The sequence below is a fragment of the Saccostrea cucullata genome, unplaced genomic scaffold (genome assembly GCF_032062105.1).
Source record: "Saccostrea cucullata isolate Sc308-1 unplaced genomic scaffold, CSIRO_AGI_Scuc_v1 ctg272, whole genome shotgun sequence".
Taxonomy (NCBI): domain Eukaryota; kingdom Metazoa; phylum Mollusca; class Bivalvia; order Ostreida; family Ostreidae; genus Saccostrea; species Saccostrea cuccullata.
In genome coordinates, this window is record NW_026938795.1 from 600,176 (window position 1) to 876,145 (window position 275,970).

At 34.0% G+C, this 275,970-nt stretch overlaps 12 protein-coding genes and 2 long non-coding RNA genes across 22 annotated transcripts in view; 10 read left to right on the forward strand and 4 right to left on the reverse strand.

The window, feature by feature from the left end:
• The window catches only part of LOC134251262 (tyrosine-protein kinase SRK2-like), a 16,923-nt gene extending 10,243 nt beyond the window's left edge, over window positions 1-6,680 (forward strand). Inside the window, exons 4-11 of one of the 2 annotated variants that reach the window (XM_062733643.1) lie at window positions 685-798; window positions 1,206-1,309; window positions 1,651-1,803; window positions 2,019-2,171; window positions 2,504-2,763; window positions 3,062-3,215; window positions 3,447-3,578; window positions 5,916-6,680. In XM_062733643.1, coding sequence (XP_062589627.1) covers window positions 685-798; window positions 1,206-1,309; window positions 1,651-1,803; window positions 2,019-2,171; window positions 2,504-2,763; window positions 3,062-3,215; window positions 3,447-3,578; window positions 5,916-6,121 — 1,276 coding nt within the window. In that variant the 3' untranslated portion in view covers window positions 6,122-6,680. Of the gene's footprint in view, window positions 1-684; window positions 799-1,205; window positions 1,310-1,650; window positions 1,804-2,018; window positions 2,172-2,503; window positions 2,764-3,061; window positions 3,216-3,446; window positions 3,579-5,566 lie in introns of both variants that reach the window. The other variant, XM_062733645.1, reaches the window with a different exon arrangement.
• A 699-nt stretch (window positions 6,681-7,379) lies between these two features.
• Window positions 7,380-9,048, forward strand: LOC134251263 (uncharacterized). 2 transcript variants are annotated; one of them, XR_009988704.1, is made up of 2 exons: window positions 7,380-8,203; window positions 8,344-9,048. It is a non-coding gene; the product is annotated as an uncharacterized LOC134251263 (long non-coding RNA). The 2 variants fall into 2 exon arrangements; XR_009988703.1 differs by lacking the exon at window positions 7,380-8,203 and adding an exon at window positions 8,299-8,313.
• Window positions 9,049-10,928: 1,880 nt separating this feature from the next.
• On the reverse strand, window positions 10,929-32,564 carry LOC134251296 (syntenin-1-like). Of its 2 annotated transcripts, XM_062733692.1 has the most exons (9): window positions 32,546-32,564; window positions 16,098-16,152; window positions 15,840-15,904; window positions 15,275-15,454; window positions 13,639-13,809; window positions 13,191-13,366; window positions 12,837-13,008; window positions 12,332-12,423; window positions 10,929-12,039 (listed from the first exon to the last, which is right to left on the reverse strand). In XM_062733692.1, exons 3-9 carry the CDS (start codon window positions 15,891-15,893, stop codon window positions 11,985-11,987), a joined length of 900 nt encoding a protein of 299 aa, XP_062589676.1. In that variant the 5' UTR covers window positions 15,894-15,904; window positions 16,098-16,152; window positions 32,546-32,564; the 3' UTR covers window positions 10,929-11,984. The 2 variants fall into 2 exon arrangements, with proteins under 2 accessions (XP_062589676.1, XP_062589677.1); XM_062733693.1 differs by lacking the exon at window positions 32,546-32,564 and having other exon boundaries at window positions 15,840-15,907; window positions 16,101-16,242.
• On the forward strand, window positions 16,399-46,225 carry LOC134251295 (phosphatase and actin regulator 4-like). Of its 4 annotated transcripts, none has more exons than XM_062733691.1 (13): window positions 16,399-16,546; window positions 29,157-29,321; window positions 29,900-30,079; window positions 35,741-35,887; window positions 36,553-36,705; window positions 37,053-37,347; window positions 38,534-38,709; window positions 40,120-40,276; window positions 41,082-41,137; window positions 41,357-41,418; window positions 43,013-43,150; window positions 43,555-43,631; window positions 43,815-46,225. In XM_062733691.1, exons 1-13 carry the CDS (start codon window positions 16,438-16,440, stop codon window positions 43,828-43,830), a joined length of 1,731 nt encoding a protein of 576 aa, XP_062589675.1. In that variant the 5' UTR covers window positions 16,399-16,437; the 3' UTR covers window positions 43,831-46,225. The 4 variants fall into 4 exon arrangements, with proteins under 4 accessions (XP_062589675.1, XP_062589672.1, XP_062589674.1 ...); XM_062733688.1 differs by lacking the exon at window positions 16,399-16,546 and adding an exon at window positions 23,276-23,460; XM_062733690.1 differs by lacking the exon at window positions 16,399-16,546 and adding an exon at window positions 24,350-24,371.
• A 2,088-nt stretch (window positions 46,226-48,313) lies between these two features.
• Window positions 48,314-72,900, reverse strand: LOC134251266 (lysine-specific demethylase 4C-like). The gene is made up of 18 exons (XM_062733648.1): window positions 72,815-72,900; window positions 58,492-58,638; window positions 58,156-58,331; window positions 57,701-58,059; window positions 57,420-57,523; window positions 57,118-57,255; window positions 56,826-56,968; window positions 53,573-56,658; window positions 53,172-53,396; window positions 52,905-53,080; window positions 52,128-52,341; window positions 51,963-52,042; window positions 51,663-51,827; window positions 50,906-51,097; window positions 50,270-50,446; window positions 49,501-49,614; window positions 49,242-49,334; window positions 48,314-49,073 (listed from the first exon to the last, which is right to left on the reverse strand). The coding sequence occupies exons 2-18, from the start codon at window positions 58,624-58,626 to the stop codon at window positions 48,957-48,959; spliced, it is 5,694 nt and encodes a 1,897-aa protein (XP_062589632.1). The 5' UTR covers window positions 58,627-58,638; window positions 72,815-72,900; the 3' UTR covers window positions 48,314-48,956.
• A 22,464-nt stretch (window positions 72,901-95,364) lies between these two features.
• LOC134251307 (uncharacterized) lies at window positions 95,365-106,882 on the forward strand. The gene is made up of 3 exons (XR_009988708.1): window positions 95,365-95,451; window positions 95,642-95,737; window positions 106,784-106,882. It is a non-coding gene; the product is annotated as an uncharacterized LOC134251307 (long non-coding RNA).
• A 54-nt stretch (window positions 106,883-106,936) lies between these two features.
• LOC134251279 (uncharacterized) lies at window positions 106,937-118,582 on the forward strand. Its single transcript, XM_062733663.1, has 17 exons — window positions 106,937-106,949; window positions 107,029-107,301; window positions 108,319-108,454; window positions 108,604-108,814; window positions 109,095-110,164; window positions 110,262-110,382; window positions 111,137-111,205; window positions 111,437-111,473; window positions 113,007-113,324; window positions 113,450-113,583; window positions 113,929-114,124; window positions 114,330-114,444; window positions 114,665-114,824; window positions 114,965-115,087; window positions 116,917-117,031; window positions 117,459-117,552; window positions 117,655-118,582. The coding sequence occupies exons 1-17, from the start codon at window positions 106,937-106,939 to the stop codon at window positions 117,788-117,790; spliced, it is 3,321 nt and encodes a 1,106-aa protein (XP_062589647.1). The 3' UTR covers window positions 117,791-118,582.
• Window positions 118,583-125,858: 7,276 nt separating this feature from the next.
• LOC134251302 (uncharacterized) lies at window positions 125,859-159,168 on the forward strand. Of its 2 annotated transcripts, none has more exons than XM_062733702.1 (21): window positions 125,859-125,908; window positions 127,428-127,499; window positions 145,730-145,815; window positions 145,902-145,997; window positions 147,549-147,647; window positions 147,739-148,017; window positions 148,258-148,393; window positions 148,482-148,692; window positions 148,962-150,019; window positions 150,124-150,244; window positions 150,358-150,549; window positions 150,678-150,714; window positions 151,462-151,779; window positions 151,885-152,018; window positions 153,877-154,072; window positions 154,376-154,495; window positions 156,429-156,583; window positions 156,783-156,905; window positions 157,157-157,271; window positions 157,365-157,458; window positions 157,568-159,168. In XM_062733702.1, exons 2-21 carry the CDS (start codon window positions 127,489-127,491, stop codon window positions 157,701-157,703), a joined length of 3,717 nt encoding a protein of 1,238 aa, XP_062589686.1. In that variant the 5' UTR covers window positions 125,859-125,908; window positions 127,428-127,488; the 3' UTR covers window positions 157,704-159,168. The 2 variants fall into 2 exon arrangements, with proteins under 2 accessions (XP_062589686.1, XP_062589685.1); XM_062733701.1 differs by lacking the exons at window positions 125,859-125,908; window positions 127,428-127,499 and adding exons at window positions 139,797-140,181; window positions 144,779-144,850.
• Window positions 131,515-135,877, forward strand: LOC134251304 (uncharacterized). The gene is made up of 6 exons (XM_062733705.1): window positions 131,515-131,788; window positions 132,016-133,091; window positions 134,623-134,743; window positions 134,920-135,111; window positions 135,226-135,262; window positions 135,517-135,877. The coding sequence occupies exons 1-6, from the start codon at window positions 131,594-131,596 to the stop codon at window positions 135,708-135,710; spliced, it is 1,815 nt and encodes a 604-aa protein (XP_062589689.1). The 5' UTR covers window positions 131,515-131,593; the 3' UTR covers window positions 135,711-135,877.
• A 13,388-nt stretch (window positions 159,169-172,556) lies between the features above and the next one.
• On the forward strand, window positions 172,557-180,270 carry LOC134251305 (uncharacterized). The gene is made up of 12 exons (XM_062733706.1): window positions 172,557-172,680; window positions 173,303-173,333; window positions 173,439-173,546; window positions 175,258-175,314; window positions 175,534-175,732; window positions 175,829-176,097; window positions 177,558-177,703; window positions 177,841-177,919; window positions 178,046-178,150; window positions 178,629-178,788; window positions 179,073-179,197; window positions 179,675-180,270. The coding sequence occupies exons 2-12, from the start codon at window positions 173,315-173,317 to the stop codon at window positions 179,731-179,733; spliced, it is 1,326 nt and encodes a 441-aa protein (XP_062589690.1). The 5' UTR covers window positions 172,557-172,680; window positions 173,303-173,314; the 3' UTR covers window positions 179,734-180,270.
• A 1,265-nt stretch (window positions 180,271-181,535) lies between these two features.
• LOC134251303 (leucine-rich repeat-containing protein 40-like) lies at window positions 181,536-196,642 on the reverse strand. Of its 2 annotated transcripts, XM_062733704.1 has the most exons (15): window positions 196,456-196,642; window positions 195,536-195,717; window positions 194,674-194,747; window positions 192,104-192,233; window positions 191,352-191,475; window positions 190,957-191,047; window positions 190,499-190,550; window positions 189,138-189,310; window positions 188,688-188,778; window positions 188,199-188,368; window positions 186,102-186,209; window positions 183,308-183,418; window positions 183,143-183,220; window positions 182,627-182,812; window positions 181,536-181,891 (listed from the first exon to the last, which is right to left on the reverse strand). In XM_062733704.1, exons 1-15 carry the CDS (start codon window positions 196,595-196,597, stop codon window positions 181,786-181,788), a joined length of 1,818 nt encoding a protein of 605 aa, XP_062589688.1. In that variant the 5' UTR covers window positions 196,598-196,642; the 3' UTR covers window positions 181,536-181,785. The 2 variants fall into 2 exon arrangements, with proteins under 2 accessions (XP_062589688.1, XP_062589687.1); XM_062733703.1 differs by lacking the exon at window positions 190,499-190,550 and having other exon boundaries at window positions 190,905-191,047; window positions 196,456-196,640.
• A 4,714-nt stretch (window positions 196,643-201,356) lies between these two features.
• LOC134251280 (histone H1-delta-like) lies at window positions 201,357-201,996 on the forward strand. Its single transcript, XM_062733664.1, has one exon. The coding sequence runs from the start codon at window positions 201,403-201,405 to the stop codon at window positions 201,994-201,996; it is 594 nt and encodes a 197-aa protein (XP_062589648.1). The 5' UTR covers window positions 201,357-201,402.
• A 6,847-nt stretch (window positions 201,997-208,843) lies between these two features.
• Window positions 208,844-239,311, forward strand: LOC134251290 (Ig-like and fibronectin type-III domain-containing protein 2). The gene is made up of 38 exons (XM_062733680.1): window positions 208,844-208,931; window positions 209,198-209,301; window positions 212,010-212,106; window positions 212,616-212,738; window positions 213,155-213,208; window positions 213,442-213,570; window positions 215,240-215,395; window positions 215,910-216,070; window positions 216,594-216,735; window positions 217,502-217,537; window positions 217,980-218,114; window positions 218,201-218,353; window positions 218,707-218,852; window positions 219,702-219,831; window positions 220,055-220,111; window positions 222,509-222,646; window positions 222,999-223,154; window positions 223,332-223,489; window positions 223,706-223,841; window positions 225,120-225,368; window positions 226,107-226,160; window positions 226,625-226,741; window positions 227,010-227,162; window positions 227,266-227,420; window positions 227,712-227,847; window positions 227,998-228,258; window positions 229,312-229,611; window positions 229,769-229,831; window positions 230,048-230,188; window positions 231,064-231,222; window positions 231,648-231,805; window positions 233,255-233,381; window positions 234,029-234,180; window positions 234,560-234,695; window positions 234,791-234,820; window positions 235,086-235,179; window positions 237,503-237,572; window positions 237,916-239,311. Exons 1-38 carry the CDS (start codon window positions 208,868-208,870, stop codon window positions 238,063-238,065), a joined length of 4,980 nt encoding a protein of 1,659 aa, XP_062589664.1. The 5' UTR covers window positions 208,844-208,867; the 3' UTR covers window positions 238,066-239,311.
• Window positions 239,312-246,145: 6,834 nt separating this feature from the next.
• LOC134251267 (protocadherin Fat 3-like) lies at window positions 246,146-267,629 on the reverse strand. Its single transcript, XM_062733649.1, has 19 exons — window positions 267,503-267,629; window positions 259,423-259,734; window positions 258,968-259,219; window positions 258,447-258,518; window positions 258,159-258,326; window positions 257,848-257,929; window positions 257,589-257,746; window positions 255,053-255,220; window positions 249,900-250,024; window positions 249,503-249,683; window positions 249,247-249,408; window positions 249,001-249,150; window positions 248,708-248,830; window positions 248,395-248,577; window positions 247,981-248,168; window positions 247,062-247,652; window positions 246,824-246,972; window positions 246,619-246,737; window positions 246,146-246,501 (listed from the first exon to the last, which is right to left on the reverse strand). Exons 1-19 carry the CDS (start codon window positions 267,561-267,563, stop codon window positions 246,458-246,460), a joined length of 3,288 nt encoding a protein of 1,095 aa, XP_062589633.1. The 5' UTR covers window positions 267,564-267,629; the 3' UTR covers window positions 246,146-246,457.
• Between the last annotated feature and the right edge of the window lie 8,341 nt (window positions 267,630-275,970).

Below are 275,970 nucleotides of genomic sequence, written 5' to 3' on the forward strand. Positions count from 1 at the left end.
CCTCCCGCTGACCTTGCCGGTGCTCTACCACGAGTTACCAGGCTGACGTATACAATGCCCGTTACATATGTTTCCTTGAAAACTTCATTATTTTTAATGGTACTCACAAAATCCTATTTTGGGGGGTAAGAGCCCAGTCTTAAGGGTTTACACACATGGACCTGGATTGTATCTGTCCTGTCTTATTGGTCTTGTTTGCAAGTGTATAAAGTAAAACGGTACACAGAGCATGCTGGTAGAGATTTTATTGTTATACTGCAATCAGATATGGATTTATGTGTATTCTGAAGAGATTGTTGTATAGACATCAATTTAATTGTCAACACTGGTTTAATTATGTTTAAGAATTACCTGGTAGTATAAGTTTCTGTCACCACTGCAAATCCTAAATCTCCAAAACAGTATTTTCTCATATTTATTATGCAGCATTTATTTGTAAAGTGTAGCCAATAGAACTGTCTATTGTTTGTCTAAACTATGTCTAAACTAATATTTATACGTGTACTAGTCATTTATGTACCCAATGTAAGGTGTTTTATATTAGATTGAAATGTCTTTTATGAAATTGAACAAAATATTCAGGATGTAATTGATTATTTTTTGGCAGTATCTTTGAAATTTCTAAATTAATAAATGATCATTAATTTCATAGGTCTGATGTATGGATTATTTTGTTTATTTCAGTGACTCTGATTGGTGGTTTGCCAAACATGCTAACCCTAACTACAGCAACACAAAGGCGGAGGGATATGTCCCAAGGAACTACGTGGCCAAAGAGGACTCACTCGAGTCTTATGAGTAAGCTGGTTTAAGTTTCAAAGTCTGTCTTAATTTATATTCCAAAGAAACTGTCTTTCCCTGATGACTACTTCAGTTTTCTCCCAAATGGATTATGTTCCACTGAAGTCTTTAGTTTAGATTTTCCACTAAGAATCATTCTTCTTCTTCTTAAGACCCCAAAGTCTTCTTTTTTACGAGATGGTGTTTCTTCTTTTTCTTCCTCAAACATTCCAACATCTTTTCCCTCATGTTATCTATGACTGTTTAAATTTTTGAATTAAGATTTTGGAAATTATCTTCACTGCCAATTGTCCCATTGGTAAGTAGAGGAAGGGATAAGACACTTTAGTAGCTAAGACGTCAAATGAAATAAAGCCATTTTTTAAATGATTTATTGACACAAACCAAATCTGTGTTCTTTCCAGTTGGTTTATGGGCGCTTTATCCAGAAAAGAGTCCGAGAGACTTCTGTTGACCCCTGGAAATGAGGTCGGATGCTTCCTGATCAGAGAGAGTGAAACCAGCCCAGGTTTGAATTTAATCAACAAGCTTCAAATATTACCTCTACAATTGTGAAGTTGAATGTTGGTACATGTATCTAGAACACCATTAACTCAAAAGCCATGGATATGTTAGATTATGTGTCCATCATCCTAACCACATTTTCGTTATGTATTTTAACTTCAATCTCTCAAATCAACGGTCATCTCGATGTTTTCTCAGCCCCACCAAGTTTGAGATATAACTAGCTTTATGTGATTTTACCAAGATACCAACTGTATCATTTTGTTAAAAAAAGAGAAATACTGAATTACTATTTTAACTACAAAACTGCAACATATTTTTACAGGACAATTTTTTTTTCTTCAGGAAACTATGTGCTGTCAGTGAGGGACTATGAAGAAGCCAAAGGTGACACGGTCAAACATTATAAAATACGCAACATGGACAATAATCGTGGTTACTACATCGCAGCAAGGAGGGTCATGACCTCCCTCCCAGAACTCATCAATCACTACTCAGGTAATTAAATCACTACTCAGGTAATTCATCAACTTATTGAATAGTACCTTTTAACATCAACTTTCATTCTAGAGAAATTTGTTTATTCTTCATCAATTTTGTAAATTTTACAGGGTCATTGTTTAGTTTGTTACTTTGACACATTTACTGCAAGATAATAGTAAATATTTTTAGCCTCTTTGTGTATAATTGACGAGGTGTTTTTTTTTCTCCAGGTCAGTCTGACGGGTTGTGCCGGCAGTTAACAAAACCTTGTCCTAAATCCAAACCCGTCATCAGTCTGAACAAAGACGCCTGGGAAATCCCAAGAGAGTCGCTAGAATTCGCCAAAAAGCTGGGGGCGGGACAGTTTGGAGAAGTGTGGCGAGGTACTGGAGATTCTGATATTAGATTTTCATTCCATAATTCATAATTATTTGTATTTCGAGATATACCTTTCTTAAAAAACTGTGTAGCCATTCTGTGTAAAGGTTACAGAAACAAGATCACAATTCCCCATTTGTTTATAAGCAGGCCACATACTTCTGTATTATAAACTTAATACTGAAATACTAGCAAATTTTTGCCAGGGAACATTTGATTTGATAACCGTAAGGTCAACAGGAGATGACTTTTAATGGTGTTTCTTCAGATCCTTTTGTAGTGAACTATATTGTTAAAGGCTTGATTGTACTCACTTATAATTATGTTTCGATCTTAGGCAAATGGAACAAAACAACAGATGTTGCTATCAAGACTCTAAAGCCAGGGACGATGTCGAAGGATGCGTTTTTGGAGGAGGCTAACATTATGAAGCAGTGTAAGCACGATAAGCTGGTGCGACTGTACGCTGTGTGTACGGACCAAGAGCCTATCTACATTGTCACAGAACTGATGTCCAAAGGGAGCTTACTGGACTATCTCCGTGACGACGACGGACAGAACCTCAAGTTTCCACAGCTGGTGGATATTGCTGCTCAGGTAAGTGTGGCTGTAGACAAGCCCGGTTACAATAGACTGAGTTAAACAGACCCCTCTGAATTAAATATTAACTAAAGTCAGTTTCAAACCGTAGAGCATAATTAAGCTCTAGTGTTCATTCCTGAAGTCAAGTGTCTGATGGGCCACATTAAAGAGACATCAATGAGTCAAACTACATCTAGCAAATGGATGAAACATGCTATACCTGAATGGGAGGAAGGGGTAGATTTATATCACACCCATCTTTCATTTCTTTCTAACCATCAGTTAGCTTTGTTAAATATAAGTTTCTGTACAGATTGCAAGTGGTATGGCATTTTTGGAGGAGAAAAAACTGATCCACCGAGATTTAGCTGCTAGGAACGTTTTAGTGGGGGACAACAACATTGCAAAGGTAGCAGATTTTGGCCTGGCTCGAGTTATAGAGGACGATGAATACAACCCTAAACACGGTAAAAATAATAAACCACTACACAAAGATTGGGAAAATTCAGTGTATATCAGTTATGTTCTAAAATTTCTGAAAATGTTTCCATTTGTATTTCATTAATTGAAATTGCATTGCTTAAGATTCAAATGAGTTAATGATTGATTAATGCTATAGATTTGTAATGTCTGGATACTAAATCCCCTTAGTTTAATTGGTATATATAAATGATATATATTGTAATACATGTATACAGGTACCAAGTTCCCCATTAAGTGGACGGCCCCAGAGGCAGCTTTGTATGGGAGATTCACCATTAAATCTGACGTCTGGTCATACGGAATTCTTCTGGTAGAAATCGTCACACACGGCCAAGTTCCATATCCAGGTATGTACAGGGTTTGAATCTTATCAGGTTCTACAGGGTCAGTGTTTGTTTTGTGATAATAGATAACTGAATTGTCCTGCATTGCCATTGGTCGCTATAATCCGCTATTAACTTCCTTCAGAGCTGCATTTTTTTTTACTGATATTGTGAAGGATAATATTGATATGTACTCATAATTTATAATGTTTGTTTAGTGATAACAGTATGTAACCAGAATTAAAATTGTCTGCTCTCTCAAAATGTATGTCCAATATATACATTTCTATCCGTGCTTATGTGTATGCATGTGTTTAATTAACCTGCATGAACAGACTTCTACTACAATTGTAGTTTAAAAGCATTGGCTGACTTAGATCAGATATTTATGTCATAGGATCAGAACACCATAAGATAATCTTAATTATTAAAAATCCATCAGAAAATCATCGTCGCAAACCACGGCCTAAATGTACAATCCTCTCCCATTCTAGCCGTGGTTGCATGAGAAGAGAATATTTCGTAGCTCATTAAAATATTGACCAATGCAAGGAAAGCATAGTCTGATAATGAACTTTGAGCGACTTTTCAATACCCAATCAAGTGTACGGAATACTGCTGATGTAAATTGTTGATTTCCATTGCGATGGATACAAAACTTGTCATTGAATGAATATGACATCATAATAGAGAGGCGTAAATATTCAAGATTATGACACTTTTATGATCAAGCAGCCACAAGTAGGAGAGAGCTATATGCACACTCCGAACCGTGGCTTGAGACTATGTCAGAAAGTGGGCATCATTGAACAAGTTGAAACCATGGAAGTGGGACCAACATGTGTACTTTCTCATTTAGATTCATGAATGTTTCAATGTCTTGACTTTTAATCAGTAAAAGTGGACCTTTTTTCTTTGTTAATTTAGATACAACAGCTTTCTTTCATTTCCATTTTCAAACTAAAGTGTGCATCCCTTTTTCAGAGTTAAATAATCTATGATATGTTTTTAATGCCTGATTGTTTCATGAAAGAACTGAAGAATTAAGAAAACTACTAATAACATGCAATGAAAAATTACTAATTAATCATGTTAATGTTGAAAAATGTATAAAAATAAAAAAAAAATTACATTTATCTTTGTATGAAATTTTAGAATCTACTAAAAATAGCAAATACTAATGGCATTAAGTTTGGACTAAAACAGAAATAAAACCTGTAAAGAAAGACAATTAAAGAAATATATAAATAAATAAATAACTTTAAAATAAAGAAAATGCTTTTTAGCTCACCTGAGCTGAAAGCTCAAATGAGCTTTTCTGATCACCCTTTGTCCGTTGTCTGTCCGTCCGTCCATCTGTAAACTTTCACATTTTCAACTTCTTCTCAGGAAACACTGGGCCAATTTTGACCAAACTTGGTACAAAGCATCATTGGGTGAAGGGGAGTTTAAATTGTTTAAATAAAGGGCCTAGTCCCCTTCCAAGGGGAGATAATCAAGAAAATACAAAAATAGGGCGGAGTCATTAAAAAATCTCAAGAACCACTGGGCTAAAAAAGCTGAAACTTATGTGGAAGTCTGGAAGCATCCTTGGGTAATGTAGATTTTAAATTGTTCAAATCATGACCCCTGGGGGTAGGGCAGGACCACAATAGGGAATCCAAGTTTTACATTGAAGAATATAGGAAAAAAATAAAAATCTTCTTCTTAAGAACCACTGCGCCAGAAAAGCTGAAACTTATGTGGAAGCATCTTGGGGTAGTATAGATTCTAAATTGCTCAAATCATGACCCCTGGGGATTGGGCAAGGTCAAGATAGGTATTACAAGGGGGGAAAATCTGTAAAATAATAAAATGGCCAAAGCTACTTAGGTGAGTGATGTGGCCTATGGACCTCTTGTTATCTATATTTCGGTATATTATATGTACATGTATGTTTATTGCTAATATATATTTGTATATGAATGTGCATGATATATATAGCATGACGTGCATATGCTATACTTTGTCAGGTATGCAGAATCGTGAGGTTCTAGAACAAGTGGAGAGAGGGTATCGCCAGCCCAAACCTGTCAGGTGCCCCGATTCCATGTACGAAATGATGATCAAATGCTGGGACAAAAAAGCAGCCAACAGACCCACCTTTGAATACCTATTCAACTTCTTTGATGACTACTTCATATCGACCGAACCAAACTATAAAGACCCAGACGACTAGCTCTGGCTCTAGCACTGGCGCCTGCTCTTTAACTGACTGCTTTAATGTTAATCACACTCTGTAAAATGTAAAGGATATATGTATACTTGGGGAACTACTTTCATTAAAATCTGATGTTGTGTACGTCTGCTCCCTATTACTAGGTATGGCCAACCGTGAAGTGCTGGAACAAGTGGAGCGAGGATACAGGCAGGCCAAACCCCCCAACTGTCCCGACTCTATGTACGACATCATGAAGAAATGCTGGGACAAGAAACCAGCCAACAGACCCACATTTGAATACCTGGCTAGTTTCTTTGATGATTACTTTGTTTCTACAGAACCAAACTATCGGGAAGCTGATGAATAACATAAAAATTTTCTGTTTTTAAAATTTTATTTAGTTGTCAATGATGAAATATAAGAGATGGTAAGAAAGAATACTATTAGTTTCAATTACATTTTATTTATCTAATATCGACAATTTGAAGCAAATACTTTGTGGATGTGATGATTTTGAAGGTCACATTTATTTTTCCATCATACACCCCACTGTATTTTCTCTATTTATCATATGATAAGCAGATCAGATTAATATTTTTTGACTTGAGCTGTTTACAAGGCTAGCCCTCCATCATTTACAGCATAATTTGATATCTGTGATTTTTACATGAAAACAACGAGCTTCCAACATGCCACATACTTTCTGTACCAGTCGTACGTCATCACAGTACGTAGTACTAAGTGTCCATATGTGGTGACTTGTAAAGATGTTCTGTACTTTTATACAACAGTGTATTAAAATGTGCCTTTGTATTATGATCACCGCAAACTGTTAGTTTAGAACACTGTTTACATTCCGAGAAATTATCGTATGTGCCTTTACTTCATAATAATAGCAACTAAGTACTAAGTAGCTGCCCCTAAAATGATTAGATCTAACCAAAGATAAATTGACTGTGTTGTAAGTCAGCTCAGGGGGGGATTTTCATGTACAGATTGTAGATGCTATAAAACAGTGTAGCGGCCCATGTAGAATTTTGTAACTATATATACTGTTATATTGTTGTTGTTTTTTGTACACAGCTTTATCATGTTTTGTACACCATCAGCATTCTAAGAACTTTAACTATTCCTTATCCAATCCAGACACAATTAACTTTGTTATTTTTATTATACCTATGTTATCATTGTTTTATTGTTAGTAATACCTTTACTTTAATGCATGGAGTGTGAGAGAGAGAAAGAATGCATAGCTGAGTGTATTTCATTATACATGTATATCTAATATGATTTTGATGACTTTAATATACATTTTTCATTCCATTGTTTAATATGAGATTTTCAATATTGTACCACACATTTCTTGTAGCACATTATTGTTATTTAAACTGTGTATTTAGAGACAGTACTTCATATGCAGGCGAATTTGCATTCCTATTGACATCAGAAATATATTGGTGCAAGTCTGTTAATTCCTGTGAAATTCATCATTGTATCAATTTTTCTAACGACCAATTACAATCTTGTTATGTATCCTGAAATATGTATATAATAAGGAACAAATCACTTACTGGTACACCACCCCCCTGTTTTATGAAGTACATTCCATGTATTGATGCTAGTTCCAAAAGAAACAATGAACAAAAACATTCTTACATTCCATATTGTATCAAAATATTTAGATATTTGTTACCAAATCACAATTTGACTTATGTATAGCTGTTGAGTGTCACCAAACCATAATTCTACTTTTACTTGGCTATAGTGCTTGCCAATCTCTGAAAGAGAATTTAGGTCCAAACTTTGTTTTGGGAGTAAACATAAAATTGACTGAAATATACCATAATTACTTGTCTGTCAATCTATTTTTGCATCATATTTTGTCTAGAAATTGTGTCTAGAACTTTTCTATATATTTTTTTTCAAACTTGGTAGGAATATTTATCAATTAAATGTGTGCCTTTATGAGTGTATTGATTTATCAGATTTTTTAAAAAGTCTTTTCACTTTGTCAGCTTTTATTAATGTATAATTTTTGTCCAAGCATTGACTTTTTTTTATATTAATCAATTATTACTCTCATTTGGACTGTGTCAGGCTTAAGGTCACAAGATTTAGAAATTTAATTTCTTCTAGTACATGTATCTTTATTTTTATAATGGAATAACAATGCAAAACTTTACCTATAGCTCAAAGCTTTATTCAGACTTAAGCACATGTCATAACACTGACCCAAGGTCAATTTGACAAGGACAAGGTCACAGAATGAAATGTAGAACACAGTATAATGAACAATACAGTCTGTAGACTCTGTTATAATGAACACCAGGGGGATTGTCCCTGACCAGTGTATAGATGTCAAGGTCACTTGGACAAGGACAAGGTCACAAGACTGTAGAATCTGTATTTAACAAACACCAAGGAGGTTGTCCCTGACCAGTATATAGCTGTCAATGTCAATTGGAAAGGGTCACAAGACTGAGATGTACAGTATATAGAATCTGTTACAGCTTGTATAACAAGCACAAGGGGGATTGTCTAGAACACCAACATATAGCTGTCAATCAGTATGCCCTTTGTTGAGTTGAGGTCAGGGTCATACAGTGGTCCCATTAGGACAGCTCTAGTTTGTCTTGAAGTCATTTTACATGTCTTTTGTCCATTTTTTTCTTTCTGTTAGTGCTGAGATGCTTCAGTCCCATTGTGTAATAAAAATTACAAGGACTACTCATTGATCATAAAATTTGCTCTGTTTTCCTATTTCCCCTTTTTGTTTTGGTATATATTAGATGAATTTTTATGGATGTATCCATTTTTTGGACAGGAATGTGTATGATTTATCAACTGAAAAGCAAGCAGCAATTTCAGTAATTCATGTATACAGAGAAATTTTTTCCCCCATTTAATTTTTGCCCCTTTCATTCCACTCACAGGTAAGCAAATTCAAATGGGACAAAATCAAAAGCAGACTGTAATTTCACAAACAGAATTGTGACTGGGGCAATTTAAAATGGGGGCAAATTTGTTTGCATGTGTGAAAGGGCAAATTAACACTGGCCGCAAAAAAAATGTATACAGTATAAGGTCAATTCTGTGTTGTTTTAAAATCAAAAGTGGATCAGTGTTTCTTGCAGTTAGGAAAGCTTTAAAAGACCACTCTTGAGAGATATTTATTGAAGACATTTTTACTGGTTTTGTATATATATAAATATATATGTATATTTTTTTAATCAATGAAATAAAATACATGTATTGTATAGTCTCATTTTTATGATATAAATATGACATTTCATTTACATATTCGCGTTTGTGTGTGTTTTTCTTTTTTGTTGTTGAAATACTATCTTATGGCTTATGCACACATTATATGTACATGCTGATTGAACAATCTTCAACAAACAAAAACCCTGTCAGAGAACATATCATTGGAATATATGGTGTACACAGTGTACTTATATGAAAATACAAGTACAAAATTGTGGCACATACAACAGCACTGTAGCCCACCTACATGTACTGAAGAAGTACTTTTTTCCGTGTGGTATTAATTTACGCTATGTATGAGGTCACTTTTCAGCAGAAATTTGTCCCATCGAACTTAATGCAAATATAAAGATATCCATGTAGATTCCGCGGAATTATGACCTCTCAGAAAAAAGTATGTCTACAGTATTTGTATACAATAGCTTTAATTAATCTTAATGTCTAGCTGAAAGGTCATTTTAGTTGTATTGATATGGAAGTATGTTTACAAAGATATTGAAGCATCCCCATAGTATGTGTATTAAGAGACCACTAAGAGTGGTTGTCCAAAATTTTGAAGGGAATATATATAATCTTTTTAAATCTTCTTAAGAACAACTGTGCTGAAGTAACCAAGCTTAAGGTAAGCATGGTGGTCCATATGCCTCTTGTTGGTACAGTGTATAGTTGTGGACTTGAGCTCACACACTAATGCATGAAATAACTACATAGCTGTGGCTGACTTATTCATACATACAAGAGCATTGATTTATAGCTGACATGAAACTGTGAGCTATGGTACACACATTGACTGAGACTACGTCGCCCGTCTCGGTAGTTGTAGAACCCATCTTACAAGTCATCCAAGACTGCTGAACTACTGGTTGTTTCTTTGTTAGGCCCCAAATCTTATGTGTACAAAAGCACACAGGAGCAAAGAATAAGAAATACCTTCCACTTCAGCTGATATGCAAAGCCAATGGGAAATAAGTGTAAAATAACAAAAAAGATGTGTGTAACAGGAGAAGCGAAAAATGCAGCGGACCAGACTGGGATTGGTGTCTTCAGGGGGCCAAAGTCCTTTAAGGAGGGAGGAATGTGGGGGTCAGACAGGTTTGATCATTGGTTGCCAGATAGCTCAGTTGGTAGAGCACCTGACTGGAGATTCAGAGGGCTGGGGTTGGAATCCTCGTCTGGTTTGCTGCATTTTCCTCCTCTCCCGTTATATTTGGTGCCATGACCAGGGTATGGCAGGTCTCACCTGCCAGGGGAGAGCCTGGGTTGGGGTTTTTGGGGTCAGAAGACTTCTGAAGAGGAAGTAAGGTGGCAGTCAGACGGGTTCGATTGCCAATGGCCAGATAGCTCAGTTGGTAGAGCACCTGACTGGAGATTCAGAAGGCTGGGGTTTGAATCCCAATCTGGACAGCTGCATTATTCTCCTCTCACACGACAATTTTATTTCAAGTGATAGGAATTGGAAATTAGGGTCAATCATATTTTATTTAATTTCTTTCATCAAGTTCAAGTCTTTTAAATAGAATTCCTTTCATAGTTGTTGAGCAATAGCATCTCATATCATTTAGTGAGCTTGTTGCTCACAGTTACTGTACCTTTAGTTTTCCTTAACCTGGAGCTATGAATTTCACAATTTTGGTAGAGGGCTCAATGCTTGCAAGAATCATAAAGTATGAATTCCAAATGTCCAGGAGTAAAGAAGATATTTAAGATACTAATTTTGTTGGGTTTTTTTCTACCCCGCTATTTATAGATGCTATTTTCCAAAATAAGTTGAAATTTGTTCAAGATAATAAGCTGAAATTGTTCAATTTTATACAAATGACGACGGACAAAAACAGATAGCAATAGGTGACCTAAAAAATGTGATTCCTTAATTACACCTTTAATAAAGAAAATACACAAAAAATGATATCATCAATACTTCAACAACTTTTAATGATCAATAAATTTAAAATAAAAAAAGACACAAGTAATAATCAGCTCGCAGTTCTACCACAGAAAAGACATCTTGCATTGATAAATTCCGCTACATGATCATTTGTAAATAAAATTTGCTTTCTACATGAAACGTGCACAACTGCAATTCACACTCTAAAAACATTTTATGCCACTGACATGGTTAAATTCATGGCTTACAATAGATTTAAAACAAGCATAATGTTATTTATAAATAAGGAATGTTTTGTCATTTTCTCTAGTTTAATTTTTTAAGAGAAATGAAAATTAAATGTTAAAAAATTAATTAAATTGCATTAATAAATCCAATATTTACCAAACAAGTCCTGTTTCTTTTAAAGATGGACTTATTGTTTCTTTCACTGTTACAAATTTGCAGGAAAAAAAAGGGATTTCGCAAATAACATAAATAGACAAACCAAGGGTGATAAATGTCGCATAAAATCTGAACATTTGAAAAATCAATGAATATTGTGAAATTTAGGAATCTGAAAAAATCTGATCTCACAGAAAAAAAGACAAATTCAGGCATTATGAAGAAGACCTTGGTCAGTTTAGGCATGGTGGTTACAATAAAAATTTTCACATGATTCAGCATATGAAAATAACACAAATGAAGATGATGAACAGTTGATATTTTTCACAGCTTTAACTTCAATATAACATTGAACACGGACAATACATAAAGATTTGTAAAACAACACTGATTTTATCTGTAACAACAATTGAAAATTGAACATGCAAACATAGGTTTTTTTTCCCCTTAATATTGGATCATGGAATTTCAACAGATCTAAGCAAAGGTACCTATTAGATGGGTATATATAAATATTTTATGTTACAAAACCCCATATGCCCCCATTGACATTTCACTTGTGAAGGATTATACAGTGCACATATAAATTGTATCTGTAATGTCCTACAATATGAAGATTTGGCGCATGATTTCTGGGTCACTAGATACCAGCTCCCCCTAATGTTGTACTGTAATGTCATTTTATCACATCTGTCAGTTACACATCAGGGACAGAGTGGTCCATGAGCTTCTTGATGAGACTGTTACCCATACTGAAAAAAAAATATCAAAATAATCAGATTATAATTGTCAACCTTATCCCAAAGAGTCAAGAGAAAAAAATAACACAACTTTAATATGGAATCAAAGCAGAGAGTAGGATAACAGAGAGGTGACTGTCTGATATTTTCTTCCCAATTTAATAATATAGATTCTTCTGAATAGTAAAATTATTGCAAACTGTTTAGAACGGAGAAGTCACAAATGATCAGGTCTGAGTTGGGTTGTCACCCTCTGTGATAGTCTATTATTGGTAGCAGATAGTAAGAAGAAGGTTGTTCTCACCATTTACAGATATGGTCGTACAGGAAGCTGGGCATTATCGTGACTGTGATGGTTCTGCCTCCAGCATCAATGATGTCACCAATTTTGTCATCCTGTAAAAAAATATTAGAATGAAGATTTAGATTAGAACTTGAGAGTTTCTTTACGGTCATAGTAACTACACTAATTACAGTTAATATTCAAGCCTTTAGTAATAGAGCAGCGTATATGAGGTAACACTTTAGAAACCATTATTTAAAAAAAAATTCCAGTTTAAATTTGTTATTATTAGTAACTACTTTAATTCACAATTCATCCTTGTAAAATTAATCAACTACAATTTATTTTCATGACCAAAGAAATATTCACATAAATTCATAATTAAGAAATTGGTCCATGGTGAGATATATTTGTGAGTAAAAGAAAGACATGAATGTCAAGGAAATTTCTTGCACATGAATTAAACTTTGAGAACCGTACTCTTGATAAATTTAAATGTGAAATGTAAGAAACACTTGGCATTCACCTTCAATCCCACCACATTCTGACCGTTGACCTCAATCAGCTGGTGGTCTGTCAGGACGCCGTTCCTAGCGGCGGAGGAATCCTTCACAATAGACTTAATTTTACCGTCCTTGAACACAAAACCAATAAATCCCTGACTGTCCTTCTGCATGGTGATAGTTCTCTCAAATGGTCTGTTTCAATATAGAAAGGCATGTTATTTAAAAGGCTCTAATCTAAAATAATTACTTTCAAGAAACATATTGTGTATTTTTTTGCTCTACAAATAGGTCAAAGGTAACAATACAATTACATGTTCATTATATAGAACTCCAGTCTTTCCATATTTAGGGAGGACTAACAGTGTTTAGCTCACCTGTCTCTGACAGCGAACACTATCCTCTGTGGGGGAGCATCCTTAAGGAACTTGTGAGCTTTATCTGTATCCCAGCCAGCTACGTCTTTACCATTGATCTGTAAAATCTGGTCCCCAAACCTCAGCCCTGCCAGAGCTGCGGGGAAGTTATTCTGTACTAATGCCACAAATAGACCCTGAAAGAAAAACACTCATTCTATTCAAAAGCAATTAAAACTAATTTGAGGTTTAACTTCTCAGATTGTAAAATTCAAATTCTTTCAATTTATAAAAAGAGAACATGTGTCAATATTTAAAATATTCCAAAACAATTCCATAGATTTGAAGATTTACAAATAAAATATGCAGTAAGTAGAATTACCGATGGTACTTAATTAAATTAAATAAAGTAATCAGACCAATACCATAAACCCTCTAAGAGAAATAGACATTTTAATATATTTCTTACATTGTTGACGTGCCGTACTCTAAGCCCAATCCTTCCATCTGCGTCTTTACACGTGACGACCTCTCGGACTCCCTGTTTGATCTCAGCTCTCTGTAGTCCTTTGTTGGCTCCTGTGATTGGAGCTACTTGCATCTGTCCAGATGAGTTCGTGCGAACTCCAACCTGCATGTTCTGAAGCAAGGAAAATTAGAATAATTTTGGATGTTTGAAATCATTGTTTTTTGTTCTATTCTAACACAAGTACACATAAATATTTTTAAATCAACAACATTAATATTTATATTATATTTATTATTAAGAGATGACTTTTGTTTGTAAGTAAGTAAATAGACAAATAATCAGCAAATAATTGTTCTATTATATAAGACTTTTGAATACATATATATACCCTAATCATTAGACTCATTGAATACTTTAATGGTGATATTCTTCTATATCTCACAAAAAATATTTTTTTTGTCTCTTTACTCCCGGGTTCAATATATCGCGGTATCAAAATATTATGCTACACCGGTATTATTTATAGGATTGAATTCAAAATAAAATTTTCTTATTAAAATCATTGTCACTCAATTTATCAAAATTCACATTATTTGTAATTAATATGAAATGAAATAAAAATTCTAAGATTTTAAATCATACTTATACATGAAAGTTATTAGGGATGTGCGATTTTATCGGTATACCGGTATATATTTATAGGACTACCGGTCTTTAGGTACATATTATAAAGTCCAGAAATTATTCATTTATTTGTTGATTCTTTCAAATTACAGAAAGTATAAAAAAATTACAAAAAAATTTAAAAAAATTACAAAAAGTTGTAACAAGTGAAAAGAGCGGCATCTTACCGTCCAAACCTAATTGTCACTCAATTTATCAAAATTCACATTATTTTTTTGTAATTAATATGAAATGAAATAAAAATTCTGTGCAGAAAACATGGCTGTTTCAATGTTTAAGATTTTAAATCATACTTATACATGAAAGTTATTAGGGATGTGCGATTTACAGCAAATCGGTATACCGTTTATATAAGGTGTATATCATCTCATTAAATTTTTTTGTTGCGTGATAAAAACCATTCTGCCCAGAGTGGAGAGAAAGGAAAAGATACCGGTCTTTAAAAAGTTACATATTATAAAAAAATAATTTAACAATATTTTGTATAACAGTAATCTTATAAAATTTATTTTCATTTATTTGTTGAATCTTTCAAATTACAGAAAGTATAAAAAAAATTACAAAAAAATAAAAAAAAAATTACAAAAAGTTGTAACAAGTGAAAAGAGTGGCATCTTACCGTCCAAACCTAATTGATTTTATTTAAATAAAAATTTCAAGAAAGTAAAATTTTGTTTTTCTAGCATATTTTTTACAAAAATAATGACTTTTCATATAAAATCATTGTAAAAACTGCTTTTAAAAATATCATGATATTATCATGATATTGTGGGGAAAAATTGTGATATATCGCAATACGAAATTTTTGGCGATACCCATCCCAAAAGTTATTCTATGTTATTTTGAAAAGGACACAAATGTAATTTTTTCTTAAGTTTACAGTTGGTTATTTTCTCCTTTTTCCATAAATCATTATGAATTCTTCATGAGATCTTTGGTAGTGAGTATTTACCTGAGCTACTACTGGCATGTTTTGTTCTACAAAAGCTGGGGTAAGTTCCAGACCCATGTAGCTCCCCAGTGAGGGGTAGAGGGAGGCCCCCTGCTGTGTGGGGTAGGGCTGGGACTCTGACCCCTGTTGTTGTGGGTAGGTAATCTGACCGGCGGCCGCAGACTCATACTGGTGCTGAGCCTGAAACATGTACAGTGGATTAATCAATGGAATGTCATTGTCTCCAATTGTATTTAAAAAAACATTTTGTTTACAACATATCATTATCATTTATCTATAAGTGCAACATATGCATTAAAGATAGTTAACTAAATTTTAGCAGATAATTCATAATTGATTAATTGATGTGAAACTACACAGATTTTAGTATAAAATAATTATCTCAGGATTATTTCAATCTACACTATATATTTTTTTCTGCCTTATGAGTATAACTGTTTATATATATACCAAAATACTTGTCAAAGTAAAGTTTTAAACATTAAAAAAACACAGCATTATAATATTTGTTTCCTTCATCTTTAAATTTCAGAAATCTATAAAAATCACAATATTATCTCTTTACCTGTGCCATTTGGTCAACTTTCATGTCTTCTAGAGTAGGATATAATCCCGACATCTTGTTTTATTCTAATTAAAAACACAGAGTATATCAAATTTAAAACATAGAATGATTCATTTTTCCGAGTAAGGTACATGCTGATACCCATGATAAAGGAAGTTAATTTATTGTAGGCCTAGATCTAAATAATGACAGCCATTTTCCATTGTACAATTTAGAATTATTATTTCTATTCACTACAATAAGGTAAAACTTACTTACCGGTATGTAAATGATTTTCTATACTGTTAAAACTTGCTGTCTTGTCTTCTTTTGACTGAAAAAGTCAGATGATACTGAGTTATTTAGCAATTTGTTTATTCACTTCTCCTGAACGTGACGTCAAATGTCACGAGCCATTGACATCACGTTTAAATCTAATTTTAGAACAAAAATACGGAACTATAATATGAAATTATATAAAAGATAAATAATTGTGCAATGAAAGGGGTATATCTAATATTTAAATATATATTTTTCAATTAAAACTCAAAAGAGAAAATAGAAGTTCCTGACCCCCAAAAACACCGGAAGTTCGCCCAAAAATGGGTATTGTGCGATCATGGCCACCGACTCTGCAAATGTAACAGGTCACAAATACACACGACAAAGAAGTAACAGTGATCCACAGGCCAGTGTGGATCCTCTAAGCACCGAAAGTGGCGAAAAGGGTAAATCTCATCTTATTCATAAGTAAATATTGATCTTCGTTGACCTGAAAACGATAAAACTCCCCGCCCAAACAACAGACAATATACACATTCCATATTTTGTTTGTTTTGGTTTTAAAGTTTCGAAAGAGTGTCATATAATATTTAATGACAAGTGATAACTAGAGTACAATCGCACAATGAGCAAAAACTTTCCTTCTCTATTTTTTGTCGTAATGTTTCAATGAATATTTCTTTTGTCATTTCCTGGTTATCATTTGTGAGATCAGCTGAGTCGGTGTTTCAGTGAGTAGCATAGGGTCATTGTGTACATTAAAGTATTGTCTCTAACATGTAGAAAGGAAACCTTCTTATAGTTATTTCTATCAAGGGTTTAGAAAAATTGATATACTAAAGTTTATCCATTTTCTCTTTTACTTGCATTGGAGGTTATCAAGTGCAAAAATGTATGCAAACCAGTTATGCTGGTATGTCAGGTTATATTCCCAATTTAGTTCATTATTAGAACTAGTAACCACTGAGCTATTCAGGTCAGTATCCAGGTTTACATAGCCCAAAACCTCTATATTCCATCCTCTGTAGTTTGTCCTTACTTTTAAAACACAGAACCCATTGGCAAGTTCTTTTAACCCCTGGTAAGACTTTCACCTACAAGTCTGAGGTGTTCAGTGGCACCAAATAAAGTTACAGGAAAGGAGAAAATGTACAACTGGACCAGGAATAACCCGAGACTCCTGCATAAGGCCATATACTATTTTCTGACTTTTTGTTAAGGATCTCCCAATCAGACAATAGCCTAGTTTAATCTTATGCTAATGAATTGTTTAGATGGTGCATGTGATAACCAGCCAAGAATTAATAAATCTTATATTTTGTTTAGTGAAATTATCCAAGAGGGGATCATTTCAATGAGGGGGGAGGGAATTCCTAACAAACAGTAATTTTATTTTGGCCTAACCACTAGTCTTGTTGAACATGTTGAAGTAGGTTTAACTTTAAGATTACAGATTTACTTTAAGTAGATGCAGTTTGAAAAAAAAAATTGTTGGGTTTTATTTTTGGTATATAAACAGTTGAATGGATTATAAGATATCAGTACTGGTTTAATATCGGTGAGGCTAGTATCAGGGTAGTATCAGAAATTGTCTTCCACACAGTGTGTTTAACTGTTTATTCATTTCATTATAATGAACTCAAGTATTTTGTTTATAGTCTTCTAAACAATTAATGTTAAAATTGTATGTATACACATTTTAGTGTATTGCATGTTTTGAGTTTTATTTTATGTGAGGAAACTAACATCTGACTCTTGCAATACCTTGAAATATGAAACTGCAGGCAAACTTTGGCTAAAATAAATAGTTAATAAACTGTTGGTAGTCTATGAATGACAATTGTTCTTCAGTATCTTGAACATTAGTATCTGAAATATGGAGTGATTTGGAAATCCAAACCACTGAAGCATTTCTGGTCAAAATTTGCACGGTGTCTTCCGTTGACCGTTGTTGTCATCTTTGTCATTGTTGTAAACTTTTTTACAATTTCATCTTCTCAAGAACCACTTGGGCAGATCAATCAAACTTGGCAAAGAGAAGCCTTGGGTAAAGAGGATTCAAAGAACTTTATTCAGTAATAACCAATATTTGCCCCCCAAATCAAACTTTGACAGAGAAATATTTAATTTTGTTCTTAAACAGGTGGATATATGCTGACTTCAAAGCACTGAATATTTTCATAAGCAATTACGTCATATTTTTGAAATGACGTAAATTTAAAATTTCCATGATTTCTACAGCAAAATGTATATATTACGTCGATATTTTGAGTAAATATCATCGAGCGCAGGTCTGATCAGGCTCAATATTTTGATATAATTTGTAGAATGATAAAATCAATGAAATATGTAAATATTGTTCCTGAGCAAATTTGCGCTCTATAAGTTTTAAAGCCAAAATTGTTGAAATTTTGTCCATTTTGTCCTCTTTCTAAAAAATGATATAAAATCAGACTAGTTTGTGACGTCATAAAAACGAAAATTGTCAATAAACTACTTTGAACTATGATATGTTCTGTTAATTTATATTTCTAATACAATTTATAGAATTTAGCATATTTCAAGAATTTTTCAAAATTTGACTTTTGTGGGGGCAAAGATATGCAGTATACCACATATAGTTCTTTGTTCAAATGATGATACCACAACCTCTTTCAAGGGGAAATAATTAAGAAAAGTTAAAAAATTGGTGAGATCATTAAAAAATCTTCTTCTTGAGAACCATTTGGTTGGAAATGATGAAAATTATGTGAAAACATTCTGACAATTAAGATTCAATTTCAAATCATGACCCCCCAGGAATAGGGTATGGGCGATCAAAGTTTTACTTGGGTTTAAATAGAAAAAATGTTTAAAACTTTTCTTATTATGTACAGCAAAGCCATGATCACTCATGTCTATCTGGAAACATCCATAGATTGCAGATTCAAAAGGGGAGGAGGGGGGAGGTTAGGATGGGGTCACAACTGGTGATCAAATTTTGCATGGGAATTTTTTATAATAAGAAAATGAATCTGCTGATGAAGCACAAAATGGCCATATAAACTCAGGTGAGCATCATGGCCCATGGGCCTCTTGTAAATTACTCTTCATATGGTGATATCCCAAATCATTTGATATCTGGAAGTTTTTTTTTTAATCTCATTTACGGGTACTTCAAAATAATGAGGTTAGACTGTTTACCCTGTTTATTAACTTTCATACTGAGAACACAGAACATTGAAAATGGCAATGGAATCAAATTTATCATACCTTGAAAACACCTAGAGGCTAGATGACATCTTTAGTATATTATATTTTATAATCCTTTTATATTGACTAGCTTGATGTATGTTATAATTTGATAAGTGTTATTGTAGCATTGATTATTTCACATCATTCATCATTCTACACACTTTGTGTTTTTTTTGATTTTCTATATCACCATGGTAAATAATATGTCATCTATCTTACGGTCTTTCTATAATCTATTTGTCATCAATTTGAGTAGCACCACTAGACTTACTTTAAGTTAGAATAGTAATTTTACTGTGTAGAACAACACAGTGGTTATAATTCAAATCAGATCTTGTTAATGTATTCTAAGACCAGATCCTGCATTAATTACCTATTCTGTTTTTACCACTTAATGAATAATATGCATTTTGGATTAGTTATTATGTACATTGTGACCTTTGATGAATTGCTAATTTTAGATGATTTCATTTTAATCAAATTTGGAGAGAAAGGATTACATTTAAATAATTTTTTAAGCATAAGGAATCAAAGTTGATGTATCAAACACAAGTATTATAACTACATTACATGTTCATACAATGGAGGCATTTAAAATAGAACTTAAGGCATGACTCAGAGGAAAGTGAATCTTGGGTTTGCCATAAGAGGTCAAATGTCAACATGTAAGTGTCAGATTGTATCAGGTTGTAGGGACACAAAAAATAATTGATACTTCCAGAGAAAATGATCATGAAAGTTTTTAACATCTTAAAGACAAACTCATCATATAGTTGCCATTGATGTAACCAAAGCATAAAAAAATCCCATTGCCAGGTTATCTTTTCCTTTCAAACATCATTTTTAGATATGTGTTTTATTGTTTTTTGTTTTTTTTTTGCTATATTTAATGTCACATTAAATTTTGTAAAATGATTGTAAAAATAAAGATAAATTCAGAATAGGAAGGGAGGGACTGCAAGGGACAAGAGAAGGATTTGAGTTCAGTCCCCTGAAGTGAAGTACTCTTCCAACTGTAGTGAGTTAATGAATCTTCTTCCTGACTGCCATATTACTCCATCTTTTGATAAAATCCAGATTCTTTTGAGCCTGGCAGGACTTATACTTGCAAATCTAGGAATGGCCAAGAGAACAAATCTAACAGGGAGGGAGAAAATACAGCATACCAAACAAGGATTTGAACCAGGGTCCCTTAAACTCTTATGAATTGCTTAACTGGTCACCTGCCTGACAGCTACATAAATGATGCCCCCCCCCCAAATCTTTTGCTGAAAAAAAAAATTGAAGATGTGCATGCATGTAAGCCTAGAATCTATCTTTATTCTACAGTAAAGCATGATGAAACAGCATTATATCACTAAATTTTCAAAAAAGAAAACCGTTTAATTCATTTTAATGAAATAAAAAAATAAAATTTAAAATGTTTTCTATAAAATGAGAGATGCCATCACTAAATTCCAGGTTTACTCTTGAAAGTATTGTCAACAAAATTTCACTAATTCTAAAATCATTTATTTATTTATTTATAAAAATTGAAAGCAGTGGACATTTATTTTGTGTTCAAAGTTAATGAATATGAGAAATAATGGAGGCTTAAATAGTAATTCAGAGTTATCTCTCTTTTTAAGCATTTTCACAAACTGTCAGTGTCACAGAATCTATTCAGCTTGTTATTCTTTCTTCGTGTATTTATGACCAGTTTATTGTCAGCTGTGGGGATTAACCTAATTCTAAGATGACTGATTTAGGAGATAAAGATTTTATGTTGGAGAATTAATCTTTCCAGATTAATTAGCCACAGATACTATAACTCTTACATGTACTAGTCAACTTGATTTTATAATTGAAAATCCTCAGAAGAAAAGTGTTTTAATTCATCAATAAATAAATGAAATATTATAGCAATAATTAACATTCAAATTTTGATCATGTTTTTGAGAGTACATACTTGGTATAGCCAATGCATGATTTTTTTTCCTTGACGGATAAGTACAGTAATGTATATAGTGTATGAGTACATGTATATGTTATTTTTTGTAATTAGTTTGAAACATTTCCTGTAATTTGAAATTTAGAAAGTACCTACCTCAGACCATGATTTGTCAACTTTCCATATATAGTTATCCTGATATATATAGCTAAAAAACTAAAAGATTGCAATGAATTATGATTTATGATAAGTCACATTTGTTTTATGAAGATATTACTTCATAAATAAATTCTTCCTGAATTAATTCTTTCCTCATTTTTATTGAAAATGGACTCCATTACTGACTAAAATACCCCTAATGGGAAGTTTGGAAATTTACTTTTAATCAATGTTCTTTTAGTCTTTTAGCTCACCGGAGCTAAAGCATGAGCTCTTCTGAATGGATCGAATGATAATTTGGACATTAATTTATTGAATCTTCTACAGAACCATTGCACCTATTGCAACAAACTTGTTACTGAAAATCCTTGGTGAAGGAAATTCAAGTTTTTACAAATGAAGATCTCAATAATTAGGAGATAATAAAATGTGGAGACAATCCGAGGCATTCTACAAATTCTAAGAACCACTAATACTGGGCCAAAAGACATGTAGTTTAATATAATTGTGAATATAGTGTTGACTCAAGTTTATTGAATATGATATGGCCTCTGGGGCTAGGTTGAGGTGGAATAAGGGCTATATAAGTTAAGAATGTTTAGGAAATTACTATTAAAAATATTTTTTCAAGTTCAGCAGTGGTTCAGTCACATTGATATACACTCATCTTCAAGTAGTGTACATTCATGTTTATTAAAAAAAAACATAGAACTTGTATGGGGCTCAAATATGTTATTGAGTATATATTAGTAAATAAATCTTCCTAAAGCAGAGCCACAATGTAGTAGCATTTTCTTGTTGTGAGAACGTTGACCATCCATGGATGCAGATCCATCGCCAGGGTTCTGGGAATCTGGGGAGGCATTGATGGGACTTTCAGGGGTCACCTCTTCAGAATGTTTGTATTCATTAAAAGGGTGGGACCACAACAAATTAACACAGGAATAATGGTATTGATGAAAAACCTAATGCAGAACAGCAGGGGCAAATTGACCCGGGTGAGCATTGTGGTCTACAGGCCTTTTAGATTTATCAGAATTTATTTGGGTTGGTTGATATTTCATCTTAGCTTTTTATTGGTACAGTAATATTAAATGAAATATGAATATAGCAGATAGTAATCAAGCCCAGTGTCCATTAGAACAATACAGACTGGGAGTGTTAGTGTATTAACTAAGCTGTTAACACAGGCAAGTGTTGTAGCCCCCGGTTGTGACTTCCTCATTTTAGACTACCCTGTAATATGTATTTGTACTATCTTCCTTCTTTTTAACTTCCTGTTCTTTGTTTTGGTCTAAGCATAAGTAAAATCTTGGTCTCATAATACTCATTAAGTATTGCCACACCCTGTATACACATAAGAGTTTGATCTTGGATGTATATCTTTAATCAATTTAATGTATGAACTGCACACCCCGGAAATGAAAACTAGATATATAATTTTTTTTTACACATGTGTATAGAAAATTATGATAATTTTTTAAAGTTAAATTTGATTCACTATTTTGTTTGACAAGGTTAAAAAAATACTTAAACCACTTACCAGCAGTTTGTAATTAAGAATTGCAGGTAGTTATTAATGTCCGTACTATTTCATTACAGGGACTAGATAATAAGGTGTCCATTTCAAAGTGTGCAGTGTTTTCAGGTATTATACATACTTGTCTGATCCCCCATTAACCATCTCTGTGACCTAGATACATGACAGGTATTAGCCTGAGATAAACAAGGGGGCTGTAAAGAGAGTTGAAATAATAATATGTATCTTACATATTTAAAGTTTTGGTGTCACATGGCCGAGTGACTGCCTGAGGTATCAGCTTTCTATCTGGCTGTGGTATTTGTGCCTAACTCACTGGGCTGTGAAACGTATGACAAGAATATAGTTATAACAGATTCCTCTTGGATTTCCCCGCTCTCACTCACCTGGAACATTTGTCTTTCTGAACCTCCGAACATCTGAATTTTCTACCGGGATTTTACATTGTTTCTGGAGTTAACTTTTGTAAATGATGAGGCTACGACGAAAGAAGAAAGGTAAATTCTTCTCTATTTTTTTTCCTGGGAGAAAAAAAAAAGAAATCTGTATTGGTTGACCTTAATTTATGGTTGATTGTGGCTTTTATTCTAATGAATTCAACCAGGTACAGTTTTTAAGGTGAATTTTAAGTATGATTTTTTCACTATGGCAGGGCTGCAGTACATTCATGAATGTTTGTGTTTTAAACTGACAAGTTGTAGGCAATTTGTCATGTTGTCTTCAGCATGTATCTACCACAATGTTTTAGACCTGCAGGCCATAACTTAACATGCTTTTCTAAATGTGTTAAGTTTTCTTTAAATTTTAGGAAGTTCTTAGAATTTTAGACATGCATATTTTCTGTGAAAAGTAATGTATTTTTTATTTCACAAGGGCTAACATTTGAGATAATTATTTTTAAGAAAACAATGCTGAAATTCATATTCCAATTTTTTATTAACCCAATATTTTAGGAAATATTTCATTTTTTTTGGATTGCAGTATAGTTTGGTAAACAAGTTTTATTGTATATATAAGTTAATAAAAGGTATAAACAGTCTTTACTTAAAAAATTATTTTCTAAAAAAGTTCTGTATGAAATGTTTGATGAGTATTTGACAACAAGAATTTGAAATATTGTGAAGTATTACTCTATTAATTGTCACTTACTAGCATTCAGATCAGTTATTTCATCTAATGGTAAACCCCCTTTCTTGTTTTTATGTGTGTATATTTTGAATATCAATTACTTAAAAAAACGATCAAAAGACATTTAAATCAGCAATTTGTTTTATTTCCTGTTAGTCTAGAGTATTTTGTAATTCTAGAATTAATTCTGAAAGCTACTGTTGTCTTCTAACCACAGTGAAGTGCTGGTTGAACTGTGTACAAGTGTTCTCACTCTCAGGTCTTAATTCATTTCTGTAATGTAAGTATTACTTAAAATGAGTTGGTGATAAAAACTGGGATTCCCTTTGTTTGCTGACTCCTTTGGTTCTCTCTGTACTGGTTCCCCTATTTCCCTATTTTGAATATGATGAGTACTTACAAAGTCCCAAGAAGTCATTCTATCTTTGGTTATAGTTATTTTTGGGGTGTAATGATCTTTCAGCTAGAGTTTTTATCTGTTTAGACCACTAGTTTCTCTCTATAGATTAGGATGGGATTCTTTGACCATGCTATGTATAAGACATACTGGACAATCCCATGTCAGGCTGTTAATTAAATACATGTATATGTAAGCGAGATGGTAGCTTAGAATATAAAGAATGAAGTCAGACCAAGACCTGAAGACCTAGCTATAACTATGATTACAGGCAGATGCTTTAGTTCATTAATTACACAATGTAAACAGTGACCCGTTAAATTAGATTTCTGGAGTGAATAAATTAAGATTTCCTATGAACAAGTAAGATTCTGAATCCTTTAGGTGTTTCAGCTGGACAGTCATTGTGTATACTCGGAATTACAAATGGTAGACCGAACAAAAATGTCCACCAGTCTCTCAGTGAACGTTGTGTTGAGATTCAACAAATGTTTTTATAACTTCTTATGATTTGAACTCTATTGACTGATATGTCGAACCCAATCTGAAATTTTAGTGGACAGTATGTGGAATGTATATATTAAATGGTAGAGAAAAAATTGTAAGAATTACTAGTTGGAAAGGACACAGTCTTTATGCCTTTGGTCAACAAAGAGTATTTATTTGAAGGCCACACAAATATTTATGTACAGTAAGATTAGAGGGGTGAGATAAAGCTGGGCCTATACCCAGCGTGTGTCAATGACAGAGTGTGGAGAGAGATGACACCTCGGCCATGTCTGGGTAGTTAATTTGGGATAGATATCATGTCAAACGACGATCTTAAAGGTGAAACAGGTAACTTTATATCACAGGAAAGATAGTAAACTAAAATCACAGGTACATAAATCTCAGATAGCATACTAAAACACAGGTACACAAATCTCAGAATGCTAAAACACAGGTACACAAATCTCAGGTAAGGTGGAAAAGGATTCTTCCTGGGAGTGGATTCATTGTGCTGGATGAGGCTTATACACAGTCACATCAGTGAATAATTTACAGTGGTGAATGTATTACCTACCCCTTAGGTCCATTTCTTCAAAGTTTTCCAATACAGGAATAGTAATCTAACGACCTTAACATGACCTTCAACAATTTCTATCTTCATATAGACCTTTTGATACAATTGATGGCATCACATGTAGTTGGATAGGTATTTACACACTTAATTGTCTACAAATCTTTAAAAAAAAATTTGGATCAAGACAAAGAGCACACAGATGTGACCAGTTAGCAAAGGGATGCTCACTCCATCATGGCACCTGATCCCAGCTGTAATGTTTTAGAGGTCTATGCTTGCTCTGCTCCTGATCTGTATTGTTTGAATGGAGCTTGAATATTGTTTTTTATCTCTATATTTTATTCATGTGTCTCATAAATGTATGCCAAAACCACATTATTCACATATTTTGCATGGGTACTAGCTTGATAATGCATGAGTGATTGGGCGTTTCTGTATTATAATTGCTCATTTTGGACAACAAATGAAGCAGTTAAAACTATTTAATCTCTCCCCCATCACCTTTCTAGATAAGTTGTATAAATGTAATAAAAAATGGTGACTTTCAGCCTTCCAGCTATAATTAAACTGACAATGAATTACCAGTTCCATGGTATTAACTTTCAAACATGGCTTAATTTCCTTATAAGGAAAGGATGTAGTTACCATGTCTTTGTGTGCATTCATTCATTAGTGCAGCACTAATTAGATAGACAGGTGAATGACCTCGTTATTGGATATGCACACTCATAAAGCATAATCAGGTCATATTAATCACTACTGTATGCTAACTATGGGTTTTTAAGACACTTAAAATACATGTTCTCTGAGAACCTAGGTACAAGATCTTCAAATTTAATTGCCTGAGAGTCAAGTGGATTGAGTTTAAGTGTGATTTAATTTCCTTATAAAAATTGCATGTCTGTAAATGTACTAGCTATATAGAAGTGTGGTAAAGTGACACAAATTAGAAAGGAAGTACGTTTTTATTGGAGTTCAGGAATCACTTAGAAATATCAAAAAAGTAAAGGACCCTGATCTGTGGGTAGTTTCTGGTAATGATGATGGATTCTGTCATTCTGTAGGGAGATAGTGTGGGGAAGATAACACCTGATGTTTAACACACATGTTTTGCAAGGTAGTTGACACCTGTTTTATATAGGTCATTAAGGACCTAGAGTCCACCTGTAACTCTGGAACCTAGTCATGTACCATACTTTATAATCTCTGTGATCTTTGTGCCTATGGCTCATGTATAAAACATGCTATGTAAAATTTCAGTTTGTGAGCATTGCTGTCAGCTAAACATTAAACATAAAATCATCCAATACATGTATATAAAAGTCATGGTAAATTGTACATAACTCTTTTTATATTACTATGATATTACTGTATAGATTGCAATGAAGAGAGAATTAGACTAAAAAAAGGAAATGCCTCATGGTTTGACACTAACATTTCAAGGCTTAAGTCCTGTAGGACTGGTGCATATTCACTGGTCTTACTAGTTTTGTTAGTCCATTCTAAAACTAGAAATCAATTTACATGTTCTCCTTTGCTGTTACATGATTTGGTGCCCTTGACCACCCACTGGACTTGCATATGCAGCCCCCCCCCCCCCCCCCCCAGTGCAAAAAAGACATGGGTTGTAAAAGATCTTCAAGGGCAAAGACAATTTAAGGAGGGAGGAATGAGCAAGTTTGGGCCGTGGGTATTGGCCTGGGTAACTGTTGGTAGATCAGTAGAGCACCTGACTAGTATGCAGGGGTCCTGGGTTCAATTCCAGGTCTAGTCACACAGTTTCACAGTTTTAATGCATACATATATGAGGCAGTAAGAAATGGAATTTGTTTTAAAGCTTTTTGTTTTAGCCAACTAGGGTTAATATGTAAACCTGTCAGAAAGTCAGTAAATATGTCTGTATTCATCAGGTAAACTAGTGAACATTTAACATTGATTACATAACAAATATGCATACAAATACAATACTCCTCATAAAGACTGTACCAACAATGATGACAGAACTTGTGTCGGAGGTTAAACTTGAGTCAGAGTTTCCAGTAGATGTATCATCTCGCTAAATCAATAGATAGGACAGACTTTACCTGTGCCTAAGCCTTCTAATCAGGCAGACAAATATTGGAAAAAATAATAGGAAAACAATGTCATATTGATCTGCCCCTCTGTCTGAAAGGAGAGTTCCACAGAAAAGGAAAAAGTCACAGACAAGGAAGAAGGGGGAGGCTAATGATTATAAGGAAAAACCCAAACCACCTGTTAGGTCTTCTACAACGAACAATTAGAGAAATTAATTTAAAATTAAAATTTTAAAAATTTCATTTGGTTGAAAAGCATGACTAAGACTAATAGACTTTTGTACTACGGGTAACAGGTTTAGTACATATATATCATATTCAGCAATGGGGATAAGGGGTACAAACAGATCACTCCATAAAGTCCTGTTTGGTATAGCATAATGTGTCATTGATGGACAACAAAGTTAAAGTTAAAAGAAAGTGCTAGTAAATTAATTTAAGTTTGGTACAATTCATTGGTGGATTTAGAGCCCCCCCCTCCCTTTTGTGTCAAAAAAATACACAAGATTTTATAAATCAATGTTTGTTTTTTTTGGTGTGTCTGTGGACCTCTACCTGGACCCCAAACTGCCCCCCCCCCCCCCTTTTCAAGATTTCTGGATCTGCCACTGCAATAAGTAGTTCATACTTAACATAAAGTATCCCTCAAATCAGCACTTTGTTTTTGAAGATTGTTCCAAGGTACCTTTTATAATATATATGTATCTGTGCATGTGTGAGTTTAGGAATGTAAGTGTATGTAAAAGTTCGAGATACATTGAACATTCAGAATTGAGTTGTCTCAGTATCTACAAACTTTAGCTAGAGTCTGTTTAGAAGAATCAGGTATTATAACTGAATCAGGATTAGCAGTTTCTTCAAGGACAAATGAAATATTGATATTTATATGGAGTCTTCATTTAGTTTTTCTTCTTTTCACAACATATTGTGATCCATTAGTAATGAAGGAAATTGGATGCTTGTAATTAAACCAGTGTGGTACTTCTCAGTGTTGATTTTAATTGCTGTTAGTCAGGATTGATCAAGAGCAATAAAGTCTTAAATTGTTTCCCATTGAAGTAGTCAGTGATTTCCAGGTTTATGTATTGATGCTTTCTCTTGTTTACAATGGGATTTATTAAATGGTGGAATGTGTTTCCGCTGTTTTGATGTTCTGAGAATCCAATGGCGATGTGACTCAGATTATTGTGGTTGAAGACTGCCCACGACCCAAATATTTGTCCAGTTGTTCCCACCATTCATTGTAAAAAAAAAAGTAGTTACTGACGTTGCCTGTGATTTTGTGAATGACAACTGGTAGATGTGATGTACCAGTGAAAGGGACCATTGTGTTTATAGTGATACATTAACACTCTGTCAATTAGTGACTGACTTCATGTTCTGATTTTCCTGGTACCTATTATTTACATTTGCTGGTCATTTCCCCATGTGCGGTATTGATTTTCAATTACAATCTGGGACAATACAAGTATTACTTTAGCAGGGAAGTTATGACAAACTCGTATTGATTTGTGTTTGATTTTTTCACAGACAAGAAAAAGAATGGCGAAATGAAATCAGCCACACTGAGTGCTACAACGCAACACACGCCTCCTCCCGAGAGGAAAAGCAAGTTCTCCTCCATAGGGAAAATATTCAAACCCTGGAAATGGAAACGGAAGAAAAAGAGCGAAAAGATAGAGAGAACAGCAAAAGGTAAGATGTTATTGAACCCTGGCAAGCATTGCCCGAGGCTGATTTAGAAACCAGAATCCAAATCAATCTATTGTTTATTGGTTGATTGAAAAGTTTCACAAACCATTAGTTGATTTATTTCATTTTATTATGTTTTCCTTGTGTGTGAATATTAGAACAAGAGTTTGTATTTACAATGTATTTGTTATGATATTTTGGGTAACATAGTTGGCTGAACAAATGTTAAGATTTGTCAAGCAGTTGTCACATATGTGCTGTGTTCAGTATATATATATTTGTTCGTCAACAAATGATACTTAAAATCAATTGTGATTCATGCGAGTGTCGTGCAAACTGTAGATATAAATTTATGTATTCCCAGTACAATAATCCATTAGCTTTCCTTCCTGTTAGTAAACTTTCCTTCTGTGGCAGAACAGTATTAAGTACACATAATTATAATTTAACCAAGTTCTCATGCATATGATTTATGGTCTACGTTTAAATGTATGAAGGAAGAAATTTCTGTAAAACACAAAACTTTCTATAATGGAGTGTATATTATAATGTCATTGTAACTTAATTTGCTCTTTTTGTAGAAATAGAAAGAAAAATTTCAATTAGGTCAACACGAGAAGAATTAATACGCAAAGGTGTGTTAAAAGATGTTGATGCAGTTTCAACATCAAAGCCGACGTCAGGCGAATCTAAGTCTGCTGATAATGCCCAGAGTCTACAAGTGGAGGTCACACCTGAATCTAACCACGTCAATGCAGAGGGTAGGTACCATCTAAATCTAACTATATCACAACACAGACCAGAAAACATCCAAATCCTACCATATCATGACACCGACAGATACCATCCAAATCTAACTATATCATGACACCAACCAGGTACCATCCAAATCTAACTTTATCATGACACAGACCAGATTCCATTAAAATCTATATCATGACACAGACCAGATACCATCCGAATCTAACTACATGAATATCACGACACAGACCAGATACCATCCAAATCGAACTTTATCACAACACAACCCATATACCATCCAAATCTAACTATATCACAACACAGATCAGATACCATCCAAATCTAACTATATCATGACACAACCCAGATACCATCTAAATCTTACTTTATAACGACACAGACCAGATACCATCCAAATCTAACTATATCACGACACAGACCAGATACCATCCAAATCTAACTTTATAACGACACAGACCAGATACCATCCAAATCTAACTATATCACGACACAGACCAGATACCATCTAAATCTTACTTTATCACAATACATACCAGATACCATCCAAATCTAACTATATATATCATGACACAGACCATATACCAACCAAATCTAACTATAACACGACACAGACCAGGCACCATCCAAATCTAACTGTATCACGACACGGACCAGGTACCATCCAAATCGAATTTTATCACGACACAACCCAGATACCATCCAAATCTAACTATCCAAATCTAACTATATCACGACACAGACCAGATACCATCCAAATCTAACTATATCACGACACAGATCAGATACCATTCAAATTTAACTAATTCAAGGCAGAAAGTAGAAACCCATTTAATGTAAATGCATGAAAGTACATATAGAGGGTAGAAACATCAAACACACATAAATATCAACACACAGAAACAGCTGAGGGTTGGCCCCATTTTAATGGTTGTCTTTTTAACAGTTGTGAAGTCACAGTTAATTCTATCTACTATTAGAAAAAATAAAATTAGATTTAATACATATAAAGAATATTTTTTTTATACTGTGATTTTTCATATAACTTAACCTTTAAAAAATGTGATAAAAATGTGAAGGATTTTGTAATTGAAGGAGATACTTGACTATGACTGCTATAAATGTATAGTACCTTATGTTGTTAGTAGTTGTATACTGATACTTAGTACATGTATTGTAGACATCCTCATAGTATACATTTTTTAGATCCGGATAACCTGTTATGATAGTGGAAACATCCTGTTGTCTTAAGTTTTATTTGATCCTTTTTAAGTTTAAAATATATATGTCTTGTTGGATGTACTAAGTCTAAAACAAATCAAAGCAGGATTTGTATAGTTATGTAAGTTTGTTCTGTATATTTGTTGATACTGGGAACATAAATCAATTTTGAGAACATCAAAACCATGACTGTTATTTGTCCTTCATTAATTTCTTGATAAGTTAATTAACTTCTTTATAGAGTTCATTATAACTGGGTTTTACTGTAATCATTTACATCTGCATCTGGTGTATGTAGCTGAGATTTGGAAGGTTTTGGGGGTGTATGTTCTCTGCAACCCCTCAATGTGTCCCTGATTTTGATTGTAGGGTTTTGTCTGTCAGACACTGTCCAGTAGAAGAAGTGATATATATTTTGTGTTCTGACAGATGCGTTTGTGTAGAGATTCGAAGAAATAAAATTGTTATCACATTAAATATGACCTCATATTGGTATTGACCAATAGTATTTCACATGAGTTACAGAAAAAAGACCTAGATTTGGGAAATCTTACCAAGTTCTTACTTCACCATTCAGACTAAATTCTGTTTGGCTGGAAGCAATTCTGTCAGACATTGTTATAAAAATATAACATTCAATATGGTATGTATTCCTTAATTAGGATGACTACAGTGGTATGAAAGAATCAGATATTTTCCTAGGTCAATATGAGATTTTGTAGGGTAAAAATGAGGTCTACCGAGTATACATATTAACATTTTAGACGAAACTGTGATTTACGTTAACTTTGACAAGTCCGCCAGAGATATGAATATTGATTGACCTTGGAAATTTTGATTGAAGTGGAGATTTCTATATTTGTTTTTTTGTTCCCATTACAATTTCAAAACATGAGGTTTATTGCCCCCCCCCCCCTGCCCCTCCCAGTTGCTATTTACTTATTAATCTGTGATTTATCTCAGGTCAAGAATTCTGATCAATATATATATAACAATTCTATACATGTTTATCTTCTTTTTTTTTCTTTAGCTTTAGTCTATTTTTAGAATTTTTACGTTTTTAGACATAGATTATTTTTAAAATAAGAACTTGAAGCATAATTCCTACACATTTTGATATGATTGTATAGATAATTATATTTACATTTGACTTATGGTCTTTTCATGTAATTATAAGTTATAACATGCATATCTGACAAAATGGAACAGCACTAAATTCATAAGTTGCTTATAGATATGTCAAATACCTTAGGGTTGCTAATTTTCTGTTTCCTTGAGGTGGTTAAATTTCTGTATTCTTGGTCCACCTTTGCTCCTCCCAATCTTCAGTTTCTGTTTCTATTGTCTCTCCCCTCGACATATTATGTACTGACTTAGGAGGTGTGAATAAACTGCTGCAATGTGTGTACCTAGACAATGTTATGACTGTAATGCTGCATCACTAGGAGTAATTTATCTGCAGATGTATTGGAATCTGCAGAGTAATAATGTGTCATAAAGAATCCCTGCTAGAACTGAATTAGGCTGCTGTGTATAGTAGTCATGTGACGTAAGGACAGAATACCTGGTGTCAGCGACAGCCCCACAACTAGGTGTGTTCTGTCTCTTTGCCATCTCTCTCCCAGGGCATCAGGAACCCTAAGTTAATTCTCTATTTGATGTGGATTATGTTTATATTTGTGAGTTACGTTCATCATCTATAGAATCCCTGGGTGATCAGGGTGTGAGATCATTATAAGGGAGTGGGACTGGCTGTACAGTCTGTGAGAGGCTGTACAGATCAATAGAGCCAGGAACAGAAGTGTGATTCTAATGATAGTCTCCACAATCCTTCAGCCCTCGTAAGTCTCCTAATCTCCTCTCTAAGGCAGCAATGGAGGAAACGTTTCTGTAGATTGAAGTGTTGTGTCTGGATAAAGGTGCAGGTTTATAAATGCAGATGGAATTTATCCTAGCTGATGTGATTCCTGCATTATTATGGAGATAGGATCTGTGGTGTAAATGTGTACAAGTGTTGTTGCATGGAAACTGCTCTCTGTGATTTAACCTCTGTTAATCAAGCATTTGTTATACTGATGGTACATATTATGTGGGAATATTGAAAATTTATCCTGCTTTACAGATTGATAAAGAATACTTAACTGTGGGCAATGCTCAGTTATGATAGAAAGTGCAGGGTAAATTGATATATGATTCGTGTACTTCTGTCAATCATCCAATACATGTACCTTGTCACACTGTCATTCTCTTTCCTAGATATATTTTCTGAGGTTTAAATAGTATATACTCATTTTAGAATTATTTTTTAATTTCATGATTTAAGTAAGAATAATTTCTGCCTGATATGTGATTTTCATATAATTACCAGTTAAACATCACAAATTTAACTGCAAAAAATTCCGTTCCCATGAAAAGTCGTCCGGATTAGCTCAAGGTGATTAAAAAGGTTTATATAGAAGAAGTCCACTGGACTGCTAAACCACTTCAACATAGCCCTGTTGTTCAAGATATCAGTGTTCAAAATGTTGTAGTTTGATCAACTTAAAAAAATTAATTTAACATCATTTACCTGTATTTACATTTCTAATGGTTGATTATATCATATATATTGAAATTCAATTTTCTATGACATGCAGTTGGTCACATGATCCAGTTTTCTTGCATATGGAAAGCAAACTGCACGAACCCTTTGGACAGTTCAGATTGTGACATCACATGATGTCATAGATACGTTATGTTGCATTTCCATAACAAAGTCTAAATAGTGCCTATTTTTCCTTGTCACAGGAATAAAAAATGAAAATATAAATATAGAAATAAAATATCATTTTGCCACACCTCTTCAACATATCACTGTTTTCAAGATATCAGTGTTCAAGATAATGTAGTTCAAATTCAGAAAAATTAGTTAAATCATATCATTTACTTTTGGCTATTTTCTTTTTTAATAGCAAAAACATTATATTGAATAGTCCCACCAAAAATAACCTTTAAATCATTCATTATTTCATCTTCAGGTATATGAAGTGTTTGAAAAGTAATATGTTATTTGTTATTGGTAAATTTTAAAGAGTGTTGAAGAGTGTTAAAGTTAATAACCAAAAGATCTGTGTTTTATGAGGACAGATAACAGGGCTCTGAACTCCTGTAATATTGGGAACATTGTCCCTAACTCAAAGCATGTATATATATCTATAGGTAAATACATGTACATGTACTAGTAGGCCACTATGAGCTTGTTGGTTTGGAATACTAATAATGTACTCCTCTTTATAACGTCAGGGCTATAACAGCTTCAAGAAAAAACCAACCAACTCCTTTACATCTCTCATAAGGAGCTCTCATGAGTTACTGTGATATCATTAAAAATCATTGTGGCCAATTTTCATGGGAACGCCAAAATTTTACAGGTTCAAGGGGGCATAGTTTGGAGCATTCGCCTAGTATATACAAGGGAAAAAAGTACACTTAAAACCCCAGTTGATACTTTGTTAAAGATGTAAAATTGTGGATGCAAGGTACCCTCATATTCTATAAATATTGAGCCACCATTAAATCCAATGACTCCTCAATACCAGCTGATAAACAAAGCAGACTGCTCTAACATAGAGGGGCTGTCTGGAAAAAACTCAGAGTACATTTTATTAGTACCATTTGCAAATAAATCTGTGATAAATTCAATTTCTTCTTGAGTAAATCAGCACATCATAAGCAGTAGGTTTAAGAATTAACAAGACATAAGTATAAAATCATACTATACTAAGCATGCGGTAAATAGATGAGAACTTTAACACTAGCAATATGGGAGGTAAAAGTTCAATTTATTTAGCAGGAAATTCATATTCAAGTATATGCTTAAAGACTTGTGAATTTTCATGCATAGGAATTCATATTTGTTTGCTAAAAAACATTCAAGATTACTATTAATATGTACTATTAAAATTATAGGCTCATCATTTACAGTTGACATTAATCATAATCTGTATCATTGCATAAAAAAGTGAGTTAATTAAAATAAAAAGTAATGTTGTCAGGATGATCAATCATATTATGAGATGCAACTAAATAATTAAATAAAACCTCAGCATGTGATTGTTATTGCTTCATCAAAGTAAAAATGTTGTACTCTGTCTTGTCATCTCAAACTAAATTATTCTCAAAACAAGGTACTTTTTGATGGTGAAGATTATTTATGAACAGGTGAATATACATAGGGGATTTGTAACATAACAGTCCAGTAAGTGTGAAGATCTGAAACTTAGCCTCCCTAATGTCGCTTATATTTATATCAATCCTCCATTATCATAGGCAATATAGGTATAACCACCAGTTTGCACAAAAGATACAGATGAGTTAAGTTTATGCTGTCTAGAATATGTCATAAATGCATTATTCATGTACATGCTTGGCTTTTGACTGAAGATAACCCTTTATCTTTTCAGCTGTGACAGAAGTTACTTCCTCAGATGTGTCAACTTCCGAGTGTAATGGCACTGCCACTGTAGACAGTGTATCCGTGGAAACAACACCTGTTACCATAACAACCCAAGCAGAGATTACTTCCTGTTCAGCAAACACTACTGCACCAGGTATCAAATACACAGTAACATATATTATAGAGTACTGCATAGAGCTCAACTGCTACATTCCAATGGGTGTTAAGTGTGATCTTTATGTTTAAAGATTTGACATTCTCTGAATAAAAACAACCCACTGTCTACATGGTTTAATTATAAAACAAGGAGGTATTGTTATGGCTACCTAATATTCCAATATTACAAGAATCTAGAAGGTTAGATTACTTGTGGGAGTGTGAACCTGAACCCAAACTCTATCAGGTAAAAAAAAAAGCCTGTTTAAATAAAAATATAGTTCTGCTAAATGGGAGTAAGGATTTAATCATATACATCAAAAACCTGTCTCAAATCTGAGAATATACTAAGAGTTCTGCTAAATGGGTGATGTGACTACACCAAGATTCTGTTCTGTAATGTCACACAAGCTGAACTATCAAAACTAAGAATATAGTTTTTTTAAAGGGGGCATGAAAACCTACACCCAAACTCTGTCACATCATAAGAACCTCTAAGACCTAAGGATATAGTCTAGGTGTAGAAGGAATGTAAAGGATGAATATATCATCCTTTTTTTAAAAAACTGCACAAACTTCATATGTGTGTGATTGTGATCATAGTGGTACCAAAGATTTTCTCCATTTTGGTGCTGTATTATATGTTGTACCTTTTGTTCACAGTGTTGACCACAGCTCAGGTTAGACCTATGGTATTCCCACACCTACAGGGCACCACCACCCCTGATTCTGGTGTGTCCAGCACAGAGTCACTGCCACCCACACAGGAAGAGAAATCTATGGATCCACCTCCCCATCCTGCTCCAGAGCAGAAAGGTAATCACTAGCTGTGAAGCAGATATGGTAATCTGTGAAATCAATAGCTTAAAAGTTTTGTTTCCTTGTTACAAAAAGACCCACAAATTGTAATCAAGTGCTACATTTCTTCTACTGTGGTTTCAAATCCACATACACTAATTGTCACCCTCAAACCATGAAATTTTTTCCCCACAAAAGTGAGTGATTTCACAGTTGTGCAATTTTTAGCAAATGCTGTCCTTAAAAATATGTTTTGAGTCATTTATAGAAATCATGCATCTACATTTAGTGAAAAAATAAGGTTTTGAATAATGGTAATATATAATGATATATTGATGTAACATTGTTATCCTGTATAATTACAGAGAAGTCCGAGGAGAAGGGTGAAGAAGCAGTGGAATTCAGTGATCCAACTGGAACATTCCAGATAGCTCCGGCATCTGACTGGGACAATTCTAAACTTCCTAAAAAGAGTGCATTAAAGGGGGCAGGACAGGCAGAGTCCCCCCCTGTCACTGATTCCTCGTCCGTTCATTTCTCACATGTAGATATCATAGAATCCCCAGCCCCTGTAGAGGTAGTGCCCATCACGGAACCAAAGTCCTCACCCAAAGCCACCCCTGTAGCAGCACCCCGGCCAAAACTCCGCGGAGGACTCTCGTAAGTTACAGCGACAGAGCTCTCCACACACACATCTAAGGGTTAGAAATAGGGCTATCTGTTACAGCAATAGATCACCACACACACACATCTAGTAGATCCTGTTAGGAAGTCTGTCGTGTTATACCTTTATGTTTGCTGCAAAGCAGAGGGGGTCTTGTCAAACTGAGCACAGAAGTAGAGTATTGTGCATATATGTTCAAAATGCAAAATTAATGTCCATTCCCTTGATACTGAGTTTTACACACAAAATCCTTTGATTTATTGTGAATATTACAAAGTTCTCCATAACATTAGAAAGTAACTTTTCATAACTAAAAGAGAAATGTACAGCATTCTAGGTATCAAATTCCTGCTTAATTCTCAGTATATGAATTAGTGACCTTTGAATGACTTTGTCAAAGAATTCAATACCCTTTAGTACATGTACTTGGTAAGGAAATGAATGGCCAAGTAGCATCACGAAAACAAACTGATCTCAAATGACATTTATAAAATAGGACAAGAAGTAATGCCTGTCTCTTGATGTTTCATTTAGATTTGTTATGTAAAGTACAGGTCATGTGATTTGTTATGAAAAGTACAGGTCATGTGATTTGTTATGAAAAGTACAGGTCATGTGATTTGTTATGTAAAGTACAAGTCATGTTATTGACATTTAAGTTTCCAGGAAAATAACTAGAATCAGGTACCGGTATATTCAGCAACATCAGGGGAAAAAAAGATTCAAAACAGCAACCTTTTGTTAGTGTATTATATTTGTAGGTCTTAAAATACAAAATCAACTTAGAAAATATTCAGGCAGTTGCACAGTTCTTATGTTTAGGTAAATGTTGAATTAATTTCTCTTTAATGCAAGCCTGGATACTAATCGCATTGATCACTTTTAATGATCAGTAAACCATTTTCTCAATGTGTAACTCAGATGAGCTAAAACTTTAAGGTGGTATACATCAATTTATCCAATGATTTAAATTAAGTGCGAATGTACTAAGTTGGTGTCGAAGTCATCTGACACCTTGTCAGTACAAATACAAATCTTATGCATTATCACAAAGTTTCAGGGTATTCCTATTTATTATTTGAAGAAGCACTTCAATTCTTCCAATCAGTTATGGAAGTAAAGTTTTGTTTTGCAACAAAACTAATTTTTTATACAGAATCTAACTTGTTATTTTTGTTGTAGAAAATTCACGGCCAGTGAAAACAAAGAAAACCAATCAGACCCAGCCGTGGCCAAACCGTCTTTCACAAACAGTCAAACGGACAAGTCCGACTATAATCCTGCGGACGATTCTTCTTCTGATGACGAGGAGATCCGTTACCGTGACGACGAGGATGAAGAGGAGGATGAACCCGTCTGTAAGTCCACACAACAGGATTTTGATGTTTTTTCCTCTTATTTAGCAAGAAGCATTTCTTGTAGCAACTCTTCTTGCCCAAGCTGTACCTTAAAGATTCATTCTAATGCCCTGTTCACACGGAGAGTTTAATTCGCAGTAAAATAATGCGAAGTAAACTAATGCGAATCAAACTAATGCAAAGTAAATTGCGTTCACATGACAGCTAATGCGAAGTAAACTAATGTGATTTAAAATTATACTTCTGCAGCCCGGCTATTATGACGTCATTTGCAAATCACGTCACCTTATGCAGAAGCAGATCCATTTGACGTAATGGCAAAGTGTCTGCATACACAAATTTCCTTAGTTTTTCACGCAAAAATAGCACAAGTACCTAAAGCTGACCACCGACAAGTGGTATTTGACTGAATTTTGCCATTACCCATGGGTCAGAATTTAATTCGTATTACCTTCGCTTAGCATTCACACGCAGCTAATGTGAAGTAATTTAATGCGCAGTAAACTAATTCGCATTAATTTGTCCATGTGAATGCTAAGCGAAGCTTATTCGCAGTAAATTTACGTTTAGTTCGAATTAAACTCTCTGAATGAACAGGGCATAACATAAGTCTTACAATTAACTTCATCAGTTTGATTACAGTGAAGTTAAATATGCATCATAAACAATGTATTTTACTGTAAGTTTAAAAGTCACACAAGGAAAGCTAGGAGAAAGAAATAATATATATACATGTATATATGTCATTGTTGAGAAAGATTAACTTTTGGACATTGAATTCTTACTTAAAAAATCCAATTTTGATCAGAGTAGATTAACCTAAACTACTGAAATGATTTGTTTCAGTTCTCTTTAAGGTAGGATTGACTTGTAACAAGTGGTTTTGTACATCATTGTGATAACTGTGAAGTTAGAGGCAGTCTATTTCTTTTTATTTGTCTGATTTTTCTTCGTTCTTGGTACCCTATATATATTCTTATTTTTAATATGTCATGATCCTTGAATAGCAACATTTTCTCTTTACCATAAATAGACTTGAATCTCTCTCTGTATCTTATTGGTTGGCTGGTACAAAATAAAGATTAGCTCTCTCTGTATGTTGATTGGTTAGCTGATACAGAATAAAGATCCATTCTCGTCTGTTTCATGCCACTATTAATCAATGTACCAACGTTTAACAAAGAAATGGTTCTTCTTGAGATTTATTTCGTGACGCGGTCTTCAGACAAAGGGATTACTATGAGACTGATAGGTATCATAGTCAGGTCGAGTTCACTCAAGTTTGGTGAACATGTATGGGTCTCTCAAATGAAAGTCATGTTAACTTGGAGAATTTTAAACTGGATATAAGATTTCTTTGTTGCACATGAATTAAATTTATGAAATTTGCTTTATTCTTTTTATTTTTAGCGGCACTGGCAGCCAAGGTGGCACGGCAGGATAGCTTGGCGCGGTTCCTCAGCAACAGACCAACAAGAACGGAACTGGTGGAAAAAAATATCATTCAGGAAAAATCAATATTACAGAAAACTGAGGACAGGAATGCCATCGGCAGTAAGCTAATCAGGTGGGTACTGATTGTCACCTGTTGATGGCGATGTATATGGTTTATACTGTACAGAACATTAACCTCCAGTTACTCATACTCATGTGGGTGTGCTGGAAAACAAGCAAACACACGTTTTCTTCATCGAAATTTTAAAAAGGAAATATGACTTTGAGAAAAAAAGGAATGTGTTACAAGATGTATTGCTGGCTAATATACGAGACCACGTTTTAAGCTACAGAGATTGGGCCTTGGTTCTCATGACTGGAATATTTCACAGTAGACTAGTCCATTTACAGTCATTAGATTGTAGATATCTACATTTTGTGAACATTTTCTTGAGATATTTATTTAGTATTCATATTCAAAACAAAAATTCGCAAATTCTGATTATTCTTTTGTACACTGTTAACAACTTTTTATTCGTGGGAACCTTATTTTTGCATAATTACGTGAGTGACTGTCATGAAAATGTTAATCTTGAGTACATATATATTATAACGGATTATATAAACAGAAACCACAGCTTGCAAACAATTTGTCTCACTAATAAATCCCAAATAGTTACATGTATCTCGTGTAAATAAGGTGTTGCGAAAATACAGTGATCTACAGTAATCTTTAAACTAAAACCACAATTTTTTTGAGCGGACATAATTCTCAGATGATAAAGGTCTCACAAATAAAATGTGATTTACAGGAATTATCAAAGTGTTTAGTCCTCTGTCAAAGATTTTTTTTTCTTGATTAGACATTTAACCAGTGTACTATTTTAACTTCTTATTTATGTATTGTTATAAATTTTTGTTTTTTTTTAATTTTTCAGACGATTGAGTTTAAGGCCCACTCAGGAGGAACTAGAACAAAGGAATATTCTACACAGTAAGCTTCCCTAAATTACCATAACGGCTCTGTCTCTCTAAGTAGTTCATATTACACATTTAATCTGGCATTTTGTTTCCATATTAATAGGCCTAAATGGTTAATTTTTAGTAAATTTATAGTAAATACAATGTAGGAAATGTATAGTAAGTGGTCAATGTATAGTATATGGTTATTGTATAGTAAATGGTTGATGTAAATGGTATTTTTGAATTTCAGCCCAAAGTATTGACCAAGCTGAAAAAGATAAAGAAGAGAAGAAAAGATACCTCATACGAAAGGTTGGTAGCATTAAGTCTGACAGAGAAAAAATATTTCATATATTAAGTTGTTAATATTGATGTGGAAGGAAATAAAACTCATTTGAAATGTTGGTGATATTGGACGAGAGGGGCCTCAGTAGAGGAAGGCTTAGATTTAGTTGTCAATCTGACATGATACTCTTCCTACTGCAGTAAAACTTGGTTATAACAAAGTCATGGGGACTATGAAATTACTTCACTATATCCATAATTTGTTATTTCTGTATAGTGAATTTGTTAAATTTATATAGCTGGGGATCCAAGATAACTGCTATATCCGTGACTTTGCAATATCCGTGTTTATACTAAATGAGTTTTACTGTAATAAGTAGGATGGTACACTATGAGTGTGAAGAACTGCAGGTGTTTGTGTTTCTATTTTGTTTATACTCTCCTGTAATTGTTTGTTGCATATTGTTTGTCACATATTGTTTGTCACAGTGTTAATGAATTGTTTCCCTCTCTGGGAGATCTAGCTATTTATGGAGATTGGTTAATTAATTAAATCACCTTGTTTGTTTATTCAAAAAACATGTTGATTATTTTTGTACTCTGTATGAAGAATGAATGGAGAAAAATGCTTTAATATCTGGAAGATGTGACTTTATTTCATGCAGTTTAGTATAGGAGACCTTTAATGAATTCAATCTATCTTAAGTTTATTTGGGTGGAGGATTCTAGCTTTAATATAAACTGATGATATTAATACATGCTTATTATACATAACATAGACAATGGGCAAAATTTTCATTGAATAAGAATCAAAAAAAGTTTGTTGCCTGACAAACATTTTTCCTAAAACATGTTCTTAAATGTATGAAAATTTTATGATTAAAGTCTTGTTCACAATTGACTGGATGTTATGTAATTGCAGTGTTTGATTATTGCATGTACATTTTGTACCAAGAATCATTAATATAAAAAATCGGAAATGTTAGAATACACCAATGATTAATACTCCTGTTGACAGAACTGTTGTATATCATATTTTTATTACATTAATGTGAATAACTCTCTGATGAATGCATCATATTTCTACAATAGTAATTCATGATGATGAATCAATGAACAGTTTATATGCCAATCCTACACATTATATAACAATAGATAGGTAAGGTGTTAATTATATAATTAACATGTTGATAGTACTAAAGCAGTCATGTCTGTACATGCAACTTTAATTAAACTTGTTTGTTAGGGAGGGTAATTAAAGGTTATTGAGAACATACACACCCTATGATTAGCAAGGAATGATAAAAGTGAGAGGTCTTTAGTAGGGACAGTATTTATATACCCTGGTATATACAAAGATCTATAACATTTAAAACATTTCTCTCATCATGTTGGTGTTTAATTCTTCATTATTTCAACTCTATTTTCTTGTGATTGTGGTGTGGAATAGTAAATTAAAAAATTGGAACAAACAATTGAGGAAATTCAGAAGACTGGTGAAGGTAAACTATTGTTCTAGCAGGGATGAATTAATCTTAAAAAATAAGTCTGTATATTTGTATTCCTTCCCTTTATAAGGATATCTTGTAATAAATTAAATGCATGTTTTTCTTTCTTATAGCTAAGCTTTAGACCCAGTATAGAAGAACTAAAGGAAAGAAAGATCATCAAATTCAATGATTACGTAGAATGGACAGATGCCCATGAGTATGACAGACGGGCAGACAAACCATGGACCAGACTGACACCAAAAGATAAGGTCAGTATAGTTACAGCTTACAGTTAAGGGGGAGGGGGGACTCGGACACCAAAAGATAAGGTCAGTGTAGTTACAACTTGAAAGATATTGATTTTTCTGATGCATGACACCAAAAGATATAGGTCAGTGTAGTTACAGCTTACAGTTATGCTTTGGAGGGGGACTTGGACACCAAAAGATAAGGTCAGTGTAGTTACAGCTTACAATTACAGGGGAGGGGGGGGGGGGACTCAGACACCAAAAGATAAGGTCAGTGTAGTTACAGCTTACAAACAACAGATAAAGTTGCAGGGAAGAGAGGGGGGCTACTGCTAAAAGATGGTTGGATTTAAAAATATAGTATTTAATACAATGTTTTGACTTCTGTGTATATCTCTTGTAAAAGAGTTTTCTTTGCTTTGCAGGCTGCTATTAGGAAAGAATTAAATGAATTTAAGAGTAAAGAAATGGATGTACATGAAGAGAGCAAGCACCTCACAAGGTACTGATTATATTACAGTAAAAGGAATTATATTTATATTAAAGAGTTCTTTATGATTAACAATGTCATACGGCTCTGAATAAATAAAAATGACACAATGTTCTGGTGATCCACAATACACCTGTATATATTGCCTTTCTCACACGACAGAACACAAATGCTGATATTTTGTTTGGGTTGTAGATTCCATCGACCTTGACATTGACTGAGCTGTCCGTTCCTGGTGACCAGGAAGGAGTATAACACACAGACTTTGAGCAGCTGGTCCTGTGTAATCGTTTGCTCACTGCACAACCTGATCAGGGAGTCCATTAGCAGCTTCTGTTTCTTCTGATTCCTCTGTGATCAATCGTCTTTCACTGCTTCCCCTACTTACTGTTAAGTGTCCCAAGATGACAAGATTTCATTCTCTGTTTAAGCTTTATTTTTTATTTATATATAAATTGTTATATTTAGGGGGGGGGAAGGGAGAGAGTCACTGCATATAATAATGAAAATTTATTGTTCTACTTACTATGGATTATCTGTTTAATGAGGAATTTGGGTAAAATTTTCTAAAATCACAGAGACTCCCAAGGAAAAAGACTTATTTTTGTGTGCAATATGAAGGTATGCCATAAATGTTGTGACTGAATAGAGAGCATGCTTGTCTGTAAAAAGAAAAAAAAGATCATATTAATGGTCTTCATCATAAGAATCATCCATATGCTGTTACTGTTACTTAACAAATTATTCCTACACTTCTATGTGTTCTGAGCATATTGAACAAGATTGTGAAGATGGATTCATCAGTTTTCTTGGTTTCAGTGTCATACAATTTGGAACAAAAATGCACCAACATTCTTTTTTTCAAGTATTTTGTGTAGTCTTGTTACAGAAAAATATATTATTGTACCTGTAAATCCCAGTGCATGTATTGTAAATCTACCGTATAAGTAGAATTTTTAGTGAGAGGCATATTTCGCTATTGTTCTTAAAAATCGGTATTAAATTTAGTGAGAAATAATTTTTACATGTAATAGTGATTTTGTGATGTCTTGAATAATAACAGTAAACTCAAATGTAGGAATGAATTGTTAGCGATATTTAATTTGAGTGATCTCAACACCATTGCTAAAATTGCCAAAATCAAATCCTTGTTAAAATTTCTGCTTTATATGGTATGAGAATGATGAGTGCCCATGCTTTTTAGGTACATTTAACCTGAAGTGCTCATAACAATGATTCAAATCTATTTCTCTCAGCTTCTGTATATTTCAGCAGCTGTGTCTTTTACATGTTTCTGATGCAAACCATTTTCCAATGTATATATTTTGAATTATCTGAATGTGAAGCAATCTGATTTATTCAAGGTCTAGAACCAAGGATTTCTGAATTTTTTACTAAGTAACCTGTGTACTTCTTGCGGCAATATGCTTATGTTCGTAGAACAGACTAATTTTATTTATCCATAGAAATAATTTACAAAATTTCATGTAATTTTTTCCAAAGTTGACTTTTGTTAGATTTTCTTCAAATGGTGCACATTTTAGATGTAAAACTAGAAGACATTTGTTTTATCTTTCACCCAGTGTGTGTGTTTGTGGTCAGTTTTGTCATGAAGACTTTAGTCAAGATCTGTAACATATAGGTATTTGCTATGTAGAAGCAACAGTGATAATTCACAGCTTTTCATTAGTGATTTTTATTTTGCTTTATGATTCACACAGCATTGTATGTTCAACTCTACATGTAAAGCCAAAAGAAACTGTTAATAATCTCTAGGTTTAATAATGGGGTGTTGAAGGTTAATAACTGAATAATTAATAACCATTTTAATGCCAGATTTTTGTAGTTGTCTGCCAGTTTGGTTGGATCTGTTTCAATACTTTTTTTTTATATAATTGAATGTTGTTTTGCAAAATGAGATGCATTTATGATCCTAATTTTTCACCAGTGATGTAATGCCTCTGCTGTTGTACATATGTGTGCTTATGATCATTAATTTATGAACAGTGATAGTGCTATGCTTTCCCTGAACAGCCCCGACTTTAATGTCCAAGCCCAAGCTTTCTTGTTTACACAGATAATCTAAATGGTCCAGCATGTAAATATTCTGGTAAATGGGGGGTTACACTAATACCCAAAGGGGAGATCATCTTTACATTTTTTTTTCAAAAAGGGGAGATCACCCTGATATTTTGGTAAACAGGGGATATCACCTCGATACCCAACAGGGGAGGTCATCCTGATACCAGGGTGCATCATATCAGCAAACCTGGCATCAGTTCATATTCATTCCATCATTACATTTTGTCCGAAGGAATAATGAATTCACTTCAGAACATTTCTGTGATATGTAAATCATTTGCTGTCATCGTTTAGAAACAATGGTGTACTAAAAGGTCATTTTTAATTATTGATTGTCATTATATGTACATGTATAAGAGATAAGAATACAAAGTTCTGTATATCTACATGTACAGCCTTAATTTGTGTATACTTTGTACTACTGTCACATCCTGTCAATTGGCTATAGATGTAACAGTACATAGGGTTTATAATTGTACCCAGCATTTTATACTGTCAATACAGTAAACTATAAAAAAAAATGATCTGTTGTTTGTGTTTTATCATTAAATGTGAGAAAAAAGCATTGGATAAATTTGATGTAGATACCAAGTACAATGTAATGAGAACTAGAGATAACATTTTTTGGTCACCTCTTTCTCAAAGAAGCTCAATTTACAATTGACAAAGTTTGATAATACCCAGGCAAAAAATGGATTCGTAAACATGAAGCAGACAGAATTTTAGTGTGCAATCATGGAATTACATTTTTGCGTCATTGTTTACGAGCTGCAGTGCAAGACATAGCAAAATATTTACATTTGCTGATGTCTTTCCTTATATAACAATGCTAATAAAATTGAAATTCAATTTCCAATGACATGCAGTTGGTCACATGATCAGACTTTCTTGAGTATGAAAAGGCAAAAGCAAACTGCACGACCCATTTACAAAGTTCCAATTGTGACATCACATTACGTCGTCGATACGTTATGTTGCATTTCCAAAGAGAGTCTAAATAATGCCTATATTTCTTTCTAACAAGACTAAAAATGTCAAATATAAATATAAGAAATAAACGATCATTTTTAGAGTTTCACTGGGTATGACATGAAGTCGGTCACGTGATCAAATTCTATAACACCCTTATGTGATCAAACCTACTATAGCACCCACAGGGCGTTATAGAATATGATCGCGTGACTGACTTCATGTCATACCTCAGTGAAACTCTAAAAATGATACTTTATTTCGTAATTAACAAAGTGTGATAAAACTAGTCCCGATAGGTTGCAAGATAAGGCAAACAGAAATTTCTTTACATCTATCAGCACTAACAAGGCCCTTTAGCTCAGTAGATAGACTGTGAGTGTTGTTTTATACAACCTCATGTAAGACATTTCATAAAGGTAGGAAATCTCAAGATAGAGAATGTTATTTTCACCCCATTCGCCCTTTGGGCGAATTTTAAACAGGGCAAAATCGAAGAACACTGTATAATTTCTTAAACTGAACTGTGAATGGGCAGATTTAAAACTGAGCAAAATTGTCAGCAAGTGTTTAAGGGCAAAAATAACCCTGCATACAGTATGTAGTGAGGACATGCTCAAACTGTCACGAGATGTGGTTCATCAATAGCTCAGTCTAACTTCGTAGAGTCGATTTAAACAGGGCAAAATCAAAGAACACTGTATAATTTCTTGAACTGAACTGTGAATGGGCAGATTTAAAACTGAGCAAAATTGTCAGCAAGTGTTTAAGGGCAAAAATAACCCTGCATACAGTATGTAGTGAGGACATGCTCAAACTGTCACGAGATGTGGTTCATCAATAGCTCAGTCTAACTCCGTAGAGTCGATTTACATGGTAAATCTTGGGGTTGTAGGTTTGGGTCACTTTCAATATTTAACTTTGTTTCCCTATTGTAAAACCAACTCTACTCATCAGGGGACATGATTTGAACTATTTAAATTCTTCACTACCCTAGGAAGATACCACTTTTCTTGTCCAGTAGTTCTTGAATTTTTTTTCTATTACCACTTTACTTGAATTTTTGCCTTTTCTTAATCATCTCCCCTTGGAAGTTCAGCTGTTTTGATGCATTACCTCTTGTGAACATCTTATGCCCAGAAAAAAATTGGGAAAATCAGTATGTACACATAGTTTATGTGAAAAATTGTGTCTTCAATGGCACACGTATTTTGTCACAGGCTAAGAATCAAGAAAGTTTAGAAGCATCATGGGCACATTTATTAAATATGAACAAAGCCATTAAATGATCCTAGTCATGAAGTGCAAGAGGTAATAGGAAAAGATTATCCACATATTGTGTAGATTCAAGTGTTCACAGCAACACAAGGCTCAGTTTGGGTCACTGACTCCAAGTCCAGTAGGGGATCCAAGTTTTGTACAGTCCAATACACATGAATTTTATCCTTTTCTTTTCAAGAATTAAACCAGTGTATTCTCTTTTAGTCCAGGGTGGCAAAGACTGAGAGATCAAAGTTTTACACACAAGTTTTTCACTTCAACCAGTACAAAATAAAATGGAAATCTTGATGAAACATAAATATTCAAGGCAGCTACATTTTACAATTACTAAGAAAAAAGATAAAATCCAGAAACTTTCCTCAATCAATAATGCAGATTTATTCAGTAAAAATTACAGCGCATAATTTTGCATGTAAAATCCTGTGAGTGTACAATTTTCTTCTATAAGTCTGATTCCATACAACTCACGTGAAGAATATACACAAAAATCATTAAAGAAGAGTGCATGATAAAGGATACACTACACAAGTAAAAGTCAAAACAACATATAAAAGTACAATAAATACCTTATTTAACATTAATAAATAAATGCTGCCTACTTTTTCTCTTTTATTATGTACAGCATATAGAGATCACTGTCAGGGCCACACTTTTATTTTCAGTGAACATTTCAAGTTTTAAGTATTTTGTTGGGTTCCAAAAATCAGGATTTATAGTCTTAAAGTGGAAAGAGGTTACACAAAACAGAAAAAAATGCACAATGCATTCAAATATCATATCAACCCCAAAAATACATGTATCCTTCTCAATTTCATTAATAATACTTATCTAAAAGCAATTTATGAAACTGATTTTATAAATCAGTAATTTTTTAACAATATGCAGGAGATTGACACTGAAGTAAAATTCATTGTCTCTGACGCTCTGTAAGTGCCCTATACAATACATAAAGAGTTCAACGTCCTATACACAAAATCACAGATATGCCAGCAGCCCTTGGTTGCTTTAGCCATTGAGTTTGGAGTATGAGACTTTGGGTTTATTCCTTGTGTGGTGATCACCAACTTCTGCTTTGATTTCATCATCGTAAAGCAGATTGTATTTCCTTTCTGTGGCTTCGGACTATAGATAAAAGGTAAAAAAGTAAAATAAAATAATATGCAGTACACATTCTGAAACTAGAACATCAGAAGAATTTAATGCTTACTGAATGGCAGTGGTAACAATATTTATTTAGAGCCTAAAATATTCCTCCAATCCTGCGATAATTTTCCTATCTTTTCTACTTACCAGTCGGGATCTGACATGTTTTGGGAGCTCTTCGTCTAACGTCCAAAGCTCATGCCTTTTGAAGTCCCTTTCCACTCCATCTTCAAACTGTATCTGTATTATCAATGTTAGGAATCAATGACCTTTTCTTTCATAATTAAGTACAGGTAAATATTGATTCAGCAAGGCAATGCATGCCGAGTTATACATTGTTTACTTAAATTGATATTTCCAAGATATATGCACATAATGGAATTATTTCCCTGATGCTCAGACTTACATAATACATGACCACGACGTTGGTGCCTTTGTAAGTGGCTCCGTATAGTTCCCCATCAGTCCATTTGACTTGGACAGGAGCTCCCACTACTGGAAGGTGAGATGGAGAGTATCCCTACAAATCAAACAATCCACTAACGTCAAATGCATTATTTTTACACTTCTTACTGTATATACGTATAAAATAATTTTGTTTTTTCTTCTCACACAGTTACTGGAAGCATTTACATGCACCTGTATCTAAAATTACGTAGTAATTAATATACATATTGATACTAGTCTATAATATTTCGTACATTAGTTTATCATGAAATATTTACATTTGCAAATGTTTTCCTTTATATAACACTACTGAAAGGAATGCGTATCTATAACTGTATAAATACAGGTATGGGGTCAAGAGGTCATAGATGTGCGTTTGGATAATCGTTTGACGTAATTTCTCAGTGACGTCATAAAGGGTCGACACGCGTTCATTGAATTACATACATGCCGTTGGGTTTGAAAAATAATGCATTTCACACGTTAAAAGTCACAATTATGCAAATATAAAGTATGAATTAGTCACAAATGTAAATATAAGTAATAAGGTATCATTTTAAAACATCTATCGGGCTATAAATACGGGTCACTTTAAAGTACGAGATTAAATTCATAATAAAGCCCTTCGGGCTTTATGGAATTTAATCTCGTGACCGACCCGTATTTATATCCCGATAGATGTTTAAAAATGATACCTTATTTCTTAATAAAATTCTATGCATACTTACTACAATATCCTCAGGAAAAGTGTCGTCACTGAAGGAGCCATCATCAAAATCCAGACAACAGAATGTCTGTTTCTTAATTTTCACAACACTGGCTTTATAATATCGAGTGTTTCTATGTCTGGCATACACTTTATCACCCACTTTTAGATTAGTCGTCTCTCTCTCCTTAGCAAAGGCCTGAAATGTGAAAAGGTAACTATTAATACACTTCATCCTGATGTCCAAAGTCAAAATATGACCCTAAAGCATGTTCACTGTTCTGCATACTTAATTCTATCATTGATCACTTCCATTACTTGTACATATCCTTTATAGGTGTGTATATAATACTGGTTCAACATACTTATATACCTGCTGATAATCAACATATATTTCAAAGAATGAATCTACGAACAATGATACAGGAAAAATTCGGTATCTTGAAATTGGCAGGACTCCGAAAACATCAAGATATCGAGGTGTAAAGATATCAGAATTGACATTTGCTATTAATGATTACATGACATGGCCAATGTCCATGTGCATCCCAATCTTTATCACATATCTGATGCTGAGTCACTTTAAAGTCACATACAGTTAATTAAAGTCAACCTCCCTTTCTAGCATCATAAATAATATAAATATAAAGGGTATTACCTTTTCCCTGTGGGCTCCATGTTTGTTACAGGTTGTGTACACAGGGAACGGCCAATCACTGGTCTCGAACAGGACGCCAGCAGCGTAGGCACAGGTCACGTGGAAGGAGGAGGAACATTTCCCCACGGAACAGAGGACACTGACTCCCACAGTCTTATCACTGTTGTGTAGGGGGTGACAGTAATAACATTTCTGTAAACAGACAATCCCAGAATTAGCTCGCTGTAATCAATAAACTTATCTATTCAATCTGTAATGATAATAAACAAGTCAATGCACATGTATCAAATTAATAAATATGTAAACAGAAAGTCATGAAAATCATCAGAATAGGTGTTAAAAATGATTAAAAAGAAAGTTAAATTGATGGTGATGGAAAGTTTGTTCTGCTGAATAAAAGAAATTAATGAAAAAAAAATTCAAATATAATAGAAAATTATTAAAATGATATTGTTTTTTTAAAGTGTAATTCATTGAATAACTATTACAAGTAATTCAAAAAACGGTCAATTTCAAATTACTTTTGAAAAATTTCATTTTCATACAAGAATTTTATAAGCAGAATTTTTGAGGGTTTTAAATTTGGCATTATTAGCGAGTGATGAAATAGACAGAATTGAATACTGCTAAGCAATAATTGCTTTTAATAAGTAAGTTTCTAAATTCAACATTTCATGATTGCTAAAATTTCCACTTATACAGTACTTTTTTTCAAAACTCATTTGACAAATATATTACGTTATCTTTTCACACATACTAATCGAACTCTGTTGGTGAGAATTCCATCGATGTTGATTGGTTCCCGTTTGAGGATGTTGTCAAACTTGACCTCTGTGATAGTCAGAGCACACACAATGTGGGCCCACTTCCCGTTACTGGTGGGCTTCAGGGCCCCGCCCCTCATACAACACAGGCAACACTCCTGTAAAATCAAAATTATCAATTCTGTTGTAATCTATACTGGCAAACACTTCTGATAACATGTAAATCGAAGACATGAGTAGACTTTTTTTTTTTACAAGATAAGAAGTAAATAATATGGTGGCTTCAAACTTACAGCTGCTATCTGCTGACGGACACATCGAGTGCACCTCCACAGCTTCTTGTTTTGAGGTAGATCCAGCACACCATAACAACCTATACACAATACAGAAGGTGTCACATCAACAATGAAAACTTAATATGAACAAACTTCATCCTGACTTTTCTTAGCTGTACTTACTAGCATGGACACAGACTTTACAGTCCTGACACACCAGCAGCTGACTTAGCCCGTCCTTGTCCAGGTGTGCCTGAATTCTAGCTGGAGTGGGGTTATCTTCACTACAGGCAAAACAGGTCTCCGGTATCATAGGCAGCGTTTTCTCTGGTATGGATTTCTTTCCCTTTTTAGCCTTTGTAGGGCTGTGGCTGTCTTCTTGCTTGTCCAGTAACATCTGGAAAAAGTCAATCATTCATTATAATTCTCTCAAAAAGGTTCCTTTATGTTTTGTGGAATGCATTGTAATGAAATTGGGAAAATATTTCCCAAGTATATACAGTGTATATATCTTATTACATATTGGTTATTTACATAATACTTTCAAATATACTTTAATATAAAATGGCAACTTCTTGGAAAACAAAATAGTAGTATACTAACAATTAGAAATCACCAATTATTACAAAAATGTAAAAATTATTTTCAATTTATATTTTTTCCTTTCATTCAAATTGGAAATATTTCAACTGTAATGAGGAAGATACTTTTTATTTACGAAAGTACTGATATATACTGTAGATCACTTAATTTTTGCGAGACAGTCATTTACTCTTTTTTAGCGACACCAAATTTTCAAGAATTATGGATATTAATCTGTATAGCATAAAGGAATACTTATATATGTGAGAATGAAATTTTTGCGAGCACACTGCCTTGCGTAATACCACAAAAATAAAGCTCATCTGAATAAAACATGATTTACAGTATAATGAAGATAAAGGGACATTGCCTACTTACATGTAATGGCTTAAATAATGCACAAATGGAACAATGTGGCAATTTCTGGCTAAGTTTTACATTAAAGTCTTGTTCTGCATTAAAATCCAGCAACAAATGTTGCCATAAGTTTCTCACAGGCTTAGTCCATTCATCTGTCATAATTCTCTCAGGAAAAGCTGAAATTTCATAGTTGTCTGAAATTTACAAAAGGAAAAATATTACTCCAACTAAATGACCCAAATCAGCAGCTTGTCATTTGGGATCATTCAATGTTAAGGTTTGAACCTTTTTTGATATCTTGTCCACTACTGTTCCGTTTCTTTTTGCGCCCACTCTGGTCTTTAGAACCGTCTTTGACACCACTGCTATTCCTTGACCTATTCTTCTCTGAATCTTTAGCATCACCTTTGGATTTCGGAATTTTATTTTCATCCTGATGCTTTTTTTTCCCCCCTTTCCCATCCACACTGTGAGATCGTGGGGATGTTGCTGCATTGGATTTCTTTTTAGCTGCCTGCATGACAGAAATGTAAAATATCAATACATACAACTTAAGCAATATGACATTTATTAATGCATTATCAGCATAACCAGAAATGTAAAATATTGATACAATAAATAAACTCCCTATCTTGCAGAATCAGAATGAGTAAAAACATGATCAATTTCACATGCACCCCCAAAACTTGCCTTAGTGGGTGACAGTTGGCCACTGCCCCCAGAAACGTCCGAGATGTCTGGTGACCGTTTACTGGTAGGACTCCCTGAGAAAGCACTGTAGCTGGACACCTGAACTAACGTTTTGTCATCCGACCCTGGGCTGGACATTCGGTAAAGTGACTGGTTAGAACTCGGGGACAAAAGTCCAGCTTTGACTTTGTGCTCCAGGCTAGTGTCATTCATAATACTATCACTCTCCTTCTTTGGTACCTTTGTGGGGACCTCCTCCTGCCCACTGTCAGCCGCCACTTTGTGTTTCGCCGTGGTGGACGTGGTGGTAGTCATTGCAGTCACTCCTGATACCTGGGATATTGGCACTATTGGTTGGGGAACTAACTGAAGTACTTTGTTTGGACTCACAATGGCACCATAAGTCTGATCCACATCACTGTTTAACCCACCATTAGCAGGTGCCCCATTGAATTTGGTTGTTGTTCCAGGATTGAGTGCATCCGAGGCCTGAGCAGGCTTAAGTGCCACACTGGTGACAGGCTGTGTTTGTACTGATGCCACCACTGTAGACTGGGGAACTGACACCTGACTGGAGGTCACAACAGCCTGGAAATGTGGAGTCTTAGGATCCACCTGGAAGGCGGTGGGGGTGGGGTGAATCTGTGTGACACCTTGTAACAGGAACTGAGTGGTGCCTGAAAACTGTGGTCTTCCACCAAACTGAGGGACAGTGGCTGTTTTCTGTCCTAGCACTGGAGTGGATGCCACCAGTGTTGCTTGAGGTTTTCCAGCCATGGCTAATATGTTTTGTTGACCCCCCACATTAAGTGATTTGGATTGAGGAACAATACATAATGTAGAGTTTGGTACAACTTGTGGTGATACTGCTATCCTTAATGGAGTTGTCACAGTCTGTTGTACAAGTGGGTTTCCAATTTTCTGCACAGAAGGCTGCACAATAATGTTTCCTGTCACTGAATTTGCAATAGATGAGGATGATATTTGTAAAATGTTTGTGGCAGCTTGATTCTGTAGCAAGATTGTATTTCCTCCCGATTGGGAAACCACTGGAACTAAACTTATAGTTCCTGAAGGAGATTTCATCTGAACATATTTCATAGTGCTGTTGACATTAACAGTTTTTGAAGTTTGTGATTTTGATTCTGAGTATGTTATTCCTCTGGTTGCCTTCAGTAATTGGCTGACAGTGGGTGGTGCCGTAACAACTGTGCCAGATCCTGAAGTTTTCTCATTATTTTGAAGAACCCCATTTGAGAGAAGAATTTTTTGTTTCACCTGTGATGCATTAGTAACGGCGGAAGTAGGGGTTGCGGAGGTACTGCTGCCAGTAGTAGTAGTACCAGAATGCATCACAGGTATATTCACTAAAAAAGTCTGCTGTTGTTGTGAGGGTAGATTGGGTTGACCACTCAGGGCCTGTAGAAGAAGATTTGATTGGGCTGTCGGCGGCACAGCTGGATTTAATGGTTGTAGCCTAGGATTGGGATTAGAAGGTCTATTCATATGAGCCTGGGGCGGTCTTTGATTGGAATGTGAAGGTAGAGAAGACGAATGAGAAAGAAGGGATGATGGTGTTCCTATGCAGGTAGTTGAACCACAAGCATTGCTTGGTAACGGTGGAGAACCCAGACCACCATGGTCATGTGACACTGCCTCTGCCAATCCCATGGTTCCCCCAACTCTCTGTCTCCCTGGACTAAGTAGAGAGCGGGGAGACTTTGATCCTGACGAAGAAGAAGTGGATTCCGGTATTTGTGTTAGCATGCTGTTGGCTAATTTAAATGCTTCAGACATGTTGGAAAACAAACTCTGCTGTGATCCTGTGAGTTTCATAGGTGGTGCATTCATAATATCAGGTGGTTTTGGTTCCAAATTCTTTAAGTCACTTGTCCCTGAGGCACCAGAATTTTCTCCATGTCCAGTCTTGTTATCACTGTTTGATCCCCCCATCTTGTTATCATTGTTTGACATCTCAGAGCTTGCTGTTGAGGAAAATGAAAGATCTAGAGCCTGCGATCCTTCCTGTTTTGGTTCACTTGTTATGGTCGCTGAAGCAGTGGATTTCATTCTCACAGTTTTGACGTATTCAGCTGTTCCATGCAAAGATGTTGGGGAAGCTACTGACAAAGTCTTAGGCACTTGCATATCACCAAATAAACTAGAGGACACTCTGTGCTCTTGTTTAACATTATTGCTGCCATTACTAGGTTGTTTAGCTGTTGAGCTCAATAAATCTCCAAATGAAACACCAGAACTTTGATTAAATGGAGACTCTGCATAAGGTTTGCCCTTAGTATTACTTTGCAGCATTTGTTGTTGTTCGATCCACCTAATTGTTGGCATGAGGAAGTTGATGCGATTGAAGTCCGACTGACTCTGTTGTTGGGCTGTCATATTTGTCTGTGTGAGGGGCAGGAAAGAATAGGAATGGTGACCAGGGTTTTCTTTCCTGGATCTCTTTTTGGGTATCACTTGTTTTACGCCATCATCTGCTTTTGGTAATCCTTTTTCACTCTTCACTGGCACTGAAGAGATACTGTCCATGCTAGCATCACGGGATGGGTCACTCATGCTCTCTGAAGCATCTTGTTTGATTTGACCTTTTTCTAGTTTGACTTCTGCTTTCCTTTTCTTAGGTTTGTATTTTTTAGGTGGCATTTCTTCCACTACACTTCCTGGACGCAATGCTAATGCCGATGAACGGGCCGCCACTAACGATTCAAACGCAGCTTGAAAAGATGACGGTCCATTCTTTTTTGGGGTTTCCTTTTTCTTGGACACGTCCTTTAGGTACATGTTGATTTTCTGCTTGCTGTCAGCGTCGGTCGACTTCTTGTCCTCGGTGTCCTCTGAACACTCCTCCTCTGTCGATCCTCCATACTTGTCCTCATCACACGACTCCTCTGCTGACTCCTCAGAACCCGAGTTTCCTTCCTTCTCTGTACTCTTTTTGGGTGTTTTGCTCGACTTTCCTTTACTTTTCCTGGGTGATTGCTCAGCCTTTCTTGATATGGGATGCCTTTTTGTCTGTATGGTTCCAGAGTTATTTGCTTCAATGGCCTTTTCACCACCAGAGTCCCTAATATAAAAGGTAAATGAATGGGTGATTAGGGTTGTATCACATCTTACTTAAAAAATTTAAGGACCTTTTATTTCTAACGACTTCACAGAAAAGAAGGAACTGACTTTATCAGATAATTGTCATTTTCCCATATGTTCATTGAAACTTTTGAGTGAGAAGCTTACTTGTGTTTATAAAGTTTAGACTGGTCATCCTCCGGATGAGGGGCTACATCTTTACCAAGCTTCCAAAGATCATATCTGTCAGGCTGAAACCTCTTCACAAAGCAATCCATGCTGATCTTAACACCATCTTTACGGCAAGTACACTATACAAAGAGGCATACATTAAAATATACCTTTCACCTGTAATGCTATGGTTTAATAAGGAAAATATCAAGTCTTGACTTACAGAACTATTTTTCTATAGTACTTTAAACAGTATCATCATGCTCATTTGAATTCAATTAAAAATTACTTGTAAGCATCTCTTTCCATATTCAATCCACCTCCTTGTAGCAAAATTGGTGGATTCGGCGCAGTTAAACCCATGATTGTAGCCTGCATGGTAGCCGTAGGGGAAGGTGATCATAAACTCCCCAGCCTCCTGTGTAATCTGCAGAAAAATTAACAGATCCAAAGCTTTAGTCACTCATCCACAAACTTTATTGTATAACTAAATCTGAAACTTTAACCATTTTCAAACAAAATCCTGTTCTATGATATGTCCTTTTAAGACTTCAATGCATATTCCATGATTATCATTAATTATTAAAATACCTTGTTAAAGGGAATAGAGTACTGTTTTAAAATTGCTGGTGAGATCAGTGTCATTTTGTGCCTCAAAAAAGCAGGACATGACTGAAAACTGCTTGGAAAGAATCCTAAAAAATAAAGACAAAGAAAATTTCACATAAGGATTGTTTTCATTTTGAATATAAACAGAAGAGCAAAGGAATAAATTGTTAAAAATCAAAATAATGAAAAATTAAAAGATACACTTAATTTATATAATAGTACTGCAGTGAATTGCTTTTATTACAGTAACAGTCCATTTCTACCTTGAGCTAGTCTTTCCAATCTTCTCCCATGTTCTGGGGGGATGGCATACCAGGATTTGGGTGCTCCAAAGTGAACATAGTTAATACTGTACAGGTCCATATCCTCTGTATGCCAGGGAAAAGTCGTCTTCCACATCCCAAAATAGAGATAGGCAGTGTTGACACCCTCAATCTTAATTCCATAATCACCGTTCACATAATCAAGTATTGTACCCAGTTTGTTGATATTCCAATAGTCCTGATCTGTGTCATATAAAGAACCAGAAATGTCTGCTCCATAGATAGGATTCACAAAGGTGATATTCTTCCAGTATTTCCTTTCTAGTTCTTCATAATCAAAATGTCTTGGTGTTCGATATCTACAACAACACAAAAATAAAAATATAAATATAATCGTTTACTATTGATAAACCTACAAACACTTGTGAATTATCCAGCTGGATTTCACAACACACCTGTCACTATTCGCCAACTTTTCAAAATCTTTGCAATGGATGGCCTTCTTTTGTACGTTGAACTGTTGGTAGAGACCTTGACAACCAGTAACAACCTGATTTATGGGAGCTGGTATGGTGATGTCAATGTCATCATACCCATTTCTCCTCGGTGACCATTCAGGAGGAGGGATGACCTTAATATCAAAAAATATATATAAATCTACGACCAAAGTTTGCTATATAAATGTACAAATGCAATAGAGTATAATGAATAATCTAGTCATTTTTTTTAAAAGTGGAGACTTCTATTATACTTTTTAAATTTTAAAAATCCATGTTAGTTAATAAACAAACCTTTGCGACCCCGGCTTTATGAGCCCCACACGATTCCATGTACTCTACGTACTTGGTGAAGTCTTTAAATTCCTCCATTGTGGGCCGAAACACCATGATTTTAGGTATGCTATTACCTCCACTCGAAGACTCCATTTTCTCATTTACCTGAAATAAGACATACATTACTTATCTGAATAATTATTCACAAGACATATACCGATATTCATACATAACAAAGAATATGAAGCATTTAGTTACAAGTGACCATTAACTTTGTGCCATTCCAATACATGCACACTTGGCAAACACATTTTTTTACTCTTTGCCATTCCGAGAATTGTACTATTTAAGGACAGACGATACGTTCCTAAATAATGTATAATTTTTATCCAAAGTAAAGCTTTTTTTACAAGTTAGCTCACAAAAATTGAGGTACCTTACCAGGCAGTTGTGCAAGATACCAGAGGGTAGTGTTGCCTATATTAATCCATTTGGAAAGAAACTTAAATTGCCAAAATCAAAAATTTTACTGTTGTAATTGTTAAAAGACAATTAGAAACCAATTTAGAAATCAGAAGGTAATTATAATTTTAAATATTTTTCATATATTATGAACATAAACAGAACAGATTTCTGGGGAACGAACTGTCTGGCCTTAGAAGGTATTAACATCTAATGAGGAAAAATATAATGCCTTGCTATGGACAGAACACTCTATGCAGAAAAATGTTTAACTTATCAATAAATGCATATGAGTTGCGTCAAGCGAAAAGGGACCTTCGTGACATAAACGTAATTACGTCACAATAGCGCTTCAAAGACGTGACGTCTCGCCAGTGCGTTTGCCGATAAAAGAAATCATACGATTAAGCAAAACAAAAATATGGTTGCGTAATACATATTTTTAAAAAAAAATATACACGCCTAAAACTGTTTTTAAAAAAATGAACAATGTCGTCAATTTATAGATTTACTGGTAATTTTTCCAAAATAATCTATAAACAAATTTAATTTTTGATTGTTTATGAATGGTTTTATTCGTGAGCTGTCAAAAATTTTCATCAACAAATCAATGTACGTGTCTGCCTTAAGCCCTGAAAACAATCGCTTCTTTGGCTTTTCCGGCTGAGCTTCAGACTCTACAGATAAGCAAGTGGTCCCTGCATTTATTTCTTTTTTTTTTCTTGTTTTTTTCTTTTTTTTTTTTTTTGGGGGGGGGGCATGTCACATTCCAGATTGTTTCTCAGTTTAAGGCGTTAGACAGAGAGGCCCGAGAATTGGCGACACAGTGTCCAAAATTTGTCATCAGATATTAAATATTAGAATCAAGTCCACTGATTCTAGCTTAGTTTCAATAGCATTTATTTCAATGCATATGATATAATAAATATGAACGCAGCAGCTAGGAACCTTTGTCTGTAGCCATGTCATAAAGGATGAAGGGGCGAAAGCCATACGGTCTTCCGTATTTGCTCCTTAACACGTCACCTTTGGTCAACACTCTGAGGTTTTAAAACTGCATGACGCAATAAAATGTAAAGATAATACACAGTGGTCATTTTCAAAATTAATTTGTGGTCTTGTTTTCATTGCCTAAATTAATTGCAATAACTTAAAACTAAACACGGTAACTTTAGGTATTTTAAAGCTGATGTTGTCAAAGTCGAAAATTATAATCGAAATACTTCACGTGTAAAATCAGACGCATGTAGGTCGATAGTTTTACTTTCGGATGACTAATTTTATTTCAGGCAAAAAGAGTACTTCCGGACTAAAAATATAAGCACATCTTGAGTTTATAATCTTACACAATATTGTAATTAAATGGTTTGATACCCCCTCCTTATTATGTTCCCCAAACGGAGTTTGGGAACATATTGTTTTTACTCGGTTTCTTATTAGGGTCTTCCGTCTCCAACGGAAGACCCTTCTATTATTCTATTGTTTCTTTTTCACTTTTATTATTATTATTATTATTCTTTTTCTTCTTACAATTTTTGTGCAGAAGATTTCTCGGAGATGGCTCGATCAATCAACTTGAAATTTTCAGGAAAGGTGTGTCGTCAACTAAACCTGATCCGTTTTTCTCATTTTTTCGAAAATCACTTCCGGTCGGAAGTTATTGCCCTTTAATCGAAATTTAGAGGACCTCCTTGTCATCACCAGAACTCAAGAACGGCTTACGCTAGAACACTGAAATTTTTACCAAAGATAAAGGACATGTTGCCAATATGCACAATGGTTCTCAAATTTTCCGGAAATGCCTAGTATGGAAGCTCGGTAGGGGTCAAAATTTAGGACACGAATCATGACTGAATTTTTGAGACATTTTGCATCATATCTTTTATAATATAATTATTTTGTTAAAACATATTGAGCAATATTTGCGCAAAATGACAAGATCTTTAATATGATATCAAGAAAAAAGTGCTGACTCATCACATTAGGGGCCGAGAGGGGCCAAAAGTTTATTTTCGATAACTCTTTAACATTCAACATTTTGTTATACATTACTGAAGCAAAAATGTTTATCTCAACATTTTACAACTATATATTATGATTTTAATGTCGTATAATACATGATTAGGGGCCAAAAGGGGCCAGAATGCTAAATCTTTGACGCTTTATATCTCGAAAGTGAGAAATATTTTGACAAGTAATATTGAACAAAAGATGTTCAAAATCATGTTCTAAACAATATGTAACCTTTCATTTTTTGCTAAAAGTCCCCATTAGGGAGCTGAAGGGTTGGCCCCTAAATATTTCTTTTGCGAATAACTCGAAAACGAAAAAGAATCTCTTAATAGTTATTGAACAAAAAGTCTTCAAAATCCTAAGAGCTTTAAGATGAAATCAAGAAAAAGGGGCTGGGCACTCAAATTAGGGGCCAAAAGGGGCTTAAAGTCTTTTTTCGATAACTCTTTAACAGTCAATATTTTGTTATACATTACTGAAGCAAAAATGTTTATCTCAACATTTTACAACTTTATATTATGATTTTAATGTCGTATAATACATGATTAGGGGCCAAAAGGGGCCAGAATGCTAAATCTTTGACGCTTTATATCTCGAAAGTGAGAAATATTTTGACAAGTAATATTGAACAAAAGATGTTCAAAATCATGTTCTAAACAATATGTAACCTTTTATTTTTTGCTAAAAGTCCCCATTAGGGAGCTGAAGGGTTGGCCCCTAAATATTTCTTTTGCGAATAACTCGAAAACGAAAAAGAATCTCTGAATAGTTATTGAACAAAAAGTCTTCAAAATCCTAAGAGCTTCAAGATGAAATCAAAAAAAAGGGGCTGGGCACTCAAATTAGGGGCCAAAAGGGGCTTAAAGTCTTTTTTCGATAACTCTTTAACAGTCAATATTTTGTTATACATTACTGAAGCAAAAATGTTTATCTCAACATTTTACAACTATATATTATGATTTTAATGTCGTATAATACATGATTAGGGGCCAAAAGGGGCCAGAATGCTAAATCTTTGACGCTTTATATCTCAAAAGTGAGAAATATTTTGACAAGTAATATTGAAAAAAAGATGTTCAAAATCATGTTCTAAACAATATGTAACCTTTTATTTTTTGCTAAAAGTCCCCATTAGGGAGCTGAAGGGTTGGCCCCTAAATATTTCTTTTGCGAATAACTCGAAAACGAAAAAGAATCTCTGAATAGTTATTGAACAAAAAGTCTTCAAAATCCTAAGAGCTTCAAGATGAAATCAAAAAAAAGGGGCTGGGCACTCAAATTAGGGGCCAAAAGGGGCTTAAAGTCTTTTTTCGATAACTCTTTAACAGTCAATATTTTGTTATACATTACTGAAGCAAAAATGTTTATCTCAACATTTTACAACTATATATTATGATTTTAATGTCGTATAATACATGATTAGGGGCCAAAAGGGGCCAGAATGCTAAATCTTTGACGCTTTATATCTCAAAAGTGAGAAATATTTTGACAAGTAATATTGAACAAAAGATGTTCAAAATCATGTTCTAAACAATATGTAACCTTTCATTTTTTTTCTAAAAGTCCCCATTAGGGAGATGAAGGGTTGGCCCCTAAATATTTCTTTTGCGAATAACTCGAAAACGAAAAAGAATCTCTGAATATTTATTGAACAAAAAGTCTTCAAAAACCTAAGAGCTTCAAGATGAAATCAAGAAAAAGGGGCTGGGCACTCAAATTAGGGGCCAAAAGGGGCTTAAAGTCTTTTTTCGATAACTCTTAACAGTCAACATTTTGTTATACATTACTGAAGCAAAAATGTTTATCTCAACATTTTACAACTATGTATTATGATTTTAATGTCGTATAATACACGATTAGGAGCCAAAAGGGACCAGAATGCTAAATATTTGACGCTTTATATCTCGAAAATGAGAAATATATTGATAAGTAATATTGAACAAAAGATGTTCAAAATCATGTTCTGAACAATATGCAACCTTTTATTTTTCGCTAAACGTCCCAATTAAGGAGTTGAAGGGCTGGACCCTAAATATTTCTTATGTGAATAACTCAAAAACGAAAAAAAATCTCTGAATAGTTGTTTAACAAAAAGTCATCAAAATCCTGAGAGCTTTCAGATGATATGAAGAAAAAAGGACTGATCCCTAATCTTTGGGGGCGTGAAGGGCCAAGAGTTGATTTTTTAAAAGTCTTTAATGTTCAATGTCTTTTTACAGATTATGGAAAATCATTATTTTAGAATGAAAATCTCAATCAAAATCTTATCTCATCTTATCAAGAATTGGACGGAAGACCCACTCGTTGCTCGCAACGAGATCGTATCTAGTTATTATCATTATTTTTTTCTTACCGATTTTGTGCACGCGATTTCTCGGAAACGGCTGGACCGATTTTCACTAAACTTTCAGATCTGATAGATATTTATCTGAACCTTGTCGGAAATTTTTTATAAGTACGTCGTCACTTCCGGTCGTGATATATGGACGATTTTCTGATTTTTAGAGGGTCGGCTTGTCCTGAGATCTCCTCCTAAACGACTTAAGATATCGACTTGAGATTTTCAGTGAAGGTAGAGGAAGGATAGTAGATGTGACATTTTGCATAAAGAGCTTTCCAGGTAAAAAGGCATCGACGCTCGCCTGGGCTCGAAAAATAAGCTCATACGCATCTCACAAAAATTGATACGTTTTCTTTTATATCTTTTTACCTGTTAATATTTTGTTAAGACATATATAATAAAAAATGTGCAGTATAGTACAACCTTTCATTTGGTATCAAGTAAATGGGGTTAGCCCTTCAAAATAGGGGCAAAGAGGGGCCAAAAGTCTCTCGTCTTTAACTTTTTTGTTTTTCAATATTTTAAAATTATATGAGTATAGTTGATAGAAACATTTCTTATTAGGCTGAATATATGATTCGTTTGTAAATTTATAAATTCAAACTCGAGATATTAACATTCAAAAATCTGAAGCGGGACCAAAATGGCGGCGGTCTCTGTCAATGCCGACATTTCGCAATAGCGGTTAACAGAGGCAACCGAGCGTTTGCTTGAACGAAAGTAACATAAAGAGCAATGAAATGTGTACGGATAATTGGATTGTCACGTCGTAGGTTCGTTGCTATTCTGTGTCAAACTACATTTATAATCCAAGGTCTCCTTACAAGTCTTCTTTAATTGGTTTTGGTTGTTTCTCAAAGTAGAAAAAGAAAAGAATTAATGTGCAAATTAAGTACTCATTGATGATATTATCTAAATCAAAAGAATTTAATCAAAAGAGAAAAGGCATGATTCCATGATGTTTTATCAAAGATCATAGTCAAAATCATATCTCATCTTATCGAAAATTCGGACGGAAGACCTACTCGTTGCTCGCAACGAGATCGCATCTAGTTATTAGGGTCTTCCGTCTTCAGCGGAAGACCCTTCTATTATTCTTCGGTTTCTTTTTCACTTTTATTATTATTATTATTATTCTTTTTTCTCCTTACCGATTTTGTGCAGAAGATTTCTCGGAGATGGCTCAATCGATTTGGTTCAAATTTTCGGTGTTGATGTGCTTCTATCTGAAGTTTGTACCGGCGCTTCGATTTTGAAAAAATCACTTCCGGTCGGGAGTTATCGCCCTTTGATCAAAATTTAGATGACCTCCATGTCTGTGATGGAACTCAAAAACGGCTCAAGCTAGAAAGCTGAAATTTTCAGGGATGGTAGAGGACATGTTGCCATATTGCACCTGGGTCAGGATATTTTCCGGAAGTGCCTAGTATGGGAGCTCGGTAGGGGTCAAAATTTAGGACACGAATAATGACCGATTTTGTGAGACATTTTGCATCATATCTTTTGAAGTTTAAATATTTTGTTAAAACATACTGAACATCATTTGTGCAGAACATCAAGATCTTTCATATTATACCAAGAAAAAAGTGCTGACTCATCACATTAAGGGCAAAAAGGGGACAGAAGTCTTTAATCGATAAATCTTTAACAATCAATATTTTGGTATATATTACTGAACAAAAAATGTTAAGCTGAACAATCTACAACTATATATTATGATTTTCATGTCGTATGGTATATAATTAGGGGCCACAAGGGGCCAGAATGCTAAATCTTTGATGCTTTATATCTCGAAAGGGAGAAATATTTTGATAAGCAATATTGAACAGAAGATGTTCAAAATAATGTTCTAAACAATATGCAACCTTCCATTTTTTGCTAAACGTCCCCATTAAGGAGTTGAAGGGTTGGCCCCTAAATATTTCTTTTGCTAATAACTCAAAAACAAAAAAGAATTTCTGAACAGTTGATGAACACAAAATGTTCAAAATCTTAAGATCTTTAAGATGAGATCCCAAAAAAGGGGCTGGGCACTCGAATTAGGGGCCAAGAGGGGCCAAAAGTCTTCAATCGATAACTCTTTATCAGTCAATATTTTGTAATATATTACTGAAGCAAAGATGTTTATCTCAACCATCTACAACTATATATTATAATTTTTATGTCGTATGTTACATATTTAGGGGCAACAAGGGGCCAGAATGCAAAATCTTTGACGCTTTATATCTCGAGAGGGAGAAATATTTTGATAAGCAATATTGAACAGAAGATGTTCAAAATAATGTTCTGAACAATATGCAATCTTTCATTTTTTGCTAAACGTCCCCATTAAGGAGTTGAAGGGTTGGCCCCTAAATATTTCTTTTGCTAATAGCTCAAAAACGAAAAAGAATTTCTGAACAGTTGATGAACACAAAATGTTCAAAATCTTAAGATCTTTTGGATGAGATCCCGAAAAAGGGGCTGGGCACTCGAATTAGGGGCCAAGAGGGGCCAAAAGTCTTCAATCAATAACTTTTTATCAGTTAATATTTTGTAATACATTACTGAAGCAAAGATATTTATCTCAACCATCTTCAACTATATATTATGGTTTTTATGTCGTATGGTACATAATTAGGGGCCACAAGGGGCCAGAATGCTAAATCTTTGATGCTTTATATCTCGAAAGGGAGAAATATTTTGATAAACAATATTAAACAAAAGATGTTCAAAATAATGTTCTGAACAATATGCAACCTTTCATTTTTTGCTTAACGTCCCCATTAAGGAGTTGAAGGGTTGGCCCCTAAATATTTCTTTTGCTAATAGCTCAAAAACGAAAAAGAATTTCTGAACAGTTGTTGAACACAAAGTGTTCAAAATCTTAAGATCTTTAAGAAGAGATCCCGAAAAAGGGGCTGGGCACTCGAATAAGGGGCCAAGAGGGGCCAAAAGTCTTCAATCGATTACTCTTTATCAGTTAATATTTTGTATTACATTACTGAAGCAAAGATGTTTATCTTAACAATCTACAACTATATATTATGGTTTTTATGTCGTATGGTACATAATTAGGGGCCACAAGGGGCCAGAATGCAAAATCTTTGATGCTTTATATCTCGAAAGGGAGAAATATTTTGATAAGCAATATTGAACAAAAGTTGTTCAAAATAATGTTTTGAACAATATGCAACCTTTCATTTTTTGCTTAACGTCCCCATTAAGGAGTTTAAGGGTTGGCCCCTAAATATTTCTTTTGCTAATACATGTAGCTCAAAACGAAAAAGAATTTCTGAACAGTTGATGAACACAAAATGTTCAAAATCTTAAGATCTTTAGGATGAGATCCCGAAAAAGGGGCTGGGCACTCGAAGGGGCCAAGAGGGGCCAAAAGTCTTCAATCAATAACTCTTTATCAGTTAATATTTTGTAATACATTACTGAAGCAAAGATGTTTATCTCAACCATCTTCAACTATATATTATGGTTTTTATGTCGTATGGTACATAATTAGGGGCCACAAGGGGCCACAAGGGGCCAGAATGCTAAATCTTTGATGCTTTATATCTCGAAAGGGAGAAATATTTAGATAAGCAATACTGAACAAAAGATGTTCAAAATAATGTTCTGAACAATATGCAACCTTTCATTTTTTGCTTAACGTCCCCATTAAGGGGTTGAAGGGTTAGACCCTAAATATTTCTTTTGCTAATAGCTCAAAAACGAAAAAGAATTTCTGAACAGTTGTTGAACACAAAATGTTCAAAATCGTAAGATCTTTAAGATGATATGAATAAAAAGGACCGATTCCTAAAATTAGGGGCCATTAGGGGCAAAAGGCCGATTTTTTTAAGTATTTAATGTTCAATGTCTTTTTACAGATTGTGGTAAATCATTATTTTAGAATGAAAATCGCAATCAAAATCTTATCTCATCTCATCAAGAATTGGACGGAAGACCCACTCGTTGCTCGCAACGAGATCGTATCTAGTTATTATTATTTTTTTTCTTATTTGTTCTCCGGTACTTTTTTGTCCGCGAGTGTTCTCAGAAACTGTTCACCCAACTGACCTAAAACCTTTTTAGGGTTAATAGGTGTGTAGTGTAGGTGTGCGGATCGAAGGTCATTTTGCGCGCATACGCCTGCACGTGCGTGCGCGTGAAATGAGTGAATTGACTGATATACTTAATATAGCTATAACTTTTACATTTTTTGATGAAATGCTTTGAAACTCATTACATAAGGATACATTAATAATGGTAATAGTATGACACTGTCAAATTAGCACGAACTCACGCGCATGCACGTGCGCCTTGCTCTGATTGGCTGAAACAAAAATCTCAATATATCTTTTGTTTTCCGACGAAATGCTTTGAAATTTTTAACATTGTCATGAATTAGGATATCCTACAACATGATATGGAAAAAATTTCATGAAATAACGCGCATGCACGTGTGCTGCAATCTGACTGGCTGAATGTTTAAATGGCTATATCTCCTTTGTTTTTTGACGAAATGCTTTGAAATTTAAAACATAGTCATGCATCAAGACATCCTGCAATATGATATATAAAAAAATTCAAGAAATCACGCGCATGCACGTGTGCTGCAATCTGATTGGCTGAAACTTTAAATGGCTATATCTCCTTTGATTTTTGATGAAATGCTTTGAAATTTAAAACATAGTCATGCATCAAGACATCCTGCAATATGATATATAAAAAAATTCAAGAAATCACGCGCATGCACGTGTGCTGCAATCTGATTGGCTGAAACTTTAAATGGCTATATCTCCTTTGATTTTTGATGAAATGCTTTGAAATTTAAAACATAGTCATGCATTAGGATATTCTACAATATGATTTAGAAAAAAATTCTTGAAATCACGTGGATGCACGTGTGCTGCAATCTGATTGGCTGAAACTTGAAATGGCTATAATTCCCTTGGTTTTCAACCAAACAGGATGGGATTTAGAACATGAATATATATAAGGGCCTCTAACAAGAAGGTATGGTCATCATGCACGTGCACGCACGTGCGTGCATTTGGAATGAGTGAAATTAAAAATACACTTGAATGAGTGATTTTTTAATACTTTTGGACTAAATGCTTTAATATTAAGTATATTCAAATATATAGAAAGTGTAGACAAGATTATATGATCATTATGCACTGCATTCACATGCATGGGCACGCATGCAATGTTAAAATTTGAATATAATTGGTATCCTTTTGGTAAAACGTTGTTAAAGTAAAAAATGCACAGATGTTGTCTTATTTAATTAGGCTTACAGGGAATATGGCACCAAAAGGGAGTTGGGGAGCGTTTGGGGAACATCTGTAACGGTTCCCGTTACAATTAGCACTAGTTTTGTATGTGCTAATATTCGTTTTATTACTACGGAAAGGGAAGCCTTTCAAGGATGAATTCCGATTTTTTATTTCTTTATTCTCTTTTGATTTTTAAAATTATTTTATTTTTCGTTTCGATTTTGCTTGTTCATTTTCTTTTTTACGTATTTATTTTACTATTAATTTCTTTCTTAGTTCGACCATAACCAATTTGAACATACACCATATCCCCACCCCCACCCCCTCCTTATAAAAAAAATCGCTCGTATATTTGATCAATGAATGTAGTACCGGATTATTGTCTTGAAATTCACATAATCAGACTGAGTAAAGTTTGTAGATTTTTTTTCAAACCTCGATAGTTCCGTATTCTTTCTGAACTATAGATGATAATTTCATATTTGGGAAACTGTTCACCCCTTTGTTAGTGTTGCCGAAGAACTATCTCAATTTACATTGCGATTGTAAAATCAATTCTTTTATTCACAAACTCTTATTTTTATGAACTCTTAATAATAGTGTCTGATCACCCCCCCCCCCTTTTGTTTATCTCTGTATAATTACCTTTTATACAGCCCTTTCCCATAAATAAAGTTGCTTTCTATACCTGTCTGTTTACTGCATATGATTTAATTTTTTTTTTGTTTTTTTTTTTTGAATCAGGAATGAAAGAAATTTTGACATTTTCATTTTAAGAATTACCCACCCTATAAGAACGAAAAGTTAGGTTTTTAAAAAGTTTTTTTGAATAATATCCTTCAATCAGCATTAATTTGTGACCTCATTTGTTTTATTATTATTATTTTTTTTTGGGGGGGGGGGGGTGTTTATGGCTTACACATATCACTCGGTGCTCCTCGGATGTCTTGTATACCTGTTTAAATGGAGTGTAGCGGAGCAAGACGAGGATTACCGACTACATGCACATCATCCATAATGAGATCTATCTATCAAAAAGTACAAAAAGCAAATTATTGAAACTTTTGCTTACAATCACATGCGGAGAATAAATTGAAGGAAATTTGTACCAATGACAGCGTATTTATTGTTTGGATTTTCGGCGAGTCAGGCTCATTTCACACCATCTAAAAGTATATATGAACGTGATTTTAACTGATTATTTTATTTACATGTATGTAAATGTGTATGTAAATCTGGGACCCTTGACTTGGTCAATAAAATATTCAGGCACGTAGCAACCGAGGGGGGGGGGCAGGGCCCCCCCCCCCCCACTTTTTTCCAGAACATTACCTTAACTATAGGAAATGTCCATTGAAAAGATGGTTGCCCCCCCCCCCCCCCACTTTTTACTACAGTATATACAATGTATTATGCAATGTTAAACAAAGAAACAAATAAATACAAAAGAGTAATATATAGAAATACTTTAAACAAACTTTTATTTACAGTATATTGATTATGTATGTTGTAATCCCCAACTGCTGTAACATCATTTATCTTTAGTTAGTTACTGCTATCAATTTTGAATTTCTGCTTGTATGTTTTTTTTTTTTTTCCTTATTACTTGTATGCCCTGATGGGCCCCAAATTGGTATTAATAAATCTTATCTTATCTTATCTTATCTTATACATGTATATAGCAAGGAAATATGGGAAGATATAGGAAGTGAAAGGAATTTGGTCTTGAAAATAGTTGACTACTACCTCCCCCCCACGAAATAGGATTTTCGAGTTTGGGCAATTTAAAATTGTGGTTTAGAGAATAGGTGGCACATAAGAAAAGCTTAAACATGTCAATTAAAAGTTAACCATTTTATAATGCTCTGAAAATCGAATTTAACGTCTGACTTTGAATTAATTGTGTTGCATCAAACCTAGATAATTATATAGTATACGTAACCTAGGTATTTTTTATCGGTATATTTTAGTGCAGAACAAATTAAACCCCTTAATATTTTTAGCACGTGAATAAACAAAAAACGTTTTTCTTTTAACATTGTACAACACATACATGTAATATTTTATCTTTATCAAATTGTACAACTGTAAGCACCGAAGTATTGTGCCTCAGTTCCAAAGCACAACGTGCCGGACTCTTTTCAAAGAAGACCTCCCTTTCCTCTGCCAATGTACGAAATCTTTTATTTCTTTCACTGATATACATGTATAGTTAAGTAAAAAAAATGATACAGTGTGTGAACCGGTTTATTTAATTTAGTTTTACAGCATATTAAATCATTGTCATACAGGCAAGTACCATCTTGAAGGGGGGGGGGGGGTAAAACACGTTTACTAGTATTCTATTTTGAATTGGGAGATTTTCCGAATTTCAATATAATTTTCAAAATAAAAAAGATTGGAATCCTTTTTGGAAGAAGTGTGAAATAATTAAAAGGCAAATAATTACAATGCCTGAAAGTTACATCCAAACCATCCCCTAAATTTAGTTCATAAAAAAATACATGTGGGCACTGCCTAAGGGTAAGTTATTGTGGAGGTGGGTTTGCGAATACCTAAAGGGAAATAAGATTCACTTTGACAGGGATCAATCCTTAAGACCTTACTACATAAACAGTGATGTCAGATACTCTTTTACACTCCTTTGCCATGCTTTGCGGGCAATCGTAATTACTCGGTCAATCCCGTGAACAATAAATAATTTCTCTTGGAAAATGGCCGTGCTTTTACGAATGCCTTGCGAGATGATTTCAAAGTAGGAACTTTTTCGTTTTTTATGGTCAGCAGTATGTCCCTTGTCAAGGATCCATTCAAATGCGAATTTCCAGTGATGAAAGCATGGTTATGTTGATGATGTAGAAAAAAAGTTGAGATGATGTCGTTGAATATACAATCATTTGGCCAGTTCCGAATTTTGTATTCCTTTAGAATTTACACCTTACTTTATTATTTCAATATACATGTACATTTAGATGATTTTTTATTTCAATAACCTTTAAATTATCAGAATTTTTTTACAAAGTACATGTATACGACCATATAAATGCTAAAATCTGGAAAAATAGATATTGAAGAAACTTTAAAATATATCTAGAAAAAATTATTTCTATATAACTAATACAAAAGGGTGATAAGTAATGACGTTTCAATTATCAATGACGTTGTGTGACGTTACGAAACGTTTTATAGCGTTATCTTGATAGCATTACATTGATTTTATATTGAGTTTTAATTAGAATTCAAAGGGTAAATAATTAAAAATTTGGTATCAAAATATTCAGTAAAACTAGCTCTTTCAGAATCTGTAAAAAACCGATTTTCGAAAATTTTGTCACGAAGGTCCCTTTTCGCTTGACGCAACTCATATACTTAACTTAGTGTAATTATTTTTATTTTAATTTTAATAAAGTGATGTAGCTGATGTATTCCAAAGAAAATTGCTTCCTTCATGTACAAAAACCGTTTGCCTGAACAGGGTTTTGAGAATGTGTGAAAATAATTTTCATGCGACAGACAAACACAAAAATTCTACAGCATTGTTTGTCAATGCTTACAATCTGACAATGTCAATTGTATCGTGTGTTTGTCTAGGCCCTATGAGTTATTTCTAAGGCTAAATATTCTAAGAATGTTCACTTTAATAATATGCTCCTGTAATGCTCAATATCTCAATGTAAAAGTTAACATATACTTTCTTGGAAAAGTCTCTTTTTTTTCTAAAGCCTAACTAGGGCTAGCTTCTAAAACAGGAAAAAAGTAGTTCCGTCAGTGTCAAGGACATTGTCCTGACAGTGGCTTCTAGTGAGAAAACAATCTAATGCACGCTGTCACACCTCATGTCACACCAATGTATTTCTAAGCAAGAGTATGACAGCGATTTAAGACCACTGCACCGCTTATTTTGGTGTAAATGCATTCCTCTAGTCAACAGGAAGTCTGGATTCTGTGTATTTACAACATGGCGGAAACAAACCAACTTAGTCCCAGACGATACATCAACTAACGATGTACGTTGGAACAGACCGAAGAAATTGACAATTCGATACTGCATCAACTGACAATGAAGCATTTCGGCAAATACCTCAACAAAAATAAAATGTATTTTCCGTAATTTGTCATTTTTCGGCACCAACTAGGCTCATTTGTCTGACGACACACTTTCAAACACAGGGTTCGTATTCTTTTCATAAGAATGACAGATCAATTGCTCATAAGAAAAGTAATTATTTTACAATTCAATGATATATATGAAAGCGTGAATATACATTACCGATAAACACGATGCTAGATATAATTGTTTAAGTATTTCCCAGCGTCAACGCAAGTACGTGCCATCTGAACCATTTTATGACCAAATAACATTTAGATTAATTTACAACACATCCGCCCTAAAGTAATCCGTTTTAGTAAACGACTCTTTTTCGATATTCAATCAAAGATTTACAAAAAGATATACTTTTGTTCAATATAACGTCAAAATATAAAATATATAATTATTATTTTTTTCATTTAAACATTAGCAGCACAAAAAAATCCGCGGATTGATTTAACAATTCTGCATAATAAAAATAAAACAGAGGAAGTACATAAAAATCAAAGTACTAAAAATCATCACACTAGGCCCATGTTCAGGGTCGGTAGTAGGGGGAGGGATTTCCCTTTTGGATAAATGTCAAATAATTATATGCCATAGGCATCAGAACCGGCTGGGCAATTTTTTGTTGTTGCAAATATAAACATCATATAGGCATTGAACATTGGGGCGTAGGTTTAGCCCCCCCTCCCCCAACACACACTTTCAAAAGGCACGTTGCAGTTTAGGTCCAAAAAGGGTAAGTGCATGGTCGTGTTTGTAAAGAACAAAATTGGTACCGAAAGAAGTGATCCCCCCCCCATGAAATAGTACTTTCCAGTGGCGTAGCATCGTTTTTGAAAGTGGGGGGGCCAGGCAGAGAAAATTTTTTTTTACTTACCTGAAAAAATTGACAAGCAAAAAAAAAAAAAAAAAAAGTAAAAGTTGCCCGAAGTCGAAAATCCTATTTCGGGGGAGGGGGGGGGGGGGGTACGTAAACTTTTTTTCAGTGTCAACTACTTTTAGTACACCAACTCTTATACTACATTTTCGGTACATTTCTAAAACTGGGGGGGGGGGGGGGGCAAACAGGCTTTGAATTAACATTTCCTATAGTGTAAGTAAGGTTGGGTGAGGGGGCCAGGCCCCCCCTGGCCCCCCCGGATACTACGCCCCTGCTTTCGTGTTTGGGCGATGGTCACATTTTTCTCTCTCTCTTGTTTTGGTTTGAATTTTTTTCATTTTCACTTACCCCCTCCCCCCCCCCTCCATTCCATTTGATTTCGAAGCCAATGTAATACTAAGTACTATCAGTATGTTTTAAGGTTACAACAGAGCATTTCACCGCAAGGCCGAACTCAATTTTTGGTTTAAGTATGATCAAACAATTTTTTTTACTATTAAAGATGAACTGAAATTTCATTTTGGACAGATCGTTTTTCATTTCCCTTTTTTGCTTGTCAGTTTTTCAGCATTCAAGCATTTTACATCAATTTTTCTGCACTCCCTCGCCTCTTTTATAAAAAAGAAAGCTAACTATAGTACTACTCATAATATGTTGACGGTGCAACCGTTAGAGCGAGCGCAAACTATTCTTTTGTTTTAATTTAGATCGGGCTCGTCAAACCGCACGTGACATTTGGTGCGTCTAGACTCTGACGTCACATGACGTCGTATGTAAGTTACAAATACCAAGAAAAAACTGAACAGTGCTGAAAGTTGATGAAAAAAGTTACGTTTACAATTTATCTTCAATATGTATCCATTTAATCAAGGCGAGTAAACTTTTGTTGAACACTTGCCGTCATTCTCGCGAGAACGCAACTTTGCTAAGTGATGCATTGTGGGTCAAAATTACTGCAGCAAAAAATTCTAAAGAATGAATGTGCAGTAGTCCGAATTTTCTCTTCGCCCAGGCGTTGTCGTTAGAGCTCGCAGTTACGAGCGGCGCTTCGCGACGCTCGCTAATATGTTGACGGTGCGACCGTTAGAGCGAGCGCAAACACTTCTGTTGTTTTTATTTAGATCGGGCTCGTCAAATCGCACGTGACATTTGGTGCGTCTAGACTCTGACGTCACATGACGTCGTATGTAAGTTGCAATACCAAGAAAAAGCCTGAACAGTGCTGAAAGTTAATGAAGAACGTTTCGTTTTCTATTTATCTTAAATATATATCCATTAAATAAAGGCGAGTATTTTTTGTTGAACATTTGCCCTAATTCTCGCGAGAACGTAGCTAAAACAAGTGATGCATTGTGGGTCGAAATTACGGCATCAAAAAAATTTATCGCATGAATGTGAAGAAGTCCGAATTTTCTCTTCGCACAGGCGTTGCTTTAAGAGCTCGCAGTGACGAGCGTCGCTTCGCGACGCTCGCTGCGCTCGCTATTAGTCATTATACTCATTTTAAGAATGAAAATCAGTTGCGTATATTCCATATAGGCTTAAAGTAGGTCTATACTCGCACTACGTCATTACGAATAGTAAAACCGGAACCGCGCTTCCTTTTTCCGAGATGAGATTTTTTAACTATATTGGTCTGACTTTTATTTAGCGTTTTAAATATCCGGTAACGATTTTGCTCGAAGTCGGTGGCGTCAACAAACACATATTCTACAGTCTAAGGATAAATTAATTAAAAAGAGGAGGCTGGGAACAACTTTCGGTTGACAGAAATAGTTAGGTAATAAAACGATATTTCTGTGATTGATGCATGTTTTATATGCCGCGCCGAAAACACGGACCATATTCATGCTACATCAGAACATGTATCAAACTATCGAGGCGACTATTGTCGGCGGCGAAGTTGAAGCTAATAGTGATAATTCGGAAGAAAAGTAATGACTACGATTTGACTTTGACAATTTATGGATTTTACTAATCAATCATTACAAAATTTACTTTGAATAATAATTATTGCATAAAACGCATACCCCCCTCCCCCAACCTGCTTACCCACGAATCCCAATGCAAAATTATCTTTTGAATAAGTAATTACTTTCATTTTCATCGTCTCCAATTTAAAGACAAGTGTGTTTTATTTTTTTTTTTTTTTTTTTTTTTAGTAAAATAAGATAAATTTTAGGGACAATAGGTTTTGGGTTTGTAGAATTATTGTTTTAAATCATGTATAACTTTGTTAATACAATTATACACTCAAACATTAACAGTATTACAGAAATATGTGGCAATATATTACTTCTGGAAGAAAGAAAATAGGGGGGTCCCTTTAGTGTAGAGCTCATACCACGAAAAGTAATGCGTCAACATATAATTTTTTTAAGCTTATTATTTTTCTTAAATATAATTTAGTAAATATAATGCAAATTTACGAAGTTTGAGTCCATAATTTTTTTTAAATGACCGAGATTGTCCTATGAAGCATATTTTCTCACATTAAATTTTGATACAATAGCCTAACAAAGTGCATCTACATGTATTTATAATAATCCATGCAAAACAATGATTATATATTGTTTACTAACATGTTTCTACTCTATTTTGGGTATTAAAGTTGAATATTTAGACTTAAATTAATTTATATACAACAAAATCTAGGATAGGTAAAATTTCAGTATTTTACATTTCGGGGTATATACTCCGATAGGCTATAGCGGAAAAGTGAACATGTTGACATATAATTTTTCTTGTGTCTATCCATTGCTGGGATGCATGTCTATCTTATAAAAGCAGATTTTTAAAGATTGAGCCCATTTAGTGCCGAGTATAGAACTACCTTAAGGCTGCAGCCCACACATCATTTTCTCAAGGTGTACATAAAATGTATGCATATATAACTCTGAGAGTAATATAAAATGACAGGATTTACAATTAAGTTACTTTAAGAATAGGTCTTGCCTTTTTAATTTTATTTCATTTGACGTCGAATGCCAAAAAGGTATTATTTCTTAGCCAACTGCATTTCACTTACTGTAATCCGATCGTTTGATTCCGAAAGCGGCAGGGTATTTATATAGTAATCGGTATGTCCGTCCGTCTATCTTTCATACTTTGGGATACCCATCTCTTATCTGCAACTCCTCTTATACCACTGAGTGAAATTTAATGAAACTTGAAATTACAGAATCTTCCTTACATACTGCCATTGTGATCTCCTATTTTACTTTTTGATCCGACACATATTTTGAATTTCCCACAGCAAAACAATGACACTGTCATTATATTCAAATTGGAGGCGGGGGTAGCATGTAGTGAGCTCATTGACCACAATACCTCTAGTTTTTTTTTAAACAATCAGTTACATTTACTTATGAACAGGATAACAAACAACAGAATGAAAGCAAAGGTGATTATGTCACCAATAATGTAAAGTGTTTTACAAAAGTCGAACTTCGATAAGTATTGTATCTAGGACTGGGCAATAATATCGATATTTCAATGTATTGCAATACAATGACAAAAAATATCGTATCTCAATACGATTTTGTAATATCGATATATTTGCAATATGCTTAGATTAAGGAATTTTGTCATTAGATATAAAAATGGACTTATGAAAGTTTGTTATTAAGCCATACAGTACGACAGAAGTTGTTTTGTGGGATTACTTCAGTGCTTTACTTTAATGAAATCAACAATTTTTTTTGTCAGTGTTGGTTACTTATCATAGTTATGTACAATCTGCAAGTAAATTAAAGTAAATATAGTAGGAAAATGCCATTTAAATTACATTGAAAATGTTGCAATACATATCGCAATACAGTTAAAATATCGCAATATATCGCAATACGAAATCTCAAGCCAATACCCAGCCCTAATTGTATCATCTTTCGTGTACAAACTTAATCTGAACTTCTTTCCATATAATTTGCTACTTTAGGTACTTCTTATAACCTCAAGTATGTTAAGATTAAATATATCATAGTCACTGTTTGGTCAAATAACAATTTGGTTGTCTTCAACTTGACAAATTACCGGTAAAAAGAAATACAAATTCATTTCCCTACAGCACAATATTATTTTTTTCTGTGGAACTACGAAAGAATTTATATACATATATAATTATACCCCCGCTTGAAAAGCGGGAGGGGGGTATATAGTAACCGGGATATCCGTCCGTCTGTCTAGCTGTTAGGCTTTGGGGTACCTATCTCTTATCCGCATCTCCTCTTATACACTGAATGAAATTTAATGAAACTTTCACACTCAGATTCTTTATTACATAATATCTTTGTGACCTCCTATTTTATTTTTTAACCTAACACTTATTTCGGGCCTCCAAGAGCAAAACAATGACTTTGTAATTATATTTATATGGGAGGCAGGGGGTATCATTTACGTGAGCTCGTTGCTCACAGTACCCCTAGTAATCATATGGGAAGCAGGGTTCGACACTCGTCAAAATTTGGTCTCGCCATTCGGGCAACCTTGGTATGATCACGGGTTGCCCAAATGAATTTTAGGTCGTCCAAATAAAATTAATTGAAACAAAACTTAATGTGCAATTGTTTACAATTTCTTAAGATAATTAACAGAAGTTGTGTTTTTCACTTTTGTATTAAAAAATGTAAACCAGACATTCTTGGATTTTAAAGATGCCTTCTAGTATTTTATCAAACAAGAATATAAGCAGAATCAGACATGCAGAATGCTAAAGTTTGTAGCTTAAAACATTCATTTTCACTTGCCATGAAGGCCTATATATACAGAGTCAAATAACCCTGGACTGAATTAATCAGGTGTTACATTACAGTGGACACCCAAAATGGCTGTCTAGCAGCAGAAAACGATCATTATAATCAGAAAGTTGTGGGGGAAATGCAAGATGTTACAATGTTGATTATTACTATTTATATTTAAGGTGATTGTTGACTAAGTTGGCATTTTTTATATCTCAAATAATACTTTATTAAAGACTTTAAGTAAAAATTGCATCAGCTGATTGATAGAACGCAGATTTGGCAGGAAGAAAAATCTACACTGCTGCAATTTGAACAAGTCGAATAGGTTGGTTTTGTTACAGGAAAATATGTTTCCAAGGCCTTATAAAAATTATTTTAAAATATTAAACATCATTATTAAATATTCCCAACTTGTCCCAGGTCGTCATTTGGGCGAGCCAGACTGAAAATCAGGTTGTCCGAAATCATTTTAGGGTGGAAATGGCGAGGTGACGAGCGCGAATGTCGAACCCTGGGGAAGCGGGGGTATCATTTAGTGAGCTAATTGATCACAGTATCTCTAGTTCATGACTAAAAATGTTGGATGAATTAAAAAAATTGTCGATTTAAGACAATAGAATAGCTCCTGTTCGCTTGTAGTATATTCTATAAGACCAGGAACTAATGGTTCAGATTTCCATGTCGTGTCCTCTTGTCATTATGTGATATGTCATGAGATTCTGTTGTGGTTTTATGAAATTTGTGTATGACACCCTTGACCAGATGACTGTTAGTTTATATCCCCCGCTTGAAAGCGGAAGGGTATATAGTAATTGGGATGTCCGCCCGTCCTTCTGTCTGTCCGTCTGTTACGCTTTTAGGCACCCATCTCTTATCCGCAACTCCTCTTATACCACTGAATGAAATTTGACGAGACGTTCAGAAAATCTTTATTATATCCCCCGCTTTGAAAGTAATATCCCTAATTTTCGTTGGGGTTAATTTTCGTTCTTTTCAAGGTATGAGGAGACCCACGAATTTATGTCAACCACGAAATGCATGCGATTTTTCACATATATTACTACTGAAAAATTCTTCAACCACGAACTCAAATCCCCATGAACCAATATATTTTCCCCAGACCAAAAAAAATTGACCCCTCGAAAATATGTAATTTTACAGTGTATAGTAATTGGGATGTTCGTCTTTCCGTCCGTTTGTCCGTACGTCCGTCCGCCTGTTACGCTTTGGGGTACCCATCTCTTATCCGCAACTCCTCTTATACCACTGAAAGAAATTTGATGAGACTTTCAGAGCATCTTTATTACATAATGCCATTGTGACCTCTTATTTTATATTTTTGATCCGACACGTATCTGGGGTTTCCAATAGCAAAACATGACTCTGCCATTGTATTTTACTTAAGACGTGAGGTGTGGCGGCAGAGGTTCCGGGAAGTTCTCTTTTCTTTGTAAGGGATGGACTCCCTGGAATCGGCTTGTCCGGAGATAGGGACCCCTGTTCCCGTAAGGGACCGTGTCATATCAATAAGGTACTTATGTTCATAAGAAATATTTTGGGTATTCCCCTACTTTTATGTCTTTTCTATCAATCAAGCAACCCTTTCCCTCTTTTGTATATGTATATTGTATTTCATGCGTATGATCATAACCATTATATACATTTTAACAATTGTACTTTCTTTTTGTCCCATGCGAGCCCTTAATTGGTCAATAAACGAATTCAATTGAATTGAATATAGGCATTGACAATTGGAATTTACCTTTTTTTGTCGGTTTGTCTTTCAATTATCCCCCCTTTCAATTTGCTTCCGACGCCTATGTTTCTGCCTATCCTTTCTAAATAAAATTAAAATCCTCGAAATTAAATTTCAAGGACTTTACTTTTGCTTTGTCATAAAAATCCCCGAAAATTTCAAAGACTTACTTCAAGGTTCTTTGATCCACCTATAAGAGAGACAACTCTCATTACTGATCTTTTGAAGGAATTCCCGGACTCCACATTGGGGATTTGTAGCTTTTAATTTGTAGTGAAGGGACCCATAGCTGACCGGTGCTCTGAGGAAACAAAGTAACATACCGGTATTCCTTAATTTTTATATATAGGGTGTTTATTCTTCCCGGGGAAATTCTTCGATCCGCACATTCATGTTCTCCATCTATCTATCTATCTATCTATCTATCTATCTATCTATCTATCTATCTATCTATCTATCTATATATATATATATATATATATATATATATATATATATATATATATATATATATATATATATATATATATATAGATGAAACATATGGACATAACGAATAGTATTCAAGATCAAAAATCCATAAAACAATACAAAATAGGAGCAGAGCAAACACGGACCTATAAAAAAACATCAGAGGTAGGATCAGGTGCCATGGAGGAATGAGCGTGTGTTATTGCTTTGCAAGAAATACATGTATTAAATTGTGCACCTAATTTTTCCCATTTAAATTGTTGCTTAGACATAGAACTTAGAACGTATGCGTCTATGCTTTAATGGTACTGAAAATTCAATTTACGTTATATTAATGTTGAATGTACGTATATTGCTCTATAGAGCACATATAAGACCGCGGAACATTTACTGGCAAAATTGGAAATATACAGCTTACGTCATTTCTATCTGTTACAATAAAAACATTCAGTGATAGACAACGAAATATGCGGGTACAATTCGACGCGGACGTTTGGAAAACATCGGATTGAAATTGCAGATGGAAATTCATTTTCAATCCACCTGAGCTGTTTTCAAAGCAAAGAGTGAATGTATGATCCAAAATCAACTATATTTCAATTAAATACATATTGTTTGAAGTTCACATTAATATGAGTTTATTTTTATAATTTTAAGAACGCGAAAGGTCATACAAGACAAAGATTATTTTTCAGGAGATATTTGATTCTAGAAGGGCGCATGTGAGTTAAGGCTACATATGGAAATTTCTATACAAAATATCTAATTAAATTCCATAATTGCTCTACCTACCGCACAGAAAATGCTAAGACTTGTTTTCTAATACATTCTTGGTACCCACGACTTGCAATAGCAAGTACACATTATGACGTCATATTATGACGTCAGACCTGTACTACACAAGTTTATAAGAAACATCAACAAAATTAATTCATTTAAAGGGCATGCCTTACTTTGTTTTACAGAAACAAGGTATCAAAAGACGCAGGATATTCCAAGGATTTAAGATATTGCTGCACAAATGCCGGCAGTGCAATTGGTTACTTACTATTCGTGCAGTTTTAAGTTTTAACAGGGTAAAAATTCACTGTCCAGGGTAAGTTTCCTAAATTGTTTATCAATTGAGAGAGTGCATAGGATTTGTGCAGCAATTTTATTAATTTTAAGAATATTCTCCGTAATATCATACATTGTTTATTTTGAATTAGATAGGATAGGCCCTTGCGCCGACGTGATTTTATTTATTACCGTCTTCCTTGGAAGACGGTATTGTATAGTTGAAGTTTTTTACAGTCTCCGGACTATGCACTTCCTCTCTTTTGTGATTGGTAGAAAATGCATGATGAGAAAATTTTCAATTATTTCATTGGTTGAAATGCTGTTCAAGGCAAGGGAGATAACTTTCTGATGATCTAATTTTCGTACGACTTAACAATTTTGCAAGATTTTCAATCTTTAAAAAAAATGACAAAACGAACAACAAAATCAGCAGTAATTAATTCATAATAACATGATTTTCTGTATAGCAATAAAGAAAAAGATCTCTTTAATTTCATTATAAATAAAATTTGATTTTAATTGTTTGCAGGCTTTACAATTTGTTATTTTTCTTTTCCCCTTTCTTGTTTGAAGAAGGGAATGGAATCAGCCGAGTTTTGCCGAAAGCTCTCGGCCAGTTTACGGAGATGACCGAGCGACAACCGTAGTAGGGCTAATGCCAGTAAAAAGCTAATGTAGAAATACAAAATCAAGAAATTCAAAAGAATTATACGGCCTGATAGGTGTAGATCAGTTTACTGTTTGAGATTGTTGCTAAAGACGGTAAGCTTTTTTAAAAAGCTCTACTTGTATGATTTGATACCTTGAATGGGAGAGAACAATGACGTCATAATATGACGTCATAATGTGCACTTGCATTAATAAACTGTGGGTACTGATAATGTATCAGAAAATCAATTTCAACCTTCTCTGTACATAAAATTTTCAAATTATGAATTTCCATTAGCTTATTTGCATAAAAATATCCATATTTAGCCTTAACTCACTTGCGGGGGGGGGGGATTGTCGAGTCATGTCATGGCTTAATATGACAATATATTTTATTTCTAGGATTATAAGAGTGCATGAGTTTTATACTTATTTTCACTGAAAACTGTTGGACAACTTTATTTAAAAATCGTTCACCCCCCCCCCCCCCCCCCCACCACCAACACTAAGATATACATGTATTTACCGAACAGAAATGAAATATTTGTCCCTTAAATATTTATTCATTTAAAACACTAGACAAAAAAATTCAAACTGTACCAAAATTGAAATTATTTGTCTTCTGGGTTAGTCAGTAATAATGTGCCTTCTAGCGTAGCTGAGGTGGATTGAAAATGAATTTCAATCTGCAATTTCAATCCAATGTTTTCCAAACGTCTGCGTCGAGTTGTACCCGCCCATTACATTGTCTATCACTGAATGTTTTGATTGTAACAGATAGAAATGACGTAAGCTGTATATTTCCAATTTTGCCAGTAAATGTTCCGCGGTCTTAATATGCAAGTGTAATTATTAACAAACCTTTTTAAGGGTGGTGGGGGTAACTTTGTTTTGTTTTTGAGATTTGATGATAAAGTTTTCACAAACAATTAAGCATTTGAATTCATCAACAGATTAAATGGTGGAAGGGGGGGGGGGTTGTCATAAATTAAATGATTCCTCTATAGATAAGTCATAACTTGAATTTTCAATGCAACCCTTTGTCAAGAACACAGATAAGAAAATTCATAAAATTCAATAATTTGAATTAAAATATTCATTTTTCCCCGAATATACTTTTATTTTTGTATGATATCTATGTGCGATATTTACGTGATATTTAACAAACACTTCGTAATCAGGTACTGGCGAAATATTTTACCTTCTGATATTTTAAATAATGTGCGTTTCTCTGAACAGATTAACAAAGAATTAAATAATGAAGCATTTTAGGGAATATTGTCATTATTTAGCTTATCGTCAGATTTGATAAAAACTTTTTAAAATAAAAAGAAAATAATATCATTTAAATGAAAATTATGCCTGTTTTGTTTTTACTAATAATTGAATCACAGATTTCACACCCTTTTACAAATGTGCTTAAATGGTTTCATAAATGTTGATAGTTAACAAAATTTGATGTGTATTATCTTAATTTTGTATTTAAAAAAAGTCTTTCATTTCCAAATATGGCATTTCAACAACACGAAAATATCTTGGTGTAAAATTAGCCTCCGACCGCATTCATTTCGAAGGAGGTCAACAAAACACAGCATGAAGTATGTAAATCAAATTGTGATTTTTAATAACTATACACTTTCATGTTTCAAATGACAAATTTTTTTGACTTTTCCCAAAGTCGATTTGGCTTATAAAAGTGTTAGTTTCTGTTCACAAATTTTTTTGACTTTTTCCAAAGTCGATTTGGCGCTATAAATTGAGAATACGTGTTTAACGCCAAAAGGGCGTAATAACGCGAAAAAGGCGTTAATACGCTTTTCCAAATTGAGCCCTCCCCTCCTTTTTTAAAAGCACGGACCTGTCAAAGGCAATATTATGGTTATTCAAAAGGCATAATAACGCCTTTTCAAATGGCGTAACAACGTCTTTTGAAAAGTTGTGATAAAACGTTTTGGAAAGGCATAGCAACGTCTTTTGGGAAGGCACAATAACGCCTTTTGGAAAGAGAGAGGCGTAATAACTTCTTTTGATAAGGCCTCATAACGCCATGTGAAAAGGCGTAATATATGCCTTTTTTCGCATTATTACGCCTTTTCAAAAGACGTTTTAACGCCTTATACGAGGGGTGTTAGAAAAGTTCGCGGACACATTGAATTACAGAAAATCTATTGTGTACTGTGAAGTATGATCTATGTCTGAGTGAATTCCTACATTTTGTTTATTTGTATGTAAAAAATCAGGTCCATATAATAAAATCTTAAAATTTTACAACTATTTTTACTATGGGGTTATGGGATTCACGGAGCAATCACTTGACGTAAGTGACGTAACAACCAGATTTCAACCCTTTAAACTTTGTCGCAGTTCTATAAATCTTTCATTTCTTCAGATTTTTCTTATCTTTTTTCTATTTTAAATTGAATATCTATATCAAGACATATTACTTTTCTACTATAATGTCTTTTGTACTGTTTTGGATATTATTGAGATCTTGAAAAATAAAAAAAAGTCTATGCAGTCAATCGATCAGGTATGGAAACTATGCAAAACCATAGGCGCAATGCAACGTCCATGCGATAGAGGGGTATTGAAATATCGATGGAGTTAATCATTCAAAATGTTACTCTTTCCATTCTTATGAAGCTACAACCATTTGAAAACTTGTTCTTTGTATGTGTAGTATATTACCGGCAGCATCTTGAATATTTTAATCTCTTTTTAGACATTTTCCTGTCTGTACACATAATTTTTAAGTAGTGCAGTGCTCCATTACGCTCAATGACGTTCCGATTTTTGGCTGTGTTTTACGCGTTGATCATTTATAAACGGCTATAAAACAGTCATATACCATCCAATTTTATTCAAAATTTCTCCTGGTGACGTTTCCTGCATACTTTAGCGGCAGGTAAAATATCACAACTCTCTTGGCACCACAATTGTGCAATTTTTAATTTTAATAAAGAGTCTTTGTGATGTAAACGTGCCAAAATGTAGCATGCTCCGTGAAGCAAGATTTATCAAAATAAAAATGCCGTATATTTTTCAATAAATACCGGAAAGCACCAAATTCTCGTATATTTATTGGAAGAAAGCTCAAGATTATATCTGGAAAGTTTGACCAGTTTCGTTGAAATAGTGCACTCACAATAGAACTTGTCCGCGAACTTTTCTAACACCCCTCGTACTAGTATTTATATTCAGTGTAATTTTTTTTTCTTCATGAATTCCATTTGAAATCCACGACGTTCTAATCTCTCTCACATACGCTAATCCTTAAATTGTCACCGCGCGGTAGAATACACAGTAAGAACTATATACATTTTCAATACTATAGGAATACCAAAATGTATATTGTTTTGACCTGATTGAATAATAAAAAAATACAACTACCCTGTGAAATTAACGTAAAACAACAACTGTGCGTTTAAAATTTGTCTTCCTTCTCCTCGCACAACGTTATGCTCTACGTACGAACATTTTCTAAAGCGAGGTGGGTATTGAAAAACAAGTTGATGAATCAAACATATCAGCAGTCTCGTTTAAAATCGTCATTTCGTAAGTTCTATGGTCGATACAATAACCTTGTCAGCAAATACAATTTATCAATGAGTCAAATGCTGACTGACATTTTTCAAACTTTATGTTCGCATTATTGAAATTTATGCAATTATAAGCAACAAAACTTTTCTGAGAAAAAAAAAATCTCGGAAAAAATTATTCTTTTATCAAAATATAAGATTTGATTAAATGGACTTGAAGTATTTCGCGGAAAGATGCAAATGTTTCATTGTTAAGTGTACATGTACTTGTTAAGTAAAGTCGGTCCTTGCTCCATATTTTTGTAAAATAAAATATGTATATTTTATTGCAAACTTTTAGGATTATCTTTCGAAAAAAAATGGAGAGAGGCCCACTAATATTAAAAAAAAATTGTTAAATGATAAGAAAATGATCTCTTTTGTTCTTTATATCGTGTGTTTGTTTTTTAGTAGGCAAATCATTTCAGTCTTTTTAAGATTGTTGTAAATTGTAGAGATTTTAAATAAAGTATATTTTCATGTTATATGAAATATTAAAAATAAAATTTGGATATAATTGAGATTTATTAATTTTTCACTTCATGTCTGTCGTACTATAGGCACTTCGTCCGCATTATCCCCCCATCTTCTTTCTAAATTTCAAAAACTAATTTCGTATATTAAAATTAAAATCTAAATTTTCAAATTTTTAAACAAGATTTGAAATGCTATTTTTTTCCTTACATTTTATCATAAATATTCCAAATTCAAATTTCTAAAAAAAAAAAAAACGATTTTTGGGATTTTAAACTTATGGGTTTTTAAACGATCGTTTGTTAAAAACAATTTTACTTCTTTTGCCATTTTAAGATTAACTTCAAACTTCTACATTTCACTTCTACATTTCAGCCCCGTGGGAATCGGGGTTAGAATAGGTCCTCAGTACCCCCTTGCTTGTCGTAAAAGGCGACTAAATGGGGCGGTCCTACGGATGAGACCGTATAAACTGAGGCCCCGTGTCACAGCAGGTGTGGCACGATAAAGATCCCTCCCTGCTCAAAGGCCGTAAGTGCCGAACATAGGCCTAAATTTGCAGCCCTTCACCAGCAATGGTGACGTCTCCATATCAGTGAAATATTCTGGAGAGGGACGTTAAACAGTATACAATCAATCAATCAAACAATCTACATTTCATATTTCAAAACGTTTTAGATATTTGGAATTTTGATTCAAACATTCAAATTTCAAAAACCAAAACACTTCGATTTTTATAATTTTACATCAATCATCCAATACATCAAATTCCCAACCCGGTTTGAACTTTGAAACTATGTCAAAAACGCTTTTTGGACAAGTAAAAGAGCTTACACATGTTAAGAATATTGAATTTATACAGGCATAGTTTAAAATTCAAATAGGGATTTTTTAAAAATATTTTTATAATTTTGATATTTGAAGAAACATTCTTAAAACTCAAAGTTTTGGTTATTTGGAAATTGAATCTTTGAATCGAATTTCTAAAATTTCAATAAATCTTAAAACTGTAGAAAGTTGAAATTTAGAAGCTTGAAGTAAATATTAGAATATCAAACGACGTACAATGGTACTGAACCTTAGATTTTTAAGTGTATACTTTCTGGAAAAAACCCGATAGATTAAAAATGAAAACGTTTTAAATACTAAAATCTTTCTGGAAATTTGATTTTTGAATACTAAGTATTTAAGGTAAAATCTAAAAAAAAAAAAAATAAAATAAAATGTTAAAACCTGCTTGAAAATTTGAAAATTTAGATTTTTTAATAAAATATTAAATTTCAATATACTAAATCTGCTTGAGTTTTTGATTGATTGATTGTATACTGTTTAACGTCCCTCTCCAGAATATTTCACTGATATGGAGATGTTACCATTGCCGGTGAAGGGCTGCAATTTTAAGCCTATGATCGGCACTGACGGCCTTTGAGAAGGGAGGGATCTTTATCGTGCCACACCTGCTGTGACACGGGGCCTCGGTTTATCCGGTCTCATCCGAAGGACCGCCCCATTTAGTCGCCTTTTACGACAAGCAAGGGGGTACTGAGGACCTATTCTAACCCGGATCCCCACGGGGCCTTGAGTTTTTGAAATTTAGAAATTTAGACATTTGAACTAATAAATAAACATTTAGAAATTCGAATTGTAAAGTATTACACGGACCGTTATCTCCATATATTTCATTTAACATTTTTTTTTATTCGGTAAAGTCTTTACTATTATAATTTATGCTAAATTGGCGCATAATTGCATTCTTAATCAAGATTTATACAAACTAAATATCATTACAAATCCTTATATTACAGTATACAAGAAGATGCCAATTTCTTTTATAATTTTAGAAAAAAATATCTTGTATTTGGCCTGAAGAAGGATATGGAAATAACGAACAGTATTCAATCTCAAAGTCTATAAAACAAAACAAAATACGATCAGAGCAAACACGGACGACCGAAACATCAGAGGTGGGATCAGGTGCCATGGAGAAGTGAGCATTCCCTGCCGACCGGTCACACCCGCCGTGTGCTCCTTGTCATGATCAGGAAATAAAGGAAAAAATCCATAGTGAATTCAGTGTATAAATAATGGACTAACAATTGGTATGAAAAACGGCAGTCAGCATTTGACTCAATGATAAATTGTATTTGCTGACAAGGTCATTGTATCGACCATAGAACTTACGAAATGATGACTTTAAACGAGACTGCTGATATTCTTGTTTCGTCAACTTGCTTGCCAATAATTCACAAAAATTAATTTACAATAATTTAAAATTGTTCATACGTAGAGCATGCTCTTGCGTATCGAAACAGCTGAGATACTTAAACTCCGTAGGCAGGTGATGAAGGCATATTGCTGCAGAAGTAAGGAAAGTTGATGATAGAAAAGTTAAAGTCATCACGTTTATCATATAGCTTGGTTGTTAGATTACCATTAGTGTCTTTTTCAAGTAAAATATCCAAGTATGAAACAGAAGTGTCGGACTCTGTGGTATCTTTTATCTCAAGCTCACCAGGATATATCGCATCGACGTAGGAATAGAAATTACCATTATTAATTGACAATACGTCTTATATAATATATCTAAATGTCGAGTTAAAGGCCACAGCAAGTGTTTTCTCTTAATCACGCATAAGATTTTGCATAAATTCTGCTTCATATGAATATAAAAATAAGTCTGCTAATAACGGAGCGCAATTTGTAGCCATGGGAATTCCAATAGATTGTTGGAATACCTGGTCTCCCAAAACCACATAGATATTGTCAATCAGAGCATCTTCTTGATGTCAACTTCAGAGTACTTATGTGTGCAATCAGAATCTGTTTTAACAAAATAATTTTGCAAATGACCAATGACAAAGTAAATTTACGAGTTCCATTTTTATTGAAAAAGCAGCTGTCAATGATATCAAAAAGCCTGGATTTTAATTTGTCGTGGGAATTGTTGTGTATAAAGTTGAAAAGTTTTTAAGCTGTTGTTTTTTGTAAAGTCTTGTGATTTCAAAATGTCCAAAAGTTTTTTAGAATTTTTTAGTATCCACATCTGATTCACACCACTTCTTGAATATATAGTTGCACAGTACTCTTGAAGTTCTTCCTTCACTACTGTCAATATCTTAGTGAGGAGTAACGAAAGATCTATTCAAATCTGATTTAGATATCATACTACTATCCTACTACCCTGGTTCCCCGAAAACAGATCACTTAAACTGTTGTTGCTGCTGTTCCCAGATTTATTATATAATATATGATTTTTAATTTGAATGTTTTTTTAATACAGATGTAAATATAAACAATAAAATGTCTTTATTTGGTTGTTAGTAAGGGAATATCACAGCTATTGCAGAATTTTCTTATTACCTTCTTAAGCGTTTTACTATGTATTACTATGTAATAGCGGTATGTATTTTTTCTAAAAGCTTTTTATCATTTAATTGTAGGTTTAAACAGTTTTCTAATAAACGTTAGTTTATTTGTCTTTGTGTTTGTATAATCATGTATGGCAACTATGAATTATAAACGTATATAAAAAGAAGAAACCGTGAGTTATCAGTCATCAGGACTTGTTTCCTATCCGTTTGATTTTGCCAGTAAAATATGTTCAAAACAATCATACAGAAATATCATTTATTTTTAATATCCATAAGAGAAATGAGGAATTTTGATTGGCTGTACAAAATATTTTTTTGTAACAAAGCTTCTTCCTTTTTCCAGTTCATGGGATGTTTTGGTAAACAAGAAATGATTTATTATCTTTCCCTTACAGAGGGAAGATATAGACAAAAGTAATATAACCCGGGAAATGTTTGTTTATTTAAATTACTTATAATTGAAATGTTCAATACTTGTATTTCACTTTGGCAGCAATATATATAGAGTCAGATTCAGGTTCGAGTAACAATGCAGCATAAGTTTCACTTAACATTAGAATTATTCTAATATAACTTAAATAGCAGAAAATAGAATGTTAAATTAGGTTTTTTCCCTCTTTTATTCTTTCTGACGAAAAAGTATGCCAACAAATTTACATTCAATTATGCATCAGCATTGTGATAATACATCTAACATGTCAAGGGATAATATCAGTATGTACAACAATGGGTTTTGGTTGAGTTCTCTAGGAAGAAAAAATACTTAATTAACGAGGTTCGGTTCACTCCTCAGCTTTCCAGCAAATTTTTGTCTTGACCTCTATTTTAAAAATTTTACAAAACTTTTTAGTTCTAACAATAATTTGGATTCTATAATGCTAATTTAACGATACTCAATTAAAACTCAATGATCGAATTCCATACTCAAAACATTGTGAGGAACTATATTTTGTGGCGGAAGGGTTTTTTTTAAGAAGAAAAAGATCAATTTTCCCCTTTCGAAGTATTCAGTATTGTTAAGTTGGATTCCAAAATTTTTCATGCAGCCTGCAAAAGAATAATTTTGTGCAGTGAAATGTTCAATGCTGGTCCTAAATTATATATTAAATTAACTTTCATGAATTCTATCATCATTATGAAAGTCCATAAAACAATACAAAATTAGATCAGAGCAAACACGGACCTCCGAAACATCAGAGGTGGGATCAGGTGCCATGGAGGAGTGAGCATCCCCTGTTGACCGGTCACACCTACATGTGCTCCTTGTCATGATCGGAAGTAATGGAAAAATCCGTCGTCAATTCAGTGTATAAATAATGGACTAACAATAAGTTTGAAAAACGTCAGTCAGCATTTGTCTAAATGATATAAATTGTATTTGCTGACAAGGTCATTGTATCGACCATAGAATTTACGAAATGATGATTTTAAACTAGACTGTTGATATTCTTGTTTCATCAACTTGCTTGTTAATAATTTACCTCGTTTTAGAAATTGTTCATACGTAGAGCATGCTCTTGCGTATCGAATCAACTGAGATATATAGGCTCCGTATACAGGTGATGAAGGTATATTGTTGCATAAATAAGGGAAGTTGACGATAGAAAAGTTAAAATCATCACGTTTATCATATAGCTTGGTTGTTAGATTACCATTAACGTCTTTTTTAAGTAATATAAACTGCCAAATTTAAGCTTTAAATTAACATTGTTTTACTAATATTTAAAAATTAACATCACAGACCCCCCTTTTTATTTCATTTTCTAAAAATATAAGATTAGTTTACACCACTCTGCCTAAATTCAGAAAAATGTTATTACTTAAGTGATTTTATTGCTTTTTAATTTTTTTCGAAAAATACTTTTTTGAGTGCAAAAAGGTCAAATAATTGACTATCCAAAGTAATTTACAACTATTTTTGTTGACACAAATTTTAATGTGACTATTCAAGATGAAAAAAGACTGTGTTTGTTCCAATAATTTTTTGGATAAAAGTGTTAAAGGTAAAACTGAGAAATAATTTATAAGTTAGACTTAATTACAGTACAAAAAGGTCATATTAATGGCTCCGTAGTGCTAAAAGAAGCGCACTGACGCCATTATTTTCTTACGATTTTTATTAAGCTATGTATGTAGATTCTAAAAATATACTTGACAAAACATTCTCAATACTTTTGATGACAGGAGCCTGCCTCCATCAGAAAAGATAAAATTATCATGTACTGACACAGAAAGTTTTGCTCACAATTTGCGATTTCTTAAATTATGTCATCTACAAAAGGTTGTCAGTGGCCCCATACATTTAAAATGAAGTTTTTCTTTATACTTTAACACACAGATACCATTTTGATAAACTGAACATAAGAAATATCTAATTCTCAGCTCACGACAATGGCTTCACACATGGTCATGTGATCACCAACCAAATATTCTCAAAATGTATTGATGATATCAAAGGCATTAATAAATCATGTTAATCTTTGTATGAAATAATGCATGCTGCCTTTGTTTTCCAAAATTCTTCTTGGAATTAATCATAAATAAAATCTTAAACATTTTATAATTCTCCTATGTTTGAATGTCACCTGTGGAAATTTTCATAACCTTTGACCTGCAGATAACGAACCAGTTTCTGTGCTTAACTTTGAGGATTTCTGACAACGGTATTGTATTGGAACTTAACGTGTTCCTGACCGTGTAAACGAGGTCTGTTGATAACCTTGTTTCATCAACATGTTTGTTAATAGCTTGACTCGTTTTAGATATTTTTTCATACTAAGCATGCTCTTGCGCAACAACATGGAGACATAAACTACTTTTGCAGGTGATAACAGCGTAAATGCTACTGAAATAAAGTAAAAGAGAAGTTGAAGTCATCTTGTTTATCCAAAAATTCTATTTCCAGTAAAATATCTAAATATGAAAGAGATGTGTCAAACATTGTGGCATATTTTATTTCCACACTTCAGAAAACAATAAAACAATTGATGACTAATTTATGAGAGCTTTTATTCTCACCGGGCCTTAGCTGTGGACTCGGAATAGACCCATTGTCCGAGTCTTCACCTCACTATATGTCTTTTACTTTGCTTAATAATCCTTTTTATAATCATATATAAAAACAAATGGGAATTTATGTATTTTTCACTTTGAAAAGTATTTCATGAATATTTTCGTTTCCCGATTTTTAACATATAATGGTGAATCGATAGGAACATCGGACATTTTTGTAATATCATCTAGAATTGTCAGAACACCTTGTCTATCATAATTTCATTTTTTATGTTGAGGATTTTTTATCACAGAAAAAATGGCATGTGTTAGTTTGTCTCAAATTATCACAAATTAATAATACTAACATACTACAGTTGTAGTATATCAAATTATGAAATTGCATGTTTACTGATGTGCAGTTTAAATTCAGAAAACATGTACAAGGTGTTAAAAGTTTTTGCAAAACTTCTAGTATTTTTATACAGTGTAAAATGCTTTCTTTTCTTTCGATTTTTCATTCTTATGATTGTATTACAAAAATATGTAACCCAGTACATGTGATAAAAATTATTATTACCGGTATTCATATGTTTTAACAAAATGAAAAAAAATGTAAGGTCATCAACAGGATTTCTCCACAGAACCAATCAGATTTCAGAGGAGATACAAATTTGCTGGGTATGTACATTAATATAAAATTTTCCGTATTCAGTCCTATATAAGTCCAAATTCTTTGCCCCTTTGGCATAATTTACTGAGATGCCGAGGTTATCCATTTCAGCTTACTTGGTTGCCTTCTTGACAGTTCTTCTTGAAACGGAAGTCAGAGCGTAAGTTGTTTTTGTTTAGTTTCATAATAATATACTTTAAAAGCCATATGAAAGTTTGCCAAAGAATGGAGGCATACAAGGCTCGGAAATTCCACCGATCTGAGACAAGATAATTCTTTATTTTAAAAGTTATAATTTAAAAAAAAATGAGTTGACAGGAACACCATTTATGAATTTGATTACTTTTGAAAAAGGAACAAGATGTGTTTGTGAAACACTATGCACCCGGCGGCAACAAAGTTAAAAAACATTTTTTAGCATATAGGTCACATTCAAGGTTACAAGGTCATTGGTCATTGTCAAAGAACTTGATAAGTGAAGTATGCATACCAAATATGAAGTCTCTATCTTTCATGGCGTATATTGTTTTTGTCCTGTCTGTCTGTTTATCTGTTTGTCTGCAAATTTTAACCTTCGTCATAACTTTTGAATCATGAATGAAAGAGACTTCATATTTGGTATGCATACTCTACTAATTAAACTCTTTCAAATGACCCCAAGGTCAATGACCTTGTGACCTTGACTGTGACCTACATGCTACAAAAAGTTTTTTCTGCAAACTTTAACCTTTGCCATAACTTTTGAACCATAAAAGATAGAGACTTCATATTGGTATGCATACACCATTGATAAAGTTCTTTTAAATGACAACATGGTCAATGACCTTGACTGTGACCTATACGTTAAATATAGCTTTTTTGTCGGCAAACTTTAACCTTCGCCATAACTTTTGAACGAAGAAAGATAGAGACTTAATATTTGGCATGCATACTCCACTAATTAAGCCCTTTCACATGATACCAAGGTCAATGGCCTTGTGACCTTGACTGTGTCCTATATGCTAAAAATAGCTTTTTAGAACCTTCACCATAACTTTTGAACCATGGGAGATAGAGACTTCATATTTGGTATGCATACTTCACTTATAAAGTTCTTTCAAATCACCATGGCCAATGATCTTGTGTTCTTGACTGTGACCTATATGCTAAAAATATGCTTTTTAACTTTATTGCAGCCGGGCGCATAGTGTTTCACAAACACATCTTGTTTAATCTATAATGTGCTTAAAGTGCCCATAAAGAACTGAATTTGCAGTTTTCATCTTCTGAACGTCAGGTAAATGCTTAAGCTAGACCCAGCATGACTTAATAGTGTATCTAAAGATGAATGATGCTGCATTCTTGTTTTTGAGGAAACTTGAGGCCTTAACTGTTTTCTAAATGGGTCACTAAAAAATGATGATAAAAATTTTTATTGCATATTCTTGAACATTTATTTGATATGAAACTTATAAAAGAGTCACAAAAATATAATTTGTGCTTTATAACTTATAATATTTTTATCAAGAGGTATTTTTTTCGTGAAGAGAAGGACACTCGAGAGTTTTGCAGCACTTTTGATATTTTTTAAATCGAAAAAATAACACGTTTATTCAATCAATAAATTCCATTCTTTCAATGTTGAAAATGTAAAAATATCACACCTTCTAAAGTGTGATGTAAAGATTTAACTTGTTGAATTTAGCTTGTATCTTTATAGGAAAACATGTACAAAGACATCAGTGTACTATTCCACATATAGTTATTGTCAAACGTATGTTTGGGTCTGGTAAGTAACGAAAATAAGATCTCATCTCCTCTCAAAACTTTGCATAAAGCAATATTTAATGTCATAATTGATATTATGTAAAGTTACGATATTACAAATATATAATGTTGAACAGGAATCATTGTCACCTGCAACGCAATATAATAGAAATTATGCGAGAAAATTTCCTTTCTTACAGAATTGCTTCAGTATATACTATCAGTCAATATCAGATAAGGGTATATTGGGAAATTTTTCAATTGTCTCTCAATATTTATCTATGAATTTTCATTTCAATGTTTAGATCAATCATTTATGCATTTTGATATTTTGATTAGTGTTTCGTGGGGATATAGAAGACACATTAACTACTATACACAACATGTCTGCTGCCAGGGCTACACGGGGACTAACTGTGAGACGCGTAAGAATATTATAAATATAATATTAAGAATTTTATTCTTAAAAATTGAATACTTATTTGAAATAGTATGGAATAAAAATTGTAACGACGTTTTTTTTTTTGGCGTAAAGTTTTATATTTTCTAGAGTGCAATATTTTTAAGCTATAAGAGTGCAATATTTTTAAGCTATAAGAGTGCAATATTTTTAAGCGATATGCGACCCGCCTTGCAAGAACGGTGGAACATGTGTAGCACCCAACAAGTGCCAGTGTCATGATATAGTGGGTGGAGCCTCTTGTGAAAAGGGTATTTATTTTTATCAATTTTGTCAAGAAAATCATAACTGGTTCACTGTAAATAAAGTGTATAATATTTACATAGCATAACAAAGTTGCTGAAAATGAACTCACTGTCGGGTATCCGCGCCGGTTGTGACATGTTTGGATGCAGTGAAAATGGCGGAGTCAATCAACCGCTTCGATTCATCGAAAGGTTTTAGTCTTATTAAATGGAATCTGTAGTGTGTAATTTTACAACTAAGAGACAGCCTGTGTTTAAAAGCAATTATTTATCCTGTAGTTCTGCCATAAATCCACGAATTTAATGCAAAGAAACTGTTCCGATTGTGACATGATATAGAACAACGTAACATGTTTGGATGACAGAGTTTACAAAACTGTGTACGGTTTGGATGAAGTTGTGATACGGTTTGGATGAGATTCGTTGATATAAAATTATACTTAATATTGTGGTATAATATGTCAATTTAACACTTTTAAAGGAAGGGGCGGGGTTTCCAGGTAAACTGTTTGAAAACTTACCTGGAAACATCTTTAACGAACAAATAAATGGTAACATATCAAAACTTAATAAATCATATTTCGTAAAAAAAAAGGGGGGGGGGTCACAAACAAATACTACGAAAGGATGGCTTGACTGTACTGCAACCGCAAAAAAGAGAGTAGGGTTACAGGCCTTTCAATGAAAAAGTTCCACAGTCCACAGTAAGAGGATAATAATGATTTAAATTGGGGGGGAAATGGTGTAAGAAGCCGACCCCCCTTTATTTTTTAGCCCTTAGTCAATATACTGTTTCCTGTTTCTTTTTCATTTCATTCTTTTATTACGTAATCAGACACGTTCGGTTTATACGTACAACGAATATATACTATTCTCTGAATATATTGATTCATGAAATAATTCGAACCTGAAAAAAATGACACTCAAAAAAGAAGAAGGTCGAATTGAAATTTTCCAAACCCGAAAATCCTATTTCGTATGTGTGTGTGTGTGGGGGGGGGAGGGTGTATAATGATTGAATTTCTTTCTCTATCATTTTTTTCAAACGCTATATACTGCTTACCCTTCTTTGGTTATTTGGCTGTTGAAAGTGGGTGGGGAGGGATGTAAACAACGCCCAAATGTTCAATGCATGCCTATTTAATGATAGCAACACCCCCCTCCCCCTCGGGTTCAATGCCTATGTTATATAGAGTTCTTTTCTTATTATTCTCATACTTAGAATATAATTATTTTATATTCGAATGAACATAGTGAGGGAGAATATAACATAGGCAGTCAATGTGGCAAGCTTATTACAAAATTAAAATCACTACAAATTGGGGTCCGGCATTACACGATCAGTCGCTCAATACAGCTGTGAACACCATCTATGTCCTATACTCAGCATTCAGGGTCATTGAGCAGTGAGGGATCTTTTTCGTGCCAGCACCTACTGCGACACGGGAACTCGGTTTATACGGTCTCATCCGAAGGACCGTTCTCTCCCACAGTTGGATTCGAACCCGCGACGTAAGGATCGACTCCTTCCTTCCTGACTCTAGAGCATTCGCTCTAACCAGTGCGCCTTGCGTTCGATGCAAGAGCACCAACGAATGTTGGAAACGTGGGATAATCTGCATAACGGGCAATTTGTATAGTAGAGAATACGTATGCAGTTTATTGCACAAAAACTAAGGAATTCGTACACGTAGTACTGGAGAATTTTTTTTTCTTTTTGGACAGCAAGACAAGAATGACAAGGTTCATCCAGTTTTAGCTGCAGATAACATTATGGTTTCATATTTTAGTGTCAAACACTAAAATGTATAGAATCATGACGCTGCAGTTTCTAATCCAATTTAAGACAGTCGAGACTACATTGAATCTGTATACAGTGTATATTATGTCGTTTTGAGAAGGAAAGGAGGGGGGGGGAGAATTTAGAGTAACTCTTTGGTAACTCACTGTTGACGGGATATACTTAACATATCTTACATTTATTTTATGCTATCAGGCACGTAGTATCATTTTTAAAGAAGAAAGGGGATGTGATCGAAAACTTTCCTTTAAATCATGCGGCGGAAAAGGGATTCAAGATTTTTATATGAAATCAAGACAACTGTTACAGTAAAAACAATGTTTGAAAAAGGGAAAGGTGGCTCTTTTCAACTTTCATCTATGTGCCTATGAAAAAGTTATATGAATTGATACTAATATATATGTTATCATAAACGCCATTTCCTCCATGTAAGGGCGTATTAAACATGCAAACTGGTTCGCATAGCTCTACAGGATTCAGAAATTTGAAACTATAGACTGTCCAAACCGTAACATATAGATGTTGAATTTGCATCCAAACTAGAACACTCCCATAATCCAAACCGTACTATATTTGTTACGGGTACATAAAATAAAACGTTTTTTAAATACATTTCTTGAATGGGACACAAATTACACTTTCAATATCTTATTCACTCTAAAAAAAGTTTTACTTGTTGTTTTTAAAATAAGATATTAGATTAAGAAAAACTAGTAATTATTAGTAATCCATTTAGTCAGAATAGCAAGTAAATGACTATCATAGTTAGTAATTGTAAACATGATTAGTAATAAGGATGAATTCATTTACTTATAAAATGATTTACTAAGTATCAATAGAATTACTTAAATTATAGGAATTGTATTACTTTAAGTTAGTAATGAACTACTCATTTTTGTTAAATTATTATTACTTAATTTAGAGATAATATGCTTTCTATTTACTAAATTTTATGAATTATTACTAAGTAAATGTAATTCTGAAATTAATCAAAATCTAGAATATTATTACTCAAAAGAATACTAAGTAAATGAAATACTTATCATATTTACTAAAATCGACATTATTTACTAGAAACACTGCAAGGTACCGACCCTCTGACATGTGAGTACTACTCACAGATTTCTTTATTTGAGTTCCCTAATTGGGCCCTCTGAATAGTTTAGTAGAAGAAATCTACTTATGATGGAAACAATTATATTTTCTATTTCTTTTGCCAATTTCTTTGTAATTATTTTATTATATATAACAATAAAACATTTGATTCCAAATTCGAAAGCCTTATAAATTGAATAAGTTGTATATTTTTAAGGACCATTTTAAAAATGGTTAAACATTTCAAGTACTTAATTTCGCATTTTTATTAGTGTGACTTTTTTTTCACATGAAGGTATATTTAGAAGAAAGATAACTCCTCCTCACAGACAATTAATGATTAGACTACCATATTTAAGTAAATACTGATCTGAATTCTCCTTGATTTAGTAAATAAATGTTTGTTTTAAGTAAATTAATTAATACAATTCAAACAAGATGTGTTTGTGAAACACCTATGCCCCTGTATGGCAACATAGCAAAGGTTAAACTTTTCTTATATGCAAATTTAAATTATTGGGATTTCTTGATATTTCCAAGGTCAAAAGGTCAAGGTTATTGGTATCTAATGAAAGGTCTTGCCACAAAAAATACATTTGTGAAATGTGGAAACACTTGCCTCAACCCTTCAGAAGTTATGGTCAAGGTTACCAATTTTGAAATGTAGGTCAAACTCCAAGGTCAAGGACAAAGGGACAGATTTGGTGGTACCCTAAGAAAGGTCTTGTCACAAGGATGAACTATGTAAAGTATGAATGCACTAACCCTAATCCTTTTAAAGATACAGTCAAGGTTTGCTTTTTAAAAGTGGGTCAAACTCCAAGGTCAAGGTCAAAGGGTCAAAGTTCTTGATATCCTATGAATGGTCTTCTCAAAATGATTACATATATATAAGTATGAAAACACTATTCCTTACCGTTCAAAAGTTATGGCCAAGGTTAAAGTTTTTTTTCACAAGGATGGAAATCTCCAGGGTCATGGTCAAAATTTCATAGTTGTTGGTATTCAATGAATGTTCTTAGCTTTCAACAAAAAATATATATGTGAAGTATAAATGTCCTGGTATTTACTGTTCAAAAGATTTGGATAAAGAATAAGTTTGGATTTTTTGTGTATAAGTGAGTCAAACTTTAAGGTCAAGGTAAAATTTGGTGATACTCAGAGAAAGGTCTTGTTACAAGGAATACACGTGTGAAATATGAAAGTCATAGCTCCACTAAATCAAAAGTTATGGGCAAGGTTAAAGTTTCTGCAGATAAACAGACAAACATAGGGACAGCTAGACAGACAGACGGACACGACAAAAATTATATACCCCCGAAACTTCGTTTACGGGGGCATTAAATTATGAATTATATAGTAAATAGTGGTAAAATGTAAGTAAAGACCAAGTAATGTTATTACTTATATACGCAAATTTAAGTAAATATAAATTACTAAGTAAAACTTTTTAGTGTGTAAGTAAAACAATTCTTTAAAATACAAAAATCAAGTAAAACATTTGAATCTAGTAATTGACATATATTTCAGTAATTGATTTTAAATTTTAAGTAAATGCTTAGTAATTATCTATTACTTATCTTTGTTATTTCAAGTAAAAAATGACTACTAAGTAAAACTTTTTTAAGAGTGTTTGTAAAATGATTTTTCTTTCTTTTGGCTGCTTCAGATTTTAAAAATATTTGATATTATTTTAACAATCACGAATTAAAACTTGCTAAAGGGGTAAGAATGTCATGTGCATCGATAAAAAAATGCATCGACGAGTTATTTAAATGAACTTTATAAACAGAATAGAAACACATCATTTTGATTAACCAAATACCTATAAAATTTCAATAAAAACTTGAGAAAAAAATTAATATTTACCAAAATATAGACCTGGAAAAGGAACACAGTATTCACTGTTTGTACATTTTACGCCATTTTCACCGCATCCAAACATGTCACAACCGGCGCGGATACCCGACAGTGGAACTGTTTATCATCCTATTTTGAACTCATATTGGTGAATATTGACACAGAGTTTGAAGCTGAAGTTCTCTAGACTTACAGTAGTTTTTTTAGTATTACTCTTTATTGGCTATATATAAAAACACTTTATTCTATGGCCACTATAATAATTTTAATCTACATGTATATGTGTCCCAGTGTTACGTAGAATTTAAATCCAGATTAAATTTTGTCCGGGTGGTCATTTTTCAACGTTGAATATTGAGACAAAAGGTGTTGAATCTAGACCCTAGTCCGCTGAAAATTGAGTCGGTTCGTGGAATTTTGACCATGAAATTAGTTCTAAATTCAACAACATAAAATATTACACAATTATTGCTGTTTTCGAGGTCAATACAATGATTTAGCCATCTGATGAGAACAATATTCACCGAGCCCGAAAAGCGAGTTGAATATTGTATTTCACTTTTTCTGGCCCAGTGGTTCTTGAGAAGAAGATTTTCAAAGATTTTTCCTATATATTTCTATATTAAACTTTGATTCCCCATTGTGGCCCCGCCCTTACCCCTGGGGTCATGATTTGAACAATTTAGAATCTACATTATACCAGGATGCCTCCACATAAGTTTCAGCTTTTCTGGCCCAGTGGTTCTTGAGAAGAAGATTTTCAAAGATTTTTCCTATATATTTCTTTGTAAAACTTTGATGCCCTATTGTGGCCCCGCCCTTCCCCCGGGGGTCATGATTTGAACAATTTAGAATCTACACTATACCAGGATGCTTCCACATAAGTTTCAGCTTTTCTGGCCCATTGGTTCTTGAGAAGAAGATTTTCAAAGATTTTTCCTATGTATTTCTATATAAAACTTTGGTTCCCCATTGTGGCCCCGCCCTTCCCCCGGGGGTCATGATTTGAACAATTTAGAATCTACATTATACCAGGATGCCTCCACATAAGTTTCAGCTTTTCTGGCCCAGTGGTTCTTGAGAAGAAGATTTTCAAAGATTTTTCCTATATATTTCTATGTAAAACTTTGATTCCCTATAATGGCCCTGCCCTTCCCCCAGGGGTCATGATTCCTACAATTTAGAATTGATACTACCCCAGGATGCTTCCACATAAGCTTCACTTTTTCTGGCCCAGTGGTTCTTGAGAAGAAGATTTTCAAAGATTTTTCCTATATATTTCTATATTAAACTTTGATTCCCCATTGTGGCCCCGCCCTTACCCCTGGGGTCATGATTTGAACAATTTAGAATCTACATTATACCAGGATGCCTCCACATAAGTTTCAGCTTTTCTGGCCCAGTGGTTCTTGAGAAGAAGATTTTCAAAGATTTTTCCTATATATTTCTTTGTAAAACTTTGATGCCCTATTGTGGCCCCGCCCTTCCACCGGGGGTCATGATTTGAACAATTTAGAATCTACACTACCCCAGGATGCTTCCACATAAGTTTCAGCTTTTCTGGCCCATTGGTTCTTGAGAAGAAGATTTTCAAAGATTTTTCCTATATATTTCTATATAAAACTTTGGTTCCCCATTGTGGCCCCGCCCTTCCCCCGGGGGTCATGATTTGAACAATTTAGAATCTACATTATACCAGGATGCCTCCACATAAGTTTCAGCTTTTCTGGCCCAGTGGTTCTTGAGAAGAAGATTTTCAAAGATTTTTCCTATATATTTCTATGTAAAACTTTGATTCCCTATAATGGCCCTGCCCTTCCCCCAGGGGTCATGATTCCTACAATTTAGAATTGACACTACCCCAGGATGCTTCCACATAAGCTTCACTTTTTCTGGCCCAGTGGTTCTTGAGAAGAAGATTTTCAAAGATTTTTCCTATATATTTCTATATTAAACTTTGATTCCCCATTGTGGCCCCGCCCTTACCCCTGGGGTCATGATTTGAACAATTTAGAATCTACATTATACCAGGATGCCTCCACATAAGTTTCAGCTTTTCTGGCCCAGTGGTTCTTGAGAAGAAGATTTTCAAAGATTTTTCCTATATATTTCTTTGTAAAACTTTGATGCCCTATTGTGGCCCCGCCCTTCCACCGGGGGTCATGATTTGAACAATTTAGAATCTACACTATACCAGGATGCTTCCACATAAGTTTCAGCTTTTCTGGCCCATTGGTTCTTGAGAAGAAGATTTTCAAAGATTTTTCCTATATATTTCTATATAAAACTTTGGTTCCCCATTGTGGCCCCGCCCTTCCCCCGGGGGTCATGATTTGAACAATTTAGAATCTACATTATACCAGGATGCCTCCACATAAGTTTCAGCTTTTCTGGCCCAGTGGTTCTTGAGAAGAAGATTTTCAAAGATTTTTCCTATATATTTCTATGTAAAACTTTGATGCCCTATTGTGGCCCCGCCCTTCCCCCGGGGGTCATGATGTGAACAATTTAGAATCTACACTATACCAGGATGCTTCCACATAAGTTTCAGCTTTTCTGGCCCAGTGGTTCTTGAGAAGATTTTCAAAGATTTTTCCTATATATTTCTATATAAAACTTTGATTCCCCATTGTGGCCCCGCCCTTCCCCCGGGGGTCATGATTTGAACAATTTAGAATCTACACTACCACAGGATGCTTCCACATACGTTTCAGCTTTACTGGCCCAGTAGTTCTTGAGAAGAAGATTTTTTAATGACCCAACCCTATTTTTGTCTTTTCTTGATTATCTCCCCTTGCGAGGGGATATGTCCCTTCATTTTAACAATTTAAATTCCCCTTCACCTAAGGATGCTTTGTACCAAGTTTGGTTAAAATTGGCCCAGTGGTTCTTGAGAAGAAGTCGAAAATGTGAAAAGTTTACAGACGGACGGACGACGGGCAAAATGTGATCAGAAAAGCTCACTTGAGCCTTCGGCTCAGGTGAGCTAAAAATGTTCGGTAAAAATGTTAGAGGGGGCCCCTGCATCCCCTCCTACCACCCTCACCCTAAAATATATATTCACTTATGTTCTGTTCACATGAGAAAAAAAATCATAGTCATTTAAATAGCTTTCCAAAACAATTTGTATCAATTTGGAATTTCCCAATCTATTTTTAGATCAATGTAGAGGGAATAAATCCTTGTATTGACCTGGAACATCACGTGCAGGTCAATACAACGTAATATTTTTCTCACATAGTTCAGCCAATCAGAGAGATGGAAATTATTCAATCATATAATAAACATATTTATGAATTGATATTAACAACTATCATTAAATATAACACTTAATTCAATTTTTATTTTTTAGAATACCATGTTTATTTACAGTAACTTTGTTAAAGAACACTTTACAGTATGCTTATGAACACTTTACAAGTATACTGAACAAGTATTCCGAAGTCGACATCAAAAGATGCTGGAATTCCCCATTGATAACATTTACAGTCTTCCGAGAAGTTTTTTGATAAACTGTTGGAATACGTCGGGCACAAATTGTGCTCCTTTATAAACTGACCTGTTTATATATTCCTGAGAAACAGAATTAATTCAACTTTCAATGATTTATTAAAAATTAGAAAAAAAAATACCAAGCTGTTGAAAAAGGACCCCAAGTATAAATTCCACGACGTTTGGTTTCCATTTTCAGAGTTATGTCCAAGACACGATGTAGTTACGATATCGAGACATTACTTTTTTATAGTTTCTATAATATTTCTCTATTCTCGTGCGTTTATTACATGACTTCCTGTTTTAAGACTATTTCCTTACTGTCAATATCCTCGATATTGCCGATATCAAATCATGATTGTTCCAAGAATTGTGGTTTCCATCCTTATAATATTGTGTGTTTTACAACTTTTACTTAAACTTTTTTTAATAAATCTTTCCCTGAAGTGTCGATATCGTCGATATCGACGATATCGTTTCGATATCGAATCATTTTTGTAAAGCCCTTGGTAAATACCTTCCCTGTTACTTTGAATGTGTTTATGTTTATTTACTTTACTTTTACGGAGATTTTACCTGCCGTCGATATCGACGATATCGTATCGATATCGAATCATGATTGTTAAAAGCATATTACTTTACCAACCTTCACCATAATACAAAAACTTTATTTTTACATCACTTCTGTGTTTAATAAGTTTACCTTACTGTCGATATCGACGATATCGTATCGATATCGAATCCTGATTGTTGAAATATTTTCAAGATTTGTCACCCTATCCAAAAACCTTACTCTAAATCTAATCTAAAACAATAACAACCCTAATGCTGTCTTAATCATAATTTATTTTCATATTCATGCCAATTATGAATCAATTTTGATTCACTTGTGACTTTGAAAAATTATGTTATACCTCATTATGAAAATAAATTGTGCAAATAGGATCGATATCTACGATATCGTCATGATATTGTTGATATATATAATATAAAGTCTCAAATATGGCCAAGATATTTCCAATTAATAGTGCTCATGACGATCGATATCGATACGATATCGACATAATATTGTCGATATCGTCGATATCGACATCGAATTTGTTCTTGGACATGTATGCATTTTCAACAGTAAAAAAGTACCCCGGTACAATATTCAACTTTGAAAATAAACCCCGGGAAAATTTTCAACCCGGTCAATATTCAACGTTACACCAGCGATCCTGCCTTTCCGCGATTTTATATTCGCCACCTGTGTGCTTTTCTGCGACCTCATACTGCTTTTCCGCGACTGGTTTTTAGCTCTACTGGTCAGAGACCAGAAGAGCTTATGCGAAAATCTGTCTGTCTGTAAACAATTTTTCAAAATGCTACTCCTCCTACAGTTTTGATCCAATTTCAATATAACTTGGCACACAAGTACAACATAAGATATACATCGGTTTTTGATTTTGAAACGGTGTTGCCACTAAAAATAGAAATTTTTGAAATTTTTTAAAATACCACAGTTTTATCCAATTTCAATATAACTTGGCACACAAAGAACACTAAGATACATAATTCTGTGCATCGGTTTTTGATTTCAGTGAACGGTGTTGCCGTGGTTACTCAAAATAGAAATTTCTGTAAAATTCTTTCAAAATGCTACTCTTCCTACAGTTTTGGTCCAATTTCAATATATCTTGGCACACAAGTAGACTACACTAAGATTCATAATTCTGTGCATCGGTTTTTGATTTCGAGAAGTTTTTTGATAAAAATAGAAATTTCTGTGAAATGCTTTCAAAATGCTAATTCTCCTACAGTTTTGATCCAATTTCAATATAACTTGGCACACAAGTAGACTACACTAAGATACATATATTCGGTTTGATTTCGATGAACGGTGTTGCCATGGTTACTAAAAATAGAAATTTCTGAGAAATTCTTTCAATGATTTATTTCAAATAACTTGGCACAAGTAAAAAAAAATACATAATTCTGTGCATTTGTTTTTGATTTCGATGAACAGTGTTGCCGTGGTTACTAAAAATAGAAATTTCTGTAAAATTTTTCAAAATGCTACTCCTCCTACAGTTTTGGTCCAATTTCAATATAACTTAGCTGACAAGTAGACTACACTAAGATACATAATTCTGTGCATCTGGTTTTCTTTTGATTAGCGGCAAGGATCATTTTTTTTTATATTGCTGTTTTAAAGTCCACCTGTCCCAACTGCTACTTTTCTCTTCCTTTGTTTTAAGTATAAACCAGTAGAGCTATAGTCTCTAATTTTTACTATGCGTTATTAGTTATTTCCTATTTTTTGAAACCTCCTTTCCGCGATTTTTAATTCAATGGTCATGGTGAGCGCTTAGCATCAAACAGTTACCGATATTTACCTTATTTTCCCTAAAGAAGTTATACTCTGTAGTGATGTAGAGTGTGATAGAAATTATAAACCAGTACAGAAACAATTGTGGTAACAAATGTATTATATCCAATGGAAAAGAGAGTTCAATGTAGGAATGGCGATAATCGCGGAGATGCAGGATTTGGATTTTTCCGCAGAAAAGCTGTGTCAAATTGTGGGAAAATGACACCCCCACCCCCACCCCACCCCACCCCCCCCCCGAAAAAAAGAAAAGCGAAGTACAAAAAATCCATATGACGTAAGAATTATTTACAGCCAGACAACTTGTTTATTTTTCAAATATTTCTTTTTAAATTGCACTTTCGATAATTTCCATCTTACCAGTCTACATTCGAAAAATAAGTAACGAAGTAATACTAATGCCTACATACAGATGAGGATATTTTTATTTTAGCTGTGACATGTTCGCATCTAAGACCTTGTTATCCGGGTTCCTGCCTCAATGACACCTGCTCCTGTGACCAAGGCTTCAGCGGATCATCATGTCTTCAAAGTGAAGAACAGCTTTTTCTTTGATTGTTATTTAAACAAAGAATATTTTTTGCACATGTTTAATGTTGGCATTTCCTTTCAAGCAGTACTTTTACTGCTATATTTTTTTAAATATAATTACTTAAAATGATATTTTTCCTTTTTCAGTCGATCCTCCTGGTGCAAAATTTACAACTCTGAATACAAAGTTACTGCATGTTAGGAGAGCTGACAACCGTCTATTATACGAGTACAACGCAGATGCCTTCTCCTCTCTCCAATCGCTATGGGTGAACAGGAAGGACTATAACTATTTCTTGATTCACTTCGAGGCTATTTTCAACCCTGATCTGTCCTTTCCAGCGTTCTACATCCAAAATTTTAGCATTGGGATTGTTTCTGCCTATGCAAGGGTTGTTCTCGCCAAAATAGGCCGAACTGGTATTATGATAATTAATAATACTTATTACCTACATCGTCTCAGACCATGGTCCGGAGTCCGCATTTAGCTCTCTACAGAATGGTAAAGGATCGGGTATTTTGGCCGTGGTTTGCGACGAATCATAAACACAAAAATTATTTGTATTCTGATAGATTATTGTACATATTCTTCCTCCGTCAGTCATCATTTCCTGTTGTTATTTTTCTCTTACATGTATAATTTAAGAAATGGAAGAAATGAAATGTATGGAGATAACGAACAATATTCAACTTGAAAGTAAATATAAACAATAAAAATCATAAGTAAAGCAAACACAGGCCTCTAAAAACAACAGAGAGAGAACTAGGTGTCATGAAGACTTAAGCGTCCTTGATAAAAATGTCCATATTTGCATTACGAATTAAGGCTCTAATCAATTGGAGAAACTTTGAAACAACAATCTTGTGTTAGATTTCTCCGATCAAGAAAAGGAACTAACGGCATGTGTGACCGATCGACAGGGGTTGTTTACTCCTCCTTGACACCTGATCCCACATCTTATGTTTTTAGAGATACATTTTAGCTCTGCTACTCTGCTCTACTTGTATTATCTCGATGGATTTTTGAGCTTGATTACTGTTCGTGTTTTTAATATTTCATGCTGCTGCACGTGAAACCCTTACTCTGAAGAAGAAAGAGTTAAACTTTTTGGAGTAAAAAAAGAGTTATTCTGAAAATAAACCATAGGATTATAAAAAGGAATGAAGAATTTGTATAATTCACTAAAAAATACTGAAATATTAGTGCTGTTCTAATGCCAGTATAATGATTTAGATAGTCTAGGATAAAAAAAGCAATATATGTATAAAATAACGTTCATTTGAAAATATGAATCCGACCCTTATTTCGCAATCGTGACAAGGAGAAAACGGCGGACATGACCGGTTGGAGATGTTTACTCCTAAAGGTTCATATATATATATATATATATTATATACGTACGATTTCACATATAACGCTTGATCATTTTTGTTTAGGTGGAACGACTGATGTTAGTTTAAATACAACACTCTCATGCCCAGGTACCTTTAGCAGGGCAATGCCATACAACGGACAACTGATTTGTAAAATTTCATATGATCAATTCAACAGGGTGATTGAAGATGGCGACAAGTGAGTTAAATTTAAAAACACATTCTTGATACATCTTGTATGCTCTCTGTTTGTCAACTTTTGTGATACTTCTTGTATACTATTTGTAATGTCAATAAACTTTCTTGATACATCTTGCAATCTATCTAAATTCAATATTTTTTTTTCAGTTTAACTATACTTGCAGTAACAGAAACAAGCGGATTTAGAAATCTTAGGAACATGGATAATTTTTTCAGGAAAGATAATTATACCTCAGCAATATCTCACAGATCCCTTAACTTCATTTTCGACTTTACGAAACCTAAACATTGTTCTGATTCAAACAATTGTGCGTTGTATGAATTGTTACCACTGAAACTATCAAATGATGCAAGTAAGGTAATTGTCTCATTTTATTTTCTTTTAGTGTCCATACATCCATGATACATACATACCTAAAATGTACATATTTTAGTATGTAAATATTGTATTGCCTTTTAATGGGAAAAAGATTTTATCGTATGTGTTTGTTGTTATTCCAATTTTATTCCATAAACGATACTAACAGTTTAAGTGTGTATGATTGTTTTCTATTCTAGTTCAAATGTTTAAAAAGAAATTATAATCATCAATTCAAAACACAATCTGAAGATGTTTTATTTATATTTTTTTTGGTAAGGACCCATTTACGTTCGAAATAAATGGATGGAATGATATTCCCTCAGGAATCAAAACCTACTTTCTAGAGGTGCATAACCTGAAAAAGAAAACCGATTCTGATGCACTGACGGAGGAAGCACCAATGCATCCACTCAGTCGTAAGGAAGGACATATACCAGAAAAACCCTTTGAAGAATTTACACCACCCGATCCAGGAGTTTATTCATTCATTTTGCAAGTAACAGATAAAGCTAACAACTCGGAGTTTGCAAGACAGATTGCTATATATGACCCAAATTCTACAATCACAACAACTGAAGAATCTAACTTGTACGTGTCCAGTGCAGAGAAACTCAGTAATTACAGCTGGCAATCAAGGTGTTCCACAGTGGAAATCACGTGGAGAGACTACTTCAGAAACTCATACCAGGTGGAAAACCACTTCTTTTTGCCAGTCGAGAATTTTCCTATTCAAGTAGAAGGCGGTGAATTAAAGGAGCTGAAGAATGAAGTTGTGAAATATGTGAAAGAAGTTTACGATGACCATGACGGAAAAAGAACCGTCTCGGCTGTGAAACACGTGAATGGAATAACTGAATTTGAAGTATACTACACGTTTATTTCATATAGAAATACACCAACAACTGCAAGTAACAACTTCGACAATATCACAGAAACAATGACAACTGCTAATACAACTGAATCTGGTAACTTTACATTCACGTCAGGAAATTTTGAAAATACTATAACGTCAGAAATAAAATCAACAAAGAATAAATACACAATCCCTTCTTCAACTATGTCAACGGTAACCGTTATGACAAGTGGATCACCATGTATATATACAATGAACGGGAAGGAAATGGAAAACCAGTGGAATAAGATACATGATATCACAAACAGTACATTTGTTCTTAAATACGAATGGAAAGACGGTGACAGTATAAATATCTCTGTCAGAGCTCGCGATATAGTAAACAATAGAAAGACCAATTCCAGACTAGTAAATTTTGACGGCTCGCCACCATCTGCAAGTGATGCTTTGTTTACAAAAAATGTTGGCAACAAAACATATGATTACTCAAGCAGGTAAAACGTGATATAAGTATATTTTATCACTTTTCCCGGTTTGTTCTATAAATATTTCAGACAGATGTTTACATGGGTCTGTACTTTTATTTTCTAGCGTTCGTATAAGTGCTTCGGATAAACACAGCGGTGTTCGACAGGTCAGATGGCGAATAAGGTACAGAAACAAGCAAAACAACATACATAAAGAAGGATTTTTCTTGAACAACCCGGTTCAGGTTTGAAATTTTCTACTTAATTAAAGGACATTCTAAAAAATGCAATTTAAATTGTCGTTTCGTTTGTAATGAGAGTTAGGATATGAATTTGTTTTTAAAGATTCCTATGAGGAAAACATAGGACTTAATGAACATTTAAAAAGTGCGTGTTTTAGATATATGAATTGCATCCTTTTTATCATATCTAATATGTTTAAAATCGAAAGTAAACTACATCTGTATTTAATACTTATATCATTGTTCAAATATTCTATTTTTCAAAGTGCTAATTGGAGGTCTTTGATAGCAAATTGCTTAATTAAAAATACAAAAGAACTTGCTTTCACTGGAGTTCAACCATCAGCCTTCCTTCACTAAAACGATTAATCCAACTAATTGAATTTATAGGAACCATTGACAATAAACTGTGTAAAAATTATTATATGATACTGTAGAGGGATTTCTAAGATATACAATATATTGTACAGTCGTTTGTTAAACGAGTTCGACTGAGACAGCCATTTTTTCACAAGTGACCAGGACGTCATTTTCACATTGTGACGTCCCAAAGAAAACCCAGGATATGCTATTTAAAGAACTTGTGTATGGCTATGTGTGTAGTGATCAAAATGGTTTTGGATATGACCTTTTTGATACTCGTAATTAATAAAAAAAGCAATTTAAAATTCGGGTGTTATTAATATGAATTTGTTTTTAAAGATTCCTATGAGGAAAAACATAGGACTAATTGAACATTTAAAAAGTTTTGTTTTAGATATATGATTGCTCCACGTCTGATGACTGTTACTGTATTCCTATGGGAGAATGCTACAAAAAGGACACAGCCTGACAACTATTTTACTGTGGAATTAGGCATTCAACAGTTTATCATCCAAAGTTACCCTTTAATGGTATAGTGATCAAAATGGTGGTATGACCTTATGATACTCATTAATACGAACAGCAATTAATTCGAGTGTTATTGATCGTGAAACCAAATTTAAATGTTTCTTTAATCCATGATATTTATCAGTGGCAAAAATATTAATCTCACAACCTATACTTTACTGTTTAGCTCAACAGTTTAACGTCCTTTAATGGAATTGAAGCTGGTGAGTAGCATTCTTGGATTTCTGGTGAAATCTCTTCTACAAAAACTATCAAAAGCACACTACAGGCTATAACCCAATTTCTACAAAAGGGTCAGTGTGTGATTTAAAATAACTTTTTGGAAAGAATTTTCGAAAATAAAATGACGAAGATTTTTAAAAGATAAAATACTGGAGATGGGATCATCAGAAGTTTATTTAGCATGAAACACATGGAGATAACGAATGGTATTCAAGACAAAAAGTCCTTTCAACAATATAAAAAAGAAGCAGAGCGAATACGGACCTCCAAAACATCAGAGGTGGGATCAGGTGCCATGGAGGAGTGAGCATCCCCTGCCGACTGTTCACACCCGCCGTGTGCTCCTTGTCATGATCAGGATATAACGGAAAAATCCATCGTCAATATTCAGTGTATAAATAATTGACTTACCATTAGTATGCAATTAGTCAGAATTTGACTCAATGATAAATTGTATTTGCTGACAAGGTTTTTGTTGATATTCTCATTTCATCAACTTGTTTGCCAATAATTTACCTTTTTTATAGAAATTTTTCATACGACGGTTATGTAGAGCATGCTCTTGCATATTGAATCAATTGAGATACACAAACTCCGTATGCAGGTGATGAAGGTATATCATTGCTGATTAAGTAAGGGAAGTTGACGATAGAAAAGTTAAAGGCATCACATTTATCATAAAACTTGGATGTTATATTACCATTAACGTCTTTTCAAGTAATATATTCAACCCCTGGTCGTATCCAAATATGAAACATGTGTAAGAGCTTGTGGTATCTTTTATTTTAAGCTCACCAGGACATATCATTTCGACATAAGAATGGGAATTACAATTGTTAATTGACAATACGTCGTCGATATATCTAAATGTCGAGTTGAAGGCCACAGCAAGTTTTTTCTTCTTTTCACGCATAAGATTTTGCACAGAGTCTGCTTCATATGAATATAAAAATAGGTCAGCTAGTAACAGGGCGCAATTGGTACCAATGGGTATTCCAATAGATTGTTGGAAGATCTGGTTTCCAAAAAACAGCATAGATATTGTCAATCATGTAATGCCGACATGTCACATCTGCTATGTAATGTGTGTATTGTTCAGATAAACGGAGAAATCGTTTTAAATCTGGTATTAAAAGAATGGAAAACATTTAGGCAAAACACTTCCGAATTACAACCCATTAATAGATTGCATTTGCAAAAAAAACAAAAACAAAAACAAAAACAAACAAACAAACAAAAAAACAAACAAACAAACAAACAAACATCGTTGTGATGATTGTGAATTTTCAGATTATTACTTTAAACTTATTTTTATAATAAATACCTACTTTTAACTTTTTTTCTTTGCTTTTAATAAACAAGATGCTTTTATTTCATTGACATTTCCAAAAAAGTCACAAGATAGGTTTTTTTTATGCTGTGATATGGATTTTCAAAAACATTTCTCTTCAGGAACATGATAGGTTTTTTTTGTCTCTGTTGTGGTACATGTAATTAATTTTTTTCTATTAAAGGTGTTGGGATTAAAAATCTTCAAAAAGAGTCGATTGGGAACGAAGTTAAGTTTACCTGGGATAATATACCTTCCTGCTATAAAGTTGCAGACATCACCATCTTCGTTTATATCGACTGCGATAAATCCAAACCTCCTCGAGAGATAGCCCTACCCACAGATAAAACAGAATATACCCTGAGCAGTCTGGAGTCAGGGAAAGAGTACTGTGTTGAGGTGATATCAAACAATACAGGGAAAACAGCAGCGTTGATGAATTCGTGGAGTATAGAGACACCGCCAGCCATACCCATATCTCTGATTGCAGGTGTCAGCGCAGGTAAACTCTTTAAGAATGACACCATTTTCTTGGTGCTAAATATTCTATTTGTTGAATTCTAATAGAATGTAGAATTTAGTAATTAGTTTTGATACTTTACACATCAAACAATTTGTTATTTGTAGTCCTGGCCATCTTGCTGGGAATTATTTTGGCGTTTGTCGTTTTATGGAGGACTGGGCGCCTGAATACAGAAACAAAACGTAGATTGACCATGTACCTAAAGAGACCGGTTACCATGATGATGGGAAAACGAAAGGTATCTAACAAACCATTCTCTTCCAAATGAATAATTTTCCGGTGAAAGTATTTGTTAAAAATCTAATTTACCAAACAAATGCAATATCACCACAAATTCATCCAACGATTTAAACCAAAAAGACTATTTTCTAGACAAACAAGATACTACCTTTGGGGTTTCGGGGAACTTTTTTATGTCCTGTGCCTAGTGTTTGAAGATTCCTTTTAGATCAATCACTTAATATTATCTTCACATTTTTTTCATCACAGTAACCTGCTTTTTGAAATGATGTTTTTCAAAATCTATTGCCATTAGTCTATTAAAATTGACTCTACAAAGAGCTTCCTAAATGGTCTCTTGCAGACGGGGTTCTACAATGGACATTTTCAAGATGAGGAAATTTACGACTTTGGCAGAATGGTTTTTTCTGACAACGAGGGCTGGTTATATACTTTTGATGATATAACACTGAAGGGAAAAATTAAATCTGGAGACTTCGCTGATATCTATTTAGCAGAACTCTGCAAGAAAGATGTTATTGTGGCTAAAATTTTAAAAGGTTTTAAAATTATGTTTAAAAAATATATTTTAAAGATAGACAATATCAAATTCTGCTTCATTTTAATACACAAATAGGTCTGCTTATAACAGAGCTCAATTGGTACCCATGGGAAATCCAATTAATCATTGGAAGACCTGATGTCTAGAAACCAGATGGCAATCAGAAACTCAATTAAATCTTTATATTTGTTTTTACATTGCAGAGGATTACAATGAAGAAGACCGCCTCGTTTTACAGGCCAAGATCAGCTTCTTTGCCACCGAGGTTCCACCTCACGAAAATATCATACAATTTTTAGGATCGGTCCTGAATCATCCCTCTCTGTATGTTGTTTATCAATGATATATTGACCAGCATAAAATTATCATAATTTTTTTTCTTTAACACAAAATTTAGTTTTCAGAAAATAGCACTGTTTTTCTATGGTATACACATCGTTAAATACAGAGTTTTTTAACGCATTCTTCTTAAAAAATCATAAATTTTTTGAATACCATAAACGCCACCTCCTGAAATTAATAAATAAACCTTAACCTTTCTAGTTGGACCATATATGCTTCTGGAATATTGTGAGCTTGGGCAATTAAAAGAATGGCTGATTGGACAAAAAGATAAAATAAATGATGACATGATAACATCTCTCTGTAAAATAGTCCACGGTATAGCCAAAGGCATGGAGGCCCTGGCAATCAAAGGAGTGGGTATAAAATGAGAATACTTAAATACACCTAACGTGAAATATCTGCATAAAATTAAATTAATTTTGTTATGTTTGAAAAGAAGTTTGAAATATAGTTTATCTATCATAGCTTAGTTAAATATTTATTTTTAATCTAGATTGTACACAAAAGGTTGACGGCCAGAAATATTCTACTGACCTCAAACCTTGTTCCCAAAGTAGCAGGCTTTGGTCCCACACCCGAGGAGGGAGAGAACGAATTAAATAAAAAGGAAGCCATGGTATACTTATTAATAAATTGTTATAAATTTTTCTTTATTAGCGACGTATTGATAGATTTTAAAGATTAGAGTGTTTCCTTAGTAGCAATGTATTTATGGATTTTAAAGAGTAGAAAGGTTTATGCACTAGGAAAGTGTGCAATGTTTTTGGATGAATTTCGGGGGGACTTTTTTTTAAACTGCTATCCTCCATTTTCTTCTCACGACAGAAACTTGGTATGTATGTAAAGTTCACCAAGATATGTTATTGAGTCAAGTGCTGGCTGACGTTTTTCATATCAATTGTTAGTCCATTATTTATGCACTGACGTTTTTTTTTATATTTCCCGGTCGTGACAAGGAACACACGGACGGTGTGACTAGTCGGCAGAGGATGCTCACTCCTCCATGGCACCTAATCCCACCTTTTGTTTTGGATGTCCGTGTTTACTCCTATGTTGTATTGTTTAATGGACTTTTGAGCTAGAGTACTGTTCTTTATCTCCCTATATTTCATAATTCATAATTTCTTTGAATTTCTTTTGAAACACTAGTTTTTTTCAATAATGTTTGTCCGCTTTTTATAAAACGTGACACAACAAAAGACAAGAAAACATTGATGTAACCATCAATTGTCGCCCGGGAAGTATATAAAGTAAACAATGAAATTGAGTCTTGATCATCAAACCGCTTCGATATGTATGAAAAGGCATGTAATTGATGGAGGATAGCTGCGAATATTTTGAAAACTTCTAGTCGGATAAAAATCAAACCAAAACGATATCATTTTAAATTGTTTTATAAATGTTGACTGCATAAATATAAATTGAAGTTAGACACTGCATCACCTATAATCAAAAATATATTTCAATTTTAAAATATTTGACGTTTTTATGCGAGAAGTAAAATTCATTAAAAAAAGGGAGCCCGTTTTTTATAGTAAATGATAAACAACTTTATATATTAAATATGAAAACATATATATATTTTGAATTTCATTTTTGAAAATATATTTTTTCGTAATTTATATGATTAACAATCTTTTCAATATTTAGAAAACCTTTAATTCTTAATAACTACTCCCACCCCAATCCCCATGCACAAACAATCAAACTTATATGAAGAGCATCCTCCGGGTACACAAAGAATTGTTATTGTGTATATCCTTTTTAAATATTAATGAAAGATATTGTCACCAGAATTTTTTTTATTTTTCAAATATTTTTCAAAATAAGTTATTTTTTATTATAAACAGACATTTTTTAAAAAAAATCATATAAAGGCAAAATATAATAATAACACGGTTCCGATAAATGACAGAATTTTTGTTACCGTTGTCTTCTACGATAATTTATCTATAGAACCATAAATGACATTTTTGTCTTTAATTTCATTGATCTCCGTAAACAGCGTCAACAATTCGTTTTGTAAGATGAGTTTTACCGGCAGCAAGAAGAGTTTTGATGCTGTTTAATAGTTTTTATGGAGATATAAGAAAAATCAAAAACAAACATTTTACATATACTGAGTATTTTTTAGATAAAAATTTAACACAAATATAAAAAGTTTGCAAGTGCCTTTCCTCTCAAAGTGTAAATGGCTACGATTGTGGAGAATGGTGGTACTCCGAAATTACATGTTATTTTTATGCTTTGAGTTAAAACATATAACAGAAACAAACGCATGCGGGGAAACTTCTCAACTTTTTATAGTTAAACAGCACCATAGAATAAAAAAACAATTTCATGCAGAGTGATAACAAATTATTGATAGTTTGCAAAGAATAAATGAAAAGTTGCTCCAAACAAAGATTACCTAACAGCAATGATTGTGAAACTGTTTTGTTTAAGGAAAGAAAACCAATTAAGTGGCTTGCCCCAGAGTGTTATGGTTCAATGAAGACTTGTACTTCAATCAGTGATGTATGGGCTTTTGGGGTTGTCATCTGGGAAACATTCAGTACTGGTGAGCAAACATTTTAATTGAAATATACTTTTTCGTCAATTGATTTACAATCGTCATTGCAAAATTCTCAATGTGGGCCTGACTGGTCGATAGGGAATTTTGACTTTCCATGGCACCTGATCCCGTATCAGATATTTCAAGCATCCGTACTTGCTCTGCTCTCAATAGTTATAATTACCGGTAATTAAGGTCAGACGACACGTTTCTCAAAAATATATAATCTTTTCCAAGAATTTCACAATTTTTGGTGAACATATACTAGTATTTAAAAACATTTTGAAAACAATTAAGAAATCACAAGAGAATTACAATTATGCCAATTTTTTTTTTTATAAAGTACCAAGTAAAACAAAACATATATTTGAGAAAGGTGTCCTCCGACCTGAAGCTATTATATAACTAACGGTTTCTACACATTTCATTACAGGACAGAATCCTTACCCTGGAATTGATTGGAAAGTTCTCACAATGAAAGTAAAGAATGGCTACAGAATGAGCGCCCCAGAATTTTGTCCCGAAACGTAAGTACATAGAACAATCATCTGCAAAATGATAATTGATTTCGAAATCATTATCAGAACAATCTGTTAATACGAGATGTTAATATCTGTTTTAATAATTAGCCACGCGGTGTTAATGAGAAATTGCTGGGAGACCAAACCCGAGGATAGAGCGACTTTCACCAATATCGTGACGACGCTTGACAGGTACTATGACGCACGATTCCCGGACTCAGTGTATGCTACAGACGCAGTTTAGGCTTGCAGAAATAATCACTTAGTTATAAATCCAAATTTAACGATACGCATCCTTCATTTTTGATATTTTAATGACAATCCAACAATATTTTTCCTTTTTTGCATCTATTGTCTTAAACTGTTAGAAAAGTGATGGAATATGAACTTAAATATGTTGAGAGAGCAACAACTACTGATTAACTTGCCACGGCTAAGTTTTATTTAAAATTTTGATACATTTGTGCGCACATGATGCAATTTTCTTTAACCAAGTTTGAGTCTAATCCTCATAATCAACGTTTTGACGTCTATATTTATAAGTCTATAAGTCTTTTAATAAGAAGATTTTACAACCTATTCAAATCAAAATGTGCAGAAAGAATGTTTGAGGATGGTATTTCGGATCATTTAACATGCCATTATCTAAATTATTTCATTTAAACGGCGATTTGTTTTTAAAATCAGATTTGTAATTAAAAAAAAGTGCTTCTTATGGTCGGTGGGGGCATCATGGTCTCACGGTAAGAGTCGTCAGTAAGTGAACACGTTTGTATGCCCTTTATTCTCTCAGTATCCTTACGCAGTATAAATAGCTTATTTAATTAAATATACTCAGTTTTAATTGTTACTGGAAATGATTTACCTTGCTGACACTGTACTGCTCGTCGTTGAACAAGGCATATTTAATCATAAAGTCCATCTGTACAGAAATAAGAAATGACGGTGGATATAGGTGAAGTACTCGTAAAGTAGATCCATGTCCTCTTTTGAATCATAATCAGACTATAATATAAATTTAAATTCAAAGGTATAGAAAATTAAATTTAAATTTAGCAAAACAAACAAACAAAGGATTGCTGCACTGTTTTGAGCTCTTCCTATATCTTTCTAACTCTAACCCTGGTTCATCATGCTACAGAATTTGCATCTATATTTGTTGGATTAACAGAAATTCACAAAAGAATGCAGAATGTTCTGGAGAATCATAAAAAACCCAAACTATACATTTAGGTATTTATTTCAACTTATCAGAGTTGAAAAGGAAAACTGGTGATTGCTGTGTACAATATTTTGTTTTGTGAATCTATTCAATTAGATAACAGTCTTCTGTTTTTCGTCTACATTACTATTTAAGCTAAGATTAAATCACCATGACAACAACGATGTTACTTTATTACATTTGATGTATGACAGGGTTTTTTTTTTATCAAGAAGTAAAATAATGTATGTTCATGAAACTGATACAGTAGATTATACTTTTCTAAAAAATCATGAAAATAACAATTTAAGTCATGTTTATATGCTTGAAATAAATGACATAATTGCAGAGATTTTTCAGTCTTCTTCAAGTTCAGTTTCACAAAATAAAATGATTAAAATAGTTGTATAGAATTCTAAAAATCATTGCACAAGGTTTACATTTTTTTAGCATTATAGAAATTTGATATTTACATCAGTTACAATCAGAATACATGGTATATCAATCCAAACAGCCAGCAATATTTAAGGTCTTTCGTCTTCACGGAAGACCTTATAGTGATTCTACTGTTTCTTCTTCTTATTATTTTTCCGTACATCTAATTTTGTGCACGCGATTTCTCAAAGACTACTGGAGGGATTTTCATGAAATTTGCAGAAATAATGTGTTATTATCTAAAGTTATTTTATCCGAGAGATTTTTTGAAAATTCTTATCTAGTGCCAAGTTACTGACACTTTTCTGATTTTAAAATGATATTTTGTCCAGGGTTAATCTCAAGAACGGCAAAAGATACCACTGTGAAACTTTCAGGGATTATAGATCGTGATAAGTACTATCCAGGACGCGATCTTTTGTTCGTCGTCTCTACTTCCGGTCGTTACCAGATGCGAATTTAAAAAGTCAAATTTTCTAGCTTTTTTGTTTTTCAATATTTTTGAATTATTTTAGGAAAGTTAATAGACATCATTTTAATTAGGCTAAATATATAATTTGTTTGTAAATTGATAAATCCAAACTCGTGATATTAACATTTGAAAATCTGAAGCGGGTCCAAAATGGCGGATGTCTCCGTAGACTCCACCATTTAGCGAATAGGGGTTTACGGAGGCAGCCAAGCGTTTTGTTGAACGAAAGTGACATAAGGATCAATGAAATGTGAAGGAGTACTTGGATTGTCACGTCGTAGTTACGTTGCAATTCTTGTAAAACTAAGGTTTTAATCCATGGTCTTCTTAAACGCCTTCTTTAATTGGTTTTGGCTGGTTCTCAAAGTAGAAAATAAACAAAACTACATGTACACATGAAATACGATTTCGACAACCTTTTGTTTTACACCAAGGAAAAACAGATCTTAAATCATGGTTATAAGCAATGTTTTTTCAAGAAACAATATATATAGTAAGTATAAAATGTGACCACTGTTTTCCCGTGCACACTTGTGTCTAATTAAACTAAAGAAAAGACAACAATAAGAATCTTCTTTTTTTTTAAAGATAACTATTTTTGAAAGATCGTTTAATTGACTTTATATAAACATTTTTTTTCTCAGTCCAAGTTATTGAGCATAAATGGTATCTTGTTCCTTGACCGTCGTAGGGCGAGGCATTTCAACATTTTCATGAATAGTCCACTTTCGTGATAAACAGGAAATTTTAAAAAAGTGAACCTTTCATAGCCGTTTCACTGCTTTAGTGTCACTTGCCTATATGCGATATGTGATGTGTTAAATATACTTTCTACACCTCGAAATTTAAGTGATAAGAACGCTCTTTTGTCATTTCATTGAAGCTATTACACCTATTTAATAAGACATTTCAAAGGCAAGGCGCAAAAATTTACTCGTGGCGTTTGGCGCAAAATTATGAATTGTGGCCTGCCTTTCATAATTTTAAGACATTGTCTGTATATACACAATTGCATTTAGAGGAGTGGCCTCGATAACATAGTGGATAGCGCGCTCGGAATAACGAAAAGCGCTTTGGATTTTCACGCGAGCGACCCGGGTTCGATCCCCCGTGTGTCCGTAATTTTAATCACTTTTTTGGGTGGATTTTTTCGTTTTTTATTTCAGAATCGGACGGAAGACCTCTCGTTGCTCGCAACGAGATCGTTTCTAGTTTGTTCCTATTATCGTCCCTAAATTGAAGACACCATGCTTATTTATTGTCGGGACGTTGTATCAAATGTTATTCTATAAGTTTATAGTTTCCTTATATTTTAGAAATTTGATATTTGCATCAACTAGAATAAAATTATTTGGTTAATTACAAAGGTTTTGTATGTGTTTTGTGTTTGGATACAATAACTCTAACAATTTTTTTTCTCGTTTCTTTGTACGTTGACTTTATTATAAAAAGAGTGTTACTCTTGATTTCAGCACAGCTTCTCAAACAAAATATTACTATAGTTAATAATATAATATTAATAACAGCTTAAATGAACTATTTAACTATAGTTAACAACAATAAAAACTTTAAATATTTTGATTCATTATGAAACTAAATTTTTGAACTTTTTATGATAGTTCAGACTTAAGTTCTCTAATATTCATGCAAATGAATAATGTTTATAATTAACATATAAACAAGCAAGTAATATTTCTTCTTTCACATAAGGAATATATACAAAAAATAGAGAGGATAAAGTTTACAATTTCAAATTCATTTAAAGGTGTTTTGATTTACTATAGCACAAAAATCATACAATATTACACTTTATTTAAATATACTCAACCTTAGTAATAAACGTAACTGTACTTTTACTTTGATAGTAAAAAACTACTAAGATTCTGCTATCAATTCTTCCATGAGAGCTCATCGAAATTCCAACAGTTTGACTTTGTTTCAAAATGCCATCAATAAGGAACTTTACCTAATTATTTGGTTGCTATTATCAAAACTGAAAGATTTACAAATTCAAAGAAATTCAAAAAGTAACCTTTTTAAGTAAACATAACTAAATTGTCGATATAAAATCTATATACAAAAATAAACATCTTGATATAAGCCTATTTTTAAAGAGTTATTTAGGAGTAAAGAAGTTGGTAGATTTCTTTAGTCTGTTAGCAATACATGTATAAGTTGTATGTTATTTCTCCCGAGGTGTATGCTTAGGTATTTCCTCCTTATTTACATGTCAATGACAATAATAATGAGATAAGGTAAAATGTCAATTTTAGTTTTCATTGAATATTCAAATTGTGATCAAAACATTATTTATTTCGTCTTAACCATGATCTTCGGCTTTAATCATTTTGCTATTGTTTCCTTACTTTAAAAGATATACGAGTGCTGAAAGAAAACACAGGATCTATTACCAAAAAGGAAGTGTATTTCATTATTAAGTATTCTGGATTCTTTTCATGTAAAGCTAAATTTAGAACATACGAGAGTGTTTGGTTTCAATTTATCTAATGCAATCATTGTCACTTCGAAGGCTGTATATGCAACTCATAACGTATTGTGTTCTCTGTCATATAAGCGGAAAAAACATATATAAGACTTTACTAATAGGTTATTCTTGATACTAGTATATGAAGATGTGCTGTGTCTAACAGTAATGTTTTCTGGTTGTGACACATTTCAATTTTAGTTTCATGTCAAAATTTTTTATTTGTTTCTTAATGATTTTGTAAAAGAAAAAAGGGAGGTTATTGAACCAAGGTATGTAGAACACCAAATAAATATCAATCAATCAGTCCTGTAAGCCTGGCTCAATAAAAAAAGTATTGATAGTAATAGCAAAATTTTAAAAAAAATCATTTACGATTTATTTATAATAGTTTTAAAAGTATACTAAACGCCCATGTTGCACATTGCCTATCTCTAGAACGATTATTATCTCTAAAGACGGGAGGAAGCAGTTGATCTCTTATACGTCACTGGTTCAAATCCTTCCGCGGGACGTGGAGATTGGTCCATTGGATGAAACCGCATAAACTGTGGTCCCGCACTGCTCTTTGGCACAGAGAGCCATGCAAATATAGGACAAGATTTGCAGCCCTCCATCGGCAAACGAAAGAGTGAAAAAAAAAATGGAACTTCAAATGTTTAATATTTGGATATTTGACATGAAAAAAAAAACGTAAATGGTAATCTAGCAACCAATTTTAAGCTCCATGATAAACGTGTTGACTTAACTTTTCTATCGTATCGTGTCGTATCGTAACTAATGCAGCAATTTACCTTCATCACCTGCATACGGAGTTTATGTATCTCAGTTAATGATTCGATACGCAAGAGCATGCTCTGCGTATGAACAATTTCTAAAACGAGGTAAATTATTGACAAATAAGTTGATGAAGCAGCAATATCAGCAGCCTCGTTTCGTAAGTTCTATGGTTGATACAATGATCTTGTCAGCAAATACAATTTTTCAGTGAGTGAAATGCTGACTGATGTTTTACATACGAATTGTTAGTCCATTATTTATAAACTGAATTGACACCGGATTTTCCCGTTATTTATTGATCAAGGAACACATGGTGGGTATGACTGGTCAGCAGGGAATACTTACTCCTCCATGGCACCTAATCCCATCTCTGATGTTTTGGAGGTCCGTGTTTCCTCTGCTCCTATTTTGTATTGTTTTATGGACTGCTGTTCGTTATCACTGTGTGTTTCATTGAATTGGAAAAATATATTTGGCTGCAAAATAATTTTTCCATTTAGTAACTAAGTTAAAAATCTATAGCTTAAACTTTATGTATTCATCAAAACTGTACAGAAAAGGCCGCATTTTTATATGATATAATTATACATTTAATTACTGTAGTAGTCAGTTTTATGAATAAATCCAGGTTATAATTTTTCAATAAATCATAAGGATAATAAGAATGTTGGTCATAAGAAAGTAAAATTCGAGGTCTTTATGTTTTCATTTTAACAAATTTAATTGTGTTTCTTTAAGTCTTCTTCGTAATTATCAAAATAATTTCTTATTCTTTTTTATTCTGTGGCCAGTTTGGTTTGAATCAATCATTTGCGTGAAGATCACAACAGCTATATTCTTTGTGCAGAACAATTATAAGAGTAATGAATTATTTATTGTAGAAAACATTGAGATTGTTTTCATAGATATCATCATCAACATTTCTTTTTTATTCGGTGAAAAACATTTTTAGAAGAAAAAGTTTAATGAAAGGCTGTTTTCTTTGATTATAAAATTCTTTTTAAATAAGTATTGCACGCCATATAAAATAAGTTATCTAATATTCATCGTTAAAATGATCATTTTCAGAAGAGAAAAGATGAATTTTGATTCGAAATGCAAGAAATGATTTTAAAATAAAACGGCTTCCTTTTTCAGTTAATGAATCAAGATAAAGAAACGAATGATTGGTAATTTTTCCGTAAAAGAAGGAAGATATAGACAAAAGAAATAATGCATTACTCAGGATTATTTTTCAAAAATATTAATATAAGTAATTGAAATGCTTAATACTTAGATTTCACTTGGGCAGCAGAACAAATACATGCATATATTATATAAGATTCAGAATTAAGTTACAATGTAAGGTACATTTTCACTTTTCTCTTTTCCTTGTAGTTCTTTCAATGTTGTATAATTCATATCATGGAGAAAGGAATACATTGTTGAATTTTTCCGTATACAGCATATTTCTATGAATTTAAACAAATTAACATAAAATTCTACATTGATATTGTGTTCTCACAGGAATAAGATCAATGTATATAAAATACTTGTGTTTAAGAGTAAGAGAATATAAATATATATATATATTTTTTTTTTCATTTTTTAAACCTAAAATCGACCCTATTGAAAGGTTAAAAAGAGTACATTGAAAAATCAAAACATGCAAAATAACTAAGGGTAATGTCCTGGCATTAATCTTTAAACGAGACTGTTGATTTCCTTCTTCATTATCTTGCCTGTATGAAATAAACAAAATAATCTGAAAGATTAACTATGTTTCTTAAAGGCATGAAAAGAGAGGTCATAAGGGATGAACAAAAATACTAGAATTATAACACCCAGAAACAAATCTTACAATACATTTAATTTCTTGTTTTTTGTTACACCCATCCCCATTTATTTCTACCATATCATGTAGGCTAATTTTAATAGTAATATTAAGCACAATGTCTCATTCCCTACTGTACAACGATTTGTCTCGTTTAAACGATTTTTATAATTCTAACTGACCACTAAAACTCTGAAAGTAACTTTGTCATTGATCAGTCATTAAGTATAAAAATGTCCTAGTTGCATTTTTATTGAAGAAACAGTTGTATATTGTATCTTCCTTCGCGACTCTGGAGCAGACGCTTTGCCAATGAACCACGCGGGCGAATTCATCTAAATATGGAAATTTTGATTATATATATTGGATATGGACTTTTTAATATACCACAAACCAATATTTGTATTCTGCGCCACAAAGATAGAGAGGAATAGATTTATTTGAAAGAATTGTTTTGAAAGGTAGGGGTTTTAAATGTGTCTGTTTTGTTAGGGTTCGAAATGCAATCAAAGTTAGAAGATTGCCAGTAGACTTACAAAATACAGATTAATTGATCTGAGCGTCTACAACTAAATAAATAATTCTTATTTTCGAGGATGCTTGTAGTATTTAAGTGAGTCAAAAAATAATTTGATTTAAATTCACCGTCATCCGTGTCTACGGAATAGCTAGAGTATTCAATCTAACTTCGCAGAGTAAAGTCTTACAGCAAGAAGCAAATCCCAAATTATTATTAGAGTTCGAATTTCAAAGCACAGAGTATAAGACAATGCATAAAAAGTGCTTATAAATATGTTCATACGAAGTACAGTTTGCTTATCTTAGATGCAAATCACAAAAATATCAGGTCATGTAACTGAGGCTATATTTTGTTTAAAAAATATATTCAACGGTATAGAAAATTGCTATCATTTAAGATTGAAACAATATTCAGAATACTGAATAGATTAGGCAACAGGCAGGCAATGCCTTTAAATACCCTCTCCATAAATAAAACGATTTGCTGTGATTTGCTGTAATCTGGGATTAATAGGAATACTTCCTTGTTTGATAGTATATAAAAGATAAGTCTCACCGGCCGCTAGATGTTTTAGAAATGGATAGGTCAAATGTATTTGTAGCATTGGTGGTTCATCTTGTTTTGCTAGTCATACTACAAACAGTTAAACTTGAAGCGTGAGTTATTTTGCTATTTATACTAAATGTAAATCTAACAAAATGTTTAAACATAGATAAATAACTAGCCTTATCTATGTATACTATATAGGAAAACGCTGAAAACGACTTTTTGTCTTTTTTAGGTTTAGAATTCAAAATAAAAAAGTAATTTTAAAAAGTCACTTAAGTCAATAATTCATATTGTTTGCTGATTAGATTTTAATCATCGCCACAATAAGAGATAAAACAACCCTTTCTAAATGTAAAAGATGAAAAGGGTGCATGTAAATAAAACGTGCTAAAAACCCATTAACTATACTAATGTAATATATATGTATCGAGATAATGATAAGTATTTTTAGCTCAAGTTCATTACACAATACAAAATAGGGACAGATCAAACATGAACCTCCAAAATATTAGATGCCATTGAGGAGTGAGCATCCCCTGCAAACCGTTCACACTTGCCGTCTGTTTCTTTTCATGATCGGGAAATGACGGAAAAATTCGTCGACAATTCAGTGTGTATATAATGGTCTTATAATTAGTATGAAAAAAGTCATTCAACATTTGATTTAATGATTAACTGAATTTGCTGATATTGTCATTGTCTTTTGATATTTTTGTTTCATCAACTTCTTTGTCAATAACTTACCTCATTTTAAAAATTGTTCATACCTAGAGCATGTTCTTGCTCATCAAATCAACTGAGAGATATAAGACCTGTATTCCGGTGACGAAGATTTATTGCTGCATAAGTAAAGGAAGTTGGCAATTGAAAAGTTAAAGCCATCTTATTTGTCAAAAAGCTTTGTTGTTGGATAATTATTAACGTCTTTTTCCAGCAAAAAATCCAAATTTGCAATATATGTGTCAGAGTTTGTGGTATCTTTTATTTCAAGCTCACCGGGATATATCGTACCGACATAGGAATGGAAATGTTAACATTTAGACAAAGGAAACAGGGAGAACACAACTTTCCAGGGGCTGTCATGTATTGATTCTGCAAAAATGTGCTTCACTAAAAGTACCGAATTAATTAGATGTATTTTTAAAAACATACTTGCATTTTTTAAAAAGAATTTTTCTCTACAAATATTTTTACAAAAAATGTTATCAAGCGATACTTTCTATTGTTAATCAATGGTATACTAGTATTTATAAACTGTAAAAGTTTCAACTTTATAAACAAAATAGTTTTGGAGCTTTTGTTAAAATATGTTTTTGGACATGTTGACCATTGGCAAAACCTTAACGTCCCTCTCCAAAATTCTTCTTGCAGAAAAAATTAAATATTACTAAAACCTAACGTTAAATGTGTATGTAAAATTGTATTAAAAATGTATACCAACAAAAAAAAATTGTGTCGTATCAAATAGCAATAAAAGCGATAATATTAGATGATCAGGAATCAATTTATCAGGAAAATTTCGCAACTCCTTTGTGACAGAAATAAAAAAAATTATTGCAAAGTGACCGTACGGTTTATGTTTCGTCCATAAATAATGCCTTATTGGGTAAACTCTTATTTTTATAGGAAGAAATGCACACAGCAGACGATATACTATACTTCACAACAGTACTGTGCCTCAACGTTTATGTGGTGGTGGTAAGTGATAGATTAATGAACACACATTTACAAACCCACCAACCGAGAGAGAAAGAGAGATTCTTGATAAAGTAAAATACTAAATTAAAGACAGCATGGAAATTTATAGGGAATATAAAGTATAGTGACCCGTATGTCTGGTATTTTGACAATCTTTGTTTTAATTTTAAAACCCAAAATCACAAAAGTACTTCTTTAAATATTCCTGATCAAAATAACAACCAGAAAAATTTTATTTTTATATCCCGGCTTGAAAAGCAGGGTGGGGGTATTTAGTGTTAACGGTGTCCGTCCATTTGTTTTTCCGTTTTTCTTTATGTCTGTGCGTTTTGAGGTACCTATCTCTTATCCATAAATTCCCTCATACCACTGAATGAATTAAATGAGACTTTCACAGAATCTTTGTTTCAGTGTGTCATTGTATATCTCCTATTTCACTTTTCGATCCAACATATATTTTTGGTTTCCCAGTGCAAAACATGGACACTACCATTCTTTTTATAATATTAATGGGATAGATAGATATTTATTTGGTATACTACATATACATTGTTACAATATTGACAAAATTGACAATATAATTTTATGATATAAATAAAAGTTGGCACTAAATAATAGAATAAATATAAAATATCGGAATCAAACACTTTTTGAAAGACATGAATTTATATATATATGATTCACATTTATTTACATTAGTATACCAAGGATAACCCATGAAAACCAGTGGCTTATTTCTAATGGGGTCCTTATACTCAAACTTGTATTTTAATTAGATGTTAAATGATATAAACAGATAAATATAAATACTGTAGTTAAAATATGGGATCAAGTTGACAACACAGATATCCTTAAAAATGAAGTGTATTATGAATGTATACCAAATATTCCCATGATTGTTATTGGAACAACTAATAATAATAATAAAAACTAATAAAACAACTTGACTTTTACACTGGGCAATTCCTCTTTCTAATAAAAATTTCTTGACCTTTCTTTAAAAAGCAAAATTATTTCTAGTGTCGAAAACAGGTTTAATTTCTGGGTAACCATCTCTTCTGTGCAATACCTCATGACAGAATAAATTTAAGATATGGACTTTGCCATAATAATCATAAAGATGGCGAGGGTGTCATTTTGTGAGACCAGGCTCCAAGACCATAATCCGAGAACAGACTTAAGTCAAAATTTCAAATCTTTTGAAATAATTTTGATAACAAAACAAAATGTTTAACATATGTTTGAAGAGGCATGTTAAACAAACCTGGAAATTTTTGATAATATGTGTAATATAAATGACGAGCTATTAAAAGTCAAAATTTTGACTTAAAAGTCTGTTCTCAGTTTATGGTCTCCAGGCAAATACTCACAGTACCTCTAGCTGGTTTAAACGTTTGAAGCAATCAAGAATACACACCTTAAATGTGTTCTATCTCATTACATTTTAATACTGATATTGGTAATCTTAAATCTCTTGTTTGGTGTAACAACATTTTTAATTTTTTTTTACCAAGACACTATATACTTCAAAGGGCTTGATTCCAAAGAATGGTAATATGTAAACATCTTATCAAAATGAAATACATTTTTAAAATGTTTGCATGTACTCTCTAGATTTCCTTCATAATTATCATATCAAGTGTCTAACATATATTTATATTTGTAAAAGAGTGTGCTTCAATAATTTTACTCAAATAAATTGCAGCACCTCAAGGGGATATCGACGTCTTACAAATTACAAAAATACTGAAATATGTTGTCCAGGATACGTCGGCAGTGACTGTCAAACGCGTAAGGAAGAAAACAGAATTGAATAAAAATTTGCATTAATTTGTAGTATACAGCTTTTTCCTTATATGTAAGGATTATTTACAGCAATTTGCAATCCCCCTTGTAAAAATGGAGGAAGTTGTGTGTCTCCCAACACGTGTGAGTGCCCCGATATAGTGGGTGGGACTACGTGCGAAGAAGGTATTTACTTTTTATCATTTACTAAATGTACACAAGCATTATTTATAAGACCACATAAAGCGTTTTTAAAGAAAAATATTGTTAGTAAATATAAGATAAATATGCAGTCTATTTATAACAATTAATTCAATACAAAAACAAATCTCCAAGAAAATGGGACGATGAAACCTAAATAAATTGATAGATTAAATTGTTAATTAAAGAGAATTAATTTTTTGTCCTGCATGCTGAGATATTTTGTTTACTTTCAGTCGTTACCTGTTCCCATCTGAAGCCCTGTTATCCGGGTACCTGCATGAACACTTCTTGTTCCTGTGATCAGGGATTCGGAGGACAATCCTGTCTACGTCGTAAGTGTGCATTGTTTTACTTAATTAAACATTTTAAAATTATTATTTCAGAGAGAAAAGGTACCTTATATCTTGCTAAAAAGTATATGAGATGTATATTTGTCATATCGAATTCAACTTACTTGAAGTTATTTAATATGATGATTTTAAATGATGAATGACAGGATGGGGTAACCGCGCGATGTGCGCTTATTATAAACAACTAGTCACAGTATTCAGGGATTAAAGAATGGGGTAAATATACTAAGTGTAATTCATACAATGCAGTTTAAGTTATTATACCAACTCATTGCAAATTTGAGAGATATACAGTGTTTGAGAAACACCAGAATCCCTGACCTTGGGGCCATAAAATTCGCAATTTGGAAGAGACACCCTTGCTCATCATAACTATATATTTGTTATATGTTTTGGCCTCACCCCTCAGGCCCAAGGAGAAGGAATCATGAAAATTTATAATTTCTGTTCCATTTCACTCATACATGCTTAATGGTAAATTTCGTTGAAATTGGTTCAGTGGTTCCAAAAAAAATATTCAAAATTTTACGACTGACGAACGGCAAATGACGAACGACGACGAACAAAAACAGATAGCAATATAGATAACCAAATTGACTCAGATGACCTACGAATCGGATAGAAAAGATTGCATTCTTTGTGTAAGCAATTTCAAAATTGCTGATACACTGCATGACCTCACTTCGAATAATTTTTTTGGACAACAAAACGTATCTATACGTAAGTATGAACCTGTGTATACTCTTTACATGTAATTGTGGAAAGTTTTATCAATGCCCTACGTACTGGATTTCATAAAATATTCAGCGATTGTACACTATATTCAAACCAATGAAAGAAGACATAATATTTGAACAAAAGTTTACATGGCACCATGAGAAAGCCTTTTAGTATGTGATTATGAAAGGCAAATAACAATCTCTCTGATAACCTCATATTAAAAAAATCTTTTTCTTTCAGTTGATGCTTCAAATCAAGCCAAATTTTCTAACTTCCGAACAAATTTTATGAACGTCAAGAGCGTCAATGATCATGAGTTCAAAGTTGAAGATCTTAGTTCTGATAGGACGCTATGGGTCAACTGGAGAGACAACCGATTTCTCATTTATTTTGAGGCTCTTTTCAATCTTGACATGTCTCCTCCGCCATCTTACGTCCATAATTATAGCATTGGAATTGTTTCTGCGAATGCAAGAGTCAGTCTTGACGGAGCAGGCCAAACAGGTAGTAATTACTTTACCATAAAGCATTAAGAAAATAAATTCAGATTTCAAATTAATGAATAAAGCTTTTTCTATGAACCCATGCAATATCATATTCATAAATGAAGTTACCACATCGACAAATAAAAATATCAAAAATTGCAAAAATATAAGATTATCGAAATTACATTTAATGCCAAATAACTAATATTTATCAATGCAAAAATATGAAATATGACTACTTTTTCCTAAAAAAAATGTAAAGGATAACATTTCCTTTTTTGAAAAATATATAAGATAGCTAATATATTTTTATTTAAATATCTGTTTAGATGAGAATACTACTGTACGCTTTAATACCACATTACGATGCCCTGGGTCCTACAATGATACGGTACCTTATAATGGACTGCTGAAATGTAATGTTTCATATGATCAGTTCGACGAGGTCCTTGAAGAAGGAGATAGGTAAGTCCAACTTCATTCAATTTGACAATTAATTGTTTTAAAATTAATCTCTGAGTTGTGTTTTCTCAGATTGACCATTCTGGCTATGACAGAGGTGGGCGGATTTAGAGATTTGTGGAACGATACCCAATTTGTCAAACAGGAACTATACAGTCGGGTATCATCTCAGCAAGCCATACATTTTTTGTTCGACTTTTTAAAGCCTACACACTGTTCAGTATCAGGTGGTTGTACGAAGAACTTTTTGTCACCATTTAAAATACCAAACGATGCAAGTAAGGTAAATAGAACCTTGCCTTTCAATCAATGAAATCTTTGCAACTTATAAATTAAGTCATATTAAAGTTTTGAAATATTTAATATCAAAATAAAACATAGAAAAATCGATAAAAGGATGTTGCTTTGTATTTTCCACAATTTACCGATGTTTTCAAATCTAAAATCACAAGATCACAGAATCCGTAAATTAAATTATTACCTGACAATTATTTATATATTTCATATAAGGCTCCATTTACATTCGATGTCAAAGGATGGAGTGACATTCCTTCAGGAATCGTAAAATACACCCTTGTTGTGCATAAACTGATGAAGAAATCTAATTCAAATTTATTGACTATAGAGGCAAAAAGGAATCCTTTCCATCTTGAAGAAAGGAATGTAGCTGCTCTCCCTTTTCCAAAATTTCTACCCTCGAGTTCGGGGGTTTATGCATTTATTTTAAAAGTTACTGATGAAGCTAACAATTCTGAGTTTGCTCGACAAATTGCCATATTTGACCCGTATTCTACCATCTCAACCACTGCAGAATCGAACTTTTTTGTGTCAAGTGCAGAAAAACTCGGCAATTATAGCTGGCAATCACGGGGCTCATATATACAATTCACGTGGGAAAACTATTTTATTAACGCATACCAAGTTGAAAACCATCTCTTATTGCCTGTTGAAGAGTTTTCAATTGACGGAAGGGATACAAATATTAACGAAGAGGAAGAAAAGAGTAAAGGCGAAGATGTGAAGTATTTGTACGATGATCACGACGGAAAAAGAACACTTTCTGGTGTAGAGCATGTTAACGGAATAACTGGGTTTGATGTCTTCTACTCCTACATTTCGTATCTAACCTCTTCAACAAATGACGGAACAACCCCCAGCGATGAGCCATTTAATCTTACCAACACAAATACTACTGCTGAATTAGCTGCAACCAATACTTCAAATAAGATGCGAATGAAAAGAAGTTCACATGGTTCCTTGCCAGCAACTATAAATCCTAACACTATTGAAAACACGTTCGCTCCGACTTCAGTGGAACCTACTACTCCGACAATCTTGCAAGCAAGCAGAAGTGGGGGAACGGAAAACAAGTGGATTGCAATTCGTAATATCACACAGAGTACTTTTGTACTAAAACAGGAGTGGAGAGACGGTGACAGTATAAATATCTCTGTCAGAGCTCGTGATATAATGAATAATACAAAGACTGAATCTAGACTCGTCAGTTTCGACGGATCACCTCCTTCTGTGAATGAAGCCATCTTTACAAAAAATGTTGGCAATAGTTCATACAAATATTCAAGCAGGTAAATTTATTTTTCAAAGAACTTTCCTCATTTTATAAACGATAAACAGTCAGGCAATTAAGACCTTACGCATTTCTGTCATTTACGAAATAAAGATACAAATTAAGCATACAGAAACATGAAACAAATCGTTAACATTTTACAATAATTTCAATACATTACCGAAGTCATAAGGGAATGTTGCAAAAAGAATTCATTGTCATGAATTTAACCGAAGTTTAACTCCAATCCAATATAAATAGGTAACCACGCTTTTTTAAAATCTTGTACGAAACTGGCATTTTTTTCAAATTTGGATGAAGTGTGAATGATTCTGAAAGCTGAAATTTATTAATATGTGTGTGTAAATGAAGGGACATAAAGATTTGAAGTGCTACGATTTCAAACATTTTATGTCCATATCAAATCTCAAATTGCACTTATCGATTAATATATGCATGTTATTTTAGATTTTGAATCGTAAATAACATGATGATAGAAAAATAAATTTTATTGCGTGGACCCTGAGGTCCACGCAGTAAATATATAAGCGAGGTTAAACCGGATGCCATGGGCATACGTCAGGATACGCATGCGCGAGAATGCTGGAGAGTCATTTCGGGTCTTTCCGTGAGAGGTCGGAAAAACAACTTCTGCAAGTCGGAAAGGCGCGAGAATTTGCGTTTGGGAGAGTTCGCCCCCCCCCCCCCCTCCGATTTCACAGCTTACCCGTAGAATAATTCGCCCTATTCGAATTAGAATATACCTTGTTCATCGGCAAATCTCGCTTTTAAATCTGCATATCGTATTTATTAATTTATTTGCAAATCCAAATTTCTTTCTTATACATACACATTTATATAGAAACTAAACATCGATTCTACGACAGATGCATTTTAAAAAGTATAGGAAGAACTTGCAGAATATAGAATAACACCTTGAATTAAGAACTTCATTCAACGAATATTTCTAGGTTTTAAAAGATAGAATAAGTCTTCTTCGGCATTTGTTTTGTGCATCAAGCCTTGCAAAAATAATTATATATACAGCAATCCAAATACAGCTTGATACAGGCCTGTAGCAACGGTTTTCCATGTGGAGGAGGGGGGGGGGCTCTGAAAAAAAATCTGCGTACTACAGAGCTGTGCTACACGTGTATCATCAGATATATTTTTCCAATTATAGATTTCTTCTGAATAAATCCAAAACAGATGTAAAGTCCCAGCCGTTATGGGTTAATATAGCCCAATTTTATTAAAAATGACAAAACTTTTTAGGCCAATCGGAGTTAACATTTAACAATTTTGCTATATGTAAGTACTATTGATCAGTCAGAGTAGGCAGATCATAATAGAAAATGTGAACAAACCTACATGAATATTCACTTAACCTAGAAATTGTCTTGAATTGAATTTCGTTTAGAAACACATGCATATGGTCCACGTATTGTAGTTTTTTTTAAAGGACAGCAACTTGTATTGACATAAGCGATTGCTTTTTGGTCACATTGTTGTAAAATGACCGAAGTAACAAATTTCTTTTTATTCTTCAGAGTTAGTATCATGGCTTCCGACGAGCACAGTGGTGTCCGACAGGTGCGATGGCGACTAACAGACAAGGCCAAACAGGATGAGATATATAAAGAAGGATACCTGAGAAACGATCCCATTCAGGTTCATTTTACAATTTTTTTTGTTTTAATAATTTTGTTCATTGATATAAATCTTAAAGTTTGACATTGTAAGTATTGTTAAGTAAACAAGCTGCATTGCTCAAACTTCCTTTTTAAAATCTTATAAAAATAATATTTACTGACCAAGCAATAATAAAATTTCATTTTTTTTTTCAGCGGTCCGAATGTTCTACGATTGACGATTGTTACTGTATTCCCATGGGAGAATGCTACAAAAAGAAGATGGAATTTGACTTTGATAATTGTTGGTTGGCCACCGACAAATCGCTTTTGACCAAAGACATATTTGTTCTTGAAATTGAAGCCTTTAACCAAGCCATGTTGTCATCTGAAGTTACGCGATACGAGGTATTTTCTTTCATATATGTACCGGCAATACTGTGTAAGTTATGATGTGTAGAATATTTCTCAATAGAAAAAATGAAATGTTGTTTAACTTATGAAATTTTATTTACATTTCAGTTGGGCCGTTTGACATCGTTTGATGGAATTGATGACGGTGAGTTTCTGGTTGTGGGTGATTTGGATCATGCTAAGTTTACTTTCTGTTGGGTTTGTCCTGAAAACAAAACCCTTATTTTATCTTTATGAATATGTGAATTTTGTTTACAAATTTTAAGGATTACTTTGTCTTTTTCTAAGAAATGTTTTTTTTTCCGTTGAATACTTTGCAACTTAGAGCTTAAATCAAAGCCTAGTTTACGAATGAATTATTCTTTTTATTACTATTGCAACCTTTTCTTTTTATTAAAGGTTATGGGATAAGAAATCTGACAAGTGAGTCTTTCGGAAATGGAACCAAATTGACATGGGAAAATGTTCCATCCTGTTACAAAATCTCTGACGTCACCGTTCTTCTGTACAACGATTGTGACAAAGCCAAAGCTCCACGGCAGATAACTCTTCCAACCACTAAAACAGAATATGTATTGGACGACCTCCAATAACGCAACAACTGAGTAAATCTGAAAGAGTCAATAATAAACCCACTTTACCGTAACCAAATGTATCAATCTAATAAATCTTTTTTAGACTAAAGACTTAACCACACGAGATCATAACATTTAATCTATAACAACACTAAATGTTGATACCTTTATAAAACAATATTTCTTTTCTTCTTCTTCTTCTTCTTCTTCTTCTTCTTCAGATTATTGATTTATCATAAATAAATCGTCATCAAAATAAAGCCTCGTCTTAGTTATTGGTTTATAATAGCTTTTGTGATATATGTTGTAGCTTGTCTAAATCATTATTAGTTTAGAAGAGTCTTTCTGATGAAAAATGACGATTAAATAAATTAAAACATTTTTTTTTATCAAGCTTTGTTGATAGGTTACTATTACTTCGTGTATTTCGTGTAAAAATATGAAACAGGGGGATTGAACCCCGAGATTGTCAGTCTGACACGCAACCAATATTTGAAAGAGTGAGTATATAACAACCCTTAGATAAAATATATGGAGATGACGAACATTATTTAAGTTCAAACAATAGAAATGAGGAGCAGAGCAAACAAGAATATGTAAAATCCGCAGAGGTGGGATCGGGTGCAATGGAAGAGTCAGCATCCCCTGCTGACCATTTACACCCGCCGTGTGCTATTTGTTAACATTGCTAGACCCCCTCCCTTAAACCGCCGAGAATTCAGTGTCTATATTATAGCCTAACAATTAGTATGGAAAACGTTATTCAGTATTTGCCTTCATGATAGATTGAATTTGCTACGAGATCATTGTATCGACCAAATAATTGACAAAATATTGACTTTAAAAGAGACTGATGATATTTTTGTTTCCGCAACTGGTAGAACATGCTTATGCATATCGAATCAATTGAGAGGTATGAACTCGAATTTAGGTGATAAAGGTATATTCTTGCATTAGTAAGGGAAGTTGACGATTGAAAAGTTAGTCTTCACGTTTATAATAATTTTGCATGTAGCACCCACCTAGACATTAGACATTGTTGCATTCAATATTGGATTTTTAACATATCAAAAAGCAATGTTTTTTGTCAACTACAGTCTTATTTGGGCATATAAATATCATAAGCTTTTGTAAAGCATACTTGAGACAAAGAGATTCACAATCACAGATTTAAATTGATTGATTGATTGATTGATTGATTGTATGTTGTTTAACGTCCCTCTCGAGAATTTTTCACTCATATGGAGACGCCACCACTTGCCGGTGGAGGGCTACAAATTTTGTCCTATGCTCGACACTCAGGGTCTTTGAGCAGTGAGGGATCTTTTTCGTGCCAGCACCTACTGCGACACGGGGACTCGGTTTATCCGGTCTCATCCGAAGGACCGGCCTCCACGTCCCACAGTGGGATTCGAACCCGCGACGTAAGGATTGACTCCTTACTTCGCGACTCTAGAGCAGACGCTCTAACCACTGCGACACGCGGGCGACCAGATTTAAATTGAAGAGAAAATTGGTGGGGCTTATGTGAATAATAATTTGAAAGATCTTTATATGCACGTTAAAGACGCTTTGAGTATCCTTCTCTCTTGCAACTCCTCTTATACAACTGAATGAACTAATTACAACTCTTACAGAATCTTTGCTACAAAGTGCCATTATGCACCTCCTATTTTACTTTTTGCTGTGACACATATTTTGGGTTTCCTATAGCAAAATATGGACACTGTCTTTCTTTCTATAAAATTGAAGGGTAACCATCTCTTATCTGCAAATTCTATACCAATACTATGTACCTTTACTAATGATACTTTCACAGATTCTGTATCACGTACTGCTATTATGCACCTTTTGATCTTATTCATGTCTCCCTATTGACTTTGCCATCATAATCATATGAGAGGCGTCGGTATCATTAGGTGAGCTCAGTGCTCACAGTACCTCTAGCTCTTATGTTTTAATAACCTGTTTATGTATTTTTATTTACATACTAGAATGAAACATATGGAGATAACGAATAGTATTCAAGATCAAAAGTCCATAAAACAACACAAAATTAGGAGCAGAGCAAACATGGACCTCCAAAACATCAGAGGAAGAATCAGGTGCCATGGAGGAGTGAGCATCACCTGCCGACCGGTGATACCCAACTTGTGCTCCTAGTCATGATCGGGAAATAACGGGAAAATCTGTCGTCAATTCAGTGTATAAATAATGAACTAACAATTAGTATGAAAATCGTCAGTCAGCATTAGACTCAATGATAAATTGTATTTGCTGACAAGGTCATTGTATCGACCATAGGACTTACAAAATGATGACTTTAAACGAGACTGCTGATATTCTTGTTTCATCAACTTGTGTGTCAATAATTTACCTCGGATTAGAAATGGTTCATACGTAGAGCATGCTTTTGCGTATCGAATGAACCCGAGACACATAAACAATATTTGCAGGTGATGAAGGTATATTGCTGCATTAGTAAGGGAAGTGGACGATGGAAAAGTTAATGTCATCACGTTTATCATGGAGCTTAAAATTGGTTGCTAGATTACCATTAACGTCTTTTTCATGTCAAATATCCAAATATTAAACATTTGAAGTTCCAATTTTTTTCACTCTTTCGTTTGCCGATGGAGGGCTGCAAATCTAGTCCTATATTATTTGCTCTCAGTGCAAAAGAGCAGTGTGGCACCACAGTTTATGCGGTTTCATCCAATAGACCAATCTCCACGTCCCGCGGAAGGATATGAACCAGTGAAGTATAAGAGATCAACTGCTTACTCCCGTCTTTAGAGATAATAATCGTTCTAGAAACAGGCAATGTGCAACGTAGGCGTTTAGTATATTTTCCAAACTATTGAAAATAAATCGTCAATGATTTTTTTTTTAATTTTGCTTTTACTATCAATACTTTTTTTTATTGAGCCAGGCTTACAGGACTGATTGATTGATATTTATTTGGTGTTCTACATACCTTGGTTCAATAACCTCCCTTTTTTCTTTTACAAAATCATTAAGAAACAAATAAAATATTTTGACAATAAACTAGAATTGAAATGTATCACAATCAGAAAACATTACTGTTAGACACAGCACATGTTCATTTACAAGTATCAAGAATAACCCATTAGTTAAGTCTTATTTATATTTTTTTCCGCTTATATGACAGAGAACACAATACGTTATGAGTTGCATATACAGCCTTCGAAGTAACAATGATTGCATTATATAAATTGAAACCAAACACTCTCGTATGTACTAAATTTAGCTTTATATGAAAAGAATCTAGAATACTTAATAATGCAATACTCTTCCTTTTTGGTAATAGATCCTGTACTTTCTTTTAACACTCGTATATCGTGTAAAGTACGGAAACAAATGCAAAATTATTAAAGCCGAAGATCATGGTTAAGACGAAATAAATAATGTTTTGATCACAATTTGAATATTCAATGAAAACTTAAATTGCCCTTTACCTTATCTCATTATTATTGTCATTGACATGTAAATAAAGAGGAAATACCTAAGCATACACCTCAGGGGAAATTACAACTTATACATGTATTGATAACAGACTAAAGAAATCTACCAACTTCTTTACTCCTAAATAACTCTTTAAAAATAGGAAACTATTAGTCGACTGTTGTACATCGCTTAGACACAAAAAAGACCAACAAATCCTTAGATATAAGAAATTTGCAGTCAACATGTACATGATGTATAACGAATAAATATTGTGTAAATTGATTGTTTTCATAAATGAATTGAAAATGAAAGATTCGAAAAATTTGTTAGAATGCTTAGAAAACTAGTGAGTCAAAAAATAATTGAATATAATTTTCTTTCTTTTCATCACAAATAAAAACAAAAGAACAGAATCAATAAAGTAAAAAAAAACTAATGATAATAATAATTTAATTTAAAATATCCCCCCCCCCAAAAAAAATCACAAAAAAAAGAGACAAATTCTTTGCCATATTATTGGCAAAAGCGATATCTCTGAAACAATGTTTGTAATTCTTGATAAAAACTTTTCTGTAAGTCACATATTTTTCCCTATAAAAATTTCGATGAAAATTCGAATTAATCAATATTCTTAAATGGCCTTAGTTCCTTGTCTTTAACACACAGAATTGAGGCAATGTCACATACCACCACTACACCCTTTCGACCTTCATGGCACATAGCTCGAGTTAATGAATGCATATACATGTAAAAATTATATTCATACGAAGTAAAAATTAGGTATCCTGGATGCAGATCATAATATAAGGTCACTTTGAGTCTATATTTTGTTCAAAAATATTCAACGGTAAAGAGAAAAGATTTGGCGTGACCAGGGATTAATACTTCCTTGTTAGATGTTATATAAAAGAAAATCTTCGCCGGTTACTGGACGAATGGAAATGGATAGGTCAACTGTATTTACAACACTGTCGGTGTTTCTTGTTTTGCTTGTCATATTACAAACAAATAGACTTGAAGCGTAAGTAATTATTTTATTGATGATTTATCAATCTTAATCTTTTTTAAGTATTCTAAAGTAGAAGAAAAAACCCGCAATCTTGTTACTTTCACGCCATATTCTGTGTCAAAAATGATTAAACATAAAGAAAACGTTCTAATCCTTTGTGAAGGAAAACAATGAAATTTTTTTCCCTTTCTTTTTTTTCAGTTTAAAATTGAAAATGAAATCAATTTGTTTAAATGTTAGAAATTTCAGATTTTTGCTTATCAATGACAAATGATATAAACAAAAAAAGGATCCTAAATCGCTATATATTTTTGGACCAATTCGGGTTGCTAGTGATCAAAATAATAACTTTCTAAAATATTATGAAATCATAAACTGTCGGATGTTTAAAATACCCTACTGCAACCATATATTTTTATGATTCTAAGCAACTTTTTGACACTTTAAATCCAATTTTTGTGAAATTTTGAACAAAAAATATATAATTTGCGGTTAAACTTATTCTTTTTACTTCTTTCTGAATGTGTTCTTTTAAAGAATTTTTTTTGGATTAAATCTTTTTGTATCATTTGTCCTAAAATTTCAATTATAATGTTAATAAGACATAAAATTACCCTTTTAAAGCGACTTTAAGATATACATGTACTAGAAAAAAAATCTTTGAACAGGACGTGAAACACGGACCTCAGAAATTCCAGAATATTCTAGAATATCATCTTAATATCATCTTAAATTTTAGGATTTTAAAAATGAGTGAAGAAAATATCTGTCAAAGATAATTTCCCTCTCTCTATTAAGCTGTGAATTTTCCGATAAGATTCTTTTGTTAGAATGTCTTTTTAAATTGAATCTTTTTAAAGATAAGACAAAACTGCATTTACTTTTTATCTCTTCTTAGTGTCAGGAAGAGGAAATTATTTTCAGAATTAATTGTAGATGTATGTAACATATAGATCTAACGTTGTTAGGAGTTCACTTTGCACATGTAATATTTTATCATATACGTATATCAGTAACTTCAATTTACTTATTGATTATACATTTTATTAATGTTATAAAAAAAAATTAACTAATTATTTTAAAATCGTTATATGTCATGTAAGTGCAATTGGGGTGGGGGTGGGGTGGAGGCTTTTCAAAAAAAGTGGGAAAAAATAAAACAATCAAAGTAACAAAAACGAGTCTGACGTTTGTTAGAGTTTACGATAAATATAGTTGCCAACCTTCAGTGTTCATTTATCTCAGTACTAGTTCTGTTTAAACTCGTAAACTAGAATAGATTGGTAAATTAAGTCTTTATTGTATATAGTACACTTTGATATCATTCTCCTTGAAATCCATTTCAAACTGATTGTATTCTTTTTTCCAAAATGCTTACTTATATAAGTGTACTGATCTAAAATGTAAGGATTATTTAAGGCAATTAGCATGTGTTTTAAATTAAAAATTTAAAAAGCGACATCCCCAACCAATGAGACTCATTGAAACACTGAAACCTATTGAAACAACCATACTTTTTGACACACAGCGATGTTGTTCAGGAGGAATGGGATTAATTGTACTTTGCTTTGTACAGAGATTGTTTCTGGGGAGACGGAGTTTTGGTCTAGAAAATCTGACAAGATTTAATATGGCGCGGATTTCAGGTGTCTTAAGTAAACGACTTAGGGCATGAACAAAGATATAGGTTTTTCCGTGTATTAAATTGGGAAATTTTTCAGTGGATTTAATATTCTGTAATTTGAGCTGCACTCCATGTATTTTTACATATACATAAATTCAATATCACATGGTTCTGACGATATACAGGAAAATAATTAAAGTAACTTAAAGTTATGAATTAGGTACAAAATGAACACGTAAATCCGTTAACCGACGGAATGACTGTAAAAAAATAAATACTTCAAAAATTTCCTTGATTGACATTAATACTAGTACGTACAACGAATATTTTAAAAAAGAAATATGATTCCTATTTTGTCATTCAAGCTAATTATTCATGTCTTTCAAACACAAAGAACAGGCAAAGGATTTTCTTCCTTACTCTAATTTAAAGAACTCAGTTCTTAATTTTGTTTATATAGTTCATATGAAAAGGAATTAAGAAAACGAACAAAGAATGAATTCAAGTCCCCAACAAGCAATAGAAATATATGTAAACAAGCAGGAATTGAAATGAAATTTTTTTATCAACTCAAACTTTAAATGTATAAAGTTTTAAATTTTGACCAATAAAATATAAACAGAAGCCGAAGGCAAATATTTCTGTTTTCTGAAATATATAATAGGGGGTCTCAATCTTGTAATAGTTTTAAAACAAGGTAAGTTATTGACAAACAAATTCAGAAAACAAGAATACAAACAATCTCGTTTTAAGTAATCATTTCGTAGATTCTATGGAATATAGCATTGTTTTATTTACTTTTTCATTGAGACAATAAACAGTATTCAAGCTCAAAAGTCCATAAAAATAAATACAAATTTTGGATCAGAGCAAACACGAACCTTTAAAACTTCAGGGGTGGAATCAGGGGGCATTGAGGAGTGAGTATTCCCTGCCGACAGATCAAAAACGCCGTGTGCTCCATGCCATAACCGGGAAAATCCAGCGACAATTCAATGTGTAAATAATGGCCTTACAATTTGTATGAAAAATATCAGTCAGCATATGACTGAATGATGGAATGTATTTGCTGACAAGGTCATAGAACTTAGGAAACGATGACTTTAAACGAGTTTGTTGATATTTTTGTTTCATGAACTTGTGCGTCAATAACTTACTTCGTTTTAGAAATGGTTCATACGTAGAGCAAGCCCTTGCGTATCTAATCACCTGAGAGGTATGCGCGGGTGATGAAGGTATATTGCTGCTTAAGTATATGAGAAGTTGACGACTGAAGGTTAAAATCATACCGTTTATTAAGCTTTATTGTTAGATTTCCATTAACCTCTTTTTCTGAAGAAATAACCAAATATGAAACAGATGACCGGGATATATCAAATTGACATAAGAATGGGGAAAATATGATATATTTGGAGATAAAGATCGAACAGTATTCAAGCTCAAAATTCCGTTAAACAATACAAAATAGGAGCAGAGCAAATACTGACTCCCAAAAATAGGCCTGCTTATTACAGGGCGCAATTGGTACCAATGGGAATTCCAACAGATCTTTGAAAAACCTGGTCTCAAAATACCACAGAGATATCGTCAATCTCAGAAACTCAAGCATCTTTTTGATATCAACTTTAGAGTACTTGTGTGTACAATCAGAATTAAAAAAAAAAGAGAGTTAATTTTGCAAACGGACAGTGTCAAGGTACATAGATTTATGCGGTCCATTTTTATCGAATAAGCAGCTGTCAACGACATCAAAAGTCTGGACTTTAATTTATCATGGAGTATGAATGTTTATGAAGTTGTAAATTCCTAAGTTTTTATTTTGTTGATTTTGGTAAAAAAATTCCAATTGTCCAGTAGTTCCTTGGAATTTTTCACTATCCACTTCTCGAATATACTGTTGCTCAATACTCCTGAAGTTTCGTGTTTACTTTTATTTTTATTTTAATGAGAAGTAAAGGAAGATGCTTGGTAGAATATTTACTGAAGCCCGCTATGTATCTTTGTAAGGACAACACAAAGGACTTCTCAGCAAATATAAACTATCAATAAGTCAAATGCTGACTTACGTTTTTATACTCATCATAGGCCATTATTCACACACTGAATTGTCGACGGATTATCCCGTTATTTTCAAATCGTGACAAGGAACACACGGCGGGTGTGACGGGTCGGCAAGGGATGCCTACTTCTCTTTGGCATCTGATCCCACTTCTTATGTTTTAGAGGTCCATATTTGCTCTGCTCCATGTTTTTCTTGCTTGAATCGACTTCTGAGCTTTCGTTATCTCCATATACATTGTATTTCATAGACAATAGCAATTCATTAACAATTTTAACGGTTCCTCTTCCTATTTTGCATACATTCTCCCATAAGAAATTGATGAAAGTTTGATAGGCTGCATTATCCAAAAAGATTAAATTATGTATTTTAAGCACAAAAGGAGATTACCAACAATGTTTAAGAAATAAAGCCATTTAAAAGTTTTTTGTATACAGAAAACGGGACTTTTATAGGGATAGATGATAATTTGTCCTTTACACTAATCAGGCCAGTTATTTAAACCATTGTAAAGCTCTCCTTAATTATTGAATATTGAAGACTGCATGAAACACTTTCTTAGGGATTAAAACAACACTGGCATCTCTTCCTTTTGTTAAAATACCATTTATAGCACCAAAAACTCGTCTGAAATTTTTCATTTCCCTAAAACTAGGAAGGCATATTATATACTCATCAATCACCCTAAGAAGTAAAAGAGGGATAATTTATTGATTAAAAAATAGGTTTTCGGTGGTAATTTAAAGAAAGATAGCAAACTCGTGTCGTATTTAATAGCAGTTAAGGCGATCATATCTAAAGAAGGAAGAGAACTTAATTTATCAGGAAATTTATCAGAACTTCTTTGTTATGGGAATTTTAAACTAATCCTTTTTGATGACACAGTTCATGTTTTATTTTATCGGTTTAATTTTTATTTTTCATAGGAAGAAATGTACAAAACAGACGATATACTATACTTCTCAACAGTACTGTGCCTCAACATTTATGTGGTGGTGGTGAGTTATAGATTAATGGTGTCTTCTACCTATTCCCACTTTTTAAAATCTCGATTCCACCTATTCCCACTTGAAATTAACAATAGATGTTTGATACTTAATTTGTTTTTACATTAATTAGACTAATTACACCCCCTTTTAGATTTACTTGTATTTTGTACATTTTAAGGAAATAAGGAATAAATTTATATAAAAAAAAAATATTTATTTTATTCATACGGATTGAGAAAATAACAAAAAGGGTCTCAAAAGAAAGCACTTTTCTTTAAAAAAAAATCTTGATTTTAGAACATAAAATAAATAGAATTATCGGGAAAAGGTATTTCAATTGAAACGAATAGATTAATAGATTAACAGGGACATATTATTTAATTTAAAGAACATTTTTTTGAAATATTAGTGAAAGGTCAGATTTATAATTTTAAAGCAATGTTTATCTGTCCTTTATTCCAGTAGGTGTTCAATAATCATTGTTTATACAGCAATTATATGTTTTCATAGTTGATTATTTGTTTACACAAAAATTCCACCTACACATGTATTCACACAAAAATCTTACCTTTTTCTACCTGATTTTCAAAAAGTGGGAATGTGTAGTATAAACCAGATTAATGAACACACATTACAAACCCACCCACCCAGAGAGAGAAAGAGAGAGAGGGGAGGGGGTAACTACTTCTTTTAACAATAGTTTTAAGCTAGATTTAATTTAATTACACAAAAGAGTTATGACACTAAAGACTTAAGCCTTTATATGCAAGTATTCTCTAGATTTCTACTATAAATCAAGAACTGAGTATATATTTCGACAATTTATATTTGTTAAGGAGAAGGCTAACTTGTAGGTAATCAAATCAATTTTGTTATTGTACTTTGCAGCACCTCAAGGGGATACCGACGTCTTACAAATTACAAAACCATTGAGATATGTTGTCCGGGATACATCGGCAGTGAATGTCAAACGCGTAAGGATAAAAATAGATTCTTGAATAAAAGTTTGCATTAATTTGTAGAACACAGCTTCTTTCTTATATGCAAGAATTATTTACAGCAATTTGCAACCCCCCTTGTAAAAATGGAGGAAGCTGTGTGTCTCTCAACACGTGCCAGTGTCCACATATAGTGGGTGGAAATACGTGTGAAGAAGGTATTTACTTTTTATTATTATTCATTAATAATTATTAATAAAAAGTTAATTAATACAATTTGGATAACTTTAACTACATTTGTAATAACTGAGCTTTTAACCACAAATACACAACTCCAAGAAAGCAAATCGAACGCAGCCCTATGGCAAGCCCTTTTACTATTTATTCAGAAATAAAATTTATCTTAAAATTACAGAGATATCTCTAATTTTAGAGAGATTTCTCTTGAAAAATAGAGATATCTCCCAACTTAAAGAGATATCTCTCATTTTTCAGAGATATCTTGATGAGAATGAGTTATCTCTTTCTCCTGGAGAGATATCTCGTATGCTTAGAGAGATATCTCTTTTTAAAAGAGATATATCTCTTCCACTTGAACAGATATCTCTTTCTCCTGGAGAGATATCTCTTTCATGAAAAGAGATATCTCTGAACATTAAAAAGATATTTCTTTTATCTAGAGAGATATCTCTTTTACTTTTAGAGACATCTTTCCAAGTTAAAGAGATATCTCTTAAAGTAAAAGAGATATCTCTCTTAGTTTATCATAAGAGATATCTCTCAAAGTGAAAGAGATATCTTTCAAAAGGATCTTAAAGAGATATCTCTCAGACAAAAAGAGATATCTCTTTATTGCAAAGAGATATATCTCTTCATTATTGTTATTTAAATTCCATTTGAAATTACTTCTCCCTTTACCGGAAGTAAGCTTTTTATTCACGGACGTACATTTAGTATTTTTAAATTTCGACATATTCATGATATTCTACATTATAGCATTACAAAACATGGCAAGCAATTCAGTGTTGTCTAGATTTCAAATTAGTCATTATTATATGTTGTTTCAAACAAGGGATTTATAGCATTTTTGTCTACATAGTACATATATTTTTCAGTCTTTTTTCTTATAATAGAGAAGTTATTCTAGAGACTTTTATTCCTGTTTCGCTTTCGTTTTAAAGGGGAGAATTAATCATTTTATTTTAAGGATGACTGGAAAAGAGATATCTCTTTCATAAAAAGAGATATCTCTTTAGCTTAGAAAGATATCTCTTTTTGAAAATATGAAGAAATATCTCTTGAAGAAAGAAAACATTGTTAAAGAGATATCTCTCTAATTTTAAGAGATATCTCTCTCGCTTGAAGAGATATCTCTCTAGCTTATAAAGATATCTTTTTTAGTGAAAGAGGTATCTCCCTTACAAAATGAAATATTTCTTTTATTTAAAGAGATACCTCTCTAAGGTATAAAGATATCTCTATTAGTCAAAGAGATATCTCTATAAGGTATTGAGATATCTCTCTATGCTAGAGAGATATATCTCTTATTGAAAGAGAATTTTTATTTCACGAATAAATAGAAAAAGGACTTGCCATACAGCCCACTCATATAGATTTAAAAGTAAATTGTTTTATCGAGTTCTTTTGGTTGGTTTCTTTTTGCATGCTTATCTTTCGCTTGTTGGTTTTCTTATTTGTTGCTTAACGTTCCTATCGAGAATGCAAACTTTATAATTGTAATATTACTGATATATTTCGTTTTATTTCAGTCGTTACCTGTTCCCATCTGAAACCCTGTTATCCGGGTAACTGCACCGATACGTCCTGTTCATGTGATCCGGGATTTGGAGGGGAATCCTGCCTTCAGAGTAAGCGACCATTTCTTTCTAATGACAAAGTTATTCATGAAAGATTTACATACCACTGAAATCTATATCTGTAATGTTTTTCTTCTTTCAGTTGATTCTACCCATCAAGTTAATTTTACCAACCTGAATGCAACATTATTGAATGTAAAGAGAACTGACAATCAAGTATTATACAAGTTCAATGCAGACGGCTTCAGCTCCTTTCAGTCAGTATGGGTGGACCGGGACGATTACAACTTCTTCTTAATTTACTTCGATGCCCTTTACAACCCCATCATCCCCTTTCCGCCATCTTACATTCGCAATCATAGCATTGGAATCGTATCTGCGAATGCAAGAGTCATCCTTACCAAAATAGGCCGAGCGGGTGGTACTTACCATTTGAAATCATTTTAATTTGAATATTCATGAGAATTCTTAATTTAATGTTTCTTTAAATAAAGTTTATATTTAGATGTTTTATAATTCTTAATCCCTCACTATGGTTGGTGCTATAACAGTATAAGGTAATATATAGATCTAGATATTATATAGTTAATAATCAGTGATATACATCAATGTTTTTCTTGAAGTATATACATTGACGTTTAACTTGAATCACATTTTGTAGGCGGAACGATTGATCTTGGTCTAGATGAGACCTTACCCTGTCCCGGTGATTTTAATGATACTTCACCATTCAATCGGCCGCTAAAATGTAACATTTCATATGATCAATTCAACAGGCTACTAGAGGACGGAGATAAGTAAGTTAACACACGTTCTTTTTAACTAGAGTATTATGCGAAATGCCTTCCAAAAGGAATACCTACTTTTTTGATTGGACAATTTTAGATTAACAATACAGGCGCTGGCAGAGATAGGGGGCTTTAGAGATTTGTGGAACAATACCCATTTTGTCAGAAAGGAGCTTTATGATCGAGTAAAATCTCAGCAATCTATAGACTTTCTGTTTGACCTCACCAAACCTAAACACTGTTCTGAATCTCATAATTGTACTTTGCCCGACCTGTTACCATTGAAAATTCCAAAGGATGCTACCAAGGTAAGTCGATCATTATTAGTTTCAAAACATTTGGTACAAGTACAAATGAAATGAATCCATATCCATTGCAAATAGTTTTTAAGTTCAATAGGTAGATACATAAAAGTACACTGTACTCTTATTACAGTATTAGGTGTAAAATCCATTCATTTTTTGATTTCTTTTATTTGAAGTAAAATCCCGATGGCCAAAGATAATCTACCATTATTGTACACATTACATAGCATTAAAAAATCTACGACTAACTAGAGGCATGTATATTTCATTAGGATCCATTCACATTCCAAGTTGACGGATGGGATGACATTCCCTCGGGTGTCGAGACATACTTCCTAGAAATTCATCAACTAAAGAAGAATCTTCATTCTAATACATTAACAGAAGAAGCACCAATGGATCCGTTCTATCGAGAAGAAAGAAACCTTTCTAGCCTACCTTTCCCAGATTTTACTCCATCAGAACCAGGAGTTTATTCAGCAATTTTACAAGTGACAGATAAAGCTAACAACTCGGAGTTTGCAAGACAGATTGCTATATATGACCCAAACTCTACAATTACAACAACTGAAGAATCTAACTTCTACGTGTCCAGTGCAGAGAAACTCAGCAATTACAGCTGGCAATCAAGGTGTTCCACAGTGGAAATCACGTGGAGAGACTACTTTAGAAACTTGTATCATGTTGAAAACCACTTGTTATTGTCTGTCGATAAGTTCCCACTGCAGATAAGAGGTGGTGACGTAGATGAACTAAAGAGTGAAATAGTAAAAGACGTTAAAGACTTTTATGATGACCATACTGGGAAAAGAAGCGTTCTCGCCGTTAAAAATCTGCATGGAATAACTGAATTTGAAGTCTACTACACGTACATCTCATATTCAAACTCATCGATCAATGACTCAGAAGATGCCACCAAAGAAACAAGAACTTCGAAAGACCAAATCACTACAGCTAATATACTTGATACACCAACTTCAGTGGACGCAAACACAACGTCAGAACCCAATAACGATAATGTTACAGCTTCTTCTTTCACTGTACCTACAACAAACTCTGTGACAACAAAGCCACCTTGCCTGTCTGAAACAGATCCTGGCAACATGGAAAACCAATGGATTAAAATTGAAAAGATTACTCAAGGCACATATGTTCTAAAACACGAATGGAAAGACGGTGACAGTATAAATATAACTGTTAGAGCTCGTGATCTAGTCAACAACACTAGAACTGATTCCAGACTAGTTAGCATGGACAGTTCGCCACCTTATTCAAGCGAAGCGATATTCACAAAAAATGTTGGAAAAGGAACTCATGAATATTCGAGCAGGTAAAAAAACAATAAAACAATGTATAAATCTTCGTATTTTAACTCATTTGTATTACAGATACGAATTTTAAGAGTTTCTGTGTCATGTTGTTGTTGTTCCACAGGGTTTCTATACAAGCTTCTGATGAGCATAGCGGTGTCCGACATGTGCAATGGCGACTGATGGTGAAGAAGAAACAACAACAGATACACAAAGAAGGTTTTTTCATGAACAACCCCATTCAGGTTTGAACATTATATATTCATAAATTTCCATACGTATTAGATGTTTTACTTTTGGAATGCATAGAACATTTTAACAAAAATGTACAGCTATTCTGTGGTGAATATATTTTCAGTTGGCTGACTGTTTATCAACTGATGAATGCTATTGTATTCCCATGGGAGAATGTTACAAAAAGAATATGAAATTCGACTTTGACAATTGTTGGCTGGCTATTGAAAAACAACAGTTGTCTAATGTTACCTTTATTCTGGAAATTGAGGCTTTCAACCAGGCCATGTTATCCTCCAATGTTACACGTCATGAGGTATCGAGCTTGTTTAAGATTTTAAAAACCTGTCATTAAATTTGTATTCTTTTTCATGTTCTGTATCACAGCAACTTACAACAAATTGTACTATGTGTCACTTAAGTCAAAAATATTCTTATTTTTAGCTTTCCAGTTTGACATTGTTTGATGGAATAGACGCCGGTGAGAATACTTCTCTGATCTGAGTACAAATTATCTTTATATTTCGATCACGAACACAAGGTTGACTTATTCTTTAAAATGAAACATATGGCAGTAACGAACAGCATTCAAGATCAAAAGTCCATTAAACAAAACAAAAATAGGAGCAGAGCAAACACGGACCTCCAAAACATCAGAAGTGGGATCAGGTACCATGGAGGAGTTTGCAAGCCCTACCGACCGGTCAAACCAGTGGTGCACTCCTTGTCATGATCGGGAAACAACAGGAAAATTCGTCGGCAATTCAGTATATAAATAATGGACTAACAATTAGTTTGAAAAAAAAGTCAGATAGCATTTGACTCAAAGATAAGTGGTGTTTGCTGACAAGGTCATTGCAAGAACTTACCAAATGCTGACTTTAAACGAGACTTCTGATATTCTTGTTTCATCAACTTGTTTCCCAATAATTTACCTCGTTATAGAAATTGTTCATGTTCTTGCGTATCGAAATTTGAAAAAAAAAGTTTAACTGACCAGAAATTTGATCTTTTCTTTGCGTAACATATTTCTGATTAAAGGAATTTAGTGCATTTCTATGCACTTGTATATCGCAACCCAACAATTCTAATATTTGGGTAATATGGCAATCTTATTTATTGTCCAACATACGTATGACAAGGATGTTATCATGTATACATCATTTATTTACCCTTTGTTTTACTCTTCAAAGCGAATCCCTAATGTATTAATTATTCTTTTCTGTAGGTATTGGAGTAAAAAATCTTCAAAGGGAGAGTTATGGAGACGGAGTCAGATTCACGTGGGAAAATGTCCCGTCATGTTACAAAGTCTCTGACGTCACTATTTTTATTTACACCGATTGTGATAGGTCGAGACCCCCAAAGGAGATTACCTTACCAATAGATAAAACGGAATATTTTTTGAACAATCTTGAAGCGGGCAAAGAGTATTGTATTGAAGTGATTTCAAACAATACAGGGAATTCAGAAGCCATTGTAAAAACCTTGAGATTTACATCACCGACTGTCATACCCATAGCTATGATTGCCGGAGTCAGTGCAGGTAAGGCGTCCAAGAATGTAACAGGCCCTTAGCACCTTCCAAAACTAAAGATCCAACAAATTGTACAGTTCATAATCTATCCATAAAATGTATTTTGTTTTGTAGTAATCACCATCCTGCTGGGGATTCTTCTGATATTTTTTCTTCTCTGGAAAAATGGACATTTAAATCCAGAAACAAAACGTAGATTGACCATGTACCTCAAGAGACCAGTTACCTTGTTGATGGGAAAGAGAAGGGTTTGTCTAAGTCAATAATTTTTGAAAGCTTTTCTGTGAGTTATTCTTATAATTACGTGATAACGATACAAACAAAAATCCAAAAGATAAGTTAATCTTTGGAATAGACTGGAAAGTATGCAATGAAAAGTATAATATGATTAAGGTAAAGTTATGATGTTTGAACTGATTATCAATTAATACCAATGAAAGGATGAGTGCACTTAAGCTTTGAGAGTTTGGTCCCGGTGTTTTGCGCAAAATAAAATCCCGAATTTATTTAAATTTATGTTTTATAGGTATTAAACAATGTCTTAAGAGCAGGTTTTGGTATATTATATTACATGAAAGTACTAAATAATGCCGAGCGACACTAGCTTTTGAGACGGGGGTCTAACAGTTTTGTCACATTTCTATTGTTATTCATATGCATACCAGTTTTCAACGACATTGTTTACATCGAGCCGCAACTTGGCCATTGGTCTCATTTGCACAGAATGTGTATTTTAATTTAAACTTATACATATTTGATCCAAAGGACAATGTTGGCCAAGTTGCGGCTCATATCTAATTTTTTGAAAAAGTCTCCAAACTACCGTCAAGTTAGCCACTAAATTAACAGGTCCCCGAGTGTCAACGATTGATATTATAATCACTTTACTCACGTGACATTCCATGCTTCAATACGCAAACGCGTTCAATAAATATTTCATTGTTTTTTTTTTTTTTTTTTTTTTTTTTTTTTGTCATTTGAAGTTTCTATTCGGTCAGTATCTAATCGTACTTCCAACTTCAATCTATGGAATATTTTTGCGCAAATTTTATTAAGGTTCGAAGATTATATGTCTCTTATGTTACTGTGTATTTTCCATTAGGAGTGTTTTGAAAGAATTCTGGTATTGATAGTGAGATTAGTAAATATAGGCTCATGTCGCCACTGTATTATGGTCTGCCTCATCCCTAAACACTACAATCATTTATTATTTGTGCACCATGAAACTACACAATCTCTCTCTCTTCACCATTTAAATTCGTAGTGTAGTATCTGATTGCAAAAAAATCATACACAAGTATGTGCTATTGTTTACATTCCAAATCCATGCGATTTAAATGTCGCGTATTTGTTGGTACCTGAAATTCGATAGTGGTCCCGTTCAAATTTCCGGAATTGAAGGCTTAAATATGTTCTTTTCAATGGCATTGTCTGTAATTATATAAATATGTATGACAAAAAATTCAGGGCATAAATATCAAAAGCATATGCTTACACAATAATCATAGATTAATTTAGCGATATTTTGTAATAATTTAATTTTGTTTGTATTCTAGTCTCTCAATGGTTGATTTCCAAAAAGGAACGCAAAACAATCAATAACCTGGTTTGGTATGGGGACACACCCCCTTGACAACCAGCTGAATCATCTGTATCCATGCAATCCCCTGATTTCCAGTCCTTGGGATTCATGGAAAATTCCAGATTTAACTTCAAACAGTATCTCGATCTTACCTCGTGTAAACAAACATCATGGCTGCTAGATCTGTGTTTCAGTTATTACCTCCCCTTGTTTCATATCACTTCCGTTACTAGGGATGTATTATTGAGCTGCAAATTTGAACTCATAAAAAGCAGCACAATTTTACACACACAGTTGTTTAATTATTTTAAAATTAAATTATAAGGAATGACTTTAATTCTTGGCAAAATTATTCGATTATAACCTGGTTATAATCGAATAATTTGGCCAAGAATTAGAGTCATTCCTTAAATGTTAAGATTAAAATGGGTATCTGAAAAGGTTCCAAATGACGTACTAATATGCACTCATTCTTTACCTACAGAGACTGCTTATAAACAAAGATACTTTATTTTTTCTTTAAGACTGGGGTTTACAGTGGGCGTTTCCAAGACGAGGACATTTATGATTTTGGGAAAATGGTATTCTCTGCGAATGAAGGCTGGCTATACACATTTGATGATATACAACTGAAGGGGAAACTGAAATCGGGAGACTTTGCTGATATCTATCTAGCTCAACTCTGCAAAAAAGACACCGTTGTCGCCAAAATATTAAAAGGTGTTAAAATATATCATTCAGTATAATCCCCTAGTAAATGCATTCTTTGAAGACCGTTGAAACAGTACACCCTGTGGTAAACAGAACAAAACAACATTCTAAAATAAAATTTTAAATAGATTGTAGAAATAGTTTAATACATGTAGATGATAAATTTTAAATTCAATTTTTGTAATTTCATTACTACTTATTAAAACCGATCCCTGATTATGTAGTTCAGAGACGCAAAATATACTCATACTTTTACTGATATTGCAAGTAAATTTAACCGAACACTCTCGTTATGTATGCCTATAATTACAGAGGACTACACAGAGGAAGACCGCCTCGTTCTACAGGCCAAGATCAGCTTCTTTGCCACCGAGGTTCCCCCTCACGATAACATTATAACCTTCTTGGGTTCTGTACTCAACCACCCACTGTGTAAGTTTATCTTTCATTTACATTATCAACGTTTTAACGTCATCATCTGATTTTATTTCATTAAGTTGCAACAAAATCAATTTTTTCACAAAAAAATCTCATCAAAACTAATTGGAAAAAGAACACATGAAGAAAATTCTAAAGTCATATACGATATCATTTGCCTGCTTGTATTTCCGAGTCTCAAAAATAGTTGTCTTATGAAAGATATGGAGATAACGAACGGTATATTAAAGCTCAAAAGTCCATCAAACAATAAAAGATTTGGAGCAGAGCAAACACGGACTTAGTTTGGAGCAGAACAAACACGGGTCTCTTTAAACATGGAAGGTGGGATCAAGTGCCACGGAGGAGTGAGCAAACCCTGGTGACCGGTCAAACCCGCAGCATGCTCCTTGTCATGATCGGGAAACAACGGAAAAAAATTTGTCGACAATTTGTTTTAAAAAGTTACCAAAACATTAATTGTAGGTAGATGTATATACGAGGGACGTTCAATAAATAATGTCATTGGATCGATGACATACAACATAGAAATCATATGACATTAAGCTTGGCTTTCTCTCAGTATTGAATCTTTAATGAATTGATAACAGTTCATGTGACCACTTTTCATCGCATTATTTCATTGTGGGAAGTTGGAAAACAAGGGCTATTCGAGACACTGAATTAAAAATGAATGGTCAAGGATCAGTAAACTAGAGTAAAATTAAATGCTTCATTTAAGCAGTTGTAAAACTTGTTAATTTCCCAAAAATATATTAACTGAAATATGTGAAATTTAAAGCAACCAATGTTTGTTTTATAGACACGTGAACAGGTGGATTTCAATAAACAAAAATTATATAATGGGCATCAAAAATGGGTACCGTCCTTGGCAACAAGGACTTACAACAACCAATGTATATTTGCGAAAATTTAACAAATTATCACTGATTATGTTTTATTGACTTTAAGACACATAGCAGAATTGACAGAAATCATTTTGGGGGTAGTTTACACTGTTTTAAAGAAACATTTGATGGTAAAAAAGTTTAATACTCAAAGGTCACCCTATATTTTGGAAAATGACTGAAAACGATAGCGTGTAGGAATATCTAAACAATTGTTTTAAAAATCAGAAATTGTACTTATCCACGTTTGTCTGAAATTCAAACAGATAATGAAACTTGAATCCATTTTGCTTTAAACCCTCAAAACAAATTTACAATAAGATGCACACGACAAAACTGCAAACGCCTAAAAAGAACAAAGAATTGCAAGAATACAAAAACAGGGTTATATGCTATTTTCTTAAACATTAGGGGTCTTATTGTTCAAATTCATATTCGGGGAGGAAGTTCAATTTCTAGTGGAGTCTAGAAAACAAATGTTTTGCAAAAAAATGAAAGGTTTATGAGAGGATGGAAACAGAATGAGGAATTCACTACATTACTTTTCTTCATGACAGCGTCCAAACCCACAGGCCTTGAAGAGTAAAGGAGTTTGGGGGATACACAGAAAGTTAATGTTTTGTCACACCAATAAAATCTGCCAGATTTTTCAACCTTTGACTTGTTTCATTTCCCAAACTCAGATAAACATCTATCAGAAAGAAAAAAACAAGTACAGCAAATCATAGGATCTGCCATATTCCATTTTACGAAGGGTCATACTCAAAAATGTATTGTTAAAACAATAAGAAATTGAATAAAAATGTTACGGACATGTGTTTTAATTAAGAGAATATTTGAGTTAAATCATTCAGACTAAATCATAGAAAATCGGTTTTTTTTTGTTTCTTTCCGAGCCCCAATGAAATTATTTATTGAATGCCCCTCGTAATTAAAAACAAAATGGGTAGTTGATTGGAAGATCTTTCCTATGCATCTTATTTCAGCATCATATACAATAATGTTTAAAACACTATCATATTTAAATCTCCCTAAAATAGTCGGTCCGTACATGTTGCTGGAGTACTGTGAACTTGGACAAATGAGGGAGTGGTTGATAGATCAGAGAAATAAAGTAAACGATGACCTGATCACAGACTTCTGTAAGATGATTCAGGGAATCGCTAAAGGAATGGAAGCCTTAGCAATCAAAGGGGTATGTATATAAAAAGCGTCATGTCTTTGACTCTTCAAATCGTATATTAGTAATAAACTGTAATTTAAAAAAAATATATATTTATTTTGTTTCAAGTAGCATTTATTTAGTGCAGTAGTACTTGAGATCTCAAGTTTTTGGCGTAAATAGATATGTGGCATGGTCTTGAGCTAAACATTGCTTCATTAATATATTTTAGATTGTTCACAAGAGATTGGCAACAAGAAATGTTTTTCTGACTTCTCGTCTTGTTCCTAAAGTAGCAGGCTTTGGACCCACACCAGAGGAAGGGGAGAACGAAGTGAAGAAAAAAGAAGCCAAGGTAGGTTCTCATTTTTATTGTCATATCGTGATCCTATTGTAAAAGACCTGACGTACAGATGTGGTCTTCAGCCAGTAAAACTACATAACTTTTCTTCTGGAAAAATGAAATGATTTAATTGAAAGGTTTGTGCTTTTTTAACTGATAAAAGGAAATAGTCCTAAGAAAAACAAAGAATTTTTCATAATTTCTACAAATTCGTATTTTGAATTTTAAAAAATGTGATTTCTTGTCATAAACTTGACCTACAGGAAAGGAAACCAATAAAGTGGCTAGCTCCCGAGTGTTATGAATCCATGAAGGGTTGTACTTCAATGAGTGATGTTTGGGCGTTCGGGGTTGTCATCTGGGAGACATTCAGTACTGGTGAGCTTTGTCGGTAAAATATCATTAATACACTCTAATACCTAATTTCATAGTGTATTTACTATAATTTTGTTTCGGTTTTTTCATGTACAGGACAAAATCCTTACCCTGGTATTGATGGCAAAGTTGTCCCTATGAAAGTTAAAAGTGGCTACCGAATGAGTGTTCCAGAATTCTGCCCAGAAGCGTAAGTACAAAGGCAGTCATTTATTTTATATATCCAATAGATGCTTCTGTTGTAAAATGAAAAAAAAACTGGAGAAAGACTCGCATACCGTATTTATTGAAATTTACAGACATGGGACGCTGATGGAAAGTTGTTGGGTCATTAATCCAGAAGAGAGACCGACCTTCACAAGCATTGTGAATACACTGGACAGTTACTATGACGCACGTTTTCCATGTGATTTCCAAGCTACAGATGCTGTATAAGATAGACCAGAAACAAAAACTGGCGAATAATTTTTTATATCTTTTTCTAACAAAAATAAATACCCTATGTATTGTGTCCTATGTTTTTTATTAAAAACTACCCAAGTAAGAAAACAATAAGGAAGTAAAAATAAATTTTAAATCTCCTTCATACTTTAAAGTGTTTGATTTAAAATGTGATGTTACATCTTTTCAATTAAAAAAAAAAACCCTGTATCATATTTCTCTTCGTGTTTTATTTCTTGTAGGACGATGGATTTTTGGGTTTTATAAACATTATAAGTTATAGTGCAGAATAGTTAAACATTATTATAACCAATGAATTGTTAGACTCAATTTGGTTTAAACATAAAGAGGGTTGGGCGAAAGGGACGAAAATGAAACGGAGGCAAAAATTTCCCGGTATACAGTATACATGCATTGTGCATTTATAGATTTTAAGGCTGATTTTGACAATGTATGAAGAATAGGACTATGGCAAAAACTTACTCAAAATAATATTACTGGAAAATGTATTGATGTAATAGGGAAAGTGTACTCTGAAAGTAAATTATGGTTACTGAATACTTTCCATGCAAAACAGGGGTAAGACAAGGGGAAAACTTATTGCCATTTTTATTTGATTTATTTCTAAATGATGTAGGATCTTTTTTTTAATTGTACATTACAATATTAGAGTCTCAACTATATATCATATGAGATTGAAAAAGAACTTGGTGCTTTGTTGAAAATGCTGATTATTTTGTATGCATATGATACAGTTTATCTTTCCGAATCTCCCGAAGATTTACAAATCAACTGCACAGGGTTTTTTCTGTTATGTTAAAAAATATAAACTTGAAGTTAATATTGATAAACAAAGTAATTATTTTTTTTTCAAAGAAACGTACACCACAGAATGTCTTTATTGTAATAACAAAGAAATTGAAATTAAAATTATAAATATCTTGGCATTATAAATTTAACAACAGGCTACTTTGTTAAGACAAAACAATATGCTAATAAAAGAGCGACTAGAGTTATGTATGGTATTTTGAAAAAGGGTAACCAATAACACCTTTCTCTGTAGGACCAACTGTATTCGTTCGATAAGACTGAAGTTCCTATTCTGTTATATGTTTGTGAAGGTTGGAGGTTATGGTTATCTTTAAATTGTAGAAAGATAACATCTAAAGTTCTGTAATTTTTTTAAATTTAAAACCAAGTACTCCCAATTTTATGATCTATGGTGAATTAGTGAGATTACCTTTAATTGTACATATCAAAATAAGAATTGTTGCATATTGGTAAAATTTTTACATGAAAACAACCAAGTCTATCCTCCATAATTATTTTGTTACTTCATAATATGAATGTATTTCCGCCATTTCATGTGTATCTTGTATATTGTTTTTGCATATATTGTACATACATTGTAGAACCTCATGTACTATTAATTGGTTTGAATGAATAAAATGAACTTGAACTTGATTTTTTTAAGGAGTTTAATGTATAAATTACTTTGTGCTAAATTTGACATTTGACGTGATCTAAATTGTAAACGAATTTGAAATCAATTTTAGACGATTGTGGATATTGTGATATTTGGATTCAGAATCAAATAAAAGTTTGAAACAAAAAACACTACATCAGTTACAACAAAATTGGGAATCAAACTGCAATGCTTCTTCAAAAGGTGTGATATATATGTAATTTATTTACAAATTTAAACTTTGTATGTCAGTTTTATGTAGATAGCGTCTCAAGTATTCATAAGCTAGATTTTAGCTAGATTCAGGACATCCAATCATAAACTAAAAATTGAAACGGAAAGATGGGAAGGTATGTAAGACTTAATGGAGTAGGGTTTTTTAATGTAAAAATGATGTTGGTGACGAATTTCACTATATTTTATGCTGTAACAAGTTAAAAGATGAAAGAAACTTGTATATTTCCAAATATTATGTTTCAAGACCAAATCTTATCAAGTTAAATGAATTTTTTTCTTCCATAAATGTTGGACTATTATGTAAACTTTGTTTATAAAAATTGTTAACGAGAGAGCCAAACCTCCAGCTTAATAAGATTTATATATACATGTATTATTATTATATGGAAATATGGTGTGATAATAAACACATTTTGTTTATATACTGAAAGGATTAAGAAACGCACAAGAACATGATATGGGAAAATTTTCTGACTATGTGACCGAAAAATATGAAAATTGGTCAGATGTTTATTTTGGTCACTTTGCACTAAAATCACTAGTCAAAACTACTCAACCATGAAATGTATGGCATCACGTAGGGGAAATGATAAAAAGTCAAAAACACGTGCATGATAATGATGATAATTTTGTTATAACATTTTGTAGTACCATACTATGCATTAGAGTTATAGACATCGTTTTTGCATATTTGCAGTCAGTATAAATTTCTTGCAATTGTGGTATGGCTGACGGAATCTACTGTGGGTTTAGTAACTGAATTCAATATTGCACAAGTGAATAAAAAGGCAAAAACACGCTGATGTTCAGATTGTTTTCAACTTTTCAACCAAGTAAAAGTGTTTTTTGGTTGTCAGAGAGTGAACTTAAAATGTTTCCAATTAACCATGACGGTGACGTTGGCGCGTACCAACGTCACAACAAGATAGGGCTTTTCATGACGCCACCTCGGTTATTGTCAAGGCATTATCACCAAAACTGATATTTATACAGCAGACAAACATACTCACTTTTTTCACCCTAAACTGACAGAAACTCTTCACTCTAATTTGGGCCGCGAGCTTGGCCAGCCTACGTCGATTTTACTCTCAAACGCGCACGTACGCGTCGTTTGTGTTATGTTTTTAAGCATGTTTAAACTGGAAAATGTAGCTAATATTTATTGATATTTTTTTTACAAACATTCACAAGTACCAAACCTGCTGGGTTCTGTATATTCTTTCTTTAATCGAAAATTCGCGGGATTCGATTGAGCGGGGGGATTGGTTGATTTTGGAATAGTACAGCTAATCTCAGCCATTAAGACTACCGTCGAAAGGGTTGAATAATAATGCTTTGAAAAAATAAATGCTCTGGTGAACTCAATGCACAGGAAAATCAAGTTTGTTACTGATGCGAAAGGGAGATTATGAGAATTTTTAGTTTTATTTTTGGGGGGTGTCACCATATTGATATCAATATCTCAGGAACTATGACTCAAAATCGCACAAAATTTTGGTAACTTGTTGATTAAAGATGAATTAAAATGTATGATAAAAATGCTGAAAAACATATCTGAAATAATTGTTTTAATTTAACTCAAAAGTTTAATATGCGTTTCTTAATCCTTTCAGTATATGTTATATGTTCTGTTCACGCATGTATACATATTTATATGTTTTAATTGTAATATGTTGCTTTGAACTCTATTTTGTTAAAAATAATAGTCAAATAGATAATAATAAACTGGTAACTGACAATTTAATATGTAAATAAGGATATGGAGATAACGAACAGTATTCAATACTGAAGTCCATAAAACAATACAAAATAGAAGAAGAGCAAACACAGACCTCCAAAACATCAGAGGTGGGATCAGGTGCCATGGAGGAGTAAATAATGTTCAAGTTGTATGGAAAAAGTCAGTCGACCTTCGACCTAATTATAGATTGTATTTTCTGACAATGCAATTTTTCAGCATTAAATGATCATCTTTGAATTTGGCATCATATATTTCTCGAGGCTTTTTCATCCTTTCGTTGTGATTTTCAAAAAAAATTAATTCTTAGATAATAAAAACGATTAAAGGAAAATAATAAGATACAAGCAGTTATTAATTTGAAAAAGAAAATAGTTGAAGTCATTATAAAAAAATGAAATAATGAATATGGAAAGTTACGCTAAAATATTTTGATTTTCCCCGACATAAATCATTTATTAAATGATAAATCAGCATTAACGGTCGCAAATACCAAATTAGAAGATAAGTTATTCCCATTCTAATGCAATCCATGCATTTTGTTGGTTGTTTACGTCTTTTTTTGATGAATTTTGTTGCAAGAAATACGTCACGGAGCATTGTGTTTTTGCGTCGCTCTATTATGACGTCACAATGAAAACTATTTGGCAGACAGATACAGCACCAGATGATTCGAAGGATGGGCTCATAGTAAAGCTGCTCATGAAAGGTGACTTAGCTGACACAAATAAATGGAGAGGAATTACTGGTAATACTAATTGTGTTTTGTTACCATCAAAAACTTAAGCAGATTCATCTAGATCAGAATGGCCTCAGTGGTAGACCAATACCTTTGTTAATAATAAAGTTTATCTCCTCTGGATAAACTAGGTTATTTTGAGCACATAATTATTGACTATAGAAAGATAGACAACTCTTACTTGTCACATTTATACAACTGGGCATGCGCAAGGTAAACTTCCTTTTCCTGTTGAACAACAAAGCTGCTGGTACCAAAAATTTTAACTGAAGAAAATTACTTTCATCTAAGGCATCACGAAGAGAAAGTCAAAGTAAGTTTGTTTAATTAATGAGTTATTAATTAGGATCAATTACTTGAATGATTTATTTAAAAATTTAGGGTTTTAGTCACGATTTATCAGATTAGATTTTTGGAAAAATGTTCTCGACCTTGCTGATAGGTCAGCCATGTTTTTAAAAAAAAAAAAAAAAAAAAAAAAAAATGATGAATGAGTCAGAGTAGAAAATTATTCAATTAACTTGACAGGGAAAAGTTTAGTTTAGTAGCAATAAATGGTAATATGTTTTGGTATTAAACAATAAAAAAAAAAAAAAAAAAAAAAAAAAAAATGACAGAGATTAGTTTAGTTGCTATGAATTGTATTTGTGCTTGCATTATATTTAAATAAATAATAGGAATATTACAATTTAAAAAAAAAAAAAAAAAAAATTATGAATTTTAAATGGAATTAAAATGACATTTCTTTTGTTTTATGAGCCATGCTGAGAGCCAATAAAACCAGGGCATCGAAGGCCAAAAGCCCATATGCCCGCCCAGTATCTAGGACTTCTGCGGCACATAGTATTGTAGCTTCCACGGTGACCACCCAAGCATCCACAGTAGCGTCGACGTCCATTGACCCCATCATACCGACATCAGTCACCAGTCATTATTCCCAGGCAGCTATGTCAGTGCCAACAAGAACTTACATGGTCAGCCAAGAATCGCTTGTTCAATCAGTACCCTTACAGCCTGTCTACGAGACTGCAGACATCCCAACTCCGGTTGTGCAGACTGTACCCACCCAACAGACAGTGGAGCCGCAGTTGCCTGTGCCAACAACTAGCACTACAACAGGTATAAATTGCATGGTTGAATTAGATAGGCCTACACCTTTTCAGAGTGTAGCATCAATGCTTGGAGCTCATGTCTCTCAAACATTGAAAGAAAAAATTTGGAATAACGAGTATGTCGCTTTGAGTAAACTGTTGATCAAAGAGCCAGTTTCAGATATACAGCATCATATTGTTTATCTTGATGGTTTAATTCAGGTTAAACCTAAGTACAAAGATGAAAAAATTATGTCTATTTCACAATGGACTGATGCCTTTTTAATTTTTGCCTCAATTTACTGCGCCAAGCACTCTGCACAAGCTATAAATTTATTTCGTTATATGGCAACAATTAGAAAAGGTGCAGAGCGTTCACCTACGTCTTATGGTTGGAGGGATTATGACATCCAGTTTAGGCTGAAAAAATCATTTGATTCAAATCTTAACTGGGGTTCGGTTGATGCTGAACTTTGGTTGTTTTATATGCAGCCCACTGTACAAAATTACAGTCAGAATCCCCCCAAACAATTTAAATGTTACTCTTACAATTTTCAGGGTGTTTGCGAAAAACACAATTGCAAGTTTTTGCATATTTGTGTGAAATGTAATGGTTCACATCCTTCTTTACATTGCAGATCTTCCCAGAATAACAATGTCAAACAATTCCCCCAGTCTAGGCCCACACAACAGCAGTTCCGCCCAAGATTCCCACAGCGAGCAATTCGACCTACACAATAAGTTATGGGATTTAGGCCATTCTCCAATTAAAACCAACAATCTTCACAAATTATTAATAAATTATCCTGACAGAAAAGTTGCCAACATATTAGGGCAGGGTTTTGAGAAAGGGTTTTTGTTAAATTATCAGGGCCCTAGAGTAAGGGTTGAATATAAAAATATGAAGTCTGCAATTCAACACTCTAGCGATCTAGAAGAAAAGATTAAGAAGGAAATTGGATTAGGTAGGGTTTTGGGTCCTTTTTCAGCCCCCCCAATATCAAATTTAAGATGTAGCCCAATAGGTTTATTACCTAAAAAACAAGGTGGATGGCGTATGATAACCAATCTTTCACATCCTTATGGTGATAGTGTTAACGATTACTTAGATCAACAAGATTGTACTGTCAGCTATGCTTCGTTTGATGATGCAATTAACATAATTCAAAACAAAGGAAAAGGGGCCCTTATGGCAAAGATGGATATTTCTAGTGCATTTAGGCTTTTACCAATCAATCCTCAGGAATTTTGTCTGCTAGGTTTTAAGTTTAATAATTCATATTATATTGACAAGTGTTTGCCAATGGGGTGTTCAGTATCTTGTTCACTGTTTGAAAAATTTTCATCATTTTTACATTGGGAATTAGAACAGAGGTCACAAAAGGATGGCATTGTTCATTACTTAGATGATTTCTTTTTTGCTGGATCAGCGAATTCTAGTGAATGCAGAGAATTAATGTATCATTTTCAAGAACTGAGTCAATTTTTAGGAGTTCCAATTGCACCAGAAAAAACTCAAGGTCCTTGTACAAAATTAACATTTTTAGGGTTAGGAATAGATTCTGTTGAAGAGACAATTTTTTTTCCAAAAGAAAAAGTGGATGAATTGTTGGAAAAGATAAAGTATGTTCAGTGTAGTAAAAAAGTAACAAAGAAAGATTTAGAATCGCTTGTTGGTTCACTTGCCTTTGTTGTAAAAGCACTACCGGCTGGTAGGGCATTTTGTAGGAGAATTTACGGGGCACTACAAGGTGTTGATAGATCTTTTCATTTGATTAGAATATCTAATGAGATTAAGTTGGACCTTCAGATGTGGGTTGTATTTCTGCAAAATTTTAATGGACTAACTCGGTTTCCATCAATAGATTGGTCAGATAGTGATATGTTGCAATTTTATACAGACAGTTCAGGGTCGGTTGGGTGTGGTGTTGTTTTTGGCGATGAATGGAGTGTGTTAGCTTGGCCGGCAAGTTGGTCTCAGGAGATAAAGAAGGATATTACTTTGTTGGAGCTCATTCCAATATTGTTAGGTATTGTTATTTGGGCAGAAAAACTAGCTTCTAATAAATTGCTATTACATGTAGACAATTTAGCACTTGTTCACATAATTAACAACAAAACGTCAAAAAATAAGAGAGTTATGGTTTTGTTGAGAGCCTTGGTCCTCAAAACATTGCAGAATAATATTCAAATCAAATGTCAACATATTCAAGGTATTAAGAATGATAAGGCAGATGCTCTTTCTCGTTTTCAGTTTTCGAGGTTCCATCAGCTGGCTCCTGGGGCTCGGCCTTATCCCTGTCCAGTTCCTATGCAATTTTGGCAAATTATTCATCAACTGTAGAGAACCTGGTAGATGCTAGCATTTTGGACAATACAAACAAAGTTTATAGGCAGGGCATTCAAACCTTTATTTAATTTAGAGTAGATAACTCTTTTCCACAATTGTGGCCTCCACCTGTTGACCATGTCATCAATTTTGTTGCACACATGTCAGAGAAAAAATGCGCCTTTTCAACCGTCAAGTGTTATCTGTCTGGTCTGAGCTTTTTTATAAACATTCATGGATGGCCAAATTCTGTGGAGTCATTTTTAATTAAAAAACTGCTTACTGGTTACAAAAGGTTGACTGTGTCTAGTGATATTAGAAGGCCTATTACCTTGCACTTATTAGGTCGTATCATAAATACCTTGCCATATGTTGCACATTCTTTATACGAGGCAACATTATTTCAATGTGCCTATTCAGTAGCATTTTTTGCATTGCTTAGAGTCAGTGAAGTAGTAGACCTTCAATCTGATAGTGTTCAGTTATTACAAGACCATGTTAGTCTACTGATTAAAAGTTCTAAGACTGATCAAATGCACAGGGGTTCAGCAGTTAAAGTTCCAAAGCATGCCCAGTCATTAATTTTGTTTACAATACTGCAGAAATTTCTTGCAATGCGTCAGACAATTTCAAGTACAAATTTTTTTGTGCATTTCAACTCCAAGCCTTTGACTCAGTATCAGTTTTCTACAATGCTCAATAAATGTTTATCATTTTTGAATATAAACACATCGGTTTTTAAATCTCATTCTTTTAGAATTGGTGGGGCCACACATCTGTATTTAAATGGTATGAGCGAAGCTGAAATCAAAACCATTGGCAGATGGAATTCTGCTGCCTACAAGTCATATATAAGGCCAATTGTTTAATAAGTTAGATGCAAATTTATTTTGTTCAAAATCATTTCAGATTGCATATGGATCATTGGTTCATCTTTGATATTTTGGGCTCAGAAATATGCTCAACAGAGAATGCTTAACAACCTGGGATTTGAATCACATAGGATAATTTGGCATGGAATAAGGGGTAAGGTTTGGTCACAGCTTTATCCAACTATCCAAAAGAAATTAAAAGATAATAACCCACCAACAATCCTAGTAATACACTGTGGTGGCAATGATATTGGTAATCCGCATAATACGTTGAAGGGTTTACAAATGTACATGAAATCTACCATTGTAAATATTTCACAATTAATGCCAAAGACAGTTATTGTTTGGTCTCATATTTTACCACGAAGTAATTGGACCTTATGTCTTTCTAACAATGATGGAGAAAATTGGAGAAGAAGAATCAATTCTGCACTTGCTACTTTTGTTGTTAAGAAAATGTGTGGGGCATCATTAAACATCCTGATATTTTAAAAATACATGTAGCCCTTTTTCGCAAAGATGGTGTACACTTGTCAGACTTGGGTAATGACTTGTTTGTGAATTCTTTAAGAAATGCTCTGGGGTGTTTTTGTCAACCACTGACAGATTTTATCCTACTACTCCCACATGTACTTGTTAAGTCTTGTCATGGCCAATCCTTGAAGTTGTGAAGTTGCATATTTGAAAATTGAATTGTATACAATTACTGGTTGAGTGTTAAATTGATAAATATGTATTTGTATTGGTGAATGCAAAATTGACCGCCTAGATTTGTTGGCGGATGACCCACAAAAAATATGTTTTGTGGTTCATTTGGCAGAATTTTGCAGAGAATGCCACCTCCATGGGGCACTGTTTTTTCCAGGTCCCTTGGGTCAAGGTGGTGTTTCTACTGCTTTGAGTTGTTTGTGTATATGCTGCCATATCGATTTGAAGATCGGCGCATATTTTGTTGTTTTGTTGAAAAAATTGTGAATAAATGGCCATGACAAGTACGCCAAACATTAATTATTTGTAATATTTTAATTAGGCTAGGTCAATAAGGTCATTAGGATATTAAGTATCAATCTGTAGAAATTATTGTTATTGGTCTTCCAATGGTAAAGAACAATGGTTTGTAAGGGGTGCTTTGTTGTCTAAAAATAATAAAGTTTATCTCCTCTGGATAAACTAGGTTATTTTGAGCACATAATTATTGACTATAGAAAGATAGACAACTCTTACTTGTCACATTTATACAACTGGGCATGCGCAAGGTAAACTTCCTTTTCCTGTTGAACAACAAAGCTGCTGGTACCAAAAATTTTAACTGAAGAACCCTCCCACCCTCTCCAAGTTATAACTTCTGCAGAAATGCTTGGCCTTAAAAGAATTTTTTATAGAATTAATTGATGTTAAAATATTGTATATAAATTGATGAGCTAATGTTACTCTTCATTTGTATTTTAATGTTTTTGATGTGTGTAGAACAAAATTTCTGCTGCTGTTTTAAATTTATATTTTCAGCGTCATGGACCATAAGATGATTGATCGTATGCATATCTACAAAGACTCGAGATAGAACAGAGAATTTATGCGCCAGTGACTTTAAAGAATTTTGTGTAGTGATGGTATAAAAACTATATTAATGGCAGAATTTTGCAGAGAATGCCACCTCCATGGGGCACTGTTTTTTCCAGGTCCCTTGGGCCAAGGTGGTGTTTCTACTGCTTTGAGTTGTTTGTGTATATGCTGCCATATCGATTTGAAGATCGGCGCATATTTTGTTGTTTTGTTGAAAAAATTGTGAATAAATGGCCATGACAAGTACGCCAAACATTAATTATTTGTAATATTTTAATTAGGCTAGGTCAATAAGGTCATTAGGATATTAAGTATCAATCTGTAGAAATTATTGTTATTGGTCTTCCAATGGTAAAGAACAATGGTTTGTAAGGGGTGCTTTGTTGTCTAAAAATAACAAGTTGGATTTAGAAAAGGAGAATCATGCACAGACCAGAAATTTTCCTTGAAGCAATTTATAGGGTAGAGCAATGAATGGAACATAACGCTGTATGCCAATGTTATCGACTTTGCAAGAGACACGTGAACATACGAAATAAGAACAGAGCAAACACGGACCTCCAAAACATCAGAGGTGGAATCGGTGCTACTCTGTCAACCGGACACTTCGCCGTATGCTCCTTGTCGTGATTGGAAATAACGGAAAAATCCGTCGTCAATTCAGTGTATAAATAATGGACTAACAATTAATATGAAATACGTCAGCCAGCATTTGACTCAATGATAAATTGTATTTGCTGAAAAGGTCATGGTATCGACCATAGAACTTACGAAATGATGACTTTAAACGAGACTGCTGATAGTCTTGTTTCATCAACTTGCTTGTCAATAAATTACCTCGTTTCAGAAATTGTTCATACGTAGAGCATGCTCTAACGTATCGAATCAACTGAGATATGTAAACACCGTATGTAGTGGATCAAGGTATATTGCTGCATACGTAAGGGAAGTTGACGATTGTAGAGTTAGTCATCACGTTTATCATAAAGCTTGGTTGTTAGATTGCCATTCACGTCTTTTCAAGTAAAATGTGCAAATATGAAACAGATGTGTCAGACTCTGTGTCAGCCTCTTTTATCTCAACCCCACCAGGAATTTTATGTCAACTTCAGAGTACTACTAGTGTGTACAATCAGAATGTTTTAACAAAATTATTTCGCAAATGACCAATGACAAGGTAAGTAAATTTATGGACTTAAATTCATCGTGGGGAATCGTTGTGTATAAAGTTGAAAAATCGTTAGTTTTTTTTAAGCTGTTAATGTTGGTAAAATCTTGTGATTTCAAATTGCCCAAAAGTTTCTTGGAATTTTTAAGTATCCACATCTGATTAACACCACTTCTTGAATATAATTATTGTTTCACAGTAGTAACTCTTGAAGTTTCTCCTTCACTGCTGTTAATATCTTAGTGAGGAGTAAAGAAAGAGTGTATCTTTGTAAGGATTTTATGCAGTTTCGGATGGCATGATGACCTAGTCATGTATAGAACAATTTTGATAAAATATAAATGTTAACAAAGTACAAAAATAGAAAAGGACGTAACAGCAAACAACAACAGAATAGAAGAAGAAGACAAGTTTATAGATCACAGCCATAAGAGATTCCACCATGGACGTTTAAAATAGAATTTGCAAAAGCCCATGCCACCTTTGCCAACCTACGGAAAAGCTGGAAATCTTCAATAATTAGAACCAAAATTAAAACAAATGTCACTGGTGTCATCCTTTATGAATCCAAGGTCCTTGAAGATGACAAATAACATCACTCAAAAACTACACAAATTCGAAACAAGTAGTCTCCATAGAATAGTAAAGATATTTTGGCCGAGCAAGATCAGCAATGAGAACACAATCAGCTGTCATATCCGACCAGATTAAATAGAGACGACGGATATGGATTGGCCAAGTCCTGAGAATGGCACCAACCTATGTATATACCAAAGATAGCAGGAAAGCAAAACGAATGGCGATCATAGGAGACATGGTGTCGTTCAGTAGACAATTGAGAAGAAAGATAAGGGTGGGCTTGAGCAATGATACAATAAATATCAAACAAACAGAGATGGCGGTCCTCGGTGCGGGCTTTATGTCCTCTGGGCACAAAGAGGACTGACTAGGTACCTGACTGAGATATTCTTATTTCTTTACCAAATTTCATTTCAGTATTTGCAACCTCAGCGAAGAAAACTGCAAGTAATTGAAATTTTTCTTAGTCCAAGGGACATAGCTCTATCAAAAATTGCTCGATCGTACCCCAGTGACAAAATTGAAATTTGGATTCATATAATTCGCATCAACTCACCAACATACGAGGGCTGTTCAATAAATAATGTCCTGAACTGTATGACATACAAAACAGAGATCATATGGTATTCAACTTGACTTTCTCTCATTATTGAATCTTTACTGAATTTATAACAGTTTATGTGACCACTTTTCATCACATAGTTTCATCGTGAGAAGCTGGGAAACAAAGGCTATTATAGATACTGCATTATAAATGAATGGTAAAGAATCAGTAAACTACAGTGAAAATAAAGGCTTCATTAAAGCTGCTGTAAAACTTGTTAAAAATCCCAAAGAAATATTCATTGAAATATGTGTCATTTACAGCAACCGGTGCCTGTTCTGTAGACAAATGAGCAGTTGGATTTCAATGATAAAAAATTATATAATGGGCATCAAAAATGGGTACCCTCCTTGCCAATTATAACAACTTATGTACTGTTTTCCAAATTTCAACAAATAATATTTGATTATGTATGATTGACTTTAAGATACATAGCAAATTTGATAGACATCATATCGGGAGTAATTAACACTGTTTTTAAGAAACGTTTGACAGTAAAAAAAAAAAGCTTGGTACTCAAAGGTCACCCTATACTTTTGAAAAACGAGTGAAAACGACAGCGTGTACGAAAGTCTTAACAATTATTTTAGAACATCAGTAATTGTAGTTATCCAAACAGATATTGGAACATGGATCTATTGCTAAAAATCATCACAAAATTTACCATAAGATGTACTTGATAAAAACGGCGAAGGTCTGACAAAAGCAAAGAATTGCAACAGCACAAAGACAGATTTATATGCAATTTTCTGAAATACTAGTGGTATTGTTGTTCAAATTCGTATTCGGGGAGACAGTTTAATATCTGAAGGAGTCTAGAAAGCAATTTTTTTGCAAAAAAATCGAAAGGTTTATTAGAGGAAGGACCTAGAATCAGGAATCCACTACATTAAATTTCTTCGTGACAGCGTCCAAACCCGCATGCCCTGAAGAGTAAAGGGGTTTTCGGGATAAACAGAAAGTTGTTGTTTTTTCACATTAACAATATTTGCCAGATCCTTAACCTTTTTTACTTGTTTCTATTTCCAAACCTGAATACACCTTTCAGAAGGAAGAAACAAGTCCAGGAAATCATTGGATCTGCCATTTCCCAGTATACTAAGGGTCATACCCTAAAATGAGTTCTATAAACAATCAGAAATTGGATAAAAAACGTTACGGACATGCGTTTGAATTAAAAAAGATTAATAAGGAAAATCATGAAGACTAAATCATTGAAAAGCGTCGTTTGCTTCTTTCTGAGCACCGAGGACATTATTTATTGAACAGCCCTCGTAAATAGGAGCCATTCGGCACATGCCTTAACCATTCAGTAAACAAGCATAATCAGTTTTTATTTAAACATGTAGTAATTTAATTATATAAAAACTCTTAATAAATAAATATTATTTTTAAAACAGACAAAAGGTGCACTAGGGCTCCGGTGGTAAAGTAATTACTTTATAAAAGTTTTATAAAGCAATTACTACCATTTTCTTTCATTTTCCAATTATCAAGAGAAGTTTCTTCTTTTAAAAGATAAGTTTTTATTATCAAGTTATGACAATAGGAACAAAACTTAAATGATTTAAATAATACCCAATTACCCTAATCACCTGTGACAGGCATATAACTCAAGGTCAAATAAGGGGGCAATTAGCACTGTTAGGGGTTTTTAAGGTATGTCACTTCCATAGTAGGGCAGTGTTTCTTTCAATTCTTGACATATAAAAGTAGTCGGGGTCGGAAAAAAAAGAATCCCTAGGAAAATATACAACAGGCACCTTATCAAGTAAGTGAATTTTATTTCTTCCCGCAAATGGTTTAACAAAAGAATGCAAAGCTGTATAATTCAAAAGTTTTCTCCTTGTACATTTTACAAGGTCAGTGAAATACGTGTATACAGTATAACTCGATATGCTTTACTCTGACCTATATATTGTTCCGCTCCATTTATTTTTAAGAATTAAATAATCTATTAAATGTATCCGTTGCATTTAGTTGGTTTTATGGACAAAAAACTAAGGGATTGATCATAATAATTTACTAAGGTTTCATAGGACAGAGGACATGTGTGTTTAATCAAATTACTGGAATTACAATATACGAATGATATGAAAATATGGTTTATAAACAATATACATGTAGATTTATGTTTGAAGTTTATTTGAAATTTAAGTGCGCTAAATTGTGTGTGTGTTTTACTATAACGACTGAACTTAAATTTATGCTTTTTGGAATATATTTAGTTTATTGATTGCAAAAAATGGATATTCGTTATTTTATCCTCATTTCTTACAGTTTTTCGCGTTCTTATTCATCTAACCGATATAATCCTATTGTCGAGCCCCTGGGGCTTATTTCAAATTATAAAATTACTTGAAATTTTTACACTTCTGGCCTTTGATGCATACCTTCGTCTTGAATAAATAGAGGAATTTAAATCCAAAGGTATTGAAAAAGTCGCTCTAGTCGCTTCACCGATTTTGAGTGGGTACAACAATTTTTTCTAAATTAAGCAGCATACTAGTGCAAGTAGCAACTGGCTTGTCTACTATACCTGGGTAGGTGAGAGAGCGGGCGTGGCACTCAACTAAGTGGATTCAGGTAGGACAATGCCTTACACTCGGTTTTAAATTCATCAATATTATTGTTTGTATTGACAAATTTTCTTTGTATTAGCTACTGAATATCTTATTATATAGGATATACGATGGTTTGTGCTACATTTAAATTATTTACGAAGCCGAGGGTGTCGACTGAAGGTGGTTTTAAATAAGTCTCGTCGACTTTATCGACTTAAGACAAATCTTACACGGAAGTGTTAAACATTGTTTCTTTACAAACTTATGTACAATGTAAGCAGTCACATGAACGTGTGACTTAAAAAATATCTTTTATAACCCATGATGCATACTTGCAAGCAGAAAGTCGAAAACATGACTTGTTTGTCGTAACTTTTTTAATTGAATGAATAACCCAATTCACATTTTTATTAGTCGAAGTTTTCAGGTTGGGTGACTGCGTTTTGGGGTTATTCTTTGTAAAACGATACCCCTTTTAAGATATCTGTTTATTTACCATACATGTACATCAGCTGCATTAATTTTACTGTGATCCCATAAAAGTATGATTTTTAACCATTTATAGCTCCAAAGTACTTATCAAATAGTTTTATTCTCTTTGATGAGATAAATTAAGACTTTTAACATACTTTTTGTCATTGTAGGAATCTCAAAACATGGCGAAAGACGACGACGGTAAACCATTCTCTCTCTCTCTCTCTGATTATAGTTTTATATTAACTAACATCATGAAATACCCTGGTATATGAGTTAACTAACGGTATTGTAATTTATTTTCAGTTTTAATCGAGAAGAGTAAAGGTAGCCGCGGTATGGAGAAGTTTTGTCTGATCCTGATGGTGGTAGCCGCTCTGGGGTTAATTATTGGACTCATCGTCTACCTCGCCAGTAAGTACACATGTACTAAATCCTCTTCACTTAATCAATTCCAACATCAAATGTGCTCTACAACCACCATACCATGTTATGTTCTATTCCCCTTCTCTATCTAGAAGATGAACATATAAGACACGTTCCCATACTTTTTAAACGATGACCGATTTATTTATTTGATTAATATCTCAGGAGCTTAGCTAGTTTTTGTTTAGCTTTATAATTTTGTACTGCTCAACTTTAACTGCATGGCCTTGACCTTGAAATGTTGATGTTTCATAACATTATTTCCCCCTTTTTATGCATCTGGATCGATAGATTGGACCGCGTTTTGTTTTTGTCCTGTCTGTTTGTCTGCAAACTTTAAAGGTACTTGGACACAGATTTGAAGTTATAATTTTTTTTTACAGTATTACGGCTTATATATTTTAATAGCATTTCACACAAAAATTAATTAAAAATCTTATTTCGTTTAAAAGAAACTGAAATTTCAAATTTCTCGGCGGGTTTGATTGACATATCCTTGCACTCTCACAAATTTAATTTTATTCTTAATCCTTAGGAAAAGTTGCAATCTCGTTTTGTATAAATGAAAAATATTAATACTATAATCCAGATAATTCAGAGTAGACACGTTCGAAAGCAAAACAAACACACAATATATTGTCAGTCCGTGCAGTTGTGGTAAGCAGACTTTGACGATGGAACGCACCCGGTGAATTCTAAATATAAACAAAAACAGAACTCGAGCCCTGTTTACAAAAACTGTGTACAGAACACGAGTGTGCTCGATTTGCTAAACTCTGTACGCATCTCTTAGTTTGGAATGACGATACTTGTGAAGGTGTTTTGCTTTCTAACATTTCTACTCTGAATAAAATTATTTTCTTGATTAAAGTTTTAATATTTCTCATTAAAACACATCAAAATTGCCACTTTTCCTAAGGATTAAGAATAAAGTTAACAAAAAAATTAAAGTTTTAATAACTTTTAAATGATATAAGATTTTAAATTAATTTTTGTGTGAAATGCTATTAAAATATATAATTCGTGATATTATACAGAAAAAATATGAAAATATTAACTTCAAATCTGTGTCCAAGTACCTTTAACCTTTGCCATAATGTTTGAACCATAAAAGATAGAGAGACTCCATATTTGATATGAATACTCCACTAATAATCTCTTTCTCTTTCAAATGACACCAAGGTCAATGACCTTGACTTTGACATATATGCTTAAAAATAGCTTATTTGAACCTTCACAATAATTTTCAAACCATGAGAGATAACTGTTAGACACTTTATATCTGGAATGCGTACTTCACTAATTAAGTTCTTAAAAATAACACCAAGGTCATTACCTTGTGATCTTGAGTGTGACCTATATGATAAAAATAGCTTTTCGTACCTTCACCATAACTTTTGAACCATAGGAAATAGAGACTTCATATTTGGTATGCAAACTCCACTAATTTAGTTCTTTCAAATGGCACCAAGATCAATGACTGTGGCCTTGACTGTGACCTATATGCTAAAAATAGCCTTTATGAACCTTCGACACAACTTTTGAACCATAGGAGATAAAGACTGCATATTTGGTATGCAAACTCCACTAATTGAAGTCTTTTAAATGGCACCAAAAAAGAATTAGATCAATAAGCTTTTTGTACTAATTTGTTATTTCACATAAATAGCTAAGTCAAAGCATTTATTTAATTTTTTAGCCAGCCCTCCTTCAGATACAAGTGATTATGTAATAGTCGAGCCACAGTATCCCACAAGTAAGTAATTACTTCCTAATCCAGTCAACCTACCTAACAAGTAAGTAATTACTTCCTAATCCAGTGAAACTACCTAACAAGTAAGTAATTACACCATAATCAGTGTAAAAATACCTCTAGCTACAAACGATAAATAAACCCTCAATGAAATGAGAAGATCATTAATTATTTTTACTCCTAAGTAATAGATAGAAGTACATGACAACCTTCTTAATGTAGGTGCTGAACATGCGTTAAAAAATGGAGCCCAATGGTTAAAAGACAATCAGATGACTGCGATGGGATGGCGGGATCAACAGAATGCGGACGCTACCTTAGCTCTCACACTGGGCCGAATGTCCATGTATCACCCCGGTAACTGCGACTTCAACATCATGTCCAAGAGTCTGGAGTATGATCTCCTATCTGCTCTTATGAGGTATAATTAGTTACATTTATTTGACTGATAGTTTTTTTAAACTAAGTATCATAATTATCATTTTTAAATCTCTTAAAAGATGCATTTCATTTCTAGGAACCCAGCACTTGATGACATCACATGGGGACGCTCGCTGCTGGCAAAATATGTCATGGCACTGAGAGCAGCCTGCATAGATCCCAAAGATTTCCATGGATACAATTTGATAAGGATTTTAGATGAGCAGTTTAAAAAATTTAACAATTTCTATATGAATCGTCGTGGGGCTACAGCCATGATAGCTTTGGCTAAGTGCGTGTCTGAGGAAGAACAAAATAGTACCCAAATCGGCATTCTTCAGAAAAATGATGCATTCACATCAGTGGGTAAGTAAGAAAATCATCATAAAACCAGAAGTCTCTGTCGAAACTGTAGCTCTACTGGTTTGTACTTATAACAAAGGATGAGAAAAGAAGCCTTTGCCATCAGACCAAAACTGTAGAAGGAGTAGCGTTTTAAAGGAACTTCACAGACAGTAACAATGGCAACACTGTTCATTGAAATCAAAAAAACGATTCACTATTTTATGTATCTTAGTGTAGTCTACTTGTGTGCCAAGTTATATCGAAATCAGACCAAAATTGTAGGAGTAGCGTTTTAAAGAAATTTCAGAGAAAATTCTAGTTTTAGTAACCATGGCAACACTATTCATCGAAATCAAAAACAAATGCACAATTCTATGTATCTTGGTGTAGTCTACTTGTGTGCCCAGTTATATTGAAATCAGACCAAAACTGTAGAAGGAGTAGTGTTTTAAAGGAATATCACAGAAAATTCTATTTTTAGTAACCATGACAACACCGTTCATCAAAATCAAAAACCGATGCCCTATTTTATGTATCTTTGTGTAGTCTGTTTGTGTGCAAAGTGATATTACAATCACACCAAAACTGTAGAAGGAGTAGCGTTTTAAAGTAATTTCACAGAAAATTCTATTTTTAGTAACCATGGCAACAGCGTTCATCAAAATCCAAAACTGATTCACTATTTTATGTATCTTAGTGTAGTTTACTTGTGTGCCAAGTAATATTGAAATCAGATCAAAACTGTAGAAGGAGTAGCGTTTTAAAGGAATTTCACAGAAAATTCTATTTTAAGTAATCATGGCAACACCGTTCATCAAAATCAAAAACCAATGCACTATTTTATGTATCTTAGAGCAGTCTATTTGTGTGCCAAGTTATATCGAAATCAGACCAAGGAGTAGTGTTTTAAAGGAATTTCACAGAAAATTCTATTTTTAGTAAGCATTGCAACACCGTTCATCAAAATCAAAAACCGATGCACTATTTTATGTATCTTAGAGCAGTCTATTTGTGTGCCAAGTTATATCGAAATCAGACCAAAATTGTCAGAGGAGTAGTGTTTTAAAGGAATTTCACAGAAAATTCTATTTTTAGTAAGCATGGCAACACCGTTCATCAAAATCAAAAACCGATGCACTATTTTATGTATCTTAGAGCAGTCTATTTGTGTGCCAAGTTATATTAAAATCAGACCAAAACTGTAGGAGGAGTAGCATTTTGAAAAATTGTTTACAGACGATGGACAGACAGACAGACAGACAGACAGACGGACGGACAACGGACACCTTACTATCGCATAAGCTCTTCTGGTCTCTGACCAGTAGAGCTAAAAACTAAATAACATGAAAAAAAAACCACAAGGAAGAGTTAACCTGTTATTAGAGGGATTTGCCATTCCCTCATACTCCAAAAAATTCATGACAAGCTAAATACATTACTATGTCTTTCTGTTCAGTTTACACTCTTGTTCTCGCCTACAGATGAAGCCAGCTTGGTTCTCTTGGCATTATCCTGTGTAAACCATTCCATGTACTACTCCACGATTTACAAGGCCGAGGAATATCTGATGACACAGTTTGTTAACGGAAGCTTTGGCAACACCTACAAAACTGGTCTTGCTATTCAGGTGGGTCAGGGAAAAAAATTCGAAAGCTTTGATGTCTTATTTTTGGTACATGATTTTTTTATCAATTTTCATGGTGAAAAGGAGAGGATATGATTTTTAACTATGAATAATATTTTGATTTTCTGCGATTGACACAGGCTTTGACCCGATCCAACAGAACAGATGCAAACAAAACCATAGAAGAAGGAGTACTATATTTGGCCACGGAGATACAAAGTAAACACAGATGCATTTTATTTTAAAGACTGGACAAATATTAGAAAAAATTGACTTGTTTTCCTTCAAAACAACTTAATTCAAATTGTATTGTTGTTGATAATGACTGGGTCTAACTATATTTAGGTAAGAGGAGCGGGAGACTGCTTGACTTGGGTGAAGCATCCCATATATTACCAGCCCTGGCCAAAATGTCCTATGTAGACATCAAAGGAAAATGTACAGAGCTAAGTATGTACATCCAGTATTTGATGAACTTCAGAAAAGCTAACTCAATCTATCATAACAATCCCTAGTAATGAAAAAAAAATTTATCATCAAATTGAATAATCCAAGAAATTTTTAATATGGTAAACCATCTATTATTCTCATCATCTCTTAATCACGATTCCTCGGTTTAAAATCAATCTGCAACAATTAATTTTCGTGAGTGATGAAAAATTCTCTACAAATACTAAGTAAAATGGCTGGTTGTATTATGTATTAATATTCGTGAGTTAAAGTAGGTTGTAGAACTCACAAAGTTTTCTTGCGCACAAACAAAAGTTAGTTTACTGTATAAGAATATACATTCATAACAAAGAAATGTTGACCATCACTGTATGTTTGCACTTGCATGTTCAGTTGAATGCATAGGGGTTTTATATTCCTTCAGGCCTTTCGATAGTTCTACCATTTTTAAAAATTTCATGTTGTTAATCTTTTACAGAAAAACCTGGATCCTCAGATATGACTGTAAATGTCACAATTCAGGTGGACGGCAATGCTATAAATAGCAGCGTACAGCACACTTTCCCAGCAGTGACCATTGACAAGGGTCAGTCTCTATATGCTGTCCTCGTTAAACTCCGAGATAGCAGCAGCTTCACGTAAGTGTTTTACTTATATGTAAATTATTTTGAAATATGAAAAGATTTCAAAAATTGAATTATTGCCAATCTTTAGTCAAAATTATTATCTTCTGCATTTTGCTACTAAGTTAGACTAGATAAGAGTGTAAAAATCACAGCCTATTGTGAGAGAAGAAATCAAAATTACTGAAACATGTGTTAAACCAGGATAAAAATTTTGGCACATTGTAAATGTTACATGTATGCATATGTATGTAAAACCTTAAAATCAATTTTATTCATGGTGAATTTTCTTATTTCAGATTTAAAGGTGTACGGACATCATTTGGCTACATTTTAACTGAAGTCATGAATCTGGCCATAGACGGGAATTCTCTCCAGCACTGGAATGTATACCTCAGTGGAAATCCTAATCAACAGGGCATGTGTAAGTATTGTAGAGAATTATGAATTTTTTGATGACTTAAATATTGGAAGAGCATCCACACTCCATATGCTCATAAGATTAGAGAGTCACAATTTTACTGAAAAATTTACAATAAATTTTCAGATAATCTAGAGAACTTAATTTTTGTGGCACCTTATATTTGAAAGATATTCTTTTTGGTATCTACAGTGTATAAGCAAAACAAATGTTCAGAAAGTTGGGCTCTATATAATCTTTAATAGTAAAATTATATGAGAGAATTTTTGCACATAGATGGTCAAGGGTTGTTACGCAAAAATAAAGTTACCATGAGTCTAAATAACATAAATCTAAAACTTGAATGGATATTTGTATAATTTTATGAATATGTATTCCTACAAATATTAGAGTGTTCATTTTTTGGCAAATTCTTAATTGTATTATCCATAGTATATTCTATTCTTAATGAGAAAATAATGTCTTTTTTTTATTTTTCAGATTTGGATAAGATTATACCTGAAAATGGGTCTCAGTACATTTTGAAAGCAGAGGCTTAAATGGACATCTTTCAGGGTTCAAAAGTTACTAAAGCATTTCATCTACTGCACAGTTTCCAACCATGCCTACATTTAAATCTTATAACTTGTAAAGGCATTGGGCAGCACAAAGTGATAGCGGTTAATTCATGTTTATCAAGGATTTCTGTTTTCCCATATTGTAAACTAAACTTAAACCCGTGAGACTATGTTTATAATGTGTACTGACTCATTTTTAAATATTCATACAACTTACAATCCTTTTTTATGTTTTTTTACATGTATATGTGATATTCAAATGACACATTTTATCAAACAGTTATATTTTATATTTACATTTATTTTAACAAGATTTATGTTTGTTGTATTTTTGTGAGCCTCGGATGTATATTAAGGAACCCCGTTATGCATGTATTCAATATAGGCTAGAATTTTATCCTTGATATACATGTATATGTGTTTTCTCTCATTCATTTTCATGCATCAATTAAAGTGTTTCATATATATCTCTATAAGGAATCAATACAACAGAATAAAGTTTCAATTTCTGATAAGCCAGCAACTGTTTTGATTTACAAGATCTAAATTACTGTTGTTTTTCATGCCCTATGAAAAGCATTACATTATGCCAAGAATTTCCTAAACAAGAGGCCCATGGGCCACATCGCTCACCTGAGAAGCTTTGACCATTCTGTTCTTTACCAGATTTCCCCCTTGTTATACATAATGCATCCCCACCCTACCCCACTGATCATAATTTAGACATTTTGAAATCTAAACTACCCCATGATCCTTCCATGGGCACATATGTTTCAGCTTTTTTGGCCCAGTGGTTCCTGAGAAGAAGATTTTCAAAGATTTTTCCTATATATTTCTATGTAAAACTTCGATTCCCTATAATGGCCCCGCCCTTCCCCCGGCGGTCATGATTCCTACAATTTAGAATTTACACTACCCCAGAATGCTTCCACATAAGCTTCACTTTTTCTGGCCCAGTGGTTCTTGAGAAGAAGATTTTCAAAGATTTTTCCTATATATTTCTATATAAAACTTTGATTCCCCATTGTGACCCCGCCCTTCCCCCGGGGGTCATAATTTGAACAATTTAGAATCTACATTATACCAGGATGCTTCCACATAAGTTTCAGCTTTTCTGGCCCAGTGGTTCTTGAGAAGAAGATATTCAAAGATTTTTCCTATATATTTCTATGTAAAACTTTGATTCCCCATTGTGGCCCCGCCCTTCCCCTGGGGGTCATGATGTGAACAATTTAGAATCTACACTATACCAGGATGCTTCCACATAAGTTTCAGCTTTTCTGGCCCAGTGGTTCTTGAGAAGAAGATTTTCAAAGATTTTTCCTTTATATTTCTATATAAAACTTTGATTCCCCATTGTGGCCCCGCCCTTCTTCCGGGGGCCATGATTTGAACAATTTAGAATCTACACTACCCCACAATGCTTCCACATCAGTTTCAGCTTTACTGGCCCAGTGGTTCTTGAGAAGAAGATTTTTAAATGACCCAACCCTATTTTTGTCTTTTCTTGATTATCTCCCCTTGCAAGGGGATATGTCCCTTCATTTTAACAATTTAAATTCCCCTTCACCCAAGAATGCTTTGTACCAAGTTTGGTCAAAATTGGCCCAGTAGTTCTTGAGAAGAAGTCGAAAATGTGAAAAGTTTACAGACGGACAGACAGACGGACAGACAGACGGACGGACAGACAGACAGACGGACGGACGACGGACAAAATGTGATCAGAAAAGCTCACTTGAGCCTTCGGCTCAGGTGAGCTAAAAATGACAAAATTTTTTGATTAATTGAATAAACATAAAACCAATTTATTCAACAAATTGGTATCAAGCATAAATCAACAATTATATTTATCAACAGGCACCAAAATTGCATCTATAAAGATTCAATATTGCATATTCTTGATCAATTCACTAGCACTGTTTATATGGGAAGTTGTGGGACATTAATACTGTAACTATATAACACCTGGTACAATACAGTTCCTTGGCTGAACACTTCCATTAATAGCTGTACTGGTACCAAGTTTGCCATTAGTTAGGACACTATACGACTCCTCAGGTACTCTAGTAAAGCCAGAGTTCCCTTGGCCAGGATCGCAGGACGGGGATTTCTAAAGGCATTCCCACTAAGCAACAGCGACCTGTAAAGAACAAGGTTCACTTAGCAATTTTTTGGGGCCCTGTAAAATTGCTGAATTTGTTTGAAAATGTTAAATTTCACTTTGATCCTCCCTTGGTGACTGCATTTCAAATTTTTTTTAAAAAGTAGTCATTTTCTAATCCACGAAATTTGTTTTGATTGTGAAGTGGTGTCGGACAATTACTCAAAATTATTCAAAAATAATTTCTTATAAATGAAGTGGGAACTTATTTCCCCTAAAATAGGATATCCTTAAAGTGTATCCCTTTTTAATACATGTACATGTATTTGTGTTATTTATTCAGTCTTACAAGTACATTTAAATACTGTAGAAGTACTTTTTTCCAGGTGGTATTAATTTATGCTATGTACACGGTCACAAATTTTCCGCGGAAATTTGTCCCATCGAACTTAATATAAGGCATATATAGAGAGTCTTAAGATATCCGCTTAATTTTCTACCAGCGGATTGAAAAGAAACAGAGATTCCGTGCAATTATGACCCCATGGAAAAAAAGTACGTATACAGTACTTTAATCTAAGCTTCAATAAGTTTAAGGTTTCAAATCATTACATCTTCCACTGACAGTAGTGCAATGGCTTTAAGTTGGTGTACATACAGTGTTTACTTACTTGGTTTGTGTACAGTTGCCCAGTTCTGGGGGCACCTGTTCGATGTTATTGTTCTGTAGATCTAAGGTGGTCGGTGTACATACATTATGGGTACCGTACTTACTTGATTTGTGTACAGTTGCCCAATTCTGGGGGCACCAGCTCGATGTTATTGTTCTGTAGATCTAAGGTGGCCAGCATGGGTAGACCTCTGATCCCTGCAGCATCTATTGTGGTTATCTTGTTATTGTCAGCGAATATTATCTCTAGCTTCTTCAGTTCATACAATGGTGGGGGTAGGGTGGTAAGCCTACAGAAACATTACATCTGTTATTGTTAGCAAATAATATCTCTAGCTTCTTCAATTCATACAGTGGTGGGGGGGGGGGCTGTATATTTTCTGTATCAGATGCCTGAGGATATTGATAGAAAACAGAATTACCAATTTTATCACTTCAGTATTTTAATCATTTATATTATACTTGAACGGCAATTTATTTTTCTTGTTATTTAGATAATAGATAATGGGTGAAAAGGCACTGAAAAAATTATTGTGGTTGGTGGGGGTAACCAGAATCAGCCTTAATTAATTCTGGAAAAGCCCATTAATAGGTCAAATGGTGTGATTTGCATACATTACCTATTACAAGACAGTACAATTTCTCTCAGTTCCTGGAGGGACTCCACGTCTTTTGGTAAGTCAGACAGCATGTTGTTCCTGTAAAGTAGTAATTAAAAGTTACGACTGATTTCACAGTTATTTCATCCATATGAAAGTGGTGATAATCCTGGGCATTTACCATACCTGAGATCCAGAGTAGTTAGCTTGAGGAACAATCCAATGTCCGGGTTCAGAGCTGTTAACTTGTTAAACCCAAAATAAAACTCCTTCAGGGTCGACTCCAGTAGTATCAAGCTGTAAAATAATTACACATTAAGCTTATGCCATATGTCAAGTTTATTTTCGAAGATGATTTGATATTTCAGATGCATGAAGGACTTTGTCAACACATGAATGTGTTACCAATGGGGTATGTGTACATGCTTATAAATATATTTGGTTTGCATGTTTATAAAGAAAAAATCAGGTACTATGCATAGGTAATATCTTTCACTTTATAACCATTGCCTGCTGAAATGAAAGTCTCTAGCGGAACGACTTTATCGGTACCCAGAAACAAGAGGCCCATGGGCCACAACGCTCACCTGAGAAGCTTTGACCATTCTGTTCTTTACCAGATTCCCCCCTTGTTATACATAATGCATCCCCACCCTACCCCACTGATCATAATTTAGACATTTTGAAATCTACACTACCCCATGAACTTTCCATGGGCACATATGTTTCAGCTTTTTTGGCCAAGTGGTTCCTGAGAAGAAGATTTTCAAAGATTTTTCCTATATATTTCTATGTAAAACTTTGCTTCCCTATAATGGCCCCACCCTTCCCCCGGGGGTCATGATTCCTACAATTTAGAATTTACACTACCCAAGAATGCTTCCACATAAGCTTCACTTTTTCTGGCCCAGTGGTTCTTGAGAAGAAGATTTTCAAAGATTTTTCCTATATATTTCTATATAAAACTTTGATTCCCCATTGTGGCCCCACCCTTCCCCCGGGGGTCATTATTTTAACAATTTAGAATCTACATTATACCAGGATGCTTCCACATAAGTTTCAGCTTTACTGGCCCAGTGGTTTTTGAGAAGAAGATTTTCAAAGATTTTTCCTATATATTTCTACGTAAAACTTTGATTCCCCATTGTGGCCCCACCCTTCCCCCGGGGGTCATGATTTGAACAATTTAGAATCTACACTATACCAGGATGCTTCCACATAAGTTTCAGCTTTACTGGCCCAGTGGTTCTTGAGAAGAAGATTTTCAAAGATTTTTCCTATATATTTCTATATAAAACTTTGATTCCCCATTGTGGCCCCACCCTTCCCCCGGGGGTCATTATTTTAACAATTTAGAATCTACATTATACCAGGATGCTTCCACATAAGTTTCAGCTTTACTGGCCCAGTGGTTCTTGAGAAGAAGATTTTCAAAGATTTTTCCTATATATTTCTATATAAAACTTTGATTCCCCATTGTGGCCCCGCCCTTCCCCCGGGGGTCATGATTTGAACAATCTACATTATACCAGGATGCTTCCACATAAGTTTCAGCTTTTCTGGCCCAGTGGTTCTTGAGAAGAAGATTTTCAAAGATTTTTCCTATATATTTCTATGTAAAACTTTGATTCCCCATTTGGCCCCGCCCTTCCCCCAGGGGTCACGATGTGAACAATTTAGAATCTACACTATACCAGGATGCTTCCACATAAGTTTCAGCTTTTCTGGCCCAGTGGTTCTTGAGAAGAAGATTTTCAAAGATTTTTCCTATATCTTTCTATATAAAACTTTGATTCCCCATTGTGGCCCTGCCCTTCCCCCGGGGGTCATGATTTGAACAATTTAAAATCTACACTACCCCAGGATGCTTCCACATAAGTTTCAGCTTTACTGGCCCAGTGGTTCTTGAAAAAAAGATTTTTTAATGACCCAACCCTATTTTTGTCTTTTCTTGATTATCTCCCCTTGCGAGGGGATATGTCCCTTCATTTTAACAATTTAGATTCCCCTTCACCCAAGGATGCTTTGTACCAAGTTTGGTCAAAACTGGCTCAGTGGTTCTTGAGAAGAAGTCGAAAATGTGAAAAGTTTACAGACGGACAGACAGACAGACGGACGGACGACGGACAAAATGTGATCAGAAAAGCTCACTTGAGCCTTCGGCTCAGGTGAGCTAAAAAGCGCTAAAATGTAGTGTCACTGAAGGCGACTTCAGTATATAAGAGATCGCGTGAGGTTTTATGGCCTTTTGACCCCAAAATCGAATTCTACTGTTAAAAGTTTACCAGTAGTTAGAAACTTTGTTTTAAACGTAGTTTTTAACCTCATTCTCTGAAAAAATTAATAAATATTGTTTATTCATGGACAAAATCGACAAAGAATAATTCTGATTGAAGCGCCTGCGGCGCATACTTAGTGCCATTTCTTTCGGACTTAGCCATTCTTCCTTGAAAACAAATGAACAAAATGCCTGTGAAGTTGAATTATGATGTTGGAAAAAATACAGAAACAACTGAAATTCTTAACTTTTCTAAAAGAACGAGTCACTAACCTTAATCCATCGGATGGTATGCAAGGACTAAGACATTTCGATGAAATCTCCCGGGCAGATGCTAGACTAACCCTAATAAGTCGAATAACGTGCGAGGACTAACCCTTATCTCTCGGATGGATGCGAGACTAACCCTAATCAGTCGAATACTAGTGCAAGGACTAACCCTAATCTCCCAGGTGGGTGCAAGACTAACCCTAATCAGTGGAATAGTGTGCAAATTTAACCCAATTCAGTTGAGTGACGTAGTTGTTACGTCATAGTCCAATGAGCGCGAGGATCTTGCGTATCTGGGGACCGGTAAAGTAAAGTCTACCTTCTCTAGCTTGGATCAGATTCGAATTAATACCTGATCAATGGCAAGAATGGACAGATCTCCTCCCCCTGCAAAGTACAGAACAAAATAATATGATCCCAGGGTATACTAACTTTGTCGGGAGATCTGTAAACTGGTTCTTGCTCAGGTTTACACTGGTTACCCCTGACTTCATCGCCACCTCCCATACATCATTTGGTACAGAGTCGACTTTCTTATTACTGAAATAGACAGGTTTACATTGCTATAGAAACACATCATTTGGTACAGAGTCTGCTTTCTTGTTACTGAAATAGACAGGTTTACATTGCTATAGAAACACATCATTTGGTACAGAGTCTGCTTTCTTATTACTGAAATAGACAGGTTTACATTGCTATAGAAACACATCATTTGGTACAAAGTCTGCTTTCTTATTACTGAAATAGACAGGTTTACATTGCTATAGATTGTTGAAACACATCATTTGATACAGAGTCTGCTTTCTTGTTACTGAAATAGACAGGTTTACACTGCTATAGAAACACATCACTTGGTACAGAGTCTGCTTTCTTGTTACTGAAATAGACAGGTTTACATTGCTATAGAAACACATCATTTGGTACAGAGTCTGCTTTCTTGTTATTGAAATAGACAGGTTTACACTGCTATAGAAACACATCATTTGGAACAGAGTCTGCTTTCTTGTTACTGAAATAGACAGGTTTACATTGCTATAGAAACACATCATTTGGAACAGAGTCTGCTTTCTTGTTACTGAAATAGACAGGTTTACATTGCTATAGAAACACATCATTTGGTACAGAGTCCGCTTTCTTGTTACTGAAATAGACAGGTTTACATTGCTATAGAAACACATCATTTGGTACAGAGTCTGCTTTCTTGTTACTGAAATAGACAGGTTTACACTACTACTGAAAGCATCAATATTATCATTTCAGGATGATATTTTCTCAGAATGTAATGAATAATTGCTTTACTTGTCTTGCAAACAATTCAATTTTTTCCAATGTTTTTGTGATTGCATTTTATGCAACTGTAAATATTAAACAAGAGGCCCCACCCTACCTCCGGGGGTCATGATTTGAACAAACTTGAATCTACACTACCTGAGGATGCTTCCATATAAATATGAGCAATTATGGCTTTGTCATTCTTGAGAAGAAGATTTTTAAAGAATTTTCCTATATATTTTTATGTAAAACTTTGGTTGGCCATTGAGGCCCCACCCTACCCCCTGGGGTCATGATTTGAACAAACTTGAATCTACACTACCTGAGGATGCTTCCATACAAATATGAGCAATTATGGCTTTGTCATTCTTGAGAAGATGATTTTTAAAGAATTTTCCTATATATTTCTATGTAAAACTTTGGTTGGCCATTGTGGCCCAGCCCTACCCCGGGGGGTCATGATTTGAACAAACTTGAATCTACACTACCTGAGGATGCTTCCATATAAATATGATCAATTATGGCCTTGCTATTCTAGAGAAGAAGATTTTTAAAGAATTTTCCTATATATTTCATGTAAAACTTTGGTTGGCCATTGTGGCCCCGCCCTACCCCCGGGGTCATGATTTGAAGAAACTTGAATCTACACTACCTGAGGATGCTTCCATGTAAATATGAGCAATTATGGCTTTGTCATTCTTGAGAAGAAGATATTTAAAGAATTTTCCTATATATTTCTATGTAAAACTTTTGTCGGCCATTGTGGCCCCGTCCTACCCCCGGGTGTCATGATTTGAACAAATTTGAATCTACACTACCTGAGGATGCTTCCACATGAGTTTCATCTTTACTGGCTCAGTGGTTCTGGAGAAGAAGATTTTTAAAAGATACCATTAGTTTTTCATTTATTCATAATTATCTCCCCTTGGAAGAGGGCTTGGCCCTTCATTTAAACAAACTTGAATCCCCTTCACCCAAGGATGCTTTGTGGCAAGTTTCATTAAAATTGGCCCAGTGGTTCTTGAGAAGAAGTCGAAAATGTGAAAAGTTTACAGACAGACGGACGGACAGACTACAGACAAAATGTGATCAGAAAAGCTCACTTGAGCTTTCAGCTCAGGTGAGCTAAAAATATATATATACAATATATAATTCGGTGCAAGCTTGTTTATTGAACATCAACTGTTGACTATGTAAAAGACTTTTTCCCTATTAACCTGGAATGAAGCAGTTAGAATTTTTTGTTACTATCATCACCTGTAGTCCAGGGCTTTAGACTGCAGGATGTCGTGAGCTTTCAGGCCCTCCCCTGACCCCCCGACAATCCCCGTGTCCCCCCCATTCTGGATCCCCTTGTTGGTGGCTACCACCGGTTCTGGTTCCTCTATTCTGCTACACAGGTATTTCTTCAACTCAACTGTTCCTCTCTGTAAAGCACAGCAAAGAAATGATAAAATATCAAGTATTAAGACTACTGAGCAAAGCCAAATAGAGACATATTTTGATTTGATTAAAACTAAGGTTGTCAGTAAGTAACAAGTTACTAGAGTTCTTGTTAAAAGATCTGAGTATCGATTATTAAAATCACTATTCAAGTATTTGGAAAAAATAAAACCATTGTAAATATTTTTTGTATTCATCAACAAATTGACTTAAATAACATTTTTTTAAAACTATAAATTCATCAATTTGACATCCCTAATTTAAAAAGAAAGTACCCCAGGTTCTTAGTAAATGAAAAAGTACCTGTATAATATCTCTTCTGATTGACTTCATGGGGTTTCCATCTAAAACAATAGATTTCAGGGACTGGATTGTTCCCAGGACAAATGGTAGCCTGCAATATACATACAGATGTTAACATCACAAAACATGCAAAAGATTCTTCTTACCCATTCTATGGATTGTACAGAACAACATGCAGATATGCCCAAAATGGGACTAATACCTCACACTGTAGTTTGTACAGAACATATGTTTTACTTCTAAAGTACTGTAAACCAACAATGTCAATATTAAAACAGTTTGTTATAAACAAAATTCATTATGTCTGATCAGAATTCCATTATTCTACCCTCAATGAGGAGCCAATTCAGAATAAATTCACAAAAGTCTGTGAACGTGAGTCTGTTATAAGCAAGCTTTACTGTGATCAGTATTCTACAAAATGATATGAAATGTGGTGTCAGCCCTGACCCTGTAAGGTCGTTGTTTGTGAGGTCCAATCGTTGTAGTCCACTCAGACACGTGATTTCCTCCGGGAGCTCGGAGATTTTGTTGTCTCTGATGTCCAGTACTGACACTGACGCCAGGTGCTGCAGGTGCTCTGATGTAATACTGCTCATCTGATTGTTACCCAGGTGAAGTTCCTGTCAGAATTAAGTCCACCATCAATGTTTCTTTCCAATCTCATTAACATTTAATGTACGATTAGGGTACCATTATACAAAGTTATACTTACAATTTTATTTTTGAATTTAACCTGCTATGTTCAGTAACTCATATAACAGTGTCTGTACAACTCTTTTTTTAAAATCAGCCAAAGCTTCCTTGATAACTTAATACAGTAAAACACGTTTAGTACGAACACGGATATAGCGAATTCACGGATATAACGAAGTTTTTCTGGGTACCCGGCAAAATTCTTAACAAATCTGTGTAAAATTTTACGGTTATAACGAACTCTGATGTAACGAATTTACGGATAAAGCGAACTAATTTTGAGTCCCGTTGAGGTTAAATATAATGAATTTTACATCTTTTATAAGGAACTTTCAAAGATCTCAAAATTTGATAAATTGAACTGACTTTATTTTCTTTCAGCATTTGTATATAAAATTCAATTCATAATAAAACCTTAGTTATCGAAGGTATGTTTTGTAATATTTGCTTCCCTAACATATTTGATAGTAACACTTGAAGGAAAACATGCATATTGTGAATTCGCTATATATGGTTATACGAATTCGTTATACGGATATAACGAATTACGGATATGACGAATGAAATTCACAGGTCCCCAGGACTTCGCTATAACCGAGTTTTACTGTACTAGTATTTAGGATTGAGCAATCTTGTGATGGCACACTAATGTAAGGTTCTTCATTATAAACATTGGTTTTCATCTCTAGTTTTCTTTATCTTGAGGTTTTTACAGTTCCTGATGAGGGGTATCCCTGACAGTCTGTTATGGTGGTAGATACATTTACCTTGAGGTTTTTACAGTTCTGTAGGAGTGGTATCTCAGACAGTCTGTTATGGTGGTAGATACATTTACATTGAGATTTTTACAGTTCTGTAGGAGTGGTATCCCTGACAGTCTGTTATGGTGGTAGATACATTTACCTTGAGGTTTTTACAGTTCTGTAGGAGGGGTATCCCTGACAGTCTGTTATGGTGGTAGATACATTTACCTTGAGATTTTTACAGTTCTGTAGGAGGGGTATCCCTGACAGCCTGTTAAGGTGGTAGATACATTTAGTTACTTTGAAGTTTTTACAGTTCTGTAGGAGGGGTATCCCTGACAGACTGTTAAGGTGGTAGATACATTTAGTTACTTTGAAGTTTTTACAGTTCTGTAGGAGGGGTATCCCTGACAGCCTGTTATGGTGGTAGATACATTTACCTTGAGGTTTTTACAGTTCTGTAGGAGGGGTATCCCTGACAGTCTGTTATGGTGGTAGATACATTTACCTTGAGGTTTATACAATTCTGTAGGAGTGGTATCCCTGACAGTCTGTTATGGTGGTAGATACATTTACCTTGAGGTTTTTACAGTTCTGTAGGAAGAGTATCCTTGACAGTCTGTTATGGTGGTAGATACATTTACCTAGAGGTTATTACAGTTCTGTAGGAGTGTATCCCTGACAGTCTGTTATGGTGGTAGATACATTTACCTGAGGTTTTTTTAGTTCTGTAGGAGTGGTATCTATGACAGTCTGTTATGGTGGTAGATACATTTACCTTGAGGTTTTTACAGTTCCTGAGGAGTGGTATTGCTGACAGCCTGTTGTGTCGTAGATACAGCTCCTCAAGGTGTAGCAAGTTCCCCAAATCTCCAGGGAGGTGTGTTAACTGGTTATGTGTGGCATCTAGGCATTTTAGAGCTGGTGAAAATAATCATTCTCATATAAATGTCTCTATCCTACAACACTGACTATATTTTGTGTGTCATGGGTTAATCAAGCAAAATTTTTACCAAGGTTAAAGAGTCAAAAACATACACTTGTAACTAATGACATGCAACCATTAATACAGCCTAGTTCTGTGGGCAAGCTGTACTTTTATATGATCATATGACTTAGATATTTACTAGCGTACCATTCATAGAACCTAGTTCTGGTGCAGGCTGCTAAGTTTGTCATTGGGTACTTTTATATGATCACATGACTTAGATATTTATTAACATACCATTCATAGAACCTAGTTCTGGTGGAAGGCTGCTAAGTTTGTTATTGGATACATTTAATTTGATCACATGAGTTAGATATCCAATCTGGGGTGGTAGATCTGAAAGCTGATTGTTGCTCAGGTCCTAGAAAAAAAAAATTATAAACAGTAGCTACATCTCACCTCTTATCTAACTCTGACAAACGAACACAAAATACTGCATCTGAAAATTGTACTTAATGAAATTGATCAGTCTTCATTTTTTATTAAGTTTAAATTTTATCCCTGTGTGTTAACAATATATCTTATGTATTACTAATTTATACCAACTGTGATTTTTTCCTGCAAGTACTTATCTAGAAGGGCATTAACATCCTCTTTTGTAAAATTAAAACTGTATGTCTGTCAGAGATGTATGTGTCTTGACAAAATCAAGCTATGTACTAAGTATGAGGTTCCAGTGATCCTCAATTAAAATGTCAAAGTTTTAGCATGGCAACAATTTATACTTTTTCTGACTGTGACCTTGAATTTGTCAGAATGACCTTGGGTCAAGTTCAAGACACAATACTGGGTTGAAAGCAGTCACTGTACCAAGTATGAGCTTCCAGTGATTCTTCTTTACAAAGTTAAGAAAGATAATGAGGAAGGTTGTATTTTGAGTAGTTAAGTTCAGCAAACATGGCTGCAATGGCAGTGTAACTGAATTTTTCCTGTACATAGACAGGTACACAATCAGGTGACCTAGTTACTCAGGTGACCTAGTTACTCACCAGATCTTCCAGTTTATCCAGATTTCCGATCCTCTCACTGATACTGGTCACCTCGTTGTATTCCACATGTAAGCTCTTTAAGTTCCGTAGGTAGGTCACACTTTCTGGTAACTCCTTTAGTTTGTTTCGACTGAAAAAAATTCTTGTCAAGTTCATATCATTGAATTCCCTGTATATGTAATACAAAAAAAAAATAATTATCGTTCCATCCGCATCCTAAAGCTACACTCCAAAAGCATATTACATTTTTGATTTTTTAACATACATTTATTTATTTTGAGTAAAACTTAAACAAATAATCTAAAGAGAGATAGTACAATGGACTTAAATACATAAGAGACAACTTTTCCCACAATATTTGTTTATTTTTGTATTGCGATATTGTAAATTTATCTTAATACTCTCTTTTTCTGCATGCGTGTACATGTATTTTAATAAAATACACACATAAATAAAAAAATAAAATGTCCTAGAATTTTATTCTGTGTGTAGTGAGGATTTTTTTATCATAACACGTACAACTACTTTGACACAGGATCTTGTTTTATAAGGTCTCAACCAAGAGACATGAGACTTTCACTTCTATTTATGCTGTGTGCTTGGTGAAGGAATAGACACTAACCTACATGTAAGTTAAAAACTCCCTGGGTTTGAGGTGCTGCTGGTGATCAGAATATGACTTCTTGATCAAAACTGAGCTCGTTAGGCCAGATAAAGTTAATCTTTAGATTCTCATCCTAATTTGCTAAGACATTGGGGCGGGTGGGCGGATTTTATTTTCTATTTTTTAAAATTGAAAAAAATCAAGAAAATATGGACTTTTCGTACACAATTTTTCCTTATGTTAATGCCTAATACAAATAGATTTGTATAACTTTTCATAGGCCTTTCCCCCAAATACTTTGTAGTTTCGCCAACAAATCCTTCTGTTTAGAAATTTGTGTAAAATACAGTAAAACTCGGTTATAACGAAGTCACTGGGACCTGTGAAATTACTTGCTATAACCGTAATTCGTTATATCCGTATAAGAAATTCCTTAAAATTATTTAGTTGGGGATCCAAAATGACTTCGCTATATCCGTGAATTCGCAATATCCGTGTTCGTACTAAACGAGTTTTACTGTATCACAGATTTCCACCTTTCTCAAAAATTCGATTGTTCTCGGAACTTTACATGTTTGACATTGAAGTAGGTCATATTTGCAAAATCTATAAAATATGCTACTGAAAAGCCTAGGCTTGAACAGTTTTAATATTTAACATTTTCTTAACAATATTATTCTCTAAATTCTGCCAACGATGTTTAATTTAAATATATTTCTTTTATACAAAATCACATACAGTGCAGATCGTTAAAACTTGACCAGGTGCATTTCCCTCATCAATTATTTTTACCTAGTAGTTTAAAGTCTCTTCAAAACCTTGCTTATCAAGATGTGTTTATGCTATTTTTTCTTCTCTGCCTTCTCTATGCTGACAAATTATCTTTTCCTTTCATATCTAAACTGCTTTTATTTCCAATTTCTCTCCATTCTTTAAGGGGGCCGACTATAGTTTCCATTGCGCAATATTTCGTGCATCATAGTAAAATGAAGTGTATTTACTGTTTTAATGCAACTTTTTTCACTTAATTATTAAAATTAAACAAAATTAAGAAATTATAGGTATAAAAATGTAATTACAATTTGATATAACTGATTTTTTAACCAATTTTGCAATTGATAGGTAGGTTGACGTCGTTGCAGTGTGTTTTTGACGTTCTGATATCTGTAACTCTTAAAGAAAGGGGTAATAAAAATATTATTACAGAAAAAGTAATAAACATACGCTCTTGAAATTTAAAACATAGAAAATTGAGAATATCTCCAATATTTTTATTATGTTTTCATGTGAATCCATTGTGTACATCATATATTGTAATACGCCATAAAAATAGTAAAATTTGCTAATTTTTTGCATTTTGAGATGCCCCCTCTGGTAACAAGACGGTAGAATTTTGTGTTTCTTACATATATTGTATAATATAGTATTACTCATCAAATATTATAGTTTGAACAAAATGTCTATTGTAGTATTTGTATAATTTGCTTTAAAGTGCTAAAAATTGGCATTTTCCTATATAATCCTATGGTAAATGTACCTGTATTTTGAGACGGTTCCTCAAAAATACCTGGACAGTAGATTTCCCCCAAATTTTGTATGAACACTGAAGTTAATGTAAGTTATATATGGTATAAAAATGAAGAGTTTCGCTATTGTAGTTTTCACACAATAAAACTATAGTCGGCCCCCTTAAATGGCTCTTTTGCTATAAATAGTGACATGCAACTTTTGATACCAACGGGAGATAACTCTTAAACTTTGATCTAAATTCTTACTGAATAAAAAGACATAAAAATATACTTTTAACACCCCAAAATCAAAATAAAAAACACTGGGGCGGGACACTTTGAGAGGGGCGGGCGGGGATGAGAATCTAAAGATTAATTTTATCTGGCCTTAATACCACTATGTACTGTGACTGGACTTTCTACTGTTTATGTAACAATGTGTCATTTAATTGTATTACCTTACATCAAGCTTGACAAGATTATCCAGCTCTCGTAAACTTTGTGGCAAAGACTCAAGTCTGTTATCGTGAATCTGTAGGAAGATCAAGAAATATATCAAAAAGACAGATGATGATTGCTGCATTTGAATTTTAAAATGCACAACTCTTTAGTGCATGCAAAGTAATACATCAATCTACAGAGTGCTAAGTCAAGGTTTGTTAATGTCACCAAATGCATTTGTAATGTACTATAGAGGAAATCATTAATGCTGTTGTCTCTTCAAGCACTCTATTAAAAATATCCCTCTTTTTTTTTTTTGGTAAAAAATATACAATATGGTAAATTTTTGAAATATTTCATTCAATATATAGCAGTAATGACAACACATATCTCATATAAAATAGAGTTACAATGTACCGGTACTGTGAACATTGAGATCACAAACATTGAAACTGAGAATCCCCCCCATCACCATCCCCCAGTTTCCATATTAGTATAATGACAATTAAGGTCTATTTTTTGCCAAGAGAATGGATAAGAAATGGCAAATATATGTATGAAACAAACAAGTATATTGCATGTAAGAACAATAATCAGGTGACTTTTGACGAAGCCGGGAAACCCTGGAAGAATCTGTTTATATAATTTTTTTTTCTTTCTATCTCACTATCCTTTCTTTGTTCCTTGCTCTCTCCTCTTTCTCTTTCTCTATCTCTCCCATTCTCTCTCTCTCTCATAAAAAAATTACAGAAATATATACAAGTGTTGTAAAACTATGTACCGTATTAGAATCTGTAAATAAAAAAAAAAAACATCCAAATAATCACACTCAGTTATAAATAACAAAATAATGAGATTTTAAGTCGTAAAGCTACTTGCATCTAGCACAGTCAAGGCTGGGAAGTTGGAAATGTCTGGAGAGATTTCAGTGAGGAGGTTAGAGGCCAGAATGAGCTTGGTTAGTTCGGTCTGTTCCCACCACCTATCCTCAGTATTGTCCAGGCTGACTTCGCGCGCCTCCTCTGGAACATCAATGTTCAGTCTCCATACTGTGTCAGGAACTGTAAGAGAAAGTTATGTCATGTGGGTCTTCTTACACTACCGTTAATGTATTCAGCATGTACTATATTTGGCGGAAATTGATTTATGAACAAATAAGCGCAGATTTAATTTAGCACATTTCTTAATGTTCTAAATTAGGTATATACATGTATCATGTATGTGCAAAACAATTGGCGGAAGTTTCATTTGGTACCCCAAAAGCACTATTAAAAAAATACACAGCCAAATATAATATGTTTACAGTATACTGAACAAACACTTCTTTAGATGTTCTGAGCAATAGGACCTACATATATAAACATTTGTCCAGCATCATAAAATTATCCTACTATGACATTAAATTTGATCGATCCTAACCAATTGAAATATAATTCAGACCTTTAATGTGTAGCAGGAAATGAGAAAATCTATGGCTGCCTGAACAAGGAATCAAACCTGGGATCAACTGATCATAATAGTTTACTTAAAAAGTTCTTGTACATGTTGTAGCACCCATCTTACCTAGCTATAGTTAGATTAAAACCTAACATTAAAGAAACTGTACCATAAATTTTCATTTGTTATCATTTTTACAACTTATAAAATTTTATTTGATTTTTATATTCATTAATTATTGCATTCTGTATCTAGTCAAAAAGATCAGTTTTAATATTATTAACAGATTAACGAGGTAGACCATCTTTCTTCGTTATTTTACCGGTAAGTAAACAAACCGCACAATGACTCATTTCTTTTACCTGTCGATAAATTTCGTCCGGATAGATTAAGTTGCCCTGATCGCCGAGCTTGTTTTAGAATAGTCGGATGAACACCCTTTTCTTCGGCTGGTCTTTGAAAACCCTGCCTATTTGCGAAAGGCTTCCTACCCCTTGTTGCCATTTGGGATTTTGATCGGTTTACATGATGAGTCTTTTTGTAACTCCACACACTGAAGAGTGTAGTTGGCGGATCTTGACAGAAAGTTTACTCAAAACAGTGGCGGATCCAGGCATCTTGAAAAAAAAAGTGGGGTGGGGCGGTGGGGTTTAAGGTCGCGGTGTGGACACCCTCCAATTGATTTATTAAATTTTATGTATATTTCAAACACAAATCAGTTTTAATATTATTAACAGATTAACGGGGGGGGGGGGGGGGGGGCTAATCTTAGCGAGATGGGTTGATACTAAAATTTTGGTCTGACGTCTACCAGTGACGTCACTGCGTCTACTTATAAGGCCATTCCTTAAACGTGAGAAAAAGTAAAATCTGCTTGCATAGAACAAAATATTGATGTATTTGACGGGGACATTTTATATTTTTGAGATATATAATTCACTCTTACATTTTTTTAATAAAAAAAAGGGGGGTGTATTGATCCACACTGCAGGTGCCTGTGGTATAAGTCAAGTAAAATAGCAGGCGAATCCCATTTAATTTCAGGCACACGTGGCATTGGGGGCAACGTCACTGAATATTTTTAAAAAACGTAACATTGCCCCCCGCCCCTTTAACACACACTTTTCAGTTAATAAAAATAGACATAAAATAGGCATTGAAAATTAGGGCTTGGCCCCTAAACGATTTTAATTCCCTCCCCTTTTCGACCTATAGTTTGCTTCCAACGCCTATATAATGTGTAAATCATTATAGTACATGCATGTTTTAGAAAGAACGAATCTTTTACAGAGTTTTCCGAGTTTTGGGAAATATCAAATACACTTCAGTTTACTGAAAATATCTATCAAAATCTTTGTATATTCATATCTACCCCAGTCTGTCCTCCATAATTTATAAACCGGGTATGTATATACATTTGCTTTCTGTTTTCATTCTTTGTTTCCGCGTCATGTTGCTTTATTTATACCCCACGCTTGAAAGCGGAAGGGTATATAGTAATCGGTATGTCCGTCCGTCCGTCTGTCTGTTAAGCTTTGGGGTACCAATCTCTTATCTGCAACTCCTCTTATACTACTAAGTGAAATTTAATGAAACTTTCATAGAATCTTTATTACATATTGCCATTGTGCACATCCTATTTTACTTTTTGATCCGACACATATTTTGGGTTTCCCGGCCACAGTAAAAAGTTGACTTTGCAATTATAACCATATGGGAGGCGGGGGTATCATTTAGTGAGCTCATTGCTCACAATACCTCTAGTTTGAACACATGTACATGTCACAGGTACTTGTGGACGGAACTTCCCTTCCAATATTTATTTTTGAAAATTAAAAAAAAATAATATATAAAAAATACCTTTTTTTTTTCATGTAACGCGACCGACCCAATTAAATCGCAAAAACTGACAAAGATTTTTTAAATAAGAAGATTCAAATATTTTTTTATTGTTAACCAAGTTTCATAAAATACAATATCATCAAAATCAGTTTTTAGAAACGGCCGACATTGTGATAAAAACGGTAAACTGTGATTTGTTGAAGAAAATGGCGCTGCAGATGTGATTACTGAGAAATAGTATACTTTAATAAAACAACGGCTATACTTTAATCTTATGCCTTTAGCTAATTAGAATTCTTCACTCTTGAAACAATTTGATAATAATTTTTATATATCAAGTTAATTAAGAGTGTTTTGAAACAAAAAAAAATGCTAATCAAATAGTAATACCATAAGAATATATAAATTTTTGAAAGACATTGTTGACAGGTAAAAAATAACAAATTTTTTTCTGTTGAATTTAAGGAAACAATATATTTTAATGGTATTTCAATAAAAAGGTTTTGAAAAACTGAACTAGAACACATTATTCAAGCTTTTGTCTCTTTTTATTTAATTTGAAGTGGTTTATTCTTAATAATCCACGTGTATAATTACATAAATTATTTATGTGTTTAATAATATGCCATTACATTTTTGAACCAAAAAACTTGTTATATATGTCATATCATATTCATCCTGATAAAATATAATTCAGATTTTCTATCAATTTAAATGCCTTTATTTATTGAATAAACTTTAGACATGTAATTTATATACATGTAGCATTTTTATCATTTGTAGATTTTCGATTTACACAAATTAAATATTGTTTAGAAATTATCTATTATAAATAGCTTTGAAATCAATGCTCCATTAAAATGAATCGCCCAGTGTATTTTTCTTGAAAATTAGCGAAGTAAAGATTGTTTCTTTGCTTTTAATCACTTTGAGATTTGTTTGGACGAAAACATTTCCCCATTGCAAAACAAATTTAATTAAAAGGAATAAAAATATATGAATTTGTAAATGCAGGGATTACTTGAAAAGCAAACTTTACTAACATTTTTATGGTACTTTTGAATACTTTTTCAACGTTCCTGTGATAAAGAGAAAGTATTTGGTAAATTTCCTGCGAGGTTTTCAAAACGCGCTAAATTTTGTGTTAACTCCAAAGCAAAATTCTCTTAATTACTCTAATGAAATCCCATTGGCCCTCAAAAATTTCTTTTAATTTTCTAATGCACACGTATTCAAATTATCATTTCAAAGAATTAAAATATTATTTTAGCATATTTTCAAAGATTTTTCATATTTTGTGTAGCAGAACCACTTTTTCTTTCGAAAAATTTCACTTAATCTAGGATAAATGTTTTTGCGAGCTCGATGGCGATTGATTTTGTTTGAAATTAAAGATTAGAATGTTCATACGACAATAATAGTTGTAAATTAATAATTAATCAAAAATTTTCCTTTAAACAGCACATTTTACATTATTTCATTTTGTTCACAAATCGCTTTCTTTTGTGCTTTTCTCCGCGCTATAATATAAAAGGTACATGTATTTTCTATTAAATTTTGCTTACACTTGAACGGATCAAACCGATTCTTGGAAGAGAATAAAATTGTTTATAACCTACCAGCCCCGGCCAAGAGCCCAAAGAAGAAGGCAGCAGCGAAACAAAGAAGCCCGCAGAGCACCCAAAGTTATTACATTTTTTTTATCATGTAAATGAAAGAGAGGAAGGGAAAAAAAAACGGCAAAAACACAAAGTTATGTTGAGAGACATGTATAAGATCAGTCCATGGCCTTGTCGTGTTTTTAATTCTGCTCCTTTAGGGAGCTTTCTTAATTATTTTTATGTCTTAAAAAGAGAAAGGCGTGGGTGGTGGGTGACATCTTGTACATGATAAAAACGGTAAACTGGTCAGTATCTTATAGAGAACATGACTGCATGACTATTACTTTAATCCAATGACTATACTTTAATCCAAATTAAGGCTATACTTTAATCCAAAGGCTATACTTTAATCCAATGATTTAATGTATTTAACAAAAAAAATATTTTTATATATCAAGTTAAATTAAAGTATTCTGAAACAAAAAAAAATGCTAATCAAATAGTAATACCATAAGAATATAAGATATTTCTGTGATACGACATTGTTGAGGCCAGGCTAGAAAAATAATAAGATTTTTTTCTGTTCATTTTGGAAACAATATCATTTTACTGATGGTATTTCAATAAAAAGGTTTTGAAAAACTGAACTAGAATTAATTATTCTTACAGCTTTTGTCTCTTTTTAAGATTTATTTTATTTTGAAGTGGTTTATTCTTCATTCCAAATCCACGTGTATAATTACATAAATTATTTATGTGTACTTGTAATAATATTTGCATGTACATTTTTGAAAAAAAAAACTTGTATATAGTGTCATATCATATTAATTAAGTAAAATTGATTTTTATTTTCCATATCAATTTAATTATGACTGATTTTTGAATAAACATTAGACATGTAATTTATGTACTGTACGTATTACTCATGGCGGCCATTTTCAGATTTACACAAATAAATACACCCAGCTGTTCAGTTGTTAGAAATTATCTATAAGTACATATTTACGATACAAAATCAAGTCCCATCCAAATTAAAATGAATCTAACGTTTTGTTCCAAGTGAAAACTATAGCATAGTGTAGTAAAGATTGTTCTTTTATTTGATCCACAACCAGATTGCTAGAAAAAATATGTCCAGCTAGGTCGTCAAAACAAACCTCACTCCTAATTAAAAGGAATAAAAATATATGAATTTGTAAATGCAGGGATTACTTGAAAAGCAAACTTTATTTTCCTGAACATTTATTAATTGTAAATATGAATATTTTTACAAACTCCTGTGATAAAGAGAAAGTATTTGGTAAATTTCACATCAGACGCAGGTTTTCACAACGCGCTAAATTTTGTGTTTCGCATACCAACATTTTCTGCTTAATTACTCTAATGAATTCATTTTTTCCAAACATTTCTTTTAATTTTCTAATGCACACGTATTCAAATTATCATTTCAAAGTAATTAAAATATTATTTTAGCATATTTTAGCAAAGATTTTTCATATTTTGTGTAGCAGAACCACTTTTTCACTTCGAAAAATTTCACTTAATCTGAGGATTTAATCGTTTTTGCGAGCTCGATGGCGATTGATTTTGTTTGAAATTAAAGATTAGAATGTACTTCATATTCGACAATAATTACTCTTTGCTAAGTGCGTACTGTTAACTTGCAAAACATCTTCGAAATCATGAAAGAGACACATTTTACATTATTTCTTTGTCGGCCATGTAAACTCAGCGCTTATCGATTGGGTGCTTTCTCCGACGTCCGCGCTCCGATAATATAAAGCGACGCGGTCGGTTTAAACATCAGTTCGCAATTTTGCTTACACTTGAACGGATCAAACCGATTCTTGGAAGAGACGATAGAAGATGGCAGATAACGCACCAGCCCCGGCCAAGAGCCCAAAGAAGAAGGCAGCAGCGAAGCCTAAGAAGCCCGCAGAGCACCCAAAGTACATCGACATGGTTCTGGACGCCATAAAAAATCTGAAAGAGAGGAAGGGATCCTCCCGCCAGGCCATCCTCAAGTACGTCATGAGCAAATTCAAGGTGGGCAACGACGCTACTAAAGTTAACTCTCGTGTCAAAGTGGCCCTGAAGAACGGCGTAAAAAGCAAGGTACTGAAACAGAGCAAAGGGACCGGAGCCCAGGGCAGATTTAGTGTGGGGGAGAAGAAAGCCGCCGTCAAAAAACCAAAGGCCGCCAAGCCAAAGACCGCCAAGAAGCCTGCAGCAAAGAAACCCAAAGCAGCCAAAAAGCCAGCAGGAGAAAAGGCAAAGAAAGTCAAGAAATCACCAAAGAAGGCGAAGGCAGCCAAACCCAAAACTGCCAAACCCAAGACAGTTAAGAAGTCACCAAAGAAAGCTACCAAGGCAGCCAAACCCAAAAAGGCAAAGACTCCAAAGAAGGCAGCCAAACCCAAGAAGACCAAGACACCCAAAAAGGCAGCAACCAAGAAATAAATGTTCTCTGTGAGAACTCGCTGCTTCTAGCAGTAAAGCAAACAAAAGCCCTTCTTAGGGCTACCAAATTCTTCGAAAAGATGCCTCTGAACAAGACGTAAAAGAAACGTTGAATCATCGACCTAAAGCAAATTGCTTTAGGTCTATGGTTAATTAGCTTAACACTGACATATTTAATGTTGTTCGGATTGACCAAGATAATCAGTCCATCAACACTAAATAAGTCATGAACGTTAGAATCAGTTCTCTTACAGAAGGGCGGATCCAGGTTGGATCAGTACATAATCTTATATTATAGACAAGGGCGGATCCAGACTTTTTTAATTTTTGGGAAGGGTGTTGATGTGTCAGACTCCGACATTTTTGACAAGAGAAAAACAAAATTAACAACTTGCCCAAACTTTGAAACCATTTTTAGGGGGGGGGGGGGGGGGGGGTTAACTGGAGAGAGAGAAGATGAAACACTAAACTGCAAAGTACACATTTTTAAAACCATTGTGCTTAATTTCGGGTATTGGTATCCATGGTCATTTATTTTTACACAGTATTGAATTTAATGATTTTGAAAATCATAGGGGGAGGCATCGTCGCAAGCCACGGGTTTTGTGTCCATTCTACTTCCACAAACTGGACACAAAACCCGTGGCTTGCGACGATGAGAGGGAGGAGGGTGCGGACTCTTGACCCCCTCTATTATACATTTTTAATGATACGGATCCGCTCACGTTATGATCTGTCGAAATATGTTCTGTAATATTTGTTTTTCATGCCATTCCCTCACCGGGACAAATGGTTTTATTAAATATATATCGAAAAATCGTTGTCTTAGAATATTTTTAGAAGACGTTTTATAGTGTAACATAGTATTTTTCAGAAAAAGTTATTCATGTACAGACATCAAATGTTATATATTCTCTTATTTAAATAAAATAGCATGGGCGTCGGAAGCAAGTGGGAGCGGGGGGGGGGGGGGGGGTAAACCAACAAAAAAGGTAACCCAAATTTCCAATGCCCATATAATGTCTAGATCTTTGCATTCCGACGACTATGAATAGTCTCAAACCTAGGTGTAGGATATATATGTTGATTAAAAAAAAGAGAGAACCAATATGTGAGAAATAAAGGGATATACAGTTTTTTAATATACTCTAATAGTAGCTCTCCGGTCTGTTAATATTTTTTTTTCTGAGAGTCAAATAAAAAGCACAGGAAATTATATAAGTCCCTGTATAGAACTTTTCCGGAAATTTACGCGCGTGTTTTGACTTTTAGATTGAATGTTTATGCAAAAACTGAAAGTGAGTGGAAAAACTCGGAGGGAAAATCGTTTCTGAGACAATTACTATCACGGTAAGACTATTGTTCATGAATTATAACAGGTAGTTTTTTTTATTTACACATTTTTTGAAGTATTTTACTTGAAATATGACAATGGGTGACAAAGGACAAGATAAAAACAACTGAAGAACCATGCATCAGTCAGGTCAGACAGGTGTGTTATGGATTTTTTCATTGAAAGGCAATGAAAACCGTGTAACATTGTTACCATCCCTGGATAGGAAAATTGGTTAAAATTTTAAAAATAATGCTGCATTCCAGGGTAAAAAGGATAACCAGTTTTCCACAGTTAACACACATGCACATGTTTAGCTGTTTAGACTGTCACGGGTACTTGACACTGAAATTGAGTGTATTTACACATACTCAGTATTTACAATTACTTCCAGTGCCCATGGTTTCTGTATTACTATTAGAATTTAATTCATACTTTATCCCATCGTATAATAATAAGACAAAGGTATCAACTACGAATTACATGAGTACCCTTCCTCAGAATCACTCATTTTCACTTTAATCTAGAAAATTAGCTGCAGATCTGTAGCTCTCTGAAAAAAAATTATTGGCAGACCGGAGAGCTACAGTGCCACCCATTGACAAAACTGTATATTTATTGCGCACAAAAAAGTGCGAACAGTTCTGGATTAATTCTTCCAAATTTTTACTTCAATTGCAAAAAAGGCTAGATTTCAAAATATCCCTTACTTCTCTATCAAGTACTCTTGCAGTTTACATCTGTATGAGCATTGGACTGAATTATCTTACAAACCAAAATGGCAGTATAGATAGTACAAAAGAAGCGATTTGTGAACAAAATGCTCAATTTCAAGGGCCAGGAGTGCTGTTTAAAAGAAAATTATAATTATTAATTTTTTATTTAGTGGGAACATTGAAAGAATATGTTAGGAACAGTTAGAAATATTTTGAGATGACAATTTAAAAACATGGAGAAATAAATTAATATACTGTACAGTTTATAGACAATCAATGTACTTTTTGAGTGGCCATGGGATTTGCAGTGGTTCTAGAGCATTTTTTTGGAGTTCTGAGAAGTGTCGAAATAAATTTTACAGTTCGCAGGTCCAAATACCAATGAGGAGAACGTTGCACAGTCCTTCAAAAGTGTAAATATTGTCCAGTTCGCAGAAGATCCTCTCAAAATAATTTACTCTAATGGCTAACCATTTGGAGCATGAAATGTTCAAATGTCGTCCAAACAAATCTCAAAGTGATTAAAATCAAAGAAACAACCAATCTTCGAGGGCGTAATTAAAGAAAAATACACTGGGCGTCTCAGGAAGCTGAAGCATGATTTCAAAGCTATTTATAAAGAGTATTTAAACAATATTTAATTGAACCAAACTTGTTTTATTCTCTGCCAGTTCGCAGAAATGATAAAAATGCTAATGTATATACAATGTCATAGTCAAGAAGTTTAACCCATAAATATTTCCATTTCTAAACTATAATAATTTTCCTTTGAAAGAAGCGGAGCTATGTACATAATCTGCGGAAGCTAAATTCACAGGTCAGATAGTTGCAGCATAGATCCTAATACGCATGCAACTATCTCTGTGGTTTTAAACTATTCTCTAAGGAGGCCAATAGAAGTAAACAGACATAGCCTTTGTGTTTGAAAGTCAGTGTCAAGCACAAAAAAAAAATTGGCATGGAAGTCCGGCATGTGTACATTTTAAAAAATACAGTGTCCTGTGTGTATTTACACATATTTTTAAAGAAGAAGGAGGGGTCCCACTAAAATGAATCCTATATAAAATTACTTCTCAGAATTTTCTGGATAAGTTTTAATATTTTTCATTAATATATAATGAATAGCCATTTTTCTTCAGTATTAAGAATAAAACTAAAATTTGTGAAAATGCAAGGATGTGTCACTCAAACCCGTCCAGAAATTAGAAGTTTCAATAACTATGAGATGAAGTAAGATTTTCATTATTTTTTTGTGTGATATCATGCTATTGCAATATATAAGTCATGATATTTTACTGAAAGTTTGAGAAATTATTAACTTCAAATCATCTGTCTCATTAGGCGGGCCTTACATGTACCATGTATTACGTACCTTTAATTCAACAGACAGGTTTGTTTGTTGTTGAACGGCCCTTTCGAAAATTTATTCATTCATATGGAGACGCCAAGACACCTCCAAAACACTCTTAATTAGTCATGGTAAATTTTATTATCGAATTGTTTCAAGAGTGAAGAATTCTAATTAGCTAAAGGCATAAGATTGAGACGTCGCCGTTGTTTTTTGAATTTCTCTAATCACATCTGGGCGATTTTTTTCAACAAATCACAGTAAACAAAAGTTTTGAAATGATTTTGATGATATTGTATTTTATGAAACTTGGTTAACAATAAAAAAATATTTGTTTCTTCTCATTTAAAAAATCTTTTGAAGGTGCGATTTAATTTATTTAAAAAAAAAGGTATTTTTTATTTTGGCCTTGGCTAGTTTTGATGCCACATAAGGGCTAAAAAGGGTATTCCAGAATGAGATACAAGTAATCTTGTTTATACTTTGCAACTACTACAAGGACACTTGTACTGATAAAAATTTGTCCGACCACGTGTAAGCATCCTTATAGATGTGAACATGAGAGAACCACTTGTTTTTTTTTTTAATTGTACATCATTCTTTTCAGAGAAGAGTGAATTGAATGGCCCTGGGGCTTCTTGTTTTTGCTGTTTTACTTTCAACTTGGAACATTTTTGTAACTAGAATTTTAATGCAGTTCATACCTGCAAGTAGATATGTAAATCAATTGTTCTCCAATTTATTCATTGGAAGAAAGTTCTAGTCTGATCAGAACTAGGTGAAATCCAATGCATCTCCTGTAATTTATTGCCTCTTTTCATCAGGTGATCCGTTTTACTTTTTATTATAGCTCAGTTTCTGCATGAGTGAGCATACAGGTAGATAATACCTAACAAAAACTACCAGAGTCTGAATAGGTTGGGAAATTACAAAACTTCAGTTTATTTACGAAATGGTTACACTGCAGCGATTAATGAGAGAATCTTCGTGACTGAGTTTGAATGAACTGAGGTCTATTTTTAGGATCGGGCTGTTAATCAGTGTGCTTTTAAATATTTTAGGTTGGACTGTATGAGAAATAGCCGCTTCAAGTTGGATAAGTGAAGATTAAATAAGGTCAGTTATTAACACATTTTAAGCATGTTAAGCTGATTAATGACCTGTGTAGAGATCGACTTCATGTTTGTGACAGATAGGTACAATCATAACTACTCTCTCCAGATCTAGGAGCAATCAGGCGGAACGTCAAAATACCTGAACATGTATACTAATGTAAATACACAAAGATACCTTGTTATACTAATGTGACTTAGCTGTACTGTAGGAGTGATTAATTAGACTGATAATTAACATAAAACAAAAGAAAGGAATACCATCTTCAATAAGTTTGTTAGCATGGTAAATTTATGTTACAAACAAAACATTTTATGTATATAATAGCTAAGGAATATTTGTGGTTGACCTAATATCCAGGGTTGTTTGCTGAATCAATGAATACTGACTAAATATAGACGGAGGCAACATTGATCTTATATATATATTATGTAGACGGTTTGTACTGCTGGTGTTTATATTAGTATCTTATTAGTTGTGTCATGAGAATGTAGATTAAATTTTATGGTGCTTCAGTTCTCCAACATATGTATCTCTCATACAAAGATGTCAATTTACTGTGGGTAGGTTTTAGGAGTTTACAGGTACAAGTACTATTTCTTTATGATGATAAATTTCTCATTTACGTATTTGTAATACATATACAGACACAAATTATCATTAAGAAAAAGTGATATAGGGCGAGGCTTGCTGAACCCTCCATCATGTTTTCGACCCGAGCCAAAATATTGCTTTTATTTGAAGACAGTAACCATGTATTTTGTTTATCCTGCAACATATCTTTACATATCTGACCTCCAAAACGAGCTATTTACAATTTAATTCAGGCACATCTTTGCAGTTGAAAGTCAGACGCCATAGCGTAAACATTGCAATATACATGACGTCACAATGCTTTTAGAACGTCGGAGTACATGCACGAGGCTGTATTAGGGCATTGACCAAATAAGCTAAGGTTACCTTTATTAGGTCAATGCAAGGGGGAGTTGCTGGATAAATGACCATATTTGGTATACAGCAGCAGCAAGCATTAATCTGATTTGTAACAATCTAAAACAAGTAAACATTGATGTAACCATCAATTGTCGCCCGGGAAATGTATAAAGTAAACAATGGAAATGAGTCTTGATCATCAAACCGCTTTAATATATGTGAAAAGGCATGCGTCTAATTGATGGCGACGATAGTCGCGAATATTTTGAAAACTTATAGTCGGATCAAAAACAAACAAAAACGATACCATTTTAAACTTGATCAATTCCTCGTGTAAATGTTGGCTGCATAAAATATAAACTGAAGTTAGACACATGCATCACCTATATTCAAAAATGTATTAATGTTTAATTTTAGAAAATAAGACATGAATGAACTATGCAGAGTACGTTTTTATGCGAGAAGTAAAATTTGATGTTCTTAAAAAAATGGATCTGTCGTTTTTTCAATAGTAAATGATAATCAACTTTATATATTAAATATGTAAAACATATTTAATTTTACATATTCACTTAATGGAAGTTTATATATTATGTATATCGTAATTTAGAAAGGGAAGAACATTCTGATTAACAATCTTTTCAATGTTAAGAAAACCTTTAATTCTGAATAACTTCTCCCTACCCAATCACCATACTCCAACACTTAAACTTATATGTATAGAGCAGCCCGGTCCTCCGGGCTGCAATAAAAGTAAATTCAGTCAAAGTGTACATAGAATTGTTACAAACTCTGCATACCTATAAATATTTAGTGTTGTTTTGTTTAAATAAATAATCTCATTGATTAGACTGCTTTAAAAAAAACCCTAAATTACAAAATGTTACAGGCATCTGCTTGACAGATGGGAGAATGATGTATATATATTCTCAAGAGTCAAGACATTGTTCCAGTTTTATATAATGGAGTCTGTTTAACCGGTTATGTAAGCAATATTAAGTAGCAAAGTAATGTCTATATTTAGAGTGATTATGTCTGTCATTGACCTGGATATAAAAAAGAAACATGTCTATTGAGGATGGCTTTTTCTTATCATATTTGTTTATAGTCATGCATAAGTACCGGTACATGTAGAGAAGGATTATACAAATACACTGTACGTAACTCATGTATATAGCCCTTTCCCATGGTCAATCCATTGATATATCAACTTCACAAAAAAGTATATCAACTGAGTCTGAAGTGCAAGGTGGATATACTTTTATGAGAAGTCCATATATTTATAGATTGACATACGAAAAGGCTACATTTATGGTGTCATTTTGCCACTATAGAAATTGTAAATACATGTATATGAAGTAAAATACTTAATCAAGTGATGTTTGTTTTTGACAGTCCCTGTGACCCTGTGACTGAGATGTTAAGCTTATGAGGATGACTTCAGTCAAAGCTGCACTGTCTGTGATACTAGCAGGACACCTGCTGATTGGAGGTAAGTAAAGGGGAAAGCAGGTAACGGGTCAGGTATAATAATAATGGCAGGTCTAAAATTACTCAATAAGATGGGACAATATAATGAAGAGAATTAAAACATGTTCAGTTTCAAAATCTTATGGTACTTGGGCATTCAGTGGGTGCTCTTTCTGTTAAATGATATTATGTTGTTTTAATGATCTGAATTATAGGAAAGTAAGTCTGTTCACTGATGCATTTTCTTCAAGTTAGTGCTATACTTAGATGCTTTCATTTGTTTTGTAGTGTCTGCAGAACTGAAAATGTTGACAGACCCTACAAGTTTAACTTTGAAGAAAGGATCAACTGTTTTATTTCAGTGTACTATACAGGATTTGGGGTCAAAGAAGGTAAGACCAGATAAAATAGTGTTCAGTACCACCATATAAAGGCATGATTTATCACTTCTTCCCTTCTTATCTTGAATGTTTGGATATCTACCATCTTGGTCCTGTTGGAAATGAGACAGTGAGGTTGTACTGTAAAATCTTTGTAAGTGTTGATTAAACATTCACTGGTTGGATGATCCTTACTGATTATAAAAACAAACCACCCAGAGTTCCTGCCCAGTCCTTCGTATGTTTTTATTAATCATTCAAGGATACCTGAATCCTATAATTCAGTGTAACTTAAGGATACCGACCCATAACATCTAGTTATGAAAAGAAAACACCTCATTCACTATAACCTGCTCTCAGGTGTTTTGATAGTTTGAATTTATTTCCACCAAGGGAAGAGAATTATGTAAGGAATGTATTTTTGTGTGTTATTTTGGTCATTAGTGGACAAAATTCTCTGTGAAGTGCACACAGAGTTTACTGCTGTAATAGGGGATCTAGACCAGTAGACACTTGTTCATTCATGACAAACGGTGTTATATTTATATCTACTGTATTAACATCAGTCTATATACCATTGAAATGATAAATGTCACAATCACATGCCCTTATTATAAATTATTTAGCTTCGTAGAACAAATGATGAATTTTCATGTCAAGGTTAACATATTAGTCTTTGACTTTTATTTTCTAATTTCCTTTTATCATAAATCAAGTTTTAGTATGATAATATCAACATTTTCAGAGATTTGAAATTATTTTAAAAAACCATTGGCAAACTTTTGGGCATTCATTTTGTATATTTGTGCATTATCTTGTATTACAGTGGCATTTAACTTATTGGGGATATCTGAATCACCAGTTAAATAAGACAAAATAACATTTAAAAATTTTGTTCCAATGAATAATTGTCTGGATACTGAAGCATCCGGATATCTAACGTCCGGATATCTGAAGGTCCACTGTATACAAACAATCAGCAAACAATGTTTAATTTGTTCAGGGTAACTGCCTTAAATATGCATAGGATTTGAATTGTTGATTTGGCCATCATAAATGCATTGTAAAGGGTCATGGAAGAGTACAACATTTATGTCATTGTCATTAGGTGTACAAAATTTAACAGGTACATATCAAGTCATTTTACAATCATTAAAAAATATTACTGTTCATAATTTTAGACTTTCTAGAATGCAGATGTATATTTTAACCTCAGTATCTTGAATCCCCAGACTCCTTGAAGTTTTCTTTTGGTGTCATTGAGTTTAGATGAAGCTTCATCCACTTGATTCCATAGAAGTAGATGTTTCTTGTCTCTCAATTAAAAAAAGGCTTGTCTAGACAATTTAGGAACATTTTAACATGTAGACATAGGGAATGTCTTCTTTATTTTTTGTTTTAAATAAGGATGAAAAATAATGACTTATGTGAATTATTACCATGTCAAAACACTTATGAAACAAAATCCATCAATAATGATAAAGAAAAGTTTTAGTATTTGATTTCTTAAAATGATATGAGATTTTGAAGAAAAGAGAAATTCAGATTTATGAGCCCACACAAGTTTGTTTAAGCAATAGATAGTTTGCGACATTATAAAATTAGCGCCTTCTCATTATCGGCATAGGTTGAAGTTTACATTATTATATATGTAGGGTTGGTAATTGTTTGTCACACACGTGGAAAATGTAAATATCTTGCAGCGATGATATATTGTTTTCTAGTTATGAATGACATGCCACAAAACCACAAGCATTTGATATGGTAAACAGAGATTGGGAAATCCTTGTGCATTTGAAGTTGATGAAAATTAACATACTGCAATAACAAAGCTCTGCAGTTTGCAGAACATAAATTAACATGTTCAATTAAAACTCTCAAGTTAATTTTTAAAAACATTTTTAGAAAACGAACACTAGGACATTTTCTGGAACCCAAATGACATGTAAAAATATTCAGTTCTTTTACTGTAGCCTAAGCATTCATTTTTCACACTGTGTGTAAACTAGGACACCTATGAAATTTATAATTGTCTTTTGCACTGTAGGTCTTGTCTTAACTGATGATGTTTATTTTATAATGATATTATATGGCAGAGGTCTGGATAATGAGGCAAAAATAAGATCCTGTGGTTGTAGGTTTTATATAAAACATGGGAGAAAAATGTGCATTAATTATTAAATAACAGTCAAAAAGATTTAATATTAAAACTAAACATTTTTAAAATTATAGCACATTTTACAAGATTGCAAAATTTTAACAGGTTTAAACAAATTAATCAGATCAATAGTAATTGATCTCAACATTTGCAAACAGTTATTTATCAGAATTTTGATAAAAAAAAAGAAAATTAAAAAAAAAAAAATATATTTTATGTGGATGAATGATGAAGTATTCAAAATCCTTTTGCCATTAATTGCTAATCACTTAATAAACTGTTAAGTAAGAGTTAATGTAGGCTTAATTCACTCTGTAAAATTCTGTGAACAAGATTTCATGATTTTTTAGCTCACCTGATCCAAAGGCTCAAGTGAGCTTTTCTGATCAAAGTTTTACATAGGAATATATAGAAAAAATCTTCTCCAGAACCATTGGGCCAGGAATTGAAACTTATGTGGAAGCATCCTCATGTAGTGTAGATTCAAGTTTGTTCAAATCATTATTATAAATTTTAGTCGTCTGCATTTGGTTGTCATCCCAATTATTTTTAATTTTTGTAGGTGATCTGGAAAAACTTAATAGATGGGAGCAAAATCTCGGTGAACTCTGAAATTCTTACCCAGGATAAATACAAATACACTATAGAAAGACCCCAAGGTGAGATCAAAGGGAGAATGACTTTGTTTCAGAAAATGTTTTAAAAGGTGGCGATGAGATTCTGGTTTCTTGATTAATCGTGCATCAGTGGATTAAGAGGGTTACAACTTGTCAATTTTGTTAGATCAGTTTAGCTAGTTTTCCAAAAAAAAAAAAAACAAAAAAACCAAAGATCAATGTAAACATGCTTATGATGAACAGCTTATAATGAATTGATGCCTATAAACAAGTAATTTTCATTCCACATGGCTATTATTTTATAAGCATACTGTTAATCTAACAAATATAAGGAATTATCTTTAACAACTCTTTGTCTCATTGTTATAAGCATGTTTTACATTATATCATTCTGTGAATCTTGGAATAGGAATCTAAAACAGTTTGAATTGTAAATTAGCTTTTATGGACATAGCAGGATTTAAATTGTTACATTTAAACCATAGCATAACTAGATAAATCAAATTGACTTAGTGCTGTATTTAACTGTCATCATATTTTCTACTTTAAAGACACTCAGCATTTCCCTTTCCACCTTCGGATTTATGATATACAAGCCAGGGACCAGGGTCATTACCAATGTTTTGTGGACTCCGATCATACAGTCTCCGTCACACACACATTGACAGTGGAGGGTAAGGCCACCTTAAATTAAGTGAAGAGTTATCTCCCTGTGGCATGTAAATACTACTGAAAAAAAGGTACCTCATTTGTGTCAACACACACTCATTGACAGTGGAGGGAAAGACCACTTTAATTCTGTGAGGAGTTATCTCCCATTGTCATTTAAATACTATAGAAGATGAGGTACCTCATTTGTTTCAGTTACATACACATTGACAGTGGAGGGTAATACCACCTTAATTGATACTGTAGAAGAGAAGGTACCTCATTTACACTAAGGAAAACCAATTCAAAATTCCTGAACTGACCTCATCTGAAAAATGTTGAACTGTAACAGCCTTAAAAAGAACAGTTATGGTTGCTGTGATGTTCAGTGTATAGTCACAGATAATCTGATATTTAACAAGATGAAATGTTTCTTATTTAGAGGCCCCTACAACCCCAGCACCAGGGAGCGCCACCTCAGATTTCAATGTCACAGGTAAGTGAGAGACATTTCTAGTGAAAAAATCAAATGTAGCAAACAATTTACAGAGTTTAGAATCAACAGTCTTTGGTTGGAGTGTGAAAAAATTGAGAAAAAAAGTTAAACATGCATGTTTGTCTGATAATCCATTTAAAAATGTATCTTTCTTATCTCATTTTTTTCGGATTGTTTTGATCATTGAAGTTGTACACTCAAAACAGAGAATATATGTGGTTTGTTATTTTCAGATTGCTGTTTGGCTCAGAATATGAGCAGCTCTTGTTTACCAGTGTGTCATCCATCATCCAGACCAACGGACCTGAACGTGGTTACAGCATGTGCTCTTGATTTTGATAAAGTGTTAAAATGTGGTACAGGTCAGTTCATCTGAAAATGAAAGTAAAATATATCCTTTCTATTCACCATTTTTAGGTCACCTGAGTAAACTCAGGTGACCTATTGCTATCACTTTTCGTCCGTCGTCGTTCGTCGTGCGTCGTGCGTTAACATTTGAACATTTTTAGCTTCTTCTCAAAAACCACTGAAACAATTTCAACCAAATTTGGCATATAGCATCTATGGGTAATGGGGAACAAAAACTGTGAATTTCATGGTCCCTGCCCCCCTGGGGCCTGGGGGGTGGGGCAAAAACCACAAAAATTAGTGCAGTCTTTAAAAATCTTCTTCTTTACTCCTGGACATCAAGCAGTCAAAATGTTTGCATGATTGTAATCAGCATTGAATCCTCTACCAAAATTGTGAAATTCATGGCCCCGGGGTCATGGGTTCTAGTGCAAGGGCGGGGCTAGATAAGTATATAGTGAAAATGCATTATTTCTTTGAAAATCTTCTTCTCTGCTACTGGGTATTAAGAAAACCTACTAAGTACATAGTTATGATGAGCAAGAGTGCCTCTACCAAAATTGTGAATTTTATGGCCCCAGGGTCAGGGGTTCTGGTGTAAGGGTGGGGCTCTATAGATTATAATAGTGAAATTACATGAATTCTTTGAAAATCTTCTTTTCTGCTCCTGGGTATTAAATAAACTAACTAAGTGCATAGCTATGATGAGCAAGAGTGCCTCTACCAAAATTGTGAATTTTATGGCCCCAGGGTCAGGGGTTCTGGTGTAAGGGGGGGGGGGGGCTCTATAGATTATATAGTGAAAATACATGAATTCTTTGAAAATCTTCTTCTCTGCTCCTGGGTATTAAATAAACTAACTAAGTGCATGGTTATGATGAGCAAGAGTGCCTCTACCAAAATTGTGAATTTTATGGCCCCAGGGTCAGGGGTTCTAGTGATAGGGCGGGGCTCTATTGATTATATAGTGAAAATACATTGAATCTTTGAAAGTTTTCTTCTCTGCTCCTTGGTATTAAGCAGATGAACTACCTATATAGTTATGATGAGCAAGGGTACTAATCTTCCAGAATTGTGAATAGGGTACTAATCTTCCAGAATTGTGAATTTCAAGGCCCCAGGGTCAGGGGTACCATAAAGGAGGGGGGGGGGGCTGTACTTATATACTGAAACTGGATGAATTGTTTGAAATCTGCTCCTTGGTATTAATCAAATATTTTTGAAAAGCAAGGGTGCCTTTTCAAAAATTGTGCAGTGTGTGGAACTAGGCCTAAGGGTCAGGGGTTCATGTGTGATTGGGGCATTACTGATCATGCTGAATATTACTAATTACTTGAAATGCATTTTTTGTTCCCCTACCCTGCCTATGGGTATTAAGTAAACAAACTAAACAACTGCTAAGTGTATTGTTATGATGATCAATGGTGCCTCTTTCAAAATTGTGAATGCCATAGCATCTGGATTAAAACATGAATCAAATTCAATCACTGGAAAGTTGTTGCATAATGCTCAGGTGACCTATAAGGACCATGGGCCTCTTGTATGCTGACACATCCTTTGCTTAATTTACTACATTTAAGAACATTGTATCCTGCCAACAGACTTCAGAACTGCTTAGAATGTCTCCGTGCTGTATGGAAGAATTGACATTTATGAGACACCATGTCATATTTGACATTGCAGATGGAAGAAACCATGTGGGTTGCTGTAAGAGGAGAAACCTGCCTGATATTTGTCTGGACTTTTGTTCGGGGACCATGCCGGCCAGTCTGAACGACAAACATCTGACCTGTCTACAGCAGCTGGATGACATCCTGGCCTGTCTAGAGGAAGGTCAAGGTCGGTATCTTGTTATCAGGATTTAGGGCTACAGAAAATAGCGAGTTTATAACTCACTTAAGTCAAGACTGAAGAGAGCTTTTGATCAGTGATCATATTATGTGTTCTTTAACTTTCTGCAATCCTTCCTTCTAAAAGGGGCTGGGGGGTTGCAGCCATTTTCAGACTATTTCAAATTTCTTTAGAAGACCTCCATATAAAGATATACAAAATGATCATTTTAAAACTAAAATGTATGAATTTTTGCTTTTCCAAATGATAGTTGACAGCTTAAGATACTGTATCTAAAAATAAGTTAAATCTGGTGGTTAATTTGTTGACCCCCCCAGCCTCCTTAAAAAAGCAGCTGGTTTTAGCTGAGTATAGCAAGAAGGAAACTCCTTTAGATTCTGATGTCATAGGCTCAAAGGTGAAGGTCTAAAGGTCAAGCTCATTGTTATCAGCATACCACAGGGTCGTGGATGACTTTTTTTTTTGTTGAAGACTGTTTGATAAGACTTTGGGTGTTTTACAGACTTGCTGCCCGGCCCTCCCACCTCTGTTTCTGTCGTACAGAGTGTGACCGACGACCAGACAGCCATGCTGGTGACCTGGAAACCACCCAATCAGAATCCACAACTAGTGACGGGATACAAAATCTTCTACAAACTAACCAATGATGCCCACTACAAAACGGTCAGTATATGTCCAAGACCACTGCTGAAGGCATGAGTTTAGATTAATGGTTTGATTCACATTTTGTCAAAAAAGCTGGTGAATATACACATTAGATGCTGGATGTGGCTTAATTTTTTCAGAAAAGTGACCAGTTTTAAGTTCTGGAATGAGGGTATATTTAGAATATTGAATATGAATTTTAGTGTAATACACTAAACTTAGATAACTGAAACATTGTGACTTATCCATTTAAGCAAAATGATATTTGGTGCACCTTATTAGTATTTTTAGTATTTGAAGAGGGATACATTATTTGAAAATATGATATAATCTGAAATTTTTGTATAAAATCTAAGTATAGGTATATTGTATTTAAGTGCTTTAATATGTTAACTATTAATATTCCAACTTGACAAGTTCAGAAGTTACTGATTGGACTGTTATTTGTAAACAGACCCCTTACTAAAGTTACTGATTTGACTGTTATTTGTAAACAGACCCCTTTACTAAAGTTACTGATTTGACTGTTGTTTGTAAACAGACCCGTTTACTGAGTAAGGATCAGCTGATGTACAGACAGGTGGGACTACAGTTTAATGTCCAGTACAGTGTGTACATGGTAGCTGTAGGGGACCACGGGTCGAGCCAGCGCTCCGAGAAGTTCATCATCACAGTCTTACCAAGTAAGCAATACAGGAAATACTGTATAAGGCCAAAAAGAATTAATCAATAGTTTCTCAGGCACTGCCGCATCAGTTCAAAAGTGGCCGCATTGATCAATTTTATTTGACATATTGAAAAGGGGAATAACTCAATTTTCTATTTTTCCAAGTTGAAAAAGAAAATCGAGTTATTCCCCTTTTCATAAATGCTAAGAAAGAGGTTTTTATTAAAAAATTTTATTTTATCAGTTAACTTTTAAATAAATGTTTGGAATAACATTATTTAACGTTGAATACATATTATAACTAATTTCAGAGAACAAAACTTAAGAATTAGTAGATATTATCATTTTACTGCACAAAAGGTGTAACACCTGCTTCCAAAAAAAAAAAAAAAAAAAAAGCCTGCCTGCCGCATTGAATTTTGAATTTTTTGGCCTGAAAAACTATTAATTAATTTTTTTTTGGCCTAAGCAGAATTTTTAGCGATGATTTTATTTTGGCCTTATTAGGGTGTTGTGATGCTAAAATTAAATATCGCTAAAAATCAATTGCATTTTATTTGTAAAGCTTCTTTAGTGGTCGTTTTAAAATCGCTAAAATTACATCTCGCTAAAAATAAAATAGCAATTTTTTAAGGAAAAATTGCTAAATTTGTGTTTCGCTAAAACTTCCATTCATACGGTAATTTTTAAACTATAGTTCAGTATCACAATTGTATTTGAATGCACAATACTTTGTTTACATGTTCTTGCGATGTTTCTATGTTGGTTATTTTTCATTCCAGCGTCTCCAAAGTCAGAGACGGAGGCTGATATAAGAGGTAATTAATGGTCAATAATTAAACATTGTGTGAGACATCCAGCAGTTACTCCCCTTTAAAAACCCCCCAAAATGTGTTTTTTCTGATATTTATCGTTGAACAGGATTATATTAATGCCATCAAAGCCAAACGTTTACAACCTTTTACAATCAAAGTTGGTAATACATGCACCTCTATATGTACTACTCTCAGACTGTCTGTGTAAACTTTCTTTTCTTCTGAACAATTGTCACTAAGATGCAGACATTATGATTTGCTTTGGATGCTTTAAAAACTGCATTTGCTTTTGGGACTCTGTAGCATGTGATACCAGTATTTCTTGCCATGCTACATGTACTTAATTCATTTGCTTACAAGTAAGATTTTATAGAAGAGGGTAATTGGATATTCATCAGGAACATCTTATTTAGAGCCCTATACATAGATACTACTGATTTTACAGCCTGCTGCTCCAAGAAGGGAGTGAGTGATGACTGCCTACCTAAACTGTGTACAGCGGACATCATGGCAAACGTTAACCCAGTAGAAATTCTACGATGTTACCCAGACTTGGAGAAAGCACAGCAGTGTCTTGTGGGTAGGTATATTTATTGAGATCATTTTATTAAGTATTGTGTGTATGATGAAGTTCCTCTTTTGAATGTTGATGTCTGGGTTTATCAGGCCAGAGGAACCACAGTGCTTGCTGTGCCAGGAACGGTCTCCCGGACGTCTGTCTGTCTATCTGTGAGGGGAAGCCCACAAACCTGACCTTGGATTACACTGCCTGTGTTATTAGACTACCAGTCATTGATGCCTGTGTTCAGGAGGGTAGAGGTGAGGGGTTGTATGTGGTATGAGAAACAGAATACTTATTGGTAGTGGATAAAGCTGTTGAATAGCTAAAGATCTCAAAACAATTATGGTACACGTAAGAAAAATGAACAGTAACTCAAGCAGCATATATTAAGCAGGCATCAATCATTCTGACAAACATAAAGACATGTTTATAAATTTTTCTGAGGTAGGCATTAATTATTAAATTTAGCAAACATGTACCAAGAATTTTCATGAGATTAGGAAACTACAGTCAGGAAAGATTGCACTGTAGTGAGTAACATTAAGTTAGGGAATATTTATGAATAATTAAGAACAGATTTTCCATTGATCCGTCCTGCCTTCCTTTCCAGCCACAATCCCAGGACCCCCTATCAACATAACGGTTCTGCCCGGAGCCACCGAGGCCATGGTTACCTGGGCTAATGAAGGCGCCAAGGCCACAAAATATGTCCTTATGTACAGAGTTCTAGGAATGGACAGTTCATCTTACATCCAGGTAAAAAAAATCAAGGACACGAAAAAGATTAAAAACAAATCAAGTATTTCTGTAGAAAAGACACAAATATCAATGCTCTGCCTATTGTTTCTATTCTTCAAAATCAACCTACAAACCTTAGTAGGTTAATAGATAGAAAAATCAGATGAACACAATGTCATAGATGTTGATGTCAAATGGAACTAAACAAGTTTAGTCCTGGTATGCTTTTGATGATTATACATGTATATAAAATGAAAGGAAAGAAGAATCAAAATATTTTGACAGCACAAGATATTTAATAGAGGATATTCAATGTTTTGTAGTTGAATATGGAATTTATTTCACGAGTGGGACAGGATTTTTGATATTTTCACGAGTGCGAAGCACGAGTGAAAATATCAAAAAATCCTGTCTCACGAGTGAAATAAATTCCATATTCAACTATAAAACATTGAATTTTCTGTTTATTACATTTTTAAAAAAAATTCTTTGATTTTTCCTTTGCCTCTGTCTTTTTTGTGATACATTCATGGACTCGTGACGTCATAGTTGAGCGGTTGAGACGTCATAGCTAAGTGAGGTGAAAACACTGTAAACACGAATTTGACAACATATTTTTGGTAATTTAGACAGTTTAATTCACTGTCAGAATGGTTTATTTATTTCCATCTATCTTATATATGGTCAAGGAAGATATTTTTACAGCAATCTTCGTTATGAGAAAGGAAATCGAGAGTTTTCCCGCACTTTTGATATTCGTCACACTGTGGCAGGATATCATTTTTATTCAATGAATAAATTACAGTATTTCACGGGTAAAAATGTAATAAAGACAGTTATTTGACATTTTGATAATTTATTTTAAAGGTAGATGCCACTGAGCCACCTATACAACTGACCAACCTTTACCCAGGAACTCATTACGAGTTTAAGATGGTAGCATCCAATGAAAATGGTTCCAGTCTATTCTCATCAAAAGTCGTTTTCCTTACTTATGGTAAAGTAAAAGTCCATTGGCTAAATTTATACTGAGAGTTGTATTTGAGCATACTCTTGCTAGCTATACCTGAAATATTTATAAATATTGATGTGATATAAATATATGTTGAAATAGAAGCCATTGCCTGGTTTATATATTAATGGTCATTTTATTTCTCTTTTATTTTCAAAAATCAGATATACTCTAGAATTTTTTAATAGAAATTTCTTGTAATTTACAGAGAGAGAAATAACAACACCTGCCCCAACACAACCCAGTGGACTCCACAACCTCACAGGTAATTGTATTCACAACCTTACAGGTAATTGTATTCACAACCTTACAGGTAACTGTATTCACAGCCTGACAGGTAACTGTATTCACAACCTGACAGGTAACTGTATTCACAATCTGACAGGTAACTGTATTCACAACCTGACAGGTAACTGTATTCACAGCCTGACAGGTAACTGTATTCACAATCTGACAGGTAACTGTATTCACAACCTTACAGGTAACTGCATTCACAACCTGACAGGTAACTGTATTCACAACCTGACAGGTAACTGTATTCACAGCCTGACAGGTAACTGTACTCACAACCTGACAGGTAACTGCATTCACAACCTGACAGGTAACTGTATTCACAACCTGACAGGTAACTGTATTCACAATCTGACAGGTAACTGTATTCACAACCTGACAGGTAACTGCATTCACAACCTGACAGGTAACTGTATTCACAACCTGACAGGTAACTGTATTCACAACCTTACAGGTAACTGTATTCACAACCTTACAGGTAATTGTATTCACAACCTTTCAGGTAATTGTATTCACAACCTTTCAGGTAACTGTATTCACAACCTTACAGGTAACTGTATTCACAACCTTACAGGTAATTGTTTTCACAACATGACAGGTAATTGTATTCACAACCTGACAGGTAACTGTATTCACAACCTGACAGGTAACTGTATTCACAGCCTGACAGGTAACTGTATTCACAACCTGACAGGTAACTGTATTCACAGCCTGACAGGTAACTGCATTCACAACCTGACAGGTAACTGCATTCACAACCTGACAGGTAACTGCATTCACAACCTGACAGGTAACTTTATTCACAACCTGACAGGTAACTGTATTCACAGCCTGACAGGTAACTGTATTCACAACCTGACAGGTAACTGTATTCACAACCTGACAGGTAACTGTATTCACAACCTGACAGGTAACTGTATTCACAACCTCACAGGTAACTGTATTCACAACCTGACAGGTAACTGTATTCACAACCTGACAGGTAACTGTATTCACAGCCTGACAGGTAACTGTATTCACAACCTGACAGGTAACTGTATTCACAGCCTGACAGGTAACTGTATTCACAACCTGACAGGTAACTGTATTCACAACCTCACAGGTAACTGTATTCACAACCTGACAGGTAACTGTATTCACAACCTGACAGGTAACTGTATTCACAGCCTGACAGGTAACTGTATTCACAACCTGACAGGTAACTGTATTCACAACCTGACAGGTAACTGTATTCACAACCTGACAGGTAACTGTATTCACAACCTGACAGGTAACTGTATTCACAGCCTGACAGGTAACTGTATTCACAACCTGACAGGTAACTGTATTCACAACCTGACAGGTAACTGTATTCACAACCTGACAGGTAACTGTATTCACAACCTGACAGGTAACTGTATTCACAACCTGACAGGTAACTGTATTCACAGCCTGACAGGTAACTGTATTCACAACCTCACAGGTAACTGTATTCACAACCTGACAGGTAACTGTATTCACAACCTGACAGGTAACTGTATTCACAGCCTGACAGGTAACTGTATTCACAACCTGACAGGTAACTGTATTCACAACCTAACAGGTAATTGTATTTACTTAGTCCTACAGCCTTACAGGTAATTGTATTCACAACCCATAGGTAATTGTATTCACTTAGGCTTACAGTGGAATCCACAACCTTACAGGTTATGGTAGTCAGTTAGACCTTGCTTGTGAAATGGAAAGAATATTCAAGTCAGAGGTTTGACCAAAATCAACATTTCTGAAATGACTAGTAATAGCACAGTAGTCAGGTATTTCACTATTTAGGAAGTTTATACCGTAAATCTGGAAATTTTTGCTGTAGATAAATTTTTAGCAAATTTGCGAGTTCATTGCATTCGCAAAAATGTTTTTCTTAAAAATAAATTACCAATAAGGAAATGTAAACAAAGCAGTGGCAATTTGCAAAATTTTGAACGTAAAATTTAATCAACACCATTTTGACCCGGATTCACATAATAAAATCGACGTAAAAATTTCCAGATTTACGGTATGACCTTGACAAGATAAGATGTGTCAACTTCCCTCTCTAGTGGTCAGTTGAAAACTCACAACCAGAGTAAAAGAATAAAGTTGCAAATAAAAATATGGTATTTAAAGGTAACAATATAGAAATGATTAAAATACATAGTTACTAAGTCAAAATTTTTTTTTCAGATTGAATGATTTCAGTCTTAGTCCTGAATGTTTATACATGTAATACGAGGGTGGATTCTGAAATACCTCTTTGAACAGAAAGACAACACATTTTTTTTTCTAATTTTAAGCAATTAGTATGCTAATGAACTTTGACATAAACACTTTTTCTAATAGATTGCTCCTTTTTCAGTTTGCTGTATGGATAAGAGCGTCAGCAGTAAATGTATGCCTCTATGTTCCCTGGATGCTATAGCCTCGGGTTCACTAGACTTCTCCATGGCACTCAACTGCATTGATGAAATAGCAAAAATCATCTCCTGTGCTTCTGGTCAGTTGCTTTCAATGGTGCTTACAAGATTTTAGGGTGTTTTTTGAGGAGTATAATTTGATATAATTATACATGTACATTTATCTCATGTTTACCCCTTTTTCCCGTGGATGTGACTCTCTGGATATTTTTTGATATCCCACAGTTAAGGCTTTGGGATAAAAACACACAACTCTTTGGATAAAAATCATATCCAACTACAAATCATGAGATATCCTATATGTATACCATGCACACACTATAATATTTCACTAGATATGTCATTTTCAGCTGACTCAGAACAAAACACGGAGAAATGGATCAGAGACATTTAATTTTGTTAGAGATAAATGTACAGTCATTGTGTTTTTAGATGGCAGAGATCACACAGCATGTTGTAGAACGTCTCTTGTTCCTGAAACCTGTGACAATCTTTGTCGATTTTCTGCACATGATGAGCTCTCCGCAGATCTGATTACCTGTGTTCAGCATACAGCGACAATCGCAAACTGCTACAGGGAAGGACTGAGTAAGCACTCGTTTTAGCATCAATGTATATTATTTTTGAAAATTCAGTCTTTTTTATCTGTATTGATATCTAGAATTCTGTTAGCTCAAGGCTTTCAGCATTTGGACTAAATGTACGTATTTAAAGATTTTTCCCTTTGTTTTTTATAACACTGAAATTTGAATCATTTTAATACAGCTATGTTACCGAGACAGCCTCGGAATTTCACGGTTGTGAAATATACAGCACACGCTGTGTATCTGAGCTGGAGACAACCAGAGGCCACCAGTACTCGGGTCGAAAATTACACTGTCATCTATTACACAGAAGATGAGAGGAATAAAAAGTGGAAAACCGTAAGTAAATGTATCCCTCTGTACTCAAATGTGAACTAAATATTTATATTCTTAATGCCTTAAGTATGTTCCATTATTGTTAAACAACTCTAAAAATAGAGTTTATTGTGGATGCGTACATATCACAATGTTCCACCACTAACTACTAAGAGAGAAAAAATTTCTTGTGTAAATTATTGTTGTGACTGGGTATTGTTCATGTTTGAATTCTTACAGATTTCCACAAAGAATTTGGAGATGATAGTGAATAACCTACAGCCCAGCACGGTGTACTACTTTGAAGTTGTGTCGGTCAATGAGAACGGAACAAGTGCCCCCGCCCCAGAACTGAAAGTGATGACCAGGCCGTATGGTTTGTACAGCTTGACCGACCTGATTTACAGAAAACCTGATTCAATTATACCAATAAACAGTGACATAAGATTTATAAATGACTAGATGAAATCCAACACAAGAGTTAGGAATTGAATTTTACCCCTCCTGAATGATGAATTCAACATGATCAAATAATAAATATGTATTATATTTTCTAGTGACTGTTGATTAAAAAGTTTATAGCAGGAAGAAATTGTAAAAATTGCCATAAGCACTCTTTTCTATTATACAATCATGTCTCTCTAATAGCATGTTTGAAAAGAGGAATAAATCAATTTTTTTCAACTTAAAAAAGTAAAAATTCAGAATTCCTTTTTCCCCCTAAAACAATAGAATAATTGGTCTTAATACGATTTTTATACTTAGAAAACTTTGGGCTTTTGCCTTGCCTTGTTCATCTACTGAAGATCACTAAATTTTCGCGACACCTTATTTTCGCAAGATAGTAATTGACTCTTGATTAACGTGACAAAATTTTCACAAATTGTCGTTATTGCTGTATATAATCTTAAGGAATACTATTATATGTGAGAGTTAAATTTTCGTGAACACACTGTCTCGCGTAATTACGCGAAAATAAAGTTCTCGCAAATAAAAATTGATTTACATTATTTCCTTTGCTGTGTTCTGGCATCATTAATATTGTGTGTCTACATTTGATTACAGATAATATCACTATCCCTGATAGATGTCTACATTTGATTACAGATAATATCACTATCCCTGATAGATGTCTACATTTGATTACAGATAATATCACTATCCCTGATAGATGTCTACATTTGATTACAGATAATATCACTATCCCTGATAGATGTCTACATTTGATTACAGATAATATCACAATCCCTGATACATGTCTACATTTGATTACAGATAATATCACTATCCCTGATAGATGTCTACATTTGATTACAGATAATATCACTATCCCTGATAGATGTCTACATTTGATTACAGATAATATCACAATCCCTGATACATGTCTACATTTGATTACAGATAATATCACTATCCCTGATAGATGTCTACATTTGATTACAGATAATATAACTATCTCTGATACATGTCTACATTTGATTACAGATAATATCACAATCCCTGATAGATATCTACATTTGATTACAGATAATATCACAATCCCTGATAGATATCTACATTTGATTACAGATAATATCACAATCCCTGATAGATATCTACATTTGATTACAGATAATATCCATTATCCCTGATACATGTCTACATTTGATTACAGATAATATCACTATCCCTGATAGATGTAACTTCACAATGAAGAATGATTCAGATGTCCGTACAGATTTACTTATGTCGAGGAATATCTCGGGCAGTGTGGGGGATTGTAAGACGTTCTGTTCTGTCCCTCAGTGTCGGGGATTCACCTACTCCCGTCAGAACCAAATGTGTATACTGTACATGGACAAAGTCCCTCTCCAGACCTACCCCAGGCCAGGCTTCGATTATTATAACCACACATGTCCTCTGGGTAAGTATCTTTTGAGCTTTTCTGAGCCGATGGTTCATTGAGAAGTGAGTTTTTCTGGTAATGTGTCCCGTTGTCATCTGTTGTGTTTTATCGGTAAACTTTTACACATTCTGTCTTCTCAAAGACCATTTGGCCAATTTCAACCAATCTGGCCACTAAGCATCTTTGGGTTAAAGGGAATTAAAGTTTATTCAAATGAAGGGTCACACTTTTCAAGGGGAGATAATTGAATTGGCATAGTGGAACACAATAAGAAATAAGAGTTTAAAATAGAAATGTATAGGAAAATCTTATTAAATCTTAAGAACAGCAGAGCTTGAATAGTTGTGTTTTTTATGGTGTTTTTGTATACATATCACAATATTTGAGTCATGATACTATATGTATCACAATATATTGAATTGAAAATCATATTTTTATCGATATTGACAAAACATACATGTATCTTCACAATTAAGAATATTTTATTTACAGAAGATCTATATCTGTTGTTCTATATCTGTTGTAAAACAAAATTATTTCACACAACTTCACAAGTGGTGTTAATTACAATATATTTCATATTAATATTTATATAAAAAATATATATCTTATAAACTAAACCCAAAATGTTTAGAAAGGAAAAGATTTTTTTGACCAAATTTCAATATGCATATCAATATTGTTATCGTATCTGCCCTAGTCACAACTTATGAAAAAGTATTAATATTAATTGACTGTATTTGATTTTATTTTCAGCACCAGACAATGAACGTCCTGGAAACTGGAGTCTGCAATTTCAGAATAGAACAGGTAAGTCAAAGAGATAATGCTGGAACAGGAAAATTGGAGAGACTATCAATACACGACCATCAAAGATACAATACCAGTTGTAAAATAACAGAATTGTAACAAACCAAGTAGCTGTGCAAGTCAGTGTTAAAAATCAGGTAACTTAGCAAGTCAGTGTAACAGGTTTAGGTAATTCAGCCAGATACTATCATTGTTGAAACAAAGTTGGTAACTCCATAAATCAGTTTAAAAACAGAACAAATGACATAGCAATCATTGCCAAAGTGGAATGGAATACTCCTTAAATCAGACTGGAAAACAGAATAGAATGTCAGGGAAAAAAGTTTAATGAAATATTAAAGAGATTTTGATGTAAGGGAAAACTTTTGTGATTTAATTATTGTTAATAATGAAAATAGAGTTTCTTAATTATATATACAACTCTAAAACACATGAATCTTTTCTACGCCAATTTTCCCCTGCAGATTGCTGTCATAACATCAACATATCATCTGACTGTTTGGACGCTTGTCTGAATGGAGACTTTCAGAGTGTGTATAAATGTGAGACAGACTATAACAAGATACTCACCTGTGCTTCAGGTAAAAACCAGGCTTGTAAACCTTCCTCTAAGTTGTATTTAGTAATTAATCAAAAATAAATTACTACCCAAGCCATATGATTCAACATTGAAATATTTAATTTGATCTTGATGGGAATCAATGGTTTTCGTCTCTGATTGCTTGATATAGAAGATGTTATTGGTACATGTATGAAGTTAAGATTAATACTGTTTAAGTACTTTGATTCTTTGAACTTTATCTTCAGAATTTGTATTCAAAAGCATGATACACACATGTACTGTTACAGATGGGCGTGACCACACACCGTGCTGTCAGAATGCTAACGTGCCCGGTCAGTGTCTGCCATTCTGTAGAGGTCAGCTGGTTCCCACGACGGGCATCAACTCTCTATGTCTGACCTACAGCCCGCTATACATGCGCTGCTTCCTCAACGGAACTCGTAAGTCACATCTACCAATCTAAAGATTTTAAAAGAATTAAGGATTTACAGAGGTAGTACCTCTGTCGAATGTTACATTGAAATGAGTCGGTTTTTATTGTAGAATATCTGCCCACTCCTCCTGTGTCAGTCACTGTGAAGGCAGTGAATGGCACCACCATGGTGGCATACTGGGGACCACCAGCAGAAAACTGTGACACCACAAATCAGTGTCACTATGTAGTATCCCTCAACATGTCAGCAAATAACAGAACACAGGTATCAAAGCACTAAAATAATAATAATGTAAACAGAATGTAATTTACAGTGCCTCAAAAAGGGATTTTTAACTTTCAGATATTCAAATCAAAATTATTGTTGATAGAAATTCTTTGAAGTTATTTATTAATTTTTGTTGCAAATTAACACCAAATTAAGAACAACTAATGATATGCAAAATTCAAGCATTTATATAAATAAAGGATGACTCTCTTGAATTACTAGAATTGCATCTAAAAGCATAATTATTATACAATGTACATGTATATCAAACCTTTATTTTCATTTTAGTTTAGGACAAAGGAAACGAACATTGTACTTACAGGACTGACCCCCAAGAAGACGTACATGGTATCCTTACTGGCAATCAATCAGTATGGAAGCAGTATCCCGAGTCCTGTAGTTAAATTTGTCACCCCTGTATCAAGTAAGATGTTGGTTTCAGCTTTAAAACCCCTAAGTAATTTAAATTTAGGTCCATTGGGGCAAATATTTCTTGAAATTTATAAAGATTTATCTCTTTCATGATCGTTGAAAATTCTAGGGCTTTTTAACAAAGCTTGTGTTTTATTTTCAGCTTCTGATGTTGACATATCGGTAACACAGAAACCGTTTTACCCACCTCCACAGAATGGGGAAGTAGAACTCTTCTGTAATGTTTATGCAGCTGGCAGAGATTTCAATTTTGTTTACTGGATACGGAACAATAAGATAATACGTAAGGGGAGACAACTGACAATGAGAGGACTGAGTGAGAAAGATGAGGGGAATTATACGTGTAGTGCTAAAGACGACAGGGGGACTGTCACTAATGTCACACATTACCTCAGGATCATCTGTAAGTGATGCTGCAATGAAAATCTCAATTATCTACCATTTAGGGCACAATAAAATAATTACTGTAAATGTATTATATTCAGTGTGGCAGATATTGAATTTTGAACTAGTTAGCGGAAATTTGATTTAGCGTATCTCATAGAATTCTTCTTTATTTTTATATGTACAAGACATTTAGCCTTGTACTTGAATTAATGGAACTTGCTTTCCGCCAAAAGTGCTAAAAAGAATACACAGCCAACTGTAATACGTTTACAGTAGATTCTCATTCAAGTTATGAAAAGTCACAGAGGGAGAATTTTCAATGTACAGATATATTTGTTGACCTCTTTAATCTGAGCACATTTATTTACTGTGAAATCATTAATTTTCCTGGGGTTTCATTTTTGTTGTTTTCTAGGCACTGAGAGACCCACGAATTTATAACCTTCACGAAATGTAAAATTTCACATGCATTACTCGCTAAACTTTCTCCAACCACGAAAACACCCCCCCCAAAAAAAAAACAATATTTTTTCATCAAACCTCAAAATTTGACCCCACTAAAATATGTGATTTTACTGTAATACGTTCAAAAGTCATTGTAGAGTACCATTTAAATGTTTATATCTCTCCAATTTTTCACAACCAGTGGACCTTGTAAATTTCATGTAATAGCAAACTCCATCTTGTCAGCTCTATTACTAAATCATGCTGATATTCATGGAACTAAAACAAAATTTGTATGAAAAGTTGAAAATCAATCCTGATCACATTCATGATTTACATGTACAACTTAAAATTTATAGACTGTTTGTATGTACAAAAATTTAAAACAAATCTAGGCAGGGGATAAAAATTGGAAAAGAGAACCTAGGCATTTTCTTTATAAAGGCCTTAAGGGAACATATACCCCAGCCCACACCACACCCACTCCAGATTTATCAATTTGGTGTATAATATTGGAAGCAATGATTGAGTCGAAAATTATATTTAGATAGAAATAATATTTTGAAATATTAAGTATGATATACTTTGTACTTGCTAAAATAAGATGCATTTTGAATTTCTACAGATAAACCTAAGGCTGTTAACCTGGTAGATGTCAGATATTTAGCCAATCAGAATCAGGTTGCCAAACTCCAGTGTGACTTCATGGGATATCCAACCAAAATACAATGGTTTAAGGGAGAAGATAAAAGACCAGTTGAGGAATTAACAGACTATTTTCATGCCAAGTCAATGCTGATATCATTTCCAACTTTCCAGCGATCGGTTTTGTCCATATATTACGTAGTGGACAAAGCTTTTGATCGCTACACCTGTGTTGGTTCTAACGAATTTGGAAATGGGTCAGGAGTAGTGCAGCTAAAAAGTAAGCAAAAATTTTTTTTAGAAGCCTTTTTTTATATGAAAAAACCCAGACTTTAAATCTATCTTTGCTTGAAATCAGACAGTCTTTTCCTTAAACCGATTTAGTAGAATAAATATGTCATGCTTCTATGAATGAATCTATTGACTTTCAATTGTAGATGACCTTCCAAGTCCCACTGTTACAACACCCCCTCCCCCTCCACCCACACGGAATGTCTCAGGTAGGTACAGGATATAAACTAGTAAAAACAAAATATAGAATGGACTAGTAAAAAACAAAATAAACACAGTTATACAGATTGTACCTAACACATTGCATTTGGAATAAACACCTTCTCCTTCAGCGATAAATTTTGAAAATGAAAATAATATCTATAAAAAGTGTCCTTTTCTTGTGATATGAGGAAATCTGAATGTTTCTCTACTGTATGTTGCAGCATGCTGTGCTAACTATGAGTTGCCTCCAGTCTGTCAGGAGTTGTGTACCTTGGACATAGATCTTGATAAAGTAGCAGCTCAGTCCACAAAGTACGGCCAATGTCTGGCTTATCTTCAGTTCTTCACAAGCTGTGCCTCAGGTATGGCATTTTGAACATTATAACAGCTTTGCTTGTAAGGAGAAAAGGTTTCAACCAAAATATTTTCAAGGTGTTCTGAGAACAAATAGACATGAATTCAGATGTTAGGATTGAACTTCCAAATGTGGTTTGTTCAAGTTAAAAAGAGAATTACTGCTCTCTTAAAAATTGCTTCAAATAGTGACTCATTTCTGGTTTTATAGCTTAATGTATAGTTAAATAAATGATTTTACCCTTTATGAATTATGTAAGAATTATTTTTATGCGCCGGGATCGATAGATCCGAGGCGTTATTGTTTTTGTCCTGTCTGTTTATCTGTTTGTCTGTTTGTCTGTCTGTTGTCAACTTTAGCCTTGGCCATAACTTTTGAACCTTGAGAGATAAAGACTTCATATTAGGTATGCATACTCCACTAGAAAAGTTCTTTCAAATGACATCAAGGTCAGTGACCTTATGACCTTGACTGTGACCTATATGCTAAAAAAAGCTTTTTCGAACTTTTGCCATAACTATTGAACCGCAAAAGATAAAGAATTCATAATTGATATGCCTACTCCACTTGTTAAGCTCTTTTAATTGACACCAAGGTCATTGATCTTGTGACCTTGACTGTGACCTATAAGCAAAAAATAGCTTTTTCGAAATTTGGCCATAACTTTTGAACCATGAGAGATCGAGACCTCATATTTGGTATGCATGCAACATTAATTAAGCTCTTTCAAATGACACCAAGGCCAAGACCTTGTGACCTTGACTGTGACCTATATGCTAAAAATGGTTTTTGGAACTTTGTTGCCACCGGGCGCATAGTGTTTCACAAACACATCTTGTTTTATAAATTGTTTGTTTTACAAGGAGATATAATGAATTGTAGATGGTAAAGATCACTCTAAATGCTGTCAGAGGGAGGGAGTACATCCATTCTGTGTCAAGTTCTGTACCGGCTTCGTTCCTGATGATACTGGATCTATCTACCTAATGAACTGTGTGTCAGATGCCAAGATCATGCTGCAGTGTGTACAGGAAAATGTAGGTCAGTAAAATGGAAAAGTAGGTCAGAAAAATGCTGGTTAGAGACAACAAAATATAGGTCAGTGGAATGAACATGTAGGTCAAAGGAAAAGAAATGTAGGTAAGAGGCAACAAAATGTACCTCTGAGGCAAAGAAAATATGGAGACTTGAAAATGCAGGTCATTTGCAAGGAAAACTTGGGTTCTCAATGAAAGAGGAGGTCACAGTGACCTAGTATTGGAATTTTACTGCATATTACCAAAAGGCCGAGAATCATCAAGTGATTGGGTCATACAACTTATCAGAGGAATAGTTCTAGGCCTTTGAGTCTCTTGTCAATCACTTGACTGGACATTAGATGTGATAAAGAATGAGTTCATTCCTCTGGCTATCTGTGAAATGTTTTTGACTTTATAGCATTAAGAATGTTAATGTTGTTTGTGTAGAGCTTATTCCTGGTCCTCCAAAAGTGCGAGCCATACAGGATAAAGATGTCATTGATGTGAGCTGGGATAAGCCTCAAGACAATGCACACAGAGTCGAACATTACGAGCTGTTCTGGCAGGGTAGTGATACCCCCTCTTCACCACAACAAGTCTCCCTGGTAAGCTATTACAGGCTTCTCTGGTAAAGAAGTGATACCCCCTCCTCTCCCTGGTAATCTATTACAGGCTGTTCTGGTAAAGAAGTGATACCCCATTGTCTCCACAATAAGTCTCCCTGTCAAGCTATTACAGGCTTCTCTGGTAAAGAAGTGATACCCCCTCCTCTCCCTGGTAATCTATTACAGGCTGTTCTGGTAAATAAGTGATACCCCATCGTCTCCACAATAAGTCTCCCTGTTAAGCTATTACAGGCTGGTCTGGTAAAGTAGTGATACCCCCTCCTCTCCGTGGTAATCTATTACAGACTGGTCTGGTAAAGTAGTGATACCCCCTCCTCTCTGTGGTAAGCTTTAATAGGCTGTTCTGACTAGGTAGTGATACCCCCTCCTCTCCCTGGTAAGCTATTACAGGCTGCTCTTGTAAAGTAGTGATACCCCCTCCTCTACACAAAATCTTCTTGGAAAGCTGTTACAAGCTGTTCTGGTAAAGAAGTGATACCCCTCCTCTCTGCAACAAGTCTCCCTGGTAAGCTGGTCTGGTAAAGTAATACCCCCTTCTTTTCCCTGGTAAGCTTTAATAGGCTTTTCTGACTAGATAGTGCTACTCACTGTTTTCACAAGTCTCTCTGATAAGCAGATATGTTTTGGTAGTGATTCACAAGTCACTATTGTTAACTGTTATAGGTTGTTCTGGTTATGTAAAGGTTTCAGACTTTTTACCCATTATAAACTGATTTCAGGTATTTCTATACCACCTCTCTTCAACAATGCTCCCTTGTAAATTGATTTTCATGCTCAACTTTGTCCCTAAAATCTTGATGTGACCATTGAGTTACCAAACATGAATTCATGTTAATTAGTAACCAAAGAAAGAAAACTCAAGAAAGATTAAATGAAGATTGAACAAGAGGTGTTTGTAAACCACTTACGCCCCCTCCTCGCAATGATTGGAATTTTTGTAAGTTTAAGGGGCATAACTCAGAAAGGCTGGGTCATACCCAAAACAGAACTTGACCTAGATATTCTAATGATAAATCTGTATACCAAATTTCATTTCAATATAAGCAACCTGTGCAAAGAAAATGAATGGAAACTGCAAATAATTGGAATTTTTCTAAGTCTAAGGGGCATAACTCTGTCCAAAATGGCCGGATTGTAGCCAAAGTATAAGTTTACCTAGATATTCTTATGATAAATCTGTATACCAAATTTTCATATCAATATATGCAACCTCTGCGAAGAAAATGAACAGAAACTGATGGTGGACCCACAGACAGACAGTCTTACTGACTGACAGACAGACAGCAGCAAAGCAATATGCCCACCCTTCTTGGAAGGGGGGCATAAAAATTGTTTTTTTTATTAACCTCTTATGATAGATCAGAAAACTAGAAATGTGATATGATGTAGTTGATAAGATATATTAATGAACATGTATTTTCTTTTCAGTCCAGAAATATTACTGACTACAAAATAAAAAGAATTAAGGAGGATGTTACTTATAGTATCTGGGTCATAGCTGTCAACGAGAAAGGCTCCAGTCAACCGAGTAACAAACAGAATATCACAGTCAAAAGTGAGTAGATTTAGTCAACCAAGTAACAAACAGAATATCACAGTCAAAAGTGAGTAGAGTAACAAACAGAATATCACAGTCAAAAGTGAGTAGATTTAGTCAACCAAGTAACAAACAGAATATCACAGTCAAAATTGAGTAGATTTAGTCAACCGAGTAACAAACAGAATATCACAGTCAAAAGTGAGTAGATTTAGTCAACCGAGTAACAAACAGAATATCACAGTCAAAAGTGAGTAGATTTAGTCAACCGAGTAACAAATAGAATATCACAGTCAAAAGTGAGTAGGTTTAGTCAACCGAGTAACAAATAGAATATCACAGTCAAAAGTGAGTAGATTTAGTCAACCAAGTAACAAACAGAATATCACAGTCAAAAGTGAGTAGGTTTAGTCAACCAAGTAACAAAGAGAATATCACAGTCAAAAGTGAGTAGATTTAGTCAACCGAGTAACAAACAGAATATCACAGTCAAAAGTGAGTAGGGTTATTATCAAGCCTACCATTATCTATGTCATTGCTTCATAGAAATTTGTAGAACTTTGCATACGTAGTAGAAGTATTAAATTTTGTTAATTTACACAAGACAAATAGTAAAAGTTAAATTTATGCAGTTTATGATAAATGTTGAATATATTGTGTTGTAGATCTGCGGCCATCCAAGCCGACCAGTCTACATGTGTCTGAAGTGAACGGTGAGAGTGTGGTATTAAAGTGGGATCCCCCAGAAAACCACGCTGTAGTGGACAGGTACACGATCAGATACAGGAAGGCTGGGACCAGTGATGACTTTATGGAGGTACAGTCTACATATAAATCTAAACAATAAACTCAAAACAATCCCTGTAATATGAGGTTTGCTTTATATTTCCCAATGTAGGAGGTCAATTACAAAATCTTAATAAAGAGGGAACAAAATACTGAAATACTTCTGGGGCCCATTTTACAAAAGAACTTACGACTGAGACCAACATTGAATTTTGATTTTAAATTTCTTATATGCATGAAGTTAAATATAATTTTAAAATTTAAAATGGAGTCAATAAAGTCATTCAAGATGCAATATGAAAATGAATAATTGATTTTGCAAAAATTTTACTTTTGAAAAACAGGATGTCGTTTGAAAAATTTCATGTAATTAGGAATCTGCAGGTCTGTATGTTATAACTGTGTTGTAGATTACAGCTCGCAACACTGTCACAACTTATGTGGTGACAAAACTTGAACCCAACACACTATACGAGTTTCAGCTGATAGCTGTGGGCCCTAACGGTAAAAGTGAGACTGCAGCCCTAGCCTCACCACTCAATTCAGGTAAGGATTCTCTCCCTTGAGATTTTGATGTAAAGACATTTCAATCTGGTTAAATATTGGATCAAGTGTCATAATGTTTCTTTTTTAATTTTTAGGCCCAAGTACAAGTCCCAAGAGAGTTAAGGGTAAGAGTTGAACATAATCTAATATTGTATGTTACTCTCAAAATGTAAAATCATTTAGAAGTTGTAAAATAAAAAATCAGCTGATAGGAAAAACATTTGAAATACATTCAAACCTTTGTTAAATTGTAATATGTAATAATAATCAGTCGATCAAATCATTCCTAAAGTGTGTCTAGTTCTATTAATTTTAGGACATACATGTGTAACTATTTGGTTGTTTAGATGCCATTGATTCTCATGATGATAACTACCTTGTTGATTACAGATCAGGGTAATTCTGCTGTTCCGCTGGGAATTGGTCTGACTGCGTTGATCATTTTATTGGCTGGAGGACTTGTAGCAGTGTATCTGTACTGCAGGTCAGAAATTACTTAACATCACTCAAAGTACATTTATAAATTCTTAAAGATTTAATGCTTTCAGAGTAAGTTGATTGAGTATTGGAGAATTATAATGAAGACACAATTTTACTTTTCATTGTTCATCAATTGTATGGTGAACAAAAAAAACACTTTGCATTTTTAGGTCACCTGAGTAAACTCAGGTGACCTATTGCTATCTGTTTTTGTCCGTCGTCGTCCGTTGTGCGTCATGCGTTAACATTTAAACATTTTCAGCTTCTTCTCTGAAACCACTGAACCATTTTCAACCAGTTTTGGCATATAGCATCTATGGGTGAAGGGGAACAAAAATTGTGAATTTCGTGGTCCCTGCCCCCCTGGGGCCCGGGGGGTGGGGCAAAAACCACTAAAATTAGTGCAATCTTTAAAAATCTTCTTCTTTACTCCCAGACATCAAGCAGTCAAACTGTTGGTATGATTGTAATCAGCATTGAGTCCTCTACCAAAATTGTGAAATTCATGGCCCCAGGGTCAGGGGTTCTGGTGTTAGGGCGGGGCTCTATTGATTATATAGTGAAAATGCATTATTTCTTTGAAAATCTTCTTCTCTGCTCCTGGGTATTAAATAAACTAATTAAGTTCATAGTTATGATGAGCAAGAGTGCCTCTACCAAAATTGTGAATTTTATGGCCCCAGGGTCAGGGGTTCTGGTGTTAGGGCGGGGCTCTATTGATTATATAGTGAAAATGCATTATTTCTTTAAAAATCTTCTTCTCTGTTCCTGAGTATTAAATAAACTAATTAAGTTCATAGTTATGATAAGCAAGAGTGCCTCTACCAAAATTGTGATATTCATGGCCCCAGGGTCAGGGGTTATGGTGTTAGGGTGGGGCTCTATTGATTATATAGTGAAAATGCATTAAATCTTTGAAAATCTTCTTCTCTGCTACTAGGTATTAAATAAACTAACTAAGTACATACATGTAGTTATGATGAGCAAGAGTGCCTCTACCAAAATTGTGAAATTCATGGCCCCAGGGTCAGGGGTTCTAGTGTTAGGGCGGGGCTCTATTGATTATATAGAGAAAATGCATTAAATATTTGAAAATCTTCTTCTCTGTTCCTGAGTATTTGATAAACTAACTAAGTACATAATTATGATGAGCAAGAGTGCCTCTACCAAAATTGAGAAATTCATGGCCCCAGGGTCAGCGGTTCTGTTGTTAGGGTGGGGCTCAATTGATTATATAGTGAAAATGCATTAAATCTTTGAAAATCTTCTTCTCTGCTACTAGGTATTAAATAAACTAACTAAGTACATACATGTAGTTATGATGACAAGAGTGCCTCTACCAAAATTGTGAATTTTATGGCCCCAGGGTCAGGGGTTCTAGTGTTAGGGCGGGGCTCTATTGATTATATAGAGAAAATGCATTAAATATTTGAAAATCTTCTTCTCTGTTCCTGAGTATTTGATAAACTAACTAAGTACATAATTATGATGAGCAAGAGTGCCTCTACCAAAATTGAGAAATTCATGGCCCCAGGGTCAGCGGTTCTGTTGTTAGGGTGGGGCTCAATTGATTATATAGTGAAAATGCATTAAATCTTTGAAAATCTTCTTCTCTGCTTCTGAGTATTAAATAAACTAATTAAGGACATAGTTATAATGAGCAAGAATGCTTCTACCAAAATTGTGAATTTTATGGCCACAGGGTCAGGGGTTATGGCGTTAGGATGTGGCTCTATAATGATTATATGGTGAAAATACATTACATCTATGAAAATCTTTTTCTCTACTCCTGGGTAATAAGCAGGATGAACTATTAACATAGTTATGATGAGATTGGCTCTTCTTCCAGAATTGTGAATTTCAAGGCCCCTGGGTCAGAGATACCAAAATGGGGAGGGGGGGGGGGGCTCTACTTATATACTGAAAATGAATTGTTTGAAATCTGCTCCTTGGTATTAATCACACATTTTTGATAAGCAAGTGTGCCTTTTCAAAAATTGTGCAATGTGTAGACCTAGGGTCAAGTGTTCATGTGTGGTAGGAGCACTCCTGATTATTGCTGAATAATACTGATTAGTTGACATACTTTTTTGTTCCCCTACCCTGCTTATCCATATTAAGTAAACAAACTAAACAATTGCTAAGTGTATAATTATGATTAGCAATGGTGCCTCTTTCAGAATTGTGAATGCCATAGCATCTAGCTTAAAACATGAACCAAATTCAATCATTTGAAAATTGTTGCATGATGCTCAGGTGACCTATAAGGCCTATGGGCCTCTTGTTGAATATTTATCCTCAAAAAAGTATATTGTACATTAACACAGGAGAAAGAGGAAATCAAACTTTGGAGAAACTGTCTCATTTGAAAATCCCCAGTATGGCAGCAGAATTCAGGTAAGTTATCAAAAATACATAAAGATATTTCTATCAAAGAATCTCACTCATGCATGCACATGTAATTATTCCCCTACCAGTGAAACCAGAGGGGACTATAGGTTTCCTCTGCATCTGTCAGTTCATCTAGCTGTCTGTCAGTCTCTCCATCCATATGTCCTTCTATCTGTCAGTCTGTCCTATTCAATATTCCGAGAATTGAGCAATAGGTTTCTTTTATCTGAACATTATCAGATAGGGATGTTTATGTCCTCAGGTGAGTCTCGTAAATGGCCCTGACCATTGCAGGGTATAGAAATGGAAGATAATTAAACAACCCTAGTAAATTTTGGTGTTTTTACAGATATCTGGCTTGCCTAACAGTACATATGACTCCACCAGTGACGAGGGGTTTGGTTACGCCCCGCTGAGAGAGGACCATGACGTAGAACATCGACCGACAGATAAATCGAACCTCCGGGACGATTCTACGATGGATGTGGCTATAACGTAACTCGAGAATTAGAAACAGTTTCCCACCAGATCATCATTTACTCAAACTTCATCAAATCTGTCCACTGGATGGATTGTTGCAATATATCAAAGTCCCCACATTATACACTCAACGTGCTCAAGTCTCCTAATATAAAACAGAGGACTGTTCTGATTTAATTATATAAAAACACATCTAGAAAGACATTCGATTGGCGATTTTGTATGGGTAATGCAATTATTATACACCTATTTTTAGGATTCTATATATCCGTCCCAGATTTTCAGAGCCAGAAATGTATGCTGTCGTCTTTAGTTCTTTTTTTCAGTTTCACGTAGATAATGGATGTATTTGTGTTTTTTTAAGCTTGAAGTTTTGAAATCAAAACAACATATACTAAACAGTTCTTGATTATGTAGAACTGACATTATTAATGTTTTTTAAACATCAGGTGCCTGTATTATAAATGTCTTTGTGGATCTCTCAGTTTAGCAGTTTTAATTGAAGGGATTTATAAAGATTTTCTCACTGCCAAAACTGCATGTTATAATTAGGGTATGAATTTAGACAGTTGAGATTCAATCCTTTTTATGTGAACTTAACATTGGATGATTAATGTGATATTTATCTTCTAGATAAAACTACATAAATTTCAAAATAAGTTCAGATTTTCATCATTTTATAGATTTTTTTCAGTAAAGTCTTATTTTTTTTTTTTGCAATATGAGCTACATGAATGTAGTCCCTGATGTTTTACATGTTCTACCTTATTTTTGTATGAAGCTTTTGTAAAAAAAAAAATTGTTTGTATCGGCAATTTTTTTCTTTCTTCATTGTATCACTTTTAGAAGCACTTTTGAGAATCAACTCTATGACAAACAAGAATTTTTAATTTTCAGAAAAAAGCATTATTAGAATGGACAGGTAAGATAAAAATTGTATATCAGTTCTAAAATAAGATGACAGTATGAGACTCTGGAACATTTGATATGTGCATTTTTATAATCAATTTCAAAATATCCTTGGCTGAAAACTTTTGGGACGTATCTTTCTAAACTTTGAAAAATAAGAGTGCATCTCCTACATATGTGGGTACATTCCAATCATTTACTTTATTCACAAGAAACTCTAGCATTATCAAATGGGTCATCCTGTACCTCCTAATAAATTGTAGTTCATGTGAAATTAATAACATCTGATATGGATTTTTTTTCTTATAACATTCATGATATAACAAATGGTTTATGGTTACATGTTTGGACTTTTTAGGTCACCTGAGTAAACTCAGGTGACCTATTGCTATCCGTTTTCGTGCGTCGTCCGTCGTGTGTTAACATTTGAACATTTTCAGCTTCTTCTCTGCAACCACTGAACCAATTTCAACCAAATTTGGCACAAAGCATCTATGGGTGAAGGGGAACAAAAATTGTGAATTTCATGATCCCTGCCCCCCTGGGGCCTGAGGGGTGGGGCCAAAATCACTAAAATTAATCCAATCTTTAAAAATCTTCTTCTTTACTCCTGGACATCAAGCAGTCAAACTGTTTGTATAACTGTATTCAGAATTAAGTCCTCTACCAAAATTGTGAAATTCATGGCCCTGGGGTCAAGAGCTCTCTAGTGCTAGGGCGGGGCTAAATAAGTATATGGTGAAAATGCATTATTTCTTTGAAAATCTTCTTCTCTGCTCCTTATTATTAAATAACCTAACTAAGTGCATAGTTATAATGAGCAAGAGTGCGTCTACCAAAATTGTGAATTTTATGGCCCCAGGGTCAGGGGTTCTGGCGTTAGGGTGGGGCTCTATTGATTATATATTGAAAATCTTCTTCTCTGGCCCTTGGTATTAAATAAACTAACTAAGTGCATAGTTATTATGAGAAAGAGTGCTTTTACCAAAATTGTGAATTTTATGGCCCCAGGGTCAAGGGTTCTGGTGTTAGGGGGGGGGGGGGGGCTCTATTGATTATATAGTGAAAATACATGAATTCTTTGATAATCTCCTTCTCTGCTCCTAGGTATTAAATAAACTAACTAAGTGCATAGTTATAATGAGCAAGAGTGCCTCAACCAAAATTGTGAATTTTATGGCCCCAGGGTCAAGGGTTCAGGTGTTGGGGGGGGACTCTATTGATTATATAGTGAAAATACATGAATTCTTTGAAAATCTTCATCTCTGCTCCTAGGTATTAGATAAACTAACTGCCTCTTCTAAAATTATGAATTATATGGCCCCAGGGTCAGGGGTTCTGGTGTTAGGGCGGGGCTCTATTGATTATATAGTGAAAATACATTAAATCTTTGAAAATTTTCTTCTCTTTCTCTTGGTATGAAGCAGATGAACTACCTAAATAGTTATGATGAGCAAGGGCCCTAATCTTGCAGAATTGTGAATTCAAGGCCCCAGGGTCAGGGGTGGGGGGGGGGCTCTACTTATATACTGAAAATGAATTAATTATTTGAAATCTGCTCTTTTGTATTTATAAAACATTTATTTATTTTTTGATAGGCAATTTTAAGTGTGCCTTTTTAAAATATGTGCAATGTGTGGACCTAGGGTCAGGGGTTTATGTCACAGTGTAAGGGGCACTACTGATTATTGCTGAATATTACAGATTAGTTGGAATGAAATTTTGTTCCCTACCCTCGCGTATGGATATTCAGTAACCAAGCTAAGCAACTGCTAAGTGTATTGTTATGATGATCAATGGTGCCTCTTTCAAAATTGTGAATGCCATATAGCATCTGGCTTAAAACATGAATCAAATTCAATAACTGGAAAGTTGTTGCATAATGCTCAGGTGACCTATAAGGCCCGTGGGCCTCTTGTTTTGTCAATTGTCTATGCAGCTTAGCAAAGCATTCATTCCACAGTGATTCAAACTACTGTCATTATAATTTTTTTTATGTCATTTGATCTAAGTAAGGTCATGTCATTCCTAAGTAGCATTAATGGCATCATTCTGTTTTTGCCGATACATCTGCGAGATTGTGATTGCAACTGACTGTTTTTTTAGTATGGTGTATATATGTTTTGATTTGTTCAGGATTGGTGCACCGTTAAATACTGATTGATATTACAACTTTTGTGATATTTTTCTTCTAAATTATTTTTCCTTTTTTATTTTATGAATTTTTCAAGGCTTAACCCTCTTCCCCGCAGTCACGCATTTTAATGCATATACCATTTCCTATTTTTAACGCAAAATCAGGCATTTACCGTTTCCCTGCAATCACGCATTTTCACGCACTTTAAAACGTTAAATTAATCTTCAATTTATTGCCAAATTCCAACTATTTTATACTTGCTTAAATCTCATAAAGTAAGAAAAGTTATTTTCTAATTAAAATATAAGGTCAAAAAATTATTTACGCTAATCTTTAGAGAAACTTGTACCCCGCTTTAAAGTGCTTGCGGGGAAATGGTAAATTAATATTTCTATGACGCGAGGATTCAGTGTATGTTGCAAAACAATTCAGTAAGTTGTAAAGAGTTAAAGTTGTACTTAAATGAAGTTTAGAAAATGGTACATTTTACAAGTTTTTGAATAATAATACATTTATTCTTTGGTGCAGAGAAAAAAATTCAATGCAGAAAAGATAGAGATTTTAAAAAAAAAAAATTGACTAAAACGGATTTTCTGGATTTAAAAATATAAAATCAAATTCATTTTACACTACTAAGGTCCCATCTTGGTAGATGCAGGTTATTTTTGTTTATTTGTTTGTTGGTTGATCAATAATACTCTATTTTTATCCCTTTCATTTAATAGCTTGTTTATTATATTGATAATACACAGTGTAAATTTTCAGTCGCATAATATTTTCAGATTTTTGTCTTGTTATTGATCGCAAAACACTATGTTTATACAAGAATTGCAGTCATCAAATTACATTATCAAAATTAAGATGAAAAAATCTCATCATTTAATCATAATACAGGTTTGTTTTTTTGTTAACCATAACGGTGACATATTGAGAAATTTTGTGCTTGTTACTTCTTAAAATCTACAAATAAGTATTAAACTTCTGCCCATAAATATCCATTTGGGAATGAATATAAAGCTTGGATCATTAAAAGCAAAAACAGCAACAATTACATGTATGTGTATCATTATTAAAAATCTCTTGAATAGAATCTCTTTTTTCTGAGGTTTATAATTTTTTGCCATTACTTTGATACTTGTTTATACTGTGTGTTCTGAGATTTTGATATACATGTATTCACATTGTTCATTGATTTTCATATAAATCATTTTAAGTGCTCTGTAATAGAAAAAGTCAAATAAGTACTATTCTCATTTTTTTTTTAATATCTGAAAGTGCTAAGGGGGAGTTACATATTCAGGAAATCATTATTGTGAGAAAGAAAATATCAGTTAAAAATACACTTGTAAAAAATAATAGTATAACATATATTAAAGATCATATACATTGTACATGACAATATATTTAGATTTTTCCTCGGAATTTTTTTAATAAGGTTGTGTCTGTTAGAATTATGATTAATTTGGTTGTTATGCTTTTTGTTCAACATTCCATGACAGGAGTTGTTCCCTACACACAACATAGAGCAAACTAGATGTTGTTTCCTTGTTATTAGTTTTGTTTAAAATGTAAATATGTATTTTCTTTTTGTATTTTTTTTGAATGTGTACTTATTAAAAAAAAAAAATCAAATTCACTCATTCTGGTTATAGTTAATTAATTCTTGTCCATAATCGATTGCAAAGGTGTACACCACATATACCATTTACAGGAAGCAAGTTCATTAAAGTTCCCATAAACAAGAGGCCCATGGGCCACATCGCTCACCTGAGCACTGTGGCTAGGAAAAAGCAGAATTGGTTTATACTTGAAAAGCTTAAATCCAAAAGTAGTCCCATGACCAATCCTGGCTTTGCTATTCTTGAGAAGATTTTTAAAGAATTTTCCTATACATTTCTATGTAAAACTATGGTAGGCCGTTTTGGCCCCTCCCTACCCCTGGGGGTCATAATTTGAACAAACTTGAATCTACACTACCTGAGGATGCTTCCATATAAATTTGATCAATTATGGCTTTGCTATTCTTGAGGAGAAGATTTTTAAAGAATTTTCCTATATATTTCTATGTAAAACTTTGGTCGGCCATTTTGGCCCCGCCCTACCCCTGGGGGTCATGATTTGAACAAACTTGAATCTACACTACCTGAGGATGCTTCCATATAAATTTGATCAATTATGGCTTTGTTATTCTTGAGGAGAAAATTTTTAAAGAAATTTCCTATATATTTCTATCTAAAACTTTGGTCGGCCATTTTGGCCCCGCCCTACCCCCGGGGGTCATGATTTGAACAAACTTGAATCTACACTACCTGAGGATGCTTCCATATAAATATGATCAATTATGGCTTTGTTGTTCTTGAGAAAAAGATTTTTAAAGAATTTTCCTATATATTTCTATGTAAAACTTAGGTCGGCCATGTTGGCCCCGCCCTACCTCCGGGGGTCATGATTTGAACAAATTTGAATCTACACTACCTGAGGATGTTCCCCCATAAGTTTCATCTTTCCTGGCACTGTGGTTCTTGAGAAGAAGATTTTTAAAAGATGCTACCAAATTTTCATTAATTCCCAATTATCTCCCCTTGAATGAGGGCGTGGCCCTTCATTTGAACAAACTTGAATCCCCTTCACCCAAGGATACTTTGTGGCAAGTTTGGTTGAAATTGGCCCAGCGGTTCTTGAGAAGAAGTCGAAAATGTGAAAAGTTTACAGACGGACAGACAGACAGACGGACAGACGGACGCCGGACAAAATGTGATCAGAAAAGCTCACTTGAGCCTTCGGCTCAGGTGAGCTAAAAAGTGGTATGGCTGAAAAATGTCTAGACGGTAAAACTTCATTTTTTCCGTAATAAGTACATGTATTTGAAAGGTTGACTGCATTTAAATTCATTTTTTGGGCATATTAGGAAAAAAAATTAGAATCATTATAGGCCTAAAGTATTGTAAATATTGTTATCTCCTCGCACTGGAAGCTGGGTAAGGTATACGGAAGTGACGTAATTAACAAGGGATCGATGTTGAATGCTGCCTCCATGATATGGTTTTGGATTTAGCTGCATCTGAAGTCTACTAATGTAACCTCTACTAATCCTCTTTTGGCCAATGAAGCTTTTTTGAATTTTGGTAGTGAACTTGTGTGGAAATGTTCCAAAGGCGTTGGCCAATGTTCTCTTTTTTATCTCTTGGCATCTTAATTAATATCTCCAGTATGCATCCTGGTTACAGTAACAATATAGAAGTAAATGTGCTCTGTATACGGAATAAGTGCTTTTGAGAACAAATTTTCTGTGAAGATTTCGAGCACATATCATCAAACAGAAATCCAGGATTACAGAGTATATACTGTTTGAATGTAAATAACAAGCGAGGCGGGAAGCACAGCTTATATAAGTCACAGAAGAAAAAAATTAAAAAAGTAACGCTGTGATCAAACACGAACATTGAGAATTCTACGTATACAATAAGAAGAGCGAGTTTTAAAGATAGAGAAGTTAGTGAAACATATAATCCAATCGACAGAGGCAAGTGTAGAGAGAGAAATATCCTGAATATTTTAGAACCGAGTCTTGAAAATATAAGCATAGAGAATCATGTAGAAGATTGTTAATCACACATAAAAAATTAGTGAAGATACATAGTAATATATAACATAGGTCGAAAAAACGAACTTTTCTTAGTATTTACTTCCGCTGTTTTTAATAGCAACGATGCACCAAAAAAAAAAAAAAAAAAAAATGAGAATAATATTTTATTTCAAAATTGTAAATAGGGATAATTTTAGAAATATGGAAAAAGTGAAGTTCCTTTTTGTTCTAGTGAACAAATTCAGCCAAAATTGACGGGACCAAAATTAAACTCCGATATTTAGTGTAAAAAGTGAAAAACATAAAGAAACAAGATTTTTCCAGGGGCCATATATTCCTGTAGCACATGGGGGCATTTTGGCCCCTCCCCTCCAGGCGTTCATCATTTGAACGAATCTACATTACCTGAGGATGATTCCATATAAGATCACTAATCATAGCTTTGAAGTACTTGAAAAGAAGATTTTAAAAGGTTTCTCTATTTATCCCTATGTAAAACTTGGGTCAGCCATTTTGGCCCCACCCTTGCCCCGGGGGTCATCATTTGAACAATCTTGAATCTACACTACCTGAGGATGATTCCACATGAGTTTCATCTTTCCTGGCTCAATGGTTCTGGAGAAGGATTTTTAAAGATATTTCCTTTATATTCCTATTTAAAAATCGGGTCGGCCATTTTGGCCCCACCCTTGCCCCAGGGGTCATGATGTGAACAAACTTGAATCTACACTACCTGGGGATGATTCCACATGAGTTCCATCTTTCCTGGCCCAGTGGTTCTGGAGAAGAAGATTTTTAAAGATTTTTCCTATATATTCCAATGTAAAACTTGGGTCGGCCATTTTGGCCCCACCCTTGCCCCAGGGGTCATGATGTGAACAAACTTGAATCTACACTACCTGGGGATGATTCCACATAAGTTTCATCTTTCCTGGCTCAGTGGTTTTGGAGAAGAAGATTTTTTACAGATTTTTCAAATTATATATTCCTAGGTAAAAGGGCGTGGCCATTTTTGGCCCCACCCTTGCCCCGGGGGTCATGATTTGAGAAGAAACAAACTTGAAAAGTTACACTACCTGAGGAGGATTCCACATGAGTTTGATCTTTCCTGGCCCAGCGGTTCTGGAGAAGAAGATTTTTTAAAAATGCCATTAATTTTTAATAAATTCATGATTATCTCCCCTTGGAAAAGGGAGTGGCCCTGAATATTTTGAACAAACTTGAAAATTCACCCAAGAATACTTTGTGCCAAGTTTGGTTGAAATTACACAGTAAAAAATTCTGAAGAAGAAGATGATATAAAATGTGAAAAGTTTACGTATTTACTTCCGCTGTTTTTAATAGCAACGATGACAACAACGAAAAAAACGCCAACAACCCCAAAATTGTACAACGATACAGACAACGGAAACAAATTTTGATCAGAAAAGCTCACTTGAGCCTTCGATATTTAGCTAAAAAGTGAAAAACATAAAGAAAAAATATGGTTGGCACTTCTCATTCAGTTTGTAATGCATCTATAATATGATCTGAAGTATTATGAGATTTAATAGCAGCTAAAAAAGAATGCATAAATACCTATTAATAACTCGCATCACAATGATCACATGTCTACTAATATTATCTAAGATAAATACAAACTTACAAATATGAAAAATGAATTGTTTTTTTTCTAGATTAACAATTCTAACAATGAAGAGGCAAATCAACTATATTATTTTATGTTTTATGCAAAAGTTAAAAGATTGTATATAAAGAAAAAAAATGATTTTTAAAATTTCACACCATGTTGCTGTCCTTGAAGACTTTGTCGCGCCCTTTACCTGAAAAAAGATGCGATTGTTTAAAAACGGTGACCATATACAAGAGATTCAAAAAGAGAAGACCGTGATTTGCAGAATCAATTAATGAATGTGATTAAAACTGGAATAACTCTATACTTTTTGCTTTCTTGGGTTTCTTTTGCCTGTTCTGGTCCTCTGGTACCGCTGGGTCAGAAGTTTGAGGTGCGGAGGATACGTTGATGGGTCCATTTCCAATCGGAGAAAAGCCAGACGCACTGCAAACGTATGTAAATGTTCATTATCTTTTCTTCAGTTCTGGCAAAATAAAGTAGATACAAGAATTTATTGCATTGCGTCTTACCCGCTGAATGCTTTAAATGCTACATATCCTCCGGTTGCTAACATAGCCACGCCCCCCATTCCCACGGCGGTCATCCACAACGTATTCTTCGCATCATTTCCGAAACTCCCCGGTTTTTCCGTTGTCGTCACGGCGATAGTCGTTGTCGTCTGCAAAATGGAAGTGATACGTTAAGAGTGAATGTGTAAAGGATGCGAAATACAGACGATCAAAGTTACAACGAGATAGATAAACGTACCGGTTCAAACAATATCACTATATTAGCTGTTGCCTCTAATGGGGGCGATCCAAGATCTAGAGCTTTCAGTTGGAACTCGAGATAACTTCCAAAGAAATACTGGCTCAAATTCTGTGCCACAGTGAATTCTTTGGTGACATTATCGTAGGAGAAGTAATTTTGTCCATTTGAATCCGTAGGTTGGTTTTCAAACCAGACACGCCCTATTGAGTTGTGGGGGGCGGTAAGATCTGCATCCGTCAGGGTGATCAATCCAACCACTGTCCCCGGGGTTATTCCAGGAGATATGGAATATGTGTAGTATTGCTGATCAAAACGAGGCGCATTATCGTTAGTGTCATAAATGGTGACGTACAAATCTGCCGTATCACTGAGGTAACCCTTGTCGTACACTTTGACTTTACACGACATCATTCTAGGAGCCCCATTATCAACATCTATGGCACGACCAAAGGAAAGAGCTCCGTTACTGGTGTCAAAGCTTAGGTATCGGGTATTAGCGCCACAATCGAGGGCGAAGAAATGGCTGTCGGTGGCGTCCACGTCTGTAAACACGTAAGCCGGAGGATATGGCGTTAATTGTGTACCCGCCTAAAATAGACAGAGAGTGCTGTTAATTCTGTACCCGCCTAAAATGGACAGAGAATAGTGTTAATTGTGTACCCGCCTAAAATGAACAGAGAATATGGTGTTAATTGTGTACCCGCCTAAAATGAATGGATAATGAAAAAGATGAAGATATCGGACAATTAGCGATCTATATAGTCTACAGATAATACACATCGGTACAGAAGACATGCAGGGACTCTCCGGAAATTCAAGAAGTTGGATCAGGTGCCTACAAGGAGTGAGCATTTCAGGATGGATATGCAGCATGTGTTACATAAAATAAGCGGGGTGAAACATGATGTTAATTTACCAGTCCTTCGTTAGCGGTGACCGTGTAGACAGTGGTCTGGAAGGTTGGAGCTTCATTGATGTCCCGGATGTATACCCAGAATCCTCTTCTTGCAGTCGAACTTCCGTCACTCACCCTGGCCTGAATATAATAGCTTGTTCTCGATAAGCTTTCATAGTCTATTTGGGTATTACTTGTGTAAACATCAGCTGTGAACATACAATTAACTTTATTCTTTCAAACGATGCTGTATTTCTAACTGCAAAGTTACAGGTTGTATTGCAATGGTATTGTATGCAATCTACTGGAAGAAATTGTAAACTACAATGTAAGAGAAACATATCAATGAAAAGAAAGATATAATTACTTTATGTAAATGAACTGGTATAAATGCTTTTAATTATGTTTTTAAAAAATGTGAAATGCTCGACATACTGGTATCTTTGATGGTAAAGTAAGTCCAGTCGCCATTAGTAATTGTAAAAGTTACAGTCAATGCATCAACGTCAAGGTCATAGAAGGTCACAGTAAACAGATACTGGTTTGTTGGAATCTTCTCGTTGATGTATATATTGTGTTGGGTCGGAAGGCTTATGTACGAGGGACCGTATCTGTAACCTTTGTAAGAAAGCAAACGTGAAATAGCTTTGTTTCAACCTTTTGAATTTCTTTACAAAATACATCATCAAAAAATTTGAACATGAATGGATAAAAATAATGAGAAGCTAATAACACAAACACAAGTTACCGGTAAGGTGAACTGGAATATATTTGGTTTTGGATTTTGTTTTGCCGTCTGTCACAGAAAATCCGACATTAAAACCACCTTTCCACCATCCTCCCATACTTTGATTGTATTCAACTAAACCACCTACAGAGAGAAAAATAATCTCAACCTAATCTAACCAGTTCTAGATTCTGCACAGTGTTTTTTGTCACAGGATCTTTCTAAAACAAAAATTGAACTCTTATAATGAGAAGAAGATTCATTGAAAAGGATTTGTGCTGCAGCCAGAGTATTTTTTTTCTCACTAGACTTACTGCTATCATCAAGCATCCAGACCGGACATGAATAAGGTCCACAGTATTCAAAGGCGTACGTGAAGTCCGAGTTATCGGGGTCAGTGGCGGTAAGGGTTATAAAGTCCGTCATGTTACTTCTGGAACTGGCACTGTATGAGTATCCATTGACTGGTCAAAAATAAAAAAAAAAAATCAAAATAAAAAACAAACTCAATATTGAACATATTTACATCATATAACGAAATCACGAAAAGGAAAACTTACCTGGAATATTACTTAACTCCGGGCGGACGTTACGTTGCAAGAATAGTTTGAAATATCCGTAAACTGGACTGTGTTTCCCATCTGTACAGGAGAGCTTTATTTCGTACTTCTTATTGGTGTCATAATCAAAGCCAGGGTTACTATTTAGAAGCAGATTGTAACCTGTAACATTCGTCGGGAAAGATTTTCATGACTTATATTTCTTTACTAGTTATAATTACTCAAACCTCATTGCAATTTAAATTCATTTACATACTCATTGAGGAAGCTCTGTTGAGGGAAAACAGTGACGTTGCAGACGATGGATCGACAGAGACGATGGAACACGTCACTGTGGTATCGGTGTCGTCTGCTACAGTCAACACGTGGAGGGTTTTACTGCTTTCTTGGTTCTCCGACAACGTCATAACGGCGGGGAGTGATGTGATCCGCGGCGGCTATAAAGTACAACGCTAGAGTACTTGACACGGGTATGGTACAAAAACGACGTTTTATATGGAAATTACTAGTATTTTATAGTAGATATAGCATTCATTAATTTTTATTTTCATCCAATTTTATTTTAATGCCAAACATTCTCAATTTCTGTTACATGTGGAATGGACAGTTACAAAATAAATGATTCCGAAAAAATATTTTTTTTATCTGCTTACAGTGTTTGAAACCTTGACTGACAATGAACCCCCAGATATGGTCGTGTTTAAACATGTCTTCTTTGCTGTAAACGTCATTGTGTAGGTCTGTCCATTGACGAGCGAGGAAGTTGTACTCACAACACCTGTAAGGTAAAAAAGTTCATTTTATCGATTCCATTAATCATTTAATTTAAACATTATGAATCATCAAGGACCTCTAGACACATCAGAGTTGGGATCAATTGTCTAGGAGGAGTATTTATCTCCTATCGAGTATACTCATCATGAGCACTTTGTATTGATGTGCTGAAGGGATTTTGAAATCGATGGTTTAACAATCGGAAATATGTAATTCATAAAATATCCAAACGATACCCTTTTTTTTGAAAAAAGGATCATAATATCGACCATTGAATCTGCGAATTGATAACTTTTAACAAGAGTATTGAAAGCTCTGTAACACCATGCAAATTATCTAGCTGTCAGTGTTCTGCCTCGGTTAAAAATTGATCTTTCTCAGAACGAATCAGTTATTAGTTAAACAGCATATGCATGTGATACTGGAATACTGGTAATACCGCCTAAATAGAGGGAAATGAAGATAAAAAAGAGGAAATCATTTCAAATTTGTCATATAGTTTAGTTAATAGTCGACCAATAAAATCTATCGTCGGTAAAATAGGCCAGCTATTAATCAGACGCTACAGACTTAACGTCTTTCAATTTTAGTTAGGTCAATATATTGCGTTGCCTAACCCCCCGTTCACACAGAGCTGCGACTTAACGACGATCATTCCGATCAAGCCACGATCTGAAAAAAGTTTTGGATTGGGGCGCATCGGTGCCGATCAGAGTCTAATTCGAGCAATTTGGCAAATTATGGTCTTCATTACGACCGTACTACGATGCCCCTACGTCAAACGCGCTGCTAACACGCTTCCACTACGATGTTACGCAGACCATTGCCGACCAGCGGCTGCGTTTACGCAACGCTGCCGCTACGGCATTCAAAATCATAATACGACCCTACGCAGACGTACTAGATGACTGTACGAGGATATTCGTACGGTGGTGCCGATCATATTACGATTGTATTAGCTTCTAGTACGATTTTGGCAATGATATATGTATATCTTGCAACTGAAGATTTTTTTAGTACATGATGCATATATCTTGCAACCGGAGATTTTTTCACGGCCTTTACGTACCATGCAGTTTATAGGACGTTCGAAGTCTCAGTTGAAAATGATCGTCAAGTATATTGTCACCCTTAACATGAAGTTGACAGATGATGATTCGTCAAATATCAGCTAGCGATATAAAAACAAAATGCTCTCTGATAGGTCGTGGTATGATCGGCGTAAGGTCATACGTAAGGTCATTGTAGGTCTTCGTGGGATCGTCAGGAACGTAGAGAGATAGTAGTTGGAACGTAGTGGGAGCGTACTTGATAAGTTCCTACGCTTTTACTGCGCCTTTACTACGATCACGAAGATCTCTCCACGATGCTTTCAGTGCTGCTGTACGATTACGGCGCTTTTACTACGCTCTTTTTACGAGTTTACCCCGATTGTCGGCTACGATCCCGCTACACTTGTTTTGAGCATGTTCAAAATCAGCGTGGCGAGAGCGTGGAGCTTTCCGATCATGAAGACCTTACCACAATGATACTGCGCTTATGAATACTCCACGACGTTTCTCCCCGATCAAGAAGACCCTACCGCCATCATACTGCGCTTATAAAGACTCCACGACATTTCTCCTGCGTTTTTTCACGATCGGCCACGTTTTCGATTACGCTTTGATCGTAGGAGAAGCGGCGTCTATGTGAACGGGGGGTTATGAATGGAAGGATACAACGCTGTTCTTCATAAGCGCAGACCCGCGTGGCGCAGTTGTTAGAGCGTCTGCTCTAGAGTCGCGAAGTAAGGAGTCAATCCTTACGTCGCGGGTTGAATCCCACCGTGGGACGTGGAGACCGGTCCTTCGAATGAGACCGCATAAACCTAGGCCCCGTGTCGCAGTAGGTGCTGGCACGAAAAAGATCCCTCCCTGCTCAATGGCCCTGAGTGCCGAGTATAGGACAAAATTTGCAGCTCTCCACCGTTAAGTGGTGGCGTCTCCATAAAAGTGAAAAATTCTCGAGAGGGACGTTCAACAATATACAATCAATCAATCAATCAATCATAAGCGCAGTATGATGGCGGTAGGGTCTTCATGATCGGGGAGCTCTACGCTTTCGCCACGTTCACATGTTCAGCCCGTGTCACACTGTCACGATTTTTGCTACGATTCTACACGACTTACAAAAAAACCATAAATCGACGACAATCGCCACGTTAGCATAGTATTTTTTGACAGAGTGTGTTTTTTTTCAGTGAGTCACGATACGACTACGATGTCCGCTCAACAATGCACGAGGCTTATACGATAACAGAACGAGTTTTGGCGAGTAATGTACGAACAAAGACGATCAAATAACGAACGCAATACGATCTTTATACGAATTTGCACGATTTTAAACGATGCTCTTACGAAGACCTACAAGTCTGTACGATGCATACACGATATTCCCACAAACAGTGACGAGTTCTTACGAATATACTTGGTTTGAGTAGATATATAGAAAGAGGGTTGCTTAAAATTCTTAAACATGATTTCGAAGTTGTAATTATATGGCTATAGCTACCGTGCGGAGGCTCTAACTGCTGCAATATTTGGGGGTACTTGAACAGAATATTGCAAGAACGACAAGACAATTGCCAATTTATTACACAATGGGCGTTCACAGAGGCAAAGAAGATACTAGAATGGATCACCAGACGTACTTAGTATGGATAATGATCGCTTGATGAAAGAACTTGAAACGGAGGATGTATTGTCATTCAAAAACTTCCTCAGAGTAGAGCCAGATATGTTTAGAGAGCTTGTAGACAGATTGAGTCCCAGATAACAAAAACAAGACACATGGTTCAGAAAGACTTTGGAACCTGGATTAAAGTTGGCAATTACACTTCGGTATTTAGCAACAGGAGCGTCATACACAAGTCTGATGTACGGATTTCGAGTTCCACATAATACAATTTCCTTGTTGGTTCGTGAAGTTTGTGAAAGTATAATAGTGGAATATGCTGATGAAGTAATTGCATGTCCAACAACTACAGATGAGCGGCAACAGTTAGCTGGGCAGTTCAGAATTAGATGGAACCTGGACCATGTCCTTGGTTCTTTGGATGGGAAGCATATTGCTTTAAAATGCCCCCGAAACGAAGGTTCGCTTTATTACAACTAAATAGAGTTCCACTCCCTCATTCTTATGGACCTTGTTAATGCTGATTATAAATTCATTTGGGTTGACGTAGGTGCAAATGGTTGTGCATCAGATACTACTGTGTTTAACAACTCAGAATTAAAAGATGTCATCGAAAATCAAAATATTGGATTTCCAGAAGCTGCCCTTCTACTAAATGATAACAGAAACATCCCGTATTTCATCGTGGGTGATGATGCCTTCCCTTTCAGGACATGGGTTATTAAACCTTTTGCAAGAAGGACTTTGACCAATGAGGAGCGTATATTCAACTATAGACCCAGCAGAGAAATGCGCGTTGTAGAAAATGCATTTGGAACTAGCCAACAGATGGCAATGCATCTTAGCTCCAATGCGCCAAGAACCAGAAACTATTTCACCTATTGTATTAGCATGTTACTGTCTTCGTGATTTGATATGCGAATGAGATTTACAAATCTCCAAAACGCGCACAATCGTACCATTTCGCAGTTCACTCGCACGGTACTTGTAATTCACTCGCCGTCAATCGCCTGTTTTCGTATCATATTCGCATGAAATCGTGCGACGTTCCTTTATAGTCGAGCAACACTCGCAGAAACTCGTGGGACACTCGCGATAAATCCTAGGAAACTCGCAGAGTCGGAAGTTCTACGAATTTTTGCGAGTGTCCTATGAATGTCGAAGATTTACAACGATTATGTGTACGAGTGTATTGCGATTGCTGTACGATCGCTTACGGATAACTAAAAATCGTACTGTGGCCACGATTGTTGTGAACATGCTCAAAACAATCGCCGCCTTTGGCGATTTACTGCGATGAAACACGAATTAAGAAGATATCCTACGACTATCTCTACGATGAACGCCGAATTACTGCGATTTTTTAACTCGTACTCTTTCGTAGCCAAAAATCGTGACAGTGTGACACTGGCTTAAAATAGCGTAGTAGAAGCGCCGTAGTCGTACAAGCAGCGCGGAAGCATCTGGAGAGATCTTCGTGATATTTTCATGATCGAAGGAAAGCGCAGTAAAATCGTAGTATAGTCGCGAACTTATTAAGTATGCTCCTACAACGCTCTGCATTACTAAAATATATTTCAAACCCAAGATATATATACATCATCACCGAAATCGTACTAGAAGCTCAATGCAATTGTAATATGATCGACAGCACCGTAGCGACATTGTCATACAGTCATCTAGGTTTGTGTAGCGTCGTAGTATATGTATAATCTTGAATGTCGTAGCGGCAGCATAGCGTAAACGCGGCCGCTGGTCGGCAACGGTTTGCTTTCATTGTAGTAGAAGCGTGTAAGCAGCGCGTTAGACGTAGAGGGATCGTAGTACGGTCGTAATGGAGACCATAATTTGCCAAATTGCTCTATTAAGACGCCGAAAGGCTTCTATCCGCCCCGATCCAAAACTTTTTCAGATCGTGGCTTGATCAGGATGATCGTCGTAAAGTTGCACCTCTGTGTGAACGGTGGGTAAAGAATGAAATGTAGGCGACACCAAAAAGTTCTCATGCATTCGAAAAATTTATGATTAATAAGAATAGAGAAGCTTAGAACCTTTTGTTAATAAAAATTCCTAAGTTTTTGAGAATCCACATTTGATTTAAAACACTTCTTGAATGTATTGTTGTACAGTACGCTTGGGGTTTCTCTTCACAAAAATGTTAAAATATGTTAAAGGAGTAAAGATATGGGCTATAAGAAATACATGTATTTACTGGATCCTGCAAATATACGAATCGTATCTTTGTTTTCATGGATTTTTATGTGAAGTTTTGGAACACAGTAGAGGTACAGTAGCTCTGATGATAATAAATTAATTTTAAGACATTTTAATGAAAATCCTAAATAATTCCAATAATTACCTGAGTTGGAGTTCCAGGTAAATTTTCCGCTTGGATCACTCATGGTTCTTGTGAGTATATCCTGTGTACGCTGTCCATTTACCACGGTGTATACCTGTGTTCCAGGCGCTGCATTGTCATACAGGTGTATTGTCCTGCCCGAGTTTACAAACCACAAGTCGCTCGTATCTAAAAACGGGATTCAAAACAAGTTTTCGAACTTCTCAGCAATAGAAATAGCTCAATCAAAACTTATCTATACCATTATTTTTTTCTTAAAGATTTTTTTTTCGAAACTAGAGGTACTGTGATCAATGAGCTCACTAAATGATACCCCCGCCTCCCATATGAATATAGTGGGAGTGTCCATGTTTTGTTGTGGGAAACCCAAAATATGTGTCTGATCAAAAAGTAAAATAGGAGGTGCACAATGGCAATATGTAATAAAGATTCTGTGAAAGTTTCATCAAATTTCATTCATTGGTATGAGAGGAGTTGCGGATAAGAGATGGGTATCCCAAAGCGTAACAGGTGGACGCACGGGCAGACGGACGGACGGACAGACGGACATAACCATTACTATATACCCTTCCGCTTTTCAAGAGGGGGGAATAATAAAAGCATCGTTATCTTGTTTATCTTCTGTCAGTATAACGAAAGTGTCCCGCGTATCAATATCTAGTAGCCATCCACGTAAGTTTTTGTCAACATAGTTTATCATGTCAAGTCAAGATAACTATCTCGTCAAGTAATGAAAACTTTCAGGTTTGTCGTCAAATACCGACTTTTAATAGTCACTTGTACAGCCAAGATAAGCTTTTTATTTTTGCGATAGCTATCTCGACAAAAAGAGATAATTTATCTTGTTTAGCGACTAAGAGTTATCTCGTCATGTCAAGATGTCAAGCTATTACAACAAAATGTGATAGCTTATCTTGACTGGACAAGATATAAAGTCGGTGTCTGCGACTATGCTATATTGACAAAAAATTATTTGGATGGCATAAATATGCCACCAAATATCTGAGGAAAAACTAAGATTAGAAGTGCATAAGATGCAGCATTTGTAACAGGTCTGATGGAGTTCTACCTCTCTCTTACTTTTCTCTAAGATGAGTTTGATTGCGATGTGAATCAATTGTATCTCTCTCTCTCTTACTCAGTTTGCTTTGAGCTTTCACAATAACTTGAATCATTCTCTCTCTTCCACTTTCTCTTACCTGCTCTAGAGTCGCGAATTAAGGAGTTGATCCTTACGTCGCGGGTTCGAATCCCACTGTGGGACGTAACGACTGGTCCTTCGGATGAGACCGTATAAACTGAGGTCCCGTGTCGCAGTAGGTGCTGGCACGAAAAAGATCCCTCCCTGCTCAATGGCCCTGAGTGCCGTGCAGCTCTCCACTGGCAAGTGATGGCGTCTCCATATGAGTGAAAAATTCTCGAGAGGGACGTTATACAATCAATCTTTTTCTTACCTACCATTTTCTACGATGAGTGCTACGGCGATATGACTAAGTTCCTTCCATTGCAATTTTCTAAGTTGAGATTGATTACAATATGAATCAGCTATCTATGCCTCTTTCTCTCAGACCGTTTTCTATGTTGAATACTTTTGTCTTTCTATTTTTCTTACCGTTATCTTAGTTTGTTCTATGACAATGGGAAAAATCTCTCTATCTCTTTCTCTCTTACACACCTTTTTCAAGTTAGAGTTTGATGGATCACCTCTATCTCTCCTTACCATTCTATCCCCAATCTCTTATCTCAGCGTTCAGTTTGATAGTGATGAGTATCACTCCTCCCTCCCTCTCTCTTGCTTTCTTCTAATTTTAGTTTGATGGGGGTATGAATCACTTTTATTCTCACTTTCACTCTCCTTACCATTTTCGAAGTTGAGTTTGATTGATTGATTGTATGTTGTTTAACGTCACTCTCGAGACTTCTGCACTCCTATGGAGACGCCACCACTTGCCGATGGAAAGCTATAAATTTTGTCCTATGCTTGGCACTCAGGGCCATTGAGCAGGGAGGACCTCGGTTTATACGGTCTCATCCGAAGGAATCTCCACGTCCCACAATGGGATTCAAACCCGCGACGCAAGGATCAATTTCTTACTTCAATTCTCTAGAGCAGACGCTCTAACCACAGTTCCACGAGGGCGACAAGCTGAGTTTGATTATGATAGGCATCAATTCATGCTCTATCTCTCTTCCATACAGTTACTATCTTTTCTACTTCCCCGTGTATAAGTTTAACTGGATGGCGATATGTGTTCATTCTCTCTCTCTGTCTCTCATTCTTGCTCTCTCTATCTTCACCGTTTTCTAAGTTTTGTTTAATGGCGATTCGTGTAACAATTTTCTCTCTTCCTTTCTCTCGTTTTCACCTTTTCTCTTTGTTCTCTAAGTTGAGTATAATGGGAATTCTTGCATCAGCTCTCCCTCTCTCTCTCTCTCTCATTTTCGCTCATTCTCGTTGTTCTATAAGTTAAGTTTGATGGTAATTCTTGCACTACCTATTTCTCTCGTTCTCTCTCCCATTTCCGTTTTTTCTCACCATTCTCTAAGTTGAGTTTGAGGGCAAACTGAGCGTTGATGCTGGAGTAAGAGGAAACACTTTTTGTTGTCCCAACTGTTGTAGTTCCCCACGAGAATCGCCTCTGGTTATTACTTCCGGTGGAAGTGTACGGTATCATTTCTTGTCCAGGACTATACCTATATATTGAATTTGAAAATTCAATGATAAGTTATATGAAACTCATTCGTTTTTTACTGGAATTTTTTTTTAGTGCTGTAGGAATTAACAAAACTCTTACCATCCAATTTTATCTCCATCATTTACAGTTATTCTCTCGTTATCAGGAACGATGTACTTGACGATCCTGTTGATGTTTCCAGCTTAAAAAAGGAAAAAAAAAATTGTAAAAGGTCATTGCAGTCAATGAATATTTTATTAAAATTAAAGTGCTTATTATATCATATATATGATGCCGATATATGCAATAAAATTTGCTTTTATCTTTAACTAAACAAAACCATGAAAGCAAAAGCTTGACCAATTGATATTTGACAAAATACTGAAATAGGATGGATGTTTTACATATATTGTGTAACAACAGCGACCTACAGTGTATGCAGAGGTAATTGTAGCCAACCAGTTTGTAGCTGGATCCCGACAGAGGGCGCCAAATCTGGAGGTAAATCGACCCGGACCTTTTAGGATACAGCGACCAAGACTCCACGGCCCCACAGCACGTTATAGAGGACGAGGTGTCCTCCAGTATGTACGTCACACCTGAGTGAACATACAGGTCAAGGTATGGTGGTAAAAAGATGTCATTTACTTATAAATTATTAAAACTTTGAAGGCGACGTTGAAATCACTAAGAACAAATGGAAGAAATAAAAGACAAACCTGAATTGCTATTAATAGATGAGGTCTTAGAGAGATCACCCCCTCTTTCAAAACCGCCACCGGTATCGCAATCTAAAATATAAAAGATGATTATCTTACCTATATATTACTTGTCCGTAACTTACCCGAATATTACATGTAAATATCTTCCCTGAAACTTACATGTAAGTGTCTAACCCGAATCTATTCATGTAAGTATGAATGTATCTTCTCTGAATCTTACATATAAGTATCTTCCCTGAATCTAACATGCATGTAAGTATCTTCTCTGAATCTTACATATAAGTATCTTCCCTGAATTAAACATACATGTAGGTATCTTCCCTGAATCTGACTTGTAAGTATCTTCCCTGAATCTTACATAAAAGTATCTTCTCTGAATCTTATCTGGTAGTACACATCAATGTCTTCCGGAAAACAATGCATGAGATATATTTATTATAAAAGAAATATATTAATTGCAATTCTGCCTACACACGAGACCGCTGCAACGGCTATTAAACATTGAAGTGTTAACTTACACCATGGACACGGCACTTTAGACTGGACGAATGCGGAGAGGGTCACAGCTAACTGGGAGTATTCTGTTTGTAAGTAATGTGACGGATCGTGTGCAATGTCTATCAACATAGGAACATCCAGATTGTTTCCGATCCCGACTGATATGATTACAATGCCGGCGGCCTTGACGAGAGCGGCCTCGGCACGTTCGTTGTCATTGGAGACACCGTCTGTGAGGACAACCATTATGTTTGTTGCGCCTGCGCGGTCACCTGTTGATGAAGATACATTACATGTAAATGCTTTGACTATTGGAAAAATGCCTGAAGATTTATTAGTAAAGAGAAATCTGTTTCAAATATCTAATTTTTATTGAACTTTTAAATCAAGTCCTTCACCTTTTCTCAAGGTCCTTACTTTGACAACATTAACCAACAATTTTTTAAAATCCTGTATATATATATTAGAGTCTAACCTTTGTTTGAAAGAAACATGTTTTCCCTTGTAAACCTCATAGCACTACCTATCCTCGTTCCACCGGCCCTGTAGTCAATATTCATAATGGCGGTCTGCATACTGGAGACCGAGCTGTAGGCATTCAGATGAAATATGGTTCTTTGTGAAGACTGGAAACACATCACCCCGACGCGGACGTTGCCCGAGTCTATGTCCAGGAGGGCCACCGAGTCTCTCAGTGCCTCGAGGGTCAGCTGGAAGTTATAGGATCCGACGGAACCGGACTCATCCGTCACAAAGATAATGTCGGACTGGGAAGGACCGCATCCTCCTGTAAGGGTGATTTCACAAACGAGGTACATGTACTTAGGTGTCAAATCATTTCCACCTAGTTATTGTTAAGGTCAGGTGATAGAAACATTTTTGGGAGGAGACGTAATATCATGACACATGATTAAAAAAGAGGATAATTCTTTGAATTTTTTCTCATTAGCCCTAAATGCCGAGTATAGGACAAAATATGCAGCTCTCCACCGGCAAGTGGTGGCGTCTACATATGAGTGAAAAATTCTCGAGAGAGACGTTATACAATCAATCAATCAATCAATCATTAGACTTGGAAAATAAAACTGACTTGGAAAATATTAATTAATACTTCAATAGAATTACAAATATATGAACAAATTACACTCAGCAAAACGTTTACAGATGAAAACAAATTTCAGAAAATGTAGGCATTTGCCAAAACTATTCAATATAAACTTTATAAAAATATACAAAGCCAGTTGAAATGGTAAAAATTAGCCTTTATGATTTTTCTGATTTTTATGAGGAAAAGCAAAATGGTAAAAATTAGCATATGTGATTTTCTGATTTTTTACCATTTTGCATTTCCTCATAAAATTCACCTGGCTTGATATATCTTTTTTTATAGTTTATATGACACTTTTAGCAACAAACTTACATACAGCTGTAATCTGAAATTTGTTTTCATCTGTAAACCTTTAGAGGTGTGATTTGTCCATATGTATTATTTTATTAACCTTTTCGCTGCCGAGCAGATTTGGAGTTCAAATTACGTACAGTGCCGTGACAGTTTTCTTATTACGTTAAATCTATGACGTAACGTTACTATGACGTCACAAAAAGTAGGTAAAGGTATAAAAACTTTATCGCCTTTCACTTTTTGCAGAAATTGGTTTAAAAACAGACAATATAGAATAAATTCTACAACGACAAGACCCTTGAAAAATATATTTACAAAAATTAAATTAACGCCAAATTTATGCGCAAATAATATATTTCCAGTTGATTATGTGGGTAGATATTATTATTTTTTTTTTATAAGAAAAATTATTTTGTGTTACGTCAAGAACCTGTGGGTTAAACTATATATTTCATAATAATGAATGCAATACGAGTAAAATTAAATATATACAAATGCACTGGTATTGAAACATAAATAATGCATAAATAACTATTAAAAAGTTTTCATGAATTGTCGTTGAGAATTCTATCGTACTTAAAAAGGATTCATTTCTGTTTGTACACCTCAATATGTAGTTTTTAACGTAGACCTTACATAATACATTTATATCAAATGTAACCGGCCCGTAGCTGAAAACTTTACTATAGCACTCAGAAAAAAAAAATATATATTGATAGCCCGGTCTGTCAAAATATTTAATTGGAGAGCTACAGCTAGTTCTGCAACTATCCCGGCCATTAGAAATGGTTTAAAGTTCGATGGGGGTCTTAAAAAAACCTAACTTTTAGAACAAGATTGTTCAAAATTAAAGGAGAAATAATATCTCTAAAATGTTGCAAATACATGTACATTTTATTTTCTTTTAAAAATTTGATTGCAATGCATATCCTTAGTAGTTGTGACTTAAAAAAATAAATATATCGATAGGTTTTAAAATTATTTACAAAAAATGAATTAAATTTTTGGAAGTAATTTTAAGATAAAAAATTAAAATATCTATTTGATATTTACAACATACTTAAAGAAAATTCTAAAGCATCTCAGAATATGTGCAAGCATTTTGTTTCCATGAAAACATGGCAAATGATTCCTATTAATTAAGCAAGAATTAACACCGGTCTTTTGATGCTGACAATCCAAACACGCAATGATGAATTAATAAATAAATTAAAAATAAAAGGTGTTTAAGTTTTTTAATGATATAAAATAATAATAATGGTTATTACATGTGTAAAGCCGAATCAAAGTTCATAAACATAAAAATGAAAAGGGAAAAATAACGTGATTTAATTTAACGTCATATTTAATTATGACGTCATTACGACCAGCGTCCTGCAACCAGGTGTCTGCAAGTGGGTCTCAAAATGAGCGACTCTGACGATTTTTCGGACGACTCTGATTCAGAATTAGAAACGGAAATCGAAAGTGATGACGAAGAAGAAATGGTGTTTATGAATCAACAGCCCTGGGTACGTGTCCTGCCCCCAGAGCCAGAGGACGAAGAGCCTTCAAACTTCACAGAAAATGTTAGTCCAAAAAATATGCCACCATCAGACAGCAAACCCATATCTTACTTTTTTATGATGGTGACTGTAGACCTGATAAATAGGATGGTTTTGGAGACAAACAGGTATATTCCTTTTTTCATATATATACATGCATATATATACACATATAATTATTTATAAATATGTTAAATGTTATCACGTAAGTTGACAAGACGCTATAATGCATTCATATATAGTCAATAAAATGAAGAGTATTTGATCCCCCTTTATTCATTTGGACAAATTCAATATATATTCGGACAGATGGAAAATTCGTTCGGACAATTAAGATACTCGCTCGGATGGTTTGTTCCCGTTTTGCACACATTTAAATTACAGGTAATTAAAAAGTGTGTGAAAACAGTGAATTAAAGGTGAAAAATTATTTAATTGCTATGTGTTTACCATCCGCTTAGAAAGTAGGTGAAATGTGAACTTATAGTGAAAAAATAAGAGAATAAATAAAAGTTAATGTATTTAATATTTATTTATCTTAAGGCCCTCTTGGCTTGGGCATTATTTTTCAAATCAATTTTTATTCTCTATTATTTTTTTTTATTTGTTGAATCTTTAATTCATTTTGCAGAATAATAAATTTTTTGTATTGGAGCAAATAAAAAAATCTAATATTGAATTATATAGATTTGATTGCTTATTCTTTAAAATTTGTAGGATTTTTTTTTTCTATAAAATATTTACCAAACAGGACACTGCAAAGTTTGTACAATCCATACGTCACATATGCTATATATACATGTATATGCCTCATTTTATAAATCGGGCAAAATACGGTACCATCATGGATTTCAACCCAGAACTCGAACATGTAAAGCGAGAAATATATATTGACGGACAGACAGACTGAAATTAATATTGTTAATAAAAAGATAACTTAAAAGAAAAAAATACTTTTTCATTACTAAATGTAGTAATAGGTGACAGAACGCTTTGATTAATGCTGGATTGGCCCCGAGATGTTCCACATCAATGCAGTCAATGCCCACAAAAAATATTGTATTTGAAAAATAATTCAATTAAAAAATATGAATAACAATAACAATTGATATTTGTCTGTGTATGCAGTTTTTATATTTCTGTTCCTTTTGATCTCATACATTTTATTTACCAATTCACTACCCTGCATGATTTCATTTGGCATGTACATTTCAAAAATACTAGAAGTGGTTTTCAACGAATTAACAATTTTTAATAGTCAATATTATAATTTTTATCAGAAATGTAAGTGTTTTTTTTTTCATATTACACTCCATAAAAAGGAAAATATGCACCGAAATCAGGAAAAGATTGAATGAAAGAAGTTTTTAAGAATGTGTCAGGGGCTCTGCGAATACGGGCAGAATGTAATTTTGTTGCATTATCTGCATGAATAAAATATTTTAAGCTTGTATTAAACTTTGCAGTGTATAAACATATACATTATATCCCCTCTACTTATTTAAAAGGTAGTCGGACGGAATATTTTTGAATTTCAATTGCTGCATTATTATTAAATTTTATACATTGACAGTACCAGTTCGGGATTTTGATTGGTCAAAGACTCAAAAGCCCACTCACTAAAACCTTTAAGAAGGAATTAAAAATGAGTGAATTTTCAATTTGTCTGAACCAATATTTATTTCGTCCGAATCAAACTTAAAGTAGGATATATTAATTTAAGGGACCAAATTTGAATTCGCCTGAACCAGTATTTAATTATATTTCGTACGAATATTGAAATTGAATTATTGAGGCGAAGTAGTCTCCCTATATGGCTTAAAATTCTACTAGCTATTCAAGATAGAAAGATAAATAGTCGTGAAAATGCTATTTGACGCGGGCGGGGGTACAACTCTTTGCTACTTTGCTAAAAGAAAAAAGGGGATCAGTGTTTTAACATATATATTCATTAGTAAAAAGTTATAGGTAAAAGAGGCCCCCTCCCATGCAAGCCCTCTAAATATTGCCTTGAATATATCACAATACCTACCAACATTTGAATTCATTTACCCTAATGGTTGTTAGATTACATAATCTCTCTCTCTCTCTCTCTCTCTCTCTCTCTCTCTCTCTCTCTCTCTCTCTCTCTCTCTCAGTAAACGTGTTCACAATTAAAATTATCTAAAAGTGCTATGCAAGTATTTTTCATACTATTTATCAATATATTTTTAGTGAACTCAAACACGTATATTCAGAAAAAAAAAACAAATAAAAGACTATTTTTATGCCTCGTAATCAAAGAGTCGAGTGTATATAGATTTTGCTCTTCTGTTCGTTCGTATGTCTGTCTGTTTGTTCGCAAAAACTTTGGAATGGATGAAGTTATGACTGTCATATTTCACAGAATATTCCTTGTGACACGACATGTCTTTCGGTTCGACCTTTTGGCCTTGGAGTTTGAGTATTTGATCCTCTTTGAAGAAAAAAAAATCGAACATTAACATTGGTCATAACTTTTGAACAGTTGGTGCAAAGACTTTCATGCTTTACATTAATCTTCATTGTGACACGAGCTTTCATTTAATCTTAATATTTTTACCCTTTGACCTTGACCTTAGATATTTACAATACGGGGTCATCAGTGTTTCACAAACACATCTTGTTTTTTCTCAAATACAAACAGTTAATCTCTTCTTGTAGATATGCCGCGCAGTTCATTGCAAGCAAGGATCACATACGGAGATTTTCTAGGCTGCTCGATTGGCGTAAAATCGGAGAAGTTACATTCAACGAAATGAAAGCGTTTATCGCTGTTATTCTGAATATGGGGCTTATCAGAAAGGCAAACATTGGTGAATACTGGCACACAACATATAAAAGTCAGGAAACAAGCTGGTTTCGAAATGTATTTAGTAGAAATAGATTTCAACAAATCCTCCAGTTTTTTCACTTGGTGAATAACAATGACATTCCAAACAGAAATGATCCAAACTACTGTCCCGCAGCAAAGTTTCAGGTGCTTGTTGACCATTTTAATACTCAGTCATCACACCATTTAGTTCCAGAACAAAATATCAGCATTGATGAAAGTTTAATTGCTACAAGAGGAAGATGTACAATGTTGCAATACATCCCATCAAAAAGCGCGAAGTTCGGGGTAAAACTATGGATGCTTGTAGAAGCAGCATCAGGGTACATATACAATATGAGAGTATACAGGGGTAAGCGATACGACCCCACCCCTAGAGGTACAACGCAAGGTTCATACGTAATAAATATGTTACTTGAGTCGTCCAGATTGCTGAACAAATGGTATCATGTGGTTTGCAAGTTTTTTCATGTCCATTGATTTGGCCAAGCAACTTCTCCGTGACCAAACATACTTACTGGAACACTAAAAAAATCGCTACATGCCCAACAAAATCAAAAATCCCCAGCTAGGACAAAACGATTCTATCTATATGCGACAAGGTGAATTATGTCTTTGTAGTTATAAAGAAAAAGAACACCGAAAACCGGTCCGTATATTAACAACAAAAGAAAAGGCAGTGAACAACATACGCGGTAAGCCAAAAGTACTTGAATTTTATAACAAAAATATGGGTGGAGTGGACTTGGCAGATTTAATGGTGACATCATACAGCAGCAACAGAAAGTCCATGAAAGTTTGGCGTAAGATAGTTTTTAACTTGATACACAGGATGGTTATTAACTCGTACATACTCTATAAAAAGAATACGTCAGATTTTCCCATGAAAAGCAGGCTTTCTTTCATTCAAAGCATTATCTACGATTTATCGAAGGACCATCTGTCCGATAAAGAAGATGCTGCTGAAAACACAGCTGCTGGGCGAGGATTTGTTAAAGTTAAACTAAGGAAACTTCCGATTGGCAAGCAAAAAGAATGCTCCGTATGTTCAGACCGTAACGGTTTTGGAGGTCGCAGAAGAACGAGGACGATCTGTACGAACTGCCAGAAAGGTTTACGTAAAGACTGTTTGATGGATCACTTATGTGTGGCTGAGGACTAAACACTGTCGATTGCAATTTGTTGGAATACACAAAGTAACTTTAAACTTTTTAAAATAGTATTAGGCTAAAAGCACAATTCGCAGACATTTGTCTGTGTGTCTTACAGTATACTCAATCTAACAGCTAGCTGAGCTGTTAGTTATGGCAGAGAACATACGTATAACTTATGCCTATAAGTTTTAAATGTCTTAAAATTTATAGACGTTTTATGCGGTAATTTTTGTTTTTGTGTATACTTTGAGGTAAAAATTATATATTTACATAATTAGCATATTTGTAAACAAAATGTCGATGTCGTCGTACAGGAAGTATATCTGCTGTACATGCGGTATAATGTACATACATGTACATGTAATTTTTTTAACTTATGTATACGGAGACATATACGATAGATAATTAAGTCACACTTGTTGAATTTTTTTTTTTCTAATTCCACATTACTAGGATATCTCCAGCTTGTTTAGATATATAGTGATGACATTGAATAAAAAATATTCACTTTACTGAAATAATCACTAATACTGTATTACATTACTTCATTATAACCGCAGTCAACACATGATCAAAAGAGAAAAGAATTGTAATTAATGGAATTTTATTTTCGTTTAATATATTATATTAGTTAGTTAGTATTATTATATATTAAAAGAACACTTTCTTGTATGTGTTGAAAGGAGGAGGGGCAAATGAATTTTGTTTATCATTCATATATCTAAAATGTTGATAAATTTTTTGAATCTAAATAAAAATACATCTGTAGTATTACTCTGTTTGCATTTTCTATAAAGTGATATTATGGAGATGAAGAGAATTAGAAAACCTGTAAATCAGAATTTCCATACATAGAAACATACATGTAGACAGTTGTTTAATTTCAAATCAGAATGTACTGTTTTAAATTTCAAATAATGACTAATAACATACCCGTTTAACATTCCTTCCAAATAATTTTTTCAATAGAACGTAAAATGATAGTTTCCGTCATAACAAGAGGCTAAAATGGCGCTAAACTCTGAATTATGACGTAACGTCATAATCAGTTTTACTTGTGACGTAAATAAGCTAACGGTAGGCCCAAAATAGGCCCGCGGCACTAAACGTAGTATTTGAAAATAGGCCCAAAATAGGCCCGCGGCACAAAGAATGTTAAAATATTAACCAATATTTTCCCAGTCTATTACATTTTTCAGGTCTTAGGAGAAAAAATTCAAAGAATTGTCGTCTTTTCTAAACTTGTGGCATGATATTAAGTCTCCTCCAAAGAAAAAAAAATTGTATCATCAGTCCTTAAAAATAAAACAATGATGCCATATACCCTTTTTCAAATAAAGTATCGCTTTTGTAAATGAATATCAATCTATTGTATATATATGCATACATTTACTATAATACGTTTATATATTGAACTAAACAATAACTTAAATACTTCTACTCAATCTACTATGACACCAGCACATTGTGGTAAAAAAGATCTTGCTGTGATTTTTACTTTAAAAGAAAATATGCTAGTTAAAAAAATAGAGTTAGGTCCTTAAATATTCATAAACAATTTTGATATATGATAAATTATGAACATTTCACACATTGTTAATTACCCTGTGCCTGATCAAGAAATTGGAAAAGGACAACGAAGAACAGACTCAAGGCAGGCTTCATATTTAACAAAATCTCCTCAATGAGGGTAAAATCAATCCATTTCTGTCCATTATATCTAACTAAAAGAGAGTGATTAAAGATCTATCTAAGATCAAATTCAATAAAATCACCACGTACCATTTAACATCAAAAGGTTAATTAACCAGAACGACTTCTTGTGAAAGCTAACAATATTCCTCTACAGTTATTGTTTTTAAATTCTTTAAGATACACGCTAATCAATCTTCAACCATAAAACAAATTCTTATCGCCAAGAAAATCTTGGCAATATGTTTCTTTTGAGAGTAATAAAAGGAAACCACGGAATCACTCTCTCGACCGTCATATTTGGTAAAACAAAAACTGTAAAAGTTGTCAAACCTTAGATCTAGTGTATAGATGTTGACATGCTTTTTGGACAACTTTTGCATTTAATTTCATAAACAAAATCAAATTATATAATTAAAAGATTCCAATCTGAAAGACAAAAGTTTACAAAACTAAATTGTGTACATTTATTTCAAATTGTAAATTATAATTTAGCCCGAACTCTATTATTTCATTCAAGATAACGATACTTGGTGTTTATATTTGGTCTTTATTTAAAGAAACTAAATAAATTTTAAACTGGTTTTCGTTACCTGTTGAATTCCCCAACCCAGCATTATAATCATGATTACTTTTAAGGGGGGACCTATGTCGTTCTACGTCAAAGCAGCGTTATGTGACGTCACAATAGCGACGTTTGTTCTTTTCCCGCTGACTTTTGCAACTGTGATTATAGGCATAACATTGTTATTAATATAATCAATAACGTACACAGTTTACAAAAAGAATTTTTTTTTCATTAATTAAAACAGTTTTATTTGATTTATGGAGTTTGTTAATATTAGCATTCTCTTCCTTTGGTTGATAATTCATAGCAATTTCAGTTGTGAAGAAATACCTCCATGATATGCTGATATAAAAATGCAAAAAAAAAAAAAGAAGATAAAATTCAGCAAAGACAGCGGCTTAAATAAGGGAAATATGTTTATGATTACCATTAATTGTATTTTCTGGATAAAACTAAGAAAAAATTAAGAAATGTACTTGTACTTATATTTTATTTATTTATAGTGTATGTAGATTTTATTGTATAAAATCATTCCTAGGTTCTATTAGGTGTTGGTTGTTGACGGGGAAAGGGGGGATGATTAGAATGAAGAAGAAAAGAGTTTATCTGTTTAAATTATTTCTTATTAAAACAAAATTTACGTACATGTTTTTTGCAAAATAGTTTTACATTCAGATATTTGTCAGTGCTAACTTAGGAAACCTTTTTTTTAGTGCAGAAAGGTCAATATTTATGACAGAAGAGTGCGAAAATAAAAGAAAACGTCATATTTCTCGTTTATTTTATCATAAAGGTATACTTTTTTCTTTGATAAAATAAAGAGAGGGAGCATTTCTTTCAAAAAATATGAATTACAACATTTTCACACAAAGACTTTTTAAGATATTACCTGTTACGCATGTCGGAATTGTAAAAAATACGACAAGAAAAACGGGGTGATACTTACATTGTGCTCCTTTATAATTTTTCTTTCGAGATGAATTACAATGAATTTGCCTTCATTTTAAAGAGACAAGTCATATAAATCAAATACATGTTGATTTCGAATGTGATTTGACATTTTTGGTTCTTTTTAGCGCATATTTGGAGTAGAACAATAATGTCTGAAAATAATCTATTTTTAGCATTTCACACAGTTTTTGCACGTGCTCCTGTGTAAAAATAAGCATATGAAGGTATTGTTTTTAATACTTAAAAATTAAGAGGAAGTGGTCAGGAAAGAAATATCAAAGTTTTGAAAATTTCACACAAAGACTTTTCGGACATAGGTCCCCCCTTAAATCAATATAGATATTAGATGTCCCGAATCCGCTATCGCTTCTTAAACTTTGAGAAGCGATAGCGGATTCGGAACATCTAGTTTTAATTAGATTGCTTTAAAATTCATTTAAATGTTACCGAATATTATTATTTCTGTTAACACTTAAATAATTTTTTTTGAATGAGCGTCTTGAATACTTAGGTTACAGGTTTGCCAGACTGGCTGTGTAGAGGTATCATCCCCCTGGTGCCCTCTGTATTCAAGATGCACTATATATATATAAAAATTGATTTTCTATACTTTTGATCAAATGTGAGACTATACTGTGATTATGTGACAAATCCTACATTTTCATATTGATACAACTTGTGGTATTGCACCTCTTTATGTCAGACCTAATTACTAAGTCATATTACATTATAAATCTATACTATTCAATATTGTAATCAGTGTAATCGTATTGTATTTAGTTTGTTCATGCCCCCTGAGGGCCCTTGATCAGTTGATTGGTGAATAAACCACCATCATCATCACTATTATTATTATATACTAATTAAACAGCTGAAAAAAAAAACACGGAACATGGAACTAAGATCCGAAATAAAAAGAACAACTATTTGGGATCTATGGTAGCCGTGTTGAGGTCACCATGCATACAAGGCTACAGGACATTATATAGCGAGGTCTGGTCCCAAGAGGGCGAATCTCCTACATAAGTTTTAAAGGTGTTATAGGGAAAAAGTAATGTATTCAACTAAATATAAAAGCTATTAAACTGTAGATAAAATATAGAAGCATTATATATATATCGTCATGTACGAGTAGTATGGAGATCAAATTATCATAAAACTGAAACCCGGAAGTGTGTGTACATAAGGTATCGGTTGTCAAAATATTTTTAATTATTTCTCCTAATTAGTGAACTGTCATTAAAGAACAAGTCAAACAGTTATAAGTATTTTTTCGAGGTAAGTCATAGAGGATAAGAAGTTTGTGTGCATTATTTGTAAGTCTTGTTCAAGAAGTTGTTGTCATTTCGAATTTCCTCTGTTTTTGACTGGCTTATACCCGAATTAGTCAAGATATAAAACTGAAAGAGAAAGTTATCATACCCATGTCAATCCCTAACGTTGTACAAAACACACAATGCATATAAAACAGAATAAGACTAGTAAAAACTGAAATCAATCTTCTGAATTTGATATTTATACATGTAACGTTATATACGGTAAAAGTGCATGTTAACATTGCAGTAGTAATAAGTAATTTGGTAATCACGCCAATTCTGGTTGATCAACAGAAAAAAACACATTAAAACTGACAGCTTCTCTATTTTATTACTTGATTTTCATACTGCCGATTGCGAGTAGTAAAACTATAACTAAATTTCAGGGAATGTACAACATGTACAAATTGTAGAAGAATGAAAAGAGTGAAGGTAACGAACCGTGAATGAATGAACAATACAAAATTGAAGAGGGCATAAAAGACGAGCCCCTGGATCTGCCAGAGGTGGGATCCGGTGCCTAGGACACGGTGTAGTACCTAAACGGTTGATATCGGAACAAAATAGCGTTCAGTGTTGCTATTCGAAATTTGTACGGCTGCTATCAGAAATAAATATGTTGGAGTCTCTTGGAACAAGTTGTAAAACTATGACATCGTGACCCCAAATCAATATAGCCATTGCAAAAACCAGGTGCACGGAACAAGTAAGGCATTTCTATAAATGTTGCCATGTGTACTTTGCAGAATAGTCCTCTAATAATTTAGAATTAGTAAAATCTCCGAAGCCTGTATCAAATATCAAGTCAATACACACACAGTTTTTATGCTTTTTTAAATCCTCTATTATTCAGGTTGTGTTAATTGTGGTATGTGAAGATGCTTCAATCTATAATAATACTTACATATGATTAAAAATATTTAAAAAGTGTATTTTGAAAGAGATTTTTGGATGAAATACGATTTTTTAAAGTTACGTTTGCTATCAGAGTCTTAGCATATATTGCACCGGCTATAAACTGAAAACATCTCATCGGTTGCTATTTGAAAATTACTTCTTATTTCCATCAATCAAATATTAAATAAACTTATGGTAGCAAATGCCTAAAATATACATGTTAAATATCCCACATAGCATGTGAAACACGAAATCATACGATTCCTATTATATATGACTTTTACCAACTTAACTCAGGTACGTAAATTCGATTTTGAAAGCCGGGCGGGGGGGGGGGGGGGGGCAGAAAAGTTCAAATCTATAAAAGAACTGACATGGAAAAAAGGAAAATTGTCGAACTTCTTTCAGTAACATTTTTTGTTCACGCGCTAGCGCCTATCCTTCTTTGATTATACTGAAATAAAAAGGTTGTGTGTGTAGGGGAGGGGGTAACCGCATGCTTGAAGAAAGTCAACAGGCCTTTCAATAAACATTTTAAAAAGTAAAGGTTATGCTTTGAACAAAATGGGGGGGGGGGGCGGACATGCCTGTTACTCGAATGTATACACGCAATATTCAAAACATCGACCCCCCTCGTCCTATTAAGATTTTCGCGAGTTCTTTAATTTACCTAGGTAAAAAAATGAAAAACCCAGTCCCCCCCCCCCCCCCCGCCCAAAAAGAAAGAAGGGTTTTTAAGATAGACGGCTTCCACTTCTTTTTGACGTCGTAAATTGACTTAACATTTTTTCAATAAATTCATAATTTTGGACTTTTTGAGAGTTGGACAATACTACAGCATTTTTTTATTTACAGAAAATTTTCTTAACAAAAAAGGGGAAAGAGGGGCAGACCCCCCCCATTTTCCGTAAACGAACATGTACATCATATGAACATCCTACGTACACAAAACGTGGACGATAATGTAAGCTCATATAATTTAATTTCAGTTGTAACACGTCATTTGATTGGATAAACGATTTTATCCATTTTGTATAACATAACTTGCCTACGTCACAATGAGTTACGTCAAAAACGTATTACTCCGCTTGACGTTAACTTTTAAAATATGCGATATTTGAAGCCTTTTTCCGAAGGAAAAAATGGAAAAAATTGTCTCATTGTCTACATTGAAATTAAATTATAGGGAATGAAGCTTATTTCAACTTATATTAAACGATATAACATAACTTGGAGCAGTTTACGCTTTTTTATAAACCGCTTCGCGGTTTATAAAGCGTAAACTGCCCCAAGTTATGTTATATCGTATAACATAAGTTGAAATAAGCTTCATTCCTTAAATGTAAATAAATTATTGTCTACGTTTTGCTCTTATGTGCATTGTGCACTTTACTGGAGTAATTATCGACGTTGGACACTGATCAAAACTTTATGTGAGGTTTATTCATTTTTCAATTCAGATTTTTTTTTATCAGATAGAGATTAAAAATATGTAGGTTTATGTTTGGATATGTAGGCTAAGTAAACATTCCAGAAAAAAGAATCTCCCCTGGTTTGTGGTTCGATAATTATGATTTTTTGAATTCCAAAACTTTGTACTGTTGGTTTTTATACCCCACGCAACTAGTTGCGGGAGGTATAATGTTTTGACCCGTCCGTCAGTCAGTCAGTCAGTCCGTCAGTCAGTCAGTCAGTCCTCTTTTTTTGTCAGCGCAACTCCTCATAAACCGCTGCACAGAATTTCGTCAAACTTTGCAGGTATTTAGGACACAATGTGTAGATGTGCATATTACCAGGAAATTCCGATTTCATGTTTTTTCCCGGGAATTTCCGCACTTTTTAACTTAGGCATTTGGCCATACCTTGAATATAGAGATGAACAGTTTGTCAGCGCAACTCCTCATAAACCGCTGCACAGAATTTCGTCAAACTTTGCAGGTATTTAGGACACAATGTGTAGATGTGCATATTACCAGGAAATTCCGATTCCATTATTTTTTCCGGGACTTTCCACACTAAAAACTTAGGCCTTTGGCCATACCTTTTATATAGAGGTGAACAGTTTGTCAGCGCAACTCTTCATAAACCGCTGCACAGAATTTTGTTAAACTTTGCAGATATTTAGGACACAATGTGTAGATGTGCATATTACCAGGAAATTCCGATTCCATTATTTTTTCCGGGAATTTCCGCACCTTTCAACTTAGGCATTTGGCCATACCTTTTATATAGAGATGAACAGTTTGTCAGCGCAACTCCTCATGAACTGCTGCACGGAATTTCGTCAAACTTTGCAGGTATTTAGGACACAATGTGCAGATATGCATATTACCAGGAAATTCCGATTCCATTATTTTTTCCGGGAATTTCCGCACTTTTTAACTTAGGCATTTGGCCATACCTTTTATATAGAGATGAACAGTTTGTCAGCGCAACACTTCATAAACCGCTGCACAGAATTTCGTCAAACTTTGCAGATATTTAGGACACAATATGTAGACGTGCATATTCCCAGGAAATTCCGATTCCGTTATTTTTTCCGGGAATTTCCGCACTAAATACTTAGGTTTTTGGCCATACCTTGAATATAGAGATGAACAGTTTGTAGGCGCAACTCCTCATAAACAGCTGCACAGAATTTCGTTAAACTTTGCAGATATTTAGGACACAATATGTAGATGTGCATATTACCAGGAAATTCCGATTCCGTTATTTTTTCCGGGAATTTCCGCACTTTTTAACTTAGGTTTTTGGCCATACCTTTTATATAGAGATGAACAGTTTGTCAGCGCAACTCCTCATAAACCACAGCACAGAATTTCGTTAAACTTTGCAGATATTTAGGACACAATATATGTAGATGTTCATATTACCAGGAAATTCCGATTCCTTTATTTTTCCGGGAATTTCCACACTTTCCAACTTAGACTTTTTGGCCATATTTTGAATATACAGATGAACAGTTTGTCAGCACCACTCCTCTTAAACTGTTGTACATAGTTTCGTCAACCTATGCAGATGTTTAGGACATATTCCATTATTTTATCCCAAAGAGTTTTGCGTATTATTCAAGGATATTTCTCACCCACCCACCCCACCCCACCCCCTTCAAATTAATGTTTGGATTTGTATAATGCTAAGAAATTTTGATTCCATTATTTATCTAGAAACTTCATTCCACATTTAAATGTCCTCATATGCAAGACATTTTGATGTGAAGATTTTTTTGCAATTATTGCGTTTTTGATCTATACTATGTATTTAAAGTGCACTAGCTGTGCCTTTCATTATGTGTTTCACTGTCAAGTTTGGGGGGAGCGTGGGGTATGTGAGCTAGCTCACTTTTTCTTTCATTTTTTTATCAATTTGACTAACACTTACTATTCGTGGATAACAAAATGTTATCAATCCACAGACCTTAAAAAGTTGTGCATTTTACCAATCTGGCATAATTACACAGTTGGAATATAATAAATTCAATGGTCACATGAATTAATGCTAACTGTTTAGTATGCGCATATATCATAGGCATCGGAATCAAATTGAAAGGGGGCGGGCTAAACAAATAAACCATAGATTCGCCCCAGTTTTCAATGCCTATTAGGCTATATTATGTATACATGTATCTTTGCAAAAAAAGTGGGAAGGCTAAAGACCCCCCCTCCCCGTTCAGACGCATATGTGTACAGTGTGCATGTACATAGAAACTCCACTTTTCAAGTCATACATATAAACATGAGATCGAAAGTAACATACATGGCAAGTCAATCATTTAGAAAGAATATAGAAGGAACATTTAGAATATAGTTTCCTTAACTATAATTGCATAACAGATGTAAATTGAGGATGTGATTTCATAAAATTTGAAAACTTAAACCTTTTCCAATAGTAACCGGTGCTGTTGTCTAATAGTAGACGTAACATAAGTTTCTCCTAATAAACGCTCTAGATTTTAAGAAACCAATCAGAGAGGGCAATGTTATAAAATAACCAATAACATTAACAAATACACAACGAACTGTCGATTCACTTTTAACAAATATCTAAAAATTTTGACGTAATTTCAATATATTTCTTACGTGCATGTAAATGTTATCAACGCTTTCGACATTTTTCGTCTTGTATATAAGCAATCCTTTAATTCATTGAAATTCTAAATATACACGTTAGTTTTAAAAGTTATGTTGCGTTCCGTAAGGTTGAAATACCAAGCAGCTAAACTTTAATAATTGAATTATTAATCATTTTGTTTAGCCAGCGAAGAAAAACACTTACAATTTCTTCCATTTTTTCCACTAGCAACCGCTCAAATTTCGGATAGCAGTAATTTTTTCTGATAGCAACCGTTTAGGTACTACACCGTGTAGGAGAAGTCAGCTTCCCCTGTCAATCGGTCACATCCGCTGTGAGCCCTATGAAATGTTTATTAGGAGGGAAAATGTATGTACATGTATATCTTGACCGCACAGCACATTCTGAATTAAGTTTCATATTTAACTAATCAGATGAATAATTCTAAGCACTGACTTTTTTTCTATCTAGAAAGATGACAGAAGATAGGGAATTTATTGATCTGACAAATAATTCTTTCCAGAGTCATAGCTCAACAACTAAGCATCCCCTTTATCATTTGTAGATAAAGAAGCAT

What these genes read in the sequence shown, in the direction of transcription:
- LOC134251296 (XM_062733692.1), bottom strand. Translation starts at nt 15,893, where the DNA reads ATGTCGGGATTATATCCTACTCTAGAAGACATGAAAGTTGACCAAATG. An exon ending in AAGTTGACCAAATGGCACAG is followed by an intron (nt 15,455 to 15,839) that starts GTAAAGAGATAA and finishes TACATGTTTCAG; the next exon opens with GCTCAGCACCAGTATGAGTC. An exon ending in GTGTTCGCTGTCAGAGACAG is followed by an intron (nt 13,009 to 13,190) that starts GTGAGCTAAACA and finishes ATATTGAAACAG; the next exon opens with ACCATTTGAGAGAACTATCA.
- LOC134251295 (XM_062733691.1), top strand. Translation starts at nt 16,438, where the DNA reads ATGGCCACCGACTCTGCAAATGTAACAGGTCACAAATACACACGACAA. An exon ending in ACAAAGGAATATTCTACACA is followed by an intron (nt 41,138 to 41,356) that starts GTAAGCTTCCCT and finishes TTTGAATTTCAG; the next exon opens with CCCAAAGTATTGACCAAGCT. An exon ending in GACTGACACCAAAAGATAAG is followed by an intron (nt 43,151 to 43,554) that starts GTCAGTATAGTT and finishes TTTGCTTTGCAG; the next exon opens with GCTGCTATTAGGAAAGAATT.
- LOC134251266 (XM_062733648.1), bottom strand. Translation starts at nt 58,626, where the DNA reads ATGGAGTCTTCGAGTGGAGGTAATAGCATACCTAAAATCATGGTGTTT. An exon ending in TGGACAAGATATCAAAAAAG is followed by an intron (nt 53,081 to 53,171) that starts GTTCAAACCTTA and finishes TGTAAATTTCAG; the next exon opens with ACAACTATGAAATTTCAGCT. An exon ending in AACATGTCAGATCCCGACTG is followed by an intron (nt 49,074 to 49,241) that starts GTAAGTAGAAAA and finishes TTTTATCTATAG; the next exon opens with TCCGAAGCCACAGAAAGGAA.
- LOC134251279 (XM_062733663.1), top strand. An exon ending in ACATATGATTACTCAAGCAG is followed by an intron (nt 110,165 to 110,261) that starts GTAAAACGTGAT and finishes TTTATTTTCTAG; the next exon opens with CGTTCGTATAAGTGCTTCGG. An exon ending in CCAGAATTTTGTCCCGAAAC is followed by an intron (nt 117,553 to 117,654) that starts GTAAGTACATAG and finishes TTTAATAATTAG; the next exon opens with CCACGCGGTGTTAATGAGAA.
- LOC134251304 (XM_062733705.1), top strand. Translation starts at nt 131,594, where the DNA reads ATGACAGAGGTGGGCGGATTTAGAGATTTGTGGAACGATACCCAATTT. An exon ending in TGAGAAACGATCCCATTCAG is followed by an intron (nt 134,744 to 134,919) that starts GTTCATTTTACA and finishes TTTTTTTTTCAG; the next exon opens with CGGTCCGAATGTTCTACGAT. An exon ending in CTGAAGTTACGCGATACGAG is followed by an intron (nt 135,112 to 135,225) that starts GTATTTTCTTTC and finishes TTTACATTTCAG; the next exon opens with TTGGGCCGTTTGACATCGTT.
- LOC134251302 (XM_062733701.1), top strand. Translation starts at nt 140,057, where the DNA reads ATGTTATATAAAAGAAAATCTTCGCCGGTTACTGGACGAATGGAAATG. An exon ending in CAAAATAGGCCGAGCGGGTG is followed by an intron (nt 148,018 to 148,257) that starts GTACTTACCATT and finishes CACATTTTGTAG; the next exon opens with GCGGAACGATTGATCTTGGT. An exon ending in CCAGAATTCTGCCCAGAAGC is followed by an intron (nt 157,459 to 157,567) that starts GTAAGTACAAAG and finishes TGAAATTTACAG; the next exon opens with ACATGGGACGCTGATGGAAA.
- LOC134251305 (XM_062733706.1), top strand. An exon ending in ACTCATCGTCTACCTCGCCA is followed by an intron (nt 173,547 to 175,257) that starts GTAAGTACACAT and finishes TTAATTTTTTAG; the next exon opens with CCAGCCCTCCTTCAGATACA. An exon ending in CGAGATAGCAGCAGCTTCAC is followed by an intron (nt 178,789 to 179,072) that starts GTAAGTGTTTTA and finishes TTCTTATTTCAG; the next exon opens with ATTTAAAGGTGTACGGACAT.
- LOC134251303 (XM_062733704.1), bottom strand. Translation starts at nt 196,597, where the DNA reads ATGGCAACAAGGGGTAGGAAGCCTTTCGCAAATAGGCAGGGTTTTCAA. An exon ending in CAGCCTTGACTGTGCTAGAT is followed by an intron (nt 194,748 to 195,535) that starts GCAAGTAGCTTT and finishes ATCTTCCTACAG; the next exon opens with ATTCACGATAACAGACTTGA. An exon ending in TCTAAAGCCCTGGACTACAG is followed by an intron (nt 186,210 to 188,198) that starts GTGATGATAGTA and finishes TGTCTATTTCAG; the next exon opens with TAATAAGAAAGTCGACTCTG.
- LOC134251280 (XM_062733664.1), top strand. Translation starts at nt 201,403, where the DNA reads ATGGCAGATAACGCACCAGCCCCGGCCAAGAGCCCAAAGAAGAAGGCA.
- LOC134251290 (XM_062733680.1), top strand. Translation starts at nt 208,868, where the DNA reads ATGAGGATGACTTCAGTCAAAGCTGCACTGTCTGTGATACTAGCAGGA. An exon ending in GGAATAAAAAGTGGAAAACC is followed by an intron (nt 223,490 to 223,705) that starts GTAAGTAAATGT and finishes GAATTCTTACAG; the next exon opens with ATTTCCACAAAGAATTTGGA. An exon ending in AGCCTCACCACTCAATTCAG is followed by an intron (nt 234,696 to 234,790) that starts GTAAGGATTCTC and finishes TTTAATTTTTAG; the next exon opens with GCCCAAGTACAAGTCCCAAG.
- LOC134251267 (XM_062733649.1), bottom strand. Translation starts at nt 267,563, where the DNA reads ATGAAGCCTGCCTTGAGTCTGTTCTTCGTTGTCCTTTTCCAATTTCTT. An exon ending in ATTTCTTGATCAGGCACAGG is followed by an intron (nt 259,735 to 267,502) that starts GTAATTAACAAT and finishes TCACCCTTACAG; the next exon opens with GAGGATGCGGTCCTTCCCAG. An exon ending in GCATTTAAAGCATTCAGCGG is followed by an intron (nt 246,738 to 246,823) that starts GTAAGACGCAAT and finishes ATACGTTTGCAG; the next exon opens with TGCGTCTGGCTTTTCTCCGA.